Source organism: Citrus sinensis, chromosome 7, assembly GCF_022201045.2.
Source record: "Citrus sinensis cultivar Valencia sweet orange chromosome 7, DVS_A1.0, whole genome shotgun sequence".
Classification (NCBI taxonomy): domain Eukaryota; kingdom Viridiplantae; phylum Streptophyta; class Magnoliopsida; order Sapindales; family Rutaceae; genus Citrus; species Citrus sinensis.
In genome coordinates, this window is record NC_068562.1 from 5,526,334 (window position 1) to 5,779,541 (window position 253,208).

The 253,208-nt window shown below is 34.3% G+C and overlaps 29 protein-coding genes, 2 long non-coding RNA genes, 3 other non-coding genes and 3 pseudogenes across 47 annotated transcripts; 20 read left to right on the plus strand and 17 right to left on the minus strand.

Moving 5' to 3' along the window:
• The first annotated feature begins 5,842 nt into the window (after positions 1–5,842).
• On the plus strand, positions 5,843–7,291 carry LOC102607385 (mitochondrial uncoupling protein 5). The gene has a single exon (XM_006466229.3). It carries the CDS (start codon positions 6,158–6,160, stop codon positions 7,091–7,093), a length of 936 nt encoding a protein of 311 aa, XP_006466292.1. The 5' UTR covers positions 5,843–6,157; the 3' UTR covers positions 7,094–7,291.
• A 3,017-nt stretch (positions 7,292–10,308) lies between these two features.
• On the minus strand, positions 10,309–20,761 carry LOC102607095 (uncharacterized). The gene is made up of 23 exons (XM_006466228.4): positions 20,342–20,761; positions 19,763–19,829; positions 19,032–19,637; positions 18,723–18,895; positions 18,563–18,634; positions 18,272–18,409; positions 17,248–17,366; positions 16,845–17,150; positions 16,318–16,405; positions 16,119–16,224; positions 15,915–16,028; positions 15,593–15,756; positions 15,255–15,375; positions 14,728–14,952; positions 14,463–14,653; positions 13,821–13,988; positions 13,633–13,738; positions 13,180–13,317; positions 12,314–12,475; positions 12,016–12,216; positions 11,148–11,342; positions 10,990–11,061; positions 10,309–10,749 (listed from the first exon to the last, which is right to left on the minus strand). The coding sequence occupies exons 2-23, from the start codon at positions 19,808–19,810 to the stop codon at positions 10,597–10,599; spliced, it is 3,666 nt and encodes a 1,221-aa protein (XP_006466291.2). The 5' UTR covers positions 19,811–19,829; positions 20,342–20,761; the 3' UTR covers positions 10,309–10,596.
• Positions 20,762–23,507: 2,746 nt separating this feature from the next.
• Positions 23,508–24,685, plus strand: LOC102606908 (uncharacterized). The gene is made up of 2 exons (XR_369395.4): positions 23,508–24,112; positions 24,236–24,685. It is a non-coding gene; the product is annotated as an uncharacterized LOC102606908 (long non-coding RNA).
• Positions 24,686–25,874: 1,189 nt separating this feature from the next.
• LOC102631289 (protein CURVATURE THYLAKOID 1D, chloroplastic) lies at positions 25,875–29,047 on the minus strand. Of its 2 annotated transcripts, none has more exons than XM_006466226.4 (5): positions 28,719–29,047; positions 27,922–28,145; positions 26,416–26,520; positions 26,252–26,323; positions 25,875–26,164 (listed from the first exon to the last, which is right to left on the minus strand). In XM_006466226.4, exons 1-5 carry the CDS (start codon positions 28,873–28,875, stop codon positions 26,093–26,095), a joined length of 630 nt encoding a protein of 209 aa, XP_006466289.2. In that variant the 5' UTR covers positions 28,876–29,047; the 3' UTR covers positions 25,875–26,092. The 2 variants fall into 2 exon arrangements, with proteins under 2 accessions (XP_006466289.2, XP_006466290.2); XM_006466227.4 differs by having other exon boundaries at positions 28,700–28,868.
• Positions 26,959–27,052, minus strand: LOC112496456 (small nucleolar RNA snoR128). Its single transcript, XR_003063020.1, has one exon. It is a non-coding gene; the product is annotated as a small nucleolar RNA snoR128 (small nucleolar RNA).
• Positions 27,235–27,320, minus strand: LOC112496458 (small nucleolar RNA snoR128). Its single transcript, XR_003063021.1, has one exon. It is a non-coding gene; the product is annotated as a small nucleolar RNA snoR128 (small nucleolar RNA).
• Positions 27,572–27,647, minus strand: LOC112496460 (small nucleolar RNA snoR128). Its single transcript, XR_003063022.2, has one exon. It is a non-coding gene; the product is annotated as a small nucleolar RNA snoR128 (small nucleolar RNA).
• Positions 29,048–31,390: 2,343 nt separating the features above from the next.
• Positions 31,391–33,366, plus strand: LOC102630988 (peroxidase 4-like). The gene is made up of 4 exons (XM_006466225.4): positions 31,391–31,780; positions 31,864–32,055; positions 32,221–32,386; positions 32,852–33,366. Exons 1-4 carry the CDS (start codon positions 31,565–31,567, stop codon positions 33,235–33,237), a joined length of 960 nt encoding a protein of 319 aa, XP_006466288.2. The 5' UTR covers positions 31,391–31,564; the 3' UTR covers positions 33,238–33,366.
• A 3,973-nt stretch (positions 33,367–37,339) lies between these two features.
• Positions 37,340–40,924, plus strand: LOC102630484 (14-3-3-like protein GF14 kappa). 2 transcript variants are annotated; one of them, XM_006466224.4, is made up of 4 exons: positions 37,340–38,093; positions 38,199–38,321; positions 40,001–40,117; positions 40,556–40,924. In XM_006466224.4, the coding sequence occupies exons 1-4, from the start codon at positions 37,611–37,613 to the stop codon at positions 40,568–40,570; spliced, it is 738 nt and encodes a 245-aa protein (XP_006466287.1). In that variant the 5' UTR covers positions 37,340–37,610; the 3' UTR covers positions 40,571–40,924. The 2 variants fall into 2 exon arrangements, with proteins under 2 accessions (XP_006466287.1, XP_006466286.1); XM_006466223.3 differs by having other exon boundaries at positions 37,346–38,093; positions 40,550–40,924.
• Positions 40,925–47,086: 6,162 nt separating this feature from the next.
• On the plus strand, positions 47,087–49,700 carry LOC102609335 (cyclin-D4-2). The gene is made up of 6 exons (XM_015533294.3): positions 47,087–47,728; positions 48,086–48,172; positions 48,290–48,388; positions 48,517–48,718; positions 48,803–48,927; positions 49,045–49,700. Exons 1-6 carry the CDS (start codon positions 47,399–47,401, stop codon positions 49,291–49,293), a joined length of 1,092 nt encoding a protein of 363 aa, XP_015388780.2. The 5' UTR covers positions 47,087–47,398; the 3' UTR covers positions 49,294–49,700.
• Positions 49,701–53,802: 4,102 nt separating this feature from the next.
• On the minus strand, positions 53,803–59,734 carry LOC102630185 (ATP-dependent 6-phosphofructokinase 5, chloroplastic). Its single transcript, XM_006466222.4, has 13 exons — positions 59,233–59,734; positions 59,057–59,147; positions 58,224–58,297; positions 57,847–57,958; positions 57,617–57,712; positions 57,349–57,450; positions 57,142–57,216; positions 56,565–56,705; positions 56,293–56,409; positions 56,099–56,203; positions 54,920–55,000; positions 54,518–54,646; positions 53,803–54,407 (listed from the first exon to the last, which is right to left on the minus strand). The coding sequence occupies exons 1-13, from the start codon at positions 59,538–59,540 to the stop codon at positions 54,240–54,242; spliced, it is 1,599 nt and encodes a 532-aa protein (XP_006466285.2). The 5' UTR covers positions 59,541–59,734; the 3' UTR covers positions 53,803–54,239.
• Positions 59,735–61,722: 1,988 nt separating this feature from the next.
• LOC102609045 (uncharacterized) lies at positions 61,723–62,789 on the plus strand. The gene is made up of 3 exons (XM_006466505.4): positions 61,723–61,789; positions 61,872–61,906; positions 62,031–62,789. Exons 1-3 carry the CDS (start codon positions 61,750–61,752, stop codon positions 62,562–62,564), a joined length of 609 nt encoding a protein of 202 aa, XP_006466568.2. The 5' UTR covers positions 61,723–61,749; the 3' UTR covers positions 62,565–62,789.
• A 3,851-nt stretch (positions 62,790–66,640) lies between these two features.
• LOC102629897 (zinc-finger homeodomain protein 2) lies at positions 66,641–67,776 on the minus strand. Its single transcript, XM_006466221.4, has one exon. It carries the CDS (start codon positions 67,598–67,600, stop codon positions 66,872–66,874), a length of 729 nt encoding a protein of 242 aa, XP_006466284.1. The 5' UTR covers positions 67,601–67,776; the 3' UTR covers positions 66,641–66,871.
• Positions 67,777–78,865: 11,089 nt separating this feature from the next.
• LOC102629618 (GLABRA2 expression modulator) lies at positions 78,866–82,331 on the minus strand. The gene is made up of 4 exons (XM_006466220.3): positions 81,677–82,331; positions 81,477–81,578; positions 80,008–80,279; positions 78,866–79,356 (listed from the first exon to the last, which is right to left on the minus strand). Exons 1-4 carry the CDS (start codon positions 82,080–82,082, stop codon positions 79,168–79,170), a joined length of 969 nt encoding a protein of 322 aa, XP_006466283.2. The 5' UTR covers positions 82,083–82,331; the 3' UTR covers positions 78,866–79,167.
• An 859-nt stretch (positions 82,332–83,190) lies between these two features.
• LOC102629333 (uncharacterized) lies at positions 83,191–85,248 on the minus strand. Its single transcript, XM_052445015.1, has 6 exons — positions 84,802–85,248; positions 84,589–84,687; positions 84,443–84,484; positions 84,175–84,319; positions 83,616–83,717; positions 83,191–83,477 (listed from the first exon to the last, which is right to left on the minus strand). Exons 1-6 carry the CDS (start codon positions 85,171–85,173, stop codon positions 83,422–83,424), a joined length of 816 nt encoding a protein of 271 aa, XP_052300975.1. The 5' UTR covers positions 85,174–85,248; the 3' UTR covers positions 83,191–83,421.
• Positions 85,249–92,654: 7,406 nt separating this feature from the next.
• On the plus strand, positions 92,655–93,707 carry LOC102629046 (classical arabinogalactan protein 2). The gene has a single exon (XM_006466218.4). The coding sequence runs from the start codon at positions 92,913–92,915 to the stop codon at positions 93,366–93,368; it is 456 nt and encodes a 151-aa protein (XP_006466281.2). The 5' UTR covers positions 92,655–92,912; the 3' UTR covers positions 93,369–93,707.
• A 5,474-nt stretch (positions 93,708–99,181) lies between these two features.
• Positions 99,182–100,805, plus strand: LOC102608754 (protein DETOXIFICATION 27-like; annotated as a pseudogene).
• A 210-nt stretch (positions 100,806–101,015) lies between these two features.
• Positions 101,016–101,661, plus strand: LOC127903774 (uncharacterized). The gene is made up of 2 exons (XR_008056537.1): positions 101,016–101,201; positions 101,484–101,661. It is a non-coding gene; the product is annotated as an uncharacterized LOC127903774 (long non-coding RNA).
• A 5,623-nt stretch (positions 101,662–107,284) lies between these two features.
• LOC102628472 (protein DETOXIFICATION 27-like) lies at positions 107,285–113,599 on the plus strand. 3 transcript variants are annotated; one of them, XR_008056536.1, is made up of 9 exons: positions 107,285–107,778; positions 107,983–108,524; positions 108,676–108,762; positions 109,184–109,240; positions 109,895–110,133; positions 110,259–110,377; positions 110,875–110,964; positions 111,084–111,331; positions 113,567–113,599. XR_008056536.1 is itself a non-coding variant. In XM_052444613.1 (8 exons), the coding sequence occupies exons 1-8, from the start codon at positions 107,464–107,466 to the stop codon at positions 113,357–113,359; spliced, it is 1,488 nt and encodes a 495-aa protein (XP_052300573.1). In that variant the 5' UTR covers positions 107,285–107,463; the 3' UTR covers positions 113,360–113,599. The 3 variants fall into 3 exon arrangements, 2 of the variants coding, with proteins under 2 accessions (XP_052300573.1, XP_006466279.2); XM_052444613.1 differs by lacking the exon at positions 111,084–111,331 and having other exon boundaries at positions 113,321–113,599; XM_006466216.4 differs by lacking the exon at positions 113,567–113,599 and having other exon boundaries at positions 111,084–111,438.
• A 6,706-nt stretch (positions 113,600–120,305) lies between these two features.
• LOC127903773 (protein DETOXIFICATION 27-like) lies at positions 120,306–121,785 on the plus strand (annotated as a pseudogene).
• A 3,247-nt stretch (positions 121,786–125,032) lies between these two features.
• Positions 125,033–129,033, plus strand: LOC102628773 (protein DETOXIFICATION 27-like). The gene is made up of 8 exons (XM_006466217.4): positions 125,033–125,427; positions 125,662–126,203; positions 126,344–126,430; positions 126,718–126,774; positions 127,808–128,046; positions 128,179–128,297; positions 128,616–128,705; positions 128,804–129,033. Exons 1-8 carry the CDS (start codon positions 125,146–125,148, stop codon positions 128,849–128,851), a joined length of 1,464 nt encoding a protein of 487 aa, XP_006466280.2. The 5' UTR covers positions 125,033–125,145; the 3' UTR covers positions 128,852–129,033.
• A 3,658-nt stretch (positions 129,034–132,691) lies between these two features.
• Positions 132,692–134,627, plus strand: LOC107178113 (protein DETOXIFICATION 27-like; annotated as a pseudogene).
• A 1,648-nt stretch (positions 134,628–136,275) lies between these two features.
• Positions 136,276–137,824, minus strand: LOC102628181 (putative clathrin assembly protein At4g40080). Its single transcript, XM_006466215.4, has one exon. It carries the CDS (start codon positions 137,582–137,584, stop codon positions 136,505–136,507), a length of 1,080 nt encoding a protein of 359 aa, XP_006466278.2. The 5' UTR covers positions 137,585–137,824; the 3' UTR covers positions 136,276–136,504.
• Positions 137,825–141,951: 4,127 nt separating this feature from the next.
• LOC102607935 (E3 ubiquitin-protein ligase ATL31-like) lies at positions 141,952–143,514 on the minus strand. Its single transcript, XM_006495311.4, has one exon. It carries the CDS (start codon positions 143,390–143,392, stop codon positions 142,136–142,138), a length of 1,257 nt encoding a protein of 418 aa, XP_006495374.2. The 5' UTR covers positions 143,393–143,514; the 3' UTR covers positions 141,952–142,135.
• Positions 143,515–146,278: 2,764 nt separating this feature from the next.
• LOC102627888 (histone H3.2) lies at positions 146,279–147,077 on the plus strand. The gene has a single exon (XM_006466214.4). The coding sequence runs from the start codon at positions 146,474–146,476 to the stop codon at positions 146,882–146,884; it is 411 nt and encodes a 136-aa protein (XP_006466277.1). The 5' UTR covers positions 146,279–146,473; the 3' UTR covers positions 146,885–147,077.
• Positions 147,078–150,351: 3,274 nt separating this feature from the next.
• On the plus strand, positions 150,352–151,441 carry LOC102608174 (protein MIZU-KUSSEI 1). The gene has a single exon (XM_006466503.4). It carries the CDS (start codon positions 150,467–150,469, stop codon positions 151,193–151,195), a length of 729 nt encoding a protein of 242 aa, XP_006466566.3. The 5' UTR covers positions 150,352–150,466; the 3' UTR covers positions 151,196–151,441.
• A 3,003-nt stretch (positions 151,442–154,444) lies between these two features.
• Positions 154,445–159,792, plus strand: LOC102607880 (uncharacterized). 4 transcript variants are annotated; one of them, XM_025092765.2, is made up of 9 exons: positions 154,445–154,799; positions 154,914–155,030; positions 156,117–156,343; positions 156,436–156,647; positions 156,777–156,879; positions 157,045–157,089; positions 157,178–157,548; positions 157,722–158,220; positions 158,644–159,792. In XM_025092765.2, exons 1-9 carry the CDS (start codon positions 154,604–154,606, stop codon positions 159,790–159,792), a joined length of 2,919 nt encoding a protein of 972 aa, XP_024948533.2. In that variant the 5' UTR covers positions 154,445–154,603. The 4 variants fall into 4 exon arrangements, with proteins under 4 accessions (XP_024948533.2, XP_015388322.2, XP_024948541.2 ...); XM_015532836.3 differs by lacking the exon at positions 157,045–157,089 and having other exon boundaries at positions 154,447–154,799; XM_025092773.2 differs by lacking the exons at positions 154,445–154,799; positions 154,914–155,030 and adding an exon at positions 155,288–156,023 and having other exon boundaries at positions 156,447–156,647.
• Positions 159,793–159,891: 99 nt separating this feature from the next.
• On the minus strand, positions 159,892–164,730 carry LOC102627395 (probable glucan 1,3-beta-glucosidase A). 2 transcript variants are annotated; one of them, XM_025092777.2, is made up of 10 exons: positions 164,227–164,730; positions 164,015–164,130; positions 163,743–163,862; positions 163,035–163,220; positions 162,418–162,576; positions 161,851–162,020; positions 161,586–161,738; positions 160,888–161,240; positions 160,612–160,791; positions 159,892–160,162 (listed from the first exon to the last, which is right to left on the minus strand). In XM_025092777.2, exons 1-10 carry the CDS (start codon positions 164,300–164,302, stop codon positions 160,077–160,079), a joined length of 1,599 nt encoding a protein of 532 aa, XP_024948545.2. In that variant the 5' UTR covers positions 164,303–164,730; the 3' UTR covers positions 159,892–160,076. The 2 variants fall into 2 exon arrangements, with proteins under 2 accessions (XP_024948545.2, XP_024948546.2); XM_025092778.2 differs by lacking the exon at positions 164,227–164,730 and having other exon boundaries at positions 163,743–163,867.
• A 7,760-nt stretch (positions 164,731–172,490) lies between these two features.
• LOC107178826 (uncharacterized) lies at positions 172,491–174,717 on the minus strand. The gene is made up of 2 exons (XM_052444429.1): positions 173,847–174,717; positions 172,491–172,681 (listed from the first exon to the last, which is right to left on the minus strand). Exons 1-2 carry the CDS (start codon positions 174,715–174,717, stop codon positions 172,491–172,493), a joined length of 1,062 nt encoding a protein of 353 aa, XP_052300389.1.
• Positions 174,718–178,389: 3,672 nt separating this feature from the next.
• Positions 178,390–180,363, plus strand: LOC102607586 (transcription factor bHLH94). Its single transcript, XM_006466501.3, has 3 exons — positions 178,390–179,106; positions 179,248–179,670; positions 180,028–180,363. Exons 1-3 carry the CDS (start codon positions 178,693–178,695, stop codon positions 180,121–180,123), a joined length of 933 nt encoding a protein of 310 aa, XP_006466564.2. The 5' UTR covers positions 178,390–178,692; the 3' UTR covers positions 180,124–180,363.
• A 2,497-nt stretch (positions 180,364–182,860) lies between these two features.
• LOC102627101 (RING-H2 finger protein ATL52-like) lies at positions 182,861–185,002 on the minus strand. The gene has a single exon (XM_006466211.4). The coding sequence runs from the start codon at positions 184,697–184,699 to the stop codon at positions 183,437–183,439; it is 1,263 nt and encodes a 420-aa protein (XP_006466274.2). The 5' UTR covers positions 184,700–185,002; the 3' UTR covers positions 182,861–183,436.
• A 1,601-nt stretch (positions 185,003–186,603) lies between these two features.
• Positions 186,604–187,212, plus strand: LOC107175237 (uncharacterized). Its single transcript, XM_025094438.2, has one exon. It carries the CDS (start codon positions 186,604–186,606, stop codon positions 187,210–187,212), a length of 609 nt encoding a protein of 202 aa, XP_024950206.2.
• Positions 187,213–187,484: 272 nt separating this feature from the next.
• LOC102610569 (ATP-dependent RNA helicase DEAH11, chloroplastic-like) lies at positions 187,485–194,690 on the minus strand. The gene is made up of 3 exons (XM_006495124.3): positions 193,654–194,690; positions 190,382–193,508; positions 187,485–188,906 (listed from the first exon to the last, which is right to left on the minus strand). The coding sequence occupies exons 1-3, from the start codon at positions 194,503–194,505 to the stop codon at positions 187,693–187,695; spliced, it is 5,193 nt and encodes a 1,730-aa protein (XP_006495187.2). The 5' UTR covers positions 194,506–194,690; the 3' UTR covers positions 187,485–187,692.
• A 5,265-nt stretch (positions 194,691–199,955) lies between these two features.
• LOC102626341 (bifunctional riboflavin biosynthesis protein RIBA 1, chloroplastic) lies at positions 199,956–206,066 on the minus strand. Of its 3 annotated transcripts, XM_006466209.4 has the most exons (8): positions 205,880–206,065; positions 205,388–205,697; positions 205,091–205,312; positions 204,032–204,354; positions 202,860–202,989; positions 201,637–201,933; positions 200,758–201,053; positions 199,956–200,537 (listed from the first exon to the last, which is right to left on the minus strand). In XM_006466209.4, exons 1-7 carry the CDS (start codon positions 205,933–205,935, stop codon positions 200,784–200,786), a joined length of 1,608 nt encoding a protein of 535 aa, XP_006466272.2. In that variant the 5' UTR covers positions 205,936–206,065; the 3' UTR covers positions 199,956–200,537; positions 200,758–200,783. The 3 variants fall into 3 exon arrangements, with proteins under 3 accessions (XP_006466272.2, XP_006466271.2, XP_015389043.2); XM_006466208.4 differs by lacking the exon at positions 199,956–200,537 and having other exon boundaries at positions 200,543–201,053; XM_015533557.3 differs by lacking the exon at positions 199,956–200,537 and having other exon boundaries at positions 200,901–201,114; positions 205,880–206,066.
• Positions 206,067–214,474: 8,408 nt separating this feature from the next.
• Positions 214,475–217,262, plus strand: LOC102626051 (homeobox-leucine zipper protein ATHB-6-like). The gene is made up of 3 exons (XM_006466207.4): positions 214,475–215,609; positions 215,730–216,106; positions 216,303–217,262. The coding sequence occupies exons 1-3, from the start codon at positions 215,543–215,545 to the stop codon at positions 216,873–216,875; spliced, it is 1,017 nt and encodes a 338-aa protein (XP_006466270.2). The 5' UTR covers positions 214,475–215,542; the 3' UTR covers positions 216,876–217,262.
• Positions 217,263–239,969: 22,707 nt separating this feature from the next.
• LOC102625767 (uncharacterized) lies at positions 239,970–240,437 on the plus strand. The gene has a single exon (XM_006466206.3). The coding sequence runs from the start codon at positions 239,970–239,972 to the stop codon at positions 240,435–240,437; it is 468 nt and encodes a 155-aa protein (XP_006466269.3).
• A 588-nt stretch (positions 240,438–241,025) lies between these two features.
• Positions 241,026–249,835, minus strand: LOC102625291 (uncharacterized). 4 transcript variants are annotated; one of them, XM_006466204.4, is made up of 14 exons: positions 249,255–249,835; positions 248,988–249,076; positions 248,202–248,360; positions 247,674–247,887; positions 247,181–247,267; positions 246,962–247,101; positions 245,964–246,044; positions 245,786–245,850; positions 244,461–244,636; positions 243,752–243,882; positions 243,570–243,657; positions 242,504–242,717; positions 242,229–242,317; positions 241,026–242,052 (listed from the first exon to the last, which is right to left on the minus strand). In XM_006466204.4, the coding sequence occupies exons 1-14, from the start codon at positions 249,420–249,422 to the stop codon at positions 241,561–241,563; spliced, it is 2,193 nt and encodes a 730-aa protein (XP_006466267.2). In that variant the 5' UTR covers positions 249,423–249,835; the 3' UTR covers positions 241,026–241,560. The 4 variants fall into 4 exon arrangements, with proteins under 4 accessions (XP_006466267.2, XP_052300322.1, XP_006466268.2 ...); XM_052444362.1 differs by having other exon boundaries at positions 248,202–248,338; positions 249,007–249,158; positions 249,255–249,398; XM_006466205.4 differs by having other exon boundaries at positions 249,007–249,076; positions 249,255–249,325.
• Positions 249,836–253,208: the final 3,373 nt, after the last annotated feature.

The following is a 253,208-nucleotide window of genomic DNA, read 5'->3' on the forward strand; positions in this document are numbered from 1 at the left end:
AAACCATGACTAAATAAGCATAAGAAAGAAAGTATGTTTTGTTTTATTAATAAATTTGTTAAGTAATTTCCAATATATCTGGTCCCATGAGTATAACATGTTTAATTTTTCTTTTTCTTTTTTAAGTTTCCACTGTGTATTGTTGATTGTTTTCTTAAATTTAAATTATTTATTTAAAGCAACCACTCCTTTTGTCTTATAATTTGAGTTAATTACTTTGTTAGTCTTTAAATTTCCAAGAATAACAAAAAAAATCCTTATTTATTTGTTTCATTTAAAATCTACTTAATTATTCTTTATATTTCAATATTTGTATGTTATAGTTGTTTGATTTTATGTTATATCACACGTAATTATAAATTTTATCCTTGAAAAGATTAGATCATATAGCTACGAAAGTAACTATAGCGATATTTAGATATTTTTTTAGTTATATGAACTAATTAGGTAATCGACTTAAAAAATGAGAATTAAAGAATGACTTTGGAAATAAATATATTATATTAGGTCTTATTAAATTACATCGTAAGTAACTTCAACAAATTCAAAAGCGGATAATATAAATAATTGGGCCTTTAGCCCAGTGGGTAGACCCTGCACTCACAATTGTAAAGGTAGCGGTTCGAATCCCTGGGACACATGTAGAAACTTATTTCATTATTTAATTATAATATATAATTAAGTGAAGACAATCTTTTCCCTTTCGAAATGAGAGTGGAATAGACATTTTTTTAATATTAGAGAGGGTAAAATCTGAGCATAATATGAGTTGTAATCTCAGCATTAATCTCATATAATTAAAAAAAAAAAAGCGGATGATATATGGTACAGATTTCTTAGAATATGTGATGCAAAAGTTGGAACTAATTTTGGTTTGAAAATTGAAAGCAACACCAAAGTAGGTTTCTCTCAAGTTCTCAAGTTTATCACGCAATTGCGACTAAAATTTTAGAAAATTACAGCTATCAATGGTGTGTGAAATTTTATGTACATTTTTCAACATCACAATAATTCATTTGTGTAGATCTAGCTACCTTTCAATGGCGAAGACTGAATTGATAAAATAAAAAGTTATTGAGCAAAGGGCATGGGATTTTTTCCTTGAAATGGTATGCGTATACTCGCATTTGTAATATATTCCTCTCAACAGAAATCCAAAAACCACCATTTGTTTTTTTCGATTTCATCGCCGGACGGAGAGCTGGGATTCGATGCTGGCTAATTTTGTATGCAATTTAAACAATGTAGCACAATCTTAATGACTCCACTAATTTTGCATACAAGCTTCTGCATTACAAAACTTGGGAGAGTATTTAACATCAAAATTATGTTCACCCACGAGACGTGGATCATGAAGGTGATAACAAAATTTTATTTAAAAAAATCTTTTTTTTTTATGGAAAATATCTTGATTGCAAAGAAGAAAACAGATACAATAATTGTGAAAGGCATGAATCCATCCATACAACAGTTTCGCATCTCTCTAAAGCTAGCTTAACTAAAGAGTGGGCTAAACCATTACAAGATCTATGAGCATAATGGATAGAAGTATGTTCAAATTTCTTCATTAGGTTATGGACTTCTGATATAACCCAGAAGATCTCGGATCTGCAGCCCTGCCTGTTGTTCACCAGCTTAACTACCTCTTGAGAGTATGATTCCACTACCAAGAACCTTAATCGAGCACGTTCTGTAATCTAGAATTCGCATTCCATTGCTTCTGCCTCTGCAAACGATACTTCACCATAGAATTTTGAGGTCTTAATTGCAGCTGCAATCACATTCATAGACTTGTCTCTAATGACAGCCCCTAGTCCTGAAAGCAGTGGCGAAGCTAAGGGTTGGCTAACCCAGGCTGCAACCCGGGTTAGCTTTTTAAAATAATAATAATAATTGATTATGATTTATGAATTTATTTTTATTAATACTTATAAAAAAATAAAAATAAAAATAAATTTAATAGCCCACCCCAAAATATGACGCTAGCTTCGCCACTGCCTGAAAGTTGCTTTTTTGAATTAGTGGCAGCATCAACATTAACTTTGATGAAACCACTTTGTTTTTTTTTTTTTTGGGGGGGGGGGGGGGGGCGGGCGAAGGAGGGATTCAAGCCCTTTGGTTGCCGATGGATGCTGGTGCTGTAATTGAGTTCTTTTATAGGCCTCAATCATAGCTTCAGCCTTGGCTACTAGCAGCTGAGGACTCTCTTTTTTTCCTTTAAATAAGCAGTTGTTTCTTGCATTCCACGTCGCCCAAAAAATTGTAACAAGCAGTTCAATATCAGCTTTGCTCCTCCACAAATTCAAACCAAGCAGCAAGCTCAACAAATCTCGTTCAACACTCCCCTTGAGATCATCTTCAAACCGAGTAATTTTCCAGATTTTCTTTGCAGCCTTACAGCCCACTAATGAATGAAAAACAGTCTCCAAACCATTTTTACATACATGGCAAACTGGCTCCTGAACTACCTTCCTCTTCCAAAAGTTTTCAGCTGATGGAAAAATCTTTTTTTTTAATTTAATTTCAGTATTTTGGTAATTATTTTTGGAGTTAATACATATACAATTTTCCTTATGTCCAATAAACATAATCTCAACCTTTCTTACACTTCTCGACTTTACATACACTATATTATCCACCATACAACATCATAGCTCGGTGTTTTCTGTCAGTAACGTTCAACTAATTAATCATGCCCATAAAGGAAAGTGAATCAAAGTTTTGGGTTGTTTTTGAAACTAAGATCTATCAGATAATATTTTAGTATAGAATTCCTGAATTGTTCCATTGATCGTTAACCGAATTCATAGCACAAGTATTAGATGAAATTGAAAAATTAAAGCTCTAAAAAAACTGAAAATCTCAGGATCAGAGTACAATTTAAATACAAAATAATTACACCGAGAGTATTTAAGTGCAATCAATCAAATGCATCCCAAATTTAACTAATTGCTTTTCTAATATCACATATATACATATGGACTAATTTTATATCGATTCAAATATAGGTTCAGTGAATATTTCTATTGTTTGGTTCCATATAACGCATCGACATACAAAGAAACAAACTAATTATGGATTCGTTGCATTAAATTATCGAAAATTAAAATATTGGACTCACCCTACTAGTAAACTTTTCGGGTTTTTTTTTTAATAAAACTTCAGGTAGATACGCGTCATAACGCAGCATCCGTGACCTATGCACTAAAACATGGGCATTGTTAAATGAGTTTTGAGAGCAGCCAATCATTATCATACATAGTGAGAGAAAAATAAAAAGTGAACACAATACGGTATGTGTTGACTGTTGATGGATGATGAATATTGACGAATTGACAACATTGAATCCTCTTATTTAAGGGATTTTCTGTTTTTTCTTTTTCCCCTTGTTCTTCTAGTTGCGGTTCCGTGAAAGTTGGAATCAGCGGTCGCGATTGCACCAAAAGGAAGAATTTTCTAATGCCAATGGAACCCACACGAAGCCGCTCATTTCGCCTGCCTCGGATGAGATCGAAACTCCACTGACTTTCTAACTCGGTCACCGTCGACTCCGTCACTCGCTCGAACCATGCCACGTGGATGCCATTTATATGACCGCAAATCAAAAGGCCAACTTGAACTTTCAAGTGGGAAAGGAAAGGAACACCGGTCAAGAATGTAATTTGGCCCTAACAAATGGACGGGTCTCTTTTGAAACTTCAAAAGGTTGTAGCCATTAAAATTCTATTGTTAATTTTCTTGATTCCTAAACGTGCCCCTTTTGGCCTTTTGTTAAACTAGTAATTTCCTCCGAAGTTTTACTTTTAGCAGCTCAAGTAGCAGCCGACACGGCTTTAAATTTCCCAGCTACTTGTAAGCTGCAACAACGACATATTCGGGAAATTTAAAATTTTGTGATCACATGGTTCAGTTCCGATGGGATCATCTGATTGAAGATTCAGTCTTCTCTTGGGAAAATGGGAGAAGACAATTCATCACAAAACATCCCAATGGTGGACTATATTCAGTTATCAATTGAATTTTAGTTTGTTGTAGGTTAAATTATTTATACTCTGAAAATTTCTTTAAACACTTTTTATTCTTAACACTATTTTAATAAATTATAGAAATTAATTATATTGTACACACTCTTTATACCATGCATGCTCTCTGTACAGTTCTTCAACTCTATAATCATGTTTCTATAAATCCAATTGTTGCTGCTGAAAAGACATAGACGAACAACAGTTTAGAACATTAAAAAGTCATCATTTATGCAACAACAACAATTTCTAAAAACAAAATTATTAAAAACGAAGAAACATATATCAAAGAGGAAATTGTGGTGCAAGAATTAAAATACTAAAAGCAAGTGAAGCCGGTAAATTGTGGTGCAAGAATTAAAATACTAAAATCAAGTGAAGCCGATAAGTTTCGTGTCAATTATTTATGGACTTTTGGAGAGAATGTTTTGAAATCAACATTTACATATCACCACATCTATCACTATTATTTTTATGAAGTTCGAATCATTCTAACTATTTATTTATTTCTTCATAAATGAGTTTATATATATATATATATAAGAGTAGTTTTCTGGTAAGAGATTTTAAAGTGCGGGAAAGTTTTAAAACCACACGGCTTTAAAAGCTTACAGTTTTAAGCCTTTAAAACCATGAGGTTTTAAAGGTTTCCCGCACTTTTCCACACTTTAAAATTTATGACTGGAACATTTATATATATATATTAAGGATTTCAAATAGAATAATAGAATCATTGTAAGTTGTAATGGTATGCTACTCAAGTGTTAAGAATAATAGTTCCTTCTACCCATTTGTATCACCCTTAATTAAAAATTACATCACGATGGGTATTTTTGTGTTAAAAGTTTTAATAAAAACATGAGTGTTCAAAGTTAATTTTAGAGTATAAACAGACTTAGAGCTAATTTGATAATACTGTAATTTTAAAATAATTATTATTAGTTGTACTGTAAAAATAATTATTTGTGAAGAAAAATAATTAAACATTTAGCAAAATTTATTTTTAAAAATGTTGTGAATTTTAAAAGTAATCATATGTGTTTCGTTAATGTTACTATTAAATTGTTGTAAGAATATAAATGACTGAATTGAATATAATATTAAATACATAAACACGTATAAAAACTTTTTTCTTATTTTTCAAAATCTGCACTACAATGAGTGATTTTATCAAAAGTGATTTGTAAAATTTTTTTACCAAATACCAAAAATTAGTTTTTAATTTTTTTAAAATTACTTTTGAGCCCCTCAAAATAATTCCAAATAGGCCCTTACTATTTGATTTATTATTTTAAAACTTACGAAAAAAAATCCTCTTGATGCAAAGGAGGGAAGGGGGATTTGGTCACTTCCGCTCAAAATAATTACTTTAGCACACAGTAATTTTTGGTAATTGAATACCAAAATATAAAAAGGTGATTACTAGTCTACAATCTACATGCAAGACACAAGATGAATCCGCGCATTTGAATGCACACGATTAAATCAAATCAAATTCAAGGGTTTGACCCAATCGTGCTTGGGGGCTGGGGCTGAAGCCACAGGTAATGAGCCAGCCAACCAAAGCGACTAGAAAGCAGCGAGAACTGGAGCCGACAAAAATTAATAAAGAAAAGATCAATATAGACGTTAGGGAGAGCATAAGAGACCCCACAATCATAAACGAGCCACAGTTGCCCAATTCGTACACACAATTTCCTTTCACAGCGTGCAGAAAATTAAGAAAGAACCTAATTTCCAGCTGCTTTATCTTTTTCGCGAATTAATTAACAAATTAAATACCAACCTCCCATCTCTGCCTATAAATTCACTTCTCCTAGTCTTGCCAAATCAGCCTCTCTCTCTCTCTCTCTAAAAAAAGAAAAGAAAGAAAAGGCTCCTTCTTCTTCTTTCTTATTATCACATTGTAGCCGGCATATGTCTCATAGACCCATCGTCCCTCATTCTTCCTCCATAGCTTTTGGCCTTCATTCTCATCTCCTGGTCTCCAGTGAGATGAGCTCCAATACCAACTGGTAACAACAACGCAACTTACAATTTTCACTGACCCACAAATTAATTCGATCTAACATTATTTTTCATTAAATTGATCATTTCTTCTTGATTCGTTTTCTGAAAACAAAAAAAGAATTAAAATGGGTGTGAAAGGCTTTGTTGAAGGCGGCATTGCTTCTATTGTTGCTGGATGTTCAACGCATCCCCTTGACCTAATCAAGGTCCGCATGCAACTCCAGGGCGAAAACCAGGTTCCGTCTATGCGTCCCGCTCTCGCTTTCCATGCCAACTCCTCCGCCGTCCACGTGTCTGCGCCACCCCGCCTGGGTCCCGTCGGCGTCGGCGTCCGTATTATTCAACAAGAAGGAGTTTCGGCTCTCTTTTCCGGGGTCTCCGCCACGGTGCTCCGCCAGACCTTGTACTCCACCACGCGGATGGGTCTCTACGACGTTCTCAAGCAAAAGTGGACTGACCCGGAAACCCGGAACATGCCGCTCGTGCGTAAGATAGCCGCCGGGTTAATTGCTGGTGGAATAGGAGCCGCCGTCGGCAACCCCGCTGACGTGGCAATGGTCCGCATGCAGGCTGACGGAAGGCTCCCTCCCGCGCAGCGTCGCAACTACAAGAGCGTCGTCGACGCTATAACCAGCATGGCCAAACAAGAAGGCGTGACCAGCCTGTGGCGAGGATCGTCCCTTACTGTGAACCGGGCCATGCTGGTCACCGCGTCGCAGCTGGCGTCCTACGATCAGATCAAAGAAAATATACTGTCAAAAGGGTGGATGCGCGACGGCCTCGGGACCCACGTGACGGCGAGTTTTTCTGCGGGGTTTGTGGCGGCGGTGGCGTCGAATCCTGTGGACGTGATAAAGACTAGGGTTATGAACATGAAGGTCGAGGCCGGGAAAGAGCCGCCGTACAAAGGGGCGCTGGATTGTGCCCTGAAGACGGTTCGGAGCGAGGGGCCGATGGCTCTGTATAAGGGTTTTATCCCTACGATTTCCAGACAAGGGCCGTTTACAGTTGTCCTGTTTGTTACGCTTGAACAGGTCAGGAAGTTGATGAAGGATTTCTGAGGATGATGACGACAACGACGATCAAAATTAGATATGTTTTGATGTGGATTTATTATTAATTATTCGCAGTTTAATTCACAAGGAAGAAAATAAACATGTGATTCAATTCAGAACGCTTGTACTAGTGATTCGTGTGTTTGCTTCGCAGCATGTGATTTATCATATACGCGTTCTGGAATTAAGATACGAAAATTTTGATGTTTGTTGCATAATTAATTTTTTTATTCTCAAGTTTTTTAGAGACACAAACCAAAAGTATAAATTAAATTTGAAAGTCAACTGCGGCCAGGATCTTGGAAAGTCCAAAATGCTGAAATGTTTAGGCTTTAGCGGTTTCCCATACTTCAGGGCAAGCAAACTGATCAGACAAAAGAATTGAGTTGGCGTATTGCTACAAAGATTGACCCATAGCCCATACAAATTTTGCTTCTGGATGTGTTTGTTCGTATGTCTAAATGATTTTGATTACGCGGAAATTATGAGTCGAGACTTGAGAGGCAGAGAGGAGAGACTAGAATTTTCTTCGGATGTGTGATTCAGCTTTTGCGGGCATACAAAGTCATTAAAATAGTCAATTGTATATGTATCTTGCCGTTGTCGCAACTATAACTTAATTACTTTAAAATTTTGAATTATATATATATATATATATATATCAAGGACGTGGCAGGCACATGAACATGTCCAGATATCGTACGTCTGGAACATTGCATATATAGATATATATGTATGTGTGTGTGTGTGGACACGGAACATTCCAAATCAAAAAGTTTGTTCTTAGCTTAAAACACTAGGCAATTATAGGCTTTGCATCAAAGCCTTATTCATTTATTCTTCAGTCTCCAACTGGTTCAGCTCTTTCTGTGGCACCAAGGTTCATCCCTCTCTAACTTCTATATAATAACATTATGAGAAACAAGCAAGCATCATATTCATTCATTCGTTTCTTTTTGTTCTAATGCACGCATACATATATATATATACACGTACATATTTAAGCATGTATGTATGTGGAACCAGAACGAGGAATAGGAACTTTCTTCAGAAAGCACCAAAATCTAAGAGCGCCAAGATTCGGAAGGTGCTTTTGGTTCTGATTTTTTTCTGAAATATCCAGTCTGCAACTTCCGGTCTTAATAATTTAGTGACGTGGGACCGCGGCCATTACACACCCTCGATTTTGATTAATTAATATATCAGTGATTCCGCTCAGGCTAATGGGTTCTCTTCTGTACTCTCCATCTTTAGGTGGGAAAATTAGTGGCTAGACTCATTTGTACCTGTCTGATACAATCAATAATATCCACTTGCTCGTATGTCTGTCTCCAGTGGCAGTAGCCCAATAATTGATTGCATTGTGGTTTGTACAACACGCTTAAATTTCCTGGAAAGACATCGATCAAGCAAACTTTTTTAACTTGAAGATTTTTATTCTTGTTCTTAGAGAGGCTCGTTGCTATTTGGATCTTGGGGTCCTCTTTATTATCACACTGTCCTATTTTAACCACCCCAACATAAAAGTGAGTCCTTTTGACTCCTGCGCGCCTGCCTGAGCTGTTTTCACGAGAGAGAATGCTGGATCCAATTATTCAGGCCAAATACTTATTTACCTTGAGATATATACACGCGCGCGCGCACATGAATGGAACTATATATATATATATATATATATATATATATATATAGGCTAATGCTAAGTTACATACATGTATCTTACACCCCTTTCACATGAATAGTGAATGATGTGGGTCTACTAACTATTCATGTGAGAGAGTTGTAAGGTACATGCATGTAACTTAGAGGGATCCATATATATATATATATATATATATATTCGCACACATAAAATATATGTTACAGTATTTTGTTTATAAATATCACGTGCAAATAACATTTTTATATGTCGTGATATGAGAAAGGGTGGTCCGAAGCTGTCTGATCAGTCAAATCACACAAAATTTCGACCTACAAAAAAATGTCCTACACGTGGTAAGACATAGGCTCAGGTACAGTATGGTCCATTCGAAGAGTAAATTTGGGATTATTATCCTCATTTTTAAAAACTTTTAAATTAGCTTAGTTTTTGTTCAAAAGATAATAAAACAAAAATGTTCAAAAAACAAAAAAAAAATGAGATGAGTTTTTTTTCCCCTTTTTTTAATAAAAGTTGAGGGTAAATTAATTTTTTTAAAATTAAAAATAATTAATTCACTAGAATAACCTGAAATTAACCCCGTATACAAGAAAAAATTTATCGCACACCACAATTAAAAAGATGCCGATACTTTCAGCCCACAAGCCAAGTGGCGCGGGGATTGTGAACATGGCTGTCAAGAAGATCCCGAATTGAAGTGGGTTTCTGCCGCAAGATGAGATCGCAGAATACCTACCATTAACGAGAATGTATGGTTTGTGCATGAACCGTATCATCCAGCAGTATCTTTACGGCCCCACAATGTGATTGTGACAGCCGAGTTTTATGCATAAGGTTCCCCATATACATATACACACCTACACACATATATACGATACGAGGACAAGTCACCGACAGGTAAATCAACTTCCGTATTACCCTTATATGACAGATTAAATCAAATGAATTAATGCTTTTCGACGTTCCAACATTTATTTTCACAGTGGGATGCACTAGAGTATGAAAGGGACATGAAAATAGCACAAATGTCTCTCAAACAGATCAGATTACATAATTCCTGTGAGAAAATTCTATCCCATCCTTGAATAAAGATGAAGCTTACTCAGATACCAATAAGCAACTTAGAAGATGAAGTTCAGTAGTGCGGAAGTGCACAATAAAAGTAATAGCCATCATCAAATAGTAATGACTCCCCATGGCAGCTAAAGTCCATGTCCACATGCCAAAATGTCATTACAAAAGCTAACTAAAACGATTCCAACAACTACTAATGTTAACCAGAGAAAAAATGAAAATAAAGCAAACCAATCTAGAGAAAAGAAACAAAAACATAAAGGTGCCTGACATGATTTAAAAATAAACAGATTCATTGTGGACCGAATATAACTTTCTTTTCCATATAAAAGATCAAACAAGTTCTTCATCTTTCATTTCAAACCAATAGAAAAAATAAAAGTTGTCGTGGAAAGAAAGAAATGGAATCAACTCTCGGGTATAATGAAGAGCAATGTAGGAAAGGTAAACATATTTGAGTTGTGTGTTTCACACTTGAGACAAGAAAGGAGAAAAGGGTAAAATAGCGGTTCCATTACTTTCTCATTATCTTTTACATTTTTTGCAACAAAAGTTGAATATAAATGATCACCACCAAAAAGGCCATGGTGGGACAACTGTACAGAAAAAAATGCCAAAAATTGTAACAAAATTGACAGAACTCTTTACATCCAGAAAAAATCGACCATGCAAAACTTGTGTTCCGGTGTAGTCCCTTTAATTTGTGCTGTTTGTCATCCCGTCTACTACCAAAATTGGCTCCTCTTTTGATTTTTTATTTACAGATATGTAAAGTCTAATAATAGTAGTTATTATCCTTGTAATTGGCGGAATCCTTACAGAGCATGGAACGCACTTCCATTACAGACCTTGGTGGCTCCAAGTCTTTCTCTTGCAGAGCATTGCCAAGCAATTGCTGCATCTGTGATGCAAATATGTCATCCAAAATCTGCAAATTCAATGACGATGATAAGCGAGTGATGAAAGAACCAGTTGTTGTAAAAGAGTTTGAGAAATAAAATTTGAGACTGGCATTCTTTAACTTCCTTTTCATGAAAGTTTTATGACTCCTTCAAAATCAAATAGTAAGAGCAAATATCCGCACTTTTACTTTGTTAAGCTTATTTGGCTAGTACAAGAAAGGGATCCATTTTTTATTAGGAAGCACAGAGGCTACAGTGCAACTTACTGAAACAGCAAATCTTGAGCTTTTATACCAGGACCTGTGCTCTCTCTTGTTTTCTAGAAAATTGAGTACATCCTGTAACCAGAAAGGAAGAGATCAAGATAAATATATTTTTAATATTTACAATCACAGAGAAGCACATGATTTAAATGTAAACCTACCTTTCCCATCTGGTCCCAGAAAATTCGGCAAATGAGTATGAATACATGAGGCTCAACAACTGTATGGAGATGGTCCATTGTCTTGATCAGAAGATCTTTCACAGGCTGCATTCTACTTCGTACATCTGATTCTGCACAGGTTTCCTCCGAGTCCTGGATTATCTTCTTTAACTTTGTCGTACTCTGCATCTTTGTCTACAAGACAAAGTGAATGCCCCAATCCGTCAGTATAGACAAATTGGTGCTTGTAGAACTAGATTAGATATTATTTTAAAAAGTAATAAAAGCTGTGAAGGAAATATATCTGAGAACTAGTTACTACATTATCAATGCTAGCTTAATAAGCATAGCACAGGGTTCGCCAAGAAACCTAAAAGAGAAATATTAAATCAAGTTTGCAATTTCCAAACCAAAATTTGCAACTACACAGACCATAATCCTGATGAACAATCATCACCCAGGACCCAAACATGAAGGAGTTGTCAACAGAGGCAATTGCTTACAAGGAAAGTTACTTAGTCCAACAAATGAATGGCGGCATCACAAATTTTACACCAATGTCCGGTAAACATCAATCAAACAAACAACTGTAATGGTCCAATCACATTAATAAGGTGTGTTTTTATCTAATATATGGAGCTCTGAAATCTAAGGTTCTGTCAACTATTTGCTTTTACATTTGTTTCAAACATATATCTCTAATGATGCAAAATCAGCATTTTCAACTTTGAGGTATCCTAAACAGGCTAATTACTTGAATTCCATTTTGAAAAGGTAATTTATTCAACATATTCTGACAGTATTTAAAAAAAAAAAAATCTACATCAAAAGATATAAATGAAGTTGACAGATTGCAATAGATACTCACATTCTCTACAAATTTCTCAACAACAGCTAGCAAATAATTTCTGAATTTGGCTCTCATCATGACTGTTATTTCACTGAGATGCTCCCCTACGACAGCATTTCCACCATCAGCAATACAAGAAGACCAAGATTTAAACTGGCTTTCTATTTTGGGCCACAGCACGTCCAACATCCTTTTCATGGAATTTAAAAGAATTCCTAGCTGAAAAAAGAAAAGAAAAACTCAAAAATTTAAGTTCTATCTGGGAAATATAGAAACTAATTCTGCAAAAACTGCATAAATAAGAATAGAAGTTTACCTCATCTGGGACAAAATAGACATTCACAGTTCGTTTCGCAATTTTCTGAACATATTTGAGGCCGAATACCTTGGCCATAAGGTTGTCCTTCAGTGGTGATAAAACATCAGCATATTGCTTATCCAAAGCTTCTGCAATTGCCCTTTCAATATCTGCCACAGCCTTTTGACAAATATCCAACCCAAAAGTGAGAGAATAAAAAAAAAAAAAAAGAGTACGCATTTCTAGGAAAGATGAAACAAAATAGAAAACTCATAGCATCAAGCTAAAATGAAGGTTCACATGTTGAAAACCAGCAAACCCAAAATTAAAAACAACAGACTTTTAACAAAATCAAACACTGTTGATTGTTTACCAAATAGTTATACTTCAATAACCTCCACGAGGTCTTGAAATTGTCCACTTAACAATCAGAAGTTTCAAAATTGCACCGACCTACACTGAGCTTTGAGCTTTCTAGATTATTCACTTACCCACTTTTAAAGAACAAACTGTTATCTTTAACTGTGTAAATGATTAAAATCATACAAAATTACTTGTATAACCTAGTTTGAATTCCTTGGTCAAGTTATCATTGAGGGCTTACCGATTGAATAATCTCTTAACATTTATGGTTTCAAACTATCATAATGATAACATCTTGGTGTAGGCTAAAGTTTAATAGGTGGTTGGAATAGACTAAATTTATGGTTGATATAGGCTAAATTTTAATTTATGATATGGCATGGTCAATGTAATGGTCAAACTTGAAAACTTCAGGGTAATTGGCAATGTCTAAGTGAAATTATGTAAAGAATGACTACCCTTAAGAGAATGAGATGTCATTTGAACTTTATACATATGAAAAAGAGTCAGTCGAAACGTACATTCTCCAAGACAACAGCGTACTCTGGCCAACGGCGAATAATAACCTCATATTCATTCAGCATAGCTTTCAGCTGATCATCCATCTCATCGACGTAAGGAGTTGTTGAGTTTTGTGTTTTAACACCAGCCCACTTTACCTGAAAGTAATCAGTTTCATATAAATTGTCATAAAAATGATGTCACATGCTTAGATATGTGAGTGTTGTATATATCAATTGAATTATGCAATACTGACATTATTCATTTCAATTAGACCAATAATTAGCCGAGTGGTACAAATTGCAACTAATATTCAGATATAAGAGTCGAGCAAATTGTAAGCAACAGCGGAAGCACTGTGATCTTTTGCTTATATATTTAAATAGAATAACATTATTCTGCATCCTAGCCATCAAAAGCAGTTTGATTAATTCAGTACAGTGTTAAAGACATCGTTAACTGAAAATTTATACCTTATCTAGCTTGGAGATGTCAAGTAAAGCACGACGTTTGTCATAAATCCAGTGAGTTATATATGAGTGAAACAACTCCTTTGCCTCAATTCCACCTTTGACATGGCTGTGAGAAATTATGTAGTCAGTACAGATAAAAAAAAAAAACAAGTTAATGAATATGGAGAAAAGAGAAGAAAAACTGTTACTTGATATTCCAGCATGAGAGATCCCGTTGAAAGTCTGCTGTTGCAATAACAAGTTCTGCAACAGGAGGCGAGGGTCCAGAAGGAGGACATGCAGCAAGGAATGCCTGCAATCTATTGCAGAGATCCACACTATATATGGATGCAGAAAGATTTGGAAGATCTATGAAGCTGTATTAAAAGAATAACAGATTGATCAAATAATTACTAGGAAAAAACAGCATGAATCTGCCAACAACATAATCTACTCCTCAACCTTACAGCAGTTCATATAAATCTTCCAATCAGGAGGCAAGGCTATCCAAACATTATACTTGTGAGAACAAAAGACAGGAAAATATTTATTAAAGAATCTAGGTAAAGGTAATCAGGTGACAAATAACCAGCAAAAAGTGACAGGTGTATTTACAAATAAAATTACAATTAAGCGAGGGCTACAATAGGCCCAAGTCAAACATACTGTTTATAATGTTTGAAAACCTTAAAACAAAAGAATCCTCACATCTGTACTCGTCCAAGAAAGGAGAAATGAAAACAGAAACAGATGCAATTCCAGAATAAAGGCAATGGCATATATTTTTCCATTAAGAAAGGGAAAAAAAAAAGAAAAAAGAATCCTACAGAATGAAATAGGGAATATTTTACCTAGGCAGCACATGTTGGTTATGGATCTCAATGTCAGTGCAGATTTCATTTCTAACACTTAAAATTAGAGATTTCATCTTCTGATAAGCAGTTGAAAGACCCTCGGGGTTCATTAAGGTGCCCTCATTCTTGCTCACAACATATTCATCTGTTTCTGCCAAGTGCCTTCTCGATCTCTTCTTCACGGCAGCCTGTATCACCATTTGCTGTAAGAAGAATTCTAAAGATTAAAAGAAACTACAAGCCCAGAAAATGTTGGTAGTACCTGAAAATATCTGGTTAACTTCAACTGTGACTCAGAAGCTAATATATCGTGAAGAAGAGTATATAGCTTGACAGCAGATGGTAAAGCAGGAGCAGAAAGGCCAGTGGGCGGCCCAAAAACATCTATCAATCCAGATGGTGATAATTCATCCAGTGACTTGTAATTCTCAAAAAGTAGGGCTAGTATCTGCTGAACTTGATCCTCAATCTCCCCTAGGATGCGATTCTGGTTGACATTCATATATCATTAACAGAATTAAGTTCCACTATATACTCACATATGCCATACATGTTTCCTACATGAGCTTTTTTAAAGGAACAGTAATTGCTCAAAGTACCGACCAATGTTGCATCTATTAAAAGGATGTCACAAGTGGTGAAAAGATGTCAAAGGTCTAATCAATTCCAAAAACAGATGCATAGTCATTCCAACTAATAGCAAAGCCCTTGCTTAAAGTCAGCATGTGTTGTGCCAGAACTATTACTTATGCAAAGTGCAAACTTCTATATGAAGACTTTAACCCTTACCTCTTGATGACTTAACACTTTCTTGCTGTCTCCCTTCATGAAAACAGGTAAAAGCAAATCATATACTAGCGCAAGACAATCACGAGTGGGTGTGGCCACATCCATGACATAAGACAGATATCTGCAAGAAGCATAAATATTACACAACAGAAGACAGGACTGATACTGTTTTGTATAGCTTTGATTGATCTTATGTGGATAACTGGTGCACTACTCAAGTGTAATATGCCCATTATATATTAATATAAATACTCATAGTTTTCTTGTAAAAAACATTACAAATCTTCATTGATGAATGGTTCAAACATAACACTGTCCATTCTACTTCATTGCTATACCTTAACTTGGTGTAGGCATCTGATACCCCATAATATGATGCAAAGTTATCCAATAACCACTTCCATGGGCCATTTAGCAACAAATTTCTTTGCTGAAACTTTTGAGCTTTCATTGCAACTTCGAGCACCAGGTCATATGCCACAGTTTCAGCGACACAGCCACCCTACAGACAGAAGTGAGTGAGCTTAGTTTTATGAACTGCATAATCCCATCCTCACTACTGCTTCATTTATAAATGCATACAAACAAAAGGATTTCGGTGGACTCATCTTAAAAATGTTAAGTTTTAGAAAATTATTGGAGGATATGATTGCACTGTACCTTAAGATTATTATTCTCAACTTCACTAGTTGAATAGTTTATATATAGTTGGATTCTGCCCACAAGTTCGTGCTCTGGTTCACTGTATATGGGCCACCACCGAAGCTTGTCACTCTGCATTCACAACAATTCTTTAAACCATCAGGGAGATCCATCAATTTTCCAGAACCTTAAATGTCAGAAAAGCATTCCTGGAAATCTTACTGGGTCATCAGCAATAGCAGCAACTTGAGCTAGAACACGACCATAATATTCTCCCTTGGAACCGTGAACTTCAACAATCAAATCATCACCAACGCTATCTGGAAAGCTGCGTTACAGTAAGTTGTAAAAACAGATAAACACCTTTGACAAACTAAAAAGTAAAAACAAGAGGGAACACAGCCAAAGAAAGAATGCATACAACATATGGGTTTCGCCGGATCCTGCTTGCAACCGAATCGCATCTTCTTCGGATATACTTTTCAACCTCAACTGACAAGAATATGTTTCTGATAACAGAAAATCAGCTTAAATTAGAAGATATAATGAGATTATATCAACACTAGTAGCCTCAAGGAAATAAGAAACTGGAAAATAATTAATCATTATGCCCCTATGTGATCTTAGTCTTAGACTGAAGCTCTTCAACAAGCCTATATATGAGAATTTTAAAGCAATATTGGACCTAAGCCAAGTATAAGGATGACTCGGAATTATGATACTTTTTTTATTTTGATGCTTTACTTTCCCTTACATTCATTCTTAATAATTCATGAAAGCTAATTCACAGATAATTCAAGCTTGCCCCCATTGAACTCCATATGAACAGTAGCAACTTGGAAGAGCAATATCAGCTCATATAATATAATGGACAAGTGGAATAGTTAAACATTTAAAAAGTAGAATCTAAGAATACTGAGTTGTAAATTTTACAGAGATTTTGCATACCTTGTACTGCTTCATAGGATGATGAGGTTTTATGCGACGTAGTGACCCTGTTTCTCAAGACCCTGGAAACCTCTTTTACATACTTGGTACTTGCATGCACATACGCTAAACTTTGTTGTGAGAATGAACCATTTGCAGGAATACGAGGAGTTATGCGAACTTTCCTTATTTCATCCCACCCAGAGATTACCATTGAGTTCAGATTGGAGAAATGTTGACGAATCAGTTCTACTTTTATCATTGACAGATTCAAAGATGAAAAACTGCAGCCAGGAGGCAGGTCTAAACCTATTTTGACTTTGCGCACTTTACGATGACCACAATTTTAAAACGATTTTAGCAGCCTTTAGTGGAAAAGATATCATGAAATCATTACGAAATACTTAGGAAATAATAAGACTACCTTGTACTTTCAGTTTACCACAAGTCTTCTTGGATTTCAGAGCAGCTCCCTCACTGATCAACTCTGAAGATTGTTTTGCCAATAGTTCTTCTTCAGATTGCAATAATACTTGCCGTAAACTATGATGTTAAGAAGTAATGAATCATGATTAAAAAAGGGCATTTCATGGGCAAATACAAACATGTACTAAACATAATATACCCTAAAATGATACCAGCATTTGAATGCAAAGAAAGAGTACAATTCAGGAGAAAAATGGAAAGCATGATTAAGTTCCTATAATTCTTTTTTTTTTTCCGTTAATGTAATTTTTTATTTTGTTCAGCTAATGGCAACCAAATTCCCTCCCCACCCATGTGAGTGGCAATCGAACCCAAACCACTTGTTTATCTACACAGGAGATTTACCAACCAAACTTTGACCCACAATATTTAAACCAATTTAGGTTGTAAGTTCCTATAATATTGTTTAGCATATATTTACTTTCTACAATCTGATTTCAATACCTCCATCTCCTGAACGCAATGCAGAGCTGAATACAGATAATAAATTGTACCCTAAATCATTGGTCAATTTAATTATTTAATCATTTACAAGCAAATTCCTTTCTGACCCTTCTCCAGTGAAGAAAAAGTATTCAGACAACTAGTCATTATTTCTTGGTTCATATGTAGATAGAAGGCAGAAACTCCTTATAGAAGTCCTACCATATGGCTGATATCCATGTTTTATTGTCATGCTTCCACTTTCATAATACTGGCTTCTTGCTACATTTAAGAAAATATATATGCATGACATGTTCAAGATTATTCCAGCGGCTAAGGGAATGACTTGTTTGGAAGTTGTAAAACTAAGGAAACGACTTATATGGAAATTGAAAAACTAAGTAGTTTCCCAGACATTAGCTCTAGTCCATATTTCAAAAGTTGTCCTGGTATAGTTCATCCTATATCAACCTAAATCAGAAATACTTGAATGTAAAAACAGAGTACAGGAGAATAAACGATAGGAAACTGGCACCCACCCAAATGCGTCTCGCAACACGGCACATTCATTATTCAAGAAGTAGGGAGCTTGTTCCTCACAACCCTTCGCCCATGAGTGAAGACAGAGACGCACACACGCATCATAAGATATCACAGCACACCAAGGACCTAGTCCACTGAATCCAGTCCACAAAGAGAGAGAAAATGATGAGCAAAGTAATAGCTATGGCATACTTGACAGATTTAGTAAGTAAAATGTCTGTCAAAAGCACAAGAATCAAGAGTGAGCAAATGATGGAGCCTGATAATAGTTCAGCCATTTCATCAACCTTGCATGAAATGTGGGGAGACGAGCAGGTAAGGAACTTGCAGAAGTATCACTTTGTATGCCAGCTGCAGTCCTGCAGCGTAGTATATGTTTAATAACAGAATTCCAACAATTCTTGTCAAAGAATTAAAGAGAAGAAGCAATTATTGCATGCGCCCAACCTGTTAGATACATCAGAAACCTTGTAGCCGGTGCACCCCTTGCCAGGGGCAGTAGAGGGGATGCTTCCTGTTGTTTTTGGAACATAAGTGGTTGCACTAAAAGCTGAACTTTGCCCAACAACCTGTTCCATCGCTGACCCAGAACTAACAAAGGGAGGTGCACTGGGAATATCCTGCAAGTACTTATCCATCTGAGAAGTGCATGAAGGCATATCTAAATAATAGATGACTAATGAAGAAAAATTTAAATGAATAGAATGCACTTATAAATGAGTAAGAAAATTTGATTGACAGTCAAGGATAGGAAACCTGTTTAGCTGTTTTTTCAAGGTTTGACCCTGAAGTGACACAAGAATAACTATCTGAAGTGTACGTTCCTCTCAGAGAATCACAGCCATTGTTGCTCCCGGAATGCGCAAAAACGACCTCAGTACTAGTAGCTGAATATGGCAATTCTTCTTCTGCAGTGCCAGGCTTCCCCAATAAAATCCCACCACCACCCCTTTCCACTCTCACTGCACTATTCATTTGTCTCTGCATAGCTTCCTTCCTAGATAAACTAGATATGGAATGATTTCCAACTTTGCCATAATCTGCCTGTTTGTGCCCTGGTTTGGTAGCTGCATCATTGCCAATCTTGTGATCTTGTCGAGGCGACTTTACTGAATACTTCCCGCGGTAGACCTGATCATCTGAATCAGGCGATATGTCCATGTCTGATCCAGAGCCACTATCATTTTCCCTCACATGTACTGTTTGCGACACGGGAACCACACCTGATGACGAATGTCCACTTCGAAATTTGGATGCTTGAGCCAATCCAATGTCTCGTCCACCATTTCTCAAACTAGTAGTAGTATCATGTTTTGATCTCTGAGTTAAAAGAGAACCAAATATATCTTTCTTTGCACCACCCTTCTTGCACAAAATCAGACAACATATTATCAGTTCTATCCAACAACTAACACTACACCTGAAAATCTAAAAACAACAGTATAAAAGACATTTTTAAGAAACAAATAGAATTCTTTATTGCGTACCTGTCGGACCCATTTAAGGGTATTACTATCGAGACCTTCAGTGAACATTGTCTTAAAGCTTTTTCACCTAAACCAACAAGAAGGAGAGAAACTTAAGGCATATTATTAAAAAACTGAATCTTACGAAATGGTGTGTTTGAAATTGTGATGAATGAGAGAACGTTAATACCAGAACCAAGATTTATATATATATATATATATATATATATATATATATATATATATATATATATATATGACTACATCTAATGGGCTATCGAATCATCTAAGAACCATCATGAAAAAGATTATAAAAAAAAAAAAAAAAAAACTTATGATGATATGTGTAGTGCTAAAAGTAGCTATAATAATCTTGGAACTTTACTTTTTGTCTACTTGTCGCTTTTCTTAAAATTTTCCCGGGAACCAAACAGAAAATGGAAAACTCAGAATTGAACTCAATTAATGTAAAGGGTGATGAGTAAGCAACAGTAAAGTGGAACAAACACTGATCTCGCATCCAGAACTCTATGCTAAAAGGATATATGAAAATACAAAAAGCAATAAAAATAATATCAAATAATCACGAAATTCACTTGCCTATGATAAAAGAACGCTAGAGGATGAAAATGTGAGTTCCGAAAGATCCGAAAAGGAAAAGATTTAAGAATGATATCACATAACATCGCCAAAATTCACTTGCCTACACTAAACCGCCATTAAGTACACATCAAAAGTGACAAAGTAATAAAGAAAAGGAATCAAATTAATGAGAAATGAAACCAACAGGGAAACAGAAACTAGAAGTCTAATAGACTCATCAAATTTAGTGATTTCTTTCTTCTTCTTTTTTTTTTTTTTTTGGCTTCTCTCTTTATATAAAGCTTTCCTTTTCTCCACTGCTAAAAATTCTCACTGGCCAATGCTTAAAAAAATGCTAATGATTTTGAGAAGAAAGTATAATTAAAATATAAAAGCGGCATTTATAAAAAGGAGAGATAATCAACAATGTACTACGTAATTTAAAAATTAAAAAGAGGACGAAATCACAGAGGATATAGGAGAACTAACGGAAACGGAGACGTGAGAGTAACGTGAAGCTGACGTGGCGGGTGAATCCGCGCTCTTTTGTAACGGTCGAATGTTGTTTGCGTGCTTGCTTTTGATCAGTTCGGTCGATGTCTTGTTTTTATTTTTCTTTCGACAAAAAAACAAAAACAAAAGAATGTTTGAAGTTTGTGTTTCGTATTTTGTTGTTGTTCTTAAGACTGGTTCGGTTATACATACAATTGGTGCTTTTAAATTTGTGCTCCCGGAGTCGGAGTGCACGCATGATTTGCGTGCTTCTTCGGGTGAGATTACATTAAAAGAATTCATAATTATGGCTGCGACCCCCGGGCAATCGCGCACACACTTGCTTTGCTCGGTAGGCGAGTGTGTGTGTGTTCGCGTGCTGTATCCAGATATTCTCAGTGCAGATGTGTAATCTAAATCTAATCTTATGGGCTGAAAAGTCGGGGGAAGTTGGGATTCTTAATGACGAAGTAATGGGATTTGGGATGTTTAATTAACAATAATTCAATTTTCATAATGTTTTGTTGACTGGAAAAATTAGAGCATAAATTAAAAATCCATTTCCATTGATCTACGCGTGCGGCGTGATTTTGGTATCAGACCCTACCAATTAGAGAAACTTATTGAAGAGATTCTGTAATTAATGTAAAAATGAAAAAAAAATAATAATGGAAATTAACACAAGTCCGTGCACGTATTATCTTGTGTTACGTATAATAATAATAATAATAATTAATAGAATAACGAGGCAAAGCAGAAGTTGATTTGCTTAATTAATATCTACAACTTAGCTGGTGAGCACTGGGGATTGATCGAACGGGCAGTGGTCAAAAAGTTCTTCAAGCTCGTAGTCGGACTAGGCTTGGCTTTACACACCGACCATTACAGTTTGCATGTATAAAGAATTAAAGATCCAGTGACAGTGGTGGACTTTATGATTTATAAATATTGTGTTCTTGTTTTTTTTCTTCTTTTTCCACCTGCATCGAGATCTTGAATTCTTGATCGTGTGTCTTTTTGATAATTATATTCGTCGTGCTAACATTATTTACAAAAAAAGGAAGTATGATGCCCGCTGCCCATGGGACTTTAACGAAAAGGAAACTGGTTACTGAAAAAAGGCTCGTCCGTCTGGATATCAATTTCAATGCAAAATTAGATTTCTCAGAAGCCATTTGAGAAGGACGAGACGATTGTTTGACTAATTATGCATGCATGAAACAGCCCTCTCAAAATTAATTCGCAATAGTCAATTTCAGGCCATGTGACTCCTTGGACAAGTATGAGGAGGGGGGGCCTATATTAATTAGCTGGCACTGCATTGTGTATATGTTGCGCATTATTGAGGGGATCGGTGATTATGGAATATTGTCCTTATCAATGTTAAAAGAAAAAAGAAGTTTGTCTACATCTCATTTTTCCCATTTTAATTATTTTGCATGTGGCTTGCAGCTAGTATCAAAGATCGTCAGCTGAAGAAGATTGACAACAATAGACAATTGTACCACACAACCTTTATTATTTTGATTTATGTTTTCAATTTTCAATTTTATTCTCACAATCTTTGAAATATTGTTGAATCCACCACTTAAAAATATAAGAGGAATGAGATGAGATATCAATCAACTCAATTAATGAATTGTGAATTAATCATTTTAGTGTACTTTTTTTTTTCTTTTGAGAACAAAATGTGACCGAACATTAAAGATCGAACCATTATTCTGTCCGGAAGTAACTAGAAAAATTTCCAATCTATTTCAACTATAAAGTTTACTTGAGCATAAATTTATAATCGACGCACAAGGGATAACGGTGGGATTGACGAGGTAAAAATGGAATTTTTGGTCCGGTTAGGCCGACGGTAGTAGGTGGACAAACAAAATGGGGCGGACAACTTAAATTGGGCCAGCACATGCATTATCCATCACAAAGCTGGCCCAAGCCTAATACTAACTTTGTTTCAAGAAATTAATTTACATTTTAGCATAGAAATGAAGTTATGTTTACGTATGGCCTTTAATTTCTGCTGAAAAATCATGAATATCTTTCATTAACCTTTATTTCCATTTCAAAGTTCGAAATTTTTACACACACACACACACACACACCGGTTTCAAGTTGTGGACTTTTGCATTAAATTTTAGTTGTGATTTATACTTACCCTCATAGTTGTACTGTACACAATACAATATATATAAAAAAAAAAGAAATTTAAATTTTGACAAAGTGTGTTTTGTTATATAAATGTTACTAGATAATAAAAGAAAATACATATGCTTGATTTTTTTTTTAAAATTTTCGGAAATACATATACTTTGCATTCGAGTTTTGTGCAAACTATATATAAGATCAAAATTTGGTCATCATCAATCACATAACGTTAGAACATTACTCTTATATATATATCTATATATATATATATATATATATATATATATATATATATTAAGTATGGTGTGAAAATGAATCCAATTTTCTCTCCACTCAGAAGAGTTGGAAACTTCAAGTCTTGTCTGGAGTATTAATCTAAAAGAAGAATAATAAAAAAGTATCAACCACCTACCACTTTCATATTAATTTCTCTTAAAAAAGAGTAGTGCTATATATTTTAAATTTTTTATTTTAAAAAATTATCTAAAATAGTATAATATTCATTAATTAGTAGTTAAAAATTTGAGAAAAACTGTGGTGCAATTGTGGTACTTTAGATCTTAATAGACCCCACACATCTAAGTGGATTCAACGACTGGATGCAATTGTGGCACAGTACCACAATTACACCGTAGCTGGACCCTACAAATTTAGGGTGACGTGCTTAATCCGTCGCTTATGATATTTCATAGTTTGAGTCCTACTAAAAATAACAAAAGCCAAATTTACACTACTAGGTAATTCAAATACGAGATTATCGTCAATTCGTCAACTATATAACGCTCACGTGCACAACCCTAGTGAGCCATTATCATATCATAAGCGACCCACCGGGCCGCCTCCTCAATATCATCATCATCTAGTTGCTCCGTTTCCATGACAATTGAATCGTTCAATGTGCTGCACTTTCAATTCAATTTCTTGTGAAGCAAAACAGCATGTTCTTAGCAAGTGCACCGAAAAAATATTGAATGGCAGCATAGGAGGAGTGGGTCGCATATGAATCATGTAATCAAAGAAGTCAATTGATTTGTTGGGAGTGATGTTACCTGATTTACAGCTTTCTTCGAGTAATTTGTCAAGTGAGGTTCGGTCTTTGACAGCGCCGTATTCAATTTCGTGGTTTCGTTTTTGGACGTGATATGGGTAAGTAATTTCGATTGCCTTCATACAACACAAACAAAAAAGAAAGAGTTTTATCTTCTTTTTAGATCTGAGCAAAAAGATTATAACGTTAGATTTTAACCTTTTTTAGTAATGTCTTTGCAGTCAGAAAAAAAAGGGTTGGATTTTCTATTCCGTAAAAGGAAAAGATCATGCATTGGCCGTCGCTGTACTTTAAATTTGTCAAAAGCTGCAATCGAAGCTCCTTAAAGATCATGTATCACAACACGGGCTTGCAATCTCATTTCTTCAACTACTGGGTCTGGCCATTTCACTTTCAAAAGCTTTATCACAATCTGAATATGAACTGTGAAAGGCCGAACCTCACCTGACAAATTCCTTGCAGGAAACTGTAAGCAGGTTACATACCCCCAACGAATCATCCTGCTTCTTTGATTACATTATTCTTATACAACCCACCCCTCCCATATTGTCATTCAATAGGTTGTTTGTTGTATTTGCTAAGGATTAACTTGGCATTCTCATAATGTTGTTTTGCTGTGCAAGAAGAGATTGAATAATAATAATAATAATACCATATATTGCGTTTGTTTACTTTCTTTGTTGTAACTATTATGTTTTAATTCCAAATAGAGGTGCTCAGCTGTGTTAGGTGTTAATGCTAATGGTTACTGATTGCAGCACAACTGTTTCTATTTCATTTCAGAAGCGGTAATCCAATTCTTGCTCAATGTCCCGTGTCCCTTCCTTCTTTTACCGGGTGATGATGAATCTAATGGAAAATATTGACTGCAAAATAGCTGTTCCAATATCATATAATTTGGATATTGGATTCAAAGGGGGCATTTTGTCCCAATTATTGGATTTGATGGATGTTTTATTTTAACAAACGCAAGCAAGTTTAAGGATCTGCTCTCAATGTTCATATTTGTACAAAGAGTTTGTGGTTTGGCATAATCCTTCGTTGTAACCCTAGAACCAAAGGCGACCGTCACCTAGAGCAGCACAACACTTCAGATCAAAATCATCCAAAAATTTCACAAATCATTACCAACCTTAACTAATGTTGTAGAAAAGCAATTATTCAAAACCGTTAGAACCTTCGATGGCTTGCGTCAAGCAAAACATCATGTTCTTAGCAAGTTCACCGAAAATATAACGAATGATGACATAGGAGAGGGGTTGCATGTGAATCATCTGAAGTGCTTTGTTGTGAGTAATGTTACCCGATTTACAGTTCTCTTTGAGAATATCTTCTCAATGGGGATTGATCTTCCACAGCTGAGCATTAAAATTTCGTTGTATGCTTTTTAGACGTGCAGAGTAAGAAAATTGTAAACCGGTAACATCTCTCTCAATGAGCCACTCAAGCTTTCTTACATTATTCATGCACAGCCCACTCCTCCCGATCCCATGTTGTCATTCAATAGGCTTTTGGTTTACTTTGCTGATAATTAACATCTTGGTAATGCTATTTTGCTGTTTATGTCTTTACCATAAAGAGTGCTGTAAATGTTATGGTATCCTTGCTGGGATATGCTTTGTAAGCAATTGAACTCACTCTTGGAATTAGAGCCTGCAATTTGTATGAAACGTCACCAGCCTCGTTATGATATTTGCTTATCTATATATGTCCTATTTTCCAGGGAGATGGAGTCGGTCGTTAGCAAGCTTTACAATCTTGATTCATACATTCAACCGCAACAATCCAACTCAAGGAAACGCACTTAAAAATTCCCCATGCTGTACTTGCACGATCAAAACCATGTGTGCATCTGACCAATCAGAGGGCAAAAAATTCCAAACAGCTTTACTCAGTGATGACATTCTTACAAGTTACAACCAAAGGGGAAAACTGTAAAAACAACAGGTAGAGGCGTAGAGCCTTGTACACTGATAGACACCATTCTATAAGAACTGCCAAAATGTCTAGCTATAACTTTCTGATCTACATTCATCTTTTGCAAATAAGGCTGTGCAAAACCAATTGTTTCTTTCATATCAATCATCATTTGAGCCAAGGACCTGTTGCTTGAGTTCTTCAATTTTAGTGGCCAGCTCATCTCTATTTTTCTGTAATGCAAGCAGCAAACCAATAAGCACACTGTGATCATCATGTCTATGGAAGATAAAAGCCCAAATTTCTCTCAAAATAGCTACCTTGAATAACAGATAACGCCAGCTGAACCACAATGTGTATCCAAGACCCACTACTTCCATCAACTTAGGAAACTGATTCATAAAGTTAATCATCAGAAAATTCCAAAAGAAAGGAAAATGAGAATTATTCATGGTCAACAAGTAGAAGATGTGAATATACACACCAATGGAATAGAATCTATTGCACCAACCACCACTGTTGTTAACCACAGAGCAAGCAAAGCACCGGTTCCATATAGAACAAGTGAATATTTATCTTCAGAGTCAAACTGCAAATATTCAAGAAGTCCTCAATACAGTAAAAAATATATCAAGCCAAAAGTATGTTAAAACAAAATAAATGCAATTCAACAAACTGGTAGATACACAACGGAAAGAATAATGCAGCCTATCAAAACCATAAACCAAAGTGCTCCATCCAGCCCTTCTGTATTTGCAAATTAACTTACTACATTCATCAAAACAAAGTTGTCAAGTTGTAAATCCAAGTTGAGATACTCAAGGCGTCACGTGGTTACTTTCTTAATCTTTACGACATCAGCACCTCTTAAAACAGAGGAAAAATATCATCTAACCTAGTGAAGTTAAAGCCACCGGCATGAGAGAAACATGCTATCAACAAAGTCTTCAACACAGTTATCAAAAAAACATTTATTTTTATGAAAGTAACCTTTTTGAAGGCATAAGGGGAAAATTAACAGAATACGTTGCTCAGGTAACCGCTCAGATCGACAATTTTTGTCGACATTTCATTAAGAATTCAACAAGACTTTCTATAACTTCTAGTAATCATCATAGCAACTGATTTGCATTTCAAGAAGGGATCCAGCATAGACATTTCAGAAATAAAACTCAACAGGATAAAACTAACAGAGACCATTAGAGGCCATTAGAAACAAAAAAGAAGCGGAAAAATGGAACTACAAAAGAAAGGAAGGTAATACTTTTATTGAAGGAACAAATTAAACAACTGGTAAAACATGTTGCTCAGGTAACCGCTCAGATCGACATGATTGTCGACGTTTCATCAAGAACACTTTCAAAAAGAATAAAGTTATCATCATAGCAACCATTTTGCATTTAAATGAGAGATAAAAAAATCTAAACCCCAAAAATGAAGCCACCAAAGGGAAAAAAAAAATAGAAACAAAAAATGTCTCAGCTTCACCATTGATGACCATTTTTTCCCCCGAAAAAAAAAGGAGGATAACAAAGGGAGAGAGAGAGGTATAAGCGTAGTCATCAGGAAATCAGAATAAAAGCAACATACAACGAACATAAAGGGGGCACCATTGCATACCAATGCTTCAAAATCTACCATTGCTCGGGTAACCACTCAGGATGGACATAATGGTCCAAAAATACTTTCAACCAGTTGACTGCATCATCACAGCAAAAGCTTTTGCTTCTTTATGCAGTAACTAAAAAAATTACATCGATAGATCGAATAAAACCAGGTGAGAGCTAACTATGCCTTAAAGGGCACCCAATAATGCAGTTTTAAAGTATTTATCTGAGGGCTAGAAGGAAATTGCTTAGAGAACAAAAAATCTTTCATCACTTTGTAGCGAAAATAGATGTTATGTGTAATATCCTTACTCACAAGCATATATATATACATAATAAGGCTTCTAAATACCATAACACGAACTCTTGAGATTTAAACAAACCTTTATTTTAAGGTTGTCCAAAAGTTCATTAGTCAGCCCATCCACAGGTGATTCCTCTTTAGGTACTGCAGTAGCCACACTTTCATTGTACACATTCTTTTCAACTGCCGGAACATCTTCAGCTGCCGTCGCACCATCTCGTTTATCCACAACATACTGATCTGTTCCACTTGAAGTTTCTTCAGAGGTTGCTTTTGGCAATGGGTTGGTATAATAGAGAATTCCTGAAATAAGTAATATCACTCCAAGTATTAAAAACGTGTTTCTTCTCAATGCATTTCTTAGATTCCACCAGAAACCAACCATGTAGAAATCTTAATGATCAGCCTTGGGCAGTATGCTCAAAACGACACAAGATTCACAGAATATTGAATGTATAATAAATGCTCATAATCTTGTCACGTTTCTCTAGACTCCTTGCCACTTTTAAAATGTGTTCTTTTACAGAAATTTGTTCATTTCTTTTTATCTTTTTAAATCATTTTCATTTAAAAACGAAATGAAATAGTGATATAAAGAAATCAACGAAACACAGCCTAAACGAATAAGGCCCCGGACTCATTCAAATGTACACTTCAAGTCCAAATGAAAAAAAAAAAAAAATTCGAATCACAAGCAATAGACTATTAGCCAAACACAAATATATCAGAACTATATATAACATTTAATTGAGCAAAAAATCTGAACCATCCACGTAGCTGGGGGGTTTAGAAACCAACATTTGTTAAGTCATCAGCAGTAAATAAAAAAAGAAGAGACGGAAAATGATAAAGTAGACCTAGGGTTTTGTATCGTACGGGAGCGTAGGCCATAACCGGAGCAGGAGACTGTGGTTTGCTTGAGAGAGAGAGCGGATTTGGTGCGGACGAGAGCAGGGGCTGTAGTGGTGGTGAGGAATGGGTGGTGGTGATTGGAGATGGCTGACTGTGTTTGTGTGGCTGTACAGAGCTCCATTTTCAGTAGCCTCCTCAGCGTTTAAGACGTGAGCGTGAAGTGAGGCACAGATTAGCTTCCACGGCTTACCCTTGTGGAAAAGGAAATGCTTTTGACCCTCTTATAAGACTGTGCTTCAATTTTTTAGGGTTCCCTCGTTTCTCGTACAAGCAAATGCATTATCAAAAAAATTTCCCTTTTTTTTTAATAAAAAAAAATACCGTTTTAATTTGAGGATAATATTATTGTAGATACTAGATCCAGATCGCATGGTCTTGTGTCCAAAAGGGGAAAAAAGAAATCTCAAATAATTATAATTTGAACCCATAGGATATTTGAAATTACCAGATCCACTACAATTTTCCTATCCAGTCAGTTAATCATTAGATAAATAATTCAAACGAAATTGTTGAAACGACAATTGGTTTAATGTTTACTGAATTTTCATTTGAAATCAACCAAACCCTAAACGATAATAGTAATAATAGTGATAACAAGAATAATGCTTTTCATACCCCTTCAATATTGTTATAAAACTTTATATTTAACCATTAAAGAACAAATATATGAATTTAAATAAACTAAAATGTCCTTACAAATTATAAACCCTAGATATCTCTAAATCTAATATATGATATAATTAAATTTTTTTAGGAAATTAAAAAAAAAAGACAACGAAGAAATAAACTATTTAATAATAAGAACTTTATTATAACTAATGTACATTTAGAATTTAATTAATCTATTCTAGTTTATTTAAAATTGTATTGTAATTTTCAGCAAAGAAAAAGTTATAAATGTGAAAACAGAAGTTTCATACAAATTATAGAAGTCCCCCACTCAAATAAAGGCTGGGCCGAAAATTTCTGATTCGGCCTAACTTATTAGAAAGAAAACTGGGCCAGTCCATTTACTTATAAAGGCTGGGCCGACAATTTCGCCTCCACCCTTCTCTCTCTCTCTCTCCCCCTCTTCACGGTTTAAAAAATTCAGCGCCGCTATATGCCTCGAACTTAACCCCGAATTTGCGCCCCAAAATTTACCAAAACGCTATATTTTAAAACGGTTGTTTTTCCTTTTTAATTGCAATTGTGCAGCACGTGTGTGTAAGCATTGTTGATTAAACCAAACGATGTCGCTTCTTCAATTCATCGCAGTTTGTGCAACACGTGTTTGTCATTCTATTTGCTTTCGTTTCAACCCAACACTCAACACTCTGTGCAGCTAGCTTTAATTCATTGCAAACTGCAAAACCGAACGACGTCACTTCTTCAATTCATTGCAGCCGTGCGACACGTGTTTGTTCGTCTATTTGCTTTCGTTTCAACCCAACACTCAACACTTTGTGCAGCTCGAGTTTCCCAAATGGCAAATTGTCAACTAATAACACATCTTCTTCAGCCGAATTGGCAAATTCGAGTTTTCCAAATGGCAAATTCACAAATTGTTAATTAAATTATAATTTGTTAAATTATGCAAGATATCTACCATGAATCAAACATCATCTTCAGCCGTGTCAACCAGTAACACAAACACATTACCAAATCACCAGGAATTTCAAATCAACCAAAATCTCAATCAACTCTAAAAGAATTATTCCATTACCTCAGATGCAGAAATATCGGTGATGGCAATGGAGACCTAGCCAAGGAGAGCCGGCTGTTGGGAGGGGGTGCTGCCAGCTGTTGGGAGGGTGTGCTGCTGGCTGTTGCGTGTTAGCTTTGTGAGTGCCGGCTGTCGCGTGACTGTTGTGATGGCAACAGAGACATCGATCGAGTGACGGTGGTGGTCCGCCGTCTAGGGCTCGTCTGTCGTCCGTGTCAACTGTCTCGTCAGTGATTGTAGATTTTTGCGGGTGTGAGAGACAGAGAGATTTTGCTCGTATTTCTCGTCAAAAGGAAAGGTTAAACGGTGCGTTTTTTATTTAATTAAAACAGTGCGTTTCAATTCAGGGTGCAATTCGGAGTTAAAATCAGGACAAATAACTTTTTCCTAAAAAATTCAATTTTTTCATGGTACGCTAATCGCTGCTAATCATTTCGCCTACGACTCCACAAATTTCCCTGATTGACAAAAAAAAAAAGATAATAATAATAAAAACACCAATGTCAATATCATCGATTAACAACTTCATTATTGCATGCGCCTTCGTCAAATATTCTTGTTGGAAAATTGTTGGGAGCACGTATCGAATAAATATGATGACGGTGTTGAAAGCGAATTAATAGCTAAAAACAAATCGAAATAAATTTGATTATTAATTCCAATTAGGCATTCCAAAACCTCGTCGCTCGTATCCCCAGTTCCAGCTTGAGATGAGCAGTGATTATGCCATGACACCTGTTCGGCATTTGCATGGGGAAAGCAAACTTTATCAACTTTCACATGTTGTTTATCTTTCACCAATAAAAAAGTAAGCTCTGGGCCACATGAATGTGATGTCGTAACCAGCTTGATTAAGCCAACTGTTCTTGCGCAGGGCAAAATTTCATCCAGTTATAGAAGCATTATTCCCTATCCTTCAAATTTACCAAGCCACGATGGTCTCAATATAGATTAGTGTCGGCAAACTAAAACAAAAATCGTACGCCATCTCAGCAGAATTATTGGGGCTGTGTTGCTTGGGCTTAGTATTAAAGTCACTGTTTAGCGAATATATACGTATTTATAAAGGCAAAAATCTCTCTTGACGACTGCAGAAGTGCTAGATATGGCAGCAACAAGTTACTACTTTCTCCTTCTTATACTTACTTTTGTCACTGCAACTCTTGATCAAGCCAACTCCCAACTCTCAACAAACTACTACAAATCCACATGCCCAAAAGCATTGTCTATTGTTCGGGCAGGGATTATAGCTGCTATAAAAAATGAAACACGCGTAGGGGCGTCTTTACTTCGACTTCATTTCCACGACTGCTTTGTCAATGTATGCTTTGTTTGTTTTCGGTCGTTTGTCTGTTTTGTGTTATAATTAGTCTTAAGCTATTTCAACTGATTGATGACAATCAGGGCTGCGATGGATCGGTACTGTTGGATGATACGGCCAATTTCATAGGAGAGAAAACAGCAGTTCCTAACAATAACTCGGCCAGAGGGTTCAACGTGGTGGATCAGATTAAAGCTAATCTGGAGAAAGCATGCCCCCGTGTTGTTTCGTGTGCAGATATTCTTGCCATTGCCGCACGCGATTCAGTTGTTGTTGTAAGCTCCCGCTAGTCTCCATGTTAATTATATTGATGAAGATCTTGAAATCTCCAATCTTGACTATCATCAAGTCTCCTGCATGTACTAATTTATCCACTTGCTTCAATTATTATTATTATTTTTTTTTTTGGGTGGGGCAACGTTTCTTTGGCACAATTGCAGTTCGGAGGTCCTTCATGGAAAGTTAGATTGGGAAGAAGAGATTCTACCACTGCTAGCAGGGCAGCGGCAAATACCTCCATCCCTCCACCCACTTCTAATTTGAGTGCTCTCATATCAAGCTTCTCGGCACAGGGTCTCTCATTAAAGAACATGGTGGCTCTTGCTGGTAATTCAACTGTAGTTATTACTTGGTCTACACTAATATGCTACAAATTAAATTCAGTGAATCCCTTAACTTAGGTTGTGTTTGGAATTGAGGTTGGACAGCTGTAGCTTAAAAGTTACAGCACTAAAGTGTGTGTTTGGAATTGAGGTTGGACAGCTGTAGCTTAAAAGTTACAGCACTAAAGTGTTTGGTAAACACTAGTTACTGTAACTTGGAAACTATGTTGATATGATTTTTCACTTGAAAAATTTATTATATCTTTAATAATTTTATGAAAATTATTATTTAAAATTTACATTTACTATATATTATTAATTTTTATTTTATAGTTATATTTTTTTTTACAGCAACTGTAACTTAAAAATTACAGCATACCAATCTCAAACACACCCTTAATCACATACTGCAACTCTCAGCAGACCAATTAATTGACAGAGCTCATCTTATGTATATGGCCATTGGCAGGTGGACATACGGTAGGCAAGGCAAGGTGCACATCATTTCGAGGACACATTTACAACGATTCCAATATTGACACCAGCTTCGCCAGGTCCTTGCAGCAGAGATGCCCAAGAAGAGGAAATGACAATGTTCTGGCAAACCTTGACCGTCAAACTCCAACGTGCTTTGACAATTTATATTACAAGAATCTGTTGAACAAGAAGGGGCTTCTTCATTCTGACCAAGAGCTCTTTAATGGCAATTCTGCTGATTTTCTGGTCAAAAGATACGCTGCTAGCATCTCTGTTTTTTTCAAGGACTTCGCCAGGGGTATGATCAAGATGGGCAACATCAAACCTCTCACAGGAAGTGCTGGACAGATCAGGATCAATTGCAGAAAAATCAATTGAAAAATTATCTGCATCTTGTAATAAGCTACAATATTTCTAATATGAACATGTGTGGCGTTGTACGTAAACAGAGTATTAATGATTGCAGCAGCCAATCGTTATATCTGATTAAAAGTTAATTTGCCAAAACCAGAACGCTTCAGACGCAAAAAGTATCAGATGTCCAGTTACAGAGGCAAACTGAAATTGCAGCATTCATTTATAGATATGAAAAGGACTTTACGAGATCAAACCCAGTTTCCATTTATCAAAGTTGTCCGCCTTTCGCATTCCAAACAAACCAACCCATATCGCGTGATTTGTGAATAGCCATTCTTCTTGTATGTAGGTCCAGGTAACAACGTGTACATCGTTTTGGTCCCAAACTTAGGCGAAATTATAGCGTTTTCAAGGATGATCCCTGTAGCTTTTACTTTCAGAAAACTACTGGCTCCCGACAGTTATCTAAATTGAAAAGATAAAATTGTATAAGGGTTTTTCTAAGTTATATTTGTTGCAATCTACAATCCAACCAAAACATATAAACATGAGTAACATGAAAGATAGGCCAAGTGCCATTGTGTGATTTTTACATTTTTTTTTTTCAATTGGACTATTGTTTATAATAAATATAACTTAACAGGACTCAATTTATAAATAGAGTTAAAATATAACTTAGTAGAACTCAATTTATAATTACAGTAATGGCTAATCAGAGAAGTTCACGTATCTGCGTACAATAATCAATGGTTTCCATCGTTTTGTCAGCAAGAAATTAACTTAATTATAATCAAGTTAAAAACAATTTTAATGCAAAATATATATGTCTGACGGATTGGATTGACTTCATGCTGGAATTAAAATACTCTTATGTATTTCTGAACATTTTATGGTTCCTGGGTTAGGAACAAGATCCAGGATAAAAATGCAATGGGTTCAATGGTAAGCCTGTGAGCACATGTTTTTGCGCGAAGTTGAGAGTATGAATTCTGAAACAAGCAACAGACACTTCCTAGTCACTACAATAATTTAGAATTTGAAAGACGATATATATATATTTTTTCTTTTTACAATAATTTCAAATTTAGTCACAGAATAATATTAGGATTTGGCCAAACCATCTACGACAGATAATTTAATTTCAAAGCTATTATGCTTTTTTGATATCTTAAGACCTTGTTTTTTGGTCTTAGATAATTATTTTCAATAAATTAACAAAAAAAAAAAAAGCAATTGAAAGTTTTGGCTTGACTAATGTTGTATTTTTATGAACAAATTATTTTGTTACAGTAATTACAGTAGAGCCATAAATAATTTCCAAAAATTTATGTGTACATTGATATGGTTTGATGGGATTGCCTAACTTTTCAACCAATCCCTTTATGCCCTGTTGTGCATTTTTGTCGTTATGTTTTTTAAAACAAAATAAAATGATGCATGAATCATGATCGATAAAACAAAAAATTATTATTAACCAATTAAAGCCGTTGAATTTGGTGGACCCTATCACATGCAAATTTTAAATTGTTTAAAAAAGGATATTGAATCTATATTGAGCGGTCCAAATCGTACCCTCCACTTTAGTTAAAGTGGGCATCCTTTGTTAGATAATTATTGAATAAAAACAAAACCTGAAAATCACAAAGCATGACGACATAGCGGCTCATTAATTAAAATCGTGAAACACAGCAACCACTAACAGCCTCACCAACCACGTGCCACTGCGCCAGCTGCACAGCAGTTACCGTTGAGCGCAGCCCATCTGAATCAAACTTCAGTATTGGGGTATTGTTTTAATCTTTATCTCCACTTCTCTCATTCATTAGCTTCTTTTTTCAAACTAAAATTTACTTAATTTGAGTATTTGCATTTGAACTTTAATGCGCTTGACGTTCAATCTTGATGACTGACCTTTCCACCACCGTTACCACTCTTGGTTAAGACATTAAAAAGTTTTTTTTTTTGAGACAGAATGTTTGGTCACAAAAAAAGTTATTTTGCAGTGACAAACAACCAACAAACGATTTAATTTATTTTATGTCATAAAATATGTAAACGACAAAATTGTTACCTTCACAAAATTTTTGTTTGTCCACGAGGGGGGCCTCAAGTTTCCCCGAAGTTACCAGTGTTCCAAAAGAGTAAAAACCAAATCCAGCGGCCACAAAAAGGCAGAAGCACTTACCTCAACACCATTGTCTTTATCTATGAATAGCAAAGTTGGGTGCCCGTCTCCACTCTCACTCTAGTCTTTTTCATTCAAGTTCTCTGTAAACATTAATTTGAATAGCAGAAAACAAAAGAAGATGGGAGGCCATTCAATCCTGGGTTTCTGATCATCACATGCTCAACACCATTGGTAAAACTCAACTTCTCTGTTAATTAATTGCATTTTATTCTTGTTTTCAGGTTTCTTTGTAATTAACTGGTAAATGATGATAACTAAATTAATTCATATGCGGTGTAAAAAATATTGACTTGAGGTTGATTCATTGGCTTGGAGCATGCACCTTCTGCTCCACTTTGACTGAGGTTGATTCATTAGCTTTTACTGATATGTGACAATGATGATAGATATTGTAGTGATGATGTAATGTGAGCTTTCTAAGTGATAATGACGATAAATATTGAAGTAATAATGTAGTCTAAGCTTTCTCAAATTAACTAACAAGTGATATGAATTATCTGCAGCGAAATCTTGATTTTTCTCTTTATCTTAAGTTTTCTTGATGAATTTAAATGTTATGTAATTGTGCAATTGCAACACTAACTAATTTTTCTTTTTATCTAAATATTGATGATGCTCCTCTACATATTCCTCTTTTAGAGGATGAAGTGGATATGGCTATGCCATCATGCTGTCATTCAATGTCATCCATCGCGTGCAGTCATACAACACGCTAATTGCTAAGTTAAAATCACCATAAATAATCAACAAAGTGTTGGCTCCATGGCTCCACTGGTAATGGAGTCTCCTTAAGTGGCTTGATTGGGTTTGCTCCCCAGTTCGAGTCACAGGGAAATCGCATTTGTTTAGAGAACATGTGCCTCTCGGTTCGAACAGGGACTTTTAGTATGAGTTGTGGTACGGGCTTAAAGGTACATTCCACAGTTGAAACCCTCCCCAAGATACGTCGTGGTAAAAAAAAAAAATCACCATAAATACATCACATGTGTACGCGACAATAGTAAAACATAATTGGATGATTGCACTGTGATCTAGTGCTATGATTGTAACATACGGGTATCACCGACAGTACAAGTCATTTTATTTGTTTATAGCTTTGCTGTTGAACGACCACCAGACATGGAACTCTTACTAATTACATGCTTCTTCAACAAATTAACTTGCACATATTTTCATTTTTTTTCAAATTTTGACGACAAGCAAGCCATCCCAATTCCTAAGGAGCCCTGGTGCGAACCCAATTGTATGCCGAGGGCTACTACTAGGCCATGGGCGAAGCTATTTTACCGTTACCTACATATGACCAAGTTTTTTCGTTTTTAAGTAGCAGAATGATATTATCGAAATAATAGTCAACTCAGACGAAGAATAAAGAAATAATAGTAAAGTGGGCGGCGACAGTAGTGCCATTTGCTCCATTTGGGCCATAATTATTAAATACACCCCTACCATTTCCGAGAATCCCACTTTGTTTATATGCACTCGCAATATGTCTTGAGCCAGAACCATTATGTTTACGAATCAGGATAATGATCGCCCCATTTATTGGAACCTGTTCAATACACCCGCATGATTTGCTAAGAACATCCACTTTATTTCATGAAAAATGGCACATCCACTTCTTTTAATATATTAACGAATAATAAACGCATTTTCTATTTTGCAATTTCTTAGTGAATGATATTTTCCCCGTGTGAGGATCATGAAAAAGAATTCAAACGTTCGCACGTAAAAAACTCTTGATGTAGAAAAATGAATTGAAAAAACTTTTTACTTAAGAAAATTGTTAGTCCAAATCGAAAGAACAAATCTTTGACTTAACGGCCCAGTAGGATAGAATAGGATTCCGGTCAAATAATCCAATATCATCTCTGTCATTCCCACTCTTATCTCCTATCAGCATTATTGGTCCTAGAAAACCATCCACACGCGCTCAAAATCAGCTTAACCTCGCACCTCGGTAAAAACGCCGCCGTATCCCTCCACAAACAAAACAACTGCAACTGCCTGTCTGGCTTTGCTAGTAGGTAGCGAGTAATAAGAGCTACTCACTCTCGCGCGTAAGTCCTCCTGACAGTCATTTGGAGCCAACTAAATTCCTCGTAATATAAGCCACGCTCAAATCAAATCTCAATCACTTGAATATTTTTCTTTGAAGAAGATCCAATTCCCCTCCAGTTAACTTTACAGTTTCTGCAATTCTGCTATGGGAACCCCGACGAGAGAGCAATACGTTTACCTGGCGAAACTCGCCGAGCAAGCCGAGCGCTATGAAGAGATGGTTAAGTTCATGGACAGCCTCGTCACTTCCTCCACTCCGGCGACTGAACTCACCGTCGAGGAGCGCAACCTCCTCTCCGTTGCTTACAAGAACGTCATCGGCTCTCTTCGCGCCGCGTGGCGTATTATCTCCTCTATCGAGCAGAAAGAGGAAGGCCGCAAGAACGAGGAACACGTCTCGCTGGTCAAAGACTATCGGTCAAAGGTAGAGTCTGAGTTATCTGACGTGTGCGGGAGCATATTGAAGTTGCTGGACTCGCACCTTGTGCCTTCGGCTACTGCTGGTGAGTCCAAAGTCTTCTATTTGAAGATGAAGGGAGATTACTACCGTTACTTGGCGGAGTTTAAAGTTGGTGATGAGAGGAAGGCCGCCGCTGAAAACACTATGTTGTCTTATAAGGCGGCTCAGGTAATTTCGAATTTAGATTTACTATATAATCCTTTTTTTTTTCCTCCGTTTAAACAGAATTCATCAAGTTATTAAATAATTTCGAATTAATTCCCTTGTTTGAAGGATATTGCACTGACTGATCTGGCGCCAACACACCCTATAAGGTTGGGGCTGGCACTCAACTTCTCAGTGTTTTACTATGAGATTCTCAATTCATCAGAGAAAGCTTGTACCATGGCCAAACAGGTATGCTTCATTCCTCATGGTTGCCAGAGGCTTATAATAATTATATTATTATTTTAATTAGTAAATCTATAACTACTATAGTGTTTTGTATCAGAGTTGCTTGCCCTGCCGAGTTTATTGATTAAATATCACTAACACCGGAATTCATATCTAAACATAATTCCTTTGTATATATAATTAATGTTGATGGCTGCTAACTTATTGAGTTGTCATGAGTTGTTCTAACGTTCTTCATGTGTATCCATTAAACTTGTCAATTTAATTCTCACTTTATTTCTGTTAGAATTGGGCCTTTATATCTTCATGGCTGCTTCTTGCTTCTACTAGAATAGCATTGGAGAATACAAACATCTTATATCTGGTTGATCATTCTGTTTGTATTTAGCTGGTTATTCATGTTGTGTTTTCAGTTATGCCTCCTTTTAAGACTCTTGATTTTATAGCTGGTACATTCATGTTGTATTTTCAGTTATGCCTCTTTTTAGGACTCTTGATTTTAAATCTATTTGATCATACTGGTCACAATTACCTGTTCTTTCGTAACTGCTTTTCCAGTTGTGCCTCTTGATTCTTCTGTGACAATCATTTAATGTTATCATGTTGCATGTTCAGTATTCATAAAGAATGCAATTATCACAATAAAGAGGCTTTGAACAAAAGAAAAGAGTATTGGAAATTCCTCCATGTTATTGAATTGCAAATATGTCTTGGAAATATTACTTTGAAGAAAGCCAATTTCACAAAGAAGTAACTCTGCTGCCTATATAAGTCAATTTTGTTAATACCGAGTTTTAAGTTAAGAAAGTAGTTAAGCATCATTTTCACTTCTTACGGGAGAAGACATTGACAAGGTTAGTTTCTCCTTTTCTTGGTTTCTAAGCTGGTTGTGTCTGAGATGACTGATGAGATCTAACCTGGTTAAATCTTCCTCAAGTGAGTGTATATTGAATATTACTAGTGCAGCATGCATGTTATGGGCTAGATTGCAGTTAGGGAATTTTCTCCATTTGTTAATTGTGTTATTTTAAACAAATCCTATCATTACGGAGATAAGGATTAAGCATTATTTTTAGGAAATGTATTTGAGTGGTATGCTGATAATTCCCTGAGTGTGTTATGCAAGGTAGAGAAATAATGGTTTATGGAAGGCGCATAATTCCAAAGGCTGACTTGAATTCTGAATGACATTGTCCTGGCTCCTGGGTAGATCCATAGGCAAATGTGAAAAATAAGTCACCTGTACTTGTCAGCCCCAGGGATCATGTTTTCAGAAGATTAAAACATAAGTTCTGATAATGAAGCTATAGTGAAGCTGTAGCCATTTAAATTTCCAAAATGGAGACAGAACAATGTCGATTATGCGTATCAGTAAAAAGAATTGAGACAACTCAGCTCATTAGGAATTGAGAGAATTGCTGATATGCAAAAACAATAATATGTGTGGAGTCTAGTCTTTGATGCCTAGCTAGTTAAAACATTGTTTAATTGTTATCACTGCACCTAGTACTAAAGTGCATTCTAAATACCATGATGGTTAATAATGGCTGATCACGACGAACATCTTTTGCTTGTTCCTTTTCTTGGTCTGTATGTGTGGTACACAAGCATGAAGTTCTTTGTTTTACTAAATCAGTTCATGTATGTGGAACTTTTCAAATAATTACTTTTGAGTTTTTCAGGCCTTTGAGGAGGCCATTGCTGAGCTGGACACTTTGGGTGAAGAATCCTACAAGGATAGCACTCTTATCATGCAATTGCTAAGAGACAACCTCACTCTGTGGACCTCAGATATGCAGGTCAGTGCAATTTTCAGTTCAGGGGTATTTATTTATCTTGTGCTACAGGTGCACATGCAGAGATAAATAAGAGATAAATGAGAAACTTTTGAATTTTCTAAATATTTCAAAAGTAAAAGCAAGAATTTGGAGTCATTTTTTAGAGGAACAAAACAGTGAACAGTGTGTCTGTAGCATGTATCCAGATGACCTCATCTTGTAAATCCTAGATATTGCTTCAAACTCAATGAGAAACTAAATAATGTTAATCTATGCATACAAATGCACTCAACTATTAATTTTGTCTAGCACGGTCTTTGTCTGCAATAAATAGTGATTACGAGTCTGTATATTAGGTAACAGGGTAATTGTACCTTCGATGTCGGTCATTATTGTCTTTTTTTACTAAATTTTAGCCAATATTTTAGTGATGTGATACTGGGCTTTGTGCAGGAGCAGATAGATGAGGCATAAGGGTATGGATCGTTTGCTCCTCTGGGGAGGTGGGCTTTTGAATGTCATGAATTGTAAAGCAAGTGTGATTTTAGTTGACTATGTATCGGTTGTAAACTTGTGTTGTCTTCCTTTTGGATTTCGTTACAATATCTGACAAACTTTATGCAAGTGGGACGAGTAGGTCAGTATATGATGTGCTAAGTATGTAGCTTCTATATGGCTTTGAAATTCTTCAGCCTGCAGCAATTTTATTAGCCAGTGGATATAGAACTACATACCAATTCTGGCAACCTATTACAAATCCTCAAAGATTAAATGGACTCTTAATCCCTTTAATCAAGTATAATACACAAACTTAGAAGTTATTGGGTATGAGCTTAATGGTTACTCTAGTTTATTTCGTGATTAATTGATGTGCTTGTACACAGGTTGTCTAGGTCGCATCATGTGTGTTCCCTTGATTTGTTATGTTGCTTGTGTGGGACAATGCCTAGAGAGAGAGAGATGAATAGGTGATGAATTTCATTTTTAAATCTTTGAAGACAAACAAAGATATACATATTTGTATCTATTGTAACTGATGAGTGATAATATAGCCATATTTTACGGACACGCTATTTGCTTCATTGATGTTTATATATAGAGGTATCAATGTGCATGAAGAGACACATTTGATAAAGTTATCTATTTTTAACCTCCCCACCCCAAACCCGAAACCGTCTATATCAAACTTCATTTTGAATTTTTGATAGTTAAGTAAAATTCAGATTAAAACATGGTTTAAATCTCGGTTTCAAGTGAAGATTTGATCAACCACTGGGCCTTAGTCCGTGGCTAGAGCTTGTGAGGGAAGTGGTTCGAATCCTTACAGAAGCATTGTGGGGGTTTATTTAAATTTATTTTTTCATCTCTTAAGCGAAGGTTGAAATCCCTCGATTATTAAAAATGATTAAAATTTAAGTTGTTATATATAAGAGTTGATGTGAATTAATTTAAATTATTATATAATTGTAAATATCAATTATAATGTAAATTAGTTTAAGTTATAATGTGATTGTAAATATTAGTTATGATGTAAATTAATCTCAATTATTATGTGATTGTAAATACCAATTATAGTATCATGTAATATGTAATATCTTAAGTAATAGTCTCATTTAATTTAAAAAAAAAAAAAAGTAAAGATTTGATCTCTACGCATATCCTCTATAGGGCATGTGATAATTCTATCATACTATGAAATATTGAGAGGCTGACTGGGATGTTCAGAGTGGGTTTTCTTTTATCAAACCATGATAGACGATGATGAGACGCGGTCAACATTGAAGTAGAACTGAGAATATCAGATGAGTGGCACACCTAATCACTAACTTTTCTTGATTATGCAATGAGAGGTTCTCAGTTTGTTCAGAGTTGAATCGCTAATTAATGTTAGTTAAACTCCTAACATTAAAAAAGAAGAAAAAAATTAAATAAAATAATAAAAATAGTAATAAAATATCGTTAAGATATTGGGAAAGATTTAATAAATAAATAGCAAGTGGGTTAGATGGCAAAAGGGGGGCAAACAATTAGATGCGTAACAAGTCATTTTTTATGAAAGAAATTGAATTTGCAATCAGCGCTTATCGTGGAGCAGCAGCAGAAGCCATGGCTGATGTTCTGGATGCATGCTTTTGATGGCACGGCATTTTATAGAGAGAATATGGAGGGATTGTGAAGAAGTTCTTCCGACTTTCGAGAGCTCGAATCTCAACCACAATATAAGACTAAATCTTAAAAGAGTTTCCTTTGGACCACCACAACCCCCACCCATTGTTTGCATGTTGTATATGATCTGAGCTTTGCTGATCTCTGTATTAAGCACTTACAAGTAAACAAGTCAAGTTAAGGCTGCTGCTGGGTTTTGCAGCATACACGTGATTTGCAAATTAAAATTTGCGGTGGTGAAAAGTGCTTCTTTATTTTTGGCCACGAGAATATTTGGGATAGAACCACTTAAAAGAGATGGTAAAAAGAGAGCATCCCTAGTAAGGGATGCAAAAGGGGTGAAAATTTTGTGTCTTAAAAGAAGGCGATTTGATTTTTTATCTTAAATTTTAAATTTTTAAGTGTTTCTTCCATGGATGCAAGAGGGGTTTATTACATGATTTGTCAATTAATGCCGGTGCACGTAGTTTACAACTCTCAATGTTCTTCCTTTTTGACTGTACAATATAGTAAGGAACGAGAGGTTGGGAAGTGAATTTAGCATGTATGCCAGCCAATTCAAAATATATGAGTCTCAATTAAAGGACGATTTACAATTATGGCCCAGTTCCAAACTTCCACTTAAGTCAATGGGATTGAAATAAATAAATAAGAATAGTGGAAAAAACATATTAAGCATTGTTCATCCCATTGGATTGAGTTCACATTTCACACTCTTCAAATATGTAAACGGTAGACAATGCACTCAACCGGCTTTATTCTGGCACCCCATTTCAATTAATATTTTTATGATACAGCTAATGGTACATCCTTTTTAGAGTAATTTATTGGTTGCAAACGGAGCTACATATTTATGCTTTTCCTTTTTCAAATTTACTTTCCATGAATCACACTGCTTCCATAAGGAATGGACAATGACCCAATTCCGTAGAACTGCATGCAGGTTAAGGGGTTAAAAAACAAGATCATGATTCTCTCTTTATCTGATCTTCGTCTGAGTAAATTTTATTAATATGATTGGTGATTAATAAATTAAAAAAAAAGTATTTAAATCCTAATCATCCACTAACACTAAAACACAAGTGGCACAAGATTCGTAAAATATCAGGAGTGCTCAGATCATGAGAGGATCCTGATCCTAAAAAACAAGTGCAAGTGTGATTCTCTGAAAGATAATTACTCGAAAAAAAAAAGGATTAGGTAATCGTGATTTTCTAATTATCTAATTTTAAACTTTGAACAAATATTCTCTTCCGGTTAAATATTTTCAAGGACAAAGCTTGATTATTTGGGTGACAAAAGTATAGATACTTAGAAAATGATATTTCATTTCATTTATGTTATTGTGCTTAGTCGAAGCGTAGAGATTATTTAAGCTATCGTTTTAGATTAAACTATTTGACACAAATTATAATAAAAATATAAGTAAAATAACAGTGTAGTCCAGAGCTATCCTCCTTATTCTCATTTTGAACCTCCATTAATTCACTGCTCAATGTTTGGTTGGTGGAGGTCTGGAATTCCATGAAAGAAGATATCATTCAACTCGTCCTCGTTGGCTTAATTTCATGCATCAATCACACTTCCTCAGTTAAACCTCCCATCTCTCGTTCTCTCTTTCATCTCGGTTGACCGGGGCGAAGAGTCTAATGAAATTACGAAATGACCCTGATCAATCGATCCTCATTGCCCTTCGTGCCTCCTCTATCCAGTCTGGCTTCCCATTTTAACCTCCATTAGGCATTAATCTTCCGCTGGTTCTTTTAATCATCTGCTTATCTCTCGTTGGTGTGAGGGAAAACAATCCCGCAAAAGAAAAAAATACTTCTTCCAAGGAATTTTAGAATATCTCTTTTGCACTAGACCCACTTAATATATGTATGATATGTGTACATTTTGTTTTTAAAAATTATCACGTAATTGATCATTTTATTTAATTCTTCATGTACTCATATTATACATATATCAAGTGGATGTAATACAATAAAGGTACTCAACAATTTCTCGTTTCATCATCACCCATTATTTTCCTCGTTTTCCTAACTATATAGGATTCTCAACACTTATCATCAAGTTATATATATATATATATATATATATATATATATATATATATTCTTTTGTATGAGAATGGTTAAATATGATAATAAGTGTTGAGAGAAATTTATTTTATTTTATCAAATGGCAAATTCGTATTTCCTTTTTTTTTTTTAATAACTTCTGAAAATAAAATCATATATTTTGTGCTCTACACCCTTATTATATAATAATTGATAAAACAGGATAGGAAGCAATAAGTTCAAGTAGGCAAAATTCGAAAATGATATTATCAAGCTAATAGCTTAAGTTTTAAGTTTCTCTAGAGACCCATCCTGTCCTTGGTCCCTAAACCAAATTCATCACTGAATCAATTTTGCTACCCCGACATCAGCTTAGTGGGAGGTCCAAATTCATAAAAATTACCTAATGTTATGTTCTAATAAAGCCGGTAAAATTTTTACTAGATGCTATCGTCTTGTTAGAAATACTGCAAGTATAAGGGCAGATGTATAAATAATGTAAAATCCATGGACCCACCAGATCACGTTTTTGTACGGTGCTTGTCAAATTAATTATGCAATCTCGATTTAATAAAACAGAATCACAAACATGTCATCACCCATCATATGAATTCATCACACAAATTAAGCCCTCACTAAACCAACCCAAATATGCCATTACCTATTAAATTTGATTAGTTAGGTACATGTTTTTTTTTAACCCAATTTTCACAGTTATAACTCTTAAACCAGACGCAGTGATGTAAAATTTATTGAACTAATTTTAGATTATTTTTTTTATAAATTGATTATTTTTTAATGGTGTCATTTATTTATTGGAATCTCAATTTATTTTTTATTTTTGTGAAAAAGATAAAAATTTCATCAAACCCATCCGTAATTTTTTCTGTATCTTTTGAATAAAAAAAAAAGATAATTTAAGATTTTCAATAAGTAAAAGATAATTTAAGATTTTCAATAAGTAAAAGAATGATTTAATCCACAAGGAGTAGTCTAAAATTTATCCTTCTTTATTTGACCATACATGATGCGTGTTGCTTCAATGTTTTCAATATATTAACTATATATTTTTTTTAATTTACCAATAATTATCACTTTTTACGCAGCAATTGGATGATAAAAGTTAAAATAATAATAATAATAATAATCCTGTAATTATTTTTATAACAGAAGTTGGATAATTTCATAATCACCTTTTTGTTTTTCTTTTAATTCTCTAATCTCATATTTGATTTCTTTGATCTCCTTTTGGAGGTCTTGAATGTTGGGGATAGTTTTCTTTGTTTTCTTCTTATCCAAAATATCAGTAAGATCATAAGAACTCTTTTTAACAATTGGAACTTTGGAAGTCTTTGCTTTATTAAAATATAGGATTTTCAAAAGCTTATCAAGATATTCTTTTTGAAGATTTGGATCAGAAATATATTTTACGAGCTCAAGAAATGTTTCTTGGTCTTTAGTCAAAACATTGATTTTCTTTAAATAAAAATCTATTTCAGAATCACTACTGCTAGATGCAGAGGTATCTGAGTCAATAAGTTCATTGACCTGAAGGGGATCACTATCTCCCGACATGGAAGACTCAAAGTCAGAAGACTCTATAAGAAGAGAGGCAACTTTGGAGATGATTTCTTCATCAAGGCCAAGTTCATGAAGCTTTCGATTCATTCTGCAATACTTTGCAGTATGACCTTTTATGCCACACTTATGGCATATGGCTTCTTTGTAGTTGAAAAAAGTTTTGTGTTTAGGTTTAAATTCTTTTTTCTTAGAGAAATTGGGCTTCTTGTAAGGTTTCTGGGGTTTTTTATAATAATAATAATAATATATTATCATAACAATGACATGGGATACCCATATTACTATGCTAGTGTTTTATATAGTATTATTTGTACATTTAGAAGAAAACTTATACAATAGTAACAAAAACCATATTACTATGCTAGTCCCCAAGTTCTTGTATTTTTAAAATAAGGGCGTAGTTTGTCCATTTTGTATGAAATAGGTTCATGAAGATTGATGACCCTTATTTAGTTACTGGATTTAAATGTGGAATTTCTCTTTTTAATTCTACTAATGATTCTATTAACTCATTCACTAACAATTATTTTTATAGCGTTTAATTGAATTTGTAAGCCTTGTTGTGTAAAATTAATATTTTCTATTTCTAATTTAATGTCTAATAACTGAAACTTGCTTTTAAAACTTAAATTTATTCATGATGGGAACTGTCTAAGTTTAATTGGACCGAAATTCATATATTGCTCCATCTTTTGTGTCTTCTATTTTATCTGAAATTTCTAATATTTTGCTAACTATATGTGGTTGTAATTCTATTGTTCCTCTGTCTATTTTTAACCCTAAAAAGTCTATTTTTTGTTTTAATAATTCTATTTTCTTTTTAGAGATAACTATATTTTATATATGAAGTGAAAAAAGTTTCAACTTAGAGCAGTGACACCGGCCACTGGACAAGGACCTATCTGGTACAAATAGAAAAATTATATCCTTAATCGAGAAGTTCTATGATTTCAGGGATCCTGATACTATTAGCCTACTTGTGAAATGATAAATATCCGAAATATGAAGTAGAAAATTGTATGATTAACTTATAATGGGATAATAAAATAAAAACATAAAAACATAAAATATTCATCAGAGTCTTGCGTTTTATCTTATTTTCTTATTTTATGTTTCCATTTTTGTTAAAAATATTTTCTTCTCAAGATTTTAATTTCCTTCTTATTCGGCAGTGTAATCTACGATCCCTCAGTCTACTACTCCCTTGGTTACCCTAGAAAACAAATGTACATTTCCTACATAAACCTTCTCTCTTCGCAGTTTGCACAAAGGATACCATCTCTTCAATCACAATCAGAGCCCCAGCCCCTACTCCCCCGCTCTCGCTCTGGTCTTTTCTCTCTTTTTGGCTTTTATTGTGTAAATAAAAATAAAAATGGAGAATAACGCTCATCCCCCACAACAACAGACCCATTGACATCGCACTTATCTCATGAATCTTTCCTTGGTTTTTTACTAGTTTTATAAATTTGGTTTTTTATTACAGTGCCTAAAAATGGCAGAAAATCTTTCTGACTTTACAGCCTCAAATCTTACATGTACAGAGAGCACAAACACTTGTTTTGATGGTTTTGATTGTAATGCCACAAATGGTGATGATGATGACCAAAACAGTCAAAACCACAGTCAAGACTCAAACTTTATCAACAAGAGATCCATTTTCCCGATGGGTTTTTTTCCATTCCAAACTGTTAGTGAGGAGCTGCTCAGAGAAATGGCTGTCAAAGAGGGAGAGCTTTTGCCTAAACATGATTACCTCAACAGATTGCGCAGTGGGGATTTGGACTCGAGAGTAAGGAGAGAGGCTCTCGATTGGATTCTCAAGGTTGTTTTTTTTTTTCTTTCAACTGGGGTCCCCATTTTATTTTGCTTGTTTTGATCCACTGATCATTGCGTTTTACTACCTCATCTTTGTTTGCCTTTTTTTTTTTAAAGTGTTTTCAATGACTATGTTATAGATTTATTTATTTTTTCATTGTTTCTCAACAACATTTTCTTGTTTATTATGTGCACGCATTCTCTTTCTAATCGGTATTCTTATAACTTGTTAGTAGTTTTTTATGGGGTTGAAGTCTTGATGTTTCTTCTTTGACTGGTATTCAGCTTTGTGTTGATAAAGGTGGTGTCTTTGTTGGTTCTTGTAATGGGCTATTGACTGAGTTTTAGGTACTGTCATCAACAGGCTCATGCACATTACAGATTTGGACCAATGAGTTTTTGTCTATCTATGAACTACTTGGATCGATTCCTATCGGTTTATGAATTACCTGTAAGTTCAGGCTCCCGGGCTTGATTCTTTCGTTCTTTACATTTAACATTTTTTTTTGTATTTGGGTCTAATCTTCTCATTGTTATTTTATTTTGGTCATACTTTTGGCACAAACAGAAAGGCAAAGATTGGACTGTGCAATTGCTGGCTGTAGCCTGTTTATCACTAGCCGCCAAAATGGAGGAGAGTGAAGTGCCTCTTTTAGTTGAATTGCAGGTATAAGCTAATTTAAGATCATTTCATTAACCAAAATAATTTATTTATTTTTATCTAAAAAGGGATAATGATGGTTTATTTGTTTATTTCAATCTGATTTGTCCTGGTCGTTGTGTATTAATGAGCAGGTGGGAGAACCAAAGTATGTGTTTGAAGCCAAAACCATACAAAAAATGGAGCTTTTGGTGTTGGGCACATTGAAGTGGAGAATGCAGTGTCTTACTCCTTGCTCATTCATTGATTACTTTCTGACTAAGGTCAACGATGATCAACTTCCATCGGCAACTTCAATGTTCAGATCAGTACAGCTTTTATTTAGCACAATTAAAGGTATCTTTCTCACTGCGAATGCCCATTTTTGTTCTTGAGGATTAATGGATTTGATGAGTGAGGTGGGTGGCAAATTGAATGCAGCTACTGACTTCTTGGAGTTCAAGCCTTCTGAAATTGCTGCAGCTGTGGCAATTTCTGTGTCAAGAGAAGATGAGCAAGCACAAAACATTGATAAAGCCATATCTTGTTTCATACATGTTGAAAAGGTAAAATAAAATTTTGGCTGGATCATTCCACGGTAACAAAACGAATGATATTTATTTCTACTGATTTGAATGATTTTTATGTTATGATGATGAAGTTGGGTTTTATTTTTCTTGCAGGAAAGAGTGTTGAATTGTGTTGAACTGATTAAAGAATTGTCAGCAGTTTCATCTGTGTTGCCTCATAGCCCAGATGGGGTACTGGATGCTGCATACTTGAGCTATAATAATAAAACTGAGGATATTACAGTTAGGTCATGTGCAAGTTCTTCTCATAACACAAGCAGTCCGTCATCAGTTATTAAGAGGAGGAAACAACAAGACACATCAGAACCATCATCCCCACAATTGGAGGACTACAAGTCATGAGTTTTTACTTCTCCTCCTTCTCAGTTCTCACACAATGTCCTATCAATTTGGTTGAATGGGAGCTTTGGTGTGTTTTTAAGCTGTCTGCCTGTCTCTTAGTAGACACAGCCCCCATCCCTTCCCCCCCCACCCAAAAAAAAAAAAAAAAGACTTTGAATAAATAAATCAAAGTGAAAATAGACTCAACAAGTTGGTTTCATGCCTAGAGCATGATCAGAGAAAGATAACTTTAAAAAAAAAAAAAATCACCAGCTGTCAATATAATTTGAGTTCTCAAAAGCTATAGAGATTATCAGAAGTGGAGCTTGCAGCAATGTGTTGTGGTTAGAGCAAAGGGGAAAAAAAATTAATAAAGATATGAGAAGGAATGAAATGAGGATGAGAAACATCTTTAAGTTTTGTGTTTATTTGCTCTTTTTATTTCAATGGAAAAGAAAAAGAAAAAGAAATTCTCAAAAAGCAAATATGTGTGTAGTATGCCTCAATCTGTTTTATTTTTAATGTCCTTAAATAAACGACGTCGTACGACCTGACAACATAACTCCAACCGGTGTCGTATTCTTTGTTGTGGCAATTACTGATGTGTCTGTTAGTTTTCGGGATTTGGGAAATGGGCCCCGCAGGAAGAGAGAGCTGGCCCATTGATGTTTGTTTCTAACTGAGCGAAGACGAGTCAACATCTGGGCTTGCTTCGGTTCTGTCCTGTTCTGTTCTGGTTGCGGTGTTGGTGAATGATAATAATGGATGAAAAATGCTTCTGAGCAAATAAAAAAAAAAATGAAACATTGGGAATCCACGGTGCCTGAATTTAGAGTTATTGATTATGGGCACATTGCATCATCGATTTCAACATCAAATCTTCATCAATTGCTGACTCGTGTCACTCTTCATCTTCTTCTTCTTCTTCTTTTTTTGTTTTTGTTTTTTTCCTTGAGACAAGATTTTCATTTTGAAGGGACAAGTTAGTAAATGAATCCGTATGATGGACTGATTTTCAATTATGTAGAAGTCATAACCCAGTAGGAGAGGCGATCCCCTCTAAAGTTTAATCTTTCAACGATAATGTTCATATATCAATAAGTGTGTATGTATATATGCATAATAATTTAGAAAAAGAAAATCAATAGAATGCAGTTAATATAATCATAATGTAAGAGTAAGGCATCTGTCCGTATTTGCAATCACAGAGTCCCACTACACACTTAAATGAAAACTTCCAACGACGAGGAAACATTGGGAACAGGCAACATAATATCATGATCATCGATGAACATGGTTCGTTTTTATTTTATTTTTTTTTTCTCTTGCGATTTACATCATTGACATTGACTATGAACTTTAATTTTTATTCAAACTTCGTATAACCATTTGATAGCAGCTATTCCAAACTTTGCTACTCCATAAAACGATGTGTGTGTCTATATATGGATATATTACAATTGCACAAGTTTTACTTTTGGTTACTAATTTTTATTTTTCTTTTTTTGGTTATCAATTATAATATGCCGTAACATCTTTTGAAACTTTTCCCTTTTATTTATGAATAAGTATACATCCTGTGAGTGATAACAAAAATTTGTCATACATCAAAAAAAAAAAAAAAAAAAAAGAGAGAGAGACCCTTTAATCATCCATCAAACACACCCTTTACATGTTCTCTTGGCTTTGGCTAAATTTTCCGATTAACAAGGCTCTACGCATTCATTGTTGACCATTTGCTTTCTTCCTGAGCAAAACCAAAATTTGCTGGGGGGGGTGACAGAGATAAGTTAAAAAGAAAGAGTCCAGACAAGGCATAAGAGTTGCCATTGCCAGATTCCTCTTTTGAGTCTCTGAAAAATATGATGTTTACATCCAGTGGATGCAGCCTTTACTGTGATTAAAACTTTAAAAGAAGAGTAAAATATTGTAATCTTGACTGATTAGCAACAGCTCAGCACGGTCAATTGGGTTTATTAAAATAAACCGCCATAACCGGTTGTACAATCAAGGATCCCAATATCAGACAAATTACAGGCATATATACGGGCATCACATATATGAGACGAACCAGCACAGTTGACTGACATGTCATTTTAAAATGTCTTAATCAACGAAAAAGTATCAGGAAATATGATTGTACTTGTACTTTATTTTTTACAGAGATTTTTTTATTAAAAAAGAGATTTAAAAAATTTACAAATAATATATTAATATTCACGATCAAAATTGTTAAGGCTTTCCAAATAAAATATGTGATGATGATAATCTTTGATTTATATTACTGATAGGTGGTCTGGTGTCTCACCTCCTCTCACCATCTTGGTAGTTTTAAAATAAAATAATAAAAAAAAATGATGGTGACAGTCTAAATATTTTGATCTATAACAAGTTAGATTTATTTTTAAGTATTTAGAAATAAAAATTAACGTTCATAATGCATATGAAAGAATTCAATCTTCTTAACAAAAGGAGATTAAGTATACTAGAAATAGATATTCATACTACAGTTGCATCATTCGGTAGCTTAATATGTAAAAATGCTAACTTTATTTTTAACACCGAGTAACAAAAAATAAATAAAATAAAAATTAATGATGTCGTATTTGTACTTTGGAAGGGGGGGACCCAACAGGCAAGGTCACAGCCTTTGCAAAACTGACTTGGGTTGGTGCAGGAATCAGCAACTCATAAATCATAATTCAGGGATGGTTGGTTATTGCATGTTTATTTATGGAATTAGGAAATTAGAATTCGATTGAAAATGGAAATAATTGGTAGTATTTATTTGTTAAAATAAGAATCGAAATGAGAATGAAATATGAAGGGCTCACATATTTTTTGGATGAAGAAATGGAAACCTCAATCTTCCCATTTTACTCCACTAAAATTTCATAATTCTTTGCCTTCTTTTTCTTCTTATTAACAATAATTATTTTGAATAATAATAATTATTAGCATCATAATTATTATAATAAATAATGACAATAATCAACTAAGATTATTTTAATAACTTAAAACAATCTATTCCAATTCAAAGATGAAATAAACAAATTGTTCATTTTGATTTTGATTTCTACGGCTAAAGTGAATAACTTATTTTGATTTCATGGTGCGTTTATTAATTGGTAATTGGAATGGACTCGAATAAGAATGGATTAGAATCAAAATGGGGAATGAGAATCATAATAAATTATTTACTTTAACTATAAAAATGAGAGTAAAAATGAGTTGTATTGCTATTGATTTGTTTACTTTGTCTTAGAACCTGAATATATTGCTATAAATGACTAAAATAATTTTAATTGATTATTTTTATTATTTATTATAATAATTGTGATTATTATTATTCAAAAAAATTATTGTTAACAACAACAACAACAACAACAACAACATAAAAATGATGATAATGATTGTTGTTGTTGTTGTTGTTATCATTAATTAATAATAATATTATTATTTTTAAAAATCATTATCATAATTAATTAATAGTAGTACTAATTAAAATTAAAATTATTAATATTAACAATTACAAAATAACAATAATAGCAATAACAATAATTTAATTATATTTTAATTGAGGACAAAAATAAGATTATGAGATTTGAGTGAAGGTAAAATTAAGAGTTCAAAGAATAGTAACTTAATTCCCATTTTTATTTCTTAATCTTAAAAACATATGGACCGGCTCTTGCATAAGTCATTTCTATTCTCACTTTTATTTTAACAAATAAAATACCACCAATCATTTTTATTCCAAATTTTGAATCTATCCTATTCTATCGTATGATGATAAGAATGGAAAAGGTGTCTGAGTGTCTTAAGTATGCTTACCGGAACCGAGAAATTGAACGTTTGACGGCAGATGAAATTGGTGTGACCAGAGTGTTTTTAAACACAGACAGACCGACTCGATAACCAAGGAAAGGAAGCTTTTATAATTCTGAAGGTAAGTGGTGGAGAACATAGAATGGGAGATGGGGTAAAAGGGCAATTGGTCAGAACCTGAGCACTTCCAGATAGATTCAGAATCCCCCTTTATTTGACTATTTCTTTTTAGACAATTACAAATTTGTTCGCCCCCCAACAAGTGCTGAAGTTACAGCTTCACACATGAAAAGGCCGAAAGGAAAGACTAAATGAGTAGGGTTTTCAGGATTTCAGGCACAGCATCTTATTATATATGCAAAGTCTGATTTTACAACAGTATGATGACGAAAATTCACTGTTAAAGAGAGGCACATCTTTGACCAGTCATGGTCATTCAAGTTGAACTTGTAAGCTGTAAAATTGTAATATTATCCGGTGACCCTAGTTTAACGAGCTCTTGTCATACTTATTCATGGCGTCATGTGCTCTGAAGCCGGTGAGGATTATTGTTGTCTCTCTCACTCACAGTCATAGCCGACCAATGAGCATCTCTCAGCAATGCTCATACAAGACATGCCATTGTTTTAATTTAGAGAGTATGATAGTTACCAACTAGATGTGAAAATTCATGAGTAATAAAGAACTCACATAACAGCAACATCATTCAAATACGAATTAACATTGATAAAATATTCTTACATTCAAGAATTGAGAATTCTCTATGTATAAATCTTGCCACTCGCATAAACAAATGGCTTATTTCACAATGTCATGAACAGGTAAATAGGATTCTATGAATACAAACATGTTACATTAAACAATAGAAACCAGGCCCAAAATGCTTGGGTGATTTGTATAAAATTTAATTGGCTGAGGCACTCTCTGTTGAGAACCCCGGCCACAAATGCTATACACTTTAAAAATTAGTTCTCTAGTTTGGTGAAAATTTCATCCGCGGTATTATTTGTTTAACAGCCTAGCCTACAAGGAGAAAGCTAACTAGAAAGCTAAGGGCAAGCATAGCTTTCTGTTCCTCAGAAACTGTGTAACTTTGAAACTCACTGAACTATTTGGGATAATTTAGAAGGTTTTGATAATTAGATGAAGTCAGGCTGGCCCGTTGATGTTAAGCAACGATGCCACATACGGCTGTTAGGATCCACTGCTCTAGGATAAGAAATGACTTCGGGAATGGGAAAGTAGGCATAGTGAGTGTTGCATAAGCCTACTGTAATGCCGCTAAATCCAGCAAATGCTCCATGAACCTGCCCAAATCGAATTATCTTAGGTACTTTTTGAAACAATTCTTGTCCTATTTGTTCTACTATGTTTACTTATTTGAAAGAAAAGAAGAAGGGAAGGGAGGCAGACTCACAGCATTTTGTCCAAGAACAGTGCATAGGATTCCATCTGATGCATTTGCACGGCATGCACGGATCATGTATGTGGGATCAATGTACTTCACATCGATGGGAACACCAATCTCCTTGAAATATTTCTTCGTCTGACAGAAACATAGTAAGTTATTACCAATCACTCATCGGTTTATCTAAACTAAACGACTCTTTTAGTGTTCACTGATTCACTGAGTTGTCATCATCAGTTTATAAATTTTTTTCCTTCTTAAAAGAAAAACTAGAAAAAGCTAAACATCAACTCATGTCACTGCTCAAAGAAAACACTGACAATAAATTACTCAAAAGCACCTATGGCTAACGAAGAATCTTTTACTTTAACAGAAATAGGTAAAAATGAAAATGAAAATGAAATCACCAACCTCTTGTTGAATAAGTACACCAACATCTCCAAGTACTATGTTTCCAGATGCATCTGTAGCATTAGTTTTCTTAATTAAACTCTGCATAAGAAAGATCACAAAGCACTTTAGCCCAAAGGATGAAGAAAGGCAATAAATAAAAAGTTTATTAAAAACTGCTTTAAAAGAACTACTCATTTCAGAACTTTCACATTCAAAAAGAGAGACACAAAATATACTCTTACTACAAACTGAATCTAAATTGAATAAATCACTTCAACTCATTACCAGATAGCATGCAAAATTATTTGAAATACTCGCTGAAATGATTCTTATTGAGAGGTTCACTTGCATCCTAGATGTACAGGGGGAAAAAAAAACACTTGCTCTTAAAGAAAGACAGAACAAAATGCTGATAAATTGAAATATTAGATTCTAGGTTTAAGAAAGGCGTGCTGGAACCACTCAAGCAAAGGTGACTGTTGGATGAGAGGAACAAGGGTAGGCATGGAGGAGAAAACAGAGCAATTATAACACCAAAATAAGAAAACAAAACCTTTTTTTCTAATCAGAGCAGTGTTTTGTATATACAAGGCCACTCATGCATAGGCTAAGACCTACTCATTAAATAAACAGCCCAATTATTCTGGCCTCTAATAATGGAACCAGGAGGTCAAGGGTGAGAATCTACCTCACCAACCTCAGCAGGGTATTGGTGTAATTTGAGGGGGGTGGGGATGAGATGGGTGCATGGCGACTGAAAAATAGGGGGAATATTTTCCAAACCAGAGTTCCTCTATAAACACATTGCATATAAAATTTTCTGCTTTAAAGTTCAACATTTCTTGCCAGATGTTAGCAGCATGTAGACAATAAGTCTAGGATAGCTCGCCTACCAAATGTGGTTCTGTTATGTTTACAAAAAATGGTCCCTCTGCCAACAAAATGCCTAATCGAGACACTCGGAAAACACAATCTGTATTAAAACAGAAAAAATTAAAAAAAAAATTGTGCACAAAGCGGCTTTCATCAGTTCTTAGCAACTGCTAGAGATACTTATCCATCTAATGCAATGAACATGACTGGGGCTTTGATTGTAAAGAATTGGAATCATCATCAAACTGGAAAAAGATCCAATACATAGACTTAACTATCTAATTCTGATGTCAAAATATCATGTTAATAAGAGAAAAATCATACCTGCCCAGCTCCCTCAGCTACACAGACCACAGCTGATCCCTTTGTCTCAATTAAATATTTCAGATGTCTCAAAACACCATTAGGCCCGTGCAAATTGAAAGGACTCTTTAAAGTACAAATGTAGATCGCATTAGTGTAGCTCTCTTTCTTGCACACACAAATACACAAACACAAATGGAAATTAGCACTAATACCTCTGGAATCAAACATATATCAATTTGTCCACTTGCCAGGGATGCATGCATGGCTATATATCCACTGCTCCGACCCATCAATTTCACAATTCCAATGCCATGATAAGCACTATGTGCCTACAATAATGTTAGAGGGGAAAGAAATGAACTTTGTACGCAAGTTTTTATACTAGGAAACAGATTAATCACACAAATCTTAGACAAAAATGAAAAACAATAAATGAGCATAATATGCTTACTGACAGCTATATGAATAGCATTTTAATTTGTACCTCAATGTAGGCAGAATTTATTGCTCGCTGTGCTTCTTCAACTGCAGTGTCAAAGCCGAAAGTTTTATCCATCAGCAAAATATCATTGTCGATGGTTTTTGGCACACCAACTACAGCCACCTTCATCCTTCTTTTACGACACTATAGGAAAAATTTGAAGACTATGAACATATATTTTGAAAGAAGAGCATCAAAACAAGCATGCATCAGTCATGGAGGCAATTTTAGAAAGTTGTCACTTGTGGAGATCCAGCATGAACCCTCTAACTGTCTAACTTGACCTATTATATAGCAGTATTTGAATATCCAATTTCACATCAATATGTAAAATACAACACAATAAAAGGAATAACATGTAAATATCATCTACCCTGGAATCCACGACCTCCCCAAGTCCTATAGGAGACAAAAACTTTAAACACGACATCAGGCAAATTGAGAATAAATGAAAGGACAATTATTTACTAAAGTTCATAAATACTTTAGTCATCAGATTAAAATCAACAAAAAATTGCATTATTAATCATAAGATATATTACAGTGTGACCTGTTAGCATGGGGTTTCATGTATAATAACCTCGTTATGTATTGCATTGGCTCCAGCGTGAGTACCATTTCCACCCAACACAAAAAGCATGTTAATTCCTCTTTCCTGACATAAAAAAAGTAAATAAAAGCATCAGGTCTCACAATGCCTGGTGTAATCAAGCATTTCAGCTGTACAAATTCTGATAATAGAACTATGACAGAGTGAAAAGTATTGAAAAAAATATTGATAGCGCACCTCCATACTGTCAACAATTTCACTAACAGTGGGTGCACCACGTGAAACTCCTAATAAGCTTCCACCAGAAAGATGAATATTTTGAACCACTTTCCGTGACAGCTAATAATCAAAGTCAAGTCTAAACAAATTAATCTAGATACCAAAATTGTTCTTGCGAAGAAGAAATGCTTCTAGTGTTTGATATCAAGCATATAAGATAACAGAGCTCAGATACATCAATTGAGTTTTTCAACAAACCAGTACATGAAAGAAAAAGGAAACGTACCGGCATTTCAGTCAATTCTTTGTCACAAAATCCACGATAACCAAATGGAATCCCTACTATATTTTTTACACCATATATTTCAAGAGTAATGACAATCTGCAGAAAATTATCACCAATCAGGCATGCAGGATGAAATAAATCTCAAGACAGGGGAATACAAAATCTCTAATTTCATCCAGAGAACAGTCCAATTTTGTTTATAATGAAAACTATAAGGAGCTGACACTGACATGTCTGATCACATCATTGAGACCAGGACATAGTCCACCACAAGTAACAATTGCTGCTTTTACTTCTTCCGGCTTGAAGTATATTTCCTCCCGAGGCCCAGCACGATGAACCCTAGGAAGATTTTACAAATGCATTGTGTTAAGTTATTATTATGAAATTAAAAATTAACAGCAAAAACATAAAACACATAGAAGAATATGTGTAAAATAACTGACAATTCTGTAAATAGATAAAATGAGATTAGATCTAATATTTTGTCTTTCAGCATAACCAACAGCTAAAATGCCGATAATTATTGGAAATAAATATCCCACGTATGCTTAAAACACGTGGATATCGTTAAGGATCAAAATAAATCATTGAGAGGCAAACTTACCATTGTTCGACCCAAGTACAATCACGATCGATACACTCAGCACCAGCAGATGTGGGTGATGAGAAATTTATGACCTGAAAATGTTTCATTATTTCAAGAAAAATCAGTTACAACATTTCAAAGAACCAAATCATTTTTAGTCAAATCTTCCACCAGAGCTTCAGAGATTTAACAATAGGCCTTTGTCAGAATTATTAACACCATAGCTTGCATGAATTTTCATCTTTCACACTTATTCTCTCCTTAATTTGTCTCATACTTCATCTTAAACTTTTACTGCAGTCGATAATGTATCAACTCTAACCATAGTTCCCAAGTTGCATATGGTCTGATTCATCATTGTATCCAATAGTTTCCCCATCACTTAATAAAAAATATTAAGATAAAATTTCAAAGGTTCTAAAGAAGATTACTCAGGAAAGATATGGGATAGTCGTAAGCAGAGTACTGCAAAAACTTGTAATGAAGGGAGTTGTAACAATGAATTGCAACTATTAAAACATTGTTAAAGAATTGTTGGTGTTCGGAAGTAATAAATTCATGATTCTAGCTTTTATGAACAGACAAGGAGCTCGAGCTCTACATCGGAAAATTTGGTTACATGACTGTGTGTTGTATCCTCACAAATTCTGAACATAAAACGACAATTCACATAATAATATCCAAAAGTGATGAGAATACCACCAATGCAGCTCATTGTTTTTGTTGTTCCAAGTGGTAAAGTAGCAAATAGAAAGAATGTTGAATTTTATAAGCAACATTCAGAGCGTAAACAACTAACAAAAACACAAAATCAATGAAGAAACGAAATAACAATTAAGGCACAGACAGACCTTAAGAAGCACTCTGTCATTATTGTTAATATACCCGTGCCACTTCTCATCAGAAGGGTAGCCATCCGCGAAATCTTCAGTCACGGGAGTCCTGCAACAGGAACTAAATTAAAAAACTAAACAAATGAAAGAATAAGTAAGATGATTAGCTCGAACAAGCTGAGGCTTAGACTGACCTCATCCTAAGACAAAAGGTGGAAGGAATAGGCGTGGCATCTCTGAAAATATCGGTGATGTGAGGAAGGCTAAAGCGCTTCTCGAAATCACTCTGGAATTTTGACTTCCAATCGGGGTCGTTGAAATCGAGGCCCGAAGCGCGAGCACTTTGACTAATCTCATCAGCAGCGCTCCTACAAATTCCACTCGGGTGATTCTTCTTCGATTGGACGAGCACGGAACTGAATCCATTCCAATTCCACCGAAGAGGACGCTTTGGGCGGAGAGGAGCGACCGTAGGACCGACCGTATGAGAGAGAGCTTCCATCGAAGTAAAACGATCAGTTTTGGTTCGGACAATGTCACTCCGTCTCTGAATGAATGATCGAAGACAATCAATTAGTTTATTGTGTTTATTGTTGAGTGTTCAGTGAGCAGGGGGGTGGGTGGGTGACATTGGCAAACAAATTATACAAAGCGGACGGCTGCATTAAATGATTCACTGTACACTTCGACTGGTAAAACCGAGGAACTCTTTTTAACTTTTTCTTTTGGCCCTATGCTCGCAATTTGCAAGGAAGCGCACGTTTTATGTATGTGACTATAATAACCTTCTTTTGTACCCTAAATAACCAAAAACCCCTCCCACCCTTTCTTGGGATTTATTTTATTTATTTCCTTTTGTCAGTTTTTATTTCACATTTGGAATTCGTTGGTTTAGTGCGTGTTTGTGGATCAATTGCAGCCCCCTAATTATCTTTGAATTGTTGAATTTTTTATTAAAAACATTTGATTTGAGTAGTTCTTCTAATATTATCGAGAATCCACTATAATCCCAAACATAAATTTATATTTAAATTCGATACCATATATATCAAAATAGAGTAAAAAAAAAGCCCTAGAAAATGATAGTAGAAAACTCATATTGGTATATAAATTTTAAAGTCATACACTTTTTTATGTTTTAAATTTTACTTACTAAACACATAATCTTATATCTTATTATTAATAAAATTTTAATGATTATAGGCGTAAAATGTATTTATGACCAATAGAACTACGCCCAAAAACATATATTTTATGAATAATCTCTTTAGAATGGAAATATTATTAAATAAATTAATGAAGAGGGAGAATACAATAAGCTCCTCAAAGGAGAAACTAAAGATGTACATACTCATCAATTATATAATAACATCATAAAACATAAAATATCTCATACACGGTGATCCTTATTATTACATATTTAGTTGAAGATGATATGAAGAAATGTTTATAATCATTGTTAGAACTTAGAAAAAAGAAATTTCCGTTGCTCTTGTGGCCATACAATTGTTGTAAAAATGCATTTTTGGGTGGTAATCGGGAAAAAAAAAATCCCCTTGAAAGAGATCTGATTTTTTGAAAACAGTTTAATAGACCCTTTTTATTCTCAATCATTTTCACTGAAATGATCCTCTGTTTGCTAGCGGATAGTCGAACAAAAAGCAGCTGATATGAAAGTAAATAAAATCAGATAAAACAAGCATTATGTATTGGGTATCGTATTAAAAAATCAGAAATTAATATCATGTCCCATTCTCAAATTGTGGGTCTCGAAAGAAGTTGTGACAACGCTATTTTATCCACTTCTCATCCTGATGTACGATGAATGCTGAATTCATAAACCTTCTCTGATTTTTCTTGGAAAGCTGTATACGGTTTTTGTAGTTTTTAGAAAGATTGGATTGATTGGACAAGTAACCATTGGCAAAGATGGATTGACTAACAACCGCTACCGCGATTGATGAATGATATGATGCAATCCCTTTCACGAAAGTACTAAACAAATTAATAGCCCTCACTTTTCCTTGATGGAACTCCTAAATTCCGTATTAAACAAATTGGTTCATGATTCTAGAAAGAAGATTATTATATCTTTGTCAGAGTAAGATCGATTTCGTCATGTGCTTTTAATAATCGAATAACAAAATCTATTATCATCTCCATGTTTCGGGTCTGTTAGGTCCAATTAACAATAATGGTCCAAATGCTACAGTTCCGGAGGGTGCATTAAACTCAATGCATCGAATTGGCTTGGTTTAATAAAATTGAATTAAATCCCCAAGTAACATGATCAAGATTCAACAACAGAGCAAGTTGAATCTCATTAATAGTAAAGGGTAACTATCCCCTTCTCTTGAGACACATATATCAAACATGTGGGTACTGTGCCCAGTATTGATTGTGCTTTAAGGGCAACCCAAACCCTAAAATTCCTTACAAGTAAAGGACTGTTTAATTTCGGAAATTATCCTTTGTATTATCTCAATACGAAATATAGCAATCTCAACCTCACCATAGAAGTATTTAGCGCCTAAATTTGAATTTTTCCAACTTATATAACGTCTTTAATATTTGTTTATCAAATAAAACATTCCACTTGATGTCCTCTTCAATCCAACTACGTATCAGGCCCCATCCTCGCCAGTCAAAATCGCTCTACTTGCATTTAAAAATTGGCTGCACGCAAGAAGAGTTAATTCATGAACTAGAAGATGGACCAGCAATCCAAATACAAAAAGGCTGATATTCTCGGTCCGTCTTTAATTTTCAGCAAATCACAGACTGCTTTACATGTACTTTGAGCTTTACTAATAATTTTCTATTCTTTTTGCAGACTTGTCTAGAGATTCTCGAGGCGATGATCAAAGGGTATAATTAATTCGGATCTTTTTGCTCTTTCTATGTGAATCAAAGATTAACGTTGGCTGCAGTAACGGTAATGTTGCTTATAAATTATATTTATGTATATATAAAACTGATAATGTTGGGGCAGGTTGATGTCAATGAAGGCATTTTGGGGACTGAAATGAAGAAAAAGCAAAACCCCGGGGGAAGCATTATGTCCGAGGAGGAGATAAAGATTCGTGGGGAGCTTGAGAAGGACATAGAAAGAGATTTGGAGGAGGAAATTAAAGATGGAATCTACCATCTTGCTCTCAGATTGCACCGGTTTTATCAGCACCAAAAAGAAAGAAAAGCAGGAGAAACACTCATTGATAAAAGGAGCAAAGCACTTTCCGAAGTGAACATAAGCATAAAAATGGAAGGAGGAACTAAGATCGAAATAAAAGAGATCAAGAAAGAAGCTCAGCAGGGTCGGCCAAGGAGCTCTACCATATCGGAAAACGTTAAGGACGTGATGCCGGTTTCGCATAAGAAGAAGTTTGATTGGGCTAAGAGCTTACGATCGGGGATGAATTCTGAGGCCAATGTTAACAAGAAGAGTGGAAGTGCGTCTGGCCAACGCAAGGGGAGTGCTGGTGTTGTTGATACCAAAGTGGCTGCAGAACTGGGATGGAAATGGTGAAATTGGAGTATATATTCAATGGTGTGTACGTGAGTTTTGATTTTGTTGAATTGTGTTTGGAATCCTGCATATGATAGCTAACAAATAATAATAACAATAATGACATAGCCAACTAGGTGTGTGTGTGTTAACAAATGATTATGAGACTATCTATATATGTGTGTGTTAACAAATGATTTGATTTTGGGATGATTAATTGTAAAGTGTTTGATTGTAATAAATAATTAAATGGCAATTGATTGTTTCTTGATATACATGATGAAAAATTTCTCCCATGGGCTGATTTTGGTTATTCGGTCCACTCGCCGATTAGGCAAGAGGCGTATAATTTCTTAGTATTATTAATATCAAAATGTCTTTCTCATTTTGATATGCATTTCTTAAATTTATTATTATTTTATTTCACCTCCTAAAATCCAGCAACATGTTTTATATATATATATATATATATATTAAAATTTTTCTAAACTTTCTCGTATTTTAAAATCTTAGAATATATATAGTCATTAACAAAAAATTATAATTATCGTGTTTGTGCAGTGTGGAATTGCATTTACACAAATTAAAGTATTGGTTTCAATTTCAACATAGGTATGATGTGACTCGTTTGAGTGATACAAAGGCTTCTAAAATTAAAAAAAAATGAAAGTAGTGATTTCTTTAAAACACAACAACATAAGGAGCCGTAAATTTTGTGGTCCCGTAGAGCATCCCGTAACGTGAAAATTAGAATCACATCGAAAGCTCAATTGCACATTTAATTTAGACCGAGGATTGAACGGGGTGGGGACAATAATTCAAGGGCTCCAGTTGGTGTGCCATTGGCATTGAATCGTCACCATCCTTCGACTGTCTAAAAAGTATCTGGGAGTTGCAAAAGCCGCTGAGTGGTGATCGCGAGAGTACTTCATTTTTATTATATTTCTTAGATGTGTTTGTTTCTAAGTGACCCAATTTTGCTTTTGAAAAGTTGACAATCTAAACGAATCTTTGGCGGCCCCTTCTGGTCTAGCTGCTCTTGTGTTGTATCAAGCAGAGGCAGCAGCCAAATAAAAACAAATGTCCAGCAACTTTTTTTTCTTATTTTTATTTTTTAATTTCATTTTCCTCTCGTTGTTTTAATGTCTGTTACTGTGTAGATATTATATCCGTGCCAGTGAAATGCCTCTAGTTATTATACTTGTTTGAAGAAAATGGTATTCTTACTAAAATAATTAATAAAATGATTAAAAATGCTTTTAGTTTCGAAAAGGTTTTCAATGATTTTATTCAATTAGTTTCAAATTCTAAGAGCTGAAAGGATAGTTATAACCCAGGAATTAATTTGGCAAAACCTGGCTATGGATCAAGATTAATTAACCCGTAATTTAAAGAATATTAGTTTTCTTTATTCTAGTCCATGATTTGGGTCGCTTGTTCTGATTCCTTGATGCCTGAATTTCTTTCATTTTATCACAATAGAGATGATTGCGGCAATCAGTAGTACCGGCAGATTTCATTTTACGGTTCCTACTTATACAGGCTACAACATAAAACTCATACAAATTAAATTTGCAAAATCATCCACTTAAGCTACGCGGCATATATAATCACAAAACATCCAGAACGTTTCCTGAGATGTAAACATAGATGTCGTCCTAGTAATTTATATGAAAATGAACTAATTTCTGATTCTAATCATAAAGAAGAAACAAGTGGGTCATATAGCTAGCAGAGATTATATATATATATATATATATATATAGAGAGAGAGAGAGAGAGAGAGAGAGAGAGAGAGAGAGAGAGAGAGAGAGAGAGAGAGAGAGAGAGAGATTATAACTGATTAAAAAACAAACAAACATTAAACCCTAGTTAGTCAAAGGGTAATCAATTTGGACACAAGCAATATTTAATTAACACTACTCAACTAGCTAGAATGCCTGTTTTGGATTACTTTTGAACTGAAAACCCTACTCTCTCTGGATATCTTTGAATAGCCAAACTAAGTATAGAGACAATTCATTATTCATTATACATCATAACTCCAACATTAATTCACAAGTGAGAAGAAGATCATCAATCACTTTCTTATGCCGGGGGGGCAAACCTTTGACCAAGATTCCCAAAAGGACCACAGTTTCCCGCTTGCAGCTTTAACTGATCATACATTGTGTTTAATTTTTCTGAATCAAGCAAAGTACTTGACGTGTGTAAGCACATAGAAGTTCAGCAGGTAAGCTTGGATACTTGAACAAGCAAACTTCCAACTAAAGTATATTTTGCTAGTAAACTTGAAACATCAAAGCTTGGAAATAGAACTAGTAAAGAGCTCAAGGGACAGTGACATCTCTCTTCTTTCTTGCTTTATATATAGAACCAGGTTCCCCTAGATATGCCTGGAACGTATATCTTAATCATTAACCATGATTAATCTACGATAAGCACCATTAATGGTACTAGTCTAATCTATCTCATATCAGGCCCCTTTAAATCCCTAATAAAAAGACAATTGAGGCTTTAATTTGCTAATAAAACGATATTAACTCGACTAATCTTGATTAATTAATTAATTAATTAATTATAGAAGATGAAAGGAGATTCTAGGAATCTTGATGGAAACTATTTTATCAAAGGCTGAATCTTTCAAGGATAGCATGTAGTTCAAGAGAGTTTCAGACAAAAGTGGTGTGCCCAGGCCATTCGCAATATTTTTCGAGTTTTTTTTTTTTTTCTCGCTCTTCTTGATTCTTGCTTGAGAGCCCACATGTTCCCAATTAGGTATTTTTTTTTCAAATTAAAAAAAAAATTGAAGAAGAAAGAAATGGAACCTGAGACAACTTTGGATCTATCGACTTTCTCGAACATGACTTGCCCACATCTGGATTTGGGTTTGCACGAGAGCAAATATTGCTATTGTTTGCTGATGCATTTTTTTTTTTCCCAAGAGAAAACAAAACAAGCAGAAAATAATAACTAAAAGAAATATACAAAAATCACATAAAATAAAGAGAACAAAAAACCAATTAAAAAACTCAGTTGTTTCCTTTCCAAGGTGATCCATGAATGATCGAACATCTCGCTACTATTTTTCTCTCATCATAGGAGGTTCATCATGCGAATTAATATTGAAAAGTCGAAGAATAAGTATAGTACAATATACAATTAAATATAAATTTCTACTATATTATTTATGTACTCAATTAATATGTAAATAGTAGGAGATGTTTTAAAAAAGAAATTCAAAGATGATCAGTGTCTGCCCTCAAGACTGCAAAAGTAAATGCAAATACCAGAAAGGAGCAAAGACTTGGCAACAGAAAAAACAGTCCAGAGAAGGAGGCCCCATGATCAAACATTTGTTCAGTTAAGCGCATTAAAGCTATATGTACCCATATAAGGGGGAAAAAAGAACTTGAAGAAAAAGTACTGCAGTAAGAAGAAGGAGAAGACTACAGTAAGAAGGAGGAGGAGGAGGAGGAGGAGGAGGAGAAGAAGAAGAAGAAGAAGAAGAAGTTACTGTGATTTGTAAAAACCCCAGAACAAAAAATGCCCGAAAGTACCCACATTTCATTCATAGTGCTTCAACCAAATATCTCTCTCTGAAGATTTTAGGATCTCTGGACACAGACGAAAAGTTTTGGGTTTATTGTTAATTAGGAGAGGAGTAACAAGTGACACATATACACGCAGAGATAGGCACACGTAGAAAGAGATTCAGTAAACATAAGTTGCAGCTTTCAACACGTTGCTGCTTAAGAATAAGATGACGCAGACTTACAAGTAGAAATGAAAGGTCAAATTCAAAGTTGATGATGAACGCAGGCCTTACCAGTTTGATTACCATCAGCTTCTTGATAAAAAGCACATGACATGTTTCTCTTATCTCTCTCTATCTAGCTCAAATAATTACTCATAGGTAGCTAGCCTGGTGCACTAAAAACCTTAAATCCCACTTACGATGTAATACCCAGCACTGCTTAGCAACTGATCATTGCTAACAACAAAGCAAATAGATATCCACTAAAACTCATAAGCAGAAATAAGATTGAATAGAAAAAAAAAAAAAAATCAAATGCACTGAAAAATACAAAGTGGAATTCAGATTTAACACATCCCATCTACATTAATTAATCCACTGTAAAACTAGCTTCATAATATCCGTCCAAACATCATTCGAACTCAGATGTCAAATTCCGCAAAGAAAAATGAAAAAAGAAAAAAAAATAATAAGAAAAAAAAAACCCTAGAGACTAATAATAGAGCTAACTGATCAATAATACTCAGCAGAAGCAAATTTTCCTTCATTTTGAGTCCAAAGGTAGAGCAATCTAGGGTTTCTTACCCAGAGTGTGCTTGTTGTTATGCATCCAGACTTTGAGCACATGACGCTTAACGCCAGTGTCGTTACAGAACTGCTGCACTACTTCTTCATCGTGCTTTTGAATCCTCCATCCCAACTTCTCCGCAAGCTCCAGCATTCTATCCTTCTGCTCCGGCGTAAACTTGGTCCTGAACCTCTTCCTCGAACCCCCGCTACCACCAAGGTTTGACGCGTCCTCTTGATCCTCCCTACTGTGACCACCACCGGACGTCGACGGCAAGGCCAGTGGCCTGTGGTGAGCCGCCACGTGCAGGTACCCAGCTGGCGTCCTGTAATAAGGCGTGAATTGCGGCACCTGCGAGGGATGGAAAAAAACCTCACCACCACCAGCAGCGGGGACTCCAGCGGCCATGGGAGTCACGACTGATGAGTCCACTTCTTTGCGGTGAAAATTGCGGTGACAGTTGCAGGCTGCACATTTTAGACCGTCGAGAGTGCCTTCATCTCCAGCAGCCATGAACTCACCGCAACCGTCCAACGCATGTCCCCCAATACCCACCGCGTGATTCTTCAAGCACTCTCTGTATCTTGCTTTCCTCCCGGGATGAGCCGCCTCTGCTGTTGCTTGCCCGCCAGAGCTCCCCATTCTCACTTGAGATGAGTTTCCTAGCGACGAGTCGTAACCCGCCGGCAGACCCATCTCCTCCTCTTGCTCCTCATGATCCTCAAACTCCATTTTCACAACACACAATTAAAAAAAAAATAAAAAGAATTCTTTTCAGGTAATAATATTTGGGTTTTAGAGTGAACAAAAAAGAGATTAAGAGATAGAGAGAAGATAAGAGGAGTGAGAAAATGCGGACGTCAATTTTCCCTCTCCCTGCAAAAAGGACCTGTTTTGCTTCAAAGCTCTTGTTATACTTTCCCGTTCTTGAAATTAAACCATCGTTTTAACCGGCTTACCCGGTAAACGGTACGATTTTTTTTTTGTTATTTGTCTGTTTTTTTCACTGCCCCGTTAAAGTGAAGGGGTACTACTGTAAAGGATCAGACGGTGTCGACTGTGGCGTGTGAGGTGGAGTGCTAGTACAGTCTGCAGTTTGACAGCCCAAAAGAAATACACAAAAGGGCAATCCAACGGACCACGCGCTCTGGCTGCGCGTGTGAGGGCGCGTGATTCAACCGAAACATACAGAGGAGAGGAGTATGTTGCTGTGTCGGCTCTCCAGGCAGCTACTTACGTGTACTCGGGCTCCGACAAGGGTGACGCGCTTTGTGCATCAACGTGCATTAAGTAGCACTCGGCGAAATCCCAAATGAGAAAAAATGGCGAGCGAAAAACAGAGTCGTAGATACCAACAAAGTGTTGGCTCCACTGTTAATGGTGTTTCTTTAAGTGGTTTGACTGGGTTTACTCCCTAGTTCGAGTCGTAGGAAAGTCGTCTTTGTTAGAAAAATTTGTGCCTCTCAGTTCGAACAGGAACTTCTAATCTGAGTTGTGATACGGATTTAAAGTTGTTTGGAACCATTTCCAAAATAACCGTGGTAAAAAAAAAAAAAAAAAAAACAGAGCCGTAGATAAGCCGAGAGTGCACGTATGATTGAGATATTCGCAACAGATGCGCGTGATCAGTACGCGCTACGAGCATCACAATTAGCAATTAAAGGTGGGGGGAGGTCTCCATCTTTACCAACCTTGCGCTAACATACCTGAGGGAGACATGTTAGCCCTTTCGTAGATGCCATCACATCCCAATTTTTCTGGGAAAATTTTCATTGCTTTTTCTCCTTTTCTTCTTCTTCTTCTTCTTCTTCTTATATTCTCCTCGTGGAAAATTAAATACTCTATAAATATTGTTTTGAAGTACTGCTCAATTGAAGAGAAAATTTAATATGATGTCACTAAATAACTATTTGTAATTCATAATTAATTTTTGACAATTGTTATTAGTTTTGAATTATGTTTTTAAATTATAATTATTTTAAATTATATTGTTTTAGAAATATCATTTTTATTAATTCATTTTTCAAAATGTTAGTTTCGTATGTATTAAAAAAAAGTAAACTGTTACATTAACATTCTAAAAAAAATTAACTAAGTTAGCTCTAAATTAAATGGCTCAAGTGCCCTCAAAATTTGAGTATTTATCCATTCACTCAGGTAGTCAGAAGATTTAGTTATCATAATATGACTAATAAAAAAAAAATGCAACCTATTGAACTGATGTGTTTTTCTTAATTATTAGTTTCTTAATAAACGAACACAGCATGCTGCTTAAATTTGGCGATAAATGATGGGATGAGAAAATAAGATACTCCTGAATTCACGATGAGTTTGCATAGTTTTAGTCACAACATAATTTAGCTAGAGCTTAGGAATTAGAACAATCTGAATATAATGGTGATTTCATTTAAGCTTCCAATAAAAAATTTAAATATGGTTTAATTAAAAGTTAAGATTAGTCCAGGATTGGTGTCTTGTGTGAAATTAATTTCATAAAATGTGACTTGAAGCAGCTCAAAACTATACGAAAGAAATAGTAAAATTTCGGTGGTGTCATCACAGTAACAACATTGATTATAAATCAATATCATAACAGTATGCTAACAACACCTTCGAGTCTCTCCGTGGGCGTGTCTGTTTGTTTATTTATTAATTTTCTAATTTCGAACTTGAATCTCCATATATTGAAGGCCAGGTGCTGACTGACAATGAGTCGAATTTTAGAGGGTAAAAATTTATTTAGTTCATGTATTTTAAGATTAGTGTCTATTTAGTCTCTGTATTTTTTAAAATACCTCGAAACATCATTGCCGTTAAAGTATTGATACCCTTACCGTTACTTTTCATTTCTTTTAGCTTACTTTTATAATATTACCCTTTTATAATAATTTTTTAGACATTAATAAAAAATAATAATTAAATTACTAATTTAACCTTAAAAAAATTATATTAATTTTTTTACAAGCACCGTTTGCACACTTGGTAGTTTGCATATAATTTTTTATAATTAAAAATTAATATAATTTTTTTATTTTTTAGGGTTAAATTAGTAATTTAATTATTTTATTTTTATTAATGTCCAAACAAAAAATTATTATTAAAGGGTGATATTGTAAAAGTAAGCTAAAAGAAATAAAAAGTAACGGTAGGAGTATCAATACTTTAACGGCAGAGATGTTTTGAGATATTTTAAAAAATATAAAAACTAAATAGATACTAATTTTAAAATATAGAAACTAAATAGATTTTTTCTTGACATCTTCCATTCAAATATTTATACGTACCCATTAATATAACAATATGGAACTGAATAGACCCTAATAACCAAAACATTCATATATGATGACTAGTCCTTGAATCTTTGGTTGAGTTTGGTCCATTATTTTTCTCCCCTTATCCTGGAAGTGCAGAGTTCAAGTTTTCAAACGTGTACTGTACGTGATTTAATACTTCACATAATATTTTTTTTTTTTAAAAAAAGAAAAAAACCAAACATGTCGGTCCCTAATTTGAATAGAAAAAGGAAGCCTTATCTGAGGCTGAAAATCAGTTAATCAGGTAGATGACGATCACAGTAAAGTAAGAATTCATGTCCTTCTGAAGATTCTAAATAATGTCAATAATTTATTTTACAAAAGAAAAAGAAAAGAAAAGAAAAGGTGATGGGCATGCAGTCCATTTGCATTCACTCACATCAAAATCAGAAATAGCTATTAATAATTGTAGTTAGAGCATGTACAAGAACCCCATCCTCTCATGCCTTACACTATTTCTTTGTTAAAGTTTACAAGATGTTTGACTAATTGATTGACATTTGAAGTGACTGCATGCATTGTCCTCTTCTCCTGTCCCCTACCCTTCGATCAGCTGCCCTCCTTTAATCTTTATATATATCAATGGGCGCTGCAGCCTTTTTCTTTTGCTATCATTATTATTATTGTAACTGAGGAGGGGAGGATTGCCCTTATCTAATACTAAAATTTGGTTTATGAATTTTTGTAACTACACAATTAATTTGTGAAGTATTTAGAACGGAACGGGTGGGTGGGGTGAGGACTGAGGAGGGGGTTTTAAGGATAATTACGAATGCGATGTCCTTTCAATTCATTATTGACTCTCCCTTGTCCTTTCCGTATATCATTCCAAAATTTTACGTCAAGGGGGGGGGGAGAAACGGAACGCAATTTAAGACTTGACATCATCTCAACTTGAATGAATGAATGAATGAATACTAAATCCTACCAGCTTTGGATGTTTATCAGTTTTCACCCTGTTGAATGAAAATTTATGCTTTCTTATCTTTTAATTTAGTTCTTATCATATTAAAGTAAAGTTTCTTTTACTAGATAGTGATTCTCTATTTATAAGTTCACATACATGCATACATACATATTTATTTATTTATTAAAGAGAGAATATTGGAAAAGAAGAGAAACATTTAGAGAGAATTTTTACATTTGGGGGAATTTATGTGAGAAAGATAGGGAGAGTTTTGGAGAGTGAAAAACTCATTAACTAAATTAAAAGATACGAAATTTATTTATACTGCTAAATTTATTTATATCCAGTGCTTGGCAATTCAACATACATGTACAAGTTTTTGTATGAAACTGCTGAAATTTATGTGTTTTGATATTCTGCATCATGAGGATCTCTTGGATGTGAATTATTTATAACAAGAGCCATGATTTTTTTGTGATATGTTTATATAAATCTCAAAGATGATATTGATGATAACAAATCAACATACATGTACAAAATTATATGAGTTCGAGTAATAGTATAAATAAAAAATTGCATTTAGTAGATAAAGTTTCAATAAAATGATATGACCAAGTTAAAGGATAAAAGAATATAAATTTTTAATGTACTAAAAGATAAAATACACCAATTATTGGAGTGCTTATTTTTCTTACCATTAAGGGAGAGGGAGAGGGAGAGGGATCTTTATCGCCATTAATTTTTAAGTTATCCATCACTACAAATTAGATATAGCCTAAAGCTGGATAATCTTGAATCGAGAGGGAGTGGACCACGATGGTGATTATAAGAAAACCCCTAGATTTGTGTAGCCAAGTGTCGCTCATTTGGGTATTATTAATTATTGTTTAAGAGGGGGCTGCTCGTACGTACGTAGGTCCCTTAATAGTTTTTCAGTTGAAAATGGCAAAATCCTGACAAATAATGTTTTAATGTTAAAATGAATTAATTGTGAAATACGCATGCAACGAAAGGCTGTGGCGGAGTGATTTCGTGAAGAAAAAGTCAAATTTGATGCTAATAATTCAACCGGAGGGTGTATTTATTAACTATTAATTTCATCTGTATACGTAGTCTTATATTGACTTTTGTCGGTTAACACTTAAATCGTTTCTTAATACGATTTACACACCATTTGTGAAGTTGTTATTGTTATGATGCAGAATGCACTCAGTTTTCAAACACCTAATGGCTAATGCTAACATCGTAAATTGGTATATATATATATATATATAAAAAAAAAAAAAAAAAGTAATAAAAATTTCTCTTATTAGCTAGGGTTCATGTGATCCTGAAAAACAGCCAAACAGGATGACAGACGTAAGAGAGCGAGATACGTCAATTCTGACATAACAGGGAGAGAGAGAGAGAGGCACCAGAAACGACACGATCAGGATCGTCGTCTCCCGTGCAGTGCATGTGCTGTCAGCTGGCGGGAAACCACTAGTGCAGACACATCCAAACAAGAACGCTTGTCCTTCTCTGTTTCTCCTCATGCGAACACATAATCATGATAATAATTACACCAGTAAACGGAACGGAGTCCTCGGAGTTCAGGTGAAAACGGGACGGAGGAGAAGGACGATGAAATATTGAAATTCGAAAGTGAGAATATAAATTAATTAATGTTTAACAAGAAGACGAAATTTTGTGGAGAAAAAGGAAACGGATCGTGACAATACGATCAACAGAGTGGGACGACCTTCATTTCCATTTCCATATTTTTTGGCAGCCTTCTTTTTGTTTTTTTGTTTTGTTTTTTTTATTATTATTATTAATCTAAACGCTGTGAGTTAAACGGTGGCCCCATTTCTTGTTTCTTGCTTGTTTGCATCACCCGCATATGAACAGATTAACGCATTTTCTTTGTTTTCTTTTACTTGTTATCTTATATTTATATCATTTGCTCCTTCTCTCTTCTAAAAAAAATTTCTTACATATCATTATTAGTTCTTGGATTTCACAGCTCATAAAGATACAAAATTAAGCAAGAGACAAAACACATATCTTTGGATTTCATTTTAGAAAAGATTTATTTCTCTTCGTTCATCATGAGAATTATTTTTTTCCTTTCGAGGTACTGATCATGATCATACCTCTCTTTTATTTTTTAATGGGTTTTTAATTTATATATATATATAGAAGAAAATGAAAAGATCGACAAGGGAAAATATCAGCAGTCTAATTAATTATAACAAAAGTTTAAAAAAATAAGCAAATTTTTTAAAAATTATTAGCGGTCCATTTCAATATTTTTAAGTGTATCACCAAACCACTTTTTCATTGAGATACATTAATGTACGCTAATGTCACAAGTATAAAATAATTATTTTCCTAATAAATTCATTCCCCCGTCCCCCTAATTATTAGTGAAAGTTTAATAAACCAACAAGAAGTCATTTACATAATAAAACACTTTTAGAGGCATAATGATCTTTTTCTAAAGGTTTCACAGAATTAATAAAAAAGTAGTTTTTTTATATGATTCCAAAACTTAAATAGATCTGTGATATTCTTTTAAAATTTTATATATTTTTTAACTTTCCTTAAAAATTAAATAGCAATTGTTAGACTAAATTACGAAAGGCCCAAAAGCTTACGAAAAATATCGGCTCAGCAAATTTTTTTCATAAAAAATAGTCTAGATATGTTATTTATAAAGAATGACTAAGGTATTTAGAAAATATTTATTTATAAGTAAAAAATCCCAAAGGAAAGTTTTCGACAAAGTGCAAAAGGCATGATTCTATATAAAAGGACCTAGGACCATACTTTACAAAGAATGAACCTAGGTTCATACTTTACAGAGAATTATCTAGGCACTCATAAAATATTTCTAAGTAAAATATCTAAAGGGAGAGTTTTTGGCAAAGCGCTAAAGGTGTTATTCTACAAACAAAGATCTCTATTTTTTCACAAAAAAATGACCTAAGTCCACTATTTACAAAGAATGATCTACGTCTATTATTTATAAAGAATGACCTAAAGACTTAAAAAATATTTCTAACTAAATGGTCAAAGGTCAAGTTTTCGACAAAGTAGCAAAGACTTGATTCTAACCTAAGTCCATTCTTTATAAAGAATGACTTAGGTTCGCTCTTTATAAATAACAAGCTAAATCCATTCTTTACAAAAAAAATAAAATTGACTTAAGCTAAATCCATTCTTTACAAAAAAAAAAAAAATGACTTAAGCTAAATCCATTCTTTACAAAAAAAAAAAAATGACTTAGGCACTTAGAAAATATTTCTAAGTAAAGCTTCCAAAGGGAGAGTATTCGACAAAGCACTAAAGGCATGATTTTACAAATGATGGACTTAGATCCATTCTTTATAAAGAATGACCTAGGTCCATTGTTTTTTTTTTTTTTTTTTGACAAAGAATGACTAAAGAACTTAAATATATGTTCTATAGAATAGCCTAAAAGTAAAGAAACATTCTACAAAATGCATCTACAGGCCAAAAGAATATTTTGCATAATGCGCCTATGGGTAAACAATCATTCTAAAAAATTAGCCTACAAGCAAATAAACATGGAATGAGCCTATGGGCAAATATATATTATATAGAATGAGCCTGCGTGTAAATGAATATTCTATGAAATGTGCCTATAGACAAATATACATTCTACGAAATGGGTCTGGAAGCAAATAAACATCCTATGAAATGTACCTACAAGCTAACAAATATTTTACGGAATGAGCTTACGAGCCAACAAATATTCCATAGAATGCGCCAATGGGCAAATAAATATTTTATGGAATGAGCTTATGAGCTAGCAAACATTTTGTGCAATGTGCTTATGAGCAAAAGCTTTATAAATTTTGTTTATAGATAAAATGTTATAAAATCAATCTTTTTTGGGGAAATCAACATAATTGTCGAATTCAAGCTTTAGTCCATTAAAGGTCAATGGTCAGAATCAAGTCAAATTTTCAAATAAGACTTGTGATGAACAAGTCTTACCACATATTGATAAGTGTCCTCATGCATGGACACTTATCAATGTGGGATGCTTGGCCTTATATAAAGGCCAAGCGTCCCACATTTGAAGGTAAGATGAAAAAGAGATCCAAAATAATATCTATCTCATTCTAAAATTTCTATGTAGAAATTGGGTAAAAGGAACTGACTTGAATGTCAGAGAATTATCGCTGGCACACCAACCCTCCTTGGTTGTTGTTAACTTTTGTAGAACGATTGACCATTGGAGACATGATTTAAACATTTGCCTCAAGGAGAACATAGACCACAAATCTTAATTTAGAAGAATTTTTAGAATACAAAATGATTACTGTACATTGAGAAAAAATTTACATCAACAGCAACCACTAGTCATCTTTCAAATCATATTCTTTCTTTTTTTTAAATAAGTGTATATGTCATTTACATGGAAAAAAAAAAAGGTAACTCAATCACAATGGATGTAATTTTCAATGTTGGTTGCATATGAGTGATAAAGGGAACAGAGAATGAGTTTGTGGGTTGAAAATGTGAATGGGAATGGGAAGCAATGGTTCATTATTTTTTGAAGGGGAGGTAAAGATAAAGACTAAGAAATCAATTACCAACTACATTTGGGCTGACAATGTCAATTGCTTCCACCACTATCATCCAGCTTGCACCTAAATAGAAAGATATTGATATTCTTTTCACTGATCACTTAATTTCTTGCGTGCAATCGAATTCCTTTAGGCGTCCCCCATTCCCTCTCCATCATCACCATCATGTGTTATTTTATGACAATTGCATCAGTTTGTCCTTCGACTCTCTCAATTTTAGCTTTTGCTCCTTGTTCTTTCCTTGAATCAAAAGTTACCATGTGAGGCAGAGGGTGAAAAGTCGGGTACGGTATAAAATTTCAGTTAAAGCCACTACATATATACATTCTTCCAATCTAAACGTGCGAGTTCAATAATACTTTACTTGCCCTATGTTGACGCTAAACCCGTCCTACTTTATATGATGATGAAGATTGTCAATGAGAATATAGTTCTGTTAAAATGGGTGGAACTGTTTAAGCTTATTGAAGGAATGATTCCTTCAATCATTCCTATTAAAAAAGAAAAAGAAGAAAAGGAAGGCTAGTTTCTTTGAGTTTACAAAATTTAAGTAGAAATAAGATGATTTTATTGAAAATGATGTTATTCTTTTGAGTAAGAGTGAGACACATTATGGCGTGTATAATAAGTTGGGACTGAAAAGTCACCGACAAAGCTGTTAAACACATTGATTTGCATGAGATTTGAAGTCCCACTCCCACAAAAAAAGATTGTAGAAAATGATGATGAAAGAGTTTGTGATCAGGACGAATAATTTGGTTTAAACAGTAGAATGGCATACTCTGGGAAGTGATTATAAAGGGCCAAGAAATTAATGGGTCTAGCCTCTAGAGTCTTGACTTATTGGCTACGAATTGCACTTTACTGTGACCAAATTCAACTGCTAGTAAAGCATAAGAATGTGGTTTGTGTCCAGGTTTTTTTCTATTTCTTCTAATGCCTTTGTTTCTAAAACTGAGCATTGGGCTGGTTATGATTAGTTGCCGGTGCCAAAAAATTTGAGAAGACACGGTAAGCTTCTCGGCCTTTTGGCTTTATAGGTCTTATAAATGAAAGCGTCGCTTTAATTTCACTGTAATAAGACGTGATGATTATTATTTATTAACCCAAAAAAAAACAAAAAAAAAGAGTTGTGATCTTCTGAAACGACGTTCGCGCGTGCAGTTGGAAAATCGTTGGTGGGTCATCTAAAAAACGCTATAAAGGTTAAACACAGTTTATATGAGGGTTCCTTTGATATAGACGCTATGGCTAGCTAGGCTCATAATTAACACAATCTAACGGAGATTAGCGTTGGTCGCTTAATCAACTGCCGAAAGGTTAATTTCGGTGGTCCACCTCTTACAAAGTCAATGATCATAACTAAAATCATGCATGAAAATGAAAGTAAAGCCGTAGATTTTTGTAATTTTTTTTTTTTTATATAAGCTTTTAGATTCAAAGGAAATTTTTTTTTTGTTTTTCTAATCGAAGTACTTGATTAATTAAAACATCGGAGAGTTTTATTTACTATAATTTATTGGAATACAAATCCCAACCTTACAAACATAATATGAATATATATGATAGCACAGCTCTCAAACTCTTTTTTTTTTCTTTTTTAATTTGGACAGACGCTGGAGCTCTTCTAAACTTAATAAGAAAGTGGAGTTGACAAATATTTTTAAACTGTGTAGTATCTGAGGGCCTGCCTCCTATTCATAGATAGGCCATGGGCCATTTCAGACCTCAATTCCCAAAGTTCATATCATAATATCATTTTGAGTGGGACTATTGGCACCCCTCCAAATACCTATTAAAACCCTATAATTATTTTACAATTTTAACCTTTACTCAAATTACATAATAGGACAATTTCTAATTAATCCTACACTCAAATGTCAATATTTTTTTTTCTTAAAAATTCTTTATGCTGTAGATTTTTATTTTAAAAGGGAAGCAAGACAAGTTTGGAAGAGCTTAATAATATGAATGTCAGAAGGGAAATGTGGAAGTTGGTTTTAATAGAAAAATGACAAACAAAGATTTTGATTCGGGAAACAAGTTAGTGATCTTGAAAATGTAATGTGGAAATCTAAATTAAAGGAAGAATATGATCCAAGAGCATCAAGGGCAATGGCAAATCATTATTACATGAGCGGCAATGATGACGGGGATGAATTTTATGCCACATGGGAGAATAAGAAGAATGAGGTGAATCAAATTGAGGGTGAAGCTGCTGATTTTGAAACTCATAATAAAGTGAATAATAGACTGAACAAGACATAGAACGAGGCAGATGAGATCAAGATAGTAATTTATAGCAACCTTTAGTGAATGAAGATGGTACCCGGGATTAAAATCCAACATTTTAGAAATTAAAAGGATTATTTTTTTCTCTTATTTTCAAGCGAAAATTTTAATATCGGCGACTGCAATGGACAGAAGAAACTCCATTGTTGAAATGAGGTTTAATAATAAAGATAAAAAATAATTAAAGAATGATGTTTACGCTAATAAGTTTTAATTAAGGGTAATTTTATCATTTAAGGGGTGTTAAAAGAATTTTATAATATTTATAAATATTTTAATGGGGTTAATAAAGAAAATGGGTGTTAAGAGATATTTAGAGGGGTGCCAATAGTCCCACTCTATCATTTTTTGCTTATAATTATGGGCTGTATGCACCAGCCTATATAATAATAAGACCTCAATCCCCAAACTATGATTTATTTATTTTAATTTTTCGGTACTTAAATATTCATTAATTTAACCGTCGGCATCAATTGTCATTGCCAACAACACACACTACAAATTGTAACACAACTGTATTCTGCAAGTTATTCGCAGAAGAAGCTAAAAGCTACCCTCAAGTCCTACAGTATCTCCACGTTTCTCTTACTATTCTAATAATTTAAAATAAAACTCTGTTGGCGAGTGGCAATACAAAATCCACAACTGGGTCCATAACTATGACAATGAAAAGGGAGGGAGACATTATAGTTCCAGCATAACTTAGAATTCCAGTCATTTGTCGATTGAGCAAAGCCTGCAGATACAATATTTACCGCTGCAGCATGTTCTGCAAATGTAAATTTGTTTATAATTTTCAAGTAGGCATGAATTTCTTTCAGCTATCATGACATACGCTAATGAAAATAGAACAATTAGGCTTAAAATACATCTTACAGTCATATTCCAAATGTTGTTAGCCATTTAATGAATAAAAAATAAATACATAATGAGAAAGCAATGTTAAACTAGCTCATTTGGAAACAGATTGGATACAATATAAAGCTTCCTGACAAGCTGTAGCATGCAAAATAATCACATGGACTAAAAAAAAGTCAACATATTTTTCTACTATATCCCTGATACAATATAATCTCTATTGTTTACCTAATTTTAGTTCCCACAGAGGAGACGCATGCATTATGAAAATTTCACAGTTCCATGGGGAACATCAGACAATAGAGTGAAACCGCAAGCCAAATCAAGTCACACAGATTCTAGGTTGCGAGCCTCCAAAGCTCCCTGTAGCCATTCCACAGCACCGTTGTAGTTTAAGAAGCCCATGAACCAAAACTCATGATTATCTATGGAGATAACCTGGACATATTTTTCAGCAGGATTGTTTCTGCTTGACGAAGGATTAACTGCTCTAAGCTGATGCAATGGGATAACTACCTATTTTAAGCAGAGAAAAGCATCAGTAATTGCCACAAGATAATCAACAATAAAAAAAAGAGAAAAAACAAAAAAGCCAACAGTCTATCACCCAAAAAAAAAGGGTTGGGGTGGGGGGGTGTTTGTGTTTTGGAAAACAATATATGAAGTAAATATTGGAAACTTAAGAGAAAGGATTAACATGAATGTATTTTCCCTTGAAAACATCAACCACCATTTGCTCTTGTATGGGCCGACCCAAATTACAACATAGAGCACACAATTCTAAGTAAAAAATTTGTATAATGTTTTCTGTAACATAGGTTAAGAGACAAATGCAATCTCAACTGAAAACGAAGTGCAGTGCCACAATAATAGTGTTTTGTTGGGGTACTATACAGGCAGGGGACGCTGGGAAGCTGTCCAACAAACTCACTGACCATGTCGAACAGGAAAGAAAAGGTAGGTATCTTTGAAACCATGAAAGACTAACAAAGTAAACAGAACAACAAACTACATGCAAATAGTAAGAGCCTACTGTGCAAAAAAGTGCCTGTAACTTGTAAATGTGAAGGGTAAAAGATATAGTCCAAAACACAATCTCATGGATTGGAGGTCTAATGAGGATTTCCAAACTACCTTTCTTTCATATATATGGCTCAAGGAAAATACCTTATAATAGCTCCATTCAGTTTGGCCACTGGATTTATAGGAAAGCGGGTTGTCGCTACAGAATGCCAGCTTTGCAGTAGATACATATAAGATTCCCATGACTGGACCAGCTGATGTGGATAAGTAACAAGCATATGAGTTCTGAAGTTGCTCCTCAGGAACTGTCTCAAAAGTTTGCCGAAAGATCTTTTCATAACCGCCTTCTGCCAGAACCTTAGTTCCCTGTGCAATCCTTCCCATAGCAGCATCAGCAAAGCTCGGGCTTGTTTTCACTAGTTAGGAGAGAACGGGGTCATTCCAGTAATTTCATGACAAAAACTAACAAAGAATGACAGAGTGCTACAACAAAAAACAGTTGCCAACTAACTAAGTAGCTTAATTTACCATCAAGTTTCATCTTTCCAACATTCTACCAGCAACCTAACTTTATAGCCATTAGATTTGAGGATTACAAACACAGACTTAGAAGCCGTTAAGACAGAATTATATCATGATTTAATCAGACTCATTCTATATTTTCCTGCCCTTTAATTTCAATTTCAGTATAGCAGCCTAATCAAAATTTGGCTCCTTTTTCTTTTTGGTTGCCAACTAGAGAGGATTGCATGCTTTATTAGTTGTTAGTTTTAGGGTTTACCCAATGAAAGGCGTGAGAAAATCTATACCATAACTAATTAGTTAAGATCAAAACAAATCTCATAAATAAGTTAAACAAACAAATCTCATAAATAAGTTAAACTCATACCTAACAATACTGGCATAAACTCTACGCAATGTAAAGTAGGCAGCTCATATCAAGGATAATAAAAAATCGTATTCTTACAAGATATACAATATTACTGATTATTTGTAATGGAGGACGGAATATTGGGCAAGTAAGTAAGATTGAATATGGATTTTCACCAGCACAGAATATATCTACCGGCACCTTAAATGAGGAAAGTAGAGCCAAAGAGATAGTCCAGAGCCTATTTTAAATGGATAAATCACAAAGTGCACGGGTTGATATTTGTGTACCTAGAAATTTATAATGGACAAATGATAGTGACTTCAAGGCCAAAACTCACAAAAGGTAGCTTCATGATTTCATTTTTTCCAATACAACAAATCAAATGAATTCTTATTATGAAATATTTCTATACCTTCCCCCACCCCCTTCTCTATCTTCACCCATCACCAATTCAAATCCAACCAAGAGACGAGACAGAGAAATGTAGACACATAGATTTAGACGGTCACCTATTAGTTAGTACTTGCAGACAATCTTCCTCAGATCAGGTTTAGTTAGTACTAAACCCAAAAAGTTGTTTTCACAAGTAAAACAAGACGCAACAAAAAATTCCCCAGGCCATGACCCACCCAATTTTACCGGTAGTTGAAATCAATTCATTCGTAAATTCTAATACTAAACTCATTGTATCTTATCTGATAAATGACATTAGCGTAAACACAAAAGAAAGAAAACTCACGATGCTGCCAGGTGTTCCCAGCGAGATCCTCTGCTTTCTTCGTCGCTTCTCCAACTTTCTTCCCCCATCGCCCCAACACATCCTTCACACTCCCTACCGCGTCTGATTCAAATCATTATCCCAAATTAACTAACATTTACAGGAGGCGCGCCTCAATAAAATAACCAAAAACAAAAAAAAAATACAAATACGGGACGGACCTTTGAAGGAAAATGAATTGGAGGGCGGTGCAGGAGTGTGGGCGACGTAAGGATTGGATCCGTCGATTGGGGGCATGGTATTTTGGTAATTATGAGTATTGGGAGCGTGCGATTCGGTCACCAAGTCGGGGCTCCAGTGCACCGATTTCTTCGACACGGATGATGCTGGCGACGGTTCGGATGAATTCGTGGAGCTTTCTAATTGGATCTTGATCTGACTCTGAGGCTGTGCTTGATTCTCATTCTCAGAAACTTTCTCAGACTCGGATCCCACGACGATATTCGCCCAGTTATCGCCGTCCCCGTTGGGATTGGGATCGGGTTTCGGGTTCGGAGCGGGGGACTCTGTCTTGTTGTGGTCGGTGTCTGCTGCTGCGGCCTTCGGGGGCGCCTGTTGCTGATCCATTTTGTTTCAGAAGGTTCTTCGGAGGCGCGTGGCGAGTCTTGATTGGGAGTGGTTTGATTTTCAAATGTTATGAGTTCTCTGTTCGGATCGCTACAGGGGAGAGAGGATTTAGAGGGCATGACCGTACAATTTGATGACTTTTTTTAGCGCCAAGCGGGATTGAGAATTCGATGGACTATCTTGACCGGTGCTCGTCATTCATCAATTTTCTCGTAAATATATTATTTTTCATGTAATTTAAGTGACCGTAAGGCCTTTTAAATTTAAAACATATGCATTCTAAAAACAACAATAATAAGGGAGCCTCTAAGTTACAATAATTGTACCATACATCTCTCATGTGAACCACACAAAATTATAAGACCCACAATTTGTATGGTTCACATGAGAGATGTATGTTACAATTATTGTAACTTAGCATTTGCCCAATAATAATAGTAATTATTTAATTTTATTTATTTATTTTTTTTACTTTTTTTAAATCATCGGCGAAGAGTATTATTCCCCACAACATCTAAAAATAAAAATTCTCAGGTGTAGTGTCAACACGCACATTCCGGGGTTAATCAGATTTTAATGTCATACATAGAGTCATTTAGCAAATTATATACACGGCTTTTGCGCACTCTTACAGTGATGCATGAACTCAAATTTTATAGCATGCCAATTGCTAAACATCCGCAATAATAAAGTTATAGATAGAGTGGCTCTCTTAAATTATATAATGATAATTTCTTCATAAGGAAAAAGTATCCAAAGTTTGTAAAGGCAAACATGAAAAGATTTTTTATGTTACTTGCTGGACAATTTATTCTTTCACCAAAAACAAAAAAAAAAAAAAAAAAAGGAATATGACACTTAAGATGTGCGAATACTCTATTTAATCTTATTTAATTTGTACTACTAAGATAAACATTATTCAAATAAGCTCAATGTGAATACTGAATACATGTCAAAAATAAAAAGACAAGCAGAGGTCTAATTCTAACTTCGGAAATCTTAAACTTGATTGATTGATGTAAAAAAATTGAATGTAATAACATTTAATCAAACGAAATTCTTATACAATAATCAACATATATTTAACTGGATTTATTAGTACATAATTTTTTTTTTAAAAAAAGAGGAAATTAATTTATTTGTGAGAAAAAGATTATTAATTATGAATAGGGATACCATCATCTTAAAAAGATATATTTTATCTGGTGAAAAAGCAGAGATTTGTTCGAACACCCTTGATGCAACAATGAAAAAGAAAGGTGTTATATTATATTATTACGTTCCATGAAAGGGGAACGATAATAAATCACCAAAGGCATCATCATTGTGCATGATTGCATCATATCATTTGAAATTTCTGGATGAAACTGAGCATCGTCTCTTGGCCTCTCTCATCTGTGCACATAATAGACAGAGGCAGTTCAAAATTAGATCAGGCAACTCTTTTTTTTTTTTAAAGAGTCTTGTTGCAAATTGATGCAATGAAGTGAGATATTAATACCATAAGCTTTATCAAAGAAAGAAAGAACTCACCAATTCTCGGGATAGTGTGCCCCTTGGAGTGATAAATCACAACAGGGTCTACAAACGATTCCAGGAGAGCCATTCCTTGCTCCTTCAAGAAATCATTTTCTCCTGCACCACAATCCACATATCATGCTCGTCAATTAAAAGTGATTATGTCTCCAGCTCTTATAAACTTCCCTTCCCACATTATTGAAAAATTATGCGTATTCAGAGATAACAAAATGATACATCTGCTCTAGTCTTTTTTGTTTCATGGAAATTTGTTCTAAATCTAATTGTAAGCGTTATATAATCTTGTTTCCTTTTCTTTTCTTTGTACCTTTTGTAGACAAGCTATTGTTACAGCACTGAAAATACAATCATGTAATGGTTCATTACAAATTTTCCCTGACACGTAGCAGGAACATGTGGACTTGAAAATTGAAATGTGACAATGCCTTGAAAAATGATAAGAGCAATTAAGCTTCAAGATTAATGATTGACACCATAAGCTTAATCTTGTATTCTTTCCTTGGAAGCTTGTAAACAATAGAAATTATGCAGAGTTTTTGAATCTTGTGCTGACCTATAATATGAAGAGATGGGCACTGAACTGGGGATGAAAATGCATTAACCGCAAGCTTAGGCTGCCCAAACTTGAATCCTAGGAATTTAGCCCCTGCTATTAATATCACAAACTTTATCTTTGGTACTTTAGTAAAAGCCACTCCCTACAGTTTCAGAAATTGAGCACATTAGTGGGAAAAAAAAAAAAATCTTCAAATCTTGTTCTCCTCCTCAAAATTAGGAACGGGATAAAATTAAGCAACAATAATAATTGACATCTCAATTACCTCTGCTTGCATCCCTGGTGAAGCAGCTGCTATAAATGCTCCCTAAAATCTCATCGGTCAAATTAGAAACCGAACACAACTGCGGCAAGTAGCAATAAACTCGAAGAAAATAAAACCAAAAATAGTTCAAGTTCTCAGGTGCCCACCTGAGAGAAGCCCAGCAAACCATCAAAAGGACCATGCGTTACCATGTAATCTTCAATATATGCAATGCTCTGTTCAAAGTTTATATACTGAGTACAATCCTACAGTAAGAAAACAGTCGCTGTCACCGGTCTTGCAGCAAAATAATCTAAATTAAAATGTGTAAAGATGAAAAATCAAGTTTTGTGGGAAATAAAGATCTAAGGAAGAATTACCTCATTCCTTTGGTACCATTCGTAGTAAGGGGGATCGAAGAAGGCTTCGACATCTGATTTTCCAAGCGCAGGAAATGGAGCATCAAGAAAATCAAGATCGAGCTTTCGGAGTATGGATTCGGGCCATCTTCCTATTTGTTTCTTGAGGATCTCACCGCTTGTCCTGAATCCGTGGAGACACAAAATTCTGGGTTTTTTTGGGATTCCATTTTCCATTATGGTTCCTCTGTTAATTTTTGTGAACTTCTTAAGTTTCTCTGCTGCTGCAACAATAGTATGCATGGGTGGTGGTGGAATTTTCACCGAATTTACTTGATGGGCGAAGCTGTCTGCTAATTTTGACCAACCATGATGATTGACCAGCAATGCCATTTTGTATTGTGCCTTTGTGTTGAAAAAAGAAGAGAATTTAATGTCTTTATGAAGGGAAGTTAATGTCTTTTCTTTCAATATTTTAGGCAGCGTTTTTTCTATTTCTTTTTTTTTTTAAACTGCAAAACTCGGGGGACGTGGGGGTTGTTATTCCCACTACCTTGAATTTTGCATAGAGTGTTGATGTTTGCCCAGGTTAAATTCTGGGTCAAACTCCGAAAATAATTTAAACGGCGTCGTTTTGATGTGTTTTTTTTTTTTTCTTTTTTGCTACTCCAAAACGTTGCCGTTTTGACTTACCATTTTCGTTTCACTTACCATTTGCAAAACGCGAGCATTGTCCCTGAAAGAATCTAAAACGCGCCTGAAAGAATCCAAAACGCGAACATTGTCCCTGAAAGAATCCAGCAGCTGGGAACGCGATTCGTTTCTTCTTTTCGAAAGCCGAAAAAATCGTTACTTTCCTTCCTCGACCGCGGTGTAGGCTTTCGGGATCCACAGCAGAACGCACCCATTTAGTGAAGAAAGTGATTAACAGCAGCTGCGATATTTGTCGTTGAAAGCCGAAACTCTAAGCTGAGTTTGGACGGAACAAGACCAACAACAGCTGCGAAGTTTCGGCAGAGCAAGAACATTGTCCCTGAAAGTTTGAATTTTCGAAGCTATACTGTACAAATGTTGGAATTATTATTCTTATTTTTGTTAATTAATCACTCCCCTGAGTCTCTCTGATGGTGCATTTGCTTACATGATTTTTATAATGTGTATTAATCGGGTTAATTACCAGTTTGTTTTTTTGAAGTAAAGCTTAACTAGACTCGCTTTGTTTGACTTTTTGTGCATTTTGCTTTCTGTAAAGTTTGATTCTAGTTTCTGGGCTTTTTATTTGAGTTGTTAGAATGAAACTGTAGGAAGAATTATCTATATTTTGATTTTCAGAAAACTACAAGATGAAATTGTGATTTAAGTGGAAATTTGAGCAGAAGTTTAGTTTGCTTTTTCAAGATGTTACAAGGTGAAACAAAGACGAAGAAACTTGCTCTTCTCTCTGTTGCTTTCCTAGGTGAAACAAAGAAACGAAAACGAAGAGGAAGAGATTTTATTCTTCTAAAATTGTCATCAGAAACGTTGCCGTTTTGGAGTAGCTAAAAAGAAAAAAAAAATCAAAACGATGTCGTTTAACTTATTTTCGGGGTTTGACCCGGGGCAAACATCATTTTCCTTTTTTTTTTTTGATTACACGAGACTATTGCTCAGATTACAACTCATATACATGAGATTATTACTGATATTTACAAATCAGACTATTACTGGGACCAACTGACATCAATGCTAATGGAGCTCTGCCCAGACATCAATGCTATTCGAGGGATGTCTACTCCTCACTCATGGGTAAGGGAGAAGACTACCTTCACTCAAATTAATTGAGGAAGGAAATACCCCCACAATGCTTTTGTGGGGGTTCGAACTGCTGCCCTCCAAGTTGGAGGGCAGCAGCCCTGGCCACTCGGGCTACGAATTAAACAAACCGAATTTTCCTTTTGCATATCCGAAAAAGCTATTTCCCCGGATTTTAACCCCGACTCGCACCCCGAATTAAACAAACCGTTTTGAGAATAATTGAAAACGTACCATTTCGACGCATTTTTCCTTTCGTTTTCACGCGATCGAGGCTTTTTACTTTTTGTACAACAGTTGCAATAGTTATGCACCTGCAAACACGAATGCACTCTCTCACGCCCGATGATGGACGAGCCACAGACGACAGACCATTGCCATCACATGATCGAGGTCTCTGTTACCATCACCGACAGTCACGCGACCATCCTCATCCACTCACAAAGTTAGTTGATTGAGATTTTGGCTGATTGGGAAATGATTATTGGTGTCTGAATTGAGTATTAATGCTAGAATTGTTGCTGCTGGAAGTGATTATTGGACTTATTGTTTGATAATTTTAAATTATTTGGCTGATTGGGAAATGATTATTGGTGCTGGAATTGTTACTGCTGGAAGTGATTATTGAATTTTCAGTGCCTTGAGATGGAGCGTGACATTTTTTTCTTTTTTTTTTTGGGTAAAATACTAGAATTCTCATTTAATTTAACCTTCTACAGAGTCTTTATTAAAATATAAATTGTAGTTTGCAGTTTGCAGTTTGTGGAAGTTTTGTAACTCAGCCGAGTGTTGTGGTTGAAAGCAAAAAGAAGGATAAAGCATATGCTGGCAACGTCGTTTTGGTTTGAAATTAATTGAAGCATATGCTCACCCACGTGCTGCCCACCTTTTTCGGCTGAAATTAAAAGGAAAAGTAACAAAATAAAACGACGTCGTTTTTCACAACTCGGGGCGCGACTCGGGGTTTGACCCGGTGTGTGTAGCAGCGCTATTTGCATATCATATTCACGGTTTATCGCCATTTTAACATAAATTAATATTGGTAATTACATACGGAGTTTCGCCAGGTAATAACTCTTTTCACTGAATACGAGCATGGGATTAAAAATTGATTGGGTTTACCAAGCTTATTCCGAACAACTACCGCCTGAAGACACAGAATTTATCGGTTTTCCCATAATGTATAATTTGTTTGTCGTTTCTGTTCTGTATTCTAATTGTTTTTGTTGTTACTGGAGCGTTGGGTGGTTCCGAACATACAAATTAAAGGCTTTAATGAGGCTGCAGGTCAAACACCAACAACAAAATACAAGGAGCATTTTCTTCTTAGTTATTTTATTTATTGAACGAACGAGCATTTTGGTTAAGGACAACGGCCGCTCAATTAAAACAAATGAGTTTCACAAATCTACTTTTGGACTTCATTCCCATCATCCCATGCACTTGCTACGTGCGATGTGACAACGATAGTTATTTCCGTAGACAAATGTTTGTCGATAGCAATTGTACTTCCAGAAACCACCATTTAAGTGTGAGAATAAATTGAATCCGCAGCTGATTGGGAGAGGTCTTGGGCTTAAATTTTCCGCTATGTCCCATCTCCCAAACGAAAAAGTTAAAGAGGTAGCAACTGGCAACCTTAACAAACAGTTTGTGGTTAAATGTTGTTGGATGTACTAAGAATATTAGCCCATTATAACTTAGGGGCTAGTTTTACGATTCAAGTAGTTGGGCCTACGTAATTGGCCGGGGTTGTCTGCGATAAACATGTTTCTTTACCCCCTTTTTTTTTTCCCCCCCTTTCCGTTTATCAGTTTCTTTACCCTGGGCTAATTGTTGAAATCGAGTATGCAAATAGTACAATTTAAAATAATAAAAAAACAGAAACTATGTAAATACAACTTTAGGTTGGCTATTTTACCTTAATACTTGTAGATTATCATCATTTAATCCTTAAAACTATTAGATGGCTTATTTAAGAGCCATATTGTTGTCACCCCACCTTTATTGTCTCAAAATTAAAAAGCTGAGATAATTTGATTACTTCATGTAGGACGATTACGTAATGGTTTAGTTATTTTAGCGAGTATTTTAATTCTTGTCAACTAAAATTTATTAGAGTGTACATTATTTGGTATGTTATCAACATTTTTTTTTCCATTTATTATTGTTTAGGTAGGATTCAGTTTTCATATTTGAATTCAGTTAACTTAGTGAATTTATTCAATTATAAATAAAGTGGTTGTATAATATATTTTAATATCTTTCAATAATAAAATTCTTTTTTGTTTTCCTTAATGAGACTGTCTACTTAAATTTTTTACTTGAAAAAAATCATTTAGATTAGATCTTCACAGCCGCGAAGTATGTTAACCTTTGACAAAGTATTTCCTTATCTGCATACTCCGGTTCTCTGCCGTATAAAAGAAGGTTGAGGGTCTGTATTAAACACAAAGCAACTGGTCGTTCATTCATTGGTAGCATCTAAAACGTAAACCATTACTATATTGAGAGAAGAATGATTCTAAACGTAAAATTGACAATATGTAAAGATAATTTTAAAAAAGAAAGAAAGGAAAAAGTTAATCAATAAAGAACAATGAAGAGATAAACAAAGGAATAGAACTGACTAATTATGATAGTAACTCGTGACGAATCTAAAATGGAAAGATTCCGTCTAACAAACGTTTGGCTGGGACTTGAAGAATGATCCAGCAATCCGATGAGAGATTAGTGCCAAAGAGCTGTTACAGAGTTGAAAAATCGATCGATCCCCACAGCGCACGGAATACAATGTGCCTACGTTTGTCCATTTTCAATTTGTTGCTTTGCGCGTCCAGTTCCTTTGTTATACGTGTGCCTAAATTCACCACCGCACCATCTTTTCACAAAATTCTTGTGTCACGAATACGTAAAGGCAGAGCACACAGTTTTCTAGCAGTCGAACCAGTCTTATCGTGTTCCTACGAAAACCAAATGAATAAATTCGCTTGTTGCTTTGGGAATTAAATGCAGCATCAAATCAATATCAATGTTATGGGAATGATTAATTTATTTTGATTAAATCGAGCATCAGACTAGGGCACTGTAGTACTGTTTTATAATTGTATCAAATTATTAGAAGCATTTACATTGGTGGAGTCTACTGACATCCAATGACTGAATGCAACTGTGGTACGGTACCACAGTTGCACCACAGGTTTCCCCTTAAATCGAATACAAACATAATTTGAGACTTGAGAGGGAAATGAATCCTTTTAAAGGCATGTGTTAAGTTACATGTAATCTAGTTTACACTACTCACATAAATAGTAAGTAAATTTTATATTATTTACTGTTTATATGAGTGGATGTAAGTTACATTATATGTAATTTAAGGGATCTCCTTTTAAATATAAGTATCATTACTGATTAGAGTGCGAGCAATTACGTTATAATCTCTTAGAATATGTTGAATTTGAACATGTTATCTCCCATTTGCTACTTTTTGGTTCTAAGGATTAATGTGTTAATTTTATGTTTAATGTTAGCAATCTGGATCAAAGTCATAAATTAGAATGTGACGTTTGGAAGGAAATGTTCAATTTCTAGTAAATAATAATTTGTTCTTGGGCATAAGTACAAAAAAGGAAAACCAAAACGAAATCTTATTTTGACGGTTAACCTTGTAAAAAGAAAAAGATATTGACTTATTCTATTGTAACATGAATCTCTGTGGGCCTTAGTCATATGGTTTTATCTCTTGTGTTGGATTTTTAAAGTATTGTCTAATGGTAATTTAATCTCATTCTCTCTTGTATGGGTTTTTAAGTTTAAATTCCAAACGTTTAGTATCATTCTAATAAATTGTTTCTTGAGCTGCCAAGACTTTTGCTTAATGTTAACTATCACGTTTAATTGTGTTATTTTTTTGGTTAATTTTTTTTAGTATCAATAACGCTACATTAATATGATTGTGATACATGAATTATATACTGATTAAACATAGATTATATACCGATTAAAACATCAATAATTGATTATTTGCATTATGTGATTGTTGACTTTATACTATTATTATTATTATACTGATTTTATAATATTATTTATTTATTAAATAACACATAAATTATCGCTTCAATTATAATACAAATTATATTTCAACCATGTAAGTACATTAAAAGTATTTTAATATTTATATCAAATTTATTGGCAGTTTCATAGCTAAGTCTAATACATTATAATGTTTTTTCTCTAAGTGCCTGTTATGTATGGTTTATCTAATAACCGTAAGTACTTGTTTAATCTGATAAGCTCTTTTCAAAATTTTTTGTTGTTATTTAGTTGTTTTTGAGTAAAGCTTTTGAATATTAAATAAGTTATTTTGCCTCTACTAGTAAAAACTTAAATTTAGACTTTTAACAGCAGAGGTTGAAAGCTTTTTTAAAAGATTAAAATGTCTAAAATAGCATTTCTTTATTTCATAATCTTTTTTATTTCTTCATAACACAACTTTAAATAACTTGTTATTAAAGTAATTTTATAACTTTTAATAAAAATTCTCATTGACAACTAAACAACTAATTTTTTTTTTATAAAAGCTCTATTTAAATAAGCTCTATTTATAAAAAAAAACCATATCAAATGGAGCCTAAATAGGTAATGAAGTTAATTAAATAATAATGTGTTTTAAAATGGTGGATTGAAAATGATATAATACTTTTGTAAGTAATCATTAAAAAAATCACAAGTTTATTAAAAGATTATGTAAGGTTGGCTATCTTAACACCATCCAATTTTATATATAGAAAGTGGAACCTATAATATTTTTGGGTACCCAAAATGAGTCTAATTCAAGAGTTCCCTTAATAAGGAAAAAAAAAAAAAACCATTTTCACTTTCCGAGCGAGCAATGAAAACAAATGATTGTCTTGCATATGCTTATATTCTCAAAATTTGGATATAATCTAATTAATTCTTGCCAGCTTTTGCCAGCTCTCTATTTTGTAATTTAGGCAACTTGAATTATACGGTGGGATTGACTAATTTATTTCGATCCCATTGTCTATAAATTTCTGATGCATAGAAAACCATTACAACAGTTGTCCCAACTCGACACGTGGTTGTCACACTAGAACGTTAACACGTGGCTTCTTAGCAGGGCAAGTGTATAGTTCCTCGAAACAATTGTCCATCACAATAACACGTCACAGTCATCCATGTTCGAGCACGACAACAGGACATGAACATTTTTTGCACAGAAATTGAACATGCTAGTTGTTCTCCAATTGAAGAGCTTACTTTAATATATTTTTTTCTCTCTCCACAATTATCTTCCACAGAACGGCTCTAAGGCACAGCTAATTTAATCTTTAAAAAAAAAAGGAGAAAAAAAAAAGAAAGTAAAAATCTGAAACTCCACATAAAGTAGGAAAATCTCTGCGATACAGCAGATGGTCTCTTTCAAAAGCACAGTTTTCTGACACGTGTAGCGAAGCTTTTGATTAGACTTGGTTTCTGATAATCATATTGATGATGAATTCCGTATTTGCCACGTCCGTTTTTTAATGTCTTACTGCTCACACTTTAGACAAGTCTATGTTGATTTTTGATTACTTGAGGAAACTGTGGTCAAATGATTATGATTAAGATATTATCAAGTTGGAAAGAGAGGGTATTCCTGTAAAATGACACCGACCACGCTTGGGCTTGGAGTCGTTGAAAGGAAAAGGTTAACGCGGAGGACAGTCTGTGAAGAGAAGGTGACCAAATTTTTTTATGATTTGTCAAGAAAGAGACATCTTACTGAACTTGATTAACCGACACATGTCCAATCTTAGTGGCATTATCGTCAAATTAAGAAACAAATCTGGCCAAAAACCTGACTTAGCAACACAATCAAACTTAATTAAAATGGCCCAATTTTGACAGGTGTCATTTCCTGATTTGATGCTTTCAGAAGCCGCGTCTATATCCCATCCTTAAAGAAACTTCATAGAAAGGAAGTAAAATAAAATCTAATTATTCACACCACCATTGCCTAACTAGCCTATCGTATAATATGTGCGTGCTTGTATTTTTATGTATATAAATAGGTACAGATAGTTTAAACGATTGGAGGAATCTGTTAGCGTTATTGATTACTGAGAGAATTTTAATCTTTTTGCTCTCTTTTCCAACCCCCCGCACTTCCTCATTTCCGATTATTTTTAATATATATACACACATTCACTCCCCTTTTCAGTTTCCACGCTCACAATCACAATTCACAAACGCTCAAAAAGCTCTCTCTTTTTTTTTTTTTTTATTTCCATATTCTCTCTCCGTCTCTCCGCCATCTCGAATCTTTAAAGAAGAAGAAAATGAATTCTTCAATGCTTAAAGTACTGTTCTTCTTGGGTCTCTTGGCCACCTCTTGCATGGCCCAGGCACCGGGTGCTGCACCGGTACCCTCACCGTCAACGACACCAACCGCTCCGGCACCGGCACCAAGGACTCCATCGCCAACTCCATCACCAGCACCTGCACCGGCAACGCCAACGCCAACGCCATCACCGTCGCCATCCCCATCAACATCACCAGCACCAGCAACTACACCTCCAAGCCCAGCTCCAGGCACCGCAGCACCAACCCCATCTGCAACCCCTCCACCGGCTCCCACCCCTGGCTCCATCACACCTTCAGCTAATGCACCCGGAAGCGAGTCGACTCCTGCTGATAACCAGCCCGGTGGTAGCTTCGTCGACGGTTGGGTCAACAGAGCTGCTATCTTCGGCACTGCTCTCGCCGGAACATTCTTCGCCCTTGTCATGGCTTAGAATTTATTTGATTTCCGGTCTATCTTCTATCGGCTTTAATTTTAGATCTGTTATTCTTATTTGTTTGTCGATGAGTAGTGTTTTTTTTAAATACTTTTTCTTTATATTATTTTCGTGTTTTCATGGATTCATTTGTTCGCTGCTGATTGTTGATCGCGATTATTACTGATTGATGATTCTTCTGTATCGGGTTTGACCGCCGGGGGGTTAGCGACGCACGTGTTTTGATCTTCTGATGATGGGTGGGACCGTGGGAGAGTGGATGACTGTAGAGATTGGATTTTGGCTGGTGTATATCTAATAATTTTATTTTAAATAAAACAGTTTGTTATTCTTTTATTTTTGTGATTTAATTTTCCATGTCCGTTATTTGATCCAAATCCAATTACCCTCTGCATCTTTTCAAATTTTGGAGCTTAATTATATCCTATATTTTTTATTTAGCAATTATCAATCATAACTTTGTGAAATAATCATAAATGACACCAAATTTGAAACGGAAAAAAAATTATGTTCGGATTTTAACATATAGCAAAAACCATTTCGGAATATGTATGACTTCTTGTTTTATTGACCAATTTTGCATGAGTGCATTTTATATTTGGCTACATTATAGATGCCAAAACCCAAAAATATGGTTGATTGTTTAAGTATTTAACTTTGACCCCGTTAAAGAGATCGTTAACGTGGACCGCCCAACCGTCATCGCCATTAACACCGACAACGAAGCTACCAGCTCAAGTTTTAGCGTATCACGTAATTTATTTTAGGCAAGCTAATTATATTGTGCATAGCACTTGCTATCCTTCGTGGCACTTTGTATGTGATCCAACTCATATCGGAATATAGAATGTGCTTGATTCACCCGTATGTGGTCAAATTGGCTTTCTTGTCTTAACAAAATTGAAAACCTTTTAATTTCCCACCTTTGGCAGGTTGTTTTCAACTTTTATTTTATTTTATTTTTCATTTCTTTCCTTTAATTAATAGAGATTTACAACGGGATTGGTTGAGAGCGAAAGTATTTTAACAGCAAGACTCTTGTAATTAATTATTCACCTGGCTCTATTATCAGATGACAGGTCATACTTGGTATCATAATTTTCTAACCGCAAAAGTATTCATTAAACAATTTGAGTTAAAACAATTCACAAACTTCGTACTGACATAGTTTTGTTAAGTGTAATTGAGAGAGGGGGGGGGGGGGGGTTAGTACAACAAGACAAACTCTTGTAATTATTAACATATTTATTAGTCAGTGACATATTGACATTACAAACTTTGTATCATAATTTTCCAAGTGTAATGTTGCTCGTTAAATAATTTGGCTTAAAATAACTTCTTCTTCTTTTTAAATTTCTCTTCCCTCTCATCTATTTTCTATCCTTTCGTTGAATCTGCTGCTGGCTGGCTGAATAATATCCCTTCTCAACATTCAGCAATCAATTCCGGTCCATGCAGTCACTACCACTACTCATCTTTAAGCTGACATGGTTCGTGCTAAATGGCCAGCCCGAGGAGATATATTTATATCCTCCACTTCTTCTGAGTCTCAAAACTCCTTTCTGCTCTCTTCGTCAAGTAGGATATGTTAGCTCCTGCTGCAAAGCCCGTTTTCACTCTGTAACCAATCTTTAATTTTCTTCGTAAAGTTGGGCCTACTTTCATTTGCCGAATACGTACCCGAACGTTGGCCCTTTTCCAAATAAGCCGGAGCCTCTTTTGCACTCATCTTGGGGTTGGTGTCTTGAGCAATAGAGTGGGTACGTTGAGGATCACTTTGAAAACAAAGGAAACCGAGAAACAAATGTGGTTTATGAACGTTACTTTTGTAAAACAGCCTCCGAAGAACATTTTTAAGTTTTTTTTTTGTTTTTAATATACATTTATTATAAGGGTAGAGAGTGGTACAAACTCATATAAAAATTTAAGCTCCTTACTTTACCGAGATTTGAATTTAGATGGGTTTTACCTTCCCAAATCTCAATAATACAGTTATTTTATAAAGAACAAAAAATGAACAAGTTTTACATATTTTTATGTATATTTTATAGGGATTAAGATTTTGCTGAGCATTTAATTAATGGTCATAATTTTTTTTTCTATCTTTCTCATTTATGTTGCTAAACAACCATTGATTCGTTGCTCAACATCCAAAAAAAAAAAAAAAATTGAACGTTGAATCCTTATCTATTTTATAACCAACAAAGTATTAGCTCCATTGGCAATGGAGTCCCTTTAAGTGGCTTGACTGGGTTTGCTCCACAGTTCGAGTCGTAGGGAAGTCGTCTTTGTTGGGAGAACATGTGACTCCCGGTTCGAGCGGGAATTTCTAATCTAGGTTGTGGTACGGGCTTAAAGGTGCCTCCCCAGGATACCTCGTGGTTAAGATAAAAAAATCTATTTTATATCGAGTCTCCATCAATTATATATATTTTTGTTGTAGTTTCTGTCTTGTAGCTTCCACATATGACCTTTTTCATTTTACAGATTTATTATTACAAACTGTTGAAATTTATAATTTCTTTGTTATGGTTCCCATTTTATTCTACCACCCTCCAAAAATTAAGCCATAAACATTACAAAACTTAATATCATGTTTGTGTAATGCAGTACTGTTCATGTTATTTCTTTAACTAAAATAATAAAAACTTAATAAAATTAAATATATAATATTAAATACAATTAAAAACTTAAATATGCTACCACGGTGCTAATGAACTATTGGCGATGCAGTCGGCCTCTAGTGGCCACTGCATAACATCTTGTTTTATCTAAAATTTGGTAGCATTAGAATACTTATTTTGCTGGGACTATGCAATGGCACAATTATTAACAACAAAAAAGATTTTATTTTTGTAAATTTACCATAAAAAACTTGCGAATCAAAACTTTGATTATGAATATACATGTGGCAAATGAAAATTTATTTTTCAATAGTAGTTGCACCATTGCATAGCCCTTGAAATAAGAAGATTCTAATAGTTATTGTAAAACGTTGATGACAGGTTGTGGTGACCCGCAGTAAAAATTGTTTATTCTTTATTAAATTATTAATTGAATATAATAATAATAAAATATAAATGAATCATTAATCAGTAATTTAATATAAATGTTACAATAAAAATTTATTTTATATAATACAATTCATGACTATACTAAACATGGTATTAAGTTACAACTTAATATAATATAATTTGCAACATAATGCATTGTGCGAACGTACGTTTATTCCTTTCCAACCAGATAAGTCCAAGAGTAATAATAGTGTTCAAATTTTCAAAGGATACCCGACACCGCCGAGAGATTTAACAATCCATCCATGCGGTGCAACCCATACTAAGAATGTGAACAAGACTAGACAGCAGGGGGCCAAAAGTAAAATATCATATTGTTGATTGGTCAAGTTTCACAAGCTGACAGCATGAAAGCGAAAGGAATGCTGATTGATCTTTCTATCAAAGATGAACAATAAAGAATCAATGATACAGAGACGGTACCTGAACTGGATAATCTTTTCCATGCCATGTTAAAAAACTTTTTAACCGTATTTGCCAATTCTCTCAATAATAACAAAACCGCAAGGATTTTCAACTTTGAGAAATCCTCTATGTTTTTCAGTGCAAGTATTTCAGCAGAGCAGATGACCAAAGTCAGAGATATTTTCCAGCTGAAAATTGTTTCCAAGCATGAAAAATACTTGGGGTTACCGTCAATGATCGGAAGGAAAAAAGTCAGCTTCTTTAAGGACATAAAGCTGAGAATCCTAAGCAAAATCTCCAGCTGGCAAAGCAAATTGTTCTCAAGTGGAGGAAAAGAGACATTAATCAAAGCAGTGGCTCAAGCTATACCAGCTTATGCGATGAGTGTGTTTAGACTTCCCACGACACTATGTGAGGATATTCGAAGAGTAATTGCTGGTTTTTGGTGGGGTGCAAAAAAAGACCGAAAAAGCACCCACTGGGCAAGTTGGGAGAAGTTGTGTCAAGCAAAAGGAAGAGGAGGCCTTGGCTTCAGAGATATTACCAGTTTCAATCAGGCTTTGGTGGCAAAACAAAGCTGGAGAATTATTAAATATCCAGAATCTCTGATGGCAAAAATTCTACAAGCAAAATATTTTAAGGGTGCTGATTTCTTACAAGCTAAGCTGGGGTCAAAGCCATCTTTTGTCTGGAGAAGCATAATCTGGGGGAGACAAGTCATTGTAAATGGGATGAGATGGAGAATTGGAACAGGGGACAGAGTAAAGATTTACAAAAGCCACTGGATTCCAAGACCACAAGCCTTCAAACCTATATCAGCCCCAACCCTTGGCATGGATTGCACAGTAGCAGAACTTATTGACGAAAATCAGAAATGGAAAGAATCTTTGATCCAACAGCATTTCAACTTTGAAGATGCTGAGTTAATTTCAAGAATTCAGCTCCCAATTAGCCCAAAACCAGATCAGATATTGTGGCATTACGATAAGAAGGGGAATTACTCGGTTAAGAGTGGATACCAGATTGCAATGAGGATTAAGCACCCTGCCAGGCCAAGTAGCTCCAGCAGTAACCTTGGTCAATGGAATGTGATATGGTCGCTGGAATTACCGGAAAAAATAAAAATCTTTATGTGGAAAGCTGCAAGAAATTTCCTCCCAACATCAGAAAACCTCTGGAGAAGGAAAATGGTGCAGGAGCCAATATGTCCAAGATGCAAAATGAAGAAGGAAGATATCAATCATGCAATTATGGTTTGTAAAGCAGCAAAGAAAATGTGGAAGTTAACCCCCTTCGTAGAAGAAATGCAGCTACTTGATAACCAAGATCTGCTGAGCATGCTACAAGAGCTGGTGAATAGAAGAAGCAAAGATGAACTGAGACTGATAATTGCTCTCTGCTGGACAGCATGGCACACAAGAAATATTTTTGTGTTTGAAAACAAAAGGCAAGACCCCCAAATCTCAGTAGCCAAAGCTGAAGCAGTGGTTGAGTCCTATGCAAGAGTTAGGATGACAAAGGTCCAAGCAGCAGCAAAAGCAATTCCAGCGAAAGGGGCAAAATGGATTCCTCCTCCACAAGGTCATTTCAAAGCAAATGTGGATGCTGCAGTCAATAAAGAGAAAAATCAAGTGGGGCTTGGGGTGGTGATCAGAGATGATAGTGGAGCAATCATAATTGCAGCAGTAAACCACACAAAGTACCATGGAGATGTAGCTCAAGCAGAGGCAGCAGCTGTCAATTTTGGGTTGCAAGTTGTGATGGAAGCAAGTTTGAGCCCTCTAATCTTAGAGACCGATTGCCAGGATGTAGTGGATTTTGTGCTACACAACAAGAGCAGCAGAACTGAAATTTACTGGACCATTTCTGAAATCCAGCAAAAACTGCAGAGTTTCAACAGCATGGTGGAACTCCAGAAAATTCAAAGAACGTGTAATGCTATTGCTCATACTTTAGCTAAAATAGCTTTAGTTAATCGGGAAAGTTGTGTATGGAAGGGTGAAATACCCTGTCACATTATGTCTGACATTTCAAAGTTTCTTTAATGAAAGTGAAATCTTTCTTATCAAAAAAAAAAAAAAAACAAAACCGCAAGGATGTTGATTCGATTGTCAGAACAAAAAGGGGCAAAACCCTTGGCCCATGCCAGTATTGTAAGGCGTTGAAATAACTGTCCATATATAAGTGCAGAATGATTACAAGCCGACGAGATGTATAATTGCCGTACGAGAACATACAAGGAACGTACAGAACTCAATCAAGACGCAACTTCATTGAAATTCACCACTTCAATTAAAGTTACCATAAGCTAAGCACACCATGTGCTACATCATTGGTAGTTTCTTTAAAAGCTGAGAATATTGAAGTATAGAGACTACCGAGTTAACATGGCAGGCAACGGTGAATTAGAAGAAACAAATGTTCCTTTGCTAGAAGATTTAGCTTCAAAGGTTCCGAAAACATTAGATGACTCAGATCAAAATCTTCCAAGAAGGGTTTGGATGGAATCAAAGAAGCTATGGTATATAGATGGTCCAACAATTTTTAGCCGTCTCGTCTCTTACTCGATGCTTGCCATCACCCTAGCATTTGCTGGTCATTTGGGTGATCTTGAGCTTGCCGCCATCTCCATTGTTAATAATGTCGTCATTGGTTTCGACTTTGGTCTCTTGGTACTCTCTCCTTTCTCTCTCATTAAAATTATATGCATAAATTAAAAATAAATAGATAAATAATAGAACTATTTTCGTTTCTTAAACATTCAGCAGCAACAATATTGTTTTCTTGGTTTATCATAGACAATCAAGCTGAGGATAATATAAGGTAGTTGTTTGAAATTAACAAATGATCATGACTTTCTAATAACAGTTTCCAATATGATCAATTGGGAATGGCAAGCGCATTAGAAAGTCTCTGCGGATAAGCCTTTGGGGCCAAAAAATACTACATGTTGGGAGTTTACATGCAACGTTCATCGATTGAAAAGTTTTCATGTGTTGCATTCTGCTTTTGCCTTTATATCTATTTGCGTCTCCATTCTTGAAGCTGTTAGGCCAGCCAACAACAGATGTGGCAGAGATGTTTGCGGTGGTTTGTTGGTGGATGATTACCACTTCACTTCAGCTTTGCTTATCAATTTCCTCCAGAGAGATTTTTGCAATGCCAGCTTAAGAATATGGTGATTGCATGGGTTTCTTTGCTGGCCCTATTGCTGCATATTCTTTTGAGTTGGCTGCTAGTTTACAGAGTGCAGTTCGGTGTGATTGGCACAGCCATTAGTTTGAATTTTCCTTGGTGGCTTTTGGTTTTAGGGCTTTTTGGATACGTTGCTTGCGGTGGGTGTCCTCTTACATGGACCGGTTTTTGGGAGTTTATCAAACTCTCTGCTGCTTCTGGTGTCATGCTCTTGTGGGATGTGGGGGGGTGGGGGGCGGGGGCGCACACGCGAACACACACATATAAGGCTCCGTTTAGTATTGCAAATAATATTATGGCTTCAAGTAAACCATTATTTAGGAAACAAGACTTCAAAGTTTGTTGAATTTAATTATCTTGCACAGTGCTCTGCCCTGGCTTTTCCCAAATTAAATTAATCACTTTCCAAAGTTAGTGTTAGGGATCCAAAAATTATGCTAAACATTCAGTTAATATGTTTAATTTAGTTACATCACGTATATGGGTGATTATACTATGTATAATGTACTTAGAAAAATATATATGATTTTTTTTAAAACAATAATTAAAGGACCGTTCTTGCTCGCACGATCCAAAAACTAAAATATCGTTCTCATTATCTGATCTACATGATGATAATATCATCAACTTGGCATGCTATTTGACAGTGCAACTATAAGTTGATTGAAACTTTAATTGTCATTAGATCATATTTTGTCGGTTAGGTGGCGAGGATTCGAATGGATCTTTTTATGATCCAATCGACGATGAGTTGGGATAATACGTGAAGAAAACTTTGTTTGATAGCAGCATTTGATGTCAATCATTAATAAAAATATTAGTTTCTAGAAACTAGTAATTTTAATATAGGCATATCATTGAAAAAAATAGTAAGTTGGCAGGATTCTCTTAACTTTCAAACTATATTTATAAATTTATAAGTATTTATCGATCTCTCGATGTTGCACCTTATCCGATCTTTTTTTGTTGTCACAATTATTTGTTCACATTCTTAAATCTCGATATTGCTTCTTATCTGATCTTTCTTTTTTTTTCCTTGCAATTATTTGTTGACATTCTGAAATTATAGTTTAGAGATTTGGTAATACAAAACATTGATATTGATGATTGGAAATCTGAATAACTCAGGCACTGCTTTGGATGCTCTCTCCATATGGTACGCATGTGTCTAGTACTTAATCACTTCTTAGTTTCTGGTATTTAGATGCATAGTTAATATTTCATCTTATACAATTGTTAATGTTTGCAAATTAAAAATCCTTATCATACTTGAATTAGTTTTCTTATTGTACAAAGTTTATTTTTTATTTTTTAGTTTAGGACATTATTTTCCTTCTTTTTATGATTTAAGATAATTATTAATAGTATAAATAGCCCTGTCTTATAAAGCAAAATTGAATTTAATTATTTTTTATCACTATTATATGATATGATGCAGAGTGAGAATTGCAAACGAGCTTGTGGCTGGCAACGGGAAAGGAGACAAATTTGCAACAGCGGTATCGGTGGTGGCATCAATCATTATCGAGGTCTCTTCTTCTGGTTACTGATATTCATACATTGGCACTTGCCATCATTACCAGCGCGATGCGACTTGACTTGGATAAAGAGGTAAAGGGCAGTGACTAAATTATTGCACTTCTTTTCCTTCTGTATAAATCAAGAGACCATATGTATGTAACTTAACATCTTCACTTTGATCGAACTTATGTCAGGCAAAAAAAAAAAAGAAAAAGAAGCCTATATGTGATGATGTTGGCAGAAATAAACTAACAGAAGTATTTGTAGTAGAATAAAGAGTTGTCAAGTGATCTGAATGATTATGTTGGTTTCATTGCCTATTAAATTCTGATCGGTACCATATTGGCAAATTTGTAAAATGCTCTATTACTGAATGAAATATTTATTAAATTTTCTTATATATTTTTTTAATTTCATTTTATTTGTATCTAAGCTTACAGCATCCAAATCAAGGTTCATTCGCTTCACGGATTGTGAATTTTTAACTTGTAAGCTACAGTAAGAAATGAAGAAGAAAGTGGTGGAAGAAGAAATGGATTTTAATTAATTTCAACGTTGATGTGATAGCTCTATTATTAATTACTTCATTTTCCCAAGCAAGAAAAAAAGAAAAAAGAAATTAACCAATTGTTTGTATTGTTTTTGAGATCAGCTCGCACTCGTTCAAAAGCTAGCATTAACCTCTCCCATTATAGCAGTGCGTGCCCCCCCTCTGCTCTTTAAAATTTGGTACATTGCGAGCCACTGGCTGCTGCCCTCCAAGTTGGAGGGCAGCAGTTCGAACCCCCACAAACTTCTTTCTTAATTAAAAATTGAGTGAAGGCAGTCCTCTTCTTTACCCATGAGTGAGGAGTGGATATCCCTCGAATATTTGTAAGAGTTAAAATCTGAGCAGAGCTTCATTAGCATTGATGTAAGTTGGTCTCAGTAATAGTCTAATTTGTAAATATCAGTTATACTCTCATGTAATATGAGTTGTAATTTGAGCAATAGTCTCATGTAAGAAAAAAAAAATTTGGTACATTGCGAGAGATTGATTGATTGAACGTATGGAGAGTGGATGATTGTAGCCCTGTTGGGTTAGCTGGGCTTTCATATCGACCACAGCTTTTTTAAAAGTAAATTTAACATCATTTGACTAAAAATGTTATAAAGTTACCTTATTTGATAAATTTTGTTGATTATGTTTAAAAATTGGATCGGTTATAGTGTAATTATGGTATCGTACTATAATTATAATGTAGCACAATAGTCAAAATTTAACATCATTTGACTAAAAATATTATAAAGTTATCTTATTTGATAAATTTTGTTGATTATATTTAAAAATGGGATCAGACTACAGTGTAACTATTGTACCAACTGTTGAATCCACTTAAATGAGAGGGGTCTACTTAAATGAGTGGAAATCCAACGGTTGGGTGCAACTGTGACACTGCACCATAATTTTATCCTTTAAAATGTCACCAATTTTTAACTACAACCATTTATTTTATCGAACACAATAATTTTTTTCTTTCTCTCTAATAGAAAAAGTATTTATCAAACTTTTTTTTTAACGTTGATATGTAAATTATAATCAGATTGTTGTTAATATTTAACAATTAATAATTAGTAAAACTACCCTAAATTAAATCTATTGTAAATCACTATCAAGTACATGTCCTTTTGCCAAACCCATGTTAATTCGATCATCCTACCCAAAAAAAAAAAAAAATCGAGAAAACTAAGATGTTGAAGACCCCGAAATGACCACCATGTGATAAATTCCTAGTGGCTTGTTGGGTATAATTTATATGCCACATCCCAAATCTTTTTTCAACTTCTATATTCTACCTATCCGTTTATCTAATCTTTTAAGGTAGGAATTCAAAATCTTTAACTCTTGTTCGATTTCAATATAATATCAAATATATTGAAATCAAAGAAACAATAATAATACAATTACAAATTTTTTGATGTAAATAATTTTAAATAAATTTAGTAGTTAATAAAAATATTACATGGTCCACAAGATTATTTAAAATAAATAAATTCATTAAATCATATTCCTTTGTCGTTTTTTTGAGTTTTAAAAAATTTTGTATTAGGTTTCTCCAGTAATACCCCCATTCACATAAATTTTTGCTCATATAATGCTGAGATGGTGAGAGATTCCTTATCTAATGGATAGACTCTAACCAAAGCCCTTGACACCCACAAACATAATTTATTCTATCTACGAAGAAGTAGATCAACTTTCGAGGAAAAAAAAACATAATGAATTAAAAAAATCAGTACCAACCAGGCCATCCCACAAAATTTTCAAAGCAAGTGCTTTACAACTTTATCAATGTCATTATCTCTATTATTACCTTAGAACGTGCGCGATAGGCAAAATGAGAATGAGAAAACGGGATCAACGGAAGGTTGTGAGCCATAGATTCGTAGGCAACACGAAGTGGTGGTGGGCTAAGTTCTAGAATCATTTATTTATTTATTTATTTGTTGGTTTGTTTGTTCTTGGAGAAGCGATATGCTTTCATTCAATTTGTTTTACGATGCGCAGTTCATGATATATGTGACGACAGAGGCACATGTCAATCCTGTTCAGATAGGGGCTCCTTTTCTGTTGTCGCGAGAACTCCCTAGAAAACTCAGCATTCTTCCCTCGATTTGACAACGCGAATGATTTGCTTTCTAATTAGATGCTTGGTGTGAATAGTGTTATAACCAAAGTTGCTTTACGCAGGAAAATATACCCATTAAAGAAGTTATAGGAAATCTGAAACGTACAAGAAAATCATTGAGCTCAAAGACGGGTTGAATTTTTTTGGACACAGCAAATAAGTTACCGCTACTCAAGCTTGACTGTACCAAACAAGACCTTAGTTGAAAAAATGACGTGGGAAATGGCAGCTGCTATTGCGGCTGTTGCTTTTGCACATGGAGCGGTGGGATTATGATTGTTCAGTTGTTACCATTGATGGTGAATTTCCTTTTTCTGTTTCATAATTGACGTTGTCTGGAAAAATCGCAAAGATTATCATCGGACGCAATTGGAGTGCGTATAGGATTCCTTGCGGAGGCCGTAAGATTTTATTCCTTTCTTTTTTCTTTTGGGGGGAAAAAAAACTGAAGTTGTTGGCTGTATCGTGAAATGCAAAAGGACCCTTTTCCAAAGTGGTACATTCTTTCAAGGGCATTGATAAATTACATAATTGATTAACATGAGAGTGTTATTAAACAATCTAAAAATTTTGACAATTAATAAATTACACTTGAGTGATAAAATAACACTTCCACGACTGGTGCTAAGTTACGTTGAACGTAATTTGCGCTACTCACAACAACAGTATTTGATTCCATTAATAATACTGTTGCTGTAAGAAGACCGTAAATTATGTTAAACGCAACTTAAGAACTCCCTCCATGTTAACGTAAGTTACATGGCAAAGTTATTTGTTCAATACATATATGCTGCGTTTACTTTTTGGATTGGAGTGGGAATCCTGAGGAGTGGGAATCCTTGGATTAGGAGTGTGGAGTGGGAGTGGGAGTGGGACTAGGTTGTTTACTTACACTAGAATGAAAGCATGGAATAGAGATCAGAATCCAATTTATGTGTTTACTTTGTCTTGGATTTGGAGTAAATAATTTCAAATTATAATTTTATCCTTATTTAAAGAATTATAGTTTTTAATTACAAAACTAATAAAAAATATATTTAATGAATAATATTTATTTTATTATATTTGTAAATTTATTATAATTATTAATATTCTTAATTATGAACAATAAATTATTAATTTTAATATAAAATGAAACCTTATTTTATTTTATTTAATATAATTATATTAAATTTATTATTATATAAAATAATAATATAATATTATTTAGTACAAAATTAATATTTTCTTAGAATAAACTATTTATTATTATTAATATTAAATAAATATAGTACTATTATTTTTAAAATAAATATAATAATATTATATTTATTAATTCTCTATTAATGTAATAATATTATTTTAAAATAATTTTAACTTAGAGTCAATGTAAATTATTATTTAGTTAAATATAATATTATTATTCAAATAAATATTATTTATTTTATTTTATTAATTATAAAATATTAAATTAAATTAAATTAAATGAAATGATAAAAAGGGGAGAGGTGGGAGTGGATTCCCACCCCCACTCCCCACTCAAAAAATGAGTGGGGCCTATAAAATGAAATTCTCAATCCGTGACCATTTTAAGCAAGTAAACGCTGAAATAGGAAGAATCTACACTTCTTACTCCCACTCCAATAAGTAAACACAACCATAATCCATCGACTGAATATGAGACGACACAGATCCTCAGATGCAGTATCTGGAACTGTGCTTCCCTCCACGTGTGAGAAGGATTCACATGACTTGTGGCCTAAACAGTAATTCCGACTTCAGTAAAAAATAAAACATAAACAAAAAGCAGAAACGCATGTGGCAACATAAACTAACAAAATAATTCATCATTATAGCGGTAGGCCGAAGGCTAGTGTAGTGTAGTGGCCCTCTTTTTACCTGCTGTCCGCTTTTCAGTAGTGTACTTTTTGCTAATTTCTCTATTTTGGAATTTGGATAGCGAAAGAGCGTTAAAAGTAATATGTTTATAGGCGAGGAAACTTTGTGCCGTCCCTTTCTTTTTCGTTCACATATAAAAGCAATCATCCTTTCCATACTGTCTACCTACTTACATGTTTTATATTTCAAATTGGAAAAGAAAAGGAAAAAAAACCCCTCAAATCTCGTGATCCGTGGGTAGGGATGCCAACGGCTTAAGTACTGTGCGAGAATGTATATGACTTGACTGTACCCGTATTTATTCAGTAGAAAATACCTTCACTATCAGTCTTTATCTGTCGTGGACTTAATGGATAAGTCCGGAATTTTTTGATAAAAATTATAAGTACACGGTTGTTTTAGAGTTGTTATGAGGTAGAACACGAATTTTAATCATGTATATAAAGTGATAAATAATAAAAATATAGAGTAATTTTAACATAGTCGGGCTCAAATTATAATTACTTGTCTCGTCCCCTATCCCTATATTCCTTTTTTATTTTTTAACTTCAGCATATGGTTGAAAAAAAAAAGAATGATATCTTAACTATATAGCTATAGATGCATGTAACACTTTACTTTTAAAAAATTATTTTCAATCTCAGATAAATATTAATTATAATTTAATGATTGTTAAATTTAATTTTAATCAATGTGTTATTAAATATTTAGATCAAAAGTTAAAGTCCCCACTTTAACATTTCTTTATTTAATGTCAACTAATCTTAATTTGACTAGAATAAAATTTTAGATAGTTTAATAAATATTTAATCCATTAAATACCTAAAAAATCTTTAGGCTGTTGTCGTGGACATTATTATATTGGCTTTTTCCCTTCAATGATTAATGAATGCTTCCCGTGCATGCCAGATGGGCTGTGAGTGGCACCTCGCTATTTTATTTTATTTTTTATATGACAAAAGAGATACAACTCTAATTTGTTATGACCACAAAAGATATAACTCTATTTCAAAATTACATGTGGCTCGTTATAGTTTCTTCAATAATTTTAAAGGGATCTCCTAAGTTAAATTTTATGTATCTTATATTCATTTATATAAATATTATAAATAGTGCATAGTGTGAAACTCACTTATTATTTGTATGAATGAGTATAAGATAGGTGAAATGTAAGTTAGAGTTGGACATTTTAAAGAGGTTGCATTAAATCGCAACCCCATCTGCTGTATAAGTCAGGAGACAGCCCCATAAAGGGCGACTAGCGTGTTCTCTCTCTCTCAACTCTGTCTCTGTGTCAAAATAGATCCAAAGAAATCTCCGCCGAAATCCAACAGATAGAAACTACCAGGCATGCCTAGTAACGGTGAGAAAGAAGGGACAAATGTTCCCTTGCTACAAGATTCAGCTTCGACAAATGTTCCTTTGCTACAAGATTCAGCTTCGACGGCTCCATCGCCAGACGATTCAGCTGGAACTCTTACAAGAAGGTTTTGGATTGAATCTAAAAAGCTGTGGCACATAGTTGGTCCAACAATCTTTAGCCGCATGGCCTCTTACTCTATGTTTGTCATCACTCAAGCATTTGCTGGTCATTTGGGTGATCTTGAGCTTGCTGCCATCTCCATTGCCAATACTGTGGTCGTTGCTTTTAACTTCGGCCTCTTGGTAATTCTCTTCCTTTCAGTCAATATAAAATACAGTATTAATTAGCTAAGTTAATTGGTCAAAGAGGAAAGTAAGATGGTGGAAAGTTTCCGTTTCCAAAAAATCAATCTGGATAGTAATTTAATAATAGGTCATTCACTTTATCAGCAGCTTCGTACTCTGTTTGTGATTATTTATTTATTTATTGGTTTATATATGTTCTAGCTGGGAATGGCAAGTGCGTTAGAAACTCTGTGTGGGCAAGCTTTTGGGGGCAAAAAGTATTACATGTTGGGCGTCTACATGCAACGTTCATGGATTGTGCTTTTCATATGCTGTGTTCTGCTTTTGCCTCTGTATGTTTTTGCCTCTCCAGTATTGAAGCTATTGGGCCAGCCGGATGACGTGGCAGAGCTGTCTGGGGTTGTCTCTCTATGGTTGCTACCAGTTCATTTCAGCTTTGCTTTTCAGTTTCCTCTGCAGAGATTCTTGCAAAGCCAACTTAAGACTATGGTGATTGCATGGGTTTCTTTGGCGTCTCTGTTGGTACATCTTCTGGTGACTTGGCTGTTTGTGTACAAAATGCAGCTTGGTTTGATTGGCACAGCCATCACTTTGAGTTTTTCCTGGTGGGTTTTGATTTTTGGGATGTTTGGATACGTTGCTTGTGGTGGGTGTCCTCGAACATGGACTGGATTCTCCATGGAAGCATTTTCTGATCTCTGGGAGTTTGTAAAACTCTCTGTTGCTTCTGGTGTCATGCTCTGGTAGGCTTTCTTAAACACATATATATTTGATTGAATCTATGAAGTACAGGAATCGATTTCAATACATTTTTTTATATTAATCCTTGATTGTTTAGGGTTTCTTTTGATTCCTAATTTCTTATCATTACTTTTCTGCATTTTAAATTCACAGCTTGGAGAATTGGTACTACAGAGTATTAATATTGATGACAGGAAATCTTCAAAATGCAAAAATTGCAGTGGATGCTTTGTCTATATGGTATGTCTATCTTTTATATTTATATACATATATATTATATATATAATATATATAATATATATGTATATATATATATATGTATGTATGTATGTATGTATACTCAATTTAATAATAATAATACTGTAGTATTTCTATTTGGAGTCATTGTATTGTCCTGCTTGGCGCTATTTTTATATTACTGACTTACTGTTGCTTGGAAAAGGAAAAAAAATCAAAGCGATAGTGTAAAATCTTGCAATAAACAATTATTGATCCATCAATCTCAGTGGAAAGTAAAATAATTTTTTGTATCTGCTATTGTTTTATTTCAAAACAAAGAAAAAAGGAAAAGAAAGAAAGAAAGAAAGAAAGAAACTCTTAATTTACTGTAATGTCTTGGTTGATTTGTGTGCTGAGATTGTTTGTCTGACTCATTTTGCAGCATGTCAATTAATGGGTGGGAGTTGATGATTCCTTTATCCTTCTTTGCTGGAACCGGGTAACACCTGTCATCTCCCTTGACTCCTTATCTTTTCCAAAACTTATGGTTGAGCCTATACCAAGTGCAAGGCCTCGGATTTTGGCTTGTTCTAATCTATGATCATTGTATCCATTGATGTTTGACAAATTCATTTAAAGAGGTGGGACAAATAACTTATTGCTTAGCAAGAAAATGACAGCTGGTCTTTTTTTATGCCCGGTGCAAAATAGCGACCTTCACATTTTAATATTCATCAGTATGTCCTCATAGAGTGGTTTGGTTTAAAATTTGGGGAAAAAATAAAAGAAGAAAAAACACCAATGTCCCACAGGATAATTACCTAAAAATTCAAGTAAATAATATGCTTGTGAGATAGCTTTGCAGCATTGGATTAATTTTTCTACTGCTTCTTGACTTTCATTCTCCCTGATGAAATGTGTTTCTTTTAATATCTGACCTGAATGATAGACGAGTATGCAACCAATTTGCATAACTCGGCTGCATGTTTTTCAATATATACCTACATATATATATGTAATACACCACAGATGTCCCACCTGATAATTACCTAGGTATTCAAGTAAATAATATGCTTGTTATATTATTTTGCATGTATTTGGGACACAGATAGATTAATGCTTGTAATGATATTGATATGTATACTGCATCCAGGGTGAGGGTTTCAAATGAGCTTGGAGCTGGTAATGGGAAAGGAGCCAGATTTGCTACTATAGTATCAGTGGTGACCTCGATTGCAATTGGTGTCTTCTTCTTTATACTGATATTGATTTTCCACAATGAGCTTGCCTTGATATTCTCTTCGAGCGAAGCTATCTTGCAAGTAGTAAGCAAAATGTCAATCCTCTTAGCGTTCACCATTCTACTCAACAGTGTTCAGCCAGTTCTCTCAGGTAATTAATCTATAGCCTAGAAATTTGATTTAGTTTGACTTTCTCTTTTTTAGAATGTGTGTCCAATTCACTCATTATATATTTTGCTAGATTCATGCTTTTGTTATGTCAATTTATTCTTAAAGGGGTGGCTGTGGGATCGGGATGGCAATCGATTGTGGCATACATAAACTTAGGGTGCTACTATTTGATTGGAGTTCCCCTTGGAATTCTATTGGGCTGGGTCTTCCATCAAGGTGTCATGGTATGAATATTTGAACTTTTGTTTGGCCGCATGTCCTTTATGTGACTGAATTAGTCAAAGCCATACTCACAATCCAAAAGGACAAATAGGAAACGAAACTTAAGAATAATGTATGTTATAAGCATCAATATGAGCTTTGCTTATTTATAAAATAAAGAAACCATAACCTTAGCTTAGCCATCATTACATGCTTTTATTGTGAGCACAATCTCATGTCATTAAAAATCATAAATAAAGTTAGAAAATATATTCAGAATTTGATTTTTTTTTTTTTTTTGAAGAACTAAAAAAAGGCTGGAATCTAGATTTCGCAATTTTTATACTTTAATTGGATTAACAGGCCCAGCTAACCTATAGTTTCTAAAGTTGAAAAATTAAAAATTTGGGGCCAAATTGTCTAAAGTTTGAGAAGCTTCAAAGAGACAAAAGAATAAGCATATTTGATATTTGGTATCACCTATAGTTTCTAACATTGGAAGCTACTGTGAACACATCAGGGAATTTGGGCTGGAATGATATTTGGCGGCACTGCAGTCCAAACCTTGATACTAGCCATCATTACCATGCGGTGCGACTGGGATAGAGAGGTACCTCCATTCCTTAAAAATCTTTTTGGAGTCGTCGTCTTTTAGTATCACAACTTGGGATGAATTAGCTTAGCCTTTAACTTTATGGTTTTTTTTTCTTTTTTTTGGTGAATCTTTAGGCGGAGAAAGCAGCCACGGCTTTAAGGAACATAAAATAAGAGAATCGATCCGGGCCAAGTTGGTTGGAAATGCTAGTAAACCTTTTTTTTTTGGGGTCCTTTATAAAAAATCAAGAAATGTTATAATTTTCCAAACAATTATTATTTGCTGAGCTTTGGGTGAAAAAGTTTCGATATTTTAAGGAAGCAGTTTCTGGGTATTGTATTGTGGTGATATTTATCGGGGCTATTTTGAAATTTGGAGAAGTGTGGAGTGAAATAAAGTTATTAAATTTTGCTATATCAGTTACTGTATAGAATGTAGCCCCCACCCATACATTTATATTTTTTATCGTGTATTTGTAATTTTTTTTTTTTGAAAGGGTGTATTTGTAATAGTTGGTAACTAAAAGAACTTTATTATTTTTATTTTGCAATCTCAAAATAATTGACAATAAAAAAAATAGTAGATTCTCCTTAAATTTACAAAAAATTAATTCCTAGTTAAATATGATAAATTTGGGATTTATAATTTAGGGGTGGTCACGGATCGGATTTTACAGCTTGGACATCAATTTATATTTGATTCACGATTTTGCGGATTATAAATTTTTAATCTAATTCAATCTACGAATTGGTGAAATTCAATCCATACGTTTGTGGGTTGGTTTTCGAGTTAAAATTTTTTAATTATGTCCTATCTATGAACTAATTAAATACAAAAATTATTTTTCTACCGATCAAATTTAAAATTAAATAAGATTTAAATAAATTAATTGTTTAAATAAAGTTAGAAAATATATTCGTTAAAAAAATTTCATTTGTTTAAATCAGTACATGAAAATTAACTACTTAAGAAGTTATATATTTTTATTTTATATTATTACCGGATGATATACAATATGATGTTAATGTAATTATATTTTAATTCATTTATTTATTAGTAAGTATAATACTAATAAGTATTATTACCTAACTATAAAAAATTATTACTTAATTTTTTATTAAGTAAATTTTTTTTATTCTTTTTGCGGATTCACAGATTTTTTTGAATTTACAGAAGTAAATCTATATCCAATCCAACAACCCACATATTCGATTTTGACGGATCGAATTTTTATAGATTATACGGATTGAGCGGATCGGATTGGATTTTGAACACTCTTAATTTATATGTAAAGATGTATGTTTGAATTATATGAAAGGACAAAATTAAAACTTAATACTTTTAGAAAAACTACTCTTTCAAAATCTATTCTAAGATGGCATAATTTTGTTAAACGTGATTTTAAAAAATTTATCAAAAACTAAAATTTATTTGTAGAATCTCAAAATATCCTGAACCTCACGACAAAATTCTACTGATATAAATAGCTTCACTATCTATCTAAATTTTAATTGTTGTAAAGTTGGCCTAATTTGTAATATTCCTATTGTATTTATGAATATAGCTGTAATTCCTTTTGAAACTAAAATAAGCACAATTCTTTAAAAGGATTCTTTTCATTAATTTGAATTTTCAGTTAAGTTATGAACACAAGATTTATTTTTTATTGAAGATGTATAATTATTAAAAAATTTAATATTAATATACAAAAATAATTTGTAAAATTATATAGTATAAATTTGTAAAAAAAAATATTTGCTCCTCTATTTGAATTTAGTGACCATTCATTCTCATTTGATTTGGAGTAAATTAAACTAACAAATTGTTCAAAAAAGGAAAATTGAGAAGGATTGATTTGTTAGGGATTTTAGGACATATTTTGTTTAAAGAAATATAGAGAAGAGAGGAGAGGAAAGGAGGGGAAAAAAAGAGAGGAGAAAAATGAACTTTTGTTGAACCGAACAATAAAAATGAGATTAATTGTCCTCTTTTTTTCACTCATTTTCAACCAGGAAACTATCTTCAGACATCCCAACCTTCATCTTTACCAAAAAACCACCTTCTGCAGAGATCTGATATTGTTTTGGGTTGAATCAAGATCATACCAAAATACTTATAGTTACTTTTCGGTGATTATAAATCACAGTTTGGAGAATTAGTACAACAGAATATTGATATTGATATTTGGCGGCACTGCAGTCCAAACCTTGATACTAGCCATCATTACCATGCGGTGCGACTGGGATAGAGAGGTACCTCCATTCCTTAAAAATCTTTTTGGAGTCGTCGTCTTTTAGTATCACAACTTGGGATGAATTAGCTTAGCCTTTAACTTTATGGTTTTTTTTTCTTTTTTTTGGTGAATCTTTAGGCGGAGAAAGCAGCCACGGCTTTAAGGAACATAAAATAAGAGAATCGATCCGGGCCAAGTTGGTTGGAAATGCTAGTAAACCTTTTTTTTTGGGGTCCTTTATAAAAAATCAAGAAATGTTATAATTTTCCAAACAATTATTATTTGCTGAGCTTTGGGTGAAAAAGTTTCGATATTTTAAGGAAGCAGTTTCTGGGTATTGTATTGTGGTGATATTTATCGGGGCTATTTTGAAATTTGGAAAAGTGTGGAGTGAAATAAAGTTATTAAATTTTGCTATATCAGTTACTGTATAGAATGTAGCCCCCACCCATACATTTATATTTTTTTATCGTGTATTTGTAATTTTTTTTTTTGAAAGGGTGTATTTGTAATAGTTGGTAACTAAAAGAACTTTATTATTTTTATTTTGCAATCTCAAAATAATTGACAATAAAAAAAAAGTAGATTCTCCTTAAATTTACTAAAAATTAATTCCTAGTTAAATATGATAAATTTGGGATTTATAATTTAGGGGTGGTCATGGATCGAATTTTACAGATTGGACATCAATTTATATCTGATTCACGATTTTGCGGATTATAAGTTTTTAATCCAATTCAATCCACGAATTGATGAAATTCAATCCATACGTTTGTGGGTTGGTTTGCGAGTTAAAAATTTTTAATTATGTCATATCTATGAACTAATTAAATACAAAAATTATTTTTCTACCGATCAAATTTAAAATTAAATAATATTTAAATAAATTAATTGTTTAAATAAAATTAGAAAATACATTCAAATTTTTAAAATATAACACTAAAAAAAATTTCATTTGTTTAAATCAATACATGAAAATTAACTACTTAAGAAGTTATATATTTTTTTTATATTATTACCGGATGATATATAATATGATGTTAATGTAATTATATTTTAATTCATTTATTTATTAGTAAGTATAATACTAATAAGTATTATTACTTAACTATAAAAATTTATTACTTAATTTTTTATTAAGTAAAATTTTTTTATTCTTTTTGCGGATTCACAGATTTTTTTGAATTTACAGAAGTAAATCTATATCCAATCCAATAACCCACAGATTCGATTTTGACGGATCGAATTTTTATAGATTATACGGATTGAGCGGATCGGATTGGATTTTGAACACTCTTAATTTATATGTAAAGATGTATGTTTGAATTATATGAAAGAACAAAATTAAAACTTAATACTTTTAGAAAAACTACTCTTTCAAAATCTATTCTTTTTCAAAATCTATTCTAAGATGGCATAATTTTGTTAAACGTGATTTTAAAAAATTTATCAAAAACTAAAATTTATTTGTAGAATCTCAAAATATCCTGAACCTCACGACAAAATTCTACTGATATAAATAGCTTCACTATCTATCTAAATTTTAATTGTTGTAAAGTTGGCCTAATTTGTAATATTCCTATTATATTTATGAATATAGCTGTAATTCCTTTTGAAACTAAAGTACGAATAATTCTTTAAAAGGATTCTTTTCATTAATTTGAATTTTCAGTTAAGTTATGAACACAAGATATATTTTTTATTGAAGATGTATAATTATTAAAAAATTTAATATTAATATACAAAAATAATTTGTAAAATTATATAGTATAAATTTGTAAAAAAATTATTTGCTCCTCTATTTGAATTTAGTGACAATTCATTCTCATTTTATTTGGAGTAAATTAAACTAACAAATTGTTCAAAAAAGGAAAATTGAGAAGGATTGATTTGTTAGGGATTTTAGGACATATTTTGTTTAAAGAAATATAGAGAAGAGAGGAGAGGAAAGGAGGGGAAAAAAAGAGAGGAGAAAAATGAATTTTTGTCGAACCGAACAATAAAAATGAGATTAATTGTCCTCTTTTTTTCACTCATTTTCAACCAAGAAACTATCTTCAGACATCTCAACCTTCATCTTTACCAGAAAACCACCTTCTGCTGAGATCTGATATTGTTTTGGACTGAATCAAGATCATACCAAAATACTTATAGTTACTTTTCGGTGATTATAAATCACAGTTTGGAGAATTAGTACAACAGAATATTGATATTGATGACAAGAAATCTTCGCAATGCAAAGATTGCGGTGGACACTTTGTCTATATGTCATATCTCTTATATGTAATTATGTATACTCAATTAACAATAATATTGTATTTTTATAATTGTAGTTTTTGTATTATAATCATTCTATGATTTTATTGGTTAGGTTATTCTAATTTAAATTTCTGACTTAAACTTTTGACATAAATCTTAAGCCTTTGATTTTAAAAAAATCTAATAGTGAATTAATAACTATTTTAAATGTTACTTAAAATTTTAATGCAAATCTTAAATTATTGATTTTAAGCATTTCAATCGTAGATATTAAAAATTAAAGTAACAAATATAAGTTAGAATAATACCACCCCGATTTAATACTTCACTCTTATTTTAATATTTTTGTTTTTAAAAATATATATATATAAGAACAAAGCAATGGTCTGCAATTTTGCAATAAATAATTAATTAATTCATGGCAATGTTTTGGTTGATGTTGGTGCTGACATTGTTTGTCTGACTCATTTAATAGCTGGGTGTCGGTGGCATTTGCTGGTTCCTTTCCTTTTTTGGTGGAACCGGGTAAGACCAGTCATTTCCCTGGATCCGCATGGCATTGGGGACCTAAACAGTCACAATCACGTGTTTCCTTCCTGTCTCATTTGGCATTGGCAATGTAAACTACCCAATTTAAGTGAGAAAAAGCAGGCCGGTGGCCCTTCTTTGTACCTGCTTGTTTCTTTTCACATTACCTTTTCTTAATTTGTTTACCTGGTAATGAAAGTGTTAATTTGTTTTTTCTGGTATTAAAGGGAAAACTTTGTGCCGACGTAAATCTGCAAATATGCGTTTACATGCAATGACCCTTTTCCTAATGTCTGCCCACTAGCAAAACTTTGTGCCTTTTCTTTTTTTTCCCCCTCATTAAGGTGGTATATTTCTAATTAGAAAAGGATAGAAAAAATCCCTCAAATCTTGGTATTAATTTACTAGAGAAAATTATAGTGTAATAGTAGTACCGTATCACCCTTACACCCAATCGTTAGATCTCAATAAATTTATCTATTCAAATTGATCCAACGATTAGATGCAACAGTGATACGGTACCACTGTTACACCGTAATCGAATCTTAATTTACTACCATAAAGAAGTATTATTGAATAGGTCCCAACCAAGGTACTGTTGTTAAGTGGGATTTGAAAACGACTTGCCTTAATTGGTATTAATTTACTACGATACGTCTACCAACCGAGCTTTTGTTGTTTAGTGTTGAAAACGGCTTGTATTCGCTATTTATGAACCAAATACAATGAAGCATGCAACAATCGATAGATTAGTTGTACATCCAATTTTCACATTTTTTTTCTTTTTCTCGAGATTCATTAAATGCAAAATTTGATTAAAGAATTTAATATAATTTCAAGTGAATAAGATGGGTTTCACAGAATTGAACCAATTTGATATCTTTTCTAATAATTACGTTGAACCAACTTGACTTCTTTTCTAATAATTACGATTTGTTTACGTCTCAATCGTACATCTCACAACAAGAATATATAAGTTGGATTCGAAACTCATGCAAGTGAAGGAGCTGATTTTTTTATCCTAAGATGAATTTATAGTTGTAGAGAATTTTACAGTGTTGACTGATACTAGAGTCAGCTTGGTTACCTGCAAAAGTCACTCCAACATCCAAAATAGTAATTGTCAAGGCTAAAGAATAAGAAAGAAGAAGAAGAAATTAAGAGAAGATGCTTGAAGTAGATAATGTTTTTACAAAGGCCGAAGACCTTTGCTCTTTTAAAGATTGGCCTCTATTTATAAATGATAGATGATGTGGGAGTATGGTTTTGCCTTGAATCTATTCCCAAGGATAGGTGTCACCTATTATTACTTTACACGTGGACACATATTTGACTATGAGAAAATATACATATTTATTGCATATGTGTTTATTTCTTTATTCTTATGACTTTGGACGTACTTTCTTTAAAATATGAATTTCAGAACCAATATAAGTCTGGTTCCTTCTCTCGTAATTTTCTTTTTAAATTCCGAAGAAATTTTATTTTAAATATTATTTCCCCCGAAATGTTTTTTTTTTTTAAAAAGAGTGGATACCTGGTGCAATGTGTTGCCTTCAAATATGACACTTATAGTCTAGAACCATGTTGAACTTAGCCCTTTCTTCTATTCTTATTTTCCTTTGTAATTTACTTAAGAGGTCGACTCAAAATGTCTTCTTATTTGAGATGATCATTCTTGAGTTAATGAAAGGAACACGTGGCGAGACGTGGTTCCTTAGGGAATTGGATGCCTATAGTAAGTGATATCAAGATTAAGTGTAGTATTGTTATTATAGGAACTAAGAAAGTCAAATTAATTAGCCTGCAGTATAGCCATATTATCGAAAAGTATAGTGTTGGACATCTTAAAATTTTTCCTTAAAATTTAATATCAAATATATGACATTTATCAAATGGATGATGTGATAATATAATTATTTCACTTAAAACTTATAAAAAATTATTAATCAATATTTAATGAATTACTTTACATGTCACATTGCTTAAGAGTAATTTTTTCTTGTTCCTTGGATCATGAATCAACTTATTTTACTGAGCTCATGGAGATAAATTTGGTGGCGACGTTAACCTATATATATCGACGAGAAAGAATTCCTTTTTTTTTTCCGGCGTTAATTGAAAAATAAATGGAAAAACACGCAACACAGTATGATTTTATTGTTGCTGCGGTCACGGTATGTAATCCTTGTGGGCAAAAATCATCTTTTTTTTTTTTTTAATACCACTCTATTTCAACGTTACACGTGACCCAATACCTTTGCTTCAATAGTTTGTAACTGGTCGCACAAAATCATTGCACCAGCTGCTGCTATATAAATATATAAGTCATCCGACACGCTCAAGGATGGCGCCAATTCTCTCTCCCTCGGTCCGGTGGAAATCTCCGTAGAAATCTAATAGAAAGACTACCAAACGTGCCTGGTAACGATGCGTTAGAAGAAACAAACGTTCCTTAGCTAGAAGATTTAGCTTCGACGGTCCCATCACAAGATGATTCAGATCAAAGTCTTACAAGAAAGTTTTGGACTGAATCCAAAAAGCTGTGGCACATAGTTGGTCCAACAATCTTTAACCGCGTTGCCTCTTACTCTTTGTTTGTCATCACTCAAGCATTTGCTGGTCATTTGGGAGATCTTGAGCTTGCTGCCATCTCCATTGCCAATAATGTTGTCGTTGCTTTGAACTACGGCCTCTTGGTAATTCTATTCCTTTCTGTCAATAGAAGTTTCGTTATTAGCTTAATTAATTGGTAAGAGAGGAACTTAAAATGGTGGAAAGTTTCCGCTTCCAAGAAAATCAATCTGGATAGTATTAAAAATTAGGTCATTCTTATTTGGTCAGTTTCTTACAACTGTTTAACTCTGAGTGGGCAAGCTTTTGGAGCCAAAAGTTATTACATGTTGGGTGTTTACATGCAACGTTCATGGATTGTGCTTTTCATATGCTGTGTTCTGCTTCTACCTCTATATCTATAGGAAAATGCTTGGTAAAGAGAAGCACGAGAAAAAGATGAGAGAAATAAAGTAGAAAAGGGTAGAGAGAGAATGAGTAGGTAGAGAGAGAAGATAAAATTCTCTCGTGCTTTATGCCTCTCCAGTATTGAAGCTATTGGGCCAGCCCGATGACGTGGCAGAGCTGTTTGGGATGGTTTCTACATGGCTGATACCGCTTCATTTCAGCTTTGCTTTTCAGTTTCCTCTGCAGACATTCTTGCAAAGCCAGCTTAAGACTAAGGTGATTGCATGGGTTTCTTTGGCGTCTCTGTTGGTGCATATTTTTGTGATGCAGCTTGGTTTGATTAGAACAGCCGTTACTTCGAATTTTTCTTGGTGGGTTTTGGTTTTTGGGATGTTTGGATACGTTGCTTCTGGTAGGTGTCCTCTGACATGGACTGGTTTTTCCATGGAAGCGTTTTCTGGTCCCTGCGAGTTTGTAAAACTCTCTGTTGCTTCTGGTGTCATGCTCTGGTAGGCTTTCTTGCTGGAGGTAAGACCACTCATTTCCCTGGACTCCTTTTCTTTTCAGCAACCTATGCCCTAATGCAACACCTCACTTGTTTCCTAGCATGTTCGGTTCGAATCTCTATGTATTGACTAATTTATTCACTTATTAATTTTCTTCGTGTCCATAACGGTTCTCCATCTTGAGAAATTCCTAATATATGTCGGCTGAAAGTTGGTCTTTAAATCTTTCATGATCATAGAAGATATTCTTCGATTAGTGTATTGAATTTATTTCTATTCAACCTTTGTCTTTAGAAAGAAAATGGATGGAGTAGAAGAAGAAGCATTCCCTTGAATTTCATGATCTAAAACCAGATAATAAGTTATAATAAAGTCTAAAATCATCCGATCATAAAACACTTCTTAATTTTAGGGTGGTTATCGGTCGGGTTGATATACAACCCAACCCAACCCACAAATAAAATGGGTTGAAAAAATTCAATTCCACCCAATCCATTACATATTTCATCCCAATCCAACTGCGGGTTAGATTAATTGGATTGGATTTTTGAAAAAACTCATTTTTATAATGTAATTTAATATTGAATAAAAATAAATAAATAAATTGAAAAAATTAAAAAAACACAATATTAAAATTCTTACAATAAATCCAACATTTCAAAATTTAACAATTAAATTATTAGTACATAATTAATGAAAAAAAAGTTTATAAATTTAAAATCTTGTTTAATGTAAAACGCTATATATATATACACGAGTTGACAGATGAATTTAACAACCCAAACCCAACCCAACTCAATTCGTATATTTTATCAATCCAACTCAAACCGTAAAAATTTATACGGATTGGGTCGGTTTCACGGGTTGGGCAGGTTGGTGTCCACCCCTTTCTTCTTTTTTATTGTCTTAGTTTCTCCGTCCAGAAAATATATCAAACATCGGAGAAGTGGAAATCTATGTGAAGGGAAAGAAATGTTAAAACTTAATAGCGAAAACTTGGTCAAAACAGTGGAAAGAAAAAATATGTTTTTTATTACCTATTAAGAGAAAGTAAAATGAATAAATCTCAATTTTTCAATGTCTCCCCAGCCATGCTTTGTTTGAAGAACACTTGGACCCCGCAGTCACTGTAGAAGTTTTTAACTCGAAGAGTTCAGGTTAGTGGCTGAAGTTCCACCGTGAATATATAATTGAAAAATACATGCAACCTGTAGCCGTGCTTTGTAGTAGAACTAATTTTCTACTGCTTCTCTACTTCTATTATTCCACATATAGATCGAATAAGAGATGTGTGCAAGCAAGTTGCATAAAAGGTCTCTGCATGCTTTAATATTCATCAGTATGTCCTCATGGAGTGGTTTGGTTTAGAACTTAAAAAGAAAAGCACAGATGTCCCACCTGATAATTATCTAAAACGTTCATTCAAGTAAATAATACGCTTGTGATATAGCTTTGCATGTATTTGAGACAGAGATATATTAATGCTTGTAATGATATGTATCCTGCCTCCTGGGTGAGGGTTTCAAATGAGCTTGGAGCCGGTAACGGGAAAGGAGCCAGATTTGCTACAATAGTATCGGTGGTGACATCAATCGCAATTGGTCTCTTCTTCTTTATACTGGTATTGATTTTCCACAATGAGCTTGCGTTGGCATTCTCTTCGAGCGAAGCTGTCTTGCAGGTTGTGAAAAAATGTCGATCCTCTTACCATTTACCATTCTGCTCAACAGTGTTCAACCAGTTCTCTCAGGTAATTTGTTATAGCTAATAATTTAATTTGATTTGGTTTCCCTTTTTTTGTGTGTCAACATTACTCATTATATTTGCTAAATCCATGGTTTTCGTATGTCAATTTATTCTTAAAGGGCTGGCTGTGGGATCCGGATGGCAATCGGTTGTGGCATATGTAAACTTAGGGTGCTACTATATCATTGGAGTTCCCCTTGGATTTATGATGGGTCGGGTCTTCCATCAAGGTGTCGAGGTTATGGATACTTGAACATTTTGCTTGGCTGCATGCTCTTTACGTGACTGAATACCTCAAAGGCATAGTCCCAATCCAAAAAAGACATGTAGAAAACCAAACTATAGAACCATATATATTAAAAGCATCATTTTGAACTTGGCCATCATTACATGCTTGTATTGTATGAGCACAATCTGGTGTCATTAGAATTCATAAATAATTAAAGTAAGAAATATATTCAGAATTTGATTTTTTTTTAGAGGAACTTAAAAAGGTTGGGATCCAGGTTTAACAAATTTTGTACTTTAATTGGATGTGACAAGCCCACCCCATCGTAAATTTAGTTTTTGAGAAGCAAGAATTAAAAACGTATACCCCTTCTAAGCGAGATGGTTTATTTTATTTGTTATTGCTAACTTTAAATGTGATCAGACAAAGAATATGCATATTTGGTACTTACTAGTAATTTCTGACTTTGGAAACGAATGTGGACACCTTAGGGAATTTGGGCTGGAATGATATTTGGTGCCACTGCAGTTCAGACATTGATATTAGCCACATCATTACAATGCGATGCGACTGGAATAAAGAGGTAACGAGTCCTTCAATCTTTAATTTTTGCGGTGATTGTCCTTTAGTATGGATTAATTAGCTTAACTTTTTCGGTGCCACTGCAGTTCAGACATTGATATTAGCCACATCATTACAATGCGATGCGACTGGAATAAAGAGGTAACGAGTCCTTCAATCTTTAATTTTTGCGGTGATTGTCCTTTAGTATGGATTAATTAGCTTTAACTTTTTTGGTGCCACTACAGTTCAGACATTGATATTAGCCACATCATTACAATGCGATGCGACTCAAATAAAGAGGTAACGAATCCTTCAATCTTTAATTTTTGCGGTGATTGTCCTTTAGTATGGATTAATTAGCTTAACTTTTTTGGTTTCAATGGTGAATCGGTAGGCGGAGAAAGCAAGCACGGCTGCAGCCTGCAAGGAGTGCAACATAAAAAGAGTGGATAAGAGCCAGTTTCAGAAGAGCGTTAAAGTTAAAATATATAGCTGGCTTCTAAACTTTATTATGCGAGTCTTCAAAATAAATGCATGTTCAGCGTACTTTTTAGAATACAGCCTCACCAATATAAAGTACTTTTGCTAGTGTATTTCTTTTTTTCTTTTTTTGATAAACTGACAGTGTATTTCTAATAACTGGTAACTTAAAAAAAATGATATTATTATTATTATTTTGTTGTCGCAAAATAATTGACAATGAAAAAAATTAAAAGGTTCTAATTAAATTTATTAATTTTAATTAGTAATTAAATAAGAATAATTTTGGATTTATATACTATATATGAAGACATATTTGAATTGTATAAAAAGATAAAACTAAATCTCAAAATTACCTTTGTGAAAATCTACTCTTTTATTTTCTAAAACTTGCTCTAGGATTTTAGCTCGAGGGTTAGTTTTTAAAATCATTGATGTTAGTTGTGCTGTAAAAATAGTTAGTTATAAAGAGAATCAATTAAATGTTTGATAAAATTTACTTTTGAGAGTATTGTAAATTTTAAAAGCAGCCATATGTATTTGGTAAATTTTAGTGTTAAATTATTATAAGAATGTAAATAACTAAATTGGATATAATGTTGAATTTATAAATATGTAGATAAATATTTTTTCTATTGTGTGTATGTAATAGTTGATAATTAAAATAAATATTTTTATTTTTATTTTGTTATCCGAATATAATTGGTAATAATAATAATCTCTTTCAAGTTAATGATTTTATTCCTAATTAATGAGGATAATTTCAATTTTTTATAATATATATGAAATTGTGTTAAGTATAAAATTGATTTTTACAATCAAATTTTGAAAACTTACTCAATCAAATTCTGAAAACTTACTCCTTTTCTACTTTTCAAAATCTATTGTAGAATGGGGCAATTTTGTCAAAAGTGATTTATGAAAAAATTTATTAAACAAAATTAGCTTTAACTTTTCAAAATCGCTTTTCAAACTCCCAAAAGCAATTCCATAGGGGCCCTAAATATAAGGTGATTTTGACAAAATTGACATAAAGAAATTATTAAACACTAAAATTAGCTTCTTAGCTTGACTTTTAAACCTTCCAACAAATCCGAGAAATCTGAATGGTTTTACTGCCTATCAAAATTTTAACTGTCATAAAGTTTGCCAAATTTATAATATTCCTAATATTTTTATGAATATAGCTGTCTTTTCTTTTTGAAATTAAAGAATAATATTTTTTAAAAGATTTTTATTCATTAATTTGAATTTGAGTTTTATAAACAATTTTTTTTGATGATGTATGATAATTAAAATTTAATATTAATTTACAAAAGATTTTGTAAAATTATGTTATATAAATTTTTTAATAATTTATTTGTTCTTAGTTTGAATTTAGTGTCAAAATTAATACTCATTTGATTAGGGGTGACAAAAATATTTAATGGATTTGGGGTAAATTAAACTGACAAATTGTGCCAAAAAATTGAGAAGGGTTCTTTTGTTGGGGCCGGGTATTTTGTGGACTGTTAATGTAATGAAGTAATTAAGATTTTTTTCACACTTTAGAATTAATTATTAAACTACACGTCGGAATTAATTAAGATTTTTTTTTTGTCTCTAAGAAAATTTAAAATGTTACCTCAGTTACTCAGATGCATTGAAACTTGAACACTTGATTTGTTGGGACCGGGTATTTTACAAACTGTTAATGTAAAAGAGTAATTAAAGATTTTTGTACTCTTTAGAATTAATTATAAACAATTAATATCAAGAAAATTTACACTTTGAAATTAATTAAGATTTTTTTTTCTCTAGCAAGAACAAGATTTGAAATGTTACCCCAATTGCTGTAGCACCGCCAACACATGCATTGAACTCTTTGATTAAACTTTAATTAATAAATCTCGCGATCACGATTCCTTCTATCATTTGAGTGTTTCTTAAGGAAAAAAAAAAATAATGGTTGATATATAAAGATATAGGAGAATGTTAAAAGTCAACTATAGACTATCAATATCACTAAGGCTTTCGTTTAGTGGTGGACTGTCTTCTTCAACAACGTTAAGGTCTAAAGACTTTCACTAAGTCTTTTAACTGCAAATTTATAAGCATGTACATCAAATTCAGAATATACAATTTCCTTTCTCTAAGCCTATATATATATATATATATTAATCATCTATATTAAGATAGTTCTTCCAAGTAACTCCTACATGTTAACCTTATCACAAGATCTACAAATATGTCCATCTAAAGTACTTCCGCATCCCCCTCATACTGTAACTAGGTCACCGAAGATCATCGTAAGTTGTATGCGAATGGCTACAATTAAGGTGCGGTGAGCAATGACCTATTGTTTTTTGTATGAATAAGGGTTGGCCGCTTCCCATACGGAAGAGAAGGTCCCCACTCAGCTTGGATTCTCGTGCATCCCAGAAGGGCAGTGGCTGGATATTACAAAATTACACGTGGCTCAATATCTTTGCTTCAATAATTTGTAAGTTGTGGTCGTAGTAAAATTCAACATACACATAAACGTACACATCTCATATATATGCAATGATTAGTTGTATTAATTTTAATGTATTTCAGAATTTCTGCTGATTAAGTCACGTGCCAACACTCTCAAGGGAGGCGAGGAACGCCGATTTTCTCTCTCGGTCCATTGAAATCTCCGCAGAAATCTAATAGAGAGACTGCCAAACATGCCTAGCAACGGTGCGCTAGAAGATACAAAGGTCCCTTTGCTAGATGATTTAGCCTCAACTGTTCCATCAGAAGATGATTCAGATAAAAATCTTACAAGAACAATTTGGGTTGAATCAAAGAAGCTGTGGTATATAGTTGGTCCTGCAATCTTTAGTCGCCTTGCCTCTTACTCTATGCTTGTCATCACCCAAGCTTTTGCCGGTCATTTGGGTGATATTGAGCTTGCTGCCATATCCATTGCCAATAATGTTATCGTTGGTTTTGACTTCGGCCTCTTGGTAACTCTCTCCCTCCCTGTCAACAGAAATCAGTATTAGCTTAGCTTAATTGGTACTAGAGAAAAGTAACGTGGTGGAAAGTTTCCGTTACCAAGAATACTTTTTTCGACAAAAATATACATGCTGCTTTCTGTTTTTGAGTTCTCGCAGAAAATCAATCTGGATTGTACTTAAAAAGATCTTTTACTTTCTATGATTCTCACAACTGTTTGTGAATTTTTATTTTTTTTTCAGCTGGGAATGGCAAGTGCATTAGAAACTCTGTGCGGTCAAGCTTTTGGGGCCAAAAGGTATTACATGTTGGGTGTTTACATGCAACGTTCATGGATTGTGCTTTTCGTATGCTGTGTTCTGCTTTTGCCTCTGTATCTATTTGCTTCTCCAGTGTTGAAGTTATTGGGCCAGCCGGATGACGTGGCAGAGCTGTCTGGGATGGTTTCTATATGGATGATACCGCTTCATTTCAGCTTTGCTTTTCAGTTTCCACTGCAGAGATTCTTGCAGAGCCAGCTTAAGAATATGGTGATTGCATGGGTTTCTTTGGTGGCTCTATTGGTGCATATTTTTGTAAGTTGGCTGTTTGTGAACAGAATGCAGCTTGGAGTGATTGGCACAGCCGCGACTTTGAATTTTTCTTGGTGGATTTTGGTTTTTGGGCTGTTTGGATACGTTTCTTGTGGGGGGTGTCCTCTTACATGGACTGGCTTCACCTTGGAAGCGTTTTCTGGCCTCTGGCAGTTTGTCAAACTCTCCGCTGCTTCTGGTGTCATGCTCTGGTAGGCTTTCCTATTCACAAATTTGATTGGATATATTAAGTTCAGCAATTGATTTGAATTTATTTTTCCATTAATTCGTGATTGTTGTTTATGCGATTTTTAATTTCTTGTCATTACTTTTCTGTATTTTGAAATCACAGCTTAGAGAATTGGTACTACAGAATATTGATATTGATGACAGGAAATCTTCAGAATGCTGAGATTGCGGTGGATGCTTTATCTATATGGTATGCCTTCTATACTCAACTAACAATATTGTATTATTTCTAGTTGTAGTTTTTATATCGTCTATCATCATATTCATATGATTTAATGCTTTACTCTCTTTTTTTTTTAATTATTGTTGTTTTGGGGAAAATAAAAACAAAAAATTATTGATCCATCAATCTCAAGAAAAATAAAATTATTTTGTGAATTGCGATTCCGTTATTCTTTTGTACACAAACTCCTTTCATTTAATTTATGATACTGTTTTGGCTGATTTGTGGCTTGGATTGTTTGTCCCATGTGGCAGCATGACGATAAATGGCTGGGAGATGATGATTCCTTTGGCCTTCTTTGCTGGAACCGGGTAACGTAACACCTCTCATTTCCCTTTGGCTGCTTTTCCTTTTGAAAACTGATGAACTCTATGGTGGAGCCCATGCCCAGGTGCATCACCTCACATTAATTCAACTGGATTAATTTCCTGCATTTTCTATGTTCACTGAATTGATAAATTCACTAACTTCTTCACTTATAACTTTCGACGTGTCGAAATTCACCGTCAGCCTCTCATCTTGTGAAATTTCTAGTATATATAGTTCTTTCTATATGCTTCAACTGAAAATATGACTTTAAATTCATTAATTTCCATGAATGACATAGAAGTGATCCCATCCGTGCATGCATTGGAAAACTTCTGGACCCGCAGTCAGACTTTGGAAGTATTTATATCCGCAGAGTCCAGATTGGTGGCTGATGTGCCACCGTGAATAAAATAAAAAATTCAACCTGTAACTTCATTTCGCAGAGGATTAATTTTTTTAATGTTTCTTAACTTTCTTGATCCCGACGAAATGCGTTTCTTTTAGTACTTGACATCAATGAGAGACATGTATGCGGTCAATTTGCATACCTCTTCCTCTGCATGTTATCAAAATATTTATGTTTGTAAATTGAGATTGTCGTTTTTGTTGAAGAGGTTGCGGCTTTATCTGCTTCCTTATGTATCATTGCGTGAGAATAAATTGAATGAGACAAAGGACCGCGGTCAGTTTACAATTATGCTCAGGTTTCTCGTGAAAACATCTTTCATTTGTTAGCTCATTCATCAGCGTCATCAGCTTGTATTTATTAGACTAATTCATTGTAAGAGGTGGGACAGAGTACGAATTGCTTAATGAGAAAATGACTGCGGGTCGGATTGTTAAGCCTTGTGCAAAATAGCGACCTCACATTTTAATATTCCTCAGTATGTCTACATAGGGACCTTGTTGGCCTAGAGTTTGATTTTATTTTATTTTTTTAAAAAAGGAAATAATATGCTTGTGATATTATTGACTTATTTTGTATGTATTTGAGACAGAGATAGGCTAGTGCTTGTACTGATAAACTGCATGCAGGGTGAGAGTTGCAAATGAGCTTGGAGCTGGTAACGGGAAAGGAGCCAAATTTGCTACAATAGTATCGGTGGTGACATCAGTCATAATTGGTCTCTTCTTCTGGTTGTTGATAATGATATATCACAATGAGCTTGCCTTGATATTCTCTTCAAGCGAAGCTGTCTTGCAAGCAGTAAACAAATTGTCAATCCTCTTAGCCTTCACCATTCTCCTCAACAGTGTCCAGCCAATTCTCTCAGGTAATTAATTTATAGCCTAAAAATTTGATTTAGTTCGACTTACGCTTTTTTTTAAAAAAAAAAAATTGTCCCCAATTTACTCATTATATATTTGCTAAATTCATTCGTTCTTGTGTTAATTTATTCTTAAAGGGGTGGCTGTGGGATCAGGATGGCAATCATATGTGGCATACATAAACTTAGGCTGCTACTATTTGATTGGAGTGCCCCTTGGATGTCTGATGGGTTGGGTCTTCCATCAAGGCGTCATGGTATGTACGTTGAACTTTTCTTTGGCCAAATTACTCAAAAAGTAATAGTTCCAATTGATAGAGACAAGTAGAAAACGAAACTTTTGAATAATAAATATTATAGGCATCACTATCAATTAGCTTATCTGGCCATCATTACGCGCTTATATTAGCACAATCTCTTGAGATTAGGATTCATAATTAGATTTAGGAGTAAAGCGGAAAGTGAATTTGGAAACTTCTGGAGTAGAAAAACGGAACTTTGTAATTCTATGATTGGTTTGTATTTGTGCATTTTATTCTATGGTGACATCTGCAAATGAAATTGGACACTCATAGGGAATTTGGGCTGGAATGATTTTCGGTGGCACTGCAATCCAAACCTTGATTCTGGCCATCATTACCATTCGTTGCGATTGGGATAAAGAGGTAACCAGCCCTTTATTCAATGCCGAAACTTTCCTTCAGTACAAAAAGAGTTTGTGTTCAGCTAAATCTTTTTTCTTTTTCCCTGTTTGAAATGGCAGGCGGAGACAGCAAATACGCGTGTGAGGAAGTGGGCTGAAACAGCTTAAGATTGCAGTTTCAGATAGAGCTCTGCATAGAGTAAAAGGATGAATTGTCATAATCAAGAGATATAAATGGCTTTAGTAGGACTCACTGTGATTGCCTGTCAAAATTGTATTTGGCATGAGGTTGCCCGATTGTTGAAGTTCCACAATTTTGAATGAAATTACAAGATTGTTAATTTCTTTCATTCTGGGGTTCATTTGTTCTATTAATTCCAAACCTTTAGCATGATCTGCAGGATTGATTTCGCGTTGAGGTCAAAATTGTAGTTGGCATAAAGTTGGGACATTTGGGAAAAAAAAAAGAAAAAAAAAGCATACTTGGTTTGTATACATTAATCATTAAAAGAAAGAAAAAATATATATAAAGAGCAAAACTATAAACTTGCAACAATGAATGCGCTAGCCATCGTGAAGACGTGAACTGATAAAAGGCGTTGAAAAGGCAATCGCTTGCCGCCAACTTATGGAGTTAGAATTATGAACAATATGAATTACCGTCTTTTGGATTTTGAGCAATTGAGTGTCTCTATCGCCATCGAGGCACGGCTCCTTTGAAGCAGAACCAACAACAAAACTTGAAAAAAAAAATGCACAGTGAGTATTCAATTTTCTACTTAGTCAACTGGCCCACATTTTTAAAATTGCAAAATGGAGTCCCAACAGACGATGCTTTTGTTTATTCGTTATCACGCTGGTCTATTCGGCGAGCATTGAAAGAGAACTACTGAACTACAGTGGGCTGATTTTGGAAGTTGGTTTTTTCTTGCACCTCAATATTAGGATAAAGTGAGGTAAGCAATGACCTCTCTGCTCTTGTCTGATCAAGGATTCGTTGCTGTGCATGCATGAAGAGAAGCTGACTCCCAGGTCCACGCCGCACTTTGGTCCGCGTACATCCCACAGAAAATTAACTGATATGATGTCCGCGGCAATGTCGGGGGCCACTAGTTCAAGCCCCTTATGGTCACTCTTTATAATTCCCTTGCCAGAAAATATGGAATATGATATGAATGAATTTAGATAAGAAGAAGTAGAAGTCAAAGAAGTAGAAGTCGGAGAAGTTAAGAAAGGAAGGAAGAGTTCTTTCGCTGAAAATTTGTTCCCCATTATCCAGATACTTTTGGCTATTTATAGCCTTACAAACGTGACAGATAATGTAGCAAAACAATTGCAACAACAAGGCAAAATAATCGGAAACAAACATGTAACCATGCTACCACTTATGCTTAAGTTAAGCAGCCTATTCGTTTAACTACCAAACTAAGTTGACTAAGTCTACCGTCTTGACCATCTCAACAAATACGACTATATCTGCTTCATCATCAACGCCGCTTTTGGCTACCCACGAACATATTGCATGCATGCAAAATTTGCACGTATCAGAATATGAGGTAAATTTCTCTCTAAATATTAATAAAAATAAATATTTGAACTATATTTTGATAAATTTCGGGCCTCCGTCCACATTGCCACAGGGGTAACGCACTAGGGATGACAAAAAAGTTTGGGCTGGGCTGTCTATTCCTACTGATTTTGGCCCATGCCTCCTGCACGAGGGCCTAGATAAGGGTTTAAAAAAAAAACTCGGTCAAGTCTAAGTTCTCTATTTTTTAAAAAATATAAATTTATAAATTAGAATAATAAATTTAAATTTAAAAAATAATGAAAAAAACTTGAATCCTTAATTTATATGTCAATAATGAATTAAAATATTTAAAATTATAATACTAAGTTATATTTTAAGTATTAATTAATTAAAAGAATCCGTAAATTAGAGAATTTAATACAAAAAAAAAACTAAATCTATAAACTTTTATTTTACTTCTTTTCTTTAGTTATTATTTTATTTTTAAAATATTTATTTTCTTTAATTCATTATTGATTATAACAATTTAATTATTATTAACTCATTTCAAGTTTATAATAATTTTTAAAAAAATAAAAAAATAAGTAAAAGTCTGAGCTCAGCGCAAGCCGAGCCCCTACACTTTTACTCTAATAAACTTGGATCTTGGCTTGAAAAAGTCTAGCTCAAGTCTTTAAATTGCCAATCGCACCCCTCATTTTGTCTTTTAGCTGAAGCATCCTTCGATTAAAATCTAAGATATCTTGTGGTTAGAAATTTGACACATGGCAGACAATACACATCGGCCAAGCCGGCAAAGAGCGGGATAAGAATTTTGTTAACAGTTTAATTGTTACAAGGAACAGTAACAAGGTAGGTCTATGGTTGCATTATCGAGGTCGGCTCAACAATATCTACTACGAAACAATTTTTAGTTAGAATCAATTTACCGGACATTAATATCAGTCGCTAAATGGGCATCACAAATTATTGGTAGAAGTAGCAATGTCTGGCAATGGGCATACGGTGGATGCTTAAGATTTGCCTTTTATCAAACAAGATCAAAATTTCACGCCACGACTCTAATTTCAGAAATACCCAGAAGCTGCTAGCTATAATGAGTGGAAGTTTCGTATCATCTGGCTATTTGATATTGGAGATATCACTACAGCCTGGTATATTGTCCATTTGAATGGATGTTTCACAAATGATTGAAGGAATTCGACGAACACGGTAGCATATTCATAATGAAGCAACCTTGAAGTTATTAATAATTTCATACATAAAGAATTAATGTACATCTAAAAGTACTTTAATTGAATAGATACAGTGGCCGTTCCATTTGCCTTCTTTAACAGCAAAAATAGATTTTGGCATATGCATATGTTCACTGGTGCGAAATCAAGAAGCGAATAAAGAAGCATTTGCCCCTAAAGTAAGTAATCAACCAGTCAAAAACAGATAAATATTTACTTACACCACACCGGCCCGGCGGCCCCCGCGGGGTACTTATTGCACCCCCGCTAATTAAACGAAAAATTATGTATAAGAGACCTGTTGGTGGTAAAATATGGAGAAAGAAGTATTAAGCACATGACACGTTGGGAATATGATTCATGACTTTTGAAGCCCTCCAAAGGATGAAGGGAAAGTTGAATAGGCCACGGTAGAATGGGAAGGTCTCGAAAAATTAGTATCAATCACCTAAATTATCTAAAAATAATAAAAAAAATATCTATTACAATATATTTAAGTTGTCACGTGTTAATATAGGACCACAGAACAATGACAGTCTCACCAAAAGTAGGACATGTCATTACAACACGGTTCCCACTTAAATTATCTCTAAAATATCTTCTTACAAACCACCAAAATCATATTTCACAAAGATGACCACATATACAACTACATGCATAATCTCTAATGAAATTAGGTGCTCCTCGGCCCAATTGGTTAATTTCAAATGAGCCAATTAGAATTAAAGATATATTACCAACAAAAACTATCCCCCTAGAAGACCACTCTCTAACCTAAGCAAGTTCAAAAGCCTCAACAAAAAGGCCAAATTACTCTTAAATCCCTAAGGAAGAAAATAACTAATGGTGGTTTGCCATGCATCTAAAAGGACATAAAGAGGTCCTCAGGGGAGCATTCCATCTTCAAAAGTCAGGTTGATTTCACAAAAATATTAAGTTTACTCGTTCACAAAAATACTCATCTTTTCTCCTATTCTAGCGTTTCTTGGAAAACCTGGCCTCTTTCAACCTCCCACTGACTTGACCGTCAGAGTTTCATCATCGGCCACTGACGTCATTGCCTTTAACGGCTATTCCTTATGATTTCAGGTTCATCTTTGTCGCAATGTTCCCCAAAAAGACTGTTTCTAGGCACCTCCATCTCCAGTACTGTCAGAAATCACCTTCTGTAGAGAATCTCTCATAATGCTTTGTGCTAACTAGAATTGGACCAAAACAAGACCCTAAAAAAGACGAAGAAGAATGACAATGCAAATAAACCATAATTACTCTATGTTTGTCATCACTCAAGCTTTTGCTGGTCATTTGGGTGATCTTGAGCTTACTGCCTTATCCATTGCAGTACTGTCATCGGTGGCTTCGACTTGGGGCTCTTGGTAACTCTCACTCTGTCTCCATAGAATCACAAGCTTGATCGGGAAGTTTTTAATTAAAAAATTTGAAGTGTTCAGTAAATGTGTTTCTTATTTTATCTTATTTTTATCAGCTGGGAATGGCAAGTGCATTAGAAACTCTGTGCGGTCAAGCTTTTGGGGCCAAAAAGTATTACATGCTGGGTGTTTACATGCAACGTTGATGGGTTGTTCTCTTCATATGCTGTGTTCTGCTTTTGCCTCTGTATCTTTTTGCCTCCCCCGTATTGAAGCTATTGGGCCAGCCGGATGACGTGGCAGAGCTGTCCCGGATGGTTTCCATATGGATGGCACCGCTTCATTTCACATTTACTTTCCAGTTTCCACTGAAGAGATTCTTGCTGAGCCAGCTTAAGAATATGGTGATTGCACGGGGTTCTTTGGTGGCCCTGTTGGTGCATATTTTTGTGAGTTGGCTGTTTTTGAACAGAATGCACTTGGAGTGATTGGCACAGCCGCGACTTTGAATTTTTCTTCGTGGGTTTGGTTTTTGGGCTGTTTGGATACGTTGCTTGTGGGGGGTGTCCTCTTACAGGGACTGGCTTCTCCTTGGAAACGTTTTCTGGTCTCTGGGAGTTTGCCAAGCTCTCTGCTGCTTCTGGTGTCATACTCTGGCTTCCTATGCACGTAATTATAGCTATAGCTACTGATTTTAATTTAATTTATTTGTCATTACATTTTGTGTGTTATGAAATCACAGCTTCGAGAATTGGTACTAGAGAATATTGGTATTGATGACTGGAAATTTGCAGAATGCAGAGATTGCAGTGGATGCTTTGTCTATCTGGTAGGTGTTGTACACAACTAATAGTGTTGTAATATTTTTTATTTCTTTGCGTAAATTGTCATCTTATAAATGTTGTGCGGTTCTGTTGTTCGTTAGGTTTTTTACCAACTCTTTTTTTATTTAATGATTGATAGTGTGTTTGTGTTCTGTTATGTTTTGTCTCATTCGGCAGCATGACAATAAATGGCTGGGAAATGATGATTCCTCTCCATTCTTTGCTTCAACTGGGTAACACTCCAGCTTCCCTTTAATAATTTTTTTTTTTCAATTCTTTTTGCTAAATCAAAGGCCTGGCTAGAATATCTCTCAGATCTCAAATAAGTTTCAGTCACAAGAGAGTAATTAATGGCAAATCACTATTGCCATCAAAGGCCTGGCTATCAATGATTTGCCTGTGTCCGAGAGACATATAGATCGACCAGTGTTTGTTATGTATGAAATATGTACTGCAGAGTGAGAGCTGCAAATGAGCTTGGAGCTGGTAACGGGGAAGGAGCCAAGTTTGCTACAATAATATCGGTTGTGACATCAAATCATGCTTGGTATCTTCTTCTGGTTATTGATAGTGATTTATCACAGTGAACTTGCCTTGATATTCTCTTCAAGTGAAGAATTGCGTGTTTGATATGTATTTACATTTTGTAATTCTGGCATTGCAAAGAGTAATGAAATTGGACATCTTACCATTATCTTAGGGGATTTGGGCTGGAATGATTTTTGGTGGCACTGCAGTTTAAACTTTGGTACTGACCATCATTGCACTGCGACTGGGAATAAAGAGGTTACGAGCACTTTATCAAGTCAGTGCTGTAATTTTTATTCAGTACTTAAAAAAGTTTTAAATATGTTAAGTTAAATCTTTTTTTTTTCCCCTGGAAAAAAATTGCAGGCTGAGAAAGCTAGTACGCTTGTAAAGAAGTGGGCAGCTGGAACATCGTCAGATTGCGTATGGGCTTCAGATAAAGATGGACTGTCATAGTCAGTTTTTCTTTGATTGGCATAAAAATAAAATTCCCTAATTTGCAATGTGCCTCAATAATTAATTTGGAATGAATCCACAATGTTTCTTTCCTTTAATTTTTGGACTGCATTTGGTCTATTTCAAACCTATTGCAGGCTGCCTGCTAACTATGTCAAAGGCGTCTAGGAGCCAAGAGCTAGTGCTTTTATAATTAAAAATTGATTTTTAAATAAAATTAATTTTTATTTCAGAAGACTTCAAATCAAGAGAATATTCTAATTCAGTTTTTATATATTGGACTGGCATAATTCCAACGGATGCCCAAAAAATTGTGCAGCCCAGAATTTTATTCTTGTACAACACTCCTATTTATTCTTATACAGAACTTTACAGTTTAATGTTAGAACTTATAAAATGGCAAAGACACAAAGACTAAGAGGCCACAAAGCAACAAACTAAATGAGGTTTTATATAAATTCTTTAATTTCTTTCTAGCAACAACACCATGCAAAGTAATGAAAGACGATTATTCCCCATCCCTCCCAATCGAACTCCAAATTTAATGTATCCCATTATATTTGAATATGTGGCCACTTATTTTCGTTAAACCAAGTAGACTATCCTTTGCAAATTATTAATTTCAAACTCATGCATGTGTTTTTTGAAGTCCTGCTGTGATGATAAGTTATTAAAACTCCTTACGATCACTTATCAGAGGACTAGCTATTACAGTTTACATAAACAACTTTTTACCATACAGCCCATTTTAAAATCCAAATTAAACTCGTCTCCTTTCAAGATTAGTGTGAAAGACTGAGACACCGAGTGACAAGTGATCGAACTTTTGACTACTATTGACTATACCAATAAGTATTCCAATAATTATGTGACGTTTCATCTACTGAATGGTAAAAGTAGTTTTACAAATTATAAAATTAATTAATTAATAAATAAGTACCACGTAGCATTTGAGAGTGAAAATGAGTGTAATTCTCCTCGTTTTCCCTTGAAAATTAATTAATTATAGTGAATTAACAATTATACCCTTAAAAATTATTACTTATATACCTTTACAATCTCTTATTATCACTTATATATCTTTAAATTATCACTTGTATCATATAAAAATATCAGATTACTCCTCTGACGTCATCATACTTAAATAGCAACTAACAATTTTATAGACGGCATATATATTTTGTTAACTTAAGGTGGACGACTGATATACCCTGAAAGTATTGTAGTAAATTTGATAACGGAATAAATTAAGAATATTCGATTGATAATTTCCTAAAAAAGAAAAGAAAAAGGGAGAGATAGACAATGTCAAAAATTAAAAATAATAACGGTATTTGAAAAAGAAAGAGAAAAAGAAAAGTAAATAGGCATCAGTTCTTCATAATGCACGTCCTAATTAAAAAACAATAAAGAGAGGACTGAGTAGGGTCCTTTGTCTATGATTTTTACTTTCTTTTTTACATAAAGTTTTGCAGCAATTTGTGACGAGAGGGACATACTCAATTATTGAGTGAAGATATGATCAGCTTTAATAGCTTTCTTTAAAGAAAACCTAAAATAATCCCGAGTAATGAACGTTTCAACTATGCATAACGAGTAAACAACCTCATAACCGAGGCTTGATAATCATTATAATATATATGCATAATTATTATGAATCAAAATGATGGTAATCTTTTCTTGCTTTCAAATTAACGTAACAAAACCATATTAACACGCAATTCTTCTGTGCTTAATCTACTTGGAAATCATAACCATTCTCCTTAACGAAATGACATAATTGTTTTTTTTCCCAACGTATAGCAAATAGACTTAAAATTCACACTATATATGGATTTTCTATTTACTTTAATTACACTGACCATACATGGCCATCACTATGCACATGATTCGATTGAGTCAAGAACCAGAAAATTAGGAAACCTGTTGAAGCCAAATCTAGCTGAAGAGAATCGGACTGAGTCACCGTACCTTCTCGAAAGGCGATCTCCAAACCGAGCTGACTCACTTGCCTTATCTCTTCTCCCTGTGCTCACAATCATCCTTTCATCTCTATACGCTCTCTCTTTCGCTACTTTATCCTTCAATGCGGTGATTAATCCCCAAAATGCTTCAATCAAAACCCTTTTCCTGTGGGACAAAACCGACAATCTCTCCTTACAATCCTCCAATCTCTTCAAGGCACAGGCCAACTCGACCGAGTCACCCAAACTCAAACAGCCGAGTCTGTTGTTAAACTCGCTGACTCGAATTGAAACCTCGTTTATGGCAGACAAGTAATCTTCGCCCACCAATCCCATGATATCGTCCACCAAAGGGTTGCCGCGCACGTGCAAACAATCAGGCGTTTTACACATCTGTTCAAGCAAACTCAGCAAGGAATCGACCTCTTTGAGCAAATCAATGTTCACGAGCGCCGACACCTTCTCTTCTTCTTTATCCATCTCCACAGAACTTGAACTTGAAGAAAGGAAGAAACCCAAAACCCTAGAAGTGGACAAGAGGTGTTCGAGATATAAAGCGTACCATCTGACCCACGAAGAGAGTTCCCAAGTAAGCGGCGTCGTGTTGTCTCTGAAGTTTGACAATTTAAGATAGTTTCTTCCACCGGCGGAGGGATAAACAGAGAGCTGATCTTGGAGAATGAAGCTTCCATGTTTGACGATGTGATGGACGGCGATGAGGGACTTGATGGCGACGGATGCATCGTGGGTTGTCTGAAGGCGGTCCATGAGGGCTTCGATGACGGCGGCGGCCGTGGCCCGAGAGCTATGGCCGAAGCTGAGGAGCGTGGTCAGGCGTTTCGGATCGGGCGGCGTGGAAGGGTCGTGAGTTGTGGCTCGTAGAAGAGATAGATGGAGAGTTAGGGTTTTGGGTTTGGAGATTATGGCTGCTTTGCTCTGTGACACCTTGTCTTTGATTATGCCCATTAGATTTGCCAGGCGCCCCATGTTCATAAAGATCCACCTACGTACGCTGCAGCCGAGAGGCAAATTTTATTTCATTTATTTAAAGGATTTAAAAGATAATTAAAGAAGGCACCGGAATTGAATTGAAGAAGAAGGAATATGGTTTCCCACTTTCCCTTATCAAATTCTACAGTTGGGTGGCGTGTGATAATTATTTATACGTATCAACGTATGTTCTTTGCGCTTGTTAACCGTTGCCTTGTCAAAGATTTGAGAGAATTAAAATTTAAAAAGGGCAAAAAAAGACAAAAAAAAAAAGCAAGAGACATCACCGTTGAAGCAATTACAAAATTTAATGTAATCAACTACAACCAACAAACGAACGGCTAAATTTTATTGATGTCGATGAATGATAAAAAAAGTCAAGCCACCACCTGCAGGGTGGACCCTGATTAAAAATAATTATTTGTTTTTTGTCGGGTAAGCACTAAGCAGCCATTTATGATTGTCAAAACCGATCAAAAAGGTCACACGACGTTGTTTCGATCATTATTACCGTACCCATAATTCGGATGTAACAGAAGCCATTTCGAGACATATATGCTTTTAAAATATCTTGTTTTAGCCAATTAAACTCGTGTCCATGTATACCATTCTGAAACTTGTTAGGTGGTAGTTATCAAGTAAAGAGTAAAGAATATCAAATGCGTCGGCTTCCTAATTAAATAAAATATGGTTGCCCTTCGATGTTAATGTGACTAATAATCAAATTTTGGAGAGTAATCATTAGATCAATTATTTTAATTTAAAATATAGAAAAATACTGGCTTATTCAGTGTAAGTAGCCGTTTGATCCAGAACATATAAACCATTACACAAATGGTTCTACATTTGTGTTTAAATTTAATACAAAAAGGAATTACAAACTTTCTACTTCTTACTTCTAAATACATTGTCGCATCGGCACATCGTCCCCGTTGATGTGATGATTATAATTAGTGGCAACATATTTCTGTTGACATGGGAATAGTGGCCCAGGGTTCATTCTCCCTTAGCAGTTAGCAGGGGCGAGGATATGGAGCTAACTACTAAGCGAGAGTGGACTATTTGACCCCATTATTCGCATGGGTGTACTTAAACTTATTTCAGTTATTTGGAATGTATTTAGCAACATTTTATTCGGTATATAATGGTAATATTTGACCCTATCAATTTGTCTTATTAGTCCCCATTTTTCAATTAATATTTTTTATTCTAAAATTGTTCTTATTCGAAAATGAATATGTTTTTTTTTCTCTCATGTTGTCAATAGATTAACTTCTCATCTCTCTTATTTTTTTCAAAATTAAATCACAATTTCAATTAATTGTTAGCTCCTGATCTAATCTAGTAATCTCAAATTAAAATTAAACAAAACTTTAGATTATCTCACAAAATTAAAACCAATATCATCGATATCAACAAAATTCACCACTTGTTTATAAAATTTTTTTGGGGGTAAAAAACATCATTGAAACTCTTCATATGTTAGTGGAGTTGATGGATTGATTGATGATGAAAAAGATAGGTGGTGGTGGTGAACTTGTTGTTGATGAAAATAAGTGGCGGGGATAATAGTTATGGTAGAGAGAGAGGTGGAAAGAAGGAGAATAAAATAAAAACTAATAACTTTTTATTTTTAATGAAGGTAATTTTAGAAAATAATAAAATAAATTAAAAAATAAAGACTAGTGAAATGATTTAAGGAGTCAGATATAATTTGACTAGTGAAATGATTTAAGGAGTCAGATATAATTTCTCTTTGATATTGTTAGCATCAATTAATCAACGTTGGGTGGTACCATTAAAACTCATTAGAGATGGTAATTAAATCCATATTCGGCCCCGATCTACAAGGATCTGGAAGATCCAGATCCGGAAAAATTCAAATCCGCACATTAAAAAATGTGAATCCAGATATAGAAATTTGGGATATCTGGATGCAAGTGCATCCGGAAAACTGGATATCCGGATCCGGAAAAAATTTTATTTTAAATTAAAAATTAAATTAATATATATATATTGAAAATGAAATTAAAAATTAAAAAAATAAATTTTATTTGAGGATTTATGATATTGTTATTAATTAGTCATGTTGAATTATTAATTATTGATTATGAGTGAATTTTGTTTGTTATTATTAGGTAAATTATTGAATTTTATTTTAAATTAAAAATATACATTAAAAATGAGATAAAAAATAAAAATAAAATTTTATTTATAGATTTATAGATTTATGAGATTATTGTATGTTATTCATGTTGAATTATTAATTGTTGAATTATGATTAGATTTTATTTGATATTATTAGTTAAATTATTGAATTTTTAAATTATATATTAAATTATCAAAGTTTAATTTTTACGGATATGAATATGCGGAATATCCGCCCACATCCGTTACGGATATTACCCGCATCCGGATCCATATCTTTTTTTGCGGATGCCGATGCAGATCCAAATATAGAAATATGAATTCGGATTAGGATTTTGCCAATCCTAATACTCGTCTAAAATTCATTTTTAACATCCTTTCTCTATTATCTCAACCAAAATATTTAAAAAATGATATTATTTATTTTAAAACACCATTTCATACTGCAAAATATTCCTGTATTTCTCACCATTCCTTAATTCACTCAAGTGTTACTTGATGGTGATGAATGATAATGTCTTTTTCTAAGCATCTGTCTATTTTGTTGTGACATGGCTTAATTCATAATTTTTACACGGAAATTTGAATAAGCCCAAAAAGCCAATATGAAAATAGGCCTTATAAAAAAAATCTAGGTCCATTTTTTAATAATTCCAATTGAATCTAAAATGCTCAAATGATATGTTTTTGATAAAATGCTAAAGGAGTGATCCTAACAAGAATGATTTAAATTTGCTTTTTACAAAGAAATGTCGAGTCAATTCTTTAATATTTATACGTAAAATGTCCAAATCACAAATTTTTGAGAAAATAGAAAAGTGTGATTTTACAAGAAGAAACAAGGTGTCTGGAGAATAATTATAATTTCTTACAAATAAGATTCTATATAAATCCTTTACGAGCAAAAGGTCGCAAAATCAGTCCTCTCTATATGGAACCAATGTTAGAGCCAAAGGCAAGCTCAAATCGTTTAAAGGTTAAATGCCCAAAAAATATGACAAATGTCTAAAGAAGACTTATCATGAACAAGTCTTGACACATGTTGATAGTTGTCCTTATGCAAAAGATTTGTGGTCACTTATCACAATGATTATACTGCATGTCATGATAGCTCCTCCATCTCATGCTTCAAGTTGCTTGTATAAAGGCCAAACCTCCTATGTTTGAAAGTAAGTAATAAAATAATTGCAAAAATGTGGTCCTTCTCCCTCAAAATTCTTTCTCCCTTTAGAAGTTGAGCACAAAATGTTGGCTTAAGTATCGGAGAGTCATCGCCGACAACCCTCATAGTCTTTGACAATTTCTTTTCTTTTACACTTTTAACCACACAAATCATGAGATAAGCCAACATCACAAAGAAAAATGGACGATAAAACTTGAGGTAGAAAAATATCACGAAAAAAAAATGTTACACTAAAATTGGCATCAACAATAATTATTATTTTCTTTCGGCTTGCAATTTAAAAACTAAAAACTGATGTCATTGGTTGCCAATTAGGTGTTTGATTCTAGTAGTTTAAAAAATGTCAACTATTTTATGACTGCAGTTGGGCTCGCTTCTTTTTTAAATGTCATTGGTTGGGCTCACTACCTAAAGCAATAATTGGACGAAAATTAGATGGACACCATGCATCTGATGGGTGATGATGAGGTCCCATCTTCACTATCATATGTTCATTTCTATGCAGGAGATCTATCAAAGAATGAAAATGCTTGGTGTAGAGAAGCACGAGAGAAAGATGAGAGAAACAATGAAGAAAGGGGTAAAGAGAGAGTGAGTGGGTGAAGAGGGAGAGAGATCAAAATTCTCTTGTCTTTCTATCGTGGTTCTCTCTTTGTAGCACTACTCATCAAAGAATGATTTCTCTTTGAGTAGTGCTAGAGAGAGAGAACCACGAGAGAAAGATGAGAGAATTTTACTCTCTCTCTCTCTTCACCCACTCATTATCTCTCTATCCCTTTCTTCATTGTTTCTCTCCTCTTTCTCCCGTTCTTCTCTACACTAAGCATTTTCCTTTCTCGTTTACTCAAGTCATTTGTTTAGATGAGTTGTTGAAAATGACAAGTTAATTCTCTTTTCTTCAATCATTAAAAAAAATCCTGTAAAATCCTTTCCAGATAAATGATTTTTCTGTGATATTCTAATTTCTAAATGTGAAGTAAATTTTTGCATATTGGTGACGTCTTCTACTAGCGGACCATTTAAAAATCAAATTCATCAATTCTGTAACAAAATTTCAATTATCAAATTAATATATAAATATATAAAATATTTACACAAAATTTCTTTAAAAAAAAAAAAACAAAAACAAAACCACTGCCAAAAACAAAACCATCGGCACCCGGTATCCAATTGCTTCTATCTTGTCTCTCAACTAAAATATACTTTAATTTTGATCCACTAGTTCATACCTGGGGCCTTGCCGAGGAGGATTCGCCACCTTGCCCAATCTTCACGTTAAGACAATTTAACGGCGATTTAACTGCTGTCAACAGGTTCCTTCCGTTCGAATTCCAACCATCGCCCAATCCCATACCCTCACCACCAACTTTAACGAACCCCATCTTCGAAACAAACGGCGGAGTCATTGAAAAAACCCAGCGGTCGGACCGGCCAATTTGCCGGTCCACATAATTTCTTCCTCTACTACTCCCTTCTCCTCCACCACCCTTTCTGGAACTGCCTTCCATTGCCAGAGCGGCATTGAAACTCGCCGTTCGCTTAAGTTTACCTCTCGTCATTAGCTTTTTCCTAACCTCGTCTGGAAATCTTAGTGTGTACCTCTCAACGCTTACTCCAGCTAGAACAAGCGAATGTCCTGTCGAATGTGACCTCGGAAACCTCTCTGGCATTCCCAATCTCGGCGGTCGGTTCCTCATCGGCGTCACGTGACTCGCCGCGTTAGTAATTTCAAGCACTTGCGCGTCACTGTTGCTTTGCTCGTCGTTGATGTCGATCACAGCGCGACTTTGCTCTCCACTGAGTTCAGAAGCGGAGTTGTTGTGAGTCTGATTCGACTCGTTGTTTGAATCGCATAATTTAACCTTTTTGTTTGATTCTGGAGTAAGGTTGGCCCTACAAACCGGGCACGTCACGTGAGAGGCTAACCAGACATCGATGCAATGAGGATGGAACACGTGATCACATTTTGGAAGTAAACGCAGCGTTTCGTCGTCCTCAAACTCGCTTAAACACACGGCACATTCCAGAGCACCCTTCCCGATTTTCAGATCCTTCACCGCAGAGTAGACGAAGATAGGGAAAGACTCGATGACGGAAGGATCGAGGCCGCGGTTTCTGGAGAGCCCGGCGAGGGCGCGTGAAGGGAGGACGCCGCCTTGGGCGCGTGAATCAGAGCAGTGACGTACGTAGATGGAAAACATGGCGACGATAAAGAAGGTGGATATGAGAACCAAGATGATGATTGCCATTGAAGGATCAAGGGTTGTGTAAAGACCGTCAGGGTTCGCCGGCGGTTGCGTGACTGTCTGTGCGCTGGCGTAATCGTACAACGTCGGCCAGAGGAGCAGCAGCCATGTGACGTGGATGATCCAACGGCTGGGATTGAAGTTTTCGAACCTCATTATCATTAGTATCAGATGAAAATCGCTCCGAATTCTGGAAGCTAGTGAGTAGTGAGAGAGAGGAGTTATATTAGTCATGTCAGCACAGTGAGTGACGTGGCAAATTGTATAAGGGGAGAAAGAGGCAGCTGGCTGGCTGGCGTGGGCGGGAAGAAACGAACTGTCGCGAGTGATGACGTCATCAGTAAGGGGACAACATCCTTGCCACGTGAAAGCCTAAATTACTGCTGGATGCCTGGCCGACTGCTGATGTGTGTTGCCACGGCAACGTTTTAATCGTGGAGGGTAATTGCAATCCATCTATTGTTTAATTGTTGGATATTATTATTGTAAAATATACTTGTTCTAGTTATTATTATTATTATTATTGTTATCATATTTTAATTATTATTAAAAACCCGCAAAAACAGGCTTTGAAAAGGTGGAGATATTTTGGGGGAATAGAAAAAATAAAATAAAAAATAAAAGAGATAATGTAGTTGTTCGCTTTCCTGTTTGATTGCGGAACTGTATTTAGCCGGTACAAGTAGCTATCGATGTCACAATAGATTATTCTGGACAGCTTTTGTTAGATGGAGTTATGGGCCATGCATTTATTAGACGGTTGCATTTGTTATTATCGTCCATTGATGGATTAGCTGATGAGCAGAGCTACCAACATCCCTCTAAAAGTTTTATAATTGTTAAATTACCCATCAGTTAAAGAATACAGTAATATAACAAGAGAAAAAGTGAAAACAAATAAGTGGCATAATAATAATTTAAAGATAATTTGCGTTCATTATCAAATGTATACAAATAAGGAGATGAATTCTCTTTTTATAATCTTATAATTATGTATACAAATAAAATAAATGATTAATAAATTAATATATCATTAATCATAAGTTCTTATAAAATAGTGAGAGTTAAAAGAGATGAAGAGTTGCTCGGTAGGGGAGATAAAGGGTTGTTTTGATGAACGTTGACATAATTATGATTATTTCAGAATAAAAACATCATCTTTGAAGATTACTTTTCTATTAATAAAATACAAATCCATATATTCAAATTAACCATCTTCTCATAAAAATTTACCCCAAAACAAAATTTCCTTTTAAATAGCATACAAATCCTAAAATATTAAATTTATCTAAATTTTTTTCTTATTATATCATTTCTATTTAAAATCTAATAATCTTTTTAAAAAAATATTTTTAATTAAAATATAAATATAAATTAAGAAATAGGTGGGCATAAAAAGTATTGCTCCCTATCTCAATCCCTATCTTACATGCATCTAAGATAGGGGGATCGTTGCTTTGATACATTGAATCTTCCTGCACGAAAGAGAATGTCTACGATACAGGAGAATGAAAGAAAAAGAATTTAGATGTCATTGAGAAATAAAGAGAAACTATTAATTGATTAATTAATCAATTAATCAATTTCCATACCGGCGGCTCAGGATATGGATGAATGTCATCATCCATACACACACGATGGCGAAAACGATTTCTGGACGAAGCTGGCTTTTGGATTCGATTGCTTGAACCTGCGAATGCGAGGATAATCTTGGGCCCTTTCACTCAAAAAGAACAAGAAGTTAAAAAAGGAGAGTGATGTTGTTGGCGCCCCTCTGATTCCTTAAAACTACCCTGTTTCCCAGCACACCTCATGAATAGTTTTACAATAGAAGACCTTTTCAGACAACACATATATGAATTATGCAGAATGAAAAATGGATTCAAATAATTATTATATAATTTTTGTTATAAAAAAAAACTGATAAGTGAGAAAATAATAGAAAAAAATTTTAAAATAAAAAGTATTTGTGAGAAAAATAAAAATATAAAACAATTTGGTGTAATTATATTGGTGTAAAGAGTTCGAGAGAGAAACTTATAAAGCCTATTATAGGGGGTTTAATCGGATCTATTTCGTTCTTTAATATAATTAGGCAAATGCTATGTTACAATTAATGTAACATACACACTCAACAACAACCACATAAATTGTGTGGGCCTATTATTTGTGTGGTTGTTGTTGAGTGTGTATGTTACATTAATTGTAACATAGGGGCTCCCATATAATTATTATAGTAGGAAGGTTTTACAAGCATTTTTAAGGGGTGCCAATAGTTTAACTCAAACAAAAGACAAGGCGATAGTCTTGGACCAAACTATGCCGTGGCCAGCCATAGAGACAAAAACAGAAGAAGCCCAATCCATAAATGGTAATGCAATGAGGTCTGCAATGTTATGTTGAGTCGGACAATTTTTTTTAATTATTATTGTTATTATTATTAACTCGACCTAAACCTTAGAAAAATCCAATGACATTGGGAAATTTTAATATTTATGCTGAGGATTTCTAATAATTATATATTTACATGGTTCTTTTTTGGTAATTATACATTAAATAGTTGGTATATAACACTTTTTCGAAGGACAATGCTTATAAGGTCTTGTTTCGTATTAAAATACTTTAACTAACTTTTAAGATGTAGTTATTGTAGAAAAAAATTATACTTATGAAATAAAAATTAATAGTTTATAGTAGATATAATTTTTAAAAATAATATTGACAAAATTAGTAAACATGTAATAAATTTTTTATTATATAAGTATAAAATCAAATCAACTTAATTTTTAAGTTACAACAATTAGTGTTTACTAAACATATTAATATTGTAACTTAAAACTACAACTGTACAACTAGTTTAAAAAAAACCTCAATATATAAATATATTACAATTTTCACCACCCTCGATCTTGATTATTTGAACAATTTAATGCGCCATTGAAAAATAAAATAAAGATGACAAGTATTGACAACCGGGATTGAAATTTTCAAAACTCCGAATTTCTGAAATGTGGCGCCCAATTTATTTTTTCGCCGAAAAATATTTGACCCTTAACAAAATCTTCTCCTTGGCTGGTTCACGTTTCACACGGATCGCAATCCGTGTGACTCCATTACAAGCACTCAGCACCGTACGATTTCCCCGCCCACCAAAATTCCCTCGTCTTTCGAAAAATTCAAAACCTTGCCGCCTCTCCTCTTTGCTGTCCTTTTTATACACCACCAAATCCCTCAGCTCCCATCTCGCCATCTTTCAATTTTCATTCATATTTTAAGATCTCCCAAGAAAAAAGAAACACTTAATTTCCCAAATCAATGGCCCGCACGAAGCAAACCGCTCGCAAGTCCACCGGAGGCAAGGCCCCAAGAAAGCAACTGGCGACCAAGGCGGCAAGGAAATCCGCACCGGCAACCGGAGGAGTGAAGAAGCCTCACAGGTTCCGTCCAGGAACTGTCGCACTCCGTGAAATCAGGAAGTACCAGAAGAGCACTGAGCTTCTTATTAGGAAGCTTCCGTTCCAGAGATTGGTGAGGGAAATCGCTCAGGATTTCAAGACGGATCTGAGGTTCCAGAGCAGCGCTGTTGCTGCACTTCAGGAGGCTGCTGAGGCTTATCTTGTTGGGCTGTTCGAGGACACCAACCTCTGCGCTATTCATGCTAAGAGGGTCACTATTATGCCCAAGGACATTCAGCTTGCTAGGCGGATCAGGGGTGAAAGGGCTTAGGAACTTTCTGATTTAATTTATTTTGTTCCTCTTACTGCGATGTTAGTCTTTCGGTCAATATTTGGGGTTTAGATGAATGTTTGGATGTCTATCCGATGGATTAGATCGGGTCTAGTATGTATCTAAGGTGTTTGTTAAAATGTTTTCGAGGGTTTTTAATCTAATAGATAATTAGCCTTTTAATATTTTTTTGTTCGCAGTCGTGATGGAATTGGTATGCCATGTGTTTGTTGAAATTACAATTGTTTGTTGCATTTGGGCAGTTGGAAAAATGTGTCTTGAATTTTCATTTCCTGTGATTGATGATTAGGTACCCGCCCCAGCAGGCTTTGGATATTTTGCGAAATGTTGATATGGTTGATGAATTCTGTGATGCTTAGATTACTGCTAGTAACATGTTTATTGATGAATTTGCTCGAGAATGAACTTGGGCCAACTTCATGTTAAATGCAATTAACATGTTTGGTATTGAGGTGTTGTGGTAAAAAAATTGTAATTATCAAATAAAAATTAATAATATGTAATAATTATAAATTTTAAATAATAATTTTAATAAAATTATTAAAAATATAATAGATTTTTTATTATATAAATAAAAAATTATATTAACATAACTTATAAGATATAATAGTTACTATTTATTAAATATTTTAGTATTGTAATTTTTAAGTTATAGCTGTATAATATCAATTTCAATTGCGCTTTAAGAGCAAAGCAAATGGTCTGTTGTTCACAGCTTGCACAGATATGAAAATCCCAACAACGCAAGCTAAAGGTAAAGTTTTGTAGTTTTGTTATCGATTTGGTCTACCATTCTTGGCTCTTAATTGCTTATAATTGGGCCTCTTTTTTTTTTTTTTTTGAATGTCTTACATGTATTGTCATTGTGTTGTATCCCACATTCCATAATGTAAATTGCATTCTTTTTTAATACCAGTTCCAGAATTAAACACGCTGTTCTTCAGATTCCAACAAAATAAAAAAGTTTCATCCTTTGCCACTGCAGCCAGACAGTGAGGTGGCACACATTATTTTGTCCCAACAATCCCAATTTCCAAATTTTGCTCAAAGGGAAAGCCCCACTTTTGTCTATGTGAGAAAAATTCTTCATAACACTAAAATAAATAGAAAAGTGCGTCTGGCATTTTTATATTAATATGTTGATATACACACCTAACTTTGATCTTGGTGAGTAGTCCTTAGCTTACTACTTGTGTACATAGAATATCAATATGTTTTTGTATGGAAGTTCTTAAGTATATATCTAGCAACTGCAGTTTAGTCCAGAATGGTTAATTGTTGTGTGTACTATGGATCTAACCCAAATATACCTTATTAGTCAAACCAGAAGCAAGCAAGCAAGGACTTGTATTTTAACAGTTTGTTCGGACCTTTCCCTAACCTTTGATTTTTCACTGTACACATATTTTCCCCCTCAATAGTAAATTTCCCATTTGTGGCTAATTTAAACAATTCAGTTTGCTCCACAGCCAGTACTGCTTCAATAATAAAAAAATAGGAAAAATCCAAAAACATTTTTTCATCTTGTCATTTTCTGGGACATACGCGTGGAAAGGAAAAGGCAGAGGACATGAGTGGAGAAACCCAGGCTAGAAAGCAAAAACCAACACCATGTTATTTATAACAACACAGTCACCTTTTGCCTAAATGTCCATCCAGAGGAGCCCCCCATCATTTCTCTCTCGCTCATGTGCTATGTGTAATTATGTATGATGGTTTATTTACAAAACACGACATGAAAATAAAATCTAGTGTTAGTGTGTGGTGGTGGTGGATCTTTAAAAAGCAACTCCCTTTCACTTTAGGGTCCCAGTCTCAGAAAGGTTCACAAAAAATAAAAGAATCTTACATAATTAAATAAAATTAATTAGTTTGCCTGAACAGATGTAAATTGGAATTGTATGGATCAGACTGTACACTATCTAATGGCCAAATGATTAGATGATGGAGGGGGTTTGTAGTTTATGTGCGATCGTACGGAAGTTTCTCATCCCAGCTATATCTCTAGACCATAAAAAATAAAAAAAGAAAGAAAAGAAGGAACAAAGAAGAAGCTGATGATCCTAACTATGCGCAAAAAGGGACTCCAATTATGTGAAGATATTTTTTTTAATTGATTTAAAATTATTTGAAATTTACTAAAAAAATTAAAAAGTGTATCATATATTAAGATTTCATAATTATAAGATAATAAGAATATGATTTTATAATGATATTAAAGAAGTGTGGAAATCATTAGTCAATTTCATATTTTTCATATTGTATGAAACTGGGTTGTGTCACTTATTATATTGATTATGCGTTGGTTGGGCCTATATGCACTCTAAAATTTAATTTAAACACTCTATTATTTTGTACACTCATGTACTAATTTTAAAAAATTAAGTTTTACTTTGTATACTCTTTAAAATTCTAAAAAGATTCTTACTAAGACTATTTAAATTAATTAACTTTCTTTACTCAAAACCCCAACAAAAACTATTCAGTATGCCCAATTTCAAGAGATTAACAATTTTTTACAACAACATAATTGAGTCAAGTTGTAAAAATTAGTTAACAAAAATTTAGTTATTATTATTTTTTGTTTATTTATGTAGAATAAGAAGACGGAGAAGAAGAGAAAGAAGAGGTCAAAAGCAAAAACCGAAAAAAAAAAATGGATGCTTTACAGTACTTTTATTTACTTTATTTTTGAACAACTAAAAGTAATGAGTGCAAAATTTATTTTATTTATGGAAAAATAAAATAAAAATAATGATTTTAACATTATTCATATAAGTATTGGTTAACCCGTTGGAAATAAAAATTTTAAGGTTTAAAATATGATAATTGTGTACATTTAATAATGAGTGTGCTATATAAGTGTTCAAAGTAATTATATAATGTTTACTTATAATAAATTATCCTTAATAATAATTCATATGATGGGTATTTGTGTAGTAAAATATTTATTGAAATTAGAGTATTTAGAACAATTTTCAAAGTACATTTATTATACTATTTTTCACTATTACAAACCGTTGCAGCTGAGGCTGGAAACTTGGAATCGTGATTGATCTTGAGTTGGAGATTCAAATCAAGCGATAAGCACAATTGGCCGGCAATCCGGCATGCTAAATTTTCAACCAAAACTCCATATATTTGTGTGCCAAATTTCGTATTTTCAATGGTTAAGCAAACGGTCAAACAATATTTTTTTGATAGAATGCAACAATACATCATTAGTAAGTAAATGAAACATTGCATGCTCTCAATTCGAGTCTTAATCGAGTGTATTATTTTATTTTATCTTCAAACAAGAAGTTGACTTCTGTTTTGTAGAAAATAATTCAATTAACAAACCAAAAAAAAAACCCTTAGTAGGTGTCCCACTAATGCAAAAGATTTTTAATTTGTTTTAAGAAAGAAAAAGCCTCTGTTTAAAATATAACGGCTACTCTCTAACTCGATTTAAAAAAAAAAAAAATAAGAAAGAAAATGTTCTGATCATCTCTCTATAAAAACACTAAACCACCTTCAACAACCTAATAAGCCTCTCACATTCTCTCTACCTATAAGAGCATGACCATGTCTTATTCGAGCATGGGTGGCACCGGTGTCAGTGTCACCACCGTTGAGTGCCAAAAACAAGTCCGGTCATGGAGGCTTCTGCGTAATCTCATGGAGTTACTCATTCCAAGCTGCAATTGCAGTACTACTACTTTCAATGTTGAAGAAAACGGATTCAAAACCAAGCAAGAAAACTACATTTGTTATCGACAGCCCAGCTTCAATTCCAGTTCCTCATCCTCATCAAACACCATCACCGGCACCATCTTCGGATACCGCCGCGGAAAGGTCCGGTTCTGTATCCAAACAAACTCCAAATCCACGAACCCTACTCTCCTTATTGACCTTGCACTTCCCACCACCATTCTAGCCAGAGAAATGCAAGGTGGGATTTTGCGTATAGCATTAGAAAGCACAACTTTCGGCCTCGGCGGGAATTCTCATCAGCCACTTATTTCGACGCCGGTGTGGATGATGTATTGTAATGGGAGGAAAGTTGGATACGCGGTTAAGCGTAAAGTATCCAAGGCTGATATGGACTTGTTGAGGCTCATGGACTCAGTTGTGGTTGGCGCTGGTGTTATCAGGGGGAAGCAACTTGATCGTGACGATGAACTTATGTACCTAAGAGCAAATTTTAAGCGGGTTGCTGGCTCTTCGGATTCTGAATCTTATCATTTGATCGACCCTGATGGTAATATCGGTCAGGAGCTCAGTGTTTTCCTTTTTCGTTCTCGTTGACCCTATTGTTATAGTTAATTTGCTTCTAATTCATCATACATGGAGTGTGCATGTGCGAAAAAATTCGTTGGTGACACAATATACGACTTGGGGGTGTTTTATTATAAACCCATTTTATGTCCCCTTCTTTTTTAGCTATGCTTGGGAGCATAGCTTTTATTGTATCACCAAGATTCTTTTCAGTTAATCACTGGGTCGACTTCTCGAAGACTTTTGTACTTTGGAAATAATATAGTTTGAAGTGAATGTTTTCCTGACTTGCTGAGAAGCTTGATTCTTTCTTACTTGCCGTTGAATGATCGTAATGTTGATATTTTGTGTTGATCTGATCAGTACTTGAGTTGTTTTATTCATTAATTTGCGTAAAGTTATGTCGAGATCAGAGACACGCACGCATGTGTACTTGTTCCACCAAAGAAAACGAAAGCTAATTCATCTTCATATGATAAGAAGAACAATAATTGTACGTGCACGTGCCACGTAGTGGGCTGGCTGTGGCCGTCCCCATGTTTCACACCCACCGACTCAGCGAAGTGGAGTTTTAACAAGCCGTCCAAACAATATTGGAAAGATTGCCATTAAATTTTTTCGGCTAACAACATATATATAAATTATCAGGGTTTCATATTTTATTGAAGTCACGAAACCTTCTTAGAAAATTACTATATGTACATATATATAATGTTTTTGACATCATCTGTTTTATGACAATTAATTGTAGGATAGGAATATATATATATATTAGTTTTCAGGTCCGGAATATTAAAGTGCGGGAAAAGTTTGAGAAAGTTTTAAAACCGCGAAGTTTTAAAGGCTTAAAACTTAAAACGTTTAAACTGCATGATTTATGTGTTTTTCCGAACGATCCCACACTTTAATATTTTGGATTGGAACATATATATATATATATATATATATATATATATAAGGTTGAAGTAGGCAGCGTATGTAATATGTACGTATTTCACTTGTAAGGTCCCAGATGTAGTTGCTGAGAAGGAATGACTCCTTGTGCCAAATCCGACACCGTCGACGTCGAGACATATTTCTTTCATTATATCCGAGGTACCTGTGAGCGAGCATACATTTATTTATTTTTAAATGTTGAACTTCAGTAGGTGGGTCTTTCTTTGCCTTTAAAAATAAAATGAACATAATCCTATAATTGCATGAGCTGTGATTGATTCCTTGTGTCGTTTCGCAAGAAATGGACAACAGAGCGTATGCAATACTGGAGGGCGCACATGGAACGTGGATAATCGCTGATCCAAATTTTAATTTATCCTCATGTGTTTATGTACATACGATTTTCATTTTTCATTTGTTAAAATGACTAAAATGATTACGCTACCGGAGACTATTAATGCCCTCTTGTAATGTTACCGTCACGAGGATAAGGTCGAAGGCCTGTAAATAGTGTTAAAAATAATAGCAGTAGTAGACAGAAACTTGAAACATGTATCGAATACGCTTTTTTTAAAGTGTTATTTGTCCCCTTTAGATAGAGATTATTTATGGGTTTATCGGTAAATCGCTTCCAGGACATGACAAATTTTTAATGTGAATCTATACCAAGCCAAAATAAAGAATTCACTAAGAAAATATAAACACTTTATATCTAACAAATTTTATGGCGTTGTAGAAAATTGACAAAGACGTGAATTGTTGTAAGAAAAATAGACAATAAATTTTATTTTTTATTTTTTAAAATTAGATTATATTTAAAAGTCATCTCCCTTGTTCTTATATAGACTTTTAAAAACCGATACACCACCAAATTTTGTAATGTTTCATAAGTGATTCGTTATAACTTTTCATAATTAAATTTTTATTCTTATTTGATCAAAACCCGTACATCCTATTACTCTAATTGAGTGATCCCAACACACCTCGCTAATATGACTACAAGACAACTGACTATTTTTTTGGGGGGGGAGGGGGGGGGGGAGGGATTGACCTTTGAGTGCTCTTGAATTATACGAATATGACTTCCAAAAGAAAGAAAAAAGAATTATATGAAAGTGGGTGTATTAAATAATAAAAGTACATTTAAATTCATTATCCTTAAGTTGGTAAGGATCATCTGGAAATTGGAAAATATGATTAATAATAAGCACGGTTAAAGCTTAAAGGCCCCCCCTTCTGTACGATCACAGGAATGTCCTATATATGTTTCCGATTAGATTGAAATTATTCCTTCTCAAGAAAAGAGAAAGAAAAAATGATTGAAATTATTCAAACAGAATTACATAACAAGCACTTGGTAGTTGGTAAGTTATTTTGCCTTCAGCCTTCTCAATTCTTTGTGAATTATAAAGTCACAAATGTTGGTTGCATGGACCTACTTGTCGGGCATATTTGTTTTGTTTGTCGTCACTATAAAAGCGGGAATGATACAAATTTGTTAATTCGAGGACCACAAATAGCCCCAACAGTATTCGAAAATCAATATAATTAGTCGACATTTAACCGAAATTAGACTAGACGGTAGACAGCGCCAAACATGGACCCAGCGACGGAGCCGATTTTTGAGTTTTGGAGAGGCGAAGATATAAGAATATAAGACATCCTAGCCTTTACTTTTTAATCTTCATAATAAATTATGATTCACATTATCTGAGATCAAATAAAATTAATTTTAACTTAACTACCGTTATAGTATCATTTCTAGTCGAGTTTATTTGATAGTATAGTAACTATATACGCTTTAAGATGAAATGTTAGGGTCTCTATGCTATCGCTAGTAGGTATTGAATAAAATTCTCTAATGTTGGTGATTTAATTTAATAGATTTCAGTAACTATAAGACTGAACTTGATTGATCACTATAAAATTCTTATTACAACATATCGTCTTTTTTTTTTAAGAAAGAAATTATATTAAGTAAATTTATAAAAAGAGGGTAAATTAAGTGTATTATTTATGTATACTAAATGATATTATTTATGCTAAATAATGTATCACCATTCAACCATTACCATCTATTTGGTAGTAATGGATTTTTTATGTTCTGTAATCGATGAGATATTAATTAACATCAAGTGAAAGTGCCACGTTATAAGCATAAATCACTAGTATTTTTAATATTTAAAAAAAAAAAAGTGAACCGGGTCTGAAGAAGCTGGGGCTGGGCTGACTGGAGAAGTGTGACCAACGCTTTTTGCCTCTTCAGGCTTTCAAACCTAACGGTCATTTGAGGTTCGGTAGTTGAACTCAAGTGATAATATTTCTCAAGTTGAGGATTACTCATTCAATAAAACAATTTCTTCACAAGTTCTCTCTACCTTCTATTCAAACCCTCAACCGCCAAATGAAGTGGTTCCTCTCTTCCCTTTTCATATATGTCTTCATCTACCTCTACCTCTTCTTCTTCAGAGTTCACAATCACAGCTAAATTGTTCTCATGTTATGGGAGGACTCAAAATCTTCTCCATTTTCACTTCAAGAAATGTTAATCACACCAACAATAATCACCTCTTGCCTTCCTCCAATAATCCCAGTCACCAAAATCTAATCAGGAATGATCATAGTAACAGTACCAACGACAAAGACGATGCGTCCCGTAATCCTATCTTTAACTTTTTGCAGCGCTTTATGTCTGGAGGTATGTTTCTTTTATTGTCATTGTTATTGTTTATTGGACATTAATAATTTGGTTTACGGAGATTTTGTTTGAGTCGGGTTTTTTTTTTTTTTTTTTTTGGTTTGAGATGTTTAGCCAAAGTTGACGGAGGGTCTAGAACTGAAGAGGAAGAGAAGGTTTACTCATGGTTATACAAGTTCGCGCAGTCGCAAAGAGATTTGGTTTTTGAATATGTTCGATCCACTGAAAGAGGTGAGTATGATCTTTGCTAGCTAGGGTCTATTTGGAAAAAAAAAAGGTTGTAGTTATAAAATAAAAGTTATTATTATTTTTTGAATAATAAAATAAAAGTTATTAGTATTGGGATAAATATGACTTTAAATGTTAATATTAATAAAAAATGATAATTTTTCATCATACAAGCTTGAGATAAAATTTATTGAGCTTTCAAATTACAATAGAGAGTGTTTGTCAGACACTTCAATATCAGTAGGATTCTTTAAGTGAAGAGTTAACAAAAATGAGAAGAACTAGCAATTTGACATAATTGATGAAATGTTTGTCGATCAGATATCACTTTGGTTTAACCAGAACTATTGCTCAATTCAAATCCAGAAAACATTTAATAATATAATACTTTTCTATGGCATAAATGAATGGAAGTATTTGGATGAAAATTCTTTCATCTCCAGTACCGGAGATTTAGTAGTCCAGCTCTTATAAAACAAAATCTACATCAAAAGCCAGAGTCGATCAAGAAACATTAATTCATATGTTTCTTTCCTCTTAGGATCAAATATTATTAAAGCACTGCTGGGAAATTGTAGAATTCCTAATTTCTTGCTTCTTTAGGAGGCTCCTTGACAATCTAGCTGGGTTATTGAAGCTATCAATTGTGTTAAAGCAATTGGCAGATCCTCCTGTGTAAAGTTTACACCTCTATACTTTTTTTTCTTGCTTCCTTCCGGATCTGCTAACAGCCAGGCCCTGAAATCAGACTCAATTGACAGTTTGAGATTCTTGTTACATATTGAAGTGCATTACTAATATTGCTGTCACAAGTGTTGGTTGAGTTGTTTGGCAGACATTGACTTATTTGTCAGCTGTACAAGCCCCCCAAAATATTTCCTAAATCAAAAGACACATTCGTATTCCTTTTGGTCGTTAAGTGATTTGTTAATCATATTCCTTTCTGGCTTAGAACTGGCCTTCTCCTTTCTCTTCCCCAGCTGTTTCAACTACGGGGTAAAGGAGTAATTAGTCTAAAACTTGGTAATCCAGCCTAAGTGTTCGTTTCTATATGAGATAACCCCGATCATTTCCTTTTGCATTGTGCAGGCCTGAGCTTCAAGGAAGCTGAGAGACGATTAAAAGAAAATGGCCCAAATGTGCCTCTCCAATATACATTTCCAAGCTGGTGGCATTTTCTGTGGAATGCAATTTTTCATCCTTTTAATATCATTCTCATTGTCTTGTCTGCTCTCTCATATGTAACCAGTGACAGTCCAAATGGATGCATCATGCTGGCACTGGTTCTTATTAGTGTTTGCCTCCGCTTCTACCAGGTATTTCTCGCTCAATTCGTTGACTCGAACCAGGGTTTTACATTTACATATCTAGAATCTTGCCCTTACAAATGTTTTGCGTACCTTTCAAGGAATATGGCAGTTCAAAAGCGGCCATGAAGCTTTCAGAGTTTGTAAGATGCCCTATTAAGGTCCAAAGATGTGCAGGTAGAGTTGTTCAGTCAGAATTAATAGTTCAAGTTGATCAGAGGGATGTTGTTCCTGGTGATATTGTTATTTTTGAACCTGGGGACCTTTTTCCTGGTGATGTGAGATTACTGACTTCGAAACACCTGGTAGTAAGGTATAGAACCTCAAACCTCGCCTTATTTAATGCATTAGGTTTGTGAGTTTCTTTCATGCCAATGCCATTTCACCCTTTTCTAATATAACGGATTATAGAATAACTTATCGCATTTTGCTTCTTGAACAGCCAATCCTCGTTAACAGGGGAGTCTTGGACAGCTGAAAAGACAGCAGACATCAGAGAAGATCATTGCACTCCTTTGTTAGATTTGAAGAATATCTGCTTCATGGTAGGTATATTCATTCATATGATTGTGCTGCTTGCCGTGAAAGTTCCAAAGATTTTTCATCAGCCTGATCTGCCAAGAAAAAAGGGCTAGGTGTTTGGTCATAATCTTTGGAATATTCAGGTCGAATATTTGAAATAATAAAATCATATGGTGGCTCCTCATTAGGTCCTTCATTGTTTCTCATCCCTTAATCCCCCCTCTCTCTCACATGTAAGATTTTAACCTTAACCCCAGCCCTTGATTTAATGTCTGCTAAGTAAAAATACTGAGACATATTCGTGTTTTGACTATATCTCAGGGCACAAATGTTGTATCGGGTAGTGGAACTGGTCTAGTTGTTTCCACGGGATCCAAGACCTATACGAGCACCATGTTCTCAACTATTGGAAAGCAGAAACCACCAGATGACTTTGAGAAAGGAGTCCGAAGGATATCTTTTGTGCTTATCTGTGTTATGCTAATAGTAGCTACGATCATCATATTGATTGATTATTTTACATCTAAAAATCTAAGTGAGAGTATTCTTTTTGGAATCTCCGTTGCATGCGCACTCACTCCTCAGATGTTTCCCCTCATTGTTAACACAAGTCTTGCTAAAGGAGCACTTGCTATGGCCAGAGACAGATGTGTCGTCAAAAGCTTAGGTGCCATAAGAGACATGGGAACTATGTAAGTTTAATTTTTCTTTGCTAATACTAATATCAATGCATATGTCTTCAATACAGAAAGAGGAATATCTACAGTAGAAACAAAACAAATTTTGTTAACTTTGCATTCTAAGAGTTCTTGTCAAAATTGAATATTTTAAATGATTGTCATTTGCTTTGTTACTTCTGTTACAGGGATATCCTATGCATAGACAAAACAGGTACGCTCACCATGGACCGTGCAATCATGGTTAATCACCTTGACAGCTGGGGATTCCCAAAAGAAAATGTCCTACGTTTTGCATTTCTGAATTCTTACTACAAGACTGATCAGAAGTATCCTCTGGATGATGCAATATTGGCATATGTATATACAAATGGCTACAGGTTCCAGGCATCCAAATGGAAGAAGCTAGATGAGATCCCTTTCGATTTTGTACGAAGAAAAGTTTCAGTTATCTTGGAAACAGAATCAATTACAGAAGATAGAAGTAGCCAATTCAGTGGTAGATTCGTGATAACAAAAGGGGCATTAGAAGAAGTAATCAAAGTTTGCTCTTTTGTTGAGCACATGGATAGTGGTCCAATCACCAGTTTCACTTCAGAAGAGCAGAAGAGGATTTTAAATTTGGGGGAAGAACTTAGCAATGAGGGATTAAGGGTTATAGGAGTTGCAGTAAAGAGGCTGCTACCAGTAAGTTCAGATTTTTTAGAGTTTCCATTTTTCGATGTCAACTATTTGTTCCATCTATTTACCTATTATAACTTTCATGTTCTATTATTTAGTTTAGTGCAAGTTGAAGCAATGCAGAACCATTACAAAAGCACTTTATTCACGACTGATTTTTAATCCTTTATTTGTTGTTCACAGAGTGTTTTCTATAAATAGAATGTTAGTACTTCCCAAGCACTTGCTTTTTAATTTCATATTCTCTATTTTTCTCCTTTTCATTTCATTTTTAGCATCTATTACTCATAAGATCTTCCAAAGAATTTCAACTCAATATGTTGGAGCCTGGAAGGGGCTGCATAATTGGTTTCAGGGTCAAACCAAACCAGAACTACAGAATTACATTCCCTTGCTTTTCTTACATCAGAGTTTTGTAACATGTTGCAGCCGAAAAGTGCTCAAAGCAACAGAAACGATGGTCCAATTGAGTCGGACATGGTGTTCCTAGGTCTCATAACATTCTATGACCCTCCTAAGGACTCCGCAAAGCAAGCTCTGTGGCGGCTAGCTAAGAAGGGAGTAAAAGCAAAACTGTTAACAGGTGACTCACTCTCGCTGGCAATTAAAATCTGCCATGAAGTTGGTATCAGAACCACCCACGTAAGTACAGGACCAGACCTTGAGTTACTCAGCCAAGAATCCTTCCATGAAAGAGTTAAAAGAGCGACAGTACTGGCTAGGCTCACTCCAACTCAGAAACTCCGGGTAGTACAGTCCTTGCAATCGGTTGGTAAGCACGTTGTTGGGTTCTTGGGAGATGGAATAAATGATTCACTTGCACTGGATGCCGCCAATGTTGGTATATCAGTTGATTCTGGGGCATCAGTTGCTAAAGACTTAGCTGATATTATCTTACTTGAGAAAGATCTGAACGTGCTTGTTGCTGGAGTTGAGCGGGGCCGTGTCACCTTTGGTAACACAATGAAATACATAAAGATGTCAATTATTGCTAATCTAGGAGGCGTTCTTTCACTTCTTATTGCAACCATGTTCCTGAAAACCGATCCATTGACTCCAAAGCAGCTCCTAACACAGAATTTCTTATATAGCGTTGGTCAAATTGCGATACCATGGGACAAAATGGAAGGAGATTATGTAAAAACGCCGCAGATATGGTCAGAGAATGGCTTACCGCTGTTCATTTTGTTCAATGGTCCGGTGTGCATTCTCTGTGATGTAACGGCACTTTTTTTCCTCTGGTTCTATTACGAGGCTTACAACCAAATGAATGTCGTGTTCTTCCGTTCTGCGTGGTTTGTTGAAGGGTTACTCATGCAAACGTTGATTATCCACCTCATCCGAACTGAGAAGATCCCTTTTATTCAGGAGGTTGCTTCATGGCCAGTACTTTCATCTACACTTGTGATTTCTGCTATTGGAATTGCAATTCCTTTCACTGCAATTGGAGATGTCATGGGATTCACAGAGCTCCCATTGACATATTTTGGGTTTTTGCTTTTGCTTTTTATAGGATATTTTACAGTTGGCCAGTTGGTCAAAAGAATTTACATTTTGATTTACAAAAAATGGCTTTAGGTAAGGGGATGAAATCGTTTGAAGAGCGTTTTTTTACTGGAAGCTAAAAGGGAACAGAAAGAATGGATTTTTTTCATTTATACATGATCAAGGGTGAGCACAAGAATAATATCCCAGCCCAATGTTCTTACAGGGTCAGTGATGTTTTGCTGTGTGGATACATTTTGCTCCAACAATTTCATTACACTTGCAAATTTCAGAACAAATGAATATAATAATTTGAGATGCAAAGAATTTGAAAGCCGCATTTAGATCTTCCTCTCCGATTTCGGGTCATTTATTTGTCATAAGATATGATGGAGATAGAGCCAGGCAAATATTTTTCCCAGCAACACTAAACTGTTGAAGATTTGCATGTTCGGTGAATTACCTGCATTGGTGTAGTTTACATATTGAACCGTATAAAAGCATATTATATATATGTGTGTGTGTGTGTGATTAATAGTAATTTTGGTAATGTGATAATAGGGCTACGAGTTATAAAATAGGTTTATAGAAGAATAAAACATAATTATCGTTTCAATATTATAAGATAATAATAGGAACTCCAAAAAGCGTTATATTATTATTACGTGTGAATTATTTTATAAGATGTTTATAAAAGCAACTTGCCATCTCTTTTTAAAAGACACTGTTAAAATGGAGAATATCATAAAGTAAGTAGATTTTAAAAAATTTATCAAACTTTTTGTTTGGGTCAAAAACTATGAGATAAAGTGGGCAAAAGGAGTTCAAAGAAATTGAAAGTACGAAATTGAAGATGATTTTTTTTTTTCCTTTCTGGGGACAAATAAAATGAAGATGAATTTAAAGCATTACCTAATTGGAGATAATTGTTCCTTATGTTCCACTCAAAATCCCAGTGCTTTCTGTCATTTTTGAGTGTCCAGTACGCCCACCCGAAGGAAGCCGCATTATAAACCTCTAATTGAGCGCTTCCAAAGTCTTGATAATCCTTCTGGGTCCCACTTGTCACATTCCACTCATTTACCCATTCCCCTGAAACCAATCATTTACTCGAAAATCAGGATTCTGATTACTTGGATACCCTACCTAATTAAAGTGTGCAAACACAGAGTGTGCAGCTTGAATTACCGATAAACACCAGCGGACCATTTGCGTTATTTAAGGCTTGTAGTTGAGCCTCCCTGCTTTTGTAGATGAATAGGATATTATCCACAGTGCTCATGTTAACAAAAAATGTGTCAAAGAGATTGTAGTAATGCAGATCCACAACTATATTGTGTGAGCCTATATTAGCCTGATAAAGTTCCAGTGGATCAGCATTCCCGATTCTCTGGCACACTATCACATAAGCTGTAGGTGAGTACTTTCGGACAATTTGGTAGCCTTGTTTGTAGTATGGAACTAAAATATCCAATGGAACTGTTGCTGATGAAGGTTCATTCAAAAGCTCAATTCCCAGCAAGGCTGGATGCTTTGCATACCTACGCATGGAAAATAAGTAAAGGTTTCCAAACTAACACGAATTAGGCAAGTGAAGTTCTAGTAAGGTGTTGGCCCATGACCAGTTAGTTTAAGCTTTCAGATTCAAGCTGTTGTATGATTCATGAATGTAAAGTAACAGTGCAAAACCTCCCCAGTGTTCAGCTTCCACTTGCTAAAAGTTGACAATAAAATTACTTAAATCTTTATCAAAGGCAATGTGCACACACCTTACTTTCAAACATTCAATATTTTTAGTATTTGATATATAGAGGGGAGCATTCAGGTAGGTGAATAGTAATAAGTAGAACCGTATTTCAACAGTCTCAGAACAAACAAGAGCTTACCTTGAAGCTAAGAAATCTATAACATCCAGTGTTTGTGATATGTAATCTGAAGCGGGCCAATCTGTTGTCCCATCTCTGCTAGCACTATGTTCCATTCCATTTTGGGAGCCAGGAGCAGCATGAAGGTCAATTATGCACTTTATGTTATAGGCTCTGCATCAAAACATTTGCAGGTACATATATTTGTAAAAGGAAAAAGGAGAAACAAAAATGTATCTTAAAATTGTCAGCACTCTGAACAGAACAAGGTGAAAACAAGACCTACTCTGCCCAGGATAATGCATTATCTAGAGCTTCCAAAGATCCCCCAATAAATGGAGCTGGAGGATCAGGATCAAAAGCAATCCACCAGCCAACAGGTATCCTCACAGTATTTATTCCATGTCTATACAGAAAGTTGAAATCCTCTATGGTGATGAAGGTGTTTCTATGTCTCTGCAGTAAAAAGAATAACTAAAAAATATGATAAATTGAAAATAATGCCAAGCCTTCTATAAGTTGAAAACCTTTTTCGAAATTGTCATACCTGGATAACATGGTTTATGACAGACAAGAAAATAAATAAATAAATAAATAATGAAATAAGAATATTAGAGGATGCCAAAAGAACATAGGCCAAGTTATATGGTGAATATTTGTGCAAAACGGAGATGGACAATATGCCATGATCTCAGGTGTTGTGCCAAAAGAAACACTTGCTATGCTTGTTGACTCAAAATATTCAAGGAAAGAAACTTATTATGATGAATTTCCTACATGTGCTTGACAAGGACACAGACTTGGCAAAGAGTTCAAGATGTCAAATTAAAGGGGATTATGAAAAGTAGGGTACCTTTAGAACCTCTTTGGCCCTCTCATGTCCATATCCATTTGCAAGCTGGTAATCTCCATGCAAGTTATTTGCTACAATTGCCATCTCAAACGTGGCTGCATTATCATCCCATCCTGGCATCCCTGGATAGTCGGCTGTGAGCTGGTTTCCTAAGGTAGCCTAGGAAATAAAGTACATTCTATGATATTTCCTGATTAAGAACCTCAGCATCAAGAAAAAAATGGAAAAATACAGCAGCAAGGGAGTGGCAGAGGTTCAATGGATCAATCCTTAGTGGGTCTGCTGTAGGCATTCTGAGCGCATAAGTGTTTATATTATTGGATGCAAGTAATAGTAAAAGCCAATTATTTTTGGTAAATCTTACCAGCTGATTGTCACATTGATTGTTTTTGGACAACTATGTCCTAGCCAAATTCTCAGATGTTGAAATTCCCCAAATTAGCCCAAAGTTCAATGCAATAAAAAGCAAATATGCAGACATAATTTTCATGTTATTGTAAACAAAGCCATCAACTTTGATACTCACATCTAGTGATCCAGAACCTTGTGTAGGCATAAAAATAGTTGGACCCCAAGTCCCTACTGCTGAATAATTCCGTCATAGGAAATGTGCATACCTGCAGATAGGTCCCACTCTTAAGTTTGATGTGAACTCTACTATCATTATTTCTTTCGATTTCAAATGTTTCTGGTGTTGAAGGTGATTTTTCTGTTGCAGAGACTACACAGCCTTCACCATCACAAGTTAGAAACTGGCCTTGAGAAGTGCGAAACTGAAATTCTGATTCGGAAACTCTCCACAACTGGATGAAAAGAAAATGGAGATCGTCTATTACTTTCATGCCAATTCGTAAATTAACCAGCCATCCAAAATATTTTCGAGTAGAATGCATACTTAAAAGAGCTACAAACTACGATCCAAAGCAAGTTGACTCGGACTAATTGCATTTCCTTTTATTGGTAATATTGCAGCATCATAAAGATAATGTTGAAGTCGGTGAAAGTAAGAGCTTAAACTAACTGGGGGGAAAAAGTTACAGCGGATTGTGATTGTCAGATACATTGTTAAATAACAAGATATCGACATAATCCAAAATATTTTAACAGCAAAAATAAGTTTACGAGAGTAGCATATTTGGTAAACCTTATACCAACACAACACATTGAATTTCAGCAGCACTGAACAAAATGTAGTTGTATTCACAAGGTGTAACAATGTATTTAATATGCTCGAAGAAATGACTCCTGAAGGTAAATCGGGAAATCATACAACTACCATTAGCACTAATAAGATTAAACAGAAAAAAGTTAGGCAGGCATCTCACAGTAAACGTTTCCCATGAAGAAGCAACATCTCTGGTAACTGAAACATCTGTACCACCCCCAGACTCTGCACACACGTACTTCTCCAACGTTACAGACTTAATCTGGACCTGCGTTCCATCCTGCACTTTGATAAATGAAATCACTCAGCTGGAAAATCGTTGAAAAGCATGAAAAAATCACCCTACCAACACCCCCCCCCCCCCTCCCAAAAAAAAGGAAAAAAAAAAACAAAGAACGAAAAAAGAATCTTGCAAAGATTAAGCTTGCTTACTAGCATGTCTCCGTTGAGAATGCCATCGAAAAGTGAAGGCTTAATCCAACCTTCAATAACTAACCACCCTCCTAAATTGACTCCTCTGACTTTAGAATTACCATGCAATCCCTCAACTAAACAATTACAGTAAAAGAATCACATTAAAAAAAAAATTAAAAAGCGAAAGAAATAAAGGAAAATAGAAACAAAAATGAACGAATGAAGTTCACCTGAGGGTGCTATGGAGAAGATGAGGCAACAAGAAAGTGAAAATGCGAATACCCATTTGCTAAAAACAATGTCCATGAAGAATGCAGGCTCCTATACGATCAAGAAAGCTAAATTACAAACTTCATTCACAGTAAGAATATGAATTTCCATAAAAGAAAGAAAATGTTAAGAGGTGGTTATGCAAGGCCTCCACTTGGGAGAAGAATCTTAGTAATTCCTTCCTTTTCGCTGAATTAATACCAAATTCAACCTTGTAAACAAGCATATTATATTATTATCCGGAACTGGGTTTTGGCTTTTATATAAATTAATTAATGCTGCGTTGAGATCATGTCTTGAGTTGAGTTGAGTAGTATAAATATGAGAGGAAGAGATAAACGGTGTTGTACTTCTAGAGCGTAAAGGAATAAAAAAAGTGGAGCGAAAGTGTTCACACGTAGATTACTGTAACAGATTTGGATTAATAAAAATATTAAATAGACAGAAAGGAAAAAGGTCGCTTTGCTTCGAGATTTGGGTCGCTTGTTTTTATTTACTATTTATTTTTAATGGATTAAAATGAAGAAAGGAAGTGAATTGAAAGAAGGTAAAAGGCATGCTTTAAGAAGAAGAAGATTATGAGAAGGGGTAAAAGGAAAGTATGCATATTTACATTGCAAGAACATCATATTATAAAGTCATGTTATAAGGGTTATTATCATTTTATTATTTCAAAAATTGTAAAATATTAAATTACTATAAAACATATTATTTTTATTATTTTATTACTATTTTGTTTTGACCAATTAGTTGATTAGTAAAATATTAATTTTATCCTCTATTATAAAATACAGAAATAGTGTTAAATAATAGTTTTAACCATAAATTAATGAATAATTCTGAATTTATTATAAGTATAAAAATAGTAAGTTGATAAAAGTACCTTTGGATATTTTTGTTAAAAAACAAAAGTACTTAAATGTGAAAGTGTTGATTCTAAAAATAAGTTTCAAGTTTTTTTTTTAAAAAGAATAGATTGTGCGTGTTTTTTTTTATAAAAATATACAAGGATATTTTTATCAATTCGCTGCTTCAATAATTATGATAAATTCAGGGTTATTCATGAATTCATGGTTAAAACTATTATTTAACAACTTAAAAGTATAAAAATAATTTTATATTTATCATTCGATACCTCTATTTGTGTACTTTACCATAAAGAATAAAATTAATATTTTATTAGTCAACTAACCATCCTAAAAGAAAAGTAATAAAATGAAAAGTTTTATAAAGTTGTAATAATAAAATAATATTTTCTATAATCATTTGATATTTTACAATTCTTGAATCAGTAAAATGATAATAATCCTATTAATAAATAATAGTTCAATAATATCAGGTTAATTAAAATATGAAATTACAAACTTTATAAACATAGCATATTTGATGAATTTTTAAGGTCCGCTGTTATTACTGTTAGCCGTTGTCAAAGTCGATTAGTCTTATATTACATCATATTCAACTCCTGTCACTAGGAGTCAACAATTAGTCAATTATTGGTAGGCAAGTAGAATCTTTATCAAACCGACTTCCTATCGCCAGATTCTGCCGTCATGGGGGTGGTTCTCCTCACTCCTATGTTTTTTTGTCCGAAAAGAGCTTTAGCTCTGACTTCTTTTTACGTTCTTAGATTACATAAGCAAGGATTTCTTTTAAGCAACTAATTATTTTTCATCCTGTCAGTATAAAGATCATATCGGTTTGCCGAAGTGGTGGGCTGCTGCGGTTCTAGCCCCCACAAAAGTATTGTGTGGAATAAATATTCTTAATATATAAAAATTATTTTTCCTTACGAAATGCGAGTGGAGGATTGACATCCCTTCTATGTGGGAGATTATTTATCTAGACGTGTACTTTATAGAATTCAATGTAATAATGTAAGTCTCAATTATGTATATCTAATTGTAATTATCAGTGTAATATATCTGTTATAATAACAGTTGTTGTAAATATATGTGTAATGCAGTAATATGATATTTAATCAGTATTCAAAAAAAAAAAAAGATCATATCGATTTTGTGTGGCATAAAATTGTACAACCAAGGGCATGCTCGAGCATCGGGGTGATGTAACTCTTGGACTATAGTTATTGTAAAAAAAAATTAAATAAAAGTTAATAGCGTATATAATAAATATGATTTTCAGTTTTAAATAATAAAGCTATTATAATTTTTTTCATTATAAAGTAGTGAATTAAATCAACTTAACTTATAAGTTATAGCAGTTAGTGTTTATAGAATATTTTAGTATTGTAACTTTAAGTTATAGGTATCCAACTTTTATATCAAACATGACTTATTTTATTTATAAGTAAGTATAGTACTAAGGGTGAGCAAATCAGATCTCGGTTTAAGTTACAATCCATTGGTTTGGATAATTCAATCAGTTCTGGTTTGAATAATAAATCCAAACTAAACCAAATCAACTTAAATTCGAATCAAATTGGTTTGAGTTTTCTATTTAGTTCAATTCGTATTGAAAATTCGAACTAACATTTTGGTTTGTGTTGCTAATTTGAATGGGCAAACTTGCAAATTCATCCCAAATCATTTAAAAAAAAACATGCAATAAAAAATTTAGCCTAATAAGATTCAAAATCCCAATGTTAATAATTGAATAATCCAAGCAAATAAGTTACAAACCCTCCACGACAACATATGAACATAATATATTAATAATCCATCTAAAAAATTATCATTTAAAATTTGCAAGACATACATTTCTTTCTTTTATTAACGAATCTTGTATTTGAAATTGCAATGGATGCAATAATTTATTATGCATTAATAAATAAAAGCTTTTAGATTCTCACATATGAAATCATAAATTAAAAAACGAGAGTAAAAAGTAATTAACTTGAAACTAAATCAAATTAACAACTAGCTTACGAAAATAAATTAATCGATTAAAGAACGAATGTGGAATTGTTTATAATTTACGAGAATGTTGGCTTAGAGAGACGTGCACACATATAATTTAGGTTTGGGAATTCTTTTTTTTTTTTTTTTTTTTTGGTAGCATGTAACTCAATCAGGTTACAATTTAGTTCAAGTTAAATTTAAACCAAAGTTTAGCCTGATTGGGTTAAGTTAACCCAATCAAATTTGAAGGATCGTTAAAGGATAGGTTAGTAGCCACAACTCTCAAGCGATTATCAACTATAAGAGATAGACTTCTAGAACCTCACAATTAAAATCTTTTAAAACCCTTTTTTTTAATAATACTCCATTTAACATCAAAATTACCGTTTCTCTCCAAATAACAATCTTTTACTTGAGTCTTTAACTTTTATTGGCTTTCTCACTCTAAAAATTTTCTGCAATCAACAAAATAATAATAATAATAATTGTAGTGTTTGTATCCTACCCTTTACATAAATAGTTCTGTGGATGATAATTTTTTTTTTAAGTTTGTTATCTTTATTATTCTCTTCAGATATTCTCTCTCTACAAAATTTAAAAACCCTAACTTCACAAGAATAAATATTATTAACTTAAAAAAAAAAGAGAGAGAAATTGATTATTTTAAATTTTTCTAGACCAATTGAATAGATTTGAATCACAAAATGAAAAAAAAATTAAGAAAATAAATTGATGATAAATGAGAGGAGTTTGCTACAACAGGGGGGAAAAAAAGATGAGAGGCATGCCCGTTCAAGCAAAAGAGATTGGGGTGGAAATATGAACGAGTTAATCATATTTGTATTTGTGCTTGTGTGTCATTTCAATGGTAGAGAGTTTTTTATCAGTATTTTGAAGGGGTGTTAAAAGTACCACGCTGAACTACACCAAATTATATTAACAGAAAATGGGTGTGTATGTCAGTCCAGCCAGTGCCTTCTGGGTAATATTTTGTACATTCAGCCCAAAGATACACAATGACAGAGCTTCTAACACCCCAGAAAAAATCCTGAAAACACCCCGCCTCTAAATAAATCCTATTAAAAAGAGTCCAGCCTCTAACACCCCACTCGGTCTTAGGTCCATGACTTCGTCGGTTTTAAACCAGGATTGTGTTAGAAGCCGGGTTCGGCAATTCTAAACACCCCAGCTAGCTAAAAGTTAACGTGCGCTTATGTTATTTTTTATAAACGTATCCGACATGCCGTCTCTTATACAGGACAACATAGGACATGTAGTATGAAAGGGAACGATTGAGACGTAATAAAAATCTACCTAAAAAAATAAATAAAAAAAAGGAAACGTGGAAAGGAAATAGCTTAATCTGACGACGCTTCGACTCTGTACAGCAATCTATTGATCAGCCGAGTTTGATGAGTGCTGTTTCCCTCACAATCACAATTGTTCGAGATCAACTAATGCACAAAACTGCTCTCGTGAAGTACTGTCGCCTCACTTTGAGAGTAACAATGGCACCCTCAAAAAGCAGGAAAAGGCAGTAATGTAACTTGTACTGTGACCCCAATTCATCGAAAATATTGTAGACATGTAGTAGTAGTATATATGTTGTGCTTATGCCTTGCCTTGTCAACGACATGTACCATGTATGCACCTACAAATTAAACTAATTCTCTGGCTTCTAGCTAGGAAATTGATCACCCCCATCCCCGCAAGTTGCAGTGAAACTGCCTTTTGAAAACTGCAAGTTCAGTTCAATAATGTTCATGTCAAGCTCACCAGACAGGATTCTGACAAAACAAGATTGACGATGCAAGACGTGTGTGGCTGGGCGGAGTCGAAAGAATTCGTTGACTAAGATGCTTTGTCCAAGCGAACTAGACAAAACCCACACGTCTAATCTTGTACACGTACAAGTGCAATGGTGTGACTCTGTGGCCGTGACGCTGCGGGCTACCTAGCTAGAGAGACAACTGATAAATGTATATATATGAGCAGTAATACTGGCATTTTAAATACATTTATTTAATTGTCAAGAGAGAGGTTGATCATTTTAACTAATTAACTTTCTTTCGAGTTTCCTCCCATATATTGGAACATCTTTTCACTGAGGAAAGTACGATTCTTCTGATAAAAGAAAATTGTCAATAAAACGATCAGCGGCATTGGCAGAGTCTACCTTTTGCGTGTCGTGAGAAAATGAAGACCTGATGAGTGATGAGGCAGATCAATGGCCAGCCCCAGCCTGCTGATACATAGAACAGGAAAAAGCTGAAAATAATTTGGCCTTTTTATACAATGATATGGCCAATTCAATGCATCTTTCATCTTCCTTATTTGATTGGAATGGTAGGTACGTATTGTATAATCAATTTATTAATTAATTTAAGCGCAATATGCAATGAATCGCAAGTGATTTGGAGAATACGAAATGACGTTAATTATAGTGGCATAATTGTCGGAATGTGATGACCAAAGCTTATCATTCTTTTGCGTGCGATGCCTCTCGATATCTGCGTTTGTGTTTCGTTTTTATTTTTCTCCAACAGTCACTGTTTCCAGCAATTACTGACGACGTAATATGTATGCCCTTACATGATATATTAAAATTCTCTAGTACCCATGGACTCAAAAACTAAATATAAACACACACACGGCCATATATATATTGGAATTTGGATAGGCAGTGCAAATGTGATTGATGTTAGCTGACTTTTTGTAACTAATAAAAATATAAAAATAATTAAATTTTAATCTAATACTGTTTAGATGTTTTTAATCTCTTGGCAATTAACATGGCTTAATTAGTTGTTGCGGCCGAGTAAGTATAAGTATAAAGAAAAAGAAAAAGACAAATGATTTGATAGGTAGGTAGCCAGAATCCAAGGTCCGCAGACTGCGCTTGGCTTGGTTATATTATAATAATCCCTCTTGCCAATACCAGCTTAGCAATTTCTTAATTAAGGATTAACCAACCAATACTAGCAAAATAAAATCCATGGTTTTGCTCGGATAATCCATCTCTTAATATAGCTGTTGCGGCAGTATGTGACAGCAGTTCTCCCATAACAACATAAATCATGAATTTAGTTTCTATCATGTACTGATTAACAACAATACCAAAACCTTTACTGGCATCTTTCAATGATAGAATCGGTATAGCATTCCCGCCCAGCTAATATAATTAAGAAGCTTTACAATTTCCTTTTCAAGGGAAAGGGGGGAAAAAAAACAAAAGAAAGAAAGAAAGAAAGAGAGGAAAAGGAAGCTTTACTATGTCGGTACAAGAACTACTCCTTGAACATTGTACTTGGTTCATTTTCGGATTTATATTACAGGTAGGGGTCCTGCCTAACCCTCTCACCACTCTGATGATTTTAAATTTAAAAAAAAATACTCCTTAAACAGTAACATGTGAGTGTATACGCATAGATACGCCTACCAAATTGTAAAAATTAATAGGTAAATTGTAACTTTTGAAACTTCTATTAAATTTCTGAAATTGTTTATTGAATATAAGCTGATGCCATTATCTATATAATAAGATTGTATCACTAAACAAGATTAATAAGATAAGGAAAAAAACTAAACTAGAATGTGAACCTTCGAAGTTAGTGGAGGATAATTCAAGTGAATGATTAATTCTTGTTCATATGGCTAATAGGACTATGACAGTGTGAGATCAAAATTCAACATCAAAGGAAAATAATCCGAAAACTAATGAAAAGAATTCCACAAAATAATTGGCTTACAAACAATCGGATTAAACAAGATGAAGATGGAGTTCAATTTTCTTTTCTCTTTAACTATTTAAAAGATTTGTTGTTTTCTTATCTTTCATAATTTAAGACAAACTATTGATCTAACAGACCAACAGAGTCACAGCAAGAATATAAATTCAATTTTTTTTTTCTATTTTAGTTAGGATTTTCTTTATATTCTCTTATTTGAATTATATATATATATATATTAATAAGGAATCATAAGTTATTAGGAATACTATCAATTACAACCAATATAAATAGGCATGTTATTCTGGTTTATTTTCAAGAGCTTTCATGGTTTATTAAGAATAGTATCACTTACAACCAGTATAAATAAGCTTTCGGGTTTCTTTTAAAAAGCTTTCATCAATAATATTCACCCTACTTTCTCAATTGAGATCTTTTTCTTTCATGTGAGAGTTCTCCTTTTTTATTTCTCAAGAACGTACAATAAATATCTACTATTTGTTGAGTTGTGTCTTACATTGGCTAGTAAAAAAGATATACTTGGGTTTATAAGGTGGTATGTCACTTCACCTAGTAGGCTAGTCTTTTGAGTTGGATACCTAAAACTCTTATGCTAAGTCTCCCCAATAAGTGGTATCAGAGCTAGAGCCTAATAGCCCGAATGTGATGGTGGAACAACTTAGGTGTATCGGACGAAAGGACCGGAGTCCGACGGTGGTTTCGTCCTTGGGGGGGGGGGGAATTGTTGAATTGTGTCCCATATTGGCTAGTAAATGGGAGATACTTGAGTTTATAAGGCGGTAGGTCACTCCATCTAAAAGATAAGTTTTTTGGGTTGGATACTTAGAAATCTTATGATAAGTTCCCCTACATTATCGTATATCATTTTTGTGTTGAATCAAATACATATTGGTAAAATAAGAATATTAGAATATTTACATATCAATAATATTGTTGTAGGAGAATAATTGCATATCAACAATCATACACCAACACTAACCAGCAAGTGGCTTGAAACTTTTTAAAAGTTCCAGGAAAATTAAAACTAATTAGATGATATTCCTAATTTTTCAATATCTATTACCAGGGGCGGACCCAGAACTCTGCAGTACCCTGGGCTAAATTAAAAAAATAAAAAATTTGTACCAAGTGAACATGAAATTTCATATATATAGATGACAAAATACACCTAATAATAAGAGACATTAAGAGCTTTACACGTAAAATTCATATTGTAAATAAAAATAAGTTAAAAAAAGTAGTATAAAAAAATACAATCCCAATACAAATTTTCTACCGAAGTTGTACTTTTCGGGGTTTCAAATTATAAAAATCATCAATTACAGAATCTGAGTCAACAATATCAGTAATTTCTCTTTCAACATAGATAACCATACAATCTGATAAAAACTCATTTTCCATCTTACTACGAAGTGATGTCTTAATAAGTTTCATGGCTGAAAATGCACGCTTTGTTGTGGCCGTGGAAACAGGAAGAGTCAAGACTAGACGAATTAATCTATCAATCAACAAATAGTGCTGTGACTTCATTGTTTCAACAAATCGTCGACATAGCTCAGAAAGGGAAGCCATATTTTGAAACCGTGGATGAGAAAGCACATCAATTTGATAATGTTATAATTCTCTTCTCAAAGCAAACACCTCATTTAGAGTGAAATCATGAGGATAAAATTTCTCAGTAAGAGAACAAATATTGTCTATATCAAATGATTTGAACCCATCAACTGGATCCAATGCCGAGCTCAAAGTGAGGAGTTCCACAGTTTGCTCAGAGAATCTACTATTTAACTCCATCAATTGAAAATCTATTACAACATTAAATATATCAAAGTGATAATGATGTTCAACTGTAACATAATCTTTTTGCTGACAAGAACGTGAAATATAAGTGTGCAACCCAAGAGGGGGGGTGAATTGGAAATTTAAAAATTATCCTAGCAAATCCACACAACAAGCAATCTAATGTCTTAATAAAAATTGAAAGCAATAAGTTTAATAAAGGCACAATAATTAAAAGAGTAAGGGAAGAGAAAAACGAACACAATGATTTTTACGTGGTTCGGCTATCCCCGCCTACGTCCACGCCTCCAAGCACACCGGGCTTAAGGATTTCACTATCCAAGCCTTTCCAAGGCTTCAACAATTACAATTGACTTCGAGGTGTCAATAAACCTTTACAACAAAGAGATTATCTCCCAATCTCTTAACTCAAGTGTCTCACACACTCAAACTCTTACAAATGAAATGAAGAAATGAAAGTTACAATCAAACTCACTCAATGAGTAGATATTCAAAGATGAAGAACAATGAATGATTCAATGTTTTGTGTTTTGCAAGTTGTAAGCTCAAGATATCATGTGTGCCTTTTGTTTTTGCTTGTTGGAGAGATTCAAAATGAGTTGGATTTGAGTTCTTATAACTTGAGCTCGAAAACTAGCCGTTACTCACATTCTGGGCTATCCGGTTTGCCGTTTAATGGAATCCGGTAAGCCGGATTTATGTTACCGTTAAGGCAAAATTCAAAATTTTGCCTAACCGGCTTGCCGGATTCGGAATTCGGTAAGCCGTTTTCGTTCTTGTGCTTACTGCCCGAATTCGGCCTGCCGTTTATCAGTATCCGATAAGCCGCTTGCTACAGTAACCTGCTACAGTGAAATTTTTCCCATATTTTCAGTTTGACCCCAAAACTTTATAAAAACTATAGTATGGCCCAAAGCGTTATGAAACTTTGCAAATAGGTCCAATTTTAGAATTTTTAAGTAATGCTTCGTTAATCCCAAAAATTTTTGAAATTATGATATAGCCCAAACTTTGTGAAATTGTATAATGACCCCAAAAACATTTAAATAATTTCAAATAAGTCCAAATCCGAAAACTTTAAAAACATTATCAAAGCTTTTAAAATACATGTGGTTTGTTATCATCAAAATCAATATTTATAGCCATATAGGCTAACAGAACGCCTTGTACCTTCCATATAACAATCACTCATATCAAGCATAGTAATATCATATTTTTCACAGAAAGATACTACACTTCTCATAAAATCATCCCATCCACTATCTCGAAACTCTTGCAAAAGTCTTTTTGTACTTGAGACATAGTTCAAAGCATTCAAGATGTCCAGTGATTTTGTCTGTAATGCTCGACAAAGAATATCAGAAATTTCGAGAACTTTATTCAATAAAAGAAAAATAAACACAAACTCATAGGATTTCATCTCCCTATATGCACCTTTAGCTTCCCCACGCATATCTCGACTAGATCCAGCATTAATCATTTTTCCTAAAACTTCAAGAGTTGCACCAAACATCTCAATAAACCTACTAACTGAAGTAAAATGTGAGCTCCAACGTGTATCTCCAGCCCTTTGTGAAGTTCTAACTTGATTAGCCCCTGTACCAGTCTCAAGCTCTTCTAAAGCTATCAAATCTATAATTTCTTTTTCTCTAGCAGATTTTAACTCAAAATAACGCTTGAAAGAAGCACTAGCAAAGTTAATAATAGAACTCAACTTCGAAAAAAATAGCCATACCTCATGCACTTCTTTAGATACCGCAACTAATACGAGTTGTAGTCGATGAGCAAAACAATGTACATAATAAGCATACAGACAATCATTGAGAAATAAATATTGTAATCCATTCCATTCACCCGCCATATTACTAGCACCATCATACCCTTGACCTCTTAAATTTTCAACTAAAAGATTGTACTGAGCAAGCACATTGCATATCTCATTCTTTAAAGTCAATGCCTTTATTTCATCGACATTCACAATTTCAAAGAAACGTTCTCGAATAAAACCATCACAATCAACATATCTCAAAATAATAGCCATTTGTTCTTTGTGAGATTCATCTAGTGCCTCATCAACTATGATACAAAATTTAGCATCACCCACTTCCTCTCGAATCTTGTGTCATACTTTATTAGCAATAATATTCAATAACCCCTTTTGAATCTTAGGTGCTATGTATTGGGCATTTTTATGAGCATTTTCTAACACAACTTTATTAATCTCCTCATTCATTATTGCTAACAACTTAATTAATTCAATAAAATTTCCACGATTAAGAGAATTAACGGACTCATCATGACCTCTAAAAGCACATGCTTGTTTTGCTAACCACTTAGTAGCTACTATTGAGGTTTTAAGTCGCAATCTATTCTCCAAAATTTGTTGCGAAGATTGTGCATTCAATCTCTTATCAATATGTTTGGATGGATCCTTTAAATTGCTCCATTTTAACATGGCATCATTGTGAGAAGAACCATGACCTCCTTCATGTTGAGCAAAAGGACATGTTTTTTCACAACCAACATACTTCCAATTTTGAACCCCATCAACAACAAATGCTTCATTCCTAGATGACTTATCATGAAAAATATAGCATGGAAAACAAAATGCTTTGTCTTTTGATATAGAATATTCAAGCCAAGAAAATTTCAAGAACCAAGAAAATTGAAATCGACGGTTTTGCGTACCATATTTATTCGATGGATACTTTTGTAGTTTGGGTTGAAATGGTCCCATATTTATATATGCCATCCGCACATTTTCACGCTTGTCAATGGGAAAATTACTTATTGAAAAACGCAATCTGGGATCACGTTCTAAATAAGGCGTGTCAATAGTAGATGGAGTGTCAACTTTCTCAAATTCGACTCTTTGAGACTTAGGTGGAGAACTTGAGGCATCAATGTTGCACATAGAACTTGTCCCATTTGATGATTGACCATCATTTACTTTAGTAAAGAATGAAAGTAGAGTTTTCCTCGGTTTGGATTTGTTGTTTGACATTATAACCTATAACAACATGTAATTATGTAAGAATCAAGAAATCATTAAAAGTTTTATAAGCTATACATTCTAATAATTTTAAATATATTTAAAGTCGCAAAATAAAAAAAATCAACATTAAAGGCTCATACAAGTCAATAAATGGTTAATACAAATACCCATGCCTATCAAATTTTTGAGAAAAAAGAATTATAAAATATTAGAATAATAAGAAAAAAATTAATAGATAAACAGTGAGATTTGAGTTAATTTAATCAAATGATGAAGTTCAATAAACAAATTTATTTATTTATTAGACAATTTATTATCTACTCATTCTAATATAGAGATGCCAACCATCAATTAGAATTATATGGTAACTACCAAATCAATAATCACCAAAAAATTATTACCCAAATCTCAATTGTTGATATTTGTTTAATTGTTTATACTTTATGCCTAATTATTGCAAGAAAGAGAATCATAGAAAAGATGTTTTGATTTCACTCAAGCTTGTAAACGAAAGAGAGAGGGAGAGAGAGAGAGAGATAGAGAGAGATAATTGTAATAAATTAATATACTTGTAAACGAGAGATGGAATTGTCATAAATTAAAATAGGAGTGATTTTTACCTATTAAAAACTGAATGGAAAGTGCTTGAGTTGAAAAGAAGTGAAGCAAGGGACCACCACAGCCGCAGGAGTGAGGGATTTTATCGTTGCTGCTGGATGAATGCAAAAGGGAGAAACAGGGAAAGGTAAAGAGGAAAAAGTGAAAGTAAATATTATTTTATGTATTCAATGGCAATTTTGTAATTTTTGAATCACTTTTTAATTTTTTTTTGGGGGGCTAGACCGGGCTACAGCCCAGTCTAGCCCAGGCACAGGTCCGCCTCTGTACTATTACTTTCATGAGCTAAGTCGAAGATCTCGGTAGTCTTGTGAGTGGTTGATAAACTGCGATTGTAGTTTTCTTTAGGAAGTCCCATAGCTGTGAGGCTTAACAGACAAAGAAAATGGTGGATATTTCCACTATTTGGGTAGAAGCTGATGACCCTAATGAATCGACTATAAGGGTGGCTGCCAATTTCCTCAAATTGGCTGTAAGTCATTAGGCTATGCAAGTCCGCAGCATTGTGCCAATACACACTATGAAAATCATACTGATTCAGATCCTTTAAGATAAAGGTTAAGGTATCGGGATTTACAACTCCCTCTTGCCTCCCAATAACCCTCTCAGTAAAGTCCAGGATCCTGGTACCAAATCAATACTATATATATAAACAATATACTCCCGTGATCAATACGAAAGAAACCCATAAAAACAAGCAAGAGTTTTGAATTTGCATTATCAATATTTGGTCCAAAGCTTTAGGAAGCAAATATAAGCTACTGGTAAAAAAAATGCATTTTCATACTATATTTGCTGAAGTAAGATGCCACCTGCTACAGTTGCTGCGATATATATGAATCTTGTTTAGGAATATAATTTAAATAATTAAAAGCTATACTAACAACAAAGGTACTTCTTAAATAAAGTCTCAACTGGAGGGTCAAAAATATTGTTGTTCTACACAAATAAACTTGTAAATTAATAACTTCCTAAAATAAGACTTTGACGACATTGTATGAACATATCCCATGAAAAAACAATATAAAAGATACATTCAAAGATTGGCAGTTGGAGGTCTTCACGTCAATCAACCAATCCAAGTATTTATCAATTTTTTTTCCATTTAAAAGCAAGGAAAAACACTCAACCGAAGCACACAACATCAAATCGATCATTGTGCAATGTGCATCCATTCAGATCATGATCGAATTAAAGTCCATAGATACAAAACCATGACATATAAGCCACTAATAATGAGTGTGTGTATGTGTGTATATAATGCATATACATGCATGGTTTCCTCGGTATAATAATGATTTTTATTCATAACCACCAGCAGGTAATAGTATTGTTCTCTATGTGTATATATATATATATGTGTGTGTGTGTGTGTGTGTGTGTGTGTGTATGTATTCGCACGCGGGGGCACGGGCTGAGAGAGCACGAGAAAAGGAGTTTATGTCTTTATTGTAAATTGTGTTTTTAACTTTAAGATGGAAATCATAAAAGTGGACACATGTTTATGTTTATGGTGTATGTATATATGATTCATCGATTACAGAGAGTGCTTCCCTTGAATTTTAGATAATTTATACGTATAGTTTCATGATCTCCATGGATTCTCTCCTCTGGCAGACATAGCCTGACTCATGCTTTTTCCTTGCAATTAAAACTCAGCCTTCTTTTCTGATTTTGTCACCTTCCCTCTCTCTCAGAATGGCGCGCGTTTAATTAACATTCAACAGTTAATATGACACAAACTAAGAAACAAAGCAAACGATTCTCGAGAGAGAACATGAACGTGCGTTGTTACTGATGTAAGGAATATTAGGCCCCGCGGGCTGCAGGCTATAGTAAGGGGAGACCACTCGCATCATTTTAATTTCGTGAATCAATCATAACTTGTACGCAAAAGAAAAATAATTTCAAGGTGTCAAATGATTCCAGGAATCGAAGACTACTGAACACAATGTTTGTGCTTGTGTTCGTTATTATTATTATTATTATATTTTAATAAACAACAAAATACACTGCAGCTCAATTCTGTGACATTAATTGTTGCATTACATATGCATACATAGACTTATTTATTATATAAAAAGAGAGAGAGAGAGAGAGAGAATCTCTCTCTTTCTCTCTGACAAATAAACACAAGATCTCCCTGGCAACTTGGTGTATTGTATAACGAAGATTATTTATAATCATATATTAATTAAACACGTTAGAAGGGAATTAAGAGAGAGCCAAAAGTTTTGTGGTAGTTGTTCCAAGTTATTTGTTGTTAGCTGGTATTTTATAGGCTGAAGTTAGCGCATCCATTTACAAGGCAAAACAAACACTTGGAGACCTAGAGAGAGAGAGAGAGAGAGAGCACCAAAAAAAATAAAAAATAAAGAAGAAGAAGAAGAAGAAGAAGAAGAAATGGCTCTTGAAGCAGTGGTTTTCCAGCAAGACCCCTTTAGCTATGGGTTCAAGGACTTGGGAGAAACTAGTGATCCATGGAGTTGTGGCTTTGGTCTTGAAGAAGGAGCAGCCCATTCTGAAAGCCTTCTCCAAAATGGAGGCTTAGGTTTAATGACGCAGAAGATGGCCAAGACCAACTCTTCCACTTGCGGCGGTGGAGGCGAATGCTTCTTCACCGGAGAATCCCGTCCCCGGGAGGCTCCGTTGGCATGCCATCAGCGAAAGAGACGACGTACAAGAAGTGTCAAGAACATAGAAGAAGTTGAGAGCCAGAGGATGACTCACATATTTGTCGAACGCAACAGAAGAAAGCAAATGAAGAATTATCTTTCAGTGCTTCGCTCTCTTATGCCACCCTCTTATGTCCAAAGGGTATGCTTTACTTTTCACCCTCATTATTGATTTTAATCATTAAATAAAATTAAAATAAATGATTAAATAAATATAAATAAAGAGAGAGTTCAATGATATCTATTTGATCTGTTTTAATTAATAATGTGGAATAATTAATAGGGAGACCAAGCATCAATTGTAGGGGGAGCTATTAACTACGTGAAGGAGCTAGAGCAACTGGTGCAAACCCTTGAAGCTCACAAGCGAATCCACATATTACAACAATCAGATGATCACGATCATGATGATGCCGGTTTCTCAACCTCTATCTTCTCCAACTTCTTTTCATTTCCTCAGTATTCAGATTTTCGGCCGAACGACTCGAGAGAATCATCATCAACGGCGCCCAAGAAGCCTTCGGGGCCTGTTGCTGATATTGAGGTAACAATGGCGGAAAGCAATGCAAACATTAAAATTCTCTCAACAAGATACCCAAAACAGCTCTTCAAGATGGTCACGGGCTTCCACTCTCTGGGGCTTCATGTTCTTCATCTTAATGTCGCAACTTTTGACAATCAAGTTCTCTACACTTTCAGTGTAAAGGTGAGTTTACTTGCTAATATAATATTTTTTTTTTCTTTTAAAGGCATGGAATAAACATAACTAAGGGTCTAACTACGGTGTCTTAAAGGCGTACCCACCGTGTGGATATTATTAAGTGGTTAAAATATCAATAATAACAATAAATAACATTGAATCATATGACAATGCCTAGACTGAGGATATAAGTGGTGTATCCTAGTCATAAATCATTATTAATTAATTTGTTTCAATTATATTTTTTTCTTTCTTAAGGTTTAGATAGGAAAAAAATCTGACCCATTAAATACACCCTTATCCCCTAGTAATATTCGCACTCAGATTAGTCTCAATCTATGTTTAATTTGTTTGTGGCAACAGGTGGAAGAAGGTTGCCATCTGCGTTCAATGAATGAGGTTGCAGCTGCTGTGTATGACATGATGGGTCGAGTTCAAGGAGAAGCTGCTTTCAAGTGATGTTATATTTGCAAAATATTAATTTCCACTTGGGGACATTAAGCTACAGTTTTATTTTTCTTCTCTAGAATTCTGTATTACGAGATGGCTTAAAATGTAACACTTATTTGTTTTAATTATGAATTGAACCATCTCCATGGGGTATGCATGCCAAGCAATTGGAAGCTAAAAAAATTCCTGTTTATGCACCAAACAAGTTGCCAAACAACGCTTCAGTGTGGGGCTGTGTCGGACGGAAGGGCCAGCTAAAAGTCACAACAAGCTTTCCTTGGTGTAGGTGGGTATAAGACGAGATGTACTCATTGATTTTGATACATTCCATTTAATTCATGCTTTGGGATATAAGTAGAGGCTAGAAAACAGCTCAAATCACAGTCCCAGTCAAACTGTGTCGCCTCAAATCCTCAATGACAATATGCAGGTTTGATGGCGTACGAGCTGTTAATCAATTGAAGTAACATCCTCTGTCGCATGTTTCTGTTCTTTTTTAAATTAACATCCTCTCTTCACATGAATGGGCATTCATATGTTGTTATAAAAAAGATGATGATATAACTTACGACAACCATAAGATAAGATTGTAACCAGTAACATAAAAGTAAAATCAACCAAATTATTCTTTAATTTTTAAAAATAATTTTAGAGATCATGTAAGTTACATGACAATCTAACTTAACAACTAATGTACATAGCATTTGCATTTATGAAAGAACGTAACTAAACAAGAACATGGGCGCGTTTATAAGTCAAAACAATCTCTCTTTGGTCTTTCAGTGAGAGAGGACAGGCCATAAGGCACCTGAAAAGCCAAAATCAAGGGGATTCCATTTCCACATCACAATTCACAAGACGTTCAAAAAGCAAGTACAGAGAAAAAGCTATCAAGTTTAAAAAAAGAAAAGTAATAAAGCTTTAATTTCTTTTGAGTGGTCAAGTACATGACAATCGCTGCCATGAACAATATCGAAGGTCTAAGATTTTCATCTGATAAATATTGTCACATGTTGCAATGATATCTTCACCGAAATATATGGTCGAGATATTAGCAACCGAAAAATGATATTTAAACACCATTGTGACGTGAGGACAAGAGAAAGGACAGTCTTGTATATAAAATGGTGTGTCGTTTTGGTATGTTATAGTGTCAGTATTTAGTGAGCAATAAACTATTTTCATTATCCCGACATTTTAAGTATCAGTGCTCTAAATAGTTCAATTTTGAACTAATGTTTTTCAATCAACGTCATTATCCTTTTATGATTTCAATAATTCTGAAATAATAAATGACCACGATATCTATGAATTGAATTTTAAAAAAATATATACTTTACCACTTTTAATCATGGAAAAATAAAATCAATTGAGCCTTGGCCCAGTGACCAGGACCCTGCACTCACAACTGTGAGCGCAGTGGTTCGAGCTCCCGCGCCGCATGTAGGGATTTATTTCTTTCCTTAATTATTAAGTGAAGGCAGTCTTCTCCCTTTCGAAATGTGAGTGGAGTAGACACCCCTCGAATATTAGAGAGGATAAAATCTGGGCAGTGTTATATAAGAATTAATGTAAATTAGGCTCAGTAATTATCTGATTGTAAATCTCATATAATATGAGTTGTAATCTGAGCATTAGTCTCATGTAATTCAAAAAAAATAACCATGGAAAAATAACATTTCCTTATTTTTCTACTGCTTGACCGTAAAATATCAGCATTGCCCTTAAAAATACATCAAAGAAATTAAAAAAAACCCATATCACAAGCTAGGGTCTTTTCTAACTTTTATTTACCATATTAATCAAGATGCAAACTAATTATCCTAATAAACTAAGCATAGGATTTGATGGATAGAAAAAAAATTATTTATGTGATGTCATCTACTGTCATCATTTGACTAGAATAATTGAAGTAATAAAATATATTTTAAAACAAATTTAATCTTCATTTTATTTATTAATTGTTTTTTCTTGATTTTCCAATAGATTGAGAATTTGAGATCAGGGGCTGCTATCTATCATCTCCAGGTACAACAAATTTTCCTCGCTTGGGGCCAAGAATCACGCAGAGTCAAGGCGGGCATAGCCAAAAATACAATTTGACGCTTCAAAAATTAAGAATCTGTTTCAGTTTGCGAAGAAAAAATTTGAATACTGAGTTGTTCATAACTATTTTGAAGACGATTAAAGAAGAATATCCCGGAACAAGAATCAAACAGAGAAATTTCTACCCCTGCCTGCCTATGTCAATGTTATATATTCAAACAGTTATACATTCCGGATGCATAATGACAGGCTGGCATGGTGTTTCCTGATTCTGCTTGTAACACGCATCCTTCTCAAATTAGGACTGTTAGCTCAGGTATATAATGAGAAATACTGAAAGTGACTGATGGAAGGGCAGCAGGTTACATATCAAGAACCCTTGCTTGTGCTTGTTATGTATGATTAATTCAACAAAAACTAAAATTAAATAAAATAGGGCAAGAGAACTAACACATATGATTATGAACAATAAGAACCACCATAACAAATAACTTAGGCAAAGTAGATATTTTGATCTAGCATGCATTAATGAAGGCATATTCAAATCATCTGAAACAGAAATGAATATGAGCTTTACAAATATTTCCACAAGGGTCACTTCCAAAGCTATTTCACATTAAATTCTCTGAATCCATGCTTCCGCAGTTTCGTAGTCACCAAGTGTACAAAGACCATATATATGCAGGGACTCTACAAACACTAGGATTAAATATGTTGTTCTATTGAAGACTTTTGGATCATTACATGGATGCTTTAATTGGCCATGCTCTTAGAAGTGAAATCACCACAGAATTGCCCGAAATCAGAACATGACCACTTTGCATATGCATGGCTGATCAAGCAGGTACTGATCATAGAATGTAACATGCTTCTAGGAAAGAAGTTGGAAAACAAAACAAATTTAACCAATATGTTGCTAGAACTCTTTTAGGACATCATATATATTCATTCATGAAGCATCGAGTAACAAAAACTTAACTGGCAACACCAGAAATAGCAGATTCATATTGAGATGCAAGATTTCAGATACATTGCCTGAAGCCATGTCCAACATCCTACAACAACTTCAAACGTCACAAGAACCACCCATCCATGAAAGACTTCATGATCTTGCCGCCCGCAATCCATGTATAGTTACTCACCTTATAGTTTTATTCCATATTTGGTGTAATATAAGTATATATATAAAGCTTCTTGAGACAGCAACAGTAATTTTTATTTTGCAAGTACCTGAACTGAAGCCAAAGATATGGGATTGATCAAAGCTCATATTCATTCATAAGGGAAGGGCTGAATACCGTCTACTATGTCGGGATGATGGCAACTTCCCAATGGATGAATGAGACCTTTTCATCAACATAGGCCCCTTCTGCAGAGAAGACCCAATTGAAGAACTTTTCACTAATCTGCATATGCTTGGACTTGAACTTCCGCTACCCCTCTTGAAAACAATCTTCGATTTAGAACTCTTGGATTTCCCCAACTGAGCGTCCATATTTCCTTGATGCTTAACATGTACGACACCTTCCGTTACAGCATTATAAATCATAGAGGCTGCTGATGCATCTAGTGAAACTGACCGTCTCATTGGTTGAGTATCTTCTTCAACCATTCGCCGACTCTCAGCTAAATCACTTAGTACCCGACAACCAGAATCACAATTTCTAGTTTTCAAATGAGGCAAAATCTTCATTGAATCATCAACAGTACGCTCATCTTCAACTGGCAATGAACCATTATTATTATCATTTCCATTTCTAACTTCACCAGTCCCACCTCCCACGTTATCACTTCCCTCTCCGCTAGAGTTCTCCGAATTCACCACCATGATTTCATTTCTTGAATCTGAATCATTCGAGTTAGGCTCTGATTCACTGGCTTGAGCAACAAATGCACCGGAGAGTATAGGAGCGCGACACAAAGGGCAATTTGTATGCGACCTTAACCAAGTGTCAATACAAGAAATGTGAAAGGCATGGTTACACTTGGGCAATAGCCTAAGGCTCTCATCTTCCTGAAACTCACTCAAGCAAACAGAGCAATCTGTTCCTTCAATCAAACCCACATCTTTTTTGTACTTAAACACTGCAATAGAATCAATCACAGATTGTGGAAGACCAATAGTATTGATGTACCATATGGGATGATCCAAAACAGGTCCATGATCTTCATCAAAAAAATCCTCTTGCGTAGCAAAAATTATTGGCGGATTAGTTCTTCTTGAATTATTTCTCCTTGAACGACAAACTCTTACAGCTGCACACAAAATACCAAAAAGAAGCGTACCAGCAATGATGCAAGACACGACAATCATACCCATAGTAACTAATTGCTTTGCATGTGATCCATCACCAGCCGGCGGTGCTAGAGGCAAGGGAGGAGGATAATCGAAATCGCCTTGGCACTTACACTTTCGGCAGCCGATCAAGCATGATGATGAAGACGAACCAGAATCATTTTTTCCTGGATTAAACGGGGCTGTGCTAGTATTGTAATCGACTTTTAGTAGCGGTTTTCTAAGATCAAATTTAAACCCCATCACAAAAACAGAGGAGGAAGAATCTGATAATGATCAAGCAGAAGGGAGAAATTCATAACAAAAGAAAGATTTGGTTTGCTTTGCAAGATCCCAGACTCCACGAGGGTATGTGTCTTGAATTGATGATGATGATGAAGACTTGGTATTTTTTCCACAAGGATTTGGATCTGTTGAGGTTTCAGACTCGGACAGCTCACTTTCATGCCTATACTTTTTTACTTGAAGCATTTACTCGGTAGGTTCGTATTTTGCTTTCCCAAACACCACCAAGTCAACCCACTTCCTTGAGTCATTTACGCGTAAACTTTAATGCGGTGATAACTGAGGATGAACGTTGTATGATTGGTACTTGATTTCACGATTTATGAGTTAAAAAACAAGAACATGTAACAAATCGTAGTCAAAACGTTAAAAAAAAAAATTTCCCACTTCCTTTATGAAAAGTGAGGTCTAATTACTCAAATCTTTTTCTATAACAATACATAGTTAATAACTCAAATTATCCTTCATCACCCAATTTAACATAACAAATACTAAATGGTTTTTCTGCGCAGATAAATATGCTGCCACAAGAAATGATCTGAAATCTCTCAAGTTTGAATTTTGGAAGCTTTTCAATCTAAAAGAAACCACATCAATGCACCCAAATGTACAAACTCAATCACAAACACCACAAATATAGATAATAAAAAGATCAACTTTCATACTTCGGTGGTGAAATAGGGCATAGCGTAGTATCAATGGAGATATATTTTTTTTCTTTTTTTGTAATTGATTATTTCCTTGATACGGTTAAAGAAAATTATTTTGTCTCTCACAGTGTGACAGTAGATGATAAAGACAATTTTCATTTTTCGTCACACACTCGAGGTTAGTTTGATAATATTAGCACTAATTTAATAAAATCATATAATTTAATAACGTATTAAAAAAAATAAAGAAAAAATGACCTACATGAGAGGAAGAATGGGGTAATTTTATCTAAAATTAATTTTTTAAAAATTTACTAAAAATCATTTTAAGTCTTTCGAAAATAATCATAAACGGCCCTTTAATCAAGAGAAGAACTTTAAAAATTTAATGAGACTGTGGCTACCATAATCGTGAAACTATAATATTATTTATTTATTGTATAATTAATATGATATCTCAAAAAAAATTCTGAAATTTCTCAATAGTGGAGTGAAATTGATGTATACAGTTGATGCCTACAAAATTATAATACCGTTAGCGAACACGAACAAGAAAAGTAATAAAATAATAAGGAGGCTATAAACAAATTACTGGGAATTCATTTAATAGAAGGTAGATCTCTACTAGTCATCATTATTATTTTTTTTCCAGTTACTCTTCTATAAAATAATTATTTATTTATTTATTCATGTTTAAAAAAAAAAAAATTCTTCCGTCTCATCTATGAATCTTTCCATTTCTACGGCCAGCAATTAGTTATCGTAAACAGGACTTATTATTTTTTTGGGGGGGAACAAGAAAAAGAATGATTTATTTTATTTGACGGGTTCAGAAAAAGCTAAAAAACAAGGGCGGAATTTGCAGTTGAGTTAAGAAATTGTAACAGAGGAATATTGAAAAACAGCATGTAGATGTAGTTGTGTAAGTTGCAAGGCTGTAACGTAACGCAAGAAACGAATTTGGTGCGTGAAGAGGTAGGAAGTGAAAATCCCGGTCCCCACTATCCCCATTCTGTACGTGGATTTCAAATATCTTATTCACACCCCGTTTCTTGCGCCACCTTTTTTTTTTTAATTTCTCCGCAATCTCTTCGAATTCAATCCTCCTTCAAATAAAGTTCAAACCAAAAACCACGCCGCTCACCAACTAACTCTGTTTTGATTCAACTTGCTTGAATGATTGGTGGTTGGATGAAGGCACCGACGTCACCCATGGCTGCTGGTGCTAAATGGGGACCATCATCAGCTGGTGTGATTGAGAATGATACGGTGATGGGTCGTTTGCTTTTTCAAAAATCCGGTGCTATTGATTTCATGCAGAATTGTGATCTGCCTCCCCCTTTGAAGGTCTTTTCCGGCCCCGGCGGGACCGTCATCTCCTCCATGAATCGGGTTTGCGGCATCAAACAAGATCGACAACACGTCGATGGTGATGATGATTTTAATATTACTAATAATTATGAGTTTGATGTCTACTGCAGAAGCGGTGAACATGAACGTCAGAAGCTGGAGCTTTTGAAGGCCTTGAGATTGTCGCAGACGCGCGCGCGAGAGGCGGAGAAGAGGGCTGCTAGTTTGGCAGAGGAGAGAGATTTTATCTCCAAAGCCATGTTTCAGGATTCTCTGAGGCTGTTGGCTTACCGCCATTGGACGAGATTGCTTGAGTTCCAAGTTTCAAAGCTGCACTCACAATCACAACAAAACCATGGGGGCGATGATGATCGTGGTGGCGACGATGGAATCGAGGCGTCCTCATGGTTCATGGCTTTGGCGTTTTGTTTGGGCATTATGGGCGTCGTATTTAGTGCTTATTTTTTCTGAATTTTACTTTTTTTTTCGAGGTGTCCTACTATTATTATAATTATAATATTAACTGTATAATCTTCGGTTTACGTATAATATGATAATGGCGCGCGCGTATGTATGTGTGTTTGTGTATATATATATATACAGCTAAAGTTGTACAGACAAGTTTATAACACAGACCGAAAGTGAACCAATGATCTGAACTCTAATCCAACTCAGTTCGTATCTATCAACCGCTATTACCCTAATTTGCCCGCAAGTTGGGGAGTTGTGACTGGCGTCTCATATGCCGGAATGAAGAAGCACGACATTCACATTGCCTTTTCTTTCCTAAGACATTGGAAACTAAACCAAATATGTCCATCCCTACCTACCTCTCACCCCATCATACCATACAAGCGTGTATACACACACCTACGAATTAAAATTAGTCTTTATTTACAAGGATAACTTGACTGAAAAGCCTGCCTGTAGACAAGCCAGTTATACAATTCATCATATAAAGGACATGTGTTTGGACCTCAAATGCCCATAGCAGTCATTCGCGCTATTAAAGATATCTAAACAGACCCAGCAAATGTGCCTCCCACACCTACACTCGATATGGTTACACCCTTCTATTTTCTCAATTGTATATCCACAAATTGGGCAGGTCTTGACATGTTCTTTTCCTTTGCACCACTCCTTCAGGGATGAATCTGGATCCTCCTTGAACTCTCTATACTTTTCACATGACAGGTAAGGATGGTGCTCCAAGTGGCACATTGTACAAGTCTCAGCATAACAAGCTCCACAAAAGAATGGCTCGCCGGCTGTCCCAGGTTCTGCAACTCTATAAACTGAAGGGCAATCCGGCGATGGACAAAATCTGTAGGTGCCCCCACTGGATGCCACATACGCCCCCAGGGAAGCCCTAAAGAGTTCCTCAAACTTCTCATTAGACAATAGAGACCTCAAATCTGTCAGCAAAATAAGAGCTTTACAACCGCTGTGAGCACACCGTATTGGGAAACTATCCATGTTTTTTATTGCAGACTCACACTGCTCCACCAGGCACGACCGACAAAACAAATGCGTACAGCCTTCAAGTGTATAACTCTCTTCAAGTTCGCACAAGCAAATAGGGCAAGAAGCCTCACTATGGAGTCTCTCAGCTGAGCCATCACTCGTCTGGGCAATTTCATTAATTATCTCTTCCACTTTTTGCTTCAACTCTCTGTCTCCATGAACAGAAATGACATGGCGTCGAGTGTTAAGTGAAAACTCAGCCCCAGGTACCTTCTCTTTCAGACCTTGAAGGTCTGGCCCAAACCTTCTAACAACTTCTTTCATCAGGTCAGGAGGCAGAACTCCACCTCGGAGATGGATTTCCAGTTGCTTGCTTTCATGGTAGGTCAGAAGAGATTGAATCAATTTCTGCTGGGCCTCGGCAATATTATCCAGAGCACCAAAGATCTTTACACTAAGAGTATGCCTATCAAAGAGAATGAAAGTTCTCGTTTCTTGCTGTAGTGACTTCCTCAGATTGATGCCATCTCTTGTGAACAAATGCTGTAAAATTGTTGGAGTTAGGCTGGCGTGGTTTACAGTCCTCCCTCTCATAAGTTCTTCCACAGGTCTTCTCAGGTCTGCCACAGTTTTAGTAGCATTGGATGATATTCTCACTCGATAAGAACCATTATAATTCCTTTCCACCACGCATTCAGCACCTGAAAATGAAACAATTCAAGCTGTCAGTCCTTGATGATTTCAGAAATATTAGAAGAATGTCAATATGTCATGCTGATTAAATGCAGCCAAATCAAAATGATGGGACTTAAAACAACAGGATTTTTTTTTAACAAGCATGCCACTTTTTAGAATTACCCAAAATATTAGCTTCAGATAAAAATTCTAACCTAAAGATTGAAATGGAAAAAGAATAGCAAAGATGAGCAAAAATAAATCATACATGAGCAATTTATTAAAATGAGCCTTGCTACTACTTGATACAAGGGCTAAACAAATGTAGAAGCCAACAGCATACATTTCCCAGAATTTCTGACACACAAATTTATCACTCAATTTTGAAAGAATTGTGGATAAGTTTCATCGACTCTCTTGGCAGCAAATTGAACAATAATCAACCAACATGGGTAAGATTGGTCTCGGGGAATTAACTCAAAACCAAGTCCCCATAGGCAATGTGGAATTATCAAATCACCAAACTGCAATTGAATCCCTTTGCTGTCGAAGCACCAAATGACCACACTCTACTTAAAAAATGATCTAAGCCTTTCAGGCATTTTCCAGAAGAGATCACCACTAAAAATTCCCCAAGTCCATAACAACATCTCACAAGCCTCTCATGTAATTTCTATGTAGGAGGTTAGCAGCTATACTCCGCCATAAAAATTGGAACGCATGAGAACAAACTAAATCATTTACCTTATTAATTCAGATAGCGCACATTGTTGTTAGGCTTAATAATTAAAATTTTCAAGGTCGATTTACTGAACATGCAATCTGCGATTCACACATGAATAGTTCCAATTCATTGCAAAAGATTTTCTAGAGAAGAAAATACAAAAATTGTAATATCTCACTGGATTAAAAACATATCCACACAAAGAAATACCATTACTGCAGATTAACTAAATGTACTGTAAGTATGTTAGGAGCTAAAAACCCAGTCAATCACATTCTCACAATCTCACCAATCATCTTTTATCCAATTTTGAAGTACCTGAATCATAATATCAACACAATGTTGGTCCATCAAATGCAAGAAAAAAAGAAAACATATAGTATAATCAGGATCAGTCTAGACAAACCATGCTATACATCCTGATGATTTCATTCTGTCTTTCAAACTTTAAGCGAAAGAGTTAGCTTAAAAGTTAACACTGTGTACCTATGTACATGGGTCAAGTTGTTGAGTACAGAAAAAGATAAAAAAAAAATAATAATAAGAAGAAGAAAAGAGAAAAGGAAAAAAGTTGGCAGCAAAAATAATGTCAGTTTCAATTTCTATTTTCGGTTAGTAATTTGTACCAACTCATCACTTCATCAATCCTCGGAGTAAAATAAAAGGGCAGCTGAGGAAAAAACTGAACCTCTTATACATGAATGCAAAACATGAATATAAATAAATAAATTGATAAATACAAATAGAGAGTGAAAGAGAAGGAATTGCTAAATGTACCATTCACACGGTTGAGTGTTGCAAGTAAAGAATTCAGTTCCTCCTTGATCACAGAATAGACAGAAGCAGGACAAGATAAAGAGCTGTGAAACAACTGCTGGCACTTCATTTTCTGCCATGGTCCACATCCAGGCAATACTTTCCCTTCCAATTGTTCCAAAGCTTTTGCTGCCTCCAAGTGTAATCTTCCATCAAAGGTGATAAAAGCCTTCATGAAAGCATCCTTGGGTTCAGGTGGGAAAACTTGGACTCGGCAACAATTAGCATGGGAATTCCTCTTTGGCATAAAGCGAGATATCTCTCTCAGGAGTGCTTCTTCAAAAGCATCAAATTGTGGACATTCTACAGCATCTCCTCTTACCAGGAAAAGATCACGAATTCTCCTCGTAGTAACTTTCCTCAATTCCCCTAAAATTTCATCTTCAGAAAGCTCTTTATCCAGTCCACTTATCACCACAGCATCCATTGACCTTCTACCAATTTCGCACCGAACATACCTTCCTCCTATTGCCAGGTCAAAAAAATCCTTAACCAGAAATTCAACATCGGTTGCATCACACTTTACAACTGCAAACCCCTTACTAAGCCTACGAGGCCAATAAACTTTTGCTTTAACTGCAGGGAAAGTATACATTTTATTGTCACCTCCAAGAGTTGCCCGTGAAGGAACTACCTTCAGCAGAGAACCATTATATTCAACTCCATTTAGCTCAGTAGCTTTTCCAGCAGTATCAGGTGTAAGAAATGTTACCCTGCCCCACTTGTCCTTTTCATCACTGTCTTGCCCAACTGCAAACTTGTGGATAGAACAAATACTACCAGAGGCATTTTTCTCAAGAAACATCAAAAGCTCCTTATCATCCAAGATATTTGCATTTGAATGATAGACATCAACAGTCAAAAATCTCCTTTCCAGCTCTAAATGCTTGATCTCAGCACCAGCTCCAAACAGTGCGACGGATGGTGACACACCAGCTCCTTGATATAAGCATTTCTCTATGCATTCATTATGCAACCATTTTTTTTCGTACTCCAGAACATCACTTACAAGACCAAGAACCTCTTCGATGTCCTGTGAAGAAGCAAATAAAAGAATCTGATTCTGATCAACATTGACCTCAATACCAATTCTTTCATCCATAAAGGTACTCCGAAGACGTGATACAAGAGAAAGAACATTGCTGTTTGACTTCCCACAGAACTTCTTTAGGAGGATACTTCCAAAACCTGTTATCACCCTTACGTGCAACTTCTGTCTTTCCATCATGGACACATCAAACAAGGGAGAAGGACAAAGAGTTGACAAACTATCAAAGTCAAAGGCCGTAACGCAGACCAGATATTGATTATTTACAGATAGAAGTTCACCAAAAACGACCCAAGTTGGTTTCTGACCAAATATTAACAATGAACATGAAGGATGAAGCTGAACATGTTGCCCAGTCGTTGCCACTTCATAACCAAGCTGATCATACCCAGAGAACATAGCTACATTTTCAGCAAGGGCACAGAGTATGATCTCCTTCAACCATTTATCATATTCAGTGTATTTATGCGGATTCCAGAGCCAGTAACTTGGAATAATAATAGCAAGTTCCCTTTCGAGGCAAGTTTCCAACTCCTTGATTGTATCTTGACATCTTCGCAAGGATTTGGCATTTACGCTGTTTTCCCAACACCATTTATTTCTCTCCTCTCGAGGAAGAGAATCCCATTCCTTGTACACAGAGAGCAGTGTAAAGAGGTCACCATTGCGATGGCAAAATTGTACCTTAAGGCAATCAGCTTTTATTTTCTCGTCATCACTGCCAACTCTGCAAAATATGCTACTAGCATTTGCCATTACAGCAGCAAGAACAAGGCCCTCTCTTCCCAATCGACGACGAAAGCAACTGAGAATCAATTTACCAAGACGAGGCTCGATACCCAATTTAACCAAGAATTTACCTTCCTCAGTTAATTCAAATACACCATTGTTCAGCTTAATGGCTCCTAATTGAACAAGATTCCTAATGGCCATCTCAATGGCTTTTGCACTAGGAGCATCAACAAAATCAAATCCCTGCACGTCCCTGATTCCCAAGGCAAGTATCCTCAAAACTGCAATACCAAGATGAACTCTGTGTATCTCAGGCTCCTGATTGAGAGGCCTGGTTTCAAAATCGCTTTTGCTATAAAGTCTATAACATCTTCCAGGTTCTGTTCTCCCGGCACGTCCAGCTCGTTGATTAGCAGAACTCTGACTAACACGGCAAACTCTGAGAACATTCATACCAGTGCCAGGTTCAAAGTAACTCTCTTTGACCATGCCAGAATCAATCACAAACTTGACCCCAGGAATTGTAAGCGAAGTCTCAGCCACATTTGTGGCAAATATAACTTTTCTTCTCCCAGGGTAGCTTTTGAAAACACAAAATTGCTCATCAAATGAAAGCTGTCCGTGGAAAGGCAATGCAACTGCAGAAGGAGCATCAAACTTCTCACAAGCCCATTCTACTTCCATCTTAGAAGTTAAGAAAGCAAGAATTGTTCCTTCTTTCTCAGTTGTGTGAACCTCCCCCACCATCCTTACAACATCAGAAACATACGAAGCCACAGCAGAAGTTCCTGCAGTGGCACAAGGAACATATCTGACATCCACCGGAAAGTTCCTTCCCACCACATGAGAGATTCCACAGTCATAAAAGTATTTGGAGAGCTGGTGTGCATCTGCTGTAGCTGACATTATCACAAGCCTTAAATCAAACCTCCTACAAAGTAAATCTTTAACCAATGCCAAGAGAAGATCAGTGTTCAAGCTTCTTTCATGAGCCTCGTCAACAATGATGCATGAAATCCGAGACAAATCCCTATCATTCATGAAATGCTGCAGTAAACAATGGTCTGTCATATATATTACCTTGGAATCAAAGTGCTGAGCAGAAGAAAATGAGGGATAACATATGACTGAATCATCTTCGTAACACCCTCTACTTTCTTCTCTGACCCTCTGTGCCAAAGAGATTGCAGCAATCTTCCGAGGCTGAGTACATACAATCGATTGCTCCGCAGCAATTCCTGAATCAGCAAGAAACTGAACCAATTGCGTACTCTTTCCACAACCAGTCTCTCCAATCAATACCAATATCTATATGCATATGCCAAATTTAACAGCATCACATTATACACATATAAAAAATAAATAAATAAATAAATAAATAATCATAATCATAATAATAATAACTGACAATTAACCATCTGACAATTCTAAAATAAACACCAATTAAAAATACCTGTTCCCCATAAATTCTCCTCAAAATATCTTGGCGGTACATGTAGATAGGCAAGCCATCCTCAAGCCTCTTACACTCTCTGACAATGAAGGCCTGTATCCTGGACCAATCAAAGCGCTGGCAGTCTTCAAATCTAAACACATCGACATTGGCATCATAGGACTCCTTTTTCGCAACATTCTGAGGATCATCGAGATACTTCAAAACACAGTGCATACCATTCTTAAACTCCCTCACTCGTCTCATAATCATCTCCCTCTCTTTAAACAACCCCTTCTTCCTCTCATTCAACTCGCAGAAAACAGCATAACTATTCCTACTTCCCAACCTGTTCGAAACATTGGCAATTTCGTCGCATTTATCGTCCTTCATCTTCAGCCACTTGTTGACCAACTCGCCTTCCATCAAACCCTTCACATGATCGACAAATAAATTCCTCAGCCTCTCTTCAAGCTCGTCCGCGTCCGAAGGGACAACCACGTGGGGAATCAGTTTCAAATTCAAGCAGTGGGCCCCATTCAGCCGGGACTCCCACAGACCGACCATGGCGTTGAGAGTGTCCACCCATTGGTTAAAATAAAGGGAGGCGATTAAAGGTCCGGAGGGGGAAACGGCGACGTGTTCGCAAGACAAGCTGAGTTTGCTGAGTAAGGCTTTGAGTTCCTGTCCGGAAATAGCTGGCGTGGAGGAACGGAGTTGGATTATGAAGTTGGGGCAGGGGAGGGGTGGTGACGTGGCGGAAGGGGAGTGGCGTTTTTGGTTCGGCGGGATTTTGGGTCTGTTGTGCTGGTGGTAGTGTGTCCAATTTGGCAGCGACTTTCGCGCCGGACTGTGACGAAACGATTTCTTCATGGCATAGGGACCGAATTTTTCGAAAATTAAAACCCTAGATCAAGTACTATCACAGTGAAAGAAAGATAAGAATTTTTGGAGAAGAATTCGAGAAGTTGATGATTCAACTGTCGACGGAGAGAGGGAAGTAGAAACGGAGAGGGCTTTTCTTTTTCTTTCCATTTTTTTTTACCATCTGGCGACGGTGGTACCGTACCACAATTATGCTCTACCACACAATAATAATCCTTCTTATTTTCTAAAAATAATAAAAGTTACAAATTTTTAAATTTTCACATGTGAGTCCTAATTTAAAAATTATTTATTATTTTCTCTCCTTTATTTTTCATGGTTTAATATTAATTTTGGTTATCTTTTTTCCCTCCACGCTTCTTCTTTTTTTTCTTTAATCTGGTTTCTTCTTCTCTTTCTTTCTTTTTTATAGAATTTCATAGATAATTTTTATATTTTTGAATTTTCATAAACAATAAGAAGAGAGGAATTCATAACAAATCAAACAATTAGATTCAATCTAAAATTGATTGTGCTTGATCTTTTATTTTTAAATCGATTTTATTATAGTTATTGGATGATGGCCTCTCAAAGATAATAAACTCATTTGATCGATTTTTGATACAAACAATTAGTTTACTTATCAATTTTTGCCAATAGCCATAAACATTTCTTATTTTTATTGATTATAGAGAATGAAAATTCAACTTTTAGCTCTCTTTTCATACTTTCTAATCATTTCTATATCTCAACTGAATATGAGTTATCCTAATATTTTAAAGATCTTGTGACACTTGTCTCTTAGTGTTAGTATATAATTAGGATATAATTGTCTTTATTCTTTTAATTCATTAACTATCAATTGCTTAGTGAATTTTTTTTTTTTTGGAAAATATTAGACCATGCAAGAATCCTGATTCAACCATCGTAAATCACGAAGTTTCAATCATTAGCGTTAGAAAGAAAATCATGTTAAAAATTCATTAAGATTTAACTACTTTTATTTGAATTTCATTGAATACATGCAAACACTAAAACAACTTACCAATCTCACATTGTATTATCATTATTAAATCTTAAACCACATATTTTTGGCCTAATATAAAAGAAGTTTAACTAAATATCGAATAACTCTTTTAGGTTTTGACTAATCAAACGAACTTTATTTTATTTGTTTCTATCCCTTATACCCAAAAAAAAAAAAGATAGTTTTCAGTTCTCATTTTGGTTCATAAAAATCAAATTGACAAAGTTATACAAAATCTTTACATGAATTATATCATTGTTAAATTCTTTACAAATTTTATCAAATATACATAAAACGGTAAGGAAAAAATAAGTTTGCCAATACCCGACTCCGTTATGTTCCCATAATAAAACTAGAGAAATAAAATAGAGACAACAATAACTCCTCTTCATTTTTCTGTTTTACTTTAATGTTATGTACTTTTTTAATATTATGGACAATTAATTATAGAAGTAGATATGGAAATGATAGCAATAATTGAAGAATTATGAAATATTGATGTATTTGCGGAATAAATTAAGGAATTTATCTTTCTGAACTTAGGAAGTAATCATAGGGTTTATTTTTTATTTAAAGAGTTGTGACTCTTATGGATGTGCAGCTGAATCATGCATTATAATTACCCGATATCAATACTAAAAATCCTCTCAAAATTCCCTACATCTTCCTTATTCATATTATTTGATAACTTAGCCAATAAATAAAAATATTTACTAAAATAAATAAGATAAACAACTAAGATAAAAGAAAAGAAAAATGAAAATCTAAAAATTACTCACGGGTTGCGTGCGTGAGAAGGAAACAGGAGGATAATTCTTGATGGGGGTGAGAGAGTCAAATAATAATAGTTATATTTTTTTTCTGACTTTTAGGAAACTAAAGGAATTGCAATGTTAATAACCAAAGCAAACACATCCTGCCGTTGCCTTTACTCTTGCAATTCTCGCGTTGGATCCAACGGATGGATCACAAAAGAAGAAAAATTGTGATACCATACCACTGTAGCAACGTAGCTAACCTTTTCTTTCATTTTTTTTTTCCTAATTCGCTCGTTCCTCGAGTGTTGCGTCACACGTGGCGGGCCAATAGAGCTTCCCGATTTTATAATTTTTGGGGAGAAAAATGAACTTCGCGAATCACCGGTTAGGTAGGCACCGAGGAGTAAAGAGGGGCACGCTCAATTTATTATACTGCCCTCGTCCCCTCCCCGCTGCTCTATTGACTTGACTTGAGGCATATTACTTATTTTATTAACTTTTGTCTTATGTATCGCCACCACATACAATTGATTTGATAGCTGACGCCGTGTTAAAGCAGAAGAAGGACTACAAAAGAATCCTTTTTTTTTTTCCTTTGAAAATCAAAAAGTAAAAATATATTACAAATATCGATTTGTTCGTTGTTTAAATAAATATTGTTTATGAGATCAGAAATAAAATTTTTAGGGTTTAATTATGGCAAGAAAATTATATATTGAATAGTAGGCGTGCTGTATAAGTATAAAAAGTAATTATTTTATATTAAAAGCAGAGTTCTTATTAATAATTCATATGATGAGAATTTTATAATAAAATAATTTATTAAAATAAGAGCCTTTAAAGAATCTTTTTGAATGCAAATATTATCACCTATGTCTATAATTGTTTTCTTTTTAACCCCCATATTTTCGTGATGTGTTTAAAAAATAAAGTAATTTACCATGAAAAATGATTCATTTTGGGATAAATAATGCACTTGAATTGTTTAGCTGTGAGTAGTAACTTCCCGCGTGGGAACGGGGTTGTAAATTATGAGACATTTTCAACAAAAGCGTTTACTTGGTGGTCAAGTTTTTGAGTGGAATTGTAAAATCAAATGCACTTTCTTCTCATTACAGCAGTTCCTTCTCCCAATATTGTCTTAATCTTTATTTTCTTTTTCTCTTTTTGTTAAAGTGATTATGATTTGATCTTGTTCTGATTAAATTTTATTAATGTGATTAGTGATTAATAAATTAAAAAAAAATAATTAAATCATAATTATATACTAACATTAAAAGATAAATGACATAAGATCTGTAAAAAATAACAAGGGCTTATCAGGATGCAATCAATGAGGTTAAAGAGTTATTTATGTATCAAATTCTAATGATTATGAAAAATAATAAACATCCAAAACTTCCACCGAATTGGCATATAGGAAAATGAAAATTTTAAAGTTAATTAATTGCGCGGATGGAGATGACAGTTCGCCAGTGTTTCTTAGTTTCAATATATAAACGTGGGAGCATGCCAGCATGAGTGACTGAGCTGATCCTTTCCCAGTTCCCATTGCCATTTACATCTTTTACGTAAATATTGTCATTGTCCAGTCTCCACCAACATCATTGACAGCGGGCTGAAAAGAAAGCTGTGTTCTACTCCAAATTCCAATTTCTTACGACGTAATGTCGAAGCATTATCACATGCCGCTCACGGCATGGCTTTAACTCCCAGGTGTAGAAAACCCACTCTCTCGACAAAAGGTTGTGAGAATTGATTCCACATTCTAGTCCTTTTTTATCGTTGAAAATTGGGTGGGGTGGATCCGATCGGAGTACATTTTCTCGTTCATTAATACTCGTGGGTTTAAATTCTGTATTGATTTTAGGTTAATCACACCTGATTTCTAGTTGTAAGTATTGCTGTGTTTATTTTCTGGAGTGATAGTGAAGAGTGCGGATTCTTTCTACTTTAATATTTACTTTACTAAATTGAAAAGAAATTGAGAATCTCACTTCTTGAGCCCCACTCATTTTTTCAGTAGAGGGTGAGAGACTTTATATGATAATATGATCAAGACTTTATATGATAATATGATCAAGTATTTTGTTGTTTAGACTTTATATGTGGCATATTTATAACTTTTGAGTGTTGTCTCAAATGATTCGTCTCAAGCTCTATGACACTACTCTCTACGATTCCATGTACATCTTTCTCGAGAAGGAAATAATTAATTAATTATGGGACAAAATCATAAAAGATAAAGAGAAAGTTAATCGGGAAAACGATCTTTATCTTTACCGAACGAATTGAAGAAGCGACACGTGTGAAGCTGGTCCACATACAATAACAGTCACCTCAATCTCGTAAGCATGACTTATGAAAAAGCGACAACGGATGACGAATCCCCCCTGGGCTTCTCGAGACTCGAGAGCGGCATTCTGTTGTACCGTACGGATGGAGGGTCCATCCTACTGTCCTACACGAGTCATCACTCAAGTTCCACTGTCAAATTACATTTTGATGATGATGCTCACTAGAACTAACTAAATAAATAAATAACAAATAAAATAAAATTTACTGAAAATATAAACAAAACTTGACATAACTGAGTTTTACGTTGGGTTCGTGAATACCATTTTTATTTCATTTATTTAAAGATTTGGGAAAAAAAAAAGTTAAAAAATTTTGAGTTAAAATGGCCTACTTGTTGTGCATTGGATGCTATTATACTTTCTATGTTTCCATGACTTACCGTCTTATTCCATATGAAGGGATTGACTTTTTTTGGGAGACCAATTATTTACCATAGTTATGTTTGTTTGTACCCGTTTGTAAGAGTGAATGAGAAAATGAAAATGACCAATTTATCAAAAAAAGTGAGTGGAGCAAAATTTTATTTTAATTTAAAGATGACAGTTATCTTTTTTATTTTAATCTTAGAATAACTTTTTTTTTAATTTTTTATAAACTTTTTGCATTGGATGAAAAATTTTACCCATTGAACACAAAATTCAATCCTTTATTGCTATTTTAACTCAAGTGTCGGCACTCACAATTATGAAACAACTCAACAAGCTATGTATAAAAGGCGATGAATTTTATAATTTGTTATATGGAGATCCCAAGAAAATGAAATTGGGTCTCCCTTCACAATTATAATTTCTTCACTCAATAAAATTTTATATATGTATGAGTGTGTGTATTACGGAATCCATCATTTTAGCGTCGACTAATTTTTCACTAGTTTATGATCACAACGAAATTTACATCTTTAGACCTGCATTAAACACCAATTTTCTGCATTGTAAAGACAATATTGACCAAGGAAGTATGAAATTTTAACTACCGTAGACATAACGTTTACAACTTGAAATAAAAGATAATAAATAAAAGTATAAGATTTTATACTTCAAATTGAAAAATTATGCTTTGAATTATAAAATCACCTACTCGTACATTTTCAGTGGTTTCCTTGAATTTACGGTGATCATAAGATGCGAGAACTTATAAGGTAGCCCTCACAAAATGGGATACTGGCCCACATGAGCCTGCCTCCAGCTACTCCATTTAGCATGGCCATATCTTACATAAATCTGTACGGTAGCCAAGCCCATGTTAATATGGCTTGAATGACCCACAGGGACCTTTTTTTCCTCTGCAGAATCCGAAAATTGAGTGCACCGCAATCATGAAAGCAAAAGGAAATATTTCTTATTCTTGCCAGAGAAAAGTAAAGAGAAAAGTGACACAATCAGTTCAATTGAGGCTGAAGCAACTGGGTTAGCGATTTCCCGTCTTGCTTCAATCTCACAAAGCGAAGAGAAAAATGAGTCCATAAAATTTAATTCTAACTTTAAATGCACAGGCAATTGTTCTCTACGGTTTTATATTTTATTATCCTCTTCTCCTCAAATGGTTTCAACTTCAAGCTGTAGACTTCAAACATCCTCTATTATTACTGCAATTTCCAACCTACCTACCCCGCAACTTTAAAATATTAAAACTATACAAACTACATATATACTTTTACATTTAAAATCATTAATATACTTTTATTTTTTATTTTCATTCTTTCATTACTTGCACCTCACTACATGAGAATTTGTAGAGTTCATTTGTATCAACTAATGGCCATGCCATCGACATCAAAAATCTCGTAGACTAGGGCAGAAATATATGGACTGAAATGATTCTGAGCTAATAACCGACTGTGCAATTTCTTCCCAAAAGACTTGTGAAGACGCCAGCGCCCCATTAAACTCTTACAACATCTATATAACATGAAAAGAATTTCATTAATATGTCATCGCAATATAATTCAAACGGCTCAATCTGAATACAACCATTCAATTTTAGGAAGAAACCAAAGTCTCTTCTCTAAAGGGGAAAAATATCTTATTTCCGAAAGTATTTACAAATTCACAAGCAAAAAGAGTATATGATGCAGATTTTAGCAAAAAATACACAGATCCGACAATTTTATCCACTTACATCACTTGCTATTGAGAAGGAACTGCTTATGTCTCTGATACACCACCAGATGATCCATCGATGCTTGAATTACCATCGTCACTGATAATGCCATTACCATGACTACCGGAATTCAAACCATATACATGCCCCATTTTCGCACGTTTAGTCTCCAAATATCGCTTATTCTCCATGGTTATTGGTGTCAATAATGGGATCCTGCCCGCAATTGCTAGACCATAACCTTTGAGTCCAACATATTTTGAAGGATTGTTTGTCATTAACTTCATCGTCCGAACACCCAGATCTCGTAGTAGCTACATTAGAACAGGTCATACTTTCAGCTACTCAGTCGATGTATTTGTTGCCACAAAGGTGCTTTTTGTTATGGGCGGGGGTGTATACGAGGACAGATACAAACATATGTGAAAAAATAAATTAAAATACAACAAAATAAAATAGCACAAGAAACAACTTAACAAAAATATCCTCTAATTTCAGAAAACAGGGGTTGGAAGGGAAAAAGGAAAAATCTCAACTACCTGGATTCTTATTAACTGTTTTAAAAAAGTTTCAGCTATAGCAATAAAAGAAGCTCTAATGTCATATCTTTGTCCCAAAAAAAAAAAAGGTTATACTATGATCAAATTAACCATCTTAAAACTGTAAAAGCAAAAGCAACTCCTCCAGAAATAATAACCACCAATGAATTCAATCTAAAAAATTAATGTTAGTTTTGTAATTTTAGAATTGGCAAAAGTAAAAGCTACATTCTTCAACCAAAGGCAGCTTGAGCCTGCCCAATATTGTTTATGATGTGATGCAATACGGGGCTATGAATAGACAGCATGGAAGCAATGACATTAAAAAAAGATTCATAACTTGTAAGGAGATATATACCTGTGCACCAATACCATACTCCCGAGAATCAACAGGCAATCCTAATTCTTCATTTGCTTCAACTGTATCACGTCCATCATCCTGTAGGTTGTAAGCGCGGAGCTTGTGGCCCAAACCAATTCCTCTACCTTCATGTCCACGGAGATAGACCAATACTCCCCGACCGGCTGCTTCAATTTGTTTCATTGCCAATGCTAGTTGGTTTCCACAGTCACATCTTGCTGACCCAAATATGTCACCAGTGAGGCACTCAGAATGCACCCTCACGAGAATATCCTGTCCATCACCAATCTCACCCTGCATGTATTATAGCTGTCACTATTAGTCATAAGAAAGACTGCCTCACAAATTCACGAAGCAAACAGAGAGAAAATATCATAATCAAGTGCGAAAGAACAGTGAAAATGATTGGTGTACAGCTATTATTAATTAAGGTATAAATTATAAAGGACTAGAATAAGAAACAATAAATAAATAAGTAAAAACTAATAGTCAACGATAGTTACTAAGCTAAACTAATGATACATAGGATTGCCTATTTGGATTGACATTCCCCTCAAGCTGGAGCGTAGATATTCAGTGGCCATCTTGGAACATAGATGTAGAATAGTTCCATTGTAAATAGCTTCAGTGAAACTATCTTAAATTTGATCTCTTAATCGGATATAGACGTGACCACTTCAAGATTGACAGAAAGAATATAAAATGTATCCCACTCAGTAACCACAATGTGCAGTGGTAGCATTGATTTTTCTCCATGTCAGTGAGAAGGGATTTCAATGCATATACAAATGATGGTCAACAGTGGATCTAACTTCCATTTTCCTGTCTTTGAATATCAAGACAGCATTAGAAAACGTAAGTTTAACGGGAACATTCAACAAAGGGTGTCCGAATCTCCAAAAAGTGCATGAAGCTATATCCTCATGGCTATGGGAAGTCAAGGAAGTTAGACGTTCACCAAAGAAACAAAGAGTCAAACTTGCAAAAATTCAATCGTGATAGATCTTTACATTAGTCTTATTTTGTTCAGTGATAATTAGTAGTGATTATGAATGCACTGAGAATGCATTGTAAATACTAAGTGTAAGTAACTACTACAGAAATGGCAAAGATGGCCTTGAATGCTTGTCTTCAGAATAAGAACTTTGACATTAGTGTTCTTCGATGCAAAAATAAGAGAATTTCACCAGAAGCGCTTGATAATTCAGATGGATGCATACTTTAACCATTGCAATATGCTCGATTCCATCTAGTAAGGACCTATAACAGTGAGCTTTAAATGGACCCCACATTGTAGGTATCGGTGCAGCAGCTGCCAGCTCTACTAATCTATCTCTTTTCCTCCTATATCTGCCAATACAATTTATAAATAACTTCAAAATGAGAAATATTTCATAGGTTCAAAATGCAGAGACAATAGAACAGTATGCAGAGCAACTATCCGTGGGCAAGAACATGTGAAAAAAAAAAATTGCAAACCAGAATAAATCAATTGATCAGCTAAAGAAAGAAGAGGGACAACAAGGTAGAGAACGGTTGCAACACTTCGCTTGTGAACAAACTACATGACAGAAATTTCAATTATCTCAAAGGAAAGTATGCTTTAATGGACTAAGTATTTATAAGAGAGTTGAGAAGTATGTGACGCTGTACGAAATCCAAGATTTATAAAATACGTGCTTCTTAACATCCCACTCACAAGCCAGCCTAAAAGAAAATGGACCGAACATTAGGTGTCTGGCAGCAAGGCAAGGTGGAATCTTCAAAATAGGACTACATGGACATGCTTAAAAACCATGAGTAATAAGCCAATCTAAATGCTTAAGCTATTAGATGAAAGAGCATATGTGAAACAAATTAAATCAAAATAGATGTCAAATTCCCTAATAACTCAAAGGCTTAAGCTATAAACTATATTAAACCAAGAGGTATTCAGCGTGGACTCCCTAGACCTCTTTTCACAATTAGGCCCAACAAAAGAAATTCCCTAACAGGTGAAAGATAAGAAGAAGGAAAAGAGAGCTCACAGAACAGGCAAGGTATAAGAGTTGGACCAAGGATTCAAGATAGGCTTGACATAATTGGATTTATATCATGCAGATTAAACTAAAAGTACTTTTCCTCCGTATACCAAAACTATTTTTATCATGTAGTGGAGAATATTAAGCTAGTCATACAACATGTAACTGGGAAATATGCACCATAGCATGGCTACTAGTAACTGTTTAGATATTTCCACCTAAGTTTACTTGTTAATGGCATAGTTCACAAACTTAAGCTTTGAACATACGAAAACATTCACAATAGTTTGTTAGGATGATGCAATTTAAGTCTCTGCAGCTTACTTCAAAATTAGTAACAGAAAGGAAAATCTTGGTCATTTACTGAATACCTGATTAAATCAGCAATGGATATAATTTTCAAGTTTTCTGTCTGTGCAAAATGGCGAAGCTTAGGTAATCTAGCCATGGAACCATCATCATCAACAATCTCACACAAAACTGCAACAGGTTCTAGCCCAGCCAAGACAGCAAGATCAACAGAAGCTTCTGTGTGTCCGGCTCTCTTCAAAACTCCTCCCTCTCTGTACTTCAGGGGAAAAATATGACCTGGGCGATTGAAATCTTCAGGTTTTGAATCTCTACATGCAAGAGCCAATACAGTCTTTGCCCTATCATTAGCTGAGACTCCAGTTGTTGTACCGTATTTTGCATCCTACAGAAAGCCAAATAAAGTCAGACCCAGAGAAAAAGTATTCGTACTACCAAGATCATACTACATAAGAGAATTATAAACTTACAAATCCAAACAGTTTCGTGGAGAGGAAGAAAATAATCGCCATCATCATCAATGAACAAGAGGGGGGTGGGGGGGGAGGGGGTGGGGAGGATTTGGTAACTTCAATCCCTCTAGACGAATAGTTTCAGGTGGATACAAAAAAGATTTTGTAAAAGACTTCAGGTAATATACATGCACTAGCACCACAAGTGCTAAGACTTACGTCAAAATCAGATTAGATCAACTTGGAAATCAATAAATGCTGAAATAATTGAAAAGAAATTCAATACAAATTAATATAGATGCCAAAGTAAACTTCACCTCTTTCAACAAAATCAGGAAGCAAGTTTCAGAACCCATTTCTAAGACCTTGAAGTTGACAAACCATCAGAACATCACAAATTGATAAAAGAAAAATGAGGTTGAAAAATTCATGTCCCTTAAAAGAAACAGTAAACAAAACAGAAGGATGAAGAACGGGAATACTATGTAATAAAAATGCTTAATTAAGAAGATGCAGTCTACAATTGAAACTCTAGAGTTGTTGTCTTCCAAAAATTTCATGATTAACCTATTTTAGCATTCCCAATTTTCGTACTCGGTACGACCAACAAGTTTCTACATATAAAAACACCTCAATAGTTTTAAAACATAATAAAAGGAAACTACATACCACCGACACAGTGAATGCGGTACAAAGCTTTTCCTCATTATCCTTGTGATTCACCATCAAGGGAAGTTCTAACCTCTCTAAGTCTTCACCTTTCATGCTAACACACACAATCCCAGTACCATGCCTGACTATAAATGCCATAGCTTCAGGTGTGACCAAGGACGCTGCCATTATCAGATCTCCCTCATTTTCCCTATCCTCATCATCCACAACAATAACTAACTGCAAATCAATCTGCAATTAGTATCACATTATCTTTAAGCAATAATATTTTGAAATCACTATCAGACCACTTACTTTGCCTTGACGAATATCTTCAATGGCCTCTGAGATGGAAGCAAATCCTTCGGTAGGACGATCAAGGTCAAATTCATCATCATTAGGAAAGAAATCACTAGTTTTCGGTGTTATTTCGGCACCGAGAGTTCCAAAACCTATTGTATCAGACTGAGTCTCAATAGCAGTAGATTTTTTATTGTTATTTGGATAGGAGATAACGTCCCCTTCTCCAGAAACCAACGCAGCAGTTTTAATTCTACCAACATTTCTAATACTCAAGCATCCATCTGCTGAAAATGGCTTCACAAAATGCAAACAACTGCCCCCTCTATAAATTTTACAAAGACAAGGAAACAATTAGCCTTATCAATATTTGAAATTTGAACACATATTTTCAAAAATAAATGACATCACACATAATCTACAATTCTATGATTTGAATTTAGTAAAGTTTCTCTCAGTAACCCAAATTCGAAGAAAGAAGAAGAAGAAGAAGAAAAGGAAGCTTACTGTGGCTCTCTTACTAACAGAGCCATTGAAGAGCAATAGAGGTTGCTTGTAGACATTGTTTGAAGATGTCTAATTTGAAGGATGAAATGCAAAAGGTTCCACTTTTCAGTTAATCGGGTGCGTTAGCCTTTAGCTCCATCGCCAGCCACCACCGCCACTAACCAAATTCATTCGAGGGTAAGGATCATTTGGGACGGTTGTAGATACTTGTAATATTTCGCTGACGTGGCTGACGTGGCCTTATTTGCTTGGTGGCTGACGTGGCCTTATTTTACTGCATGAATTTCTTTCTTCTTGACTATTTTTCTTTGTCAATCACGTCCTCAACCCGACGTTGGCTTCCCGCGTCTGCGACACAATGCATTTTCAATTTTTCATTGCTTTTAAATAACGCTGTCGTTTTATTGGCCGCATTTTCACAGCTTCATTTTGTCCATTTTCCCTCCTCCAATAAAATCGACAAACTCGTTCAGCACCGGAGACTAAGGTCAGTCAGTCATCTTCTACTTCCACAAGCTGACTTTAAATCAAAATCAAAATTGGATTCAGTTTATGTATAATGTATTTGCAGTTAATATTTGACAAAAGCAATGTGATTTGCACCACAGTATTGCCGTGATATAAAATATTTAGCATATGAATGCTAATTGATTGGCTGGTTTTGAGGCATACAATTCATAAATTTAGTTCGGATAGTCTTGGTTACATGTTAGGTTTATGAAATATTGAGATAGTGGTTTCAATATGCCGTCATATTCTCAAACATCTGGTCTGTATGTGCAATGAGATCTGGCTTCCTCTTGCTTTTAGATTAGACCGTGCAATCAGAGCTTTCTATGGAACCTTTCAGGGATCTGTTGTCATCAGTATATTAGCCAATGTTTTCCTTCTATACTAGTAAGCTTATATGTCAAACTGTACTTAGTGTGTGTTTGGCGCACCTGAATATGAAAATTAAATTACTGTATTTCTTATTTGTTTCTTTGGATTTGATGATGACTATTTTTTGGATAGTTTCTTAGACCACAACGCCTCAGTTTTAATCTAGAAGCAAAAGTGCACCACCATAAGAACTGTTGCCGTATAGTGATTTCCTCTCACAAATATTCAGCATATTTTTATACAATGTCATATATCTGTCTGTTAATTGATCTTCCAAGGTGGAGAAGTTACTATTTCGTCCAATGGTAAAAGTCATAAGCTTCTGAGAGGAAGCATGTGTGTGTGAGCTTCGAATTCAAGCTACCTCATATGGAAATGTTGAATGTTAGGAGCTTGAGACTGTTTTCCCGTAGGAACAACATTTGGGGTCATAGACTTGTAAACATTAAAACTTAGATTGTAAAAGATTCTAGGAGACAAGTTGTGGTGAAATGAGGGACAAATTAAAATGAGTAAGTACATTAAGACTTAGCTGATTATACTCAAGTTCGATTTTGCCAAAAGCATGCTGTTAAGGCCACTCTCAATCAAATCTGGACTGTTATCTTAGCAACTAAATCCGGACTGTTATTCTTAGACAGTTAGTGGCTAATGAAGTGAATTTAGGACTAAAGGTCTTGGATATTTTTGGCTATTACTTTCTTCTCTGATGTTCTTTGTTTAATTGGTGGTTAATGGTACTTTTCATGTCTGAGGGTAAAACCCTTATATGTGGCTGCTAGTTGGTGCAAACGGTAACCTTCTTGGGGTACTGCTCACACCAAGGAAGAGGAGGGGATTGGTTTATGTTATATGTATCTTAAACAGGATAATAAATTCTAAAAAACAAGCATCTGATGTGAATTCAAAATAGTTACTGTAAATATAAATCACTGCAGCTACAAAGTGCTTTCACATTATTTGTTTGAAAATTTTTATGTATTCTTTTAGATTTATCTTATTATGCTTAAAATTCTGGATCGTTTGCTGTGATTCCTTTACTTCCTTCAAAAGACAAAAATGCCAATAAATCTTGGCATAGTGACTCTCTGTGAAGTGTAGTTTACTACCTCTGATATCTGTTTCTTTTTAGGGGCTTCAACACATCTAGTTTGGGTCATTATGTGCTTGTGTAATTTTCTGATTATCTGCCTTTATACAGGCTGACATGATAGCTTAAGCAAGAAAAATTAATTCTTGTAATTTTAATGATGGGTACTTCTGTAGAAACAGGTTAGTGGACTTTAGAAGTGCTAGGTTGTTGATCTTCCAGAGTATTCTAGTTTCTTTTCCTGTGACGTTGTTCCGAAGGTCTCTCACTTGACCTTCTGCAAGTGTACTCCAGCCTTGTTGCTGCATTAATGTTCACATACCCTGTTTTTGACCAGAGTTTTTAATAACATGATATTTTATATGTATTATGCTCAACTCTCTCTCTCTCTCTTTTTTCTATTTTTTTAACTTAAAGCAGTTTATCTTTCTTTGCTGATTTCCAAATTTGTATGACTAAAAGTTTAGGATGTCATATTATTAGCAACAATAACCCATAAAAGTCTTTCAGTTTTAAGAATTCTTAACATTATCAACACTTAACATTGATCTCCCATTCAAATTAAACAGTTTTTCTCATTTTCTCTTACTCTGTTCTTATGTTAAGTTGTTAAGACATTATAAGTTTTTAAAATTGAGTCCAGACTATCTGTCTTGGTAAGTATTTTTTGTTTCTCTCTCTCTCTCTGTATTAAAGAGAGAAAACATGAGGGAAAAAATTAAAAGAGAAAGTTAACTAGTAGTGATTTTTCTTTATATTCTATTAATTTACTGCAGCTTTTTAGAAGCCTCCATAAGATTCTCAATTTTATTTTTACGCAGCCATCTAACTCTTGCTGTATTGTAGCCAAATAATTGCATCCAATTGCGGATCTTTTTTTTTTTTTTCCGTTTGTTAGTTTGGTTAAAGAAAGCCGGTGAAAGGTCTTTAAATGTATAATAGTAAACGTTTTCTCTTGTGGAGGCAGAAAAAAATTTGAGGTTTTCTCTTAGTTGGCTTCGACTAAATAATTAGTCCTGTTAAGTGGCATTTTGGGGTTTATTATTTTCAGTTGCTGGGTAAACAGCAAGACAATCCTAATTTCATTCGTAATTTCCAGTAACAGTAATGGCTCACCTAAACTCAGCCGAGAGAGACACTTCCAGAAAGAAGCAGTTGGCTGCTGTTGCTGCCCACTGGACTCATGTCATGCATCTAGTTGGATGTTACTACCTGTTGACAGAACGCAGTCGATTCAACAATGAGAATGGAGAGGATGATGCAGGGTTCGAAGAGATAGCGGAGGCAATCAGAGAAGCAGCAGATACTACTGCTACAGAAATTAGGGAGTCAACTAATCGCACGGTTGAAGCTATCGGCCAAAAGATTATTAAATAATGGGTGAGACCTAATGAAGAGTTTTTCAGGATGACTACTCTTGCCATGAAAGAGAAGCATAAATCCCCTCGGTGCAAAATTATATGGTGGATTTCGCTAAGTTCGATTATATGTAGTTGATGAAATAGATTTTGTTATTTGTTGTACATAACCCTTCATCTTTTAGCAACACCGGACCTGCAGCTAGGATAGCCAAAGGCCTAACTGGGCATCAGTTTCTAGAGCTCTTTAAACGAATTAGATTTTGTCATTGAAGTTCTAGTAAGTATAGAGTCGCCACGAAACTCTGAAGACACCTTTTTAAGTTTTTATTCATGAACCTTGGTCTCCTGTTTGGCTAAAAATATTTAACGTCTGGTTGTCTCATGTATTGACAAGACAAGTTTGACACATTCCGCAGCATCTCCTGTGAATTCAGTAGATATTTTGATAAATTAATTATGTCCATAATCAAACCACTAATCAAATATGAAAACCAGTTCAGCTAATAGGCAAACCCTTGAAACTTTCTGCAACCAAACCTTTGGTTCTATAATTTATTAATTGTACTTTTTAATGCAATTGTTGGAGAAGAACGAGAAAGTCTTTACAAAGAATCTACTTTGCCAGACTTTTCAACCAATCCTTTGGACAGCACTCACAAAAATATTAAAAGGAAAGCCGAAAACAAAAGCTGCCTACCACTAAGGGCTCTCTACACTCTATAAAAGGCCCACACTCACCTAATCAAAATCTTCTCTCTATTTTGTTGCTTTTTCATTTGTTTTTCTCGTTTATAGCCTCTAGGAGCTATCCCGAGAACAAAAAGCCCACTCTCTTTCCTAATCTCTAAAATAGATTGGCAACACAACACCATACGTTCAAGCCCGTACCCTAAAGTTTCGTTTCACTTTTAAAAATTGTCCTTTACACTTGACTTTAAACTAAGTGATAATTATTAATATGTTAACAAATCTAAAGTTTTCTGTCTGGTCTTACTCATCTTGGTTTTCTTCAACTTATTTTGTTTCTTGGCTATATATTAAGACAAGACACAAACTATAATTGGATTAGCATATGCATATGAGAGCAGAACTCTACAAGAAAAACATGCTTGCTTGTATCAATAACATCCACAAATCCACTTTTAATTTCAGTCCAAGATTTTCCACCTACTCTTGCTATTCATGGGGTTGGCCGCTGGGTTTTAAAGAGAGAATTTTGAGATGCTTTGGTTTTCAAGCGAAGGCCGAAGGGGAAATGACAAGACAAGTCCACATGGAGGCACACAACCTCCATCAGACGGCATTGGTCAATTCAGTCCTACCGTTTATTGATTGGGTCCTATACTCCTCTTGCTAAGCTGGCTGGCCGAGATCAAAAGAAAATAAAGTTGAAAATCCTTGGTATCTCTTGGCTTTGCATCTCCACCGCTTGATACCCACCAAGCTTAAATCTTTTTCCGCAAATTGTGAAATCGACTTGCAGTTTTCGAACCATACAATTTGGTGAATCAAAGTCTAATTGTCGATTAACAAATCAATATTCAATCATTCTACTGATTAAGTACCATAAAACAATAATATGTTTATAATAGACGTCAAGACCGATTTATAGTAATCCATTACAAAGCAAAACGGGAAATGATTCCTCTATCAAAGCAACATAACACCACCCAATTAATTAACCGAGGATTCTCTTTCAACTCTTTTAGTAACCTCTTACTTTCGAGACCTTTTGTTAATCGATGTCTCAAAATTATATATCTAGGTGGTCTTTAATGGATCAAAAATGTTACTACACGTTTTGACATAAGAAATTCTAAGATTTTCATTCATTTTTCAAAGTTTTGTTGTTGTAAATCATCTTAAAGCCTGCTTTAAGACACTCATTAACCCAAAAATTTTGAGTGATAGATTTTGATAATACATAATTTAGCCCTATGAATTCATCTGTTCCGTAGTGAACATTAATTAAGATAAAAAGTGTGCTGTGAAGTGATACTCGGGTTCTGTACGAAGTGATGATTTCGTAATTATGGACTGCAAATTATTATTATTATTATTATTGTTATTGGGGAGGAAAGCGACTGCCAATTAAAGTTAACATAGTGCCTGACGAGTACCATTTAATTTAGGGAAAATACTCACTATGCGTAGGCATTATCTATTCTTGAATATTAATTTGTTCAAGAGTTTAATCATTGCCCAAACGTAAGAAGCGAGAGTGCTTTTCAAGCTACGGCCCTTATCGTATCCAAATGTCATGCAAAATGATGAAGGTTAGGAAATCTGAAAAATACTATGCATGCACAGGGCATCTCAATTGTTGCAAGTCAGCGACACCAATAATTATATGTGTTGCCATAATCAAAATATCCATATATAGTCCACGCTTACGTCTTCTTCTCCATACACAATAAATTTTGTTTCATGATTGAGTTTAAGTTGCATAAAAATAGACCGACTGGATTCACATAATATGTATTTTGAGGCATATTGCCATATGCCCATGTATATACAAATGTACATTAAGTTTCACTTTACAGTCTTTAGTCTTTACTCATGATGTGACCCGGATTCAACTAAAAAACTCCCTTATATTTCTAGGCCTATAAAAAAAATTTTAAAAAAAATCAATATTATAGATGTGTATGTGATAGTAGAATATGGATAACATATATATAACGACTTAAATTTACAAAATGAACCAAATAGTATCTATACATACCATACATTATCGAGATAACAAAAGGAACATGCATATCACTGAAAGTATTGGAGAGAGGCACAGTGAATCATGAGTGTGACCATCTGCAAAACAAGTAAAAGTAAAAATTGGAAACCAGTATTAGAAAAGATCGATCCTACACCATTGCAGAATGGTTTTGATATTAATCATTGAATCCTTGGTTACAAAACACAAACTGTTCTGAGATGCAAGGGGCCAGGCCAGCAGGTTCACCATCTAATAGCATACCTTCCATTAATAGTTAATTAATTATTTATGGTCCAATGCTTGTCATCTTCACCAATTAAAATTAAACAGCTTTAATGAAAAGACAAACTTTCACTGATATGCATGGCTTGTTTGTTGCAACTCTATTTTTCGAACTGCAATTCCCCACATGCTCACAGCTCATAACTTTGCCCTTTCTGTGGGGTTTGTATTCCTGAAACTTGATAACCTAAGAATCCAACTCAACACGTGTTCTTGTCATTAAAAACCAATATATATACGTTTGTGGGTCACGGTTGAGCACTCACACTGTTGGATATAGCGGCAAGCAATTATCACAGTTGTGGCGTGGTGGGGTTCTGAGTTTTGATGCTGATCATACTACAGCTAAAATCCCACTTGTGCCTGCTGCCTCTTATCACAGCTTGGGAGATTTCGCTTATATGCTTTTGCATTATCTGCAGACTTTTCTAGAGAGAAATCTAAAGTAAAGTAGCAATTACAAAGTATTAATTGACCACACAACCGATTGAAACTCTTGAATTGTTATTCACCACAAACAGCTATTTCGTTTTTATTGTGAAAATGTGGTGAGCTTATAACGAATTTGTACACATTGAAAGGTATTGAGAAGTTGAACCATGTGTATATGAGTGCTAAGTTGGTTGAATTTGAATTTATAAAATCGAGCTACCGAGCTCGCTAATATTTAAAGAGGGGTTTAGTTTCCAATATTAATGCAACACTTTTTTCTTTGAAAAAACAAAAAAAGGTTAAATTTACTTGTTTCGTGGTCTCAAATTCTTTCTAATATCAGTATTCGATCAAAGAGGTCAATATACATATACAATTTTGTAGTTACCGTGGCCCATAAAATGGCCCAATAATGGGCTGTGGCCACCCCACTAGGGCCTACATTGAAGACGCTCTCTCGGGTCTCGGCTTCACTTCACAAACGAAAAAAAAAATAATTTTGCAAGTTTCGAACAGCCTCATGACCATTTTCATTCAGCTTCAGCCAGTGTGTTGCATCATCGTCTTAGTGCAAGTATGAAAGAATGTTCCTGCTAAAGACGCTGCACCGTTCGTTTTTCCACTGTCAGCTTTAGCTGAAAGAACTGAAACAATGGAGCTGTCGCAAAAAGATACGTAAGAGAACCACCAGGATGAATATCGTATTGGTATAATTGCTCGCTCTCCACCATATAAGCTTTTTGCATTAACCAGTAAAATTTTCCACTGCAGCTTATTTAAGCACAACAGATGGAAACATAGAGGAAAGTCATGCTACCCTCAAGCCTAGAACAGAAATTAGTCATTAATTATTAACTCTTGTCACGTCGAAATCACTAGCTCTAGCTAAAGAAATTGGATACCGATTGCTTCATCATCTGAGGGTTATCAAGCAATTCTAACTTTGTTCAAGAATCTTTAAATTAAGGTCCTTGAAGTTAACTGCCGGCATATATACATGAGGTAATGCACCGGTTTAGTGGAGTCTCAAATTAATTCTAAGCCAAAACATTGAATCAGAACATATTAATGTTAATTTTTTTTTTTCTTTTTTTTGGGAGGCTCTGGAATCGTTGATACTGAATTCATCGAATATTTATTTTGACGAACCGGTTTAAAGAACAGTACTTTTAGCTTCCTATTTTTCGAATAATCAAGTTCCTAGACTCGTTGAGAAGCTTTGAGATCTCATTCATGCAAATCAATCTCTACATAGCGTACGTACTCCCAGTGTATTGCTTCTTCACAAACCACTCATTTAATCTTTTGACAACAGAGATTTGACCCCAAACATAACATCTCAAACCAGTTGATCATTTAGATTTTCAGTAAATAATGATTCTCTTGATGATAGGTCATGACTCATGATTGTGCTTAATGATTCTTTTTTTTTAAAAAAATAATAATTATTTTTTTAATAGCCCGGAGACAGTATAATTATAGTTGAATAGTTCTAAAAATCCAAAAATTTTATTTTAAAATTTCATCTCAAATCTCAAATCATGTGTTTGTGCTAAAATTTTAGAATGTTTTTTTGGTTACTCATCATAGTTTTCCAATAAAGTTTAAATTCATTAGTGCCCATTTGATCACAACTGACGTTAAAATATATTTAAATTTGTGACAATTCTGATTATTTAAGATTAGGAATTTTCGTTGACAGATAAAAAAAAAATCATTTTTTAAATTTATTTACTCTTTGACAAAATACTTAAGATGGCTCTTACTTACGAATTTATCTCTGCTTATGATTAAAAAAATTAATAAAAAAAAAAGAAATGAAAGTCTTATGACAAAACAAATTTTAGAGTATAAAAAATTTTTTAAAAAAATCATTGTACATCAATAAAAATCGGCGATTAATCGCACCGACCATTGCCGCGTAGTGACAGCGGTGATACGCTGATGGCACCCAAATCTTAATTAGCTCAGATGCGGAGCCGAGCCGTAAAAACCGAGCCGTCCCATCCTTTTCCAAATTTCCAATTTCTTACTTCAACGTTCATCTCTCTCACGCTCTCGCAGTCTCCCTTTATAACCCTACAATAAAAATAAATAAATAAACAAATAAAAATCTCACAAAACGGTCGAAAACCGGACGACGACAGTCTATAGCCGGTGGCTGAAAAAATTGCATTTGCATTGAATTTTGGGCTCATTTCATTTGGCAGGCAAACTGCAGTGTACCTAACCCCAGTCAGATTCTAACCCAAACCCTGACCCAAGTTGGTTTATTTAAAGAGAGACCACGGGCAAGGCCGTGGCCAGCTGTGTTGTAATTTCTTAACTGGTTCATTGATCTCCCAATTCCTCTCTCTTTAGTCCAAATAATTTCATTTGTAGATGAGCAGTCCGAGACTATTGTGCTCATTCAATACTACTCAGCTCTCTTAAATTTTTTGTTGAGTAAGTGATGTAAAGAGAAAAGAAAGAGTGGAGTGAGAGAGTTTCTTTCTTTGATTACTTCTCTTGTGGGTCGGGTTTTAATTACAGTGAAAGTTTTAGATTGTTGGGTTTGTTGAGTCTTTTGTGTGTAATTAGTATTTTTCTTTTTTCTTTTTTTCCTGTTTTCCTTTAAATTCATTTTTATGGGTTCAGAGGGGCAACAAGTGTTAAATAGGGAGAAGAAATACGTTGAACTAAAGAGAGAAGAGGAGTTGTTGTACAATTGTAGTATTATTATACAGAACAGCGCTCTATTTTCAGACACGGCAGCTGCTCTTTCAAGTCCTAAAGAAGAAACTCCTCTTAAAGCTACTTCTTAAAACTTGAGAGATCCACTTAAAAAAATAAAAAATAAAAAAAATTTCCGATCTAAGAAAATAGATCTGCTTACTACAGTCGGCTTCACTTCATCATCAGGCATGAAGCGATCACTTTGCAGCTCAGATGATTCCTTGGGTGCTTTGATGTCCATCTGCCCAGCCACAGGTTGCTGTTAATTAAGAATACCAGACATGTTAATTTCAAAATATTTTCGCAATTATCAAATCTTTTCCTTACTAATTAAAAAGAAATAATTTTTTTTTTTTGTGATTTATTATCAATCAGACGAGCAGAGTCCGAGAAACAACCAAGTTTACAGTCGAGAATTCCAGACGATGTTGGACGGTCTGGATGAAGAGGGGTGTTTAGAAGAATCCGGAGGGCACGTCTCGGAGAAAAAGAGGAGACTGAGCGTGGATCAGGTGAAGGCCTTGGAGAAGAACTTCGAGGTGGAAAACAAGCTTGAGCCCGAGAGAAAAGTGAAGTTGGCACAAGAACTTGGGCTGCAGCCAAGACAAGTTGCTGTTTGGTTCCAAAACCGACGCGCTCGTTGGAAAACCAAGCAACTTGAAAGAGATTACGGCGTTCTTAAGGCAAATTATGATGCTCTCAAGCTCAATTACGACTCCCTCCAACACGACAATGAAGCCTTGCTTAAAGAGGTAACAATAGTTTAATTCTCTCTCTTTCTTTTTTTTTTTCCCCCCATCTATATATAAATAATTAAAGAAAGAAGAATATGACAAAAGTGCTTTCAATGAAACCATATAAATATAAACATATGTATATTTACATAACTACAATGATTAAGAATAAGATAACATGTTTTCACATGTATGTTGCTGTTATTCCACACAGATAAGAGAGCTGAAATCAAAGCTGAATGAAGAGAACACGGAGAGCAATATTTCTGTGAAACAAGAAGAGACAATTGTGCATGAGACTGATCATCAAAACAAAGCCACTCTGGATCGCGATCAAGAAAGCGATGATAAACAAGCCGCCGCTGTAGCTCCTCCTACTAACGTTACCGCAATTTCTCTAGCTCCTGCCGGTAACATTTCTGATGAACCTGATCAAGAACTGAACTATGATAATGGAGTGTTGGGAATCTCGCTCTTTCCAGATTTGAAGGACGGGTCATCAGATAGCGATTCGAGTGCCATCTTGAACAACGAAGATAACAACAACTTCCACAACAGCAACAACAGCCACAGCCCTAACGCTGCCATTTCTTCATCTGATGGTGTTATCATTCAGAGCCAGCCTCATCAACTTTCGATTAACTGCTTCGAATTCTCAAAACCAACGTACCAGACTCAGTTTGTCAAGATGGAAGAGCACAATTTCTTTGGTGATGAGACCTGCAATTTCTTCTCTGATGAGCAGCCTCCTTCTCTTCCATGGTATTGTTCTGACCAGTGGACCTAGCTAGATCAATCATTAAATAAGAACAAGACACGTGGGTGTTTATATGGGGAAGGAATTAATGGGCTAAAAAAAATTTCAGTAATGTAACTAAAATTTTCACTCTGCGAACTCTGGAAAATTGATCAGTCGATGAAGAAGAGAGAAGATGATGAGTGAAAACCGATGGGGGGTTTAAAGCAGTAAAAAGGATCAAATGCACGTGCGGACGAAAGAAGGGCAGAGAGAGTTCACGTGGGCTTGGGTGAAAGGTGACGCAATGGGTAAGGGGGGGTTTAGATTTTCACTGAGCCGTGCGGGAATGATTAGGTCGTAATTGCAAGGCTCCTTTCGTGTAAAAAAGAAATGAAGAAATATTTTCAAACCCTAGAGGTTTTTTTTTTTTTTTTTTTAATGAAAAAGAAATCCTGTAATGGAGAAATCAATAATCTTTTTCTGCTGCCATGAATGCCGGCTATTTTACTATCTGCTAAATTTAGCAACTACTTGTTTTCCTAATTTTGCAACTTGCCCAGCTATTTGAAAACTCACAGAAGCTAAACCAGCAACTATTTTGAAGGCGGCTTTCGATGTTTCCATAAATAAATTATTGGGTACTTGATTAAAATGCAGAATCTTTTCAAGGATTATTTTTCTCTTGATTTTCCTTGAAATTTTTTGTTATGAACATGATGGTATTATCCGGTTAATTTTGATAACTCGCCTTGAAATTGAGTGCTGTTGTTTAATGTTAAGGATCGTACATGGTAGCGAAATTGATAACTAGGTCAAATTTGGAAGTTTGCTTGCAATTTGCTGCTGCTTGCAGGGCTGTCCGCAGTTGGTTGTGCCATTTCCGGTGCTTGGCAACCTTGGTTAAAACTTAAAAGTTTTCATAAACTTTATCCCTCTTTTGACATTAATTGAATTAAAGCATAATAACTTTATAAAAACAATAATGTGCTATAATATGCATTAAATTATGGTATAAAATATTTATTATAATGTGCAGCATCTGGCATGATTATAGTGACAGATAGCTCGTGAGTTATATGATCGTGTAGCTTAACAAGTTCTTTAATTATAATAATAAAGTAAAAGTTCTCAGAAAAAAAAATCAAGTACATTAAATGCTAGCTACTGATCAAGGTCAAGTTGTCAGGATGGCAATGCAAAGCTACCTGTCAGGGTCAAGTCCTCCGGCTGGCGATGGTTAGTTTTGGTTTTGTATCTTTTAATTTATTTTAATTCAACATAATATTTTTACTAAATTAAGTGATGTTAATAAACCAATTTATTTAAAAAATAAAATAATTAAGTAAAATATATAAATAAAACAATTTATTTTGTTTATTTTTTTAACTCTAAATGCCGTGACCCTTGGTTTGGTTAGTCAGCACTTCCTTTTGAGTCTCTCCCCAGTACCTGTGAGAGTGATTTCTTATGCAAAACTTTAGTGGGCTTCAATTACATACACTTAAAAAGGTTTGATTATACATGTGTAATATATTGAGATTTAGGCTTTGTTTAGTACAATTTTTTAAGTAGAGATTATTTAAGTAGAGTTTTTACTAAAAAAATTTTGTTGTTTGATGTCAATAAGAATTTTTATTAAAAATTTATGAAATTACTTTAATAGTCAAGTTTTTTAAAGTCATATTATAAAATATAAATAAGATTGTCAAATAAATAGAACATATTTTATATATTTTGACATTTAAAAAAAGCTTTTCAACCTCTACTCTCAAAAATCCAAAATTTAAACTTTTACTAGTAGAGGTAAAATAGCTTATTTAAGTTTCAAAAACTCTATTAGAAAAACAACCAAACAACAACAAAAATTATTATAAGAGCTTATGGAATTAAATAAGCACTTATAACCATTAAATAAGTCATACCAAACAGACACTTAGGCTCCGTTTGGTACAGCTTATTAAATAGAGCTTATAACAGTAGAGCTTATAGCAGTAGAGCTTATACCAATAGAGCTTTTGGACAAAAAGTCATTGGGTGTTTGGTTGTCAATAAAAAAAGTATTTTTGAACCATTAAACTATATGATATTTTTTATATTATATATATTTAGAAAAGCTTTATAACCTCTACTCCCAAAAGCTCAAATTTTGGGCTTTTCCTAGTAGAGGTAAATTAGCTTATTTAAGTTAAAAAAACTCTATTAAAAAAATAACCAAACACCATAAAAAATTTTAAAAAGCGCTTATACGATTAAATAAGCACTTATGGCTTTTAAATAAGCCATACCAAACAATATTTAAAAAAAAAAAAATTAAGTAGACGGATAGTTTCATCCACTCAAATATAATTCAAGGTCAACTTTGTACAAATTAAAACATAATTAACTTAATGTTTAAGGGTAATATAGTAACCACATAAACATGTAAATAGCAACCATTTTGTCAAATGTTGGTTAAAAAACATCTCTATCGGTCTATCCGACTATCCCCCATTTCTTGCCTCCTCTTTGCTTCAATTACCGCAACCAACCCTTTGTTTCGCCCCGTAATTCTTTTATTTTTGTAGTTTTAGATTTTCTTCCCCCCCCCCCCCCCCCCCACTATGTGTATAAGGATAACAATCGTCACATCTGATCTTTGATTTGGTGTGTCCATTGAATTTATTGTGCTTTTGTATGCTATGACATTGTTGTCTTTTAGCATATTTCATTTAGGGGCGCAGCTAAGTTATAAATTCTATTACTAACAGATCTGTTATTGGACAGAAATCCTACGGCTGTAAAATAAAAAGAATAAAAAAAAAATAAATAAAAAGATAGCGATACTGATAAGCAGCAGATGGTGAGAGGTGAGGACAACGATTTTAAGAAATTGTGTAATTGTAATAGATGTCGAACAAGATCGTATAAGTTGTATACTAGATGTGGATGTTGTACTATGTGTTACATCATACAAGTAGACTTGCTTGAATGAAAGTTTAGTATATGTGTAAAAAGAAAATAATAGTGAAAAATGTGAGACTAGAATCTAGATCACTAGACATGGGACACTTGGAGAGTCTCGCGTCCGTCAGATCTCTGACCAATGTTAGTCAAGAATAAAAAGGAAAAATTGTTAAAAATTTTATAACTTATCATGTAAATACTGAAACACTAAAGAAGTCCTATCCATCTACACATCTTACTTGTTTCTTGGCTGGACATGTGAACTGTGAAGTCAGCAGTCTCCCTTGAGTTCTTGCGATATTGATCAATACTAGAAAGTTATAATTTCGACTGTTAGAAATTCCCACTATCGTGATGTTATCACAATTAATGCCTTAGCATGGCATTATCGCAATTAACAAAACATGATTTACATATAATTCATTTTCAAGGCTGAGTGCGTCACAAGGGGAAAAAGGGGGGCGGGAGGTGGGGACAAAGTCTTCTGTATTATCTCTTATGGTCTAATTTAAGTTATTATTGTATATCTTTTAACTAGCAAACGTTAAAAAGGAATAAATAGGAAAATCAAAGGACCTAATTCCGAAAAAGTTATAGGAAATGGATTTGATTTTCGAAAGGCATCAAAAGTGACAAAACATTTGCTTTCCATGAAAAGAAATGTTTTGTTTGGCAAAATCTCTTTGTCATCTACACTCCAAGTTTAATTTTGTTATTTTAATTACTATTTTTCTTTTTATATTATTAACTCACGCACTTGTTGAATCTCAAAGTAAGATATAATTTCTAATAAGATTGCTTCTTACTGCTGAAGCTATATTTTGGCTTCAGCCTCCTTTTACTTAGGATGGATTAGTTGAGTGAAGTATTCAAGATATTATACATTTTTTCACCTTAGGTGAATTTAAATCTATTTTTTTTTGTATCTTTCCAAGAAATTTACTAAATTAAGCTAATTAGCACACGCTCTCAAACTCTTAATCTTGTCCATCCACCAGACAAATATCCATCTGCTAACTCTTTCTTTAATTGAAAAATCATTCATCTACTAACTTAAACGTTTAAATTAATTATTATCAAACAAATCAAGTTAACTTCCTTCATTAAATTTATGTAATCTAAATTTCCATGATTATATTAGTCTTTTGGATATCCGAAATTATGGTATCAAAAAGTACTAATTTTTTTGAATCATTTGTCATCATATTATGTATTCCTAACGTTGTCAATCAGTCTAAAATGTTTTCACTTTAAACATATGGTGGATTTGAAAGGCCATTCCATTTCCACATAGCAAAATGTAATGAAAGTGGATGTAAGACGGATCTCGAGTTAAGATCATATTCAATATCACAACTTTTAAACCGAAAAACAAAAGAAATTCAAATGCCAAATCGAAAAGACAAAAGATGATTAAAGGGGAGGGGAAGTCCCTAAAAAGCCACGCCACATGATTGGATCCCAAAATATACGTGTCTGCCCAGTCCCCTAGCTTTTTGCCGCACCATAACATCTCTTAACTTTATAATTTAAAGTTCGCACACATTACAATACTATATGTATTACTTTAAAAAACAAAAAAGAGGGGAAAATAAAATTAACGAATAATAATAATAATAATAAAATAAAGAATAAAAAATAAAGAAGAGCCCTACAATAAGCCAATCAACTGAGAGACAGCCACGTACGCCATTGGTTGCTTTCGCTTCTCCAAAAAGCAAATCGTCTTTCTTTTTTTCTTTTTTTTGTAATTTTTATTTATTTATTTTTTATTGTACGGTTTTGGCAGTAAGCGGGAAAACCGCTATATACTGATAACAAGGCAGGGATTGCACATGGGGGCTTTCTTTTTTCTTCTGACGACCTGACGTGCTCTTTTTTGTGATTGTGCGTTCGTACTCTGTTGATTTTTATGAACACGTGTACGGTGATGGAAGATGGGACCCTCTATAAATGTATCCTGCCATCCTCTGCCAAATATCACAGTTGATCTACCACAGATAACTTCTAATAGTGTGGTGTTCACATAATTACATGTGGTGCAGCTTCTATTTTATGCAGTTTCTATAATAAATGTATCCGTAAAAATGATGGATGCAAAAATTTTGTATAAATTTATCTTATATAAATTAATATAGTATTAATTAATTAAATGAATAAAAATATAAAATAATAAAAATAAATTATGTGGATCAAATGATATTTAATTTAACTAATTTTTTCATACTACATCAATTTGTATAAAATAAATTTATATAAAAATTTGTAACTATATCATTACTCTAAATAAAAATAATACACTTTAAGAAAAATATTTCAATAATTATATCGACGCGTGCCTCAAAATGCATGTATTAATGAAAGTTCTAATGGTCCATATTCTACAAAAAGAAAAAAATAATTGTATTTAACAATTTCTTCCTGATAATTAATATAACTATGATAATAGGAAATTAAATATTTTCAAAACAGATGCCACGTAATTGTTAATCGTATGATCATTTTACACATGTTAACTCGAGCGACTAGGAGATGGTTAATTGAGTTCCTCATGGGAGGTGTGTGGGCGGGCTGCTTTCGTATAAGGTGGTTTACTTTTCACTCTTGTTGGTTCGGTTCCTAGACCCCTAGCTAAGAAAAGAGCAGAGAGATGAGATGGTCCCTCCTCCTGAGCCTTATTATTAGACTGCTGCCAGCTTGCATTACTAAATTACATACATTGCACTAAGATATTGTTCTTATCCTAACTTTTAAATATTTATGGTTGTATAGTATTGTATAAAAAAGTGGTTAATCCAATGGAAATTATATAAAATAAACTACGGGTAGTGTTTAGGGTGTGTTGCATTAAAACATAGTTCATATTTTAAATATAATTATTTATTTTTTATTATTTAAAAATTATAATAGATTTAAATTTATTAAATATTAATTTATATTTAATTTAATTTAATATAAAAATATAAAAGTGTAATAATATAATATTATTATATCACATAAGTTTATATAATATATCATATTAAATTATACCATACTGATAATAACTAATATATAAAAAAAATTATATTATAATAAAATATAATTAACACTATCACAACATAATATCGTAATATTTTGTTATTTGATAATAGCATATTATTATTAAGTCATTTTTTATGTTATAAAAATACTTATTTAATATTTATTTTTAAGAATTAATAATAATAAAGCCCTAACATATTAATCTATTTAATTAAAATCAATCTAATTTTAACATTGATATTTATACCATACAAAACATAGTATTGTATTACAATTCCCCTAATACGCAATACAGCTAATTAAGTATAATATAATAGAGCCTTTTTTTATTTAATTTGCGCAACACTTAATAATTTATTATAATATGATTCTAAAAAAAAAAAAAACAACAGATGTTTCAAATTCCACGGTGTGGGAAACAGAAGTGAGTGCAATTGCTTTTGTTTACATTTTCATATCCCTGGTCTTTATGACACAACAAAGAAGGGGGATAGAGAAAGAGAGCATTAGATAGAATTGGACTATTAGCTGTGTGGTTACCCATACCAATAAAGTTGTGGTCCCCTACATTTCCATGTGGGTCCCAACTCATTTTTCTCTTTATGCAAGTTATTGGTGGAGGCATGTGAGGTGGGCCCCTTGACGCATCCTAGATGTCATTTTTACCCTTTGGTCACCATCACTTCAAAAAAATATTTGCATCAATCGGAGGAGCAGGATAGGAGTCGGGTACAGTTCCTTTCTTGTAAGCTTCCGATTGGTGAATATGATATCCCATCTACTCCGAAAGCTGTCCTATGTACAAACATAAAGAACTAAAAATTTATAAACCAATCAAATCTTGCGACGTCAGCTCAACGCACTTCTTTTTGCGCCTTTGGAATGACGTGGACAAATGTTAGTGGTTCGTATGAGTAATAGTAATAGATTTGATTGCGGGGGATTGATTCAGTAAATATTAAATTTGGAAACATGGAATCACTTTGTTATCTCTTTCTGAGTTCAGGTGATGCACGTTAGCTTTTTTTTTTTTTAATTCAGCACAGCTCTCTACCCCCCACTTACTGGTATTTTGGCTTTAAATAATGACGATTCCACTTTCGAATTGATGATTAAGTATTAGCTTTAATTAGGGTTAATTATTAATGGCGTTAATGTTCCTTTAATCAACTTTTATTACTTTAATTGGTATTGTTCAGGCAGCCAACACATAGGGCGGCATGCTCCACTTTGCGCCCGCAACTTCTACTATGTTTGGGCTCTTTATATTTATGCAAGATAACAAAAGCACCTCTATTTTGGTCGTCTTCTTCTTCTTCTTCTTTTTCCCCACCCCTTTTTGTCCTGATTTACAAATTTAAAGTGCAAAGTACCCATTACGTAAAGAATATTGTTATGTATTATATATGCATGCATAACTAGCTAGGCTATTCTATACAAATATATTTGTTTACTATGTATCTAGAGATTCTAAGCAATACATTATATTATATAGCTTTTCAATGTCTACGTTTCATACTTAGCCCAAATTTCATTACTCTCTGGCATCCCCTTTATCTGTCTCCTATCTAAACCAAGATCCAAAGACACATCCAGAAGATAAAAGCTTTGCCTTTACATCGATGGCAGCTGAAAATTGTTAACTGAATTATTGTTTAAATTTTGGGACTTGGGAATGTTTGATTTCATGAGAAATAGTTTGGAACCTTCTTATAAAACATCACTATTAGTGTTTTGAAAATGTTTATTCTCATGTACCTTTAATTCTCTTTTACATAAGGTTCTCTTTAATTTGTTTCTCGAAAAAGTAAAGTTTTTTTTTTTTTTTTTGTCTCAAGTTATAAAATAAATTACCTTAACATGTTTCAGATATATATCTGTTGATTTAGATTCAAATATCAAATGTACGACATCATATATTACACGAAAATATATTGTAGATTATGTGAGAAATGTAATTACAAAATGGACCCATATATATGGCATATATCATATCATATTTACATAATTGAGATACGTAGTTTCTATCTCACGTGATATGTTACTAATTATTCATTATTATGTGTTAGGTATTAGTTGACTTTATCTTCAATTATTAATGTGATAATTTTAGTAGGGTAAATTCTTATTTAATCCATATGTTTTGACTTAAGTGCTCTATTAGTCTTTATATTTTAAAAAATACATTTATATACCCCTGTTATTAAATATGTTACATTCTTCCCTTTATTTTTCTTTACTTTTATAATAATACCCTAGTAAACAAATTATGGACATTAATTAATTTATTTATATAAAAAGTTAATTAACAAGTTAACTCATAAATATCAGTATGAAATAACTAGCTTTTTTTTGGTGCCTTTACAACAATCTTGATAATAATTATTTGTAAATAAATTAATAGCAACCAACTTAAATCAAAGTTTAATATCCTTACAACAAACTTACTAATAATTGTATGTAAAAATTTAATTTACCAAATTAATCCTAAAAGTAAAATAAAACTTAAAAGTTTACATGAATTTTATTTTAATTTTAAAGCTAATTTAATAAATTAACATTTTTTATTTTCATTAATATTCTAAGAATATTGTTGCAAGGTTATTATTGTAAAAAGAAAGAAAAATTAAGGGTAAGAACATAATATATTTAACATGGGGTGTCTTGAGTTATTTTTAAAACTAGAGATTAAACAAGCTATTAAATCTAAATATAGGGACAAAACGGGTATTTGTTCAATCTTAGTACTCTAGTTATCAATAAAATCATTTGAGATACAAAGTATATATCCTTATTTTTAAAAATTAATTTTTTAACCCTTACCTCCTCCAAAATTATTCAAACAAGAATGACTAATTAATTTAACCTACTTGAAAACCACTCAACCAAATACTTATGAGTTATTTATGTTTCTCTCTCTCTCTCTCTCTCTCTCTCTCTCTCTCTCTCTCTCTCTCTCTCTCTCTATATATATATATATATATAATTTCAAGAGTTATATAACTCAAAAGCTTCGCTCCTTTAATATTTTAGTAATTAGAAGATGATAAGGATGATGTTTATAGAGAGAGAATAAAATTAAGGGATTTGCTATTGTCATCAAATTATTGGGCGTGTGGAAATTTTAATGAAGATATCCTCTACAACAACTAATTATAATCTATGTTATTAGCTAAAACTTTGGGTGTCGTGTAATTCATATATCTTTCAGGCCATAGCCTTACAAGAATATATTCTAGGCCACCTGGCTTATAAGCACCCGTAAAGCAAGTACAAGAGAGCGTATTGTCTTAATATTTTGAAAACAATATCGTATAATTTAGAAGAGTTGAGTATCATTTTTAATCAATTTTTATACGGAAGAAGAGAGAGAACATGAATATGATAATATGAAGCATGTTTTAGACCTTGATTGCGATTCCATAGACAATGAAAATCAAGGTGATTAGGTTAATTTAGTATTATTCAATTGGGCAAAGTTTATTTAGCCCTCTAATTCTTGATGATTAGCATATATAAGTTTCTCCAATGATTTAAGAGAGAATCTTTTTGTTACGTTCAAGTGTAAACATCTTCAATTAGGACTAATTACGTAGGAATTAAATATTTTTATTTTGTCTATTCCAAGCACAATATCGATGCCTATCAAGAGAAAAGATTTTTTTTTTAATTTCTTTTCTTTTTCTAGTGTTCTTTATTCTGTTAGAAGATTCGTGCTCTCTCTACTTCTTTGAAGTTTAAAGATTAATTTGAAGTTTATTCTTTCTGGGAAATAATTTTAACTCTTTTCAACTTATTGTGCAGTCACTATTCGTATTCATATTGCAAATCAGTGAGATCGTCAATTATATAATGATAACACTAAGAAGAATCGCTAAAGAATCAGCATCATTAACCTTGATTTATCACGCATAAAGCAATGGCCAAATCAAAAGTAATACAAATAACTCTTATTTGAGAAAAAAAATTAATGTGAAGTGAGTTTGAATAATGATAGATGAAACTTTTGTTCGTTTCATCGGCTAATTGTCGTATTGAAGTTATATTCTGACTTAATAATTATGGATTTCTGCATATTTAGTTAAATTACAGGGTAATTATTTGTTTACTCATTATATTTTGAGTTAAGCGTCCATTTAAATCCTCTAATTTAAGAAATACATCAAGACGCCCTTGCTAGTAATTATATTACAATCTTACTCTTATTTTTTCTTTACTTTTGTAATATTCTTACAACAATATTCTTGGAGATAATAATAATAAATGTAAATTTATCAAATTATTCTTAAAAGTAAAATAAATTAATTGCTATTATTTTTCTTTTAAGATTAATTTAGTGAATTATTTTTTTACAAAAAATTAAATATAAGATTGTTGCAAGAATATTAAACATTGCTTTAAGTTAGCCGATATTAATTAATTTATATATAATAATTAGTAACATTGTTGCAAGAGTATGAAAAATACCATTTGTTTCACACTGATATAAAATACAAGTTATTTCATACTAATGTTTATTTCTTAATTTACTAATAAGTAATTATTGGGTAATTTAGTAATTAACTTTTGTTAATAGATTAAAAAAAATTATGTCAACAATATTGTTGAAAAGGTATTATTGTAAAAGTAAAGAAAAAAGCAAGGTTAAGAGTGTACCATATTTAATAGTAGGATATATAATACATGGATTAAATGGACTTTTAATTTAAAATATAGGAATTAAACGAACAATCATCTTAAATTATGTTTCCTTTTGGGTGATACATAAGATTTTTGAGTTAATTTGTGTGAATGACTAGGTTAAATAGATTAACAACCATTTTAGATAATTTTTACTAAGGACATAACAAACCTATTAATAGATGCATCATAAATATGTTGAGATCGCTCACCATCATGTGTTGAGAGTGAACTCAAGCTTCAAAAGTCTATTGATATACATTTATCTTGATAAACGAGCACAACTGAAAATATGTGCATCACAAATATATCGGACCTATCTTGATGTATTATAAACGTGATTAACATTAACTCGTAACTAAGTCCTACTAAGAAACTTAGTCAACCCGTGAAATGTGTCTATCAAAAGTATGCCAAACTTACCTCGATGCATCATAATTACAGTCCACGCCAAAACATCAACTTCAAAGAAGAAGAAAAATTTATACTCACAACACACACTCTCCCACAAAAGTCTTGAATTATGGTCTTAAAAAAAATGGGATACAGATCATCTACTTGTTTTTAACCTTTGGCTTACCTTTTTTTTTTTATATATCAATTGATTGGCGGTAAATAAAAATAGAAACAATTAAATGATCTAAATCATAAATGGCCTATAATATACATGTGTGCAAGATTGTTATAAGTCAAAATGACTAGAGGATCCATTTGTTAAAAAAATGAGATAAAAAAAAAACTAAATCAAGATTGGTTGGCGCTTACACATTCAATTAACATACTTGCTAAGTTGATTTTAGACTCAAATAAATCACCACGATCGATGCTTTTTCATGTTTTAGATGTCTTCATCAAATTTTTGGTGGCAGTTATAATGAGTTAAATATGTTTACGATCACATTAATAATATTGCTGAATCATACCCATGCGTTATACTCGTGATATGTTATTACCAACAAAAGAAAAAAAGAAATCAACGGTCAATTTTACACCGGGAGTGGCGTGGAAGGGCATACAACGTCGGATAGTGACAGTATAGTTGATGACACATTAGGAAAGTTGAATGAGACGCGGCCGTTTAAAGACAAAAGCAACGACAATGACTCCGCACTCTGTTTTGCTTTTCCACTTTTCTTTTCTCTCTTGGAGTTGTGTATGCTTTAGCTTCCGAATGAAGACGTGTTAATAGTAGTGATTAATACCATCGCACGCGGTCAATTTTATTGACCTGCAGCATCTTCAGTGGGGCCACATGTTTTTAGCAAGTAACTTTTCAATCGTTAGATCCAAACACTTGTCGGACACGTGTGAGTCGATTTCCTGGCCTTTTTCTTTCTGCGTCTCGCGGCAAACGCTCCCTTATAACGTGGTTCTTTCTTGTAAGTTTTGTTCTGAAATTACGTATGCAAGGACGGATTATGGAACTTTAATGGAAGGTGAGCAAATCATGATTATTATTATTATAATATCAGAATGATCTTCACTAATCACTAAAACAAACAAAGCGACCAATTGCTGTAAGTGGTCCAAAGAAACACAACATTCAATTGTTCACATTAGGAGCTGTGCATTGTACTCATTACCCAACCAACCATTCTTGAAGACATCAATCAACTGACGTTTGTTCTTTTAGCTGAAGTTTGGATTATTTTAAGGCAGTGGCTATGGTGTTCTACCATGAAGTATTGATAATAATCGTTTGATTCATATTATAACAGTAAATATAAATATAATATTTATTTTAATGATTATACAATCAACAACATTGTTCTATTATAAAATAGTTTCAATATAGTCAGACTTTTATTTTAATTATAATTAGATCGAAATTTAGATTATATATATGTGTTAAACTATCATATTTATTTATTTAGCATCTTATTATAAATGTCTGAAAACAAATAACTAACATTTAATTTTATCTTGTACCCATATCGTTATTAGTGTAAAGTTTTAAGACATTAAATCATATATATCACATTATTTTACTTAAGCAGTATCATGATCAATGATGTAAAACAAGTCGAGTATTCGTCATTCAAATAAGTACCCATTCAGTCTTTAAAAAAAAATAATAATAATAATACGACCACCTATTTAGGAAGACCAAATTAGCTGTATCATTATAATGCATCATTATCTTGTTATTGGCGGACTCCTAATAATAAACCTATAAATTGAAATCTGGCAAACGTCAAGCGATTCGCATAAGCCCAATTGTGGGCTTAATTGAGAATTATGTTAATGGCCTATTCTGGATTATTAAAGATCTTCCCAAATGAATATCTGATTAAATTAATTATTCGTCCTAAATAAAATATGTTGGGTAGGGGCCCTTTCTCCATCAACTAATGTAAAAAAACTTGAGTTCGTGTATTTGCAGTGGGGACGTTGCATTGAAAAGTAATAAGCACAAAATTTATTTTAATCAAAGTTCATTGAAAAAAAAATTATATTACTAAAAGATTAGTCATTAGAGAAAGGAACACTAAGGTCCCCATCAATGGTGTCACTGTCAGAAATCAAATAAGCCACATGCTACTTTTAGCTCGGCTTAGCCGATCTTTTTTTGTTTTGAATCTGTAATTTCGATTCATTACAGTCTTTTTAATCGGCAGTTTGATATTTTTGCTTACAATTTTTTACTAGCCATCTCCTACCGTTGTTCTGATGCACTGTTACATCCTCAAGTGTTCCCGGCCCAAAAAAAGAAAAAAAAAAAGAGTTATTGTTTTATGATGGGGTTCAACGGAATGATTTTTTCGGTAATTCTGACATTTAAGGATAATGAAATTGAATACCGTAAAATAGTCTAAACATTTATTTTTAAATGGGATATTATCATTTTACCACTAAAGTTATTATGACATATCATGTTAGTACCACGGGATTGCCGAAAAGTGTATTTTACCACCAAACGTTTGCACTGTTATCAATTTACCATATTTTCGTTAAAAAAGTTAAAAATTGTTGATGTTTTACTGATGTCATAAGGGCATCAAACACATTTCCTATTGAAGCCAAAACACTGCATTACAAGTGTAAAATAAATAAGAAAACAAAGTAAAAAAATTCAAGGGAAATAATTTGTGGTGGATACTTTTTTCTGCCATCCACATACATTGCTGTGTTGGTTGGGAAGAATGGATTTGATTAGCAATGTGATATGTCTCTTAGTTTATCACTATTTTTGTGATATGATATGTGATTAATGATTTTGTTTAAGTCGCGATATGACTAGGTCAATTTACCAAATATAATAGAAAGTTTCATCGATTAAGCGTCATAAAATTAGTATTAATTGGACTTAGTAATCCAATTTCACATACTTCGTCATGAGTTTGGGGTCAATTTTATCATAAAATGTCCACAATTGAGAGAGTTTATATGATAATTAATCCTTGGGGCCGGCCTACTTTGGTAGTTTATTATCAATTTTTCAAAGTCTTCTGAAGTCTGCTTTTGTAGTTTATTATGAATTTTCAAAGTTTGTAAGAAGATAACATTATTCTTACGTATTAACACATTTACTTTACGGAAATAATCAATGTCGCAAACATAAGAGTTAATATGTAAAAATTTTTATGTTGGAACATGGGTGACCACCTTTACACCCCCTCGCCCCCCAAAAAAAGAACAATAATCTATTACTATTTGGGCTCCATTAACCATTTGGTATTATTGTATAATAGTTGTGGTTTTAGACCATATTCGTAAAATGTTTGGTAAAAATTTACAACTCATCTGTAAGAATAAGAGAAGACAGCGCCGGATAGATAGTTCTATTACGGAGTTGTCAATACCAAACGCTTCCGAGATTTAATAATATTTAAGAAGACATATATGTATAAAATTATTCAAATAGAAAATCTTTTGTTACTAACGCATATGGATTTTCAATTACCACTTAATTGCGAAGAACTTAATTTATAGAAGTAATTGACGTTTATTTTTTTTTTCAGAAATTTGCAAGTAAAGAATTAAAAAAAAAAAAAAAGAACATATGATGCAATCTGATAAGAGTATGTATTAATATAAATCCACTTGCTCCACTGGATTATATATTCCAAAAAACATGTTACCATATTTCAGTGACTTGTTGAGCTAAACAAAATTTCTTATTGAATTTAATAGCATCTTGTTTATTGACTATTGTATCCATCTGCTGCTTATTTGACCTTTTATATTCAGAAGCGGGAGTATTTTATTCCCACCGTCAAGGTATCGGACAAACACATCTGAGTAATTCAATAGCAGCAGATCCAAGGTTAATTCCTAAAAATTTATGCCATTGAAATTTGGGAAGAGTTTTAAATTGCATCACATGATAACTTCCTAATAGGATAAGATGTGCCCAAAGTTAAGTACACTTCTCAAACAATCTTACATTATAAATCGACATTAATGTTACAATTAAAAAAAAAAAAAAAAGTTGTGGATAATGGATACTATCTTTGACAAGCAAAGCGACAATAAACGCAGTTCATAAATCAGCTCTGATATTAAAGAAAATCTGCTGCATAAATAACAAAAGTGAAAAAAAAAATTAATAATAATAATAACCCGACAATCTTTAAACGTTTTCTCGAATGCAACAATTTTACATAGACAAAATAGGTTGGTAGATTCTAATACCTTATCTGCTTAATTTACTAACATGTATTACATATTACACTTCCACCCACACATATATATATATATATTAAGAGAATTCATACATCAAAACTACTCACCTAAACCACATTTTCAAAAAGCAATAGGTAACTTAAAAAAAGAAAAATTTATCATACGGATTGAACCGAGTTTCAACATTATAGAACTTTGCCTTTTTGGTTTTTTCAATCAATATGCTTCATCGCCGTGTAGTTAAGGAAAGGATAATGTCTTGTATGTAACCATACAAAATTATATTAATAACTTTCGTTATAGTATCGTGTTATAACAACAACATTATTATATGATTTTTCGCCTGCGGTGACTTAGCCCCATCCTTAATTATAATCACGGATTATCATTTCTTCAATTAAAAATGTTAATATTATACCATAATATGGGTATCAAACAAACCAAATCAAAGAAAAATAGTACCAGTTGTTATGTTCACACTATGTTTGACATTAACAAGAGATGCACATGTTCAAATTCTTGTGGAAGTTAAATATTTGTATCCATTATACTTATGGTGTATTTACTAATTGACAATAGAATTTGGTTGGAATAAGAATGGGAATGAGGAATGAGAACCAAAACAAAATAGTTACTTAAATTGCAAGAATCAAAACTAGAATGAGTTATATTGCCATTGACTTATTTATTTTGTCTTCGAATCAGAATGAATAATGTGCTTAGTGAAGTATTATTATTATTATTGCACAAACTTATCCAACAATAATAACAATAAAAATTTTAATAAAACTACCATCGCAATAATAACCGACAGTAAGATGGCAAGTAGTAATGAGCAACAACGGCAACGACGATGACCGACGGGAGCTCAATGAATGATGTCGAAGAGCAGCAGCGGCAACAAGATTGATCTGTGTGGTACTCAATATGTTTTTTTTCCCCAAATATTTAAAAGAAGGATGAAATGGGATTATAAAATTTGAGTGGGGCTAATTTGGTTGGTCCTAGGAGCAAAGTTCTGATGCCCAACCTGCTCTAGAAATCAAACTCCAGTAATCATGCTCAAATTAATCAGCCCTACACCAGTTTGATTTCCAATCCCCTCTTTATTTTAGAAGTAAACAAATTATTAATTCTCATTCCTTGATTCTTATTTCCATTACTAATAAGTAATCACACCTTTACTTGTGAAATTAAAAAATGATAATAAAGAATGAGAATTATTGGCAACTAAACACAGCAATAACAACAAGGTTCATTCTAATTTTAATTCTTACAACTAAAATAAACAACTTATTTTGAGTCTTGATCATCATTTCAACATATTCCAATTTCAATATATTTTAATTATTGATCGATAAATACACCATTAGAACCGAAGTTTCTCTCATTTTTAGCTCAAACATTGTTTGTTTGTGTATGGCATCTTTAATGCTGCCACGGTACCAAACTCAGCATGTGCATCGATTCTAACTTGTCGGTGAATAATTTTGACATCCTTCTTTCTATGAATAAAAACAATACGTTATAAAGGATTAGATATATAATATTGAAAAAAAAAATCAATCTTGAAAGAACAAAATCTTTTATTTTATTTTATTTTTATCTTAAACATATCGTAAATTAATCATATTTAGAAATTGTCAAATTTAATAATAAATATTCTCTGACAAATACATCTCACTGCCTTGCAACAGCGGATCCCAAGTTTATTCCCCGGAATTTCGCGGCACTTACATCTTGTGAACTCCAAATTTAATTTTTGAACCCACTTTATTTCATTAAAAATAAAGAATTTAATGGTCTAAGCATATGTCAATTTTAAGCACTTGAAACAATCAAAGGTTCATCATTTGCATAATTTTTGGAAAGAAAGGACAAAGGTTTATGTACAATGCCCAAGTGAGCTATACTATCATGTAACATTGCATGATTAAACCAAAAATATTATTAACGATGCCAATATTAAATCTTAAATGATGTGACATTATTTTTGGAATGATAAAATAATAATAATAATTTTATTATTTATAAAATTTATTATGTAATAGATGAGTGCCGCATATACTTAAGATATAAATTAAGATCTAACAGTTGGAAATCCTAATATTATTGAATAGACAATTTCAACACAACTCATAATAAATTATAAAATTGTGTTGTATGTCTAGTTGGTCATTATGAAGTTATTTATTAGATTATCAATGAAATGCAATATATATATATATATATATATATATATATATATATATATATATATATATATATTAAAAACACAATTTAAATAAAATTGATTACAATTCAGTACTAAACTGAGTTTTTACTAATCATTGGATTTAGAGTCAAGATCTATTTATTTATTTTAATTTCTCTCATCTTACAACCCTTAATTTAATACTCAACAATAACTCAGTTTAACATTGTATACTCGTTCAATAAAAACAACATTTAAGATATTGAAAAGAAAAAAAAAATCTAGTAACCGCAGTAAATCGATGTTTTTTGCTGTGCACGGTGGTGGTAAATCAGAAAATTGGAATAGAATACTTTGATTGGGATTTGGGCCAGGGCCCAGCTGATTGGAAAAAAAGGGTGCTTTTTTGCGTGGTGACCGGTGAGCGCTAAGTGGGCCCGAGTGGGCCAAGCCCCCAAGAAGCCCGCGCAGAAGGGTCCATTGAGAGGGACAGCTGACGAGCCTCTAGACCCACGAGAAAATCAATCTCCAGAACAACCTTGAACGCGTGAGATAGAGGCTCCGAAGAGAAACGGGGGTAGAAATTCGAACAAAGGTTCGAACGTGAAGATACTTTCGCGGGGGGGCGTAAGGGAAGATAAAAGTGGGTGGAGCCCAGTAGGGTGACAGGGTTGGTGGGACGTGGAGCCCACAACCCCGGTATCAAAATCAAAGTCGCATCGAAAATAATAACCTTACAGAACTTTGAAAAAGAAAAAAAAATCAACATCAACTGGATTGGACGGAGAAAACTGAAAAGAGGAACAGGATTTTGGCTTTTGGATTCACCCACTTGTGTTGTGAACAGACTAAAGAATCCCATCCCATCCCTTTCTTTTCTTCTTTTGATCTTTTGTTTGGACTCGGCTGCTCGTTTTACATCTGCCTTTTGTATAATATTAAATTAATTAATTAATTAATTTTTTTTATAAAAAAAACACGAAACAGATCTCAATCCCCCAAACTCACACTTTATATCATATTCATGTCGATTATCCCCCCCCCCCCCTTACATGGTCTTTCGCCTTCGCATTTGGTGTCATTTTTACATGTATTTTTTTTTTTCAAAAAATTAGAAATTTTATAGGTGAAATCAAATACAATATTTGAAACTAAAATAGCAAATGATCCGATTGCATAAGATAAGAGAGGTGGAGGAAGGTCAAAAATCTACTAGTAAGATGTATTAGATCTTTCGAATTTATAAATTAGCATTGACGATCAATTAAATTTTTCACTTTCAAAATCAACCAAACCCTTAAAGGATGATCCTTTTTCTATGTGATGTTCATGTTGAGATTCTTTCATTAAAATTCCAACGATCCTTTTCTTTGATAATTTAAAAAAACCAAAGAAAGCGAAACTGAAGCCAACGAAAGGAAGAGAACTGTTGTTCACCAAGAAACAAAAGAAAGCGTGAGCATACAAAGAAGTGCAAAAACAAAAGGTGTAAGAAAAACAAACAGCAAATGGCAAATAGCAAAACAGTGGGCGCAGAAATCTAGGGGGTGAAAAAGCTTTGCAGATGCTTCTAGGGATCTGTGCTCATGGAAAGAAAAATGTGACTGTGAGCGAGCGTGTGTTTGTTTGCGAGCTTTGATTAGCAGGGAGGATGGGCAGAGAAGGGAGTCAAACATGGCTGTGCTTATGAGTTGAGTGCTGACACAATGAAATCAAATCAAAGAAAGAAAAAATATAAAAGAATTGGGTCCCATTTTCATGACAACTGAAAGGAAAAAGACCAACATGTGTGTATGGGTCCATTTCCCTTTCCCCTGTCCCCATCAACCTTTTGTTTCGTAATTTTATCTTATTTTTCTCAATGCAGCCCACTATTTTGCTTTGCATGCATTAAACTTTGTGATCCTTCCTGGCTCAAGCCAATTAGCCATCCTCCCAGCCACTTGGCACGACTCGCTCTTGAAAATCGCCTTTGTCCAAATTGTGCAATAAATAGTTAAATACCAGTAACACGTTCGAAGATTTTATGCTCTTTATGCACGTCCGTCATGTTACTCCTCCTATTGGCAAAGCATGCAATCGGCGGTAATGGTATTGCCGCTGCCAAAAGCATAAACCTAAATTGATTCCAATGCAACTTGCAGATTCCAAAGAACAACATGCTCATGTTGAAATGTCGAGATTGGTATTGGCCTACCAGTTTGACAAATAACAACAAAAGAATTCTTTGCTTTTGCTTTCTCGCGCTGCTGAAAGCCAAAGCTGCCAATGGATTATTTTGGATAGACTTACAATTAAGATAATGCCTGTCCCTTTGTTGAGTAATGAGTTGAGGCGCGATTGAGATTGTGAGATAGCAACCCAACCCAACCCAGCCCAACCCCACCCTCTTCCACTATTATTATTATTATTATTATTATTATTGACATCACAGACAGACGGCTTTTCTTTCATTTAAAATACAATAATTAGATTAAAAAAGAAATTGACCATGCATGGCAGCTGTGAACCGGGGGTTAAGCAGCACAGCACAACTTGGTTTGATTGTTGCTAATTGGCTATAGCTGACAGGACTCGATAGCTACCTCATTTCTGGTAAGTGAACTACGGGCTGAGACGACATGAGGAATCGCCTTTCCCTCGAAAATACGCTTTCCTGTGTACAGCTTTCGTGCCAGGATTTTCAGTGACAAGACATGAGCCAGCATTCAGGAATTTTGATGACGTCGGTGACAGTTCCTCATTTAAAATCAAGCAAGTGGACCCAACGGTTTTATGAAAGAATCTATCTTTTCGGTCTTTTGAAATTGGGCTTTCCAAGGTTGGGCTAAAATTTTGAAAATCTGCTGAGAATGCCCATCGTTATGGCAAATAATTTTCCACAAGTGTACGTGACTTTGATGTTCATATTTCTGGTAATAATCTAGGATTTATATTTAGTACTTTTGTTAATCAATTAACTCTATTATTTGTATATCCCTTGTTAATTAGTCCCCATATTGCCGCCTTACATTAGCCACTTTTTCTTTTTTTTTTTTTTAAAAAAGAATCATATGTACAAAATATTACTTTGGTATTCGTTTATATTCCAAGGAGAATAGTAATAATAGAGATGATTATTAATGAAATTGAAAATGATGGACCTAAGTTGCAGGCTTTGCTTTCATAATACGAGTTTTAAGAAATTTTATGTTACGTCCGTCAAATGACCAGCCAATGGCCCGCACAATATGTAGGACAAGCTCAGGATGGAGAAGCCCAAACCAAAAAATTGAAATACCACAGCAAAACGAAGTTAAAATCGAGACCAGGTCCAACATCAGTGGAAGATCTGATCAACGCTTCGGTTCATGCAATGCGAGTTTCAAGGTAATGAGCTGACCACCAAATTAATTGTTTCTACAGTTGCCTGCCTGTTAAGGTTCACTGGTTCAGTGACATTGCATGGATGCAAGTTTTTTGGGTGTTCTGAAAATAAAGAAAGAATATATCAATGGGCCTTTGGTCCAATGGGAGAAGCCTTGCACTTACAATGTTGAGTGCAAGGGTTCGAGCCTCCATAAGAGCATTATGGAGGTTAGTTTCAGTTCTTTCTCAATTATCAATTAATTGAGTGGAGACAGTCTCTCCCTTACGAAATGTGAGTGGAGCAGGCACCCCTCGAATATTAGAGAGGGTTTAAAATATCTGGGCATATACTTCAGTGTGTCAATGTATGATGGTGGTCCCAGTTATATAGTATGATTGTAAATATTAATTGTAATGTCTGATGTAATGTCAGTAATATCTGTGTATAACAGACTTCAAAAAAAAAAAAAAAAAAGAATATTTAGCTCCTTTGATGAGAGTCACCGGATTTTTTGAGCTATATTGAAGGAGTCAACAAATTTTTATGGCTATATTGTATACATGCTAGATGAGATGTACGTACAGCCAGGAGTTTGCCAAACTTATCAATAGAAAATTAAATATGCAATTGGCTTCAATTTTTTGTGTTTTCTATATATCCAGAATATATAATATAATATAATATAATTCTAAGATGATGAAACTTTAACTCGCGGAAGCACTCTGCAGGTGCGTGACTTTGGGAGACGACTCGATTTTGGTTCAAATTATTATATTAGCAAATATTTTTGTTTCCGAGTTTTAAGTCATTCATGGATGTTCTCACTTTACAAAATATGTACTTTTTAACTTTTTTTATTTTATTTTTCACATCATTGTAAAGCTCTTGTACTTTAACGTCATTGTGTGCATAATGTGAAAACGTGGCACTTAAAAATTGATTATTTTTTTTCTGCAGTGGTTTACAAGTCAAAAGATTAAAGGTAAATTTTGTACTAGTGAATTAATTATATTTAAATTAGGAAAAATCTTAGGTGCAATTGTGATACCGTACCATAGTTGTATTCAATCGTTGGATGTTAGTAGACCCCACCAATTCAAGTGCATCTAACGATTGGATGCAAGAATGACTCAGTACCACAGTTGTACCGTAGTCTGATCCTTTAAATTAGTTCTTTACTTTTAAAAATTTTAAATTACCATACTATTTGATTAATAATAAAGAAAAAAATGAGAGTGGGTTGGTGAATTTTATTTTTGGGTAAAAAAAATGAGAGAGTATTAATATTTTTTTATTTTTAGTATTTTTTTTAAAAAATAAGGTGAGCGATTTAAAAATATTTAATTCACTAAAAGAGTAATCTAAAAATAACCCCAAGGATAAACAAATTTTACTAACTATTGCGCATTGAGTGAAGCGTAGAAAACGTGGAAGTAGGCACAAATTTGTCCAGAAGTGGGATGAGAAAACTTGATGGTGCGTGCATGCAACCTCGGAAGATTTACTCGTAATTTGAAAAGCTTGTCGGTCGCTGCAGCTAGAAAGTAGAAACATACATACACGCTCTCTTTCTTACCCAATGGTGCCGTGTCAATGTACGGACCACAAAATCTTCCATTTCGATTATCACGGTCGTCGGATTCGCCTACAGCACCTCGTGTGCCTCGTGCACGTTTACTTTATCTTATCTCATGCCGTACCTTTAATATTTAAATGCTCAGAATTTATATGGTTATTGGTTGTGGCAAACAATAATAAATATAATTTCTTAGAAGTATATGTATATATATATATATTTTTTAAAAAAATAATAAGATTGAACTTAAATTTACAAGCTAAATTGTGATTTAAAAAAAAAAAAGATTTTTCGATATTTATTTATTTTATCTAAGATGGTTGGTTGTACTTCCGGCGACATTTGCGGAGACATAATTTATTGAAGGCACGTCGTCTGGTATTGGTTGAACGAGATCCTCGTGCGGCCGACTTATTCATGAATCCCAATCCCGAGTGCCACGTGCTGCTCGACACGTTTTCATTTGTTGCTGATTGAACTCATTCTACCAGGGGTCTGGATGGGATATTGTAAGTGGGCCCGCTCTTTGATTTCTTTGAAATCATTCCTGACCACCGGCTAACCGTTCCACTTCCACACACCCGTACATAAATATCTGCCCTTTCGTCTTCTGTACTAGTCTGTACGCCTGTGTATTCCCAATCCAGATAGCATCGGTTTTGTAAGAAAAGGGAACAGTTAAGCAAGCTTGAGCAAAAGGTTAAAAGTGAATATATGTTCATCAAACGCAATCCAGAGTCGAAGAGAACGGAGATGGGGTGCTGTGAATCGGAAGTAGCTTATTGCAAGAGGCACCAAAATCGCAAGCAGCTTCAAGGGGTTTGTCCGTTCTGTCTAAGAGAAAGGCTCTCTCAGTTAGCTGCTGCCACTTCTCTCAAGAAAACTTCAATGCTTTCTCGTTCTCGTACTTCTTCTCCACATTCTTCATCACCAGCTGGCTACTCTTCTGCTTCTGCTTCCTCATCCAACAACAAGTCTCCGTCTCGTCGTCGACATAATCGAGTCGCTTCGGAGATCATCGGGTCGATATCTTTCGTGTTAAGTGCTGGCAGCAATATTGGGTTGAAGAAGAGTAGATCGATTGCTTTTGTTCCGAGCAACTTTGTTGGAGAGCGTAAGAGTGACAAGAAGAAACAAGGTTTTTGGTCAAAGTTGCTCCATAGGGATAGGAAGAAGGACATTTTTATGGGTTCAAGGAATGTTAGCGTAAGAGAAGCATGAGCCAGGAGCCATGAGCTATAGCCTAGAGGGGTAAGGGTTTGTGGTGATTGATGGGTTTCCTTCTGTTTTACTTTCACAGAATAAACGGAAGATCATTTTACATGTGAAAATGTTATATTTACATTTCGACAGTCTAATAGTTGAAATATTATCTGTAATGGTGTAAAGTCTTCTTGATTGCCCATATTTCTAACTCTTATCTCCCATCTCTTCATTCTGATGATTCTACACTCGAATGAAGTATTCTGGCGTCGTGGAAATTTAGTCCATTGGTCAATTTTTGCACCCAAGAATTTCTGTCCCGGCTGCACTCGAACCCTTGGAATCCTACGCATATCATGTTATTTACTATATTATACTAGGTGGTGCCACAAGTGCGAACCTCCATATTCTACAAAATTCAGATTTAAAGAGAGATCAGAATGCTTCTGTTCTGGTCTGCTGTAAAACAACCTGCACATGACATTATTATATTTGTTAAAATCTTTTGCATCGCCATTGACATTGAACCCAGTTAATTCAAGGCTTATTTTATCTTTTTCGCCTTTGCTGACATCCATATGCTACAGAACCATTGAAAGATGGCCGTTGAGCGATCTACCTTCCTTATTGAGAATTCTCAAATTTCGATCATCAAAATCAGCTCAGTGATTCATTAAAAGAACGGTCTGGCCTTTAAAAAAAATCATATATATCCTATAACAGACTTTTCTACAACGGCTGTGGTAATGAATTGACCATGTATCAGTCACCCACTAAGGGCTGCGTATGCCAAAATGTGGTTCAATGATACACGTCGAATTACTGATCAACAGTGGATATAGTTTCCCTTTTCCAGCACCTAAAAAGTTTCCCAGCTAATTCTCCTCCAAACACCAAACCCCCCCCCCCCCCCCCCAAAAAAAAAAAAAAAAGAGTTTCCCAGCTAATTATAGACGCATTCAGTATTCAATCTCTATAAGAGAGTATCATCCTCTTAACTTCTGTTGCAATAGAGGATTCACCCAAAAAAATTTGGTATGTGCTCGAGTCTACCCCTTGGAAAGCTGTACAACTTCTTCACACAAGAAACAGGTTCACTAACTTGAGCGATCTTTATATAATCTAGAAGGGCCTGACGTATTTACTTTGTGTCGTTTTGATTGTCATCCTCATCTGCAAAATTCTCATGCTGTAAAGATGGTCGTTTCAACCTCTGAAATATCTCATCAAGGGATTCTGAATCTGATGAATCAGCACGAGAGACTAGTCTAGTATCCTTATTTTGGTGCAAAGGAAGAAGCCTCTTGGCACCCATATTTGCTCTGAAACTTCGAAAGCTAGTTTTCATTGATTCCCATTTTGAGGCCAAAACAGAGGATGGCCCTCCAGTTGTATCATTGGAGGACTTGCCTGTATCAAGCAATGAGACCTTGGTGGAAGCAATATTCTGCTCCACTGGCTTTGCACTAGATGTCTGTCTACTCAGTTCTCTCATCCCAGCATACTTGTTGCTGATGGCTTCTCTGCTTGTGCTGTATTTTCGAGCATCTTCCTTGGAAGGTTTAGAAGTACTTCCCTTCATACCATCATTAACTAAACTGGTTGTTGCCTTCATTTCAACGGGTGTCATATCCTGAAAAGATTACTTCCTAGTTAGAAAATGAATTATCAGTTTCTGATCACACAGGCAATAACAGGGTAATGACAGATAATGGCAGCCAGGTTCATCCTAAACCCGTTCATTGCCCCAAGAATAAGGGATTAGACTCAGTCCAAAATGAAATAGAAAGCGGAAAGAAAAGGTCTGACCCCACTCTCAAAATCAGTATTGATAAAATTCCTTGCCAGTGGAACAACATTTTCACCAACTTGACGCCCTTGTTCAAGCCAAGATCGTTCTGAAAAAAAAAAAAAAGGTTCAGATCAAAATTTTCTGCAGAAACATTTATCCTATAAGAATACAAAGGAACTTAAATGAGAACTATCGAGATTACATTAAAATTCCCAAAAAATTAATAAGCAACACTATTAAGCCATTATTCTACAGCCGATGCTACAAGAAGAACAAAGTACTGAATGCTTACCTTTCTGTAAAATAATCAATCCAGATGGATCAAATCCATCCATATCATCCACCTCAGTTTGAAATCTAAATCTCTTCCAGCTCCCAAAGAAATCGATTACGCGATCAAAGAAATTGCTTGCAACCAATAGGGTATATATAACCATAATAAGTGGATAGATTTTGTTAAACCCCTCTCCGAAAAAAGGGACAGCACTATCAATGTTCCCCATTCGCTGCAATTAAAATTCCATAAAAATTAATTAGTCAACTTCCATATTTGTGAACCACAGAATTTAAGCACCCTAAATATGATCAAATATTCATGCAAAAAACAAATAGACAGATACAAGACAATAGATGAAATGAAGAAGTCCATCCTGGAGAAACAAGGTTAAAAATATAAAGATTACCTTACTCTGATGGATTACATTAAGTCAGAATTAGGACATCCAACTCCATCAGAAAATATGATAAATCAAACAGGAAGAGATCTTAAGCAGCCAAAATACACCCTATTCAAAAGAAAAAATTCCTACAACTTCTATTCTCTAAAGACACTCCTGTCCAAAGGTTCCTAGATGCTACACAAAGATATTCACAGATTTCCAGTAATTAACAGGTGACATTACTGCATCTACTGAATTCTTATCCCTCGCTAAAATATGTGTATACACCAGATTGAGTATTTTTAACTTATAATGGAACCAAACCAGAAATTCATTAAACATCTAAGTGAGTCTATTTTCAGAATTTTATAGATGTACATTAATATTTCAATTTACTCCAAAAGCCTTCCATAAAGCATAGAAGCCACATGTAAAACAGCCAAGACACAAAAGCTGCCTTACACGTTGTCGCACGCAATTAAAGAAGCAAAGACAAACAGAAACAAAGGCTTATAAACTTTCAATCACAGCATGTGGAACTCGTATTATCCTGTCCATGTATGTCATAAGTGCTAATCTCAGTATTTATCTGGATAAGCACAGTCATTTTTCTATGTCAGTTCAGTTTCTTCTGTTAAGCCTGAATTTACATGTTCAAGAAAACTAACAGCCGATGAATGATATGAACGAGAACATTACTTTTTCAAATATAGTTCTACGGCCTTCTTTGAGGCTGATGAGATTGAGGAAGTTGAATGAAATTGGAGCAGCGTAGCGGGCAATCATCCTTAAAAAAAAATATAAATAAGTCTTGTAATAAATTACTACATACTCTTCTTTACAACAAAAGAAAATGTAAAAGTAGCAAAGGAAAATCTTACGAGCATATCATAAGCAAGTTGACAGAGCTTGTTTGTCGCGGTGTCAACGAGTAAAACATTAACATTCCAACTTTGAACAAGGAATAATATGTGCAGATGCACATATACATCAGAGGTACAAAGGCGAAGAGCTGTTCAAAAGATATCAACACAAAAATTCAGGGTAACAAATTGAATATTAAATATCTATGAGATTCAAAATTAATACACACAAGTAATACAGCTGCAGCTATATACGATGAGGACAAGGGAACTTGATTTGCATTTTTCCTCAGATGTTCCAATCAAAACAAATATAAAGAGCACTGCATTAGGATACTGAATCTTCAAACAATTGGAAAAACTTGAAAACGGATATAAAACAGAATGTGATTGAATGATGGTGAAGCGACAGAATGGACATGCAAGAGATCTTATCATCCCATTTGTATGCTCAGATCGGAAAACCAGTTTTGGAGATGAAAGGCGTGCAAAATATGTAAAAGTGGAAAGGAATGACAGAATCTGGGTTGCAAATGTGACATTCTTTAAGAAAATACATATCTACAAAATCAAAGATGGATCCTACATGAACCTGAAGTAGTCAGATTCACTTTCAAAAACTGATAGAATTGCTTCCAAATATACTCGAAGGTAGTATATAACACGAGATGCATAAGTTTTATCTTTATGATGGAAGGAAAGGAAAATTAAAAAAAAAAAAAATTACCTGCACAAACACCTCTTCTGATTTCACAGAGTTTACAAGTATTGAGAAAAGTGAAAGATCAACTCCACTAGGTAGAAGGGTTGCCTCAGCTAAAAGAATTGCAGCTGACATTGTACCAAGGATGATAGCTAAAAGCTTCTGAATTTGCTTTCTTAGAATACATTTCCAAACAAACTCTGCAAAGAACCACCATTTTGAAAGTTTACGGTACAAAGACCTACAATCAGATAGACTACTACTGATATAATAGTAAATAAAAAAGCATCACAACCACAGGTGGTCAAGATAATTCATAAATATAAGTTAATGAAAAGCAAACATAATAAATGAAAAAAGCCAACTTATAAGCATCATAACGGGGGAAAAAAAGAGTATTTATACATGATATTTGTCATCATGAAGCATTGATGCAGACGTGATGAGAGACTTACCACAATATTTAGAGTGGAGAATAATTAAAAAAAACCCAATGGCCCAGAATAATCATATCCTTTTGAAGATTGTGTCAAAGGAGTCAAGGGTTAATTATTTCTTTTTATTATTATTATTATTTATTTATTTATTTTACTACACCCCTAATTTAGGTCACGGATGGCAATTAAAGGTCATTTCATTTTAGAGGGATTCTGCATCTAAAAAAATCCTGCACGTATATTTGTTTTAGCAGGAACCTTTTTTTAAACTATTTTGGGTGTCATCATAATCTAGCAGTCTCAAGTTGTCCAGCAATTTCTGGCAGCCCAATTTGATTACTTGGATTTAAGATAGCCTCTACTGAATTGATTAGGTTGTTTTGATCAAAAACGTGTCCCTAATTGCTTTCACATTGGTCCATCTTATAAAAGTAATTCACCAGCTTAGCAAGTTTCTGATATCTATACCTCTTTGATCTATTAAATGTGAAATTGGCTACTTCTCTCATATTTTTCTTTTTTCTCTTAACTTCTCTTCAACTACATACACTAGTTCTAAGCAATAAAAGCACATCAAACTATCATATAAACCTACAAAACCCCAATCGGAAATCCCTTAATCACCTTTTAAACCGTCAACAGTCATTCATGACTCAACCACTACTCCTTCCCTGCAGGACCTCCATGATATTACAATTCTACCTTGTGTGAAGATAACCATTGTTTTCCCTTTCATAATTAACATTCAGAACAACATAACCATCCTCCTTAAAACTAAATTGATTGATTCATCACCAAGTAATGCGGAATACTAATATATTGAGTAGTGTATCGCAAAGTAATGCCAAATAATCAAGCGATATGAAATTGAGACTTCAAAGAAAGACATAAGTAAATAAATAGGATGATTACCAACTGTATCTAAGAGTGCACCAATTTTTCCAGTCCGAGCTGGTCTAAAGCTTGATATATATTTCCTGATATAACATCATAAGAAAATTATATAACAATTAAGGTGAACAGCCAGCGGCCCGTAATATATATGATGATAAGAAAATGATATAATATAGGAAGGCTTTTAAGAGCAAACCATCCAGTCGAACTACGGCGGTCATAGTTTTTTATTGTATCTTCCAGTTCTAACGCCTCCATCACATAGGTCATATACTCGCTGCAATAATAACTCTTGAGTAAGAGAATATAATTTGACATTCAAAACAGTATTGCAATAAACTGAGATTTCACAAATGCACTCTTTGTGAATATGGAGGAAGAACAGTGCTTCAACAAATGGTAATATTTATTAATATTTACTACTCTACTAGATTTGTTGGATCAATGTCATAAAAGTTACATCGAAAGCAAGAAGCAGAAACAATTTGTACATGGGAAATAAAACCAAATTAACAATTACGTAGACGCTGGGTAAACAAACATTATTCATATAAACAGAATCGTTTAGCCAGACTCTATATATAAAATATAAGATGTAGTGAAAGTACTGGTCAACTACAACTTCTGAATAAGCAAATAAGAATGCTTTACCATTAATGAGTAAAGAAGTTGAAAGGGAACTGTGATATATGATCATGTTTATGAAAACTTCTCAAATTCAGACCTACGTAAACTTTAGCCTTACAGAATTTGTGTGAAGGGAGGAGGAAAGTACACAATAGGAACCTTTTTTCTTATGTAGGTTTGAATTATCTTAACACATAGGTTAAGAAAGAAAGAAAAATCTTCTCAAATTTGTGTATGTTACAAAAACAAAGATTCTCTGTAGAATCTAAGCAGGAAAGATTTATCATGTTTTCAATATTTTGTGTAAGGCAGATATTCTGGCCCAACCAAGTAGCATATCTAAAATAATGGACAATCTAAGAGTTATGGGTGCTGACGCAAAAGTCCACTAGGGGGACAAGACTGATGCAGTCATCTAAGTACAAATAGGAAAGTCTGAAGACTGCAGCAACTAGTTTTCAACAGATGATAGGAAGCATCAAAAGAATGAATGCTGATATGGCAAGTACATCTACAAAGGAAGTGACAAACACAATGCCAACATTAAACATTATGATTCAATTATACCTTTTATACCGGTAATACTCCTCTCTAGCTCTGCGGAGATGACGCCTTAGAGTTGCCATTGATTTCTCATCTGTATCATAGTCCATATCATTTTCCCCCAATCTGCCACCTTGCGGCTTGAAGAATGGATCTTCTTTAAACTGGTCACAGAATTGAAAGCACTAATATTAGCACCTTGTTGAAACAAGTGAATTTGAAAAAGTATGTAGCATGTAGTACCATTTGAGTTAACATATCATCAATAACATTCATGTAGGGTCTCAAAGGATCCCGCTTGGACATTTGATTTGATGTTGCTTGAGCTACCTGTTGGGGTAAATCATCATTAAAAGAAAAATGCCAACAAGTACAATCACACTTCTAACAAGTAAAAACAAATATGAAAGAGAGACCCTTTTTCTATAATGAACAGGAATTTTCTGCTAAGAAGTCTAATTCATAATCCACCTGTCAAACATTTTTCTGGTGATCAGGAACTAGAAGATTGATACATAATAAGAACTCAGCCAATTAGACGTTTCTATAGAAACAAAAAGGCAAGCACAACTGCCAGAGACCTATATATATGGCCATAAATACATAGTCCTTTTAGATTTTAAGGCAGACATGTAAGATAATTCAACTTTATTTCCAATAATGACAATTTCCACATAGTCCTTACATAAGTGGCCTCATCAACCAGTTATTATATAAAATTAGAGAGAGAACTTACTACAATAGCATTTGAAAGATCTTGATGAGCATCGTCAAGTTTCACAGCCATTTTGGCTATTTTATGAGAAAGAACTTTCTGGCGAGTGGTCCAATCAGCATTTTTCCAACAGCTTTTGGGAATTTCACTCAAGCCGAAACCAAGAAGAAACGCACCAGTAACAAGTCCAAATGTATTTGAGCAGGCCATGGCAAAACCCAGAACACCTCTGCTCCTGTTAAAAGAAATCAACCAACAATATATGAGAACATATTACTTGATTGGAGAGAATCCATCAGATGTGGCAGTTTGTGCAGCATATTCGATAGCCAGTTAAACATTTTGATTACAAATAACACACAGCAAGTGAGACAAGATTCACTTCTATAATATTTAGTTGTATAAATGGGCCAACAACACAGGAGCTGAGAATAAGAAAGAACAATTTACTACAGATCTCGAGGAACCTTTGGCATGGACAAGGTCGGCCAAGAAGAAACCATAATCGAACAAAAAAGAAAATCAAATTTAGGAACACAAGACATGTACCGAATTTTGTGCATTGTGATGAGGAGAATAAGCCCAAAAAGACCAATTGATCCCACAATCAAATAGAAGAGCAAGTTAGCATGCACGCTAGTCCTCAATCTTTCTGTCACAGTAAAGTCACCGGCATCTTCAAAACCCTGAATAAGCGGCACCACAGCCCTGTTTAGAGATAACATAATTTAGAAAATGAGGATTGTGCATCTATGAGCGGCAAAACCAAAGAGAAGCATCTCCAAGAAGAATGATTGGTAATCTCTTATTTAGCCAAAGAGAGAACAAGAAGACAAGCTATCATATAAAAAGGCAAAATGATAAAAATGATAAAAATGATAATGAGTCAAAACTACTCCCAAGGTTAGAAAGTGGCACTATTGTGTAGAGTCGGACAAGCAGAAATATATTAGGTCTGTGAACACGTGGTGGTGGTAAACTTATTGCAGAAAACAGTGACCGACAGAAAACCATCTACCAAGCATGTTAGTGAGGCACCAAATAGACAGTGAAACCATTCCAGTTTATGGTGATTACCACGAATAAATTCAGTCCAATGGTGCTAGCTAAGTGCTCAACTACAAGTGGTCAAACATTTTTCATATATCATACCAAACCAATCAAAGGGTTCTTAACTGCTACAGAACAAGTAAATGAAGCTCAAAAGAGATTGAATGATTAATATGTTTAAAAGCGGATGCAAACAATTGGCACAATGATAACTCAAGGAAAGCAAAAATAAAGATCAAAAAGAGAAATTCATAAATGAAGTGAGTAAGTTGACATATTGCATACCAAGTAAGTAAAAACGTACTCCAATATGACAAGCTCCAAAGGACCGAGATGCCTCCATTCTCATTATGATGTGGTGGATTCGATATTGTCTGTAAATGTAATGAAAGAATCGAGTAGTTATACTCATCAAACCAGAATCAAATAGAAGCTTTTGCCATCATTGCCAAATCCCTAACAAAAGGCATTTCCCCAAAATTGAATCGACTAATGATCGTTAAACATAGAGGCTCGGACGAAAAAGAAGGAAAACAGAATTGACAAGCTCACCGTCCAAATATCGGCGGGAACGAGGATGATGATGGAGAGAGAACAGAACCAGGTGTATCCAACGGTGAATAAAACGTAACGAGGAACCTCGGGCCCAGCGAAGTATCTCAACGTCATAAGCACCATGCCTAGGGTTAACGGCAGCGAGATCAAATAGAACACCCACATCCTTCACTATTTCTTTATCTTTTGATCTCGCTTTCGGTCGCCTTCGCCGGGAAATTGTATCCGGGGGGCCCGCCCGAGCTGACCTGATTATCGCAGCGACTATGAATGCAGTGCGCCGATGGGGGCTGGGTGCGGGTAATGTTCCGGGCGCGCGTTGCGTTTTTGGGTTAATTGATTAATTAATTTATTTATTTTGATGTGTTTTTCTTCTTCTTTTAAATGCTTCGTCGTGGCCCCCGGGTCATGGCTTCAAGACTATGTTTTGCGTTTTCCGTATTTCTGAAACTTCAAAGGAAGGAGGTCAGCGTGGGACCCGCGTAGAGATCTATGGCCGAGACTTGGGGGCCTCTTTGCTTCCAGCAGGGAATCCGGTGCCGGGACCCCTATTGTCTGCTGACTCACATCTTTTTCCCGTCAAAATATATTTATGGCAATTTTGCGTTACTTACGTTTCATGTTTTTTTTTTCTTAACGTCGTAGTTAAATGTTACATGTTATTTTGGAAAAAATGAAAGTAACAAGATTATTAATTACTGTATTGTTTACATATCCATAGGAACCTTTTGCAGATTTATATAACACATTTCAAAAGGATTTATTGTAGACGGGATTGGTAATTTTGGAGCTCATTAGGCCACATAAAAGCAAATGCTTTTATTCATTAAGAATTCGATAAACCAAACAAAAACAAAAAATATCGTACTTATAAACCCTCAGGTTAAGTTACGTAAGATAAATTTGTCATTTGATCATTTATTTGAGATTAGTGTACTATCCCATCATAGACCCCTCCACATTCTCAAATAGTATACTATTACTGTCATCTCTTTCTCTTGGACCACACCTCTCAAATTTTATTGAGATATTGACTCTCATACGCAAGAACTCATTATAACTAAAATATTTGATTTTAAGATGAAAATGAACGTGTAACACAACTCAACAATCCCCACTCAAAAAACAACTAATAGGCCTGGATCTTTTCGTCCTATGTAGTATTCTCTAGCTACTGGAGACTCATTTTGGCTCTTGTTCTGATACTTATGGAGTGATTGAACCTCATATCTTTAGGTATCAAGTTTTAAAAACTATCTTATTAGGTAAATGGACTTATAAACTCAAGTAACTTCCATTGATCTAACCAACTCAGGACATGACTCAACAATAATAATATATATGTATATACGTACGTAAGTATGTATTTCATAAAACGCGGTGAGTTTGTTAATTATTTGATAAGCTTACGAGACACATACGTATACTTCAGATCTCATAATTTTCCAAGTCGTCTATCTTGCTAAGCCATCTCCACTCTTCACGTTTCTTTTTAATTTAAATAAAGTATTTGGCTAACTAATTTAAAAGATGGGCAGCGTTCATATATGTACACGCTTTTCATCCCTATTCGATGTGCCTTGTGTGAAGATAAATCTTACGAAGTCACACATAACTCGCAAAGTAGGCGGTGGGCTCACAAGAAAGCAAACGTTTAATATAAACGAGCTTTCCTTTGAAAATTGAAATACAAGCAAGCACGTTGGACACTCTCGTCGCATGGCAAATTTTGTTAGCTTGTCAATAAAAATTTTAATATCGAGGTTTGTTGTTGCTGGCCCAACAGCTTCTGTTTTCTGGGACGGGCCAATTACAATGAAAATTTCCCATTTATTTCTCTTGATTCAGGTGTACAAAAAAAATGCAAAGAGGATGAACCGGAAGCGAGAAAATGACCTATCAAACACTTCAACTACATGCTCTTTACATGTTATTGGCATTTGGCATTCAATTCATTCATTTATTATAAGCAAGTGAGAGGGAAAGCCATCAACGTTTAAGAACCCACTGCGTGGAACACAAAATTATTATTGAACGTTTCTGTTCATGTATGGATTTGCTCGATTTCATAAAATTTTTAGTGCAAATCTCTTGTACGCGGCCAGCAAAACTTATCCGAGTAACCTGGAGACGACTGCGGCTGCAAATTCTAATGTGGGAACTGGAAGGCTTGGATCCTCAATATGTTGTTCCCACGGATATTTACCCAATCCACTATTAGAATTTTATCCAAGAAGAACTCGAGGTAAGCTTCCGATGCTACTATTATCAAGAATATAGTGAAAATTATTATTTTCTATTCTACAGAAATATGCAGCAGCTTCAGTTGTTTTGGTCCAATTGTCAACTGCGCTAGAGATTTATCTCAGCTTTTTGTGATTTAGGCTCTAAACGTTAATACTTGCTATCGAAGGAGGCCCATTACATATTAAGCCCACCAGTGGCCACAGAACCAAAATAATATTGATGTTCATAAAAATTTTGTGATGCCTCTCGCAACCCTTCAATATCATTACAGAACCTTTTTCTTTTTGTGATCATAATTCTATTATTATTTCAAATTACGTAAAGCGATAAATATGAATTCGATTAAACCGAAATATATTTACAAATTATGAATCCCTATTTATTTTTTAATCCCCATTTATGACATAATTAATTTTGTAGATAAAATCAAAGTAATTTTGAAACAATGAAGAAGTAATAATAATTTTATTAAGAAAAAGTTTTTTTATAATTTAATTAAATTTATTCTAAATAATAGTAAAACTTAATTAAATTTTACTGTAATCTTATGCCCTTTTTTACAATTTCATAAAAGAAAAAGATATGAAAATGAAAAGTGGGTTTCTTAAGAATTTTGAAGGGAGGTTAGAGGATTCACCAACAAATTTATGGAACAAAAAAAAAAGCCCATAAAATATCGGTTTGTGTGGGGAACCTCTCTTGTTGTTTGAAATAATATTATTTTGTATGTTTGTTGTTACCACTGTTATTTTAAGTGAGCAACTACTATATATATGTTTTATTAGGGTATTACTATGTTGGAGATGCTCTAAACTAAATCATTTCCTAGAGCCATTGGATTTAAAGTTGAAATGAGTATTAGTTGTTTCAACTTTAGATGCAATAGCTGCAATGGATGCTTTAAGTTAGAGCATAACCAACATAACTGGACTTTTTTTTTTATTATTATTTTGGTGAATAAAATAAGTAATTAAAGACTGATCTATTTGTTAATGGAATTTTAGGGTCCGGCTATGGTACCCTGTGACTCCATACTCCCACTTTTTTTTAATTTTCTTATTAGCTATTATGAACCATCAGATTCAACATAAAAATAATTTAATGGCTTAGATGGATTTAATAGGTTATTAACTCTACAATCCTACTGCTTGCTTGCACATTAAAAAATGATAAAATTTCAATATTTTGACACATAACTATAAATCATTTTAAATTTTTACACTTAAGTCCATTACCTAGTTTGATACTTATTTTAAATTTTTACACTTTTTCTCTCCCTCCCCTCTCTCTCATTTCTGTGCACTTCCCTTCATTTTCTCACTTCCCAAACACCCCTTATAAAATAGATTTTTTAAGATTTTATTATCTTAAAGAATTATATTTTGTTACATGATAAAATAACTTTAATGGGTGAAAAGTAAAAATTAAAAGATAAAACTATTTGAACCCATAAATGTATTCGTTATATGAAGATAGTTTAGAAATAAATAATTTTAAATGCAAATGTATTTGAATTTTGAAGAGTAATTTTAAGGGTTAGAGTAATGAGCTAATTGCAATTTTTCATTACATTGGAATGAACATGTAACTGAAAAATGGAGTAAGGAGCTAATTGCAAGTTGCCAATAGCAAAAGACAAAAAGTGAGGGTATGGTATCAAGGCCACCATAGCCGGACCCTTACTGGAATTTTATCCATCAATTG

Excerpts from the sequence above, each read along its gene's own strand:
- LOC102607385 (XM_006466229.3), top strand. The coding sequence starts at position 6,158 with ATGGGTGTGAAAGGCTTTGTTGAAGGCGGCATTGCTTCTATTGTTGCT.
- LOC102607095 (XM_006466228.4), bottom strand. The coding sequence starts at position 19,810 with ATGTTCACTGAAGGTCTCGATAGTAATACCCTTAAATGGGTCCGACAG. Across the intron at positions 18,896-19,031 it reads TTGAAAAAACAGCTAAACAG|GATATTCCCAGTGCACCTCC; the intron begins GTTTCCTATCCT and ends AAGTACTTGCAG. Across the intron at positions 12,217-12,313 it reads TCTATTTTGTCCCAGATGAG|CTAGGAATTCTTTTAAATTC; the intron begins GTAAACTTCTAT and ends TTCTTTTTTCAG.
- LOC102631289 (XM_006466226.4), bottom strand. The coding sequence starts at position 28,875 with ATGGAGCTCTGTACAGCCACACAAACACAGTCAGCCATCTCCAATCAC. Across the intron at positions 26,521-27,921 it reads TGGACAACCTTAAAATAAAG|TTTGACTCTGAAGATAAATA; the intron begins GTTTGTTTAAAT and ends GAATATTTGCAG. Across the intron at positions 26,324-26,415 it reads CAATAGATTCTATTCCATTG|TTTCCTAAGTTGATGGAAGT; the intron begins GTGTGTATATTC and ends TTTATGAATCAG.
- LOC102630988 (XM_006466225.4), top strand. The coding sequence starts at position 31,565 with ATGGCAGCAACAAGTTACTACTTTCTCCTTCTTATACTTACTTTTGTC. Across the intron at positions 31,781-31,863 it reads TCCACGACTGCTTTGTCAAT|GGCTGCGATGGATCGGTACT; the intron begins GTATGCTTTGTT and ends GATGACAATCAG. Across the intron at positions 32,387-32,851 it reads GAACATGGTGGCTCTTGCTG|GTGGACATACGGTAGGCAAG; the intron begins GTAATTCAACTG and ends GGCCATTGGCAG.
- LOC102630484 (XM_006466223.3), top strand. The coding sequence starts at position 37,611 with ATGGGAACCCCGACGAGAGAGCAATACGTTTACCTGGCGAAACTCGCC. Across the intron at positions 38,094-38,198 it reads TGTCTTATAAGGCGGCTCAG|GATATTGCACTGACTGATCT; the intron begins GTAATTTCGAAT and ends CCTTGTTTGAAG. Across the intron at positions 38,322-40,000 it reads CTTGTACCATGGCCAAACAG|GCCTTTGAGGAGGCCATTGC; the intron begins GTATGCTTCATT and ends TGAGTTTTTCAG.
- LOC102609335 (XM_015533294.3), top strand. The coding sequence starts at position 47,399 with ATGGCAGAAAATCTTTCTGACTTTACAGCCTCAAATCTTACATGTACA. Across the intron at positions 48,173-48,289 it reads TATCGGTTTATGAATTACCT|AAAGGCAAAGATTGGACTGT; the intron begins GTAAGTTCAGGC and ends TGGCACAAACAG. Across the intron at positions 48,928-49,044 it reads GTTTCATACATGTTGAAAAG|GAAAGAGTGTTGAATTGTGT; the intron begins GTAAAATAAAAT and ends TTTTTCTTGCAG.
- LOC102630185 (XM_006466222.4), bottom strand. The coding sequence starts at position 59,540 with ATGGAAGCTCTCTCTCATACGGTCGGTCCTACGGTCGCTCCTCTCCGC. Across the intron at positions 58,298-59,056 it reads ATGACAGAGTGCTTCTTAAG|GTCATAAATTTCTCATCACC; the intron begins GTCTGTCTGTGC and ends AAACATTTTCAG. Across the intron at positions 57,959-58,223 it reads TGTACTTGGGTCGAACAATG|GGTTCATCGTGCTGGGCCTC; the intron begins GTAAGTTTGCCT and ends AAATCTTCCTAG.
- LOC102609045 (XM_006466505.4), top strand. The coding sequence starts at position 61,750 with ATGGACCAGCAATCCAAATACAAAAAGGCTGATATTCTCG. Across the intron at positions 61,790-61,871 it reads CAAAAAGGCTGATATTCTCG|ACTTGTCTAGAGATTCTCGA; the intron begins GTCCGTCTTTAA and ends TTCTTTTTGCAG. Across the intron at positions 61,907-62,030 it reads CTCGAGGCGATGATCAAAGG|GTTGATGTCAATGAAGGCAT; the intron begins GTATAATTAATT and ends ATGTTGGGGCAG.
- LOC102629897 (XM_006466221.4), bottom strand. The coding sequence starts at position 67,600 with ATGGAGTTTGAGGATCATGAGGAGCAAGAGGAGGAGATGGGTCTGCCG.
- LOC102629618 (XM_006466220.3), bottom strand. The coding sequence starts at position 82,082 with ATGGATCAGCAACAGGCGCCCCCGAAGGCCGCAGCAGCAGACACCGAC. Across the intron at positions 81,579-81,676 it reads CAATTCATTTTCCTTCAAAG|ACGCGGTAGGGAGTGTGAAG; the intron begins GTCCGTCCCGTA and ends GATTTGAATCAG. Across the intron at positions 79,357-80,007 it reads CTGAATGGAGCTATTATAAG|GTAGTTATCCCATTGCATCA; the intron begins GTATTTTCCTTG and ends TGCTTAAAATAG.
- LOC102629333 (XM_052445015.1), bottom strand. The coding sequence starts at position 85,173 with ATGGCATTGCTGGTCAATCATCATGGTTGGTCAAAATTAGCAGACAGC. Across the intron at positions 83,718-84,174 it reads CCCATCTCTTCATATTATAG|GAGAAAATGATTTCTTGAAG; the intron begins GTCAGCACAAGA and ends ATTGTGGTGCAG. Across the intron at positions 83,478-83,615 it reads GCACACTATCCCGAGAATTG|ATGAGAGAGGCCAAGAGACG; the intron begins GTGAGTTCTTTC and ends TTATGTGCACAG.
- LOC102629046 (XM_006466218.4), top strand. The coding sequence starts at position 92,913 with ATGAATTCTTCAATGCTTAAAGTACTGTTCTTCTTGGGTCTCTTGGCC.
- LOC102628472 (XM_052444613.1), top strand. The coding sequence starts at position 107,464 with ATGCCTAGTAACGGTGAGAAAGAAGGGACAAATGTTCCCTTGCTACAA. Across the intron at positions 110,378-110,874 it reads TCTTCCATCAAGGTGTCATG|GGAATTTGGGCTGGAATGAT; the intron begins GTATGAATATTT and ends TGAACACATCAG. Across the intron at positions 110,965-113,320 it reads GGTGCGACTGGGATAGAGAG|GCGGAGAAAGCAGCCACGGC; the intron begins GTACCTCCATTC and ends GTGAATCTTTAG.
- LOC102628773 (XM_006466217.4), top strand. The coding sequence starts at position 125,146 with ATGCCTAGCAACGGTGCGCTAGAAGATACAAAGGTCCCTTTGCTAGAT. Across the intron at positions 126,431-126,717 it reads GTGGATGCTTTATCTATATG|CATGACGATAAATGGCTGGG; the intron begins GTATGCCTTCTA and ends CCCATGTGGCAG. Across the intron at positions 126,775-127,807 it reads GCCTTCTTTGCTGGAACCGG|GGTGAGAGTTGCAAATGAGC; the intron begins GTAACGTAACAC and ends AACTGCATGCAG.
- LOC102628181 (XM_006466215.4), bottom strand. The coding sequence starts at position 137,584 with ATGAACATGGGGCGCCTGGCAAATCTAATGGGCATAATCAAAGACAAG.
- LOC102607935 (XM_006495311.4), bottom strand. The coding sequence starts at position 143,392 with ATGACTAATATAACTCCTCTCTCTCACTACTCACTAGCTTCCAGAATT.
- LOC102627888 (XM_006466214.4), top strand. The coding sequence starts at position 146,474 with ATGGCCCGCACGAAGCAAACCGCTCGCAAGTCCACCGGAGGCAAGGCC.
- LOC102608174 (XM_006466503.4), top strand. The coding sequence starts at position 150,467 with ATGACCATGTCTTATTCGAGCATGGGTGGCACCGGTGTCAGTGTCACC.
- LOC102607880 (XM_025092765.2), top strand. The coding sequence starts at position 154,604 with ATGGGAGGACTCAAAATCTTCTCCATTTTCACTTCAAGAAATGTTAAT. Across the intron at positions 156,344-156,435 it reads TTTGCCTCCGCTTCTACCAG|GAATATGGCAGTTCAAAAGC; the intron begins GTATTTCTCGCT and ends GTACCTTTCAAG. Across the intron at positions 157,549-157,721 it reads ATAAGAGACATGGGAACTAT|GGATATCCTATGCATAGACA; the intron begins GTAAGTTTAATT and ends CTTCTGTTACAG.
- LOC102627395 (XM_025092777.2), bottom strand. The coding sequence starts at position 164,302 with ATGGACATTGTTTTTAGCAAATGGGTATTCGCATTTTCACTTTCTTGT. Across the intron at positions 164,131-164,226 it reads CTTCTCCATAGCACCCTCAG|TTGAGGGATTGCATGGTAAT; the intron begins GTGAACTTCATT and ends GTAATTGTTTAG. Across the intron at positions 162,577-163,034 it reads AGAGTGGGACCTATCTGCAG|GCTACCTTAGGAAACCAGCT; the intron begins GTATGCACATTT and ends TTTATTTCCTAG.
- LOC107178826 (XM_052444429.1), bottom strand. The coding sequence starts at position 174,717 with ATGGCTATTATTTTGAGATATGTTGATTGTGATGGTTTTATTCGAGAA. Across the intron at positions 172,682-173,846 it reads GAGTGATTGTTATATGGAAG|ATTTTCAATTGATGGAGTTA; the intron begins GTACAAGGCGTT and ends ATGTTGTAATAG.
- LOC102607586 (XM_006466501.3), top strand. The coding sequence starts at position 178,693 with ATGGCTCTTGAAGCAGTGGTTTTCCAGCAAGACCCCTTTAGCTATGGG. Across the intron at positions 179,107-179,247 it reads CACCCTCTTATGTCCAAAGG|GGAGACCAAGCATCAATTGT; the intron begins GTATGCTTTACT and ends AATAATTAATAG. Across the intron at positions 179,671-180,027 it reads TCTACACTTTCAGTGTAAAG|GTGGAAGAAGGTTGCCATCT; the intron begins GTGAGTTTACTT and ends TTGTGGCAACAG.
- LOC102627101 (XM_006466211.4), bottom strand. The coding sequence starts at position 184,699 with ATGGGGTTTAAATTTGATCTTAGAAAACCGCTACTAAAAGTCGATTAC.
- LOC107175237 (XM_025094438.2), top strand. The coding sequence starts at position 186,604 with ATGGCTGCTGGTGCTAAATGGGGACCATCATCAGCTGGTGTGATTGAG.
- LOC102610569 (XM_006495124.3), bottom strand. The coding sequence starts at position 194,505 with ATGAAGAAATCGTTTCGTCACAGTCCGGCGCGAAAGTCGCTGCCAAAT. Across the intron at positions 193,509-193,653 it reads GGAGAATTTATGGGGAACAG|ATATTGGTATTGATTGGAGA; the intron begins GTATTTTTAATT and ends ATATGCATATAG. Across the intron at positions 188,907-190,381 it reads AACACTCAACCGTGTGAATG|GTGCTGAATGCGTGGTGGAA; the intron begins GTACATTTAGCA and ends TTTCATTTTCAG.
- LOC102626341 (XM_006466209.4), bottom strand. The coding sequence starts at position 205,935 with ATGTCTACAAGCAACCTCTATTGCTCTTCAATGGCTCTGTTAGTAAGA. Across the intron at positions 205,698-205,879 it reads CTGTTAGTAAGAGAGCCACA|AGGGGGCAGTTGTTTGCATT; the intron begins GTAAGCTTCCTT and ends TAAAATTTATAG. Across the intron at positions 201,934-202,859 it reads AGCATATTGCAATGGTTAAA|GGTGAGATTGGTGATGGACA; the intron begins GTATGCATCCAT and ends TAATACATGCAG.
- LOC102626051 (XM_006466207.4), top strand. The coding sequence starts at position 215,543 with ATGAAGCGATCACTTTGCAGCTCAGATGATTCCTTGGGTGCTTTGATG. Across the intron at positions 215,610-215,729 it reads GTCCATCTGCCCAGCCACAG|ACGAGCAGAGTCCGAGAAAC; the intron begins GTTGCTGTTAAT and ends ATTATCAATCAG. Across the intron at positions 216,107-216,302 it reads ATGAAGCCTTGCTTAAAGAG|ATAAGAGAGCTGAAATCAAA; the intron begins GTAACAATAGTT and ends TATTCCACACAG.
- LOC102625767 (XM_006466206.3), top strand. The coding sequence starts at position 239,970 with ATGGGGTGCTGTGAATCGGAAGTAGCTTATTGCAAGAGGCACCAAAAT.
- LOC102625291 (XM_006466204.4), bottom strand. The coding sequence starts at position 249,422 with ATGTGGGTGTTCTATTTGATCTCGCTGCCGTTAACCCTAGGCATGGTG. Across the intron at positions 248,361-248,987 it reads AGTACGTTTTTACTTACTTG|GGCTGTGGTGCCGCTTATTC; the intron begins GTATGCAATATG and ends ATCTCTAAACAG. Across the intron at positions 243,658-243,751 it reads AACTTGCTTATGATATGCTC|GATGATTGCCCGCTACGCTG; the intron begins GTAAGATTTTCC and ends TTTTTTTTTAAG.